This window comes from Equus caballus, chromosome 10 (genome assembly GCF_041296265.1).
Source record: "Equus caballus isolate H_3958 breed thoroughbred chromosome 10, TB-T2T, whole genome shotgun sequence".
Taxonomy (NCBI): Eukaryota; Metazoa; Chordata; class Mammalia; order Perissodactyla; family Equidae; genus Equus; species Equus caballus.
In genome coordinates, this window is record NC_091693.1 from 22,141,480 (window position 1) to 22,429,837 (window position 288,358).

General features: G+C 40.1%; 8 protein-coding genes, 4 long non-coding RNA genes and 3 pseudogenes across 62 annotated transcripts; 12 read left to right on the forward strand and 3 right to left on the reverse strand.

Moving 5' to 3' along the window:
- The first annotated feature begins 701 nt into the window (after positions 1-701).
- LOC138915956 (uncharacterized) lies at positions 702-11,446 on the forward strand. The gene is made up of 3 exons (XR_011422507.1): positions 702-925; positions 2,312-2,425; positions 11,364-11,446. It is a non-coding gene; the product is annotated as an uncharacterized lncRNA (long non-coding RNA).
- On the reverse strand, positions 3,808-14,226 carry LOC100065231 (zinc finger protein 84). 4 transcript variants are annotated; one of them, XM_070224899.1, is made up of 6 exons: positions 14,127-14,226; positions 12,024-12,055; positions 11,211-11,391; positions 7,027-7,153; positions 6,641-6,733; positions 3,808-6,058 (listed from the first exon to the last, which is right to left on the reverse strand). In XM_070224899.1, exons 3-6 carry the CDS (start codon positions 11,223-11,225, stop codon positions 4,410-4,412), a joined length of 1,884 nt encoding a protein of 627 aa, XP_070081000.1. In that variant the 5' UTR covers positions 11,226-11,391; positions 12,024-12,055; positions 14,127-14,226; the 3' UTR covers positions 3,808-4,409. The 4 variants fall into 4 exon arrangements, with proteins under 4 accessions (XP_070081000.1, XP_005596531.2, XP_070081001.1 ...); XM_005596474.4 differs by having other exon boundaries at positions 13,737-14,156; XM_070224900.1 differs by lacking the exon at positions 14,127-14,226 and adding an exon at positions 13,174-13,881.
- On the forward strand, positions 14,050-32,064 carry LOC100065203 (zinc finger protein 613). 12 transcript variants are annotated; one of them, XM_023651466.2, is made up of 6 exons: positions 14,050-14,412; positions 17,389-17,499; positions 21,770-21,980; positions 23,844-23,970; positions 24,254-24,346; positions 29,841-32,064. In XM_023651466.2, exons 3-6 carry the CDS (start codon positions 21,966-21,968, stop codon positions 31,571-31,573), a joined length of 1,968 nt encoding a protein of 655 aa, XP_023507234.1. In that variant the 5' UTR covers positions 14,050-14,412; positions 17,389-17,499; positions 21,770-21,965; the 3' UTR covers positions 31,574-32,064. The 12 variants fall into 12 exon arrangements, with proteins under 12 accessions (XP_023507234.1, XP_070080968.1, XP_070080972.1 ...); XM_070224867.1 differs by having other exon boundaries at positions 14,244-14,412; positions 23,828-23,970; XM_023651464.2 differs by lacking the exon at positions 14,050-14,412 and adding an exon at positions 16,662-16,866.
- A 5,401-nt stretch (positions 32,065-37,465) lies between these two features.
- On the forward strand, positions 37,466-41,686 carry LOC111775450 (zinc finger protein 350-like; annotated as a pseudogene).
- Positions 41,687-44,513: 2,827 nt separating this feature from the next.
- ZNF432 (zinc finger protein 432) lies at positions 44,514-60,296 on the forward strand. 18 transcript variants are annotated; one of them, XM_070224894.1, is made up of 5 exons: positions 44,514-45,169; positions 46,394-46,575; positions 50,821-50,947; positions 52,139-52,234; positions 56,519-60,296. In XM_070224894.1, exons 2-5 carry the CDS (start codon positions 46,573-46,575, stop codon positions 58,237-58,239), a joined length of 1,947 nt encoding a protein of 648 aa, XP_070080995.1. In that variant the 5' UTR covers positions 44,514-45,169; positions 46,394-46,572; the 3' UTR covers positions 58,240-60,296. The 18 variants fall into 18 exon arrangements, with proteins under 18 accessions (XP_070080995.1, XP_014585798.3, XP_070080981.1 ...); XM_014730312.3 differs by having other exon boundaries at positions 44,804-45,169; positions 46,394-46,587; XM_070224880.1 differs by having other exon boundaries at positions 44,917-45,169; positions 46,394-46,587; positions 52,136-52,234.
- A 1,544-nt stretch (positions 60,297-61,840) lies between these two features.
- Positions 61,841-64,346, reverse strand: LOC138915957 (uncharacterized). The gene is made up of 3 exons (XR_011422509.1): positions 63,859-64,346; positions 62,830-62,875; positions 61,841-62,115 (listed from the first exon to the last, which is right to left on the reverse strand). It is a non-coding gene; the product is annotated as an uncharacterized lncRNA (long non-coding RNA).
- Positions 64,184-79,868, forward strand: ZNF614 (zinc finger protein 614). Its single transcript, XM_014730296.3, is given in 7 exon segments — positions 64,184-64,579; positions 71,081-71,304; positions 77,310-77,436; positions 77,715-77,810; positions 78,158-79,616; positions 79,618-79,752; positions 79,754-79,868. Coding segments are annotated over 6 exon segments (1,968 nt in total). The 5' UTR covers positions 64,184-64,579; positions 71,081-71,220; the 3' UTR covers positions 79,821-79,868.
- Positions 79,869-83,421: 3,553 nt separating this feature from the next.
- On the forward strand, positions 83,422-135,069 carry ZNF615 (zinc finger protein 615). 19 transcript variants are annotated; one of them, XM_070224861.1, is made up of 9 exons: positions 83,773-83,888; positions 84,418-84,515; positions 87,802-88,012; positions 89,154-89,265; positions 89,956-90,082; positions 90,366-90,461; positions 96,003-97,959; positions 98,621-98,625; positions 120,956-122,186. In XM_070224861.1, the coding sequence occupies exons 4-9, from the start codon at positions 89,242-89,244 to the stop codon at positions 121,939-121,941; spliced, it is 3,195 nt and encodes a 1,064-aa protein (XP_070080962.1). In that variant the 5' UTR covers positions 83,773-83,888; positions 84,418-84,515; positions 87,802-88,012; positions 89,154-89,241; the 3' UTR covers positions 121,942-122,186. The 19 variants fall into 19 exon arrangements, with proteins under 19 accessions (XP_014585726.2, XP_070080958.1, XP_070080948.1 ...); XM_070224847.1 differs by lacking the exon at positions 120,956-122,186 and having other exon boundaries at positions 83,716-83,842; positions 96,003-98,710; XM_070224858.1 differs by lacking the exon at positions 120,956-122,186 and having other exon boundaries at positions 84,623-88,012; positions 89,154-89,257; positions 96,003-98,710.
- Positions 135,070-138,544: 3,475 nt separating this feature from the next.
- On the forward strand, positions 138,545-158,459 carry LOC138915954 (uncharacterized). 2 transcript variants are annotated; one of them, XR_011422501.1, is made up of 8 exons: positions 138,545-138,685; positions 140,219-140,299; positions 141,085-141,591; positions 142,232-142,405; positions 144,997-145,083; positions 147,114-147,294; positions 154,111-154,580; positions 158,007-158,459. It is a non-coding gene; the product is annotated as an uncharacterized lncRNA (long non-coding RNA). The 2 variants fall into 2 exon arrangements; XR_011422502.1 differs by lacking the exons at positions 138,545-138,685; positions 140,219-140,299; positions 144,997-145,083; positions 147,114-147,294; positions 158,007-158,459 and having other exon boundaries at positions 141,408-141,591; positions 154,111-154,745.
- Positions 158,460-179,661: 21,202 nt separating this feature from the next.
- On the forward strand, positions 179,662-180,618 carry EQUCABV1R931 (vomeronasal 1 receptor equCabV1R931). Its single transcript, NM_001166874.1, has one exon. The coding sequence runs from the start codon at positions 179,662-179,664 to the stop codon at positions 180,616-180,618; it is 957 nt and encodes a 318-aa protein (NP_001160346.1).
- Positions 180,619-191,369: 10,751 nt separating this feature from the next.
- Positions 191,370-192,881, reverse strand: LOC138915960 (uncharacterized). The gene is made up of 2 exons (XR_011422512.1): positions 192,716-192,881; positions 191,370-191,611 (listed from the first exon to the last, which is right to left on the reverse strand). It is a non-coding gene; the product is annotated as an uncharacterized lncRNA (long non-coding RNA).
- A 6,820-nt stretch (positions 192,882-199,701) lies between these two features.
- On the forward strand, positions 199,702-200,643 carry EQUCABV1R930 (vomeronasal 1 receptor equCabV1R930). The gene has a single exon (NM_001166873.1). It carries the CDS (start codon positions 199,702-199,704, stop codon positions 200,641-200,643), a length of 942 nt encoding a protein of 313 aa, NP_001160345.1.
- A 29,998-nt stretch (positions 200,644-230,641) lies between these two features.
- EQUCABV1R929 (vomeronasal 1 receptor equCabV1R929) lies at positions 230,642-231,667 on the forward strand. Its single transcript, NM_001166872.2, has one exon. The coding sequence runs from the start codon at positions 230,642-230,644 to the stop codon at positions 231,665-231,667; it is 1,026 nt and encodes a 341-aa protein (NP_001160344.2).
- EQUCABV1R-PS953 (vomeronasal 1 receptor equCabV1R-ps953 pseudogene) lies at positions 233,809-234,691 on the forward strand (annotated as a pseudogene).
- Positions 270,870-271,887, forward strand: EQUCABV1R-PS952 (vomeronasal 1 receptor equCabV1R-ps952 pseudogene; annotated as a pseudogene).

Genomic DNA, 288,358 nt, shown 5'->3' on the forward strand with positions numbered 1-288,358 from the left:
TTCCTGAATTGAGGACTGTGCCCTTAACCTCAAATTTGGCTAACTCCATATAATAACCCTTTTTTCACTGACTTGTAATGTCATCTCAGTTAGATATCCGATTTCCGTATGTGTAGATCAGCTTCTGAGTTCTCTTTTACAATTTGGAATATGTATCTATCCATGTACCTAATACCACAGTATATTAATTACTATATATTTATAGTAAATCTTGTTTATTATCAAGTAGAGCAAAATCTCTATTGTATTTCTTTGTTAAAATTGCTTGAGATGTTCTTGACTATCTGTCTCCTATGAGAATTTTAGGACTGGCCTAGCCAGGATTACAAAAAACCCTGTTGAGATGTTTTTTGGTTACACGGCAATAGATAATTAATGCAAAGTTCTTGCATACCATACTAAGGAGGTTAGACCTTTGTGTTAAAGGCCATAGAGAGTTGCAGGTCAATTTATGAGCAGCATTTCCAGACTGAGATGCACCTGTTACATTAGGTTATGTTATAATAAAACCAACACCAAAATATCTCTGGCTTAAAACAACAAAGATTTACTTATCACTCATGTTGCATGTCTGGGAGTTCTGCTCTGCATCATCCTTGCCATCACTCAGGACCCAGGTGGAAGGAGTAATCTCTACCTGTAATATTACTGGTTACTAGGAGAGATGGAATCAGAACATAGAAGACTACGCTCTGGCTTCTATGGCTTCTATTTAGAAGTCACAATCTCTTTCCCTCTCATTTCATTGACCAAAGCAAATCATATGATGAGATGTAACTTCAAATGGATAGAGAAATACAATCCTTCCAAGTACCCAGAAGGAGAAAGATCTGGAATACTTATGAACACCCCTAATGACTATCACAGCACTTTACAAAGACTGAACTATTCCAAGTGTGGAAATGGAAATGGCAGCAGGAATGAGGTACAATTGTGCGTATGGCTGCAGGTTATAGAATGTTTATTAGCATTTAAATCAGAGGGTCTGGCAGGTGTTGGAAACACATCTGTAGTTACTGACAAAACCAGGGACATCATGGTTAAATTGCTGGATTAAAGGACAAGTCACTGATTTTAACACAATATTTTGTAACATCTTCTGAACCCACATATGTTGGGGTAGCCTCACACTGGTGAGCCAACCTGGATATCTGGCTCAAGGGATAAAGGGTTACTCAGCAAAGTCAAATGTGTACCTTTGCCTTCTGTCTTCTACCAGTGTTTTTACAGCTCTCTAGAGGACTTTGGGTTCCTTGTTTTTATTTTTCATTATAAAAACTCGAGTCATATAAAAAATGGAATTCTTAATTCCTGTGTCCCCACCACCTAGCATCAATATCATGCCTTCCATCCATCAAGATTATTTTTGCAATTGGGGGATTTTGAGATAAACCACTAATCTTTGGGTTTATGTAATCTGATGCTGAGTGTAGGACAAGTCTTGACGGCAAAATGCCAAAAGCACCTGAATCCACTCGATGATAATAAAGGGCCGCAAGGAGACCACCACCAGATAAGTCCTCTGCAGATACATCTTCAAGATGCCAGTTCTCCTGAAAACCCACTGCCACTTTCAGGCCTGTTGCCTGTTATGATAGGATGGGGAGGTAAACTTGGAGGGGCCTGTACCATGTAATGAGAAGAAATGATGAGAAACGTTTAAAGATTTATTCTTTTTGACATGGCCTTGAGATGTTTTCCCACCAGCTCCCACTCTGCTGATAACCAGCACAAGCTGAAAAAAAGATTAAGATTCTGTAACTCAAAATAGTCTTTCTCACTGTTCTATTTTCCTTGCACCCCAGACAGGCTGTAAGGAGAGAACTGATGGGGTCAGCAATACGATCATTAGCTACCAGTCTCACATCATAGTGAAACAGGATTCAGTTATAAATGACAGAATGCCAATCAGTTTGCCAAGCAAGAGGGAGTTTATTTAATTCCCAATCGCACAGGATCAAGATTAGGTTTAGAATTAAAATGCAACCTGGAGAAAGTAGGCTTTACTAACTCTTGGTTGTTATCCTATAGCAGTTACTTCCTTGAAAATAAGGTTTAAGAGTGAGTGTGAGAGATTGAGAGAATGAGCAAGAATGAGAAAAGATGAGTCAGGTATTTACCACCTTTCCAGTGGAAAGGTTCTTCCTACTGAGACCCACTTCAGTATTTTGAACATGTCAAGAAGCTGGGAAGTGCTTATCTCACCATGGGTACAGTGACTTTCTTCTTGGAAAGTGGTTGGGGTGGGAGCTCGTGAGGGACAAGGTGTGCAAAGACTCCCGATTCACTAAAATGATTTTGCTGCTTACAGGCAAGAATCTTCGTCTTCAACAGAACAGTGCCCTAGTCAACTTTCTGGGCTTCACACTCAAGACAATGGAGAGGTCCCAGTCACTCCTGAACAAATCCTTTGGAAATGCACACAGTAGGACAGTAGTATTTGTTTTGCTAACCAATATGTCACACTGTACTTGAGATTTCATTATCACCCGTCACATTCTGAAGATTCTCAAATCTTCCCCATGAGCAACACTGTCAGTTCCTGGGTTTGGAATAGAAAGTCTGTCAGTGCCCCTGGGATTAATGTTAGCCCTTCTTATTTATGTTTTTTTTCCCTTCATGCTATTTTGTATTGCCTAAGATGCATACAGCAGCATGTCTACATTGCTTATTGAAAATACGGAGACGGATGACTCACATGTTTTTACAAAGGCTAGTTTTGGCTATGTAACCAGCGAGTATAAAAGACCTCTCAGCAAACTTGTGCCTCGGTTCCCCTTGAAACTGAGAACTTCATATATATTTTGGTGGCTTGTGATTTGGAGATGAATAGTGTTCTATGTGACTGAAGAAGGTCCCTGGACTCTGCCTGCGTGTTGCAGAACATTTTGATGTTTACCTGTGTTTTATTTTCTTGTTTTTTGCCTCTCATGCTATATTGTAGCTTTTGACTTTCTTAGAGTCTATGTAAGTGTAACTTGCTGAGTCTTGGGACTCCAGTCAACCACCTTAAACTGGTGACTGCTGTAGTTGCAGTTCCCCCATCTTAATGGAAAGCGTTGTGCTCAAAAAGGAAATACAGTTTTGTAAAACTGAAATCAAGCTCATTGTATCTTAGGGCTTAATCCTCACTTAAGAAAAGAATTTATGAGACTTTCCAGCTACATGGTAGACAGGGATTAATAAAAATATCTCTAAAGTTTGGCATAAGCTCTTTCAAAAGGAAGCACATCTTGTGCAGTATGAGAGAAACAGAAGCCTATTTTATTTGACCATAGGAACAAGCCACATTGCCCAATCAAGCAATACCAGGACTAAAGCTAATATTGAATTTCCATCTTCTGATATCAGGGACTATCAAACTGTTTAGAAGTCAAAGGGGTATAATACCCGTGAAGAGTTACCATCTTCAAACCCTAAATATCTGGCTGGTTTAGAAGAAACAAAATTCTGTATAAAGATGATGGCTTCTACTGTATTTCATCCAATCTAAGGTACCTTTGGTTGTACGATGCACCACTATTTTAGGTACGACGTTCTCCATGTAAATACATCAGGCCCTCAACTTTATGCGGCATTTTAACAGCATTGTTAATATGCGGGGAAAAATTTCCTCTTAGAATCGATGAAAAAAAGGAAGGCTCAAAATCTTCCAGGCCCATTTACTAATACCAGCAAATAGTGGAGTAACGGTGGTGGTGGGGGGTGCTATTCAGTATTTTATTAAGATTTCCTACTAAAATAATGAATCACGTCGTTCAACTACAACTTACGTAGCATTGTAATGATAGAAACACTCAATGCAGATATTCTAAGGAAAAGGTTTATGGACATTTAAGCACATGGACCAGGGAGTCACAATTGTTATATTAACACATGCAATTCCCAAATATGAACAATCTTTATAATAAAAATAGGTACAAAACACATCTCTTCACATCGTTCTGATATAATTTTTTCTGTTTTCTGACAAGCGTATTTATTTACATATTTAATACTTTCTATAATGCTTATTATGTCACAATTGCAGAAAATGATTTCCCTCATAAAATGATGCCCATGAAAGCATGATTCCCCAGTTCTTTAAAGCACGGAATTATTTCCTCAGTGGCAATTCTCTGATACTGATGTAGCTGAATATCATGCCAACAACATCCCCACAATCACTACATACAGAGATGTTCCTTCCTATTTATTTCCTCTGGGCTACATTTGATTGATACTTATTGGGAATGGTACTTCCTCCTGCCTGGCATTCTAGCCAGTACCATTCTCTAACAAGTAATGAGCTGTGAGTTTCAAAAGAAAGTGTGTCCACATCTGCTGCATTCTCAAGGTTTCGCTCCTATGTAAACTCTGGTGTAATGAGCTATTTACTCTCAATAACAACTTTTGGATATTTCCTCCATTCATGATTTCTCTCCTCTATGAGTTTTCTGATGTAAAATGAGGCTGAATTTGTGGGAGAAAGTTTTCCAACACTGACCGCATCCATAAGGTTTCTCACCTGTGTGAGTTCTTTGATGTATAATAAGATGTGACTTCTGGGCAAAAGATTTCTGACATTCGCTGCATTCATGGGGTTTCTCTCCTGTGTGTGTTTTCTGATGTAAAATGAGGCTAAATTTGATAGGAAAAGTTTTCCCACATTCACTGCATCCATAGGGTTTCTCTCCTGTATGGATTCTCTGATGAATAATGAGGCTAAACTTGTGAGAGAAAGTTTTCCCACATTCGAGGCATTCATAAGGTTTCTCTCCCGAGTGAATTCTCTGATGAATAAGGAGATATGATTTCCGGCTGAAGGCTTTGTGGCATTCACTGCATTCATAAGGTTTCTCTCCGGTGTGAGACCTCTGATGAATAGTGAGGTGTGACTTTTGGGTGAAAGCTTTCTGACAGTGACTGCATTCATAGGGTTTCTCACCTGTATGTGTTCTTTGGTGTAGGATGAGACTAAACTTGATGGAGAACATTTTTCCACATTCACCGCATGCATAGGGTTTCTCTCCTGTATGAGTTCTCCAGTGAGTATTGAGGAGTGACTTTACACTAAAGCCTTTCCCACATTCACTGCAATTATAAGGTTTCTCTCCTGTGTGAGTTCTCTGATGTCTGATGAGCTCAGATCTCTGGATAAAGGCTTTCCCACATTCATTGCATCCGTAGGGTTTTTCTCCTGTATGAGTTTTTTGGTGTAAAATGAGGCTAAACTTAAGGGGGAAGGTTTTCCCACATTCATCACAACCATAGGGTTTCTCTCCTGTGTGAGATCTCTGATGAATAATGAGCTGTGACTTGTTGCTGAAGCTTTTCTGACATTCGCCACATCTGTAGGGTTTCTCTCCCATATGAGTTCTTTGATGTAAAGTGAGTTGTGACTTATCGCTGAAGCCTTTCTGACATACGTGACATGCAAACCATTTCTCTCCTGTGTGAGTTCTCTGATGCTTATTAAGGCATGACTTATCAGTAAAGGCTTTCCCACATTTATTACATACATAAGGTTTCTCTCCTGTATGGGTTCTCTGGTGTAAAATTAGATGGGACTTCCGGCTAAAGGCTTTCTGACATCTACTGCAACCGCAGGGCTTCTCTCCTGTGTGTGTTCTCTGATGCTGAATGTGGTCCGACTTCTGGGAAAAGGCTTTCCTGCAGAAACTGCAGTTATAGTGTTTCTCTCCTGTCTGAGTTTTCCAATGTTTAACAAGCTGTGACTTACGGTGGAAAGCCTTTACACATTCATTATATTCACTGTATTTTTCTCTGGTATAAACTTTCTCATGCTTAGTATAAAGACATAAATTGTCACATCCATTAAATTCAACATCATTTCTTTCATAGCTTTTATTCTGAATAATGTACTCTAGATTAAGTTTCAAATGTTTCCCAAGTATGTCAAAGGTAGGAGATCTTTGTGCTAAAGGCACATCTAGGTTTAAGCTTGGAGAAGATGTTTTTCCAAATGCATTATTTTTGTGGTGACTCTCCAGAGTTTCAAGGTTGCCTTGGCTTTTTTGGTGCCAGTCTGTCTGATTATCAGCTTTCCAGGTGTTGTCTAGAAAGGAGACCAATGAATCCAAAATGACCATGTAACAGAAGGAGTAGAATCTCATAGCAAAGGCCAAGGAGAGAAGAGGAAATAAGACTGTGGGTATACAACGAAAGTCTGAGACATTTGTAAGTAGAAGAAGGAAAAAAAAATGGGCTACGAGAAGTATGGGAGACATACAAAATGAGGAGAAGAGAGAATTTATGAATGCCTGAGTATATAAGCAAAGAGAGCTATAACCATCGTCCAGGGAGATGGAAAGAAGAAGACAGGTAAACTGAGGATGCAGGGAGAAAGATTAACTAAAAGAGCAAGTTCCAAGAACTAGGGAGGGATTTGACCAGAATACATAAAAGAAGGAAATGTATTCTTTCAAAAAGCAAGCAAAAGAGCACTAATAAATAGAGAGATCAAAAAGTGGAATCAATATTAACGGATGTGGGAGCTCACGCAAGCTGTTCTGAGTCACATTCAGAGCTTAAAAACTTCAAGAAGATTACTCCAAACGACCTTTCAGAGGTGCCTCCCTATTTCTGATCGACTGAGATTTTCCCTCCATTTATCCCACAGGGCTGGTCTTTCACTCACCTGGATGAGTCTGACTCTGGATTTCCTCCTCTATTCTCCATGGTGTTCCTTGCTCCAGCTGGTAGACTGCATCTGCTTTGGTAACTTGATACCCTATCCAAGGAAAATTATAGAGGACCCATAGACCCAAAAACTTGGGCTACAAGGCCTCTGAGAAATGGGGAAGATTACACTTAAGGGGCTGAACACTGCATCTTGGCCAAGTAAAGGGCTTTTACTTTGGAAGAGAGAGAAAAACACTCTGTCAGAGGCCAGAGACATACTAAAATCCATGATGTATGGAACACAAGTCTAAAAAGTATGGCTCTTGTAAGGTTCCACTCTTTCATCACCGAGAAAGGAAAGGCAATCGACTGCCTATGTTATCCAGGAAAAGCTCTGCTTACCCACTGATACTAGGTTGCTATAATTTTCCAACATCACATCTTGATACAAGTTCTTCTGAATGGGGTCCAGGAGCTGCCACTCCTCCCAGGTGAAAACCACAGCTACATCCTTGAACGACAGTGAGCCCTGTAATAGAACATTCCTATTCATTCTAAAGGGATTATCACTGGTTAATATTATGAAGATAGATAAGAATTTCTTATGATAATTTTTCACATGGTAAGTATGTGACTGCTTTCCATATAACTAGTTTTGCATTATACTTTGTAGGAAAAACCAATTTTTTATTTAAAATATCCTCTCTCTGTTCTTCCAATCGTTCACTGACTCACATGTTCATTCATTCACAAAAGAGAAATAGAATAGAGCGTGCTTAAATCCTTTAATCTAGAAACCATTTACAACCCACGTGTATGCAACTATATGTCAGGCACTGTATTAGGCACTCCTTTATAACTAAGACTCACTCCTACCTTGAAGGAGCATACTAGCTTGCCAAGAGAGAAATGTAAGTGCATGAGAGTACAATATATTTATATGGTGCAAGTAAGAAATATAAACCACGGGCCATGGTTAAGTTCGCATGCTCCACTTTGGCAGCTCAGGGTTCACCGGTTCGGATCCCAGGCGCGGACCTATGCATTGCTTTTCAAGCCATGCTCTGACAGGCATCCCACATATAAAATAGAGGACGGTTGGCACAGATGTTAGCTCAGGGCCAATCTTCCTCAGCAAAAAGAGAAGGATTGGTGGTGGATGTTAGCTCAACGTTAATCTTCCTCCAAAGAAAAGAAAAAGAAAGATATATAAACCATGCAGGCACCAACGGGGAGGAGAAAAATCACGAGGGTTAAACTTCACAAGGGTGAATCTGGAACCAATTCTCACGAAATCAACTGCATGCTTTACAATGAGCTGCAGAGAGGAGAGGTGGCATGGCACTCCAGAAGGAAGTAACCCAAACGACAGCACAGTGAAACCAGGAGCCTTCAGAACACTGCAAATACATTTCTTCCTAAGTTGTTGTGAGATTAAATGACTGAATTTGGAGCAAACAGAGCACACTGTAGGAACTCCAAAAAATTTTCACTTACTCCTATTTGTTATTTATATGCTGATATGGAGAGAATTCCAAGGTATGCGATTAAGAGCACATAATAAGTTACAGAAAAGTACATAAACTGCAACCTCAATTATGACAATGTGGGTATTTAGGTTCTGTGCAATAAAGGGTTAATCCAGAAGCTGTGGGTTGCCCATGCCCTGTACATTCCAAAGAAAGACCTGTTGCCAAGAGGACTAGCCCTTGACTTGCTGCTGGGAGAGAACCTCTGAACCCCTGGAATATCCAGCCTGATAAATGTGTTTTCATATTCCGGAGGCCCTGGGCTATGCTGTATCAGTTCAACTTCTGAGGGGCTGGAGACTGAGTGGCTAAGGTCAGTCCTGTATGCTGAATGCCTATGTTGACAGACTCCCAATAAAACCCCTGGACACTCAGGCTCAGGAGAGCTGCTCTGGTTGGCAACATTTTGCACCTGTTGTCACACATCATTGCTGGGAGAAGGAAGTGCTGTTCATGCTACTCCACTGGGCCAGGACAACTGGAAGCTGATGTCTGGTGTCTCCTGGACTCTATGTATCCTTGCCTTCGCTGATTTTAATCTGTATCTTTTCACTGTAATAATCCATAACTGTGAGCATAACAGCTTTTTTGAGGCCTGTGAGTTGAGTCTTACAGAATGATTGAAACTCACAATGGGCCCGGGACCCCCAACTCAAATTCATACAAATTCACATATGTAAATGCTGACAAGGGAAGTCAGAAGATAACACATAAAAGGTTTTAGGTTATTTACCTTGAGGGTGGTGAAAAAGGATGATGGGGGACTTTCAGGTTTTGCTTTATAAACTTTTGTACTATTTGAAATTGTGACATTGAGAATATTTTAAGCTTCACTAATGCAATCGGAAATTTTTTAAATAGAAGAAATAGTAAGTATTGACTATGAACTGAGAGTTGATGATGCATTTTGGGATGTGAAGAGATTATGAAGGGAATATTCTAAGACTTCACTAGTAAATGTAACTTGGAAATGTTTGCTAGTCAATATAAAGTGGAATTTCTCACCCTCAGCACGACAGACATTTTGGGCTGGATAATTCTTGTGGTGGAGGCCTGTGACATACACTGTAGGATGTTTAGCAGCATTCCTGGCCTTTGTTCAATAGATCCCATTAGCATCCCTCCCCAGTTGTGACAATCAAAAATGTCTCCAGAAATTGTCAAATATCCCCTGGGGGACAAAATCATCCCCAATTGAAAACCACTGATTTAAATAAAAAAAGGAATTTTGAGTGCTGTTTCTGGAAGACCCTTTGATGGGCTGTTTGAAGACGTCACCACAGAATCCATCCATTCTTCTTGATAATCTAGGTTTTATCCCTGGATAAAGTCAGACAACCAGGAAGCTGTGATTTGGGCTGTACTGTTTTGAAACCCTGAAGCACTGAGTGTGGCTTTGGTATGACACCACTGGTTTATGTGAGAACTGCTGAGAAATAACCAAAGGAAACTTACCACTTTATCAGTGGTTTGCTATTGAGGGCACTGAGCACTACATAATCTAAATAATAATGACACATCACAGAAATTTCTTCCTACTTAAGTGACATGAATGATTTACTTTTCTAGAGGAGCTTTCTCCTTAAGGAAAGGTAAATCACTGATTTTTTATTATGGCCATGTGGTAGATTATATTTCCCAAAGACAGCAACAATAGCATCTCACATTCCAAAACACCTGAAAACCTTCTGCCACTCCGCCATGAAGAGGTGCAGCCTATTCCCCTCCCTGTGAATCTAGCTGGTCTTAGTGACTTGCTCATAAGCAACAAAATGCTGTAAAAGTGGCAGTGCACAACTTCTGAGGCTAAGGCAGAAGAGGCCGTGCACCTTCAGTGTGGTTCTCTCAGAATCCAGCCTCGTGCTGTGAGAAGCCCATGCTACACAGAAGGCCATGCCTAAGTACTCCGGTCAACAGCCTCAGTTTAGCCTAGATTTTGAGTCATGTCATCCTGAATAGCAGACACGGGAATGAGGAAGCCTCCAGAAGATTCCAGTCCCCAACCTTTTGTGTCTTCCCAGCTGACATTCCAGACATCATGGTGTGGAGGCAAGCCAGCAGTAAAGGATTAACACAGCGAGTCTGGGTTGTCCACATCTCGCACGTGACAAATAAAGGTTGGGCTCTGTCTGTGGGAAGCAACCTCTAAGCCCTTGAAATATCTCTGTTTACTGGGAGCCTTGGGCCGCACCAGATAGTCTACGCTATCAGTGTGATTTATGGTGGGGGCCTTGGGCCACACTGTAGCAGCCTGGCTTCTGACAGGGCTGGAGACTAAGACCAGCCATTCATGTAGTCAGCTATGCCTGTGTGACTGACCATAAATAAAAACCCTGGACACTAAGGCTTGAGTGAGCTTCCCCTGACTGGCAATACTCAATGTGTGTTGTTACACCTCATTGTTTGGAAAATTAAACACTGTCCACATGACTCTACCGAGAGAGAACAACTGGAAGCTTTCGCCTGGTATTTCCTAGACCTGGCCTTAAGCACCTTTCTCTGCTGCTGATTTTAATCTGAATTATTTTGCTGTAATAAACTATAATCAAGAGTATAACAGTTTGCTGCGTACTGTGAGTTCTTTCTAGCAAATCGTTGATCTTGGAACCCAAGAACATTCAAGCCATCACCGTGGGGTCCTGACTTACTTCCTGACCCACTGAATCCATGAGGATGATGAAAATAAATGTACACCACTAGGTTTTGGGGTGGCTTGTTATGCAGCAATAGCTAAGTGGAACAAGGAATACTAGAGACAAGTTTGCAGCTCAATTTTATTAACTATTTAGAACCTCATGGGCTATAATCTATGTTCTAACTTTAAACAATTATATAAACATAAGATTTTCATAGTCTCATTGCAACGTGGCTGTGAAGTTGATCTTTTGCCTCAGTATTTTTCCTGAATTGTGACATCTATCCTTTCATGCTGTATCTAGTATAGAGTAGTCTTCATAAATATTAGATAAATATATTCTTTCAATATGTGTATTATTAAACCTCCTCAAATCCACTGGAAAGACAAATGGAAAATAAATATATAAAGAAACAACTCACTTGGGACTTGAACATTTTCTGGAGCCCTTAGACACAGCCAGCAACTCTAATATCTGCTCTGTTGTTGATTCTGGGCTCTTCTCTGAAGCTCTAACTGGTCTCTGGTCAAGCATGTAGTGTTGATCTTGGTACCTTCACTTCTTTCCCTCATAGGAACTACATAATCCCGGGAAGCCAGGACCTGGCGATTACAGAAATTCACTGCTATAATAAACTGCAACTATGAGTAAAACAGGTTTTTCAGAGTTGTGTGAGTCCTTATTTGTAGGTATGTACGTATTTTAGATACACACACATTTATGAATATCTAAAATTTAACTGTATTTTCTTCAGCTGGTAGGTTAATAGGGTAGTCTAAAGAAAAAAAAGTAATACATATTACCCAATGGTTTACTTTATAAGAAACATATAATTATTTTATAATAAAGAAACACAAATGAAGCTATCTTCATTAAATTATGTAATTGTACCAAAACTGTACTCAAAACTAAACCGACATTTAGAGAAAGACTGTTATAAAGACATAGGGTGAAAACAAAGTCAAATGAGAAAATTTTAAAAGCCTAAAAAGTCCAGAGAAACAGGTACAAACACCAGAATAATACTTGCTAAACTGTCTTGGGTACCTATTATGTGCTAGGTACTTTAATTGTCTGAGTAGTTGGTAGTGATTTTTTTTTAAATGAATGGGAAAAGAATCTCAGAGAGGTTGAGAAACTTGCCCAAGTTCACACCGTAAGTGGCAGAATATAGATAGAAACCTACGTCAGCCCAAATCCAAATTGTATATTCTTTTCTCTGAGCTAAACTTACCTGCAGGTGTTCTGACCACTTATCTGGAAAACCTGCAAGAATGAATTGAAACACATTAGTAAAATAAGAGTTCAGCGAGGAAATGAAAGAGAAAATATTTTTTTAAATTAGCTGCTTTTATATCTACCAGAAAATAAAAAATAATAAAAGTACAAGGGAAAGAGAAGCTATTTGCAGCAAACATAGATATAGTCTAAGGAATAAACTTAACAAGTAATGTCCAGATCCATATGAGTAGTTCAATACGTCAAGTCTATGCAAATTATTGCAAAGATTTGAAGTAACTTCAGTCAACATTGCAAGAAGATCCACAACATAGAATACCATGCAGCTATCAACAAGACTTTGTACCAAAAGTCAGTAATACTGGAACAATTTTATCACACAAGGCTATGTTTCTTTTAAGAAGCAAATTACAAACTACATATGCAGTGTTATCACAGCCTTGTAATAAAATGAGTCATAGAAAAGTATGGAAAAGGAAATATACCAAAATTTTAACACTGTGTATCTCTGGCTATCAGGATTTTGGATGTAGGAATGTCCTCTCACGTATGTGGAGGACCAAGAAGGGAAGATCCCAGAGAAATATGCAGCAAATTTGGAAGCCAGAGGGCCAGACACCACATCTTTTCATAATAAGCATTTTACTTTAGATTTGTTTAGACCTTGATCATTTCAAAGCATTGTTCATTGTTGTGGAGACAGTGAGAGGAGGGTTTGGGTTAAGTTAGAAAGCAAGTTTTGAAGAAGGCACTAACACAACCTGTGAGAAGTCAATAAGCTTTAAAACCCTCCAAAACGCAGAGACCTCTCAAGCTCCAACTCCCATAAATCTCTTGGGTGTCAATGCCTAATGGCATCATACCCAAAATATGGACCACACAGCTACTTCAGTTCATAGTTGATGAGTTCTGTCAGATTGTCACTGGTCTATCCAGACCCAAACACTCAGACCCCCATGACTCTCAATGACCATTGGAGACCCTCAAACACAAGAAACAAAGCTGCCCCAAGCAGCTGTCAACATGCACAAGGCCACTCCATTTACTGACCACCCCCAATGATGGCCCAGTCACTGACCTCCTCCCCTAAGTCTGTCCCAAACATGGACCTAAGCCAAAAACATCGAAAACACTGAACTACCTACCAAGGATATCTCATCCACTGACGTCCCTTCACGGACACTCCCATTAGTAAGCACTCCCAAGGACGTCCCAATCACTGACCCGGTCAACTGATCTTCTTCCAGGGATGCTCCAGTCGCTGACATCCCCCTCCAAGGCCGCCTTAACAACTGATCTTCCCCCAGAAAACTTTTCAGGCACCGACACATCCTCAAGGGCACCCCAATTCCTGACATCCTTCAAAGACACCCCAATCACCGACCTATCCCCCAAGTGCATCCCAATCACAGAACCACCCCCTAGGTCACGCCAATCACTGCTTTGCCTCCAAGACTGCCCCAGACACTCACCCCCTCCACAGAGGCTAACCCCGAGCCTCTCCAATCTTCCTCCATGCCACTCGAATCCCCGACCATCCCGTTCCCTCAATCACGGAATGCATCCCCCGCCCCACAGCGGCTGGCTCCTCTCAAGGACTCCCCACAGCCCTCCTCTATCACAAACCACAAATCTCCACAAACCCAGCTCAACCTGACTCCGCTCCCAAAACAAGAAAATGAGACCCCTCAAGAGAGTCTTCGCGCACCAGCTGGGTGGGTAGAAAAAGCCACGGTCCACCAATTCCGCTTCAGACTCAAGAAACCCTGCTGTTCCACCTCACTGGTCAAGTTTAACTTCTGTGGCACCCGAGTCTGCGGGCTGCCAACCACCACCCCGGGACGTCCTTCCACGGACAAACATTCGGTTCAGCTTTCAGGTCTTTCAGACAAAGACATTATGAGAGAGTATGGCGGCGCCCTGTTAGCGGATTTACATGGGAGCCGCCATCTTGGAAGACCGTCCGTACAACCACTTTCCTGCCCACGAAAACGTTACTTGTCCGCGTTACGTCAATCACCAGCATCCCCAAGGGCGATGTGCGTGCTCTAGCCCGTCTATGGGGGCCCAGAGGTCCATCCCCTTCAGCAAGGCTCACCAAGCCCAAAAATGTCCGCCTTCCCTCTTTGCCGCTGGTACGTGCGCAGCAGCCCAACGCTACAGTGGGCGCGGCCATCTTGATAAAGGTGCACATATCCGTACAGGAAAGGAAGTCGTCCTTTAGAGGGCTGGGAGGAGGTGGAGAGAACTCTGGGAATGCTTCTGGAGGACAGAATAGGGTTTGGGTAAGCCATGGTGGTACAAGGAAGGCAGCTTGACTCACTGTGGACAAAGAGTAAACAAATTGAGTTGAAGGAAAAGATCTTCTCCAACCAGGATTGCCGGTGGGTGGTAGGTGACGTGTCCTGGTGAAAGGTGAAGAGAAAGGACTCCTGGGAGGCTAGAGCTAAGAGAGAGGCCGGGGCTATGCTTTTAACCAAGGTGAGGGGTGGTGAAATGGGGAAGAACAGAAGCCCAGAAATAGTTGGTAGAAATTTTTGTGCAGGCTGTATCTCAACTCAAATGTTTTCACATATAATTTCTAGTGAAGAAGTGATTAGAACTGGAATTGTCGAGTCAAAGAGAATGAAAATTTTTAATTGGGTAGATAATTCTACATGGTTGTCCGAAAATGTTCTATTAATGAATGCTTTACTGGCTGCTACCCTTCCTTTCTCAAGAACTCCAACTTGAAACTAATAGCTGTTGACTGAAATAGAGTCCAGGTAGATATTAGTGGGGTTTATTCAGTAATCAAAGTGAGGAGTTTGAACCTGGGCAAACATATGTTGTTGCATACATCTGTATTCCGTTGTATGATATACCACAGTTTGCTTACCCGTTCATATATTGATGGACACCTGGATTGCTTTTTGTTTGGGGCTATTACGAATAAAGGTGCTATGAATATTCTTGTGTAGGTCTTTGTGAGGACATATCATTTCAGTCTTCTTGAGTAAATATCTAGGAGTGGAATTCCTGCCTCATAGGATTCTCAGTTTCATTTTGCAATTCTCTTAAGTTTAGGAGTTAGTTTTGTAAAGCTTTTTACCCTTTCAAAGCTTTGCATATTGTAAGTAACTTGGATATACTGATAATGGATTTTTCATTTGGGGACATTTTCTATAGGTTTATCATGAAGGAAGCTTGAAAACAACTCTCCTACAAACACACTCCTCCACGCCCAAGCATTTCCTTTCCCCCATTCTTCCATTATAGTTATTTGTTAATTTTGGTTGGATCAGATTTAGTGTTTACGTTATGATGACTCTGTAAATACTATTTATAGCTCAGCCATGTAGTATATGTAATCTAAACTGGGACCCCTCTCCCTGGTCTGTCAGGCGAATCTAGCAAGCAAGCTGCATGGGCTTAAAGTGAGTACATAAATCCATGCTGTATTGTGAAGCAGCCATGCAGGCCATCCTAAGCCTGTTAGATATGACCTTGAAACCCCACATCCCATGATAAAGACATCAGCTGGAGACATCCACAACAGGAAAACATAAAGGGTACCTCGATTTCACGTTTCCCAGCTGCATTTCTTAGAGATTGCGGGAAAAACTAACCACCCTGGTCCTTGCCTCCTTCCACACATAGATAACAATAATTCCCCAAGCCCTGTTTGATGCATAACTGAAAAGCTCATTTATGGTGTCTTTGAAGTACGTGAATATTAGATGTGTAAGCCCTTTTCTGCACATACACTGCTTTGTTAAAAAAAAGTATACAAACTACAGTCATATCTGTGGACCTTGGAGCAGTTCCTCAGAATACCCTGTTGGACTGTGTCCTGAGATTCGAATTCCTCACTTTGACTATCAAATAGACTCCTTTAATTAACCTTTCCCAAGACTCTTTATTTCAGTCGACAAATACTATGTTCACTTTTCCTCTCTTGCACAACTTTTTATTCTCCCTAGAGTTGTCTTACTTATTCCTTCCAGAAACTCTGGCCTTCAGTTCTGACAAAGCCCCGCCCTTGATACTGGCTCCACCCCTGGCACTAGGGAAGCCGGGTACTACAGGTGGAAAAACTCCCGCCTCTCATCGGATTCCCTCTCCCCATTGGCTCCGGACTGCTCTCCTCACCTTTAATGGTTGGTAACCATGTCCTGCCCGCAACGTTAAGCTAGCTTTCTGTGAATCACAGTTCTTCACTTCCTTTGATGGCGTTATCAGTATCTCCCTATAGTGAGTGCTTCTCCAGACTCTTTTCCATCCTTATAATAATATTCCTCCTGCCCTCCGCTTTCAGCCAGAAGCGTTCCTGAGGAATTTGCCTTTTGGCCTATACGATTGCTCTTTTTCCTGTGCTAAAAAGACATTTTGTACGGACACTAACTTCTAAGACGGCTGCGCCCCCTGGGTCGTGCCCAAATCTTTCTTTGTGCAACGTGGATTACTTCTCTCCACAGCTCTTGTGGTGGACGCAGCCCACCGCATGTTTGTCTTGTGTAACCTCGAGCCTCTGAAAATCAACGCAGTTTGCGGCGCAGGGTGTAAAGTGCCGAGAAATGGGGTTGTTTCAGTGGCTTTTCATCGTTCCGAGCCTTCCCTGTGTACTCTGGCCGGAAGGGCCGCTTTGCCTTCTGTACGTCAAATATTGAAAGATGGCCGCTCCCTGGGTCCGCGGCTACCTGGGCGCGGACATATTACCTCCCAGGGTAAAGCCGGAAATCCAAGTGTCCGTGCTCCGTACAAACGTCTCAGATCCTCGTCGGCCGCCGTAGGCGGGCGCGGAGGGTGGGCGAGGCTCGCCGCAGAATAAAGATTCACGGAAGGGCAGCTTCTAGGAGGTCGCGTTTGGGGTCACGAGGAAATCGGGGGTGTGTGTGGCTGTCTCGGTGGAGGAGGATGAGAGGGTCGAGGTGTCTGTGGGTGTCTGAATGGAGTGGAGTCCGTGGGCGGAGAAGAAGCAGGTGGGAGTCGGTGACTGGGGTGTCTGGTTGGGGTGCTTTTGGCGTCAGTCCTGAAGGATTCTGGTGGTCAGTGATTAAAGGCCTGTGGAGATCAACGATTTTAAGTCCGGGGTCAGAGTTTGGTCTCTGTAGTGCTCGGTGATCGAGGACTGGGGTGGGGAGTAGTTTTGTCAGTAAAAGCTGTGTGTGGTCCGGATTCGGGATTTAAGGTGCGGCTCAGTGACTGAGGAGCAGGGGCTCATGGTCAGTGCATCCGGGTGTCTGGTCCAGGTTTCCGGATTATACCAAGGGGGTGTGACTGCTGCTTGTGGGGGTCCAGCTGTGTCAGTCACTGAGAGGGCTGAAGCTGGTTGGTGCTGGTTTGAGGTTCCAACGTTCGTTTCCCCCTCGGTCCTTCAGGTCCTTGACCGCCTAGTTGGCAAATCGCGGTTGGCTTCCCACGTCTCTTCCTCTCGGCCCTGTAAATATGAAAGCTTCGTTGGAGATCGAGGATTAAGCACGTCTAAAGTGGTAAGGTTTCTGCTAAAGATGACGGTGTTGTCTTTCCTGCAAGTTGACTGTGTGTATGCGTACACACACACTCGTGTACATATTTGAGCATCATTCTAACGCAAGTAAAATAACATCTCTTACCCCTGTTCTGTTCCCCAGTGTAACGTTTGTTAAAGTTTTTCATGTATTTTCCTTTTAGTTTTCATTGTTCTATGCTTGATTTTCATAATTGCATTAAACTGCTGAAATATTGGTAAAATTCGCCTCGTCGTTTAATTTCATATCATAAAAATTGGTATAATAAAATTTTTTCTTTAAAAATTTTTTTAAAAAATTTCAGTAAAAGGCAAACCCATGCCGTTATGACTGAAATCACTCAATGTGTGCATTCATTTAGATACAATTTAAATGCTCAAAGATTCAGTTATCACTACTGGGAACAGGTTATGATTCTGCATTTACCCAAGGGTGTGGTTCCTTCTTTCTCATCTCCACCTTGATTTTTAATTTTTTTGCCATTATGAATGGTGTCTTTTTATTTTTGACCTTTTTGTTCTCTTCTTTCAGTTTACCATTACATAGAAGAGCAATTACTTAAAAATATTTTTGTTTCTGCTCATCTCATTGAACTCTTATTATTATGAGCTTCCCAGTTCCCATGATTTTATTCTGAAAATTTTCAACGTATAGCAAAATTTGAAGAATTTTACATTTGAATACTTGTATGTCTATCACCTAGATTTTATTGTCATGATTTTATTGTTTCCTTACCACATTACCTATCCATACTTCGCTCCTCGACTCGTCATTAATCCATCTTTTTACATTTTTGTGTATTTCAGCGTAAGTTGCAAACGTTTATACATTTCCCCTAAATACTTCAGTAAGTGTGTAATTAGAGGTCTACTCATAGCCTTTTTTTTCCCTAATAATAGCTTTATTATTCGTTTTTGGTACAATTCATCTGTTTAAAGTGTACAATTCTGTGGTTTTTAGTATATTCACAGTTATGTGCAACCGTCACCGGAGTCAATTTTAGAAGATTTTCGTCACTTTGAAAAGAAACCCTCTAGTTACCACCCCTTATCCTTCCATTCTCCCCACCTCCAAGCAACCACATACCTCCTTTCTGTCTCTGTGGATTTGCCTGTTCTGCACGTTTCGTATAACATGTGGTCTTTTGTGACCGGCTTCTTGTTTTGGAGGTTTCTCCTGTGGTAGCATGTATGCGTACTTCATTCCCTTTTTATTCCTGAATAATTTTCCCTTATGTGGCGATAACACATTGTGTTTTCCTTTCATCAGCTGATGGATCTTTGGCTTGCTTCCACGTTTGGGCTGATATAAATAATGCTGCCACAAACATTTGTGTGCAAGCTTTTGTGTGGACATGTTTTTACTTCTCTTGGATATAAACCTAGAGTGGAACTGCCGTGTCGTATGGTAAATATGTTTAACTGTTTGAGGATGTGCCAGACTGTTTTCCAAAGTGGCTGCACCATTTTACCTTCCCACCAGCAGTGTGTGAGGGTTCCACTTCCTCCAAATGGTCACCAAGACTTGTTATTTTCATGTTTTTATTATGCCATCCTAGTGGGTACGAAGTGATATCTCAGTTGTGGTTTTGATTTGTATTTCTCTGAAGACCAATGATGTTGAGCATCTTTTCATGTGCTTATGCTGTACATAACTTTGAGGTACGTGTCTTTTCACTAAATATATATTGTTAGCATTTTTAATAGCTGCATAGTATTTCACTGGTTGTGTCTACTTTTACTCACTCAATTAATTCTCTATTAATAGAGGTAAATAATACTTTCATATCAACTTTTCATGTGTGTGCCATTGTTTGCTTTGCAAAAATTCCTACAAGTGGATTTTTGGATTCTAATAATAACTCCTGAAAGTATTCAATACAAAGTGTTAAACTATTTCCCAAAAATATTCCGTCATGTAACGCTGCTATAAGTGTGTGTTTTGGAATGCTATCAATTTTTAGATATAAATTCTGTAATCAGCCATCTAAAAAGTTATTTTTGATAGATGTCCACTCAAATCACTGAAAGTCTTGACTTTTGCTTAATCATATTGGGGGAACTTCTTATGATTGCTTCCTGTTCTCTAATATTGATTAATCTTACTTTATTCTTTGTCAAATTAACTGGATAGCATTTCCAGAATAGTTATAGATAATGGTGGCAATCCTGCTCATCCAAGCCGTGCTCTTGGCTTTAGACAAAGTACTTATTGTTTCACTGGATATTTGCAGGATGTGTTTGATTTTTTTTTTTCAATTAAGGTGAAATTCACCAAATGTAAAATTAACCATTTTAAAGTCTGCTTTTAGTAAATTCACAGTGGTGTGCAACCACCACTTCTCTCTAGTTCCAGAACATTATTATCACCCCAAAAGGAGATCCTGTTCCCATTAAGCAGTCGCTCTGCATTTCCCCCTTCCCCAGACCTTGGCAACTGCCAATCTGCTTTCCGTCTCTATGGATTTACCTATTCTGGATATTGCATATACACGGAATCGTACAATATGTGACCTTTGCGTCTGGCTTGTTTCACTCACTCAGTACACTGTTTCCATGGTGTGTGTTATGTCCTGGGGTACTTCTTCACTGCTTAGCTAGGCCATTTACAACCCTGCCTTAGCCTTCATTTCTTGCTTGCACTGAGCATAGAGATCAGCCAGAGGGAAAGCTTAGGGTCTTCTCATGTCTTTTCTGAACAGGTTTCTTGCCCTGTGAATGTACGTGGCTTTATAAATTCCCCACTATACACTGGTGCTTTTGAATGGCCTAATTTCCCAAAGAAACTCTCTTCCTAGCTTTTCCTCCCAACCTTTCAGCTATGCCTCCGCTGTAATCTTTTGCTCCAGGCAGCTGCAGGTTGTCTGTCTGCCTTGCGGTGTTTTTGAGAAATGCCCGCTGCTTATCCTCCCTGAGTGAGTTCCAAATTAGGAAAAACAGGGATGGGCACGTTGCATCCGTCCTTCAGGTAGGCCCCAGACAGGTTAGAACAGACAAACACGATTCTTTTCGAATAAGGTCTGCTCTGCTCCTTCCAGGACCAAGATCCAGGGTCCCGCTCTGGCAATGCCGGCTGCCGTCTCCAAGACCGTCACCAAACTGGGGAGGGAGTGAAGGAAGGGCAATAAAAATGGCACAGAGCTTTCCTACCATTTTTAAGTTGCCTTTTTCTTGATTCAGCGTTCTCTCTGTTGCTGTGAACCTCTGACTGTTTGTCAGGGTTCTGACAGTTTTTACTTGATACTTTGATGTTTCAGTGGAGGGATGAGCCCTTGGAACTTCCTACTCTGCCATTTTCACTCAGTGAGATTTTCCTCCGTGATGTACGTGATTTTTTTTGTTATTGGCACTTTTTTGAAGAAATAAGTTGATGGAAATGCAACTAAGTTATATCCTGTAGTCCATGCCCCTCTTCCTTGCCCAAAACTAACTGCTTTCTTGAACTTATTTTATATAATGCATGGTTTTATACTTTGACTAAATGTGTATATATCCACAAATCGTAGTTTTTCCTTTGTTTTTTTAAAGATGGGCACCTGAGCTAACATCTGTTGCCAATCTTCTTTTTTTCCCCTCTCTTCTTCTTCTCCCCAAACCCCCCAGTACATAGCTGTATTTTCTAGTTGTAGGTCCTTCTGATCGTGCTGTGAGGGACACCGTCTCAGCATGGCTTGATGAGCAGTGCCCTGTCCGCGCCCAGGGTCCAAACTGGTGAAACTCTGGGCCGCCCACGCAGAGTGTGCGAACTTAACCACTCGGCCACGGGGCCGGCCCCCATAGTTTTGTTCTATATGTTTAAATTTTTTTCTATTGGTTTTCCTTTGTTTCTTTCACATAATGATTAGTGAAGATAGTCTGTTAGGTAATGCTTTGCTTCGTAAATTTGACACTGAGGTGTGTCTACACATTAGGTGTATACAGACTTCTGAATAGGTACATGAGCACACCTGGTTCTAAAGGAATAGATGTCCAGATCCTCACCTTTTGTATGTTTTCTTTCCACAAACCACTCTGTATGAGAATTCCCTTGCTGCGGGGGCATCGTATCGTGCTTGTTCTCCTTTCCCGTCTCCCCTCTCACAGTCACCCCACTTCCACTTCACGCAAGGAAGACATGCTACCCACACAGTCAGAATGTTTCGTTTTATTCCTCCAGAGTGTAATAGTCTCTGGGGCTCCAAATAAAGGGACAGTGGCAATGATGACATCTGGGCGCAGAGGAAATTTATACTCAAAGTGAATTTACTTTTCAGCCCAAAGGTCTTGGCTCCAGGAGCAAGATACATCAAGTGAAGTGAGGAGGAGGTTTCAGGACCTGGCTGTCATCATTTGTGGGGACATCGTTGACCAGAGACTAAGCTTTCTAACCGGAAATTTAGGGCAGTTCAAGAAGAGACTAAAGACACAGCATCCCAGTTACTGGCCATTATTTCCCAATAACAGAAGAAAATGATCAAGGATCAGGTGACTTTTGATTTGCTTTATTCTTTCCTTCATTCTATGATTGATTTCTGGAAGACTTTAAAAGTCAGTTGAGTTAAATGGAAGAGTGTAAGTTGGTAAAGTAGGATTTGTGCAGAAATAAATTTAGACTCTAACTTCGACATCAAGGCAAAGTAGGATCAGGGATATATAGTTCATAGGATCTACACTAAATGACTAATGTTCGAATGTTATGTGTGACAAGAGCATCGTACGGGTTACATTAGCTGTCAGCTTATATCTCATATCTCTGACAGCCATCACAAGCTAAGAATCATGATTACAGGATATGCACTGACCCTGAGGAGAAAGCAGACCAGTTCCTCAGAGGGTGTCACATATATTCCATGGCACTTATGTCTCAGGGCTTTTTTTTTTAATGGTTCTTCGTAGAGGTAATATGGTAGACAGTGTCCTTAATCTCAGCCTTCTCATAAATGCAAAAGCTGGGTTCCTCAGAGACCCCCTTTGAGAACAGACCAAGAGAATTCAGTAGGCACAGTTCTTCACGGGACCATAATAAGGTGACCCGTGGACCTGGCCTTGCAGCAGTCAGGTTAATCTGAGAATAAAACCTAGATGACCTAAGAAAATGAAGAATTATATGACTTTCAAAGGTCCTGTATGAACAGATGGCTGAACTGGTGTTTGAGTTCAGATTTGGCAGTGGGGCATTAAAAGTACTGTTGCCTGATCAAATTCTGGGGATCCCAGAGGGTTTGCTTTAGAACTTCTCCCAATCTAAGATAGTACGCACTCCTTCCCTGTGTTCAGAGCCAGTCCCTCCTGCCTCATCTTTTATTGCCTTTTTAAAATTTAATCATACAAATGTGCCTGGGTACATTTTTAAAACTCCAGTGATTACAAAGCACATAGAGAAAAAAAGTAAGATTCCTCCTTATGCACTTCTTTCCTAGTCCCCTCGTGTGGCTGAAGAAATGGGCAGTAGTTGTGTACGTCCTGTCGCTGCACCTGTGTGTCCATCTGTGTCTGTATAGATATATACAGATGCGTCTATCTCAGCCCTTAGATCTTCGGATAGTGCCTTCATAAACTTTCATGAATTGGGAGATGTTAGACCTCACTCTGTCCTTTATATTTATTATTCTGTCTTTTCTATATCCTGTTATTTTGTCCTTGTGTTGCATTTTGAGTAATTTCAGATTTACCTTCCAGTTCATTATCTCCTCAGTGTATCTAATATGCTGTGTACCTGCCTGGTAGTGTAAATATAAATTATATGTATATATCTGTTTTTTGAAGGATGCTGTTTATTTTCTTGGCCTGCTTAATGTTCTTCAGTAGTCTGGTTCTTTGAATAAGTTTTGGAAAGAAGCTTTTATTCCTCCTGACATATAAAACATACTTATTTAATATATAGTATCTTATAATTGTATCTTTTGGAGTTTCTTCATGGTTGATTCTGATAATGGTTATGAAGATTCATGGTGAATATAGGAATGTGTTTATTCATCCTGATATCTTAGAATAAATTTAATGCCTAGCAAATATTTGCTTGCTTCAAAAATATATATATATGTAGCAAATGCTTCAAATATATATATTGCGAATGTTTCTAGTTTAGCAAGAGGATTTAATGACTACTTATAGAAATTTATGATTTGTTGAATGATGGTCGACTGCACAATTACAGAATATTTTTCTAGACATAGGTTTGAACATGGATAAATTTGGCTTCTTTAACAGTGTAGCTTAAAAAATTCAAAACACCTGAGTATATAGATGCAGCTCTATGGTGAAAATGAGCAGGATAACTTCCTTCACCTTCCTTCCATTTCAATAACTAGAGAAACACTCATGTTAAACAGGACCGTGTAATTACAGGAATTGCTGACCCTGGAGGACGTGGCTGTGGAGTTCACCTGGGAGGAGTGGCAGCTCCTGGCCCCTGCTCAGAGGAACCTGTACCGGGATGTGATGTTGGAGAACTATAGCAACCTGGTGTCCGTGGGTGAGGAGCACTCCCCTGTGTCGCTCAGAGGGTTCCTAGTCAGTGGTGTTTCCATTCTCAGCTTCTGGAAACTTCTGGAGTGTATGAGGTGCTCTGAAGTGGTAGATTTTCAGTTCCCTCTCTGGTTCCAGATTAGAGAGTATAATGTGCCCTTTCCTGAGAGAAAAGCCTTTACTTTGCCAACCTGCAAATTGCACAGTTCCCAAAACATAACACTGTTCTGCGTTGGCAGGCCACAGCCCAATTCAAAGAGCCTGCCTCTTCTGTCATTTCCCATGAACAGGGTGTCAAGCCAGCAAGCCAGATGCACTCTCCAGATTGGAACAAGGAGAACCGTGGACAACAGAAGATGGCATCCACAGACGAACTTGTCCAGGTGAGAGAGAGAGAACCAACAAGGAGGGCAGCCAAGGAAGTCATATTCTAATCATTCAGAGATGTCACAGCTGTGAGGGTGTCTGAGGACATATAAACATAGCCTCCACGAATCTCCCATGGAAGAGCTTTTTCTTTTAGGCGTTTAGAGGAACATACCTCTTTTTGGATTCGATCCCTATTTATTTTGTCTATGTCTTGATTGTTTTCCCCCTGTAGGTTTCTTCTTAGAATTCTCAAATCTTGCCATGCTTCTTCCCCCGTCTTCACTGTATCAACACCTGTTCCTTCTACTTTTCTTTCTATGAAATTCCCCCTTCCATGCCTCTCTCCAAAGAGAGATGTTTGATTTTAGCACTGTCTTCTGGCTGCTGCACCTTCCTGCGCCTTTGGACAATGTTGATTTCCCTTCCTAACATCTACCCGCATCTTTGATTGGGGCTTAGGATTTCAACGTATAAATTTGGGGGGGTGCATAAACATTTGGTCTGTAGTACCTTCTGTTATTTACATCATATATCCTGACTGTGTAGTAAACCTCGGTCCTCCTCCTGTGTGTCTCCTTTACTCTCACCTCACTACCACACTCACAACACTTGTCACACCAGATGCTTTGGGGGTTTTCCCCACAATAAGCAATTCTTTGCAACACCAGCTGAGTGTCCTACAGTTTAACTCAGTTCTGACACTGTCTGCCTGTAGATAGCGTCAGACTCACAGGTTAAGGGTTCAGTACTGCAAGACTGCCGGTGCCTCCACTTCAGACGCCAGTCAAAAGTCCAGGTGGTCACCTGTGCTTCTGACTGACCAGCTCTAGACAGAGGTTCCCATGACCCCCTCCTTGGATTTGATTCATTTGCTGGAGTGGTTCACAGAACGCAGAGAAACATTTTACTTACTTGGTTACTGGGGTATTATAAAAGCATATTATAACTCAGGAACAGCTAGATGGAAGAGATGCATAGGGGGAGGTATGAGGGAAGGGGTTTGGAGCGTCAATGCTCTCTGAGCATGCCGCTCTCCACGAATCTCCACGTGCTCATCAACCCAGAAGCTCTCTGAGCCCTGTACTTTGGGATTTTATGGAGGCTGCACCATATAGGCACAATGGATCATTAACTTCTTTCCAGCCCCTGACCCCTCTCCAGAGAAGGGGGGTTGGCTGAAAAGTCCAGGCTTCTCATCATGGCTTGGTCTTTCTGGTGACTGGCCCCATCCAGGAGTCATCCAGAGTCGCCTCATTAGAACAAAAGACACTCCTGTCACCTAGGAAATTCCAAGGGATTTAGGGGCAGGCAAAGTGTGATTTTTCCTGGACATTTCCCTCCATCCTCAGTTTGTATTACTTAAAGTCTTTGCTGTTCCTGTTGATTTCTTAAAATTTCTCGTTCGCTATTCTCCACCGAAATCACAGCACTAAACCTCACATCTGCTATGCTTTAACTTGCTCTTGTAGTTTATTCTGGTCATTATTTTAGTTATTCTTAAACGATACTGGTGGGCTGGATATATTACCTTGAATCTTTCCTTTTCCTTATGATAGTCTGAGGACATTGAGGCCCAATTAATCATGTTACTAGTCATTCAAGATGGAAATCTCTCTTCTGTCAACGACCTCTGTGATATGGTATCATCTTGCTCATACAGAGTTCGCTTTCCTTTTTGTAAACTCAAAGTCAACTATATTTAGTTGTGTTCCCATTGTGTTCCCTACATGAGAATCTTTCCTTGGTTCATTGCTTTAAATACTTTCTGATTACCTTAAATGTTTTTTGATAGCCTATTACACACTGGCACTGACAGCTGTGAACAACAACAACAAAATTCTTCTTAGAGATTACATGTTAAAAGGAGGAGACACACAATCCATCACAGCAAATATATAAATATGATGTCTTGTGAAAGTGTCAGGAAGATTAATAAAACTGCAAAATGGAATATTGTGTGAGGGGGCCCAGGAGCGGCTCTTAGCAGCTAGGAATGTAGCATAGGCACTGTAATCTTAGGTCCTCTAGGAATGGGAATGCCTCTCTGGTGAGATGCCTTTAAGCAGCTATATGAGGGATATGAGGAGGTGCTTTGGGTGAATTGCATTCCAAAGTAGACAAAATAGCAAGTTCAAAGGCCCGTGGCAGAAATATGTTTGAGGAACCTCAAGGAAGCCTGTGTGAATACAGTGGAGGGAGCAAGAGGGACAGTGGATGGGAGATAAGGTCAGTGTGGTAGGTGGACAGGTCATGTAGGACCTTTCAAGGGCATTTAAAGGACTTGATTTTTTTTTGGAGCAAGATTAGCCCTGAGGTAACATCTACTGCCAATCGTCCTCTTTTTGCTGAGGAAGACGGGCCATGAGCTAACACCCGTGCCCATCTTCCTCTAGTTTTTACATGTGGGACACCTGCCACAGCATGGCTTGACAAGTGGTGCGTAGGTCCACACTTGGGATCCAAACTGGCGAACCCTGGACAGCCAAAGCGGAAGGTGTGAACTTAACTGCTGTGCCACCAGACTGGCTTCTAGGACTTGACTTTTTAAAATAATGAGATGAGAAAACACTAGGTAGTTTTCAGTAGAGGAGTGACATGAAATAATTTATATTTAAAACAATCACTTTGGCTACTTTGTAGAAAGGAGACAGTAATGATCAGAGGTTGAAGCCTGAAATCCAGTTGGGAGCCTCTTGCTGGAGTACAGACAGAATGCTTGTCTTTGACCTGGGTAGAAGGGGTGAGGGTTGGTTAGCTTCTGAATATGTATATAAAGGAGGACAGAAAGAGTTTTCTATTGAAGTAGGTAACAGGTGTGAATGAAAAATACAAATGAAGGATGATGGTAAGGTTTTTGGCATGAGTCCCAGGAGGATTGGCGTTGCCATTTCCTGGGGTGGAGAAGGAGATGTTGGGTTGAGAAATCAAGTTCTGTTTTGGACATTGTAATTTAGGTGGGTTTGTTCACATCCGAGTGGAGCGTTCTGCTGCATTTGGATATACCCCAGGAGTTCAGGGAGAGTTTAGGACTAGAGATAGAAATATGGACTGAGTGAGATCTCCTATGATATGAGTACAGATTGAGAAGAGCCTTGGATGACTAGCAATCAGAAAGACAAGAATTGCTTAAATGCATGGTTTCCTAATGCTTGAATCTACACCTCTGCTTTTGAGAGTGTGTTCTTGATAGATTTGGGGTCACAGCCTGGGCTGGACTATATATAATGCTGTAAGCAGGCTCTCTTGAGCCTCGTTCATGAACCACAAGCTTAATATGTGCTAGAAGAGATTGAATTTAGTGAGAAATAAAGCAATACAGCCTAGGATAAGATTTTAGTAGCAAATAGAGGACAAATCTGCATATAAGATGTAGAAGTTTAGCTTTCAAATGAGGAATCTTTTGCTATAGTTCAGGGCTGTGGGAAGTTAATTGTCCAAATGAACAGTAAAGATGGGGAATACTTTAGAAATTTAGGGGAAACAGAGCTTACAGTGACATAGAATGGGAGGATGATAGAGAGGAGGCACATCTAGGATTTGAATAAAGATGATGAAGGGCAAAGAATGAAGGTGTGAAGTTGGAAATATGCAAGGCCATGTGGGGACTGTTGGAAAAAAGATTGGCCTGAAGCCAGCCACGTGAAGGCCAATGTTAGGAGGTATTTGTTGAAGAACTAGTGGAGTGTGAATGTGGATAAATGGGATGATCTTTGGCAACATGCATTTTATTTCCAGGCTTTTGTGGACCTTGTCAGTAAGTGAGGTAAAATGATGGGGTTGTAAGTTGGACTTGTTTATCCTTGGATATGTAGTCTTTCCTTCTCACTGAATAGCAGCAGTGTAGCAATAGTAAAGTACATTCAGGAGTTCTAAGAAAAATGAAAAGCAAAACTACCAAGCGTCCTGGTCCAGGATCAGAAGTGTGATCTTTTAGGACCCTTTAAATGATGGAAACCAAGATATCTATGTAGAATTTTGAAAGGAGATGCTGTTAGTGGCAAGATGTGGGTTTGGGAATCATTACATTGAAATGGGAACGATTTAAATATTACATGTGTACAGGTACAAAATGTGACTGAAAAAGGTGACAGTTCCCTAGTGTGATATTGTCATAAAAGAAATATATATTCAGTCTTTGGCCCCGGTTCCTGGCACAGAGCTCCTAAAACACTTGTACAGTCATGTACCGCATAATGACGTTTTGGTCCACAACAGACCAGATACGCATATAGAATGGTGGTCCCATAAGATTAGTTCCGTATAACCTAGGTGTGTAGTAGGATATACCATCTAGGTTTGTGTAAGTACACTCTGTCATGTTCACACAACGATACAATCACCTAAGGATACATTTCTCAGGAAGTACCCCTGTTGTTAAGCGAGGCATGACTGTAGTTTTCTTAGTATAGAAATGTTTATTTCCCTTGTCAGTATAGACAGTGTTTGGTACTCCTCACTGGGCTTTTTTAATACCCAAACTCTTAATGCTACAGTAACTATAAACTTGGTCCCATGCCTTCATCTTGTTTCAGTTTTCACGTTTTTTCAAACATGATCTCATCCAGTCCTCTGTCTTTGTATAATATTTATATACTAATGATTTCCACATTCTTATCTCCAGTTAAGACCTTTCTCAAGATTTGTACATCCAATTGAGTTCTTCATGTCTGTGTTGGATATCTAAAACTCATCTGAAGGTTGATATGCTTTGAAATACATACTTGATTTCCCCACATTCCAAACCTCAGTAATATTTCCCATCGCATTAAAAGGCACAACCCACCTATCCAGTGGCCATGGTCAAATAATTAGGAATAATACTTGATTCCTCATGTTTGTTAACTGCCCCATGTTGAAACCATGAGTGAGCCGTGTCTTTTCTCTCTCCAGATTATATCATGATTTCCTGCACCTTGTTCTCCATTGCTCCCTCAAACCACTTTTCACAATTGGTATCTGCCTCCTTGATCCCTGCTTTCTTGTTCAGTTTTCCCTAACTAGAAAGTATGCTCAGTGAAAATAAGGAATATGTTTCTATATCCTCATCATCAGCACAGTACGTCAGCACAGTACATAGTCATAATTTAATAAGGATTTGTGGATATATGAATGTGTCCCACGTAATTTTGAAACAAATATCCCTCTTTCTTCTGTGGTCTAGGGCTAATAGTAACTTGGTTTTATTTTGTTATCTCCATGCTTTATAAGGTGACATTTAGAAAGCAGCCAAATTTATATTTACTCATTTTGAATGAGCTAACCCTGTGTATACACTGACTGTTTTTACCTTTTATTTTCTTTGTTTGTATTATTTTTTGTTTCTAGCATTCTTTGTTTAGATTATAGTGTTTTACTCTTGTCCAGGTGATAACAAACATATTTATTTGGAGTTTCTTTAAACTGAGGTCATAGTGTTGTCAATAAAGTCAATCTACCCAAAGCTGTTTGTGAAATAATTTTATTCTATACCAAGCTCAAAGGAAGATTCATTCTTCTCTTCTTTCCTAGAAATCAAGAAAGATGCTGGTCATCAACTGGGGCACTTGCAAAATCGAAGATGTCTAAAGAGGATGGAACAATACCATAAACATAATGCATTTGGAAACGTTCATCGGAGTAAAAGTAATTTTCCTTTACGGCAAAAAGATATATCTGACTTACATGGGAAAACTTTGAAATCAAATTTAAGTTTAGTCAACAGGAACAGAAGCTATGAAGTAAAGAACCTTGTTGAAGTTAATAGAAATGCAAAATCCTTCCTCCACACAAAGCATGGGCACTTTCATACTGAAATTAAATTTTCTGAATGTGTAAATTCTACAAACACAAATTTACAATTCATTAAGCATCAAAGAACTCAAAAGACAGATAAACCCCATGTATGCACTGAATGTGGGAAAGCCTTCATCAAGAAGTCTCGCCTCATTGATCATCAGAGAGTCCATACAGGAGAGAAACCTCATGGATGTCCTATATGTGGGAAAGCCTTCTCCAGAAAGTCCAGGCTCACTGAGCATCAGAAGACTCATGTAGGAGAGAAGCGGTATGAATGCACTGAATGTGACAAAGCCTTCCCCAAGAAATCGCGGCTGCTTATTCATCAGAAAATTCATACAGGAGAGAAACCCTATGTATGCAACGACTGTGGAAAAGGCTTCATCAAGAAGTCTCGGCTCATTAATCATCAGAGAGTTCACACAGGAGAGAAGCCTCATGCATGCAGTCTATGTGACAAGGCATTCTCCAGAAAGTCCAGGCTTACTGAGCATCAGAGAACTCATACAGGAGAAAAACCGTATGAATGCACTGAATGTGACAAAACATTCCGCTGGAAATCACAGCTCAATGCACATCAGAAAACTCATACGGGAGAGAAATCATATATATGCAGTGAGTGTGGAAAAGGCTTCATTCAGAAGGGCAATCTCATTGTACATCAGCGAACTCACACTGGAGAGAAACCTTATATATGCAGTGAATGTGGGAAAGGTTTCATTCAGAAGGGCAATCTCCTTATACATCAACGAACTCACACTGGAGAGAAGCCCTATGTATGCACTGAATGTGGGAAAGGCTTCAGCCAGAAGACATGCCTCATCTCACATCAGAGATTCCACACAGGAAAGACTCCCTTTGTATGTACTGAATGTGGAAAATCCTGTTCACACAAGTCTGGTCTCATTAACCATCAGAGAATTCACACAGGAGAGAAACCCTATACATGCAGTGACTGTGGGAAGGCTTTTAGAGATAAGTCATGCCTCAATAGACATCGGAGAACTCATACAGGAGAGAGACCATATGGGTGCTCTGACTGTGGGAAAGCCTTCTCCCACTTGTCATGCCTTGTTTATCATAAGGGAATGCTTCATGCAAGAGAGAAACGTGTAGGTTCAGTCAAGTTGGAGAATCCTTTCTCAAAGACTCACAGCTCTTCACATGCAAATGAACTCTTACAGGAGAAAAACCCTGTTAATATGGTGACCATGCAAATGCCTGCTGTGGCAGCTCAGACTTCCTTCCACATCAGTGGGCTTCTAGCAGATAGGAAGGTAGCCATTGTGGGACAGCCGGGTGCCAGATGTCCACCCTCAGCAGATAATAGAATTTGCACAGAGAAACCTTATGAATGCAGTGAATGTGGTAGTGCCTTCCGTGATCAGTTACGTCATATTTTATGTCACAAGAAACATACAGGAATAAACTGTGGTACAGTCATGGTGGAGAAAACCCTTGAATAAAACCTTCTAGCTTATTATATGGCTGATAAGTGTATACTGTGAGACATAGTATGAATACAGAGACTGGGAAAGCCTTTTGGGGAAAGATAAACCCTACCACTGCTTCTTAGGTCACGTACCATCAGTGAGCTCATATCTGGTAGAACTGTAATGACTGTGGAAAAGTCCTTCCCCAGAAATAAGACTTCAGTAGGTGTCAGAGAGTTCACACAGGATAGAAACTCTTGGACCTTTGAAGACAGTGAATTTGGCAGTGCTGCCCTTGGCACATTCTGCCTCATCAGTTGGCAGAGAAAATCATATAGAAATAAAACTGAACACACCACCTGTGGAACTTCTTCAGCAAAATGTCAGAAAAAAATGCATAAAGGAAATAAGCCCTGTGAAAATGAATACTATTTTAGAGATTTCTGTCAATTCTAACATAATTATACATCTGATAATATACATAGTGTACATTTTAGGACAATATACCTTGAATCAAACTCCTAGTTGATATGTCAGTGACTCAATTCAAACGGGGTTGTGTATGTTACACATCATCAACTAAGGTTGTAACACAATGCATCCCCCTCCCTTTTTGAAGGGCGAGTGTCTTTTTCCACTCAGGGTCATTATATGGTCTTGCATTTCTTCGTTTCTAAGTTTATTCAGTTTATTTCAGACTACTGAAATAGTAGTGATTAACTTTATAAATATCACCCCGGAACAAAGCTCAAAACTCTTGAGTAACCTATTAGCCAAGCTCTTACCATAGAAGACAGTTCCCATCCTGTGCACACACCACTCAGGAAAACTTTAACAACTATTTCCTTTACCTAGTACTGTCTAGGACCTATAGATGATGACAGTAATGAACTAAACAAAAAGTCCTTGCTACCTTTGAGCTAGCAATTTTTTTAAAACTAGATTTCATGCATATAGCAATGTTACCCTCCAGCAAATGTGATCAAAGGCTGTGTACACGTACATTAGTTGAAAGGGACATACAGTATAAGGAACAAAGTGTCCTGATAATTTCTTGTTCAAGGGGCATATTGTTATTATTTGGAGGGGGAGGGAAAGGGATTCACTTAGTTTTACGTACATAACATGGATACTTTTAAAAAATGTTCGTGTCTTGGCTCTCTACCTAGATTAAAACTTCTTTGATAGTTTATAGATAATTGTATATTCCCCAGCACATTGGAAAGTAGAAATGAATTATACATAGATTTGAAAGATGAATGAATGACCTAATTGAGTGATCAAAATTATTTTTGCCACTGAAGGAAAGAAGCTACTGGAAGGAAAGTCTAAGGATCAGTGTTATTCCAAGAAACAATTTTTTAAAATCCTGAATAGAAGCTACTGTCAGAATGTAAAAGGGGCAGATCAGAGAAGGAATAGGACCCATAGAATACATCCAATTAGTGAAGAAAATAGCTTCAAAAATGGAGGGTAGCCTGTGAAATAGGTGAAGGTGAGATCCCTTTGGATGTCTTGGAGAAGAACCCTTGCATTCATCCACAGGTCTGTCACCTAATTTTAGAGTTGCCACCATTTCAAAGATCTTGGCTCCTCTGTGACATGATGAATCGAGATGTGATTTAGCCTTGTCATTCATTCTCACTCTCTTGGGAATGGGGCCCTTGTCGTCTCTTCTATACTCAGGGTTCTTTCCCTTGATCCAATAAAGATTATTCCGCTTAAAAACAGTGAGTCCTGCTTATAAGGAAAAATAAAGTAGAAATTTGCCATGAAGTAGCTGTCTCATAATTGAATTCCAAACTGGGTTTTTGAGTAATTCACAAGAAGTATTTTTTTGAGCATCTGTGCTGTGCCAGGCACTGTTGTAGACACGGGATACACCAGTGAACAAAACACGCAAAGTAATGGCCTCTAACGGCATGGATTCAAGATAGATGCTCTTCAGCAGAGGATCAGAAAGGAGTTCTTCCACTCGGACTTCAGATCCTCTCCACTTTGTCTTACGAATCTGCACGTCTTATCACAGCAGTCATTGCGTCTTTCTCACTGAAACTGTCAGGGTCCCCAATTGGAGTGCCAAGGCCTGCCCTAATCCCTGAGGACCAGGTGCTGAACTCACCTTTCAGAGGTTGATATCCCAGGTAAATAAAAAATGTTAATGGGGTTGACAGTTCCAGATCGCCCTCTTTAAGCAGGCTATATCAACTTAATATCCTCTATGGCTTCACTCCTCCTTCATAACAACTATAGCTAACATTTATTACATATGCTGTTTGCCAAATGTCAACTGCATTATTTAGTTATTTAATGCTCTCAAGTGCTCCATTTCCATCTCCATGTATTTTAGGGAAACATTTGAAGCCTTACGCCTTTCTCCTTAGTACAGGTAACCACATACTGTGTGCAGTTGTATGTGGCCAACAACTGAGAGTACCGAGATCAGGGATGCTGCCTTATATGGCTCAGTGATGGAGAACTGGAGTTGAGGGTGGTTGTGTTCATTTTCTAGGGCTGTCATTACAAAGTACCACAGACTGGGTGGCTTAACAGACATTTTCTTTCTCACAATTCTGGAGGCTAGAAGTCTGAGATCAAAGTGTCAGCATGGTTAGTTTCTTCTGAGGTCTCTCTCCTTGGCTTGTAGATGGCCTTCCTCCTGTGTCTTCACATAGTCTTCCCTCTGTGTCTATCGGTGTCCAAATTTCCTCCTTTTATAAGGGTACCAGTTACATTACCTCTTTAAAGCTCTTATCTCCAAATACAGTCATGTTCTGAGGTACTGAAGGTTATGACTTGAACATACGGATTTGGGGGAACACAATTCAGCCCATAACAGTAGTATTTGTCAACAAATGCCATTCAAGTTTGGAATTTATATTGGGCTACCTGATGGAACTGGCAGGTTGTAAACAGTGTATTTCCCAGGTTTGACAATTGACAGGGTCCTATGGTCAGTATCTGGGGAGGCTCATGGGTGTCTGTAGTTGAGAGGCTAATGCTTTGGAGGCCCAGTCCTGTTCAATGTTACTTTCCCTTCAGTCCTTCAAATAAGTCTAAATCCCTCTTCAAGGACTAGTTATGTATCTGTGTGGTATATATATATTTTTCTCTTTTTTTCTGGAAAAGCAGTTGGCCCCTTTGGGGACAACGTTAAGACATAGCCACTATAGGTAAGAGGAGAGATTCCATTGTATTCAAAGTGCTTTAGGCTGAAAAATGAAGTGGAAGCTCTTCAAGGGTTCCTCAGTGGAGGACCATGGATGCTTGTGGGGAAAGGAGAGTTGACTTTTGAAAGAATTATACCCTGGATGCCTCTAAGTTGCATTCACTGATTCTTCCCTTGACTACCATTGCATTGGGGCTGTGCACCTTTTCCTCTGATGGTGTTACAGAGTCAAATGAGGTTCAGTGGTCTCAACCAAATTGTCCTGATATTTGAGATACAGGATAGGGGCCGGCCTGATGGCACAGTGGTTAAGTGCGCACGTTCTGCTTCGGCGGCCTGGGGTTCACCGGTTCGGATCCCAGGTGCGGACATGGCGCTGCTTGGCAAGCCATGCTGTGGTAGGCGTCCCACATATAAAGTAAAGGGAGATGGGCACAGATGTTAGCTCAGGGCCAGTCTTCCTCAGCAAAACGAGGAGGATTGGCAGCAGTTAGCTCCAGGCTAATCTTCCTCAAAAAAAAAAAAATCTGGAGATACAGGATGGGAGGTGAGGGGCCCTGTGAGTTTAGGGGGTGCAGGAAAGTCACAGAGAGCTCATCAGAGAATGATTTGTGGCCATGTATGGTGGAAGATGAGATCAAGATGATCCAAGAAGTGGGCGATTTATCCCGGGAGCCTTTCACCCAAGCTCCAGAGTCTGGACTGTAGAAAGCCATATGAGTGTTGACCTCGGATCTGCTGCTTTGGGGGCAGACATGGAGCCTGCAGTTTGTGTGTTTCTATGTTTATGGGAGAAAGTGGTTTCATGTGCCACTGAATGTTGTAAGAGATGATTTCAGAGGCTCAGGTCTTGCGTCTCTGACTATATGGCCATCCTCCAAGGGGGCTCTGGGTAGTAAACTCCTTGAAGATAGCAACAGAGCTAAGTTTTATGATGAGGGGATGTGGTAAGGGAATACAGCTGTTGTTAAGGTCATGTGCTTGGAGACGGGCAGAGCTGGGTTCAAATTGTAGCTCTAACACACAGAGTGTTCTTGAGCAAGATATTTAATCCCAAAGCCTTATCATGACATAGTGAAAAATATATATTTGGTCTCTGCTCCTGGTTCCTGACACAGAGCTCCTAAAGCCTTTGTAATCTCCTGAGTGATAGGAGCTTCTTTTGTTCTAATAAGGTGACTCTGGGTGGGCTCCTGGATAGCAGCTGGTCACCAGAAAAACCAAGCCATGATTAGAAGCTTGGAACTTTCAACCCCATCCCCTATACTCTGGGGAAGGGAGAGGGTTTAGAGATTGAGTCAATAATTGATTATTTATTTAAATATATATATGTAATCATTTGAATCTTTTATCTTATATATAATATATATGAAATACATATAGTCATTTGACTCCTTTATCTTTAAAATGTATCCATGAATCCAGGAAAAGTAACATATATATACACCAAATGAGGACTTTCCCTTTTGTGTTGGGGGTCCCCAAGACCGTCCTCAGGTTTGATAATTTGCTGGGAGGACTCACAGTACTCAGAAAGCTTGTTATACTCAGTGTTACATTTATTATAGAAAGGATAGTGATTAAAATCAGCAAAGGAAAAAGGAAAAGCCACACCCACAGTGTGGTTTACTCTGGGGGCCTTGGGCCGGGCTAGATATCAACAATGTGTTTAGAGTGGGGCCTTTAGACCATACCCACAGTATGATTTAGGGTGGGAGCTATGGATCACTTGGTGTCAGTGGACCTCTGGAGGGGCTGGAGACTGAAGTCAGATACCTGGGTGTCCTACCAGACTGACATGATTGAGCCCCAGGAAAGGCTCTGGACGTCAGTACTCAGGTGAGCTTCTCTGGTTGGCAGCACTCCCTACCTACTGTCACAGGTTTATGCCCAGAAAGTAACTGCACTGCAGGAGGACAACTGGAAGCTCCACGTTTGGAACTTTCCTGGACTCTGCCCTTTGTGCCTCTTCTCTTGGTTGATGTTAATCTTGATCCTTTAACTGTAATGAACTCTAACTGTGAGCTCTCGGTGGGTTGTGAGTCCCTCTAGCGAATTATCATGGCTTTATGGAACATTCTCCCTATCTGCAGTAGCTCTGTGCTGCATTTTGGGTAATTTCTAGTTCACTAATGATCCCTTCAAAGCCTCTAATATGCTTTTAACGTATGCACGCATCCGTGTGTGTGCTCGCACCACGTGTATCTCTTTCTTCAGAAATACTTTTTTTCTCAAATCTGCCTGTCTCTTTATCGTTTTCTGTTCTTTAGACATTTTAAAAGACTTTGTTCCTTACAACATTTTAAACACACTATTAAACATGTCGTATCTTATAATTTTGGCATCTGTTGTCTTTACATGGTTAATTCGGATCCACCAAATCTGGGAAGGCCCTTGATGAATGTAGTAATATGTTTTATTAAGCTTGATATCACCCAAATGTGTATAATGTTTGGCAAATAAGTGCTCATCTATATATATATGTGACTCTTGGTTAGCAAGAGGATTTAATGGCTACACATTATAGAAATGTCTACCTTATTGAATAAATGGAATACTGAATATATAATTGCAGAATATTCCAATAGTATTTTCCTTCTACTACAAAGTTTTTTTTAAAAAAAAAAAACGCTTGTATTGATGTAGGCTATATGGTAAAAATAAGCAGTTCCTTCTTTATCCTTTACGTTCCATCTGTATCAATAAAAGGGAAATACTTCATGTTAAATAGGACCACATTATTAGAGGAATCGCTGATGTTGGAGGATGTGGCTGTGGAGTTCACCTGGGAGGAGTGGCAGCTCCTGGCCCCTGCTCAGAAGGACCTGTACCAGGATGTGATGTTGGAGAACTATAGCAACCTGGTGTCCGTGGGTGAGGACAGCTCCCCGCTGTCACTCAGAGGGTGCCCCATCAGTGGCCTTTCCTCTCAGCTGCTTAGTGCTTCAGAGTCTCTGCAGTGCTTTCAAGTGGTAGATTCCCAGACCCTTCTCTGGCTCCAGGCAACAGTGCATATATGTAGTTCCCTCTCCTGAGGGAAAAACCACCACTTTGCAGAGGTGAAACTGTATAGTCCCTAAAATGGAACAATCTCCCATCTTGACGTCCCAGCCCAATTCAGGGTCTGACTCTTCTGTCATTTCCCATGAACAGGGTATCAAGCCAGCAAACCAGATGCACTCTCCAAGTTGGAGCAGGGGGAAGAACCATGGATAGTGGAAGACGAAATCCACAGTCAAACCTGTCCAGGTGAGTGGGTGAGAACCAGCAAGGGAGGAAGCCGAGAAAATCATGTTGTAATCAGTCAGAGTGATGGGGATTTTTGGGCTGCTTAATTTTAAAACAGTTTATGATGAGGATTTTTAGGCTGGTTACTTTTAAAACTACAGATAAGAAGCAGGCTCCAAGGAGTGGAATTTGTTTGCCCTTTGATCAGAGACAATTGCAGTTGTAAAGGAAATCTCCATGCCTCCCTCTCTGGAATTTGTTTGCCCCTTGTTGGGAAAACATTTACATTTCTAAGGGAAACATCTATCTGTGAAGATGCCTCCCCCTCTGAGCCAGGAGGAAGGGGGAATGGGCTTATCTCTGGAAACTGTCTGACAACCTCATGTAACTGACCCCCCACCCCAAAATCCTCCTTTGTCTTTAGTTGAAGATAATATTTGAGCGGTGACTTCTGCCATTTACTCAATCCGGTTTGATTCTTATCTTAAAGTTGTGGGACCGCCAAATGGCCAGACCAAACGGGCACTAATAAAGAGATAACTCACATACCTATGCCTTAAATTTGGCCCTAACCCTCAGTTCGGGGCAGCAGCAGCAGCAGCAGAAGCTCTGACTGCCCATGGGTCCTGTCCCCATGCTACTCTATCTCTATTCTCTAAATAAAAGAGCACTACTGCCAGATCTTGAGAGTCTAAGAAATCTTTCTTTCGACTCCTCGGCTCACCGATCCCGCATCAAGAGAAGGTGCCACGGCTGTGACAGAGTCTGAGGCTATCTATACAGCTGCTCCCTGTAGCCTTCTTCCCGTATGAGAGCTTTGTCTTTGTAGGAGTTTACGGGAAAATACACCCCTTTTTCTTTTTCTGAGATCTGATCCCTGTTTATGTACATTTTGATTTTTTTTTTCTTCTTTGCCTAGTTCTCTATTGTGAGATAATAGAAAATATATATCTTGGTCTCTGCCCCCAGTTCCTGGCACAGAGCTCCTGAAAACCTTGTAATTTCCTGGGTGATAGGACTGTCTTTTGTTCTAATGAGGCAACTCTGGATGGGCTTCTGCCTGGCTCCTGGATAGGGACTGGTTCCTGGAAAGACCAAGCTGTGATTAGAAGCTTGGAATTTTCAGCCCCACCCCCCATTCGCTTGAGAAGGGCTGAAAATGGAGTTAATGATGGATCATGCCCACATGATGAAGCCTCCATAAAATCAAAAGCTTGGGGTTCAGGGAGCTCCCAGGTTGGCGAGCATATTCACACTGGGAGGGGGACACACCTTAACTTCCCTGGGACAGAACCTTCTGTGCTCAGGACCTCCCAGACCTCTCCCTATGTATCTCCTCATCTGGTTGTTCATCTGTATCCTTTATTACATAATAAACTGATGAACGTTAAGTGTTTCACTGAATTCTGTGAGCTGCTCTAGCAAATTAATAGAACCCAAGGTGGGGGTCTTTGGAACTTCTACTCTATAGTGGTTGGTCAGAAGCCCAGGTGATAACCTGGGCTTATGACTGGCATCTGAAATGTTTGTGTGTGTGTGTGTGGCTGTCTATGTAGGGGGGCAGTCTTGTAGGAATGAGTCCTTACCCTGTGGGATCTGATGCTATCTCTAAGTAGATAGAATCAGAACTGAGTTGAATTGCAGGACACCCAGCTGGTGTGTGGAGAATTGCTTGTTGTGGGGAAAAACCTCCACACATTTGGTGACCAGAGGTGTCAGAAGTAAAATGTTCTGTGTGAATAGTAAAGGAGACTCACAGGAAAGAAACACATAGGAAGGAAAAAACTGTAGGTTTTTCCTTTAATCTTCTTCCTAGGTTTCTCAGATCTCCTCCTTTTTTGTCCATTGCCACAGTGTCTCTGTCTATTTCTTCCACCTCCCTTGCTATGAAATTCCACCTTCCAGGCCTCACTCCAAACAGAGATCTTTGAATTCATAGTCCTCTATCTAGAGAGAGAGACTGCCAAAAGATTGGCCTGAAGACAGCCATGTGAAGGCTAATACTAGATAGTATTTGTGGGGGAAGTAGTGGAATGGAAATGTGGGTAAATGGAGTAATTAAGGCAGCATTAACTTCATTGTCGGGCTGACTGCTTGGAATTTACATATTAGTAACTGACAGGGCATGGTGGATGGGTGGGAAGAGGGTTGGATTTTTCTAGCTCTATGTAGATCAGGTTTCCCTTCCACCTCTCTCTCTCTTCTAACAGTGACTATCTTGTTTTTTCCTATCTCTGCGTGTTTTGCAAGGTGCAATTTAGAAAGCAGCCAAATCTATATGTATTCATTGTGAATTATCTAAGCTTGTTTGTGTACTTACTGCTTTTGTCACTTGATATTTGTGTATTGTGTTTTTACCAATGTCCAAGAAATAAGGAACATTATTAAAGTCTTTTATACTGAGATCATGCAGTCAACACGAAAGAGCCAATGCACACCTAGGCATTCATTGTTCTCTTCTTTCCTAGAAGTTGAAAATGTTGATGATCACTTGTGGGGACACTTGCATAACCAAAGATGTCTAAAGAGAATGGAACAATGCTATGAGCATAAGGCCTGTGAAAACATTGTTCATCCAGACCAACATCATTTTCCTTTAAGGCCAAATCATGGAAAAACTCTGAAATCAAATTTAAGTTTAGTCAATGAGAACACAAGCTGTGAAATAAAGAAGCGTGTTGAGTGTAATGGAGATAGGAAATCCTTTCTCCTTACAAAGCATGAGCAAATTCATACTAAAATTGCCTGAAATTGCAAAACCCATCAGCACTAAGGCTCAGTTTATTAAGCCTCAGAGAGCTCACAAAATTGAGAAACCCCACATAGTCACTGAATGTGGGGAATTCTTCATCAGGAAGTCTCAGTTCACTAAACATCAGAGAATTCACCTGGGAGAGAAACCCCATGGATGCAATAGATGTGAGAAATCATATACCGCAAAGTTCAGGCTCACTGAACACCAGAAAACTCATACAGGAGAGAAACCTTATGTATGTGCTGAATGTGGCAAGACCTTTCTCATTGACTCATGTCCCATTTTACATCAGAAAATTCATACTGGAGAGGAACCCTATATATGGAATAATTGTGGATAGGGCTTCACCCAGAAGGTCAGTTTCATTGTACATCAGTGAACTCCGACTGGAGAGAAACTTTATATATGCAGTGAATGCGGACAAGGCTTCATCCAGAAGACAGGTTTCATATCACAACAGGGAGTTCATACAGGCAAGACTCCCTTTGTATGTAGTGACTGGAAAATCCTATTCTCAGAAGTCAGGATCTCATCAAACATCAGAAAATTCACACAGGAGGGAAAGCCTCATAAAGGTAGGAATGTGGGACGCCTTCATCACAAAGCAACAGCTCATTGTCCATCAAAGACCTCGTACAGGAGAGAGATCCTTTGAATGCACTGAGTGTGGGAAAGCTTTTGCCTGTAGTCTTGCCTTATTAAACATAAGAAGATACACACATGGGAGAAACCTGTAGATACAGTGAAGGTGGAAAATCCTTCTGCAGAGTCGCAGCTCCTTACATGCAAGTGAAACCCTGTTAACTCGGTGATTATGCAAATGCCTTCTGTAACCCCTCAGACATCATTAAATATCTGTGAGTTCCTAACAAATAGAAACATATTCCTTTCAGAACAGCCTCTTGCTGGATGTGCACCCTTAGGAGATAGCAGGGAATCTGCATGGAGGAAAAAATGCCCTTATAAATGTAGCAAATGTGGTTGTCTTCAGTGATCAATTCCAACACATTTTATGTCTTAACTCATAGGAAAGAAAGTCAGTTACAATTAACGTAGAATCAGATTGAGCAAAAACATTTTAGCTCATTACACAGCTGATAAGTATGTACTGAGAGAAATCATATGAATGCAGACACAGGAAAAGCCTGATAAACTCATCCTATGTTAAATATGTGTTGATATAGAGACATAATCTGTTAACCCCAGGACCAATACATACCGATCGCTCAATTTTGTCAGCTAATCTCTGGAATGCCTGAGATAATTTAAGTGAAGAAAAACATTACTGAGATTATTGAAAGAGGTAAGTCATTTGGATCTGGATGTTGCTAGAAATGGAAAACTTTAGGAGAAGACGTTGGTCCAAAAAAGCAGTATCTGATTAACGGAACGTGGGGCACATAAATAATACCAGTTCAGTTTTCCAAGGACAGTGTGAAGTATTAATTGAAAACCAGTACATCTATCATTAATTGTCAGGACTTGATACTATTCAGAGGCACCTAAGAAACAATAGCCTTACACTGAATCTATTTGTTCATTCAATGAATTTTTATCAAGTATGTACTTCCTTTGTACCTGTTACTAATCTACCAGCTGAGCACACAGTGGTGAAAGAAAGAGAAATGTCACTGCCCTTGTGGAATGAGCGCTGAGTTAGCTGAATTGTATGTCAGTGGTACCTTCATACTCCTAACGTACTCAGAGTATGTAAACTCTGCATGAGGTGAAATGGACATGGAGTAATTGGATCAAGGAATTTGTATTTAGAATCAGGTAAAGTTAAAAAAATCCTAAAATAAAGTTTTCCCTAAAGAGACTATTATTTATTTGAAAGGGAGAGGTGGGGAGGACTCCTATTAACAACGTGTAAGTTATCCAGGATACAAATGCTTTAAAAAAAAGTCCATGTCTTATCTTCCCACATTGATTACACGTTCCCCGATAGTTTTGCACTAATTCTGTAGCCACTAGCCACATGTGGCTAGGCTATTCAAATGTAAATTAATTAAAATTAAATTAAAAATTTAGTTCCTCAGTATCAATGGCCACATTTCAAGAGCTCAGTAGTTGTTTGTGGCTAGTGACTATGTTATTGGACAGTACAGATGTAGAACATTTCTGTCATCACAGAACAGACTGTTGAACGGTGCTGGTTTATAGAAGCATATATTCCTCATGACATAAAATTAAAACAACTATATATTGATATGGAAGATGAATGTGAATGGACTAAAAGAAAAAGTCTTTTATCATTGTAGAGAATGAGCAATCGGAAGGCAGTTTCTAAAGAATGGAATTGGTCAAAAAGTTTTGTATATCTGTGTTATTAGACTCAATGTCTGTCTGAATATAAATGGAGGCGAGCAGAAAAGGAATAGGATTGTCAGGATAAGTAAAATCAAAATCTTGAAACCCTTGGCTAAGATGGTGGAAAGTATAGAGAGAGGAGGTAAGGTCCCCTGGGGATGTCTTAGAGAAGAAACCTATTTATTTGTTCACAGATGTGTCATCTTCGACAGCCGCTATCATTTCTGAGATGCCATCTCCTCTGTGACCTGCTTAATCGGACATGTGATTTTCCTTCTTTTTCATTCCTTCTTACTGTTATGAGTGGGGCTCTTGTCCTCTCTCCAGAGTCTTTCCTTTGGTCCAATCAAGATATCCTGCCAAAATTTGAGTCCTGCTTAGAGAACAAGAAATGGAAATTTGCTGTGCAGTAGCTGTCTTACATTTCCCTCACAAATCCTGCATTATCAGGTAAATTCACTCCAACATATGTTTTTAAGCAGCTAAGCTTGGCCATCTCAGTACTCAAGATTTTATTCCGTAATGCAATCATTAGATAATTGAGAATGGGAAAATTTCATGATTGATTTGTTTTACCAGGATCGCCTTGCCTGCTCTATGAAGACGAGATAGTACAGGCCGAGGGTGCAAGCAGGGACAATTTTAGTTTCTCAGGTGAGAGACTGGGCTAGCACAGTAATGATGGAGAAGCGAGGAAGGATGGAACTGACTTCCTGCTTTGACCTGCGGTCACATGACTGTATCAGGTGTGTTCTGAGAATTATAATGGCCTGTGGGGTTGAACATAATGCAGGCAAGTAGGTGAACCTGGCATCTGTGTCACAGCCTGTGTTCTCAAGATCTCTGGTTCCTCAGGGGGAGTGAGCCTTCCAGCTCAGGGGTGGGTGGAGGAGGAAAATATGAGCGGGAGCAGGGCTGGAAGTGGGTAGTAGGCCTGCAGATGGCTGGCAAAGACCTCTTGGTGAGGTGATGCAGAACTGCGGGAAGTACAGTTCTTTGAGGTCATTTTATTTTTTGCACATGAACGATCACAGCAGTTCAATATCCCGAACACTGGAAATAACCCGAAGGTCCACCAACTGGTAAATGATTCAACACGTTTTCTAACACCCATACAATGGAATACTAAGCAACAAAAGGGAGCGAACTACTGATATTAAAAACAGTAATGAATTTAAAAACAATTATGCTGTGTGGAAGAAGCCAGATAAAAAGAGTACGTACACTAAGGTTCTATTCGTAAAATGCAGACTATAGTGACAGAAGGCAGTTCTAATCCTGTCTAGGATGTAGCATGTTCTGTACTTGGGCCAGGCAAGTGGCGTGGTTGGGCTGAGGCTGGGAAGAGGCTCACAACGACCATTGTTCCCACTTTGGGATCGCTGCATGCCCCATATCATCTCGCTTTTCCAAACCTTGTTAGTCTTCGAAAGGCACTGCCACCTGCCAGTCCCACGCTGAGCTCCCCGGAACGCGCTTGTTCCGTACGGACGCCGAACCCCCTCAAAGATGGCCGCGCCCATGGGGCCCTTGCCTAACGGCGCAAGCGCCACAGGGCTAAAGCGTGCTAAAGTTTTTATTCGACTTCTAAATCTTTTCGCAATTAGACTAGTGATCGAGGTGTTCAGAAGTTAATTTCCCACCGAGCTGAGACGTCACAGCTTTAAAAGCCGCTCGGAATGTACGCTGCGCCCTTTGGGTCCTAATGGGCTCTGGCCTTCGAAAACTTTGAGCCGTTCACGGTCCCCTACAACGAGGCCCTGGCCGTTCGCAGGTTACCTCCACGTCATGTCTGCCTTGCGTGAGCTCGAGGCTCTAAAACCTCTTCATTTCCCTTTAAAGGCTGAGGTGCGGGAAAATGGGACAGTTTCAGTAGCGGTCTCTCACCGTCACGTCACTGACGCAAAAGCGGCCGCCAAGTTGTACGTTAGGGTCCCAAAGATGGCGGCCTCCAGAGCGCCGAGGCCATGGCGGCGCGAGTATATTACCTCATAAGGAAAAGCTGGAAGCCCGTATTCCGTTGTCCATAGAAACGCGGCAGAAACGTAGCAGCCCCTCGTCGGACGCTTTCCGGAGAGAGGGCTGAGCGAGAAGAGCAGAACTGAAAGAAGTTTAGGGAAGTAAGTTAGGGTGAGAAGAGGCCGCTGCAGGTCCAGGAGGGAATCAGGTCAGTGTGTGCCTCTCTCTGTAGGAAAGGCGGGGAGAGGAGGCGATCTGTCGGCACCTGCGTAGCTTATGGCTCCTGTGAGTCGATGAAGTTAGCGCAGGGCAGGTTTTGTATTTGGAGGAGAGCAGAGAGGAGTCTGTACTGGGTGTTTGTGATCGGGGTGTCTTTGGGGTCAACCATGGGGGGCTCTGGTGGTCAGTAATTAAAGGTCTGAATAGATCAACCACCTGGAGTCCCGAGGTCAGGGTTTAGGGTCTTCGCGGGTCACTCCTCTTGTAGGTGATTGACAACTGGTGGGGTGGTGTTTGTCATTGCATATGGCATCTGGTTCGGGCTCTGGAATAATTTGGAGCTCAGTATTCGAGGAACCGTTAACGGAGGGCAGTGTCCGTGTGTTTCTGGTCTGGTTTCGGTGTTAATCAGGCAGGGTGGTGGCCTTTGTCTTTTGTTCGGAGATGTGTGGCCGCAGAAGGCTCGGAGGCTCAGGAGTCCTGGCTGGGACGTGTGTTGAGCTCAGACTTCGGCTACTGGAACAGACTTGCTGAACGTTAACATTTCCCCGAAAGTTTCAGGTGCAAATCCCTCCTTCACGACTAATTTTCTGATTCCTTATGGCTCCCCACATCATCTCATCCTTTTGAACCCGCAGGAAGGAAAGTTTTGGGGAAGATGAACGATTCAGCATGTTTACAATTCATAAGCTTTTAATTTAAGATTCTGTTTTTATCTTTCCTCCTGCAAGTTTACTGCGTATTTTCTTTCAGGTTCTATATGTGAGTATAAAAGGCTGCTGTTTTCCCAGCATTTATATTTTTGAAATTTATATTTATAGCTTATATTCCTTCTGTCTCTCTTCTTTTTTCGGTGTGCTCATTGTTTCTCATATTGAAGTGTGTGTATAAACAGGGTATATAAAGACTTTTAATAAGGTATGAGGGTAAAAGAGTTTAAAGAAAAAATCTGTTCCTCACCATCCATATGGCCTCATTTCCATAATTGTTCTAAAAATTACCTGCCCCTGAGGCACAGTGCTCTGCGATTCTCCTTTCCCACTTTCCCTTTCACATTCAGGCTACTTTCACTCGTTTGAAGTCTGATGTTTCATTAGCCTGATGTATGACCCTCTGGGGAACGAAATAAAGAGACAGAAATACTGCAGACCACATGTTCAAGTGAGTGCACAGCGAGAGAGAATGTAACCCTGCAAGTAATTTTGCTCTTCAGCCCACAGGTCCTGGCAGGAGACAAGAAATGAATGAAGAAAGAGGAGGATCCAGGACCTTGATATTGTCATTTCTGGGCACACTTTTCACTGGTGACTCAAATTTCTAACTAGAAATTTACAGTGTGTGCAGAAGAGACAGAGCATCTCAGTTGCTGGCCATTCCCCAAAACAGAAGACAATGGTCAGTGCCCAGGTGACTTTTGTCTTGTTTTATTCATTTCTTTATTCCCTAATGGATTTGTAGAGGCTTGTGAAAAATCGGTTCATATACAGAGAGAAATAAGCTTTGATTCTAACTTCCGCATCATGCCAAAGAAGGGTCAAGAATATAGTGCTCATATGCTTTCTAGCAAATGACTAATGTTGGAACACAATGTGTGCCTGAAGGATCCTCTGGGTTATGTTAGCTGTCAGCTTGTGTCTAGTATCTTTGACAGCTAACACAACAAGAGAATCATGCAAAGTTATATGATATGCAATGACTGTGAGGAGGAAGCAGACAGGTTCATCGGACAATGTCAGGATTTCATGGCACTTGGGTCTTGTCAGTAATTTTATTTTCTTCCTAGAGGTGATGGGGTAGACAGTGTTTTGAACAGCAGCCTAATGAAGGCAGAAGCTGATTTCCTAGTGCTACTTTTTATAGGGTTTCTCAGAGACCCCTCTGGGGATGGACCAACAAACTCAGTGGACACGGTTTTTCAGGGGACCAATGCAAGGTCACTCAAAGGACTCAGCTTTGTGTCTGTCTGAGTTTAGCCAGGAATAAAACCTAAATGGTCTAGGTAAATGGAAGGTTGCATGGCTTTCAAATGGTCCTTCATGAACAGCTGGCTGAACTGGCATTAATGTATAGATTGGCATTAGACAGTTGCAAGAGATTTTGTCTGGTAAGGGCTTGAGTTATTGGGTTCTGGGGTGTTTGCTTTATAACTTCACACCATCTCAGAAAATGCAGAATCATTTCTCATTTTCAAAGCCAGTTCTTACCTGCTCTTTTATTGCTTTTATTTTCTGTAGTTACACAAATTACTCCTGGATACATTTTAAAGAAAAAATTTCCGATGATAGAGTGCACATGGGCAAAAAGTAAATTCCTTCTTCATGACGTTCTTCCTCATCCGCTCATACTGCTTTAACAAATGTTTGGTAGTGTGTCCTTGCTGTCACTGAACCTGTGTGTGCATGTGTATATGAGTTTATAAATGTCTTTGGATTTATGTACACATCTGTGTACGTGTACACATCTGTGTACGTAAACACATCTATTAGGACATCTTCTGTATCAATGGAATCGTATTCCAAAGATCATAACCTGTTGGCCTAAAATGGTATAATTTAAGCATCTAAAGGAATAATGCCTGTAATTGTTTGATGAATGGTAACTAAATAGAATTCCATTTATCTATAGGCATAGTCAAAAAAATGCGTTAAACTATGTAAAGCATTTAGGTGAGTGCCTGCTACATAGTAAGTGATGTGTGGGATCCTCCATGCCTTAAATCTTTGCCAGTACTTAATAACAGGATATTATCAAACTGCATAATTTTAAACAATCTGAATGGTCCAATATTCTTTTGCCTTATTTTCCATTTTCCTCATCGTGGGTGAGGTTGAAATCCTTCTTGTAGATTTGTTGGCCAGCTAGATTTTTTTCTCATGCAAAATGCCTGTTCTTATCATTTTTACATTAAAAAAACTAATTTTTTAATGATTAATAGGAGTTGTTTATATCTACTATATTTGATCCTTTCTTTTATTTATATAAAATATTTTCCCCTCGTTACTTTTCTCTTAGGTTTGTCCATATCTTTTTCAATGCAGATGCTTTAATTTTTCCTCTCATAAAATCTATTTATTTTTTATGGTTTTTGGCTTGTGACATGAATATACTTCACATTTGCCTGTATTGCTTTTATAGATTCTTTGTTTTATGGTTAGGACTTGAAATAGGAAAAGATATTTTTGAGCATGAAATTAGATAGGAACCTAAGTTTTTCTTTTTCCAAAGGATCTACATCTCACATGAAATAATTCAGAAGGTGATAAAATCACTGGTGTTAAGAATTTGCAGCCTCTGCTACGTCTGCTCTCTTCTTTATGTAGTAATCTGTACAGGAACATGGGGAGAGGTTGTCTCATAACTTTTTCCCTGATCTGGTGGTTCAGTTACAAGCAGGTCTCAATTCATTCCATGGTGTCATTCGGGCCACAAGATCAGGACATTGAAGATATTCCACACTTCTGACCTGTTTTTATTCACAGCATCTCTGACACTAAATGTGTGGGTATTTTCCTCATACCTACCAATCCTCAACTCTCCGGACACCAACTGGCTGTCCTACAACTCAACTCAATTCTGTCCTGCTATTCAACTCAATAACTACCAGGAGGCAGCAGAGACTCTACAGGTTAAGGACTTGGTCCACAAGACGATCCCCATTCTTGGTGCACTCGAAAGTCCCAAGTTGTCACCTGTACTTTTTATGACCAGCTCTAAATTTGGAGCTTCCTGCAACCCACTTCTCTGGTTTGGTAATTTGCCAGATGACTCACATTCTCACAGCACTCAGGAAAGCGATTTACTTCCATTTACTGGTTTATTATGAAGGCTACAACTCAGCAATAGCCAGATGGGAGAGATGAATAGGGCACGATATGGGGGAGGGGGTGCAGAAGTTCTCTCAAGAAACACCACCCTGCCAGCACCTCAGTTGTGTTCACCAAACCGGAAGTTTCCCAGACCTGTTGTTTAAGAGTTTTGATGGTGGTTTTACTATGTAGATTGAGTAAATCACTGGCCCTTGGGGATTGAACTCAACCTCCAGTCCCTCTTCCCTCCCTGGAGGTTGGGGTCTTTCTGGCCACCAGCCCCCATCCTGAAGCTCCCTAGGGGCCCCCAGCCACCAGTCCTCTCATTAGCTCACAGAAGACTCTCATCACTGTGGAGATTCCAGGGGTTTTAGGAACTGTGTGCCAGGAACCAGGGACGAAGACTAAATATATATCTATCATAATATTTGGGGGCTTCTGTTTATTTCAGTAAATTTGGTCTTTCTGTTGATGGGAATGAGTCTTTTCTTTCTGGTTGTTTTTATCATCCGACTTTTGCAATTGCTGTTCCACAGTTGCAGTCTGACATGTCCAGATGCAGAGTTCCTGCCTGGCTTTGCTGACTTTCTCAGTCTGAGTTATAGGATGTTGATTCAGTTCTGATATTTTCTCCTGAGATTTTCGTTTTGCTTCTCTGCTTTTCTATAATCTCTTTCAAAAACTATGTACAGGCATATGTTAGACCTCACTCTATCCTCCATATTTATTGAACTCTCCTTTAGATTTTCGATCTCTTTGTGTATTTGCTTCATTTTTTGGTTATTTTTTAAAATGCATATTCCAGTTCACTAATTTTCTCTTCAGTGTATCTAAGATACACTTTCACTTTTTGTGAAATAATAAGAAATATATACATCGGTTTCTGCCCGAAGTTCCTGTCACAGGGCTCCTAAAACCCTTGTAAATAGGGGTCTTTGACCCCAGTTCCTGGCAGAGAGCCCCTAAAACTCTCATAATTTCCTACGTGAAAGCACTAGGAGCATCTTTTATTCTAGTATTTGGTCTTTGACCCTGGTTCCTGACAGTGAGCCCCTAAATCCCTTGGGATTTCCTGGGTGACAGGACAGTCTTCTGTTCTGTTGAGGTGACTTGGTGGGCTCCTGGTTGGGGGCTGGTCACCAGAACGACCAAGCCATGAACAGAAGCTTGGAATTTTCAGCCCTATCCCCCATTATCCAAAGAGAGGAGAGGAGCTAGAAATAGAGATAATGGTCAATCATGCCTGTGTGATGAAGCCTCCATAAAAATCCCAATGATCTGGGGTTTAGAGAGCTTTCTGGGTTGGTGAACATGTGCAGGTGCTGGGAGAGTGGCACACCCCTTCCCACATACCTTACCCTATGCATGTCTTCTCTCTGGATGAAATCTGTATCCTTTATCATATCCTTTTGTAATAAACTGGTTAACAATAAGTAAACTGTTTTCCTGAGTTCTCTGAGCTGCTTTAGCAAATTAATCAAACCCAAGGAGCGGGTTGTTGGAACTCCAATCTGTAGCTGGTTAGACAGAAGCACAGGTGACAACCTGGACTTGCATTTGGAGTCTGAAGTAGGGGTAGGGGACAGTCTTGTGGGACTGAGCCCTTAATCTGTGGGATCTCATGCTATCTCCAAGTAGATAGTGTTAGAATTGAGTTGAATTGTAGGACACCCACCTGATTTCAGAGAATTGCTTGGTGGTTTGTTGAAAACACACGCACACGTCGGAATTGGTGTCAGAGTTGTGGTTAATATGAGCAGGACAACTTCCTTTATGTTCCTTATGAATCAACAAAAGAGAAACACTCATATTAAACAGGACTCTGTTATTACAGGAAACCCTGACATTCAGTGATGTGGCTGTGGACTTCACCTGGGAGGAGTGGCAGCTCCTGGCCCCTGCTCAGAAGAACCTGTACCGGGACGTGATGTTGGAGAACTATAGCAACCTGGTGTCAGTGGGTAAGGACAGCTCCCCTGTGTCACCCAGAGTGTCCCCAGTCAGTGGCCTTTCCTTTCTCAGCTGCTTACACTTCGAAGTCACTACAGTGCTCTGAATGGCAGAGTCTCTTCCTCTGGCTCCTGATAAAAGAGTATAATGTGCTATGAACTGTTTTTACTACCAACACAACTGGCACCAAACGTGTGGGTTTTTTCTACACCAACACCCAGTTCTCCAGTTCTCCAGGTTCCAACTGGGTGGCCTCCAATTAAATTCAATTCTGACATTAACTACCCAGAATTAGCATCAGATTCCACAGGTTTAAGGGCTCAGTGCCACAGGACGGCCCTCACTTCAGAGGCCAGTCGCAAGTCTTGGGTGCCCACGGTACCCACACTTCTATCTGACATGGCTATAAATCAGGTGTTCCCACTACTTCCCCTCAGGTTTGATAATTTGCTAGAATGGCTCACAGAACTCAGAAAGCCCTTTACTTACCGTTACCAGTTTATTATAAAGGATAAAACTCAGGAAGAGCCACAGGGGAAAGATGCACAGGGCAAGGTATGGGGGAAGGAACATGGAGCTTCCATGCCCTCTTCAGGCGTGTCACCCTCCCAGCCTCTTGACTTGTTCACCAACCTGGGAGCTCTCTCAACCGGGTTGTTGGAGGGGTTTTGATGGAGATTTCCTTAGGTAGGCATGATTGCTTAAATCAGTGGCCATTGGTGATTAACTCAATCTCCAGTCCCCTCCCTCCCTGCAGGGGACGGGGAGTTAGAGCTAAAGGTTCCAACCTTCTGATCACGCCCTGGTCTTTCTGTTGAATGACCCCCATCCTCAAGTTACCTAGGAGCACCCAGCCACCAGTCATCTCATTAGCACGCATAAGACACTCAGCACTCTGAGAGTCCAAGGGTGTTAGAAGTTCTTGTGTGAGGAATTGGGACTTAGACCAAATACTTTAACAAAAGATACTCCTATCCTGCCTTTGATTTAGGAAATTACAAGGGCTGTAGGAGCTCTGTGCCAGGAACTGGGGGCAAAAACTGAATATATATCACCCTGTCACATGTGTCCTCCCCTGAGAGAGAAGCCTCCTCTTTGCCGATGTGAAAACTGTCTGGTCCTTTAAACATAACATTCTCCCATCCTGACATGTCCCAGCCCAAACTGTTGTGTCTAAATGTTCCGTCATTTCCCACAAGCAGGGTATCAAGCCAGCAAACCAGAGGCACTCTCCAGGTTGGAACGAGGGGAAGAACCGTGGACAACAGAAGATGAAATCCACAGTCGAACCTGTCCAGGTGAGTAAGAGAACCAGCAAGGTGGGCGCCCAGGAAGTGGTATTCTAGTCAGAGAAGGCTGGGAGGGGGTTTGAAGATACAGAGACAGAACTTTTCCTGTAGGTCTTTGGAGGGAAATAGACCCCTTTTTTCTCTCCTGAGATCTGATCTTTGCTTATTTTATTTTACATCTTGATTTTTGTTTATGTGCCTAGTTTTCTCCTTCCTGGGGTTCTATCACCTTCCCCTTCTTTGTACCCTGTCATAATGTCTGTCCCTCTTCCTTCCACCCCCCTGGCTATGAAATTCCACTTCCCAGGCTTCACTCCAAAGAGACATCTCTGAATTCATCACTGTTTTCTGACTGTTGCACTTTCCTGCTCCATTGAGAAATACTGATTTCCCTTCCTAACATCCGTGTCTTCCTTGAATATTGTAACCTAGTCTTGTACTGTGCATCAATCCGGTTCCTTAGCGTCTCTTTCTCCCTGACTCTGAGGTTCTTCAGTGATTTTGTTTTCCATTTTCTCTCCTGTATTCCTAATCCTTAAAATTTTCCTTCAGTCTCATGAATTAAGCTCTTTCTGTTCTCTGGCTGGGACTCCCAATCGATATCTTCCTTCATATTGTCTAGCATACACTTTTCGTTGTAGATATTTTACTGGCCTGGATTTCCAAGTTCCTGCGTAATGAATAGGAATCATCGTCCCTCCACAAAAAACCTTTCCCACCATCCTATTTTAATGTTAGATTCTCCTTTGGTACTGTGTATCTTATCCTGTCCACGCGGGTGTTATCTTGAATGTTCTCTCCCTATGGAGTGCTCCTCTTGAAGTCTCTCCTGTCTCTGTTGACTGTTGAACTAGAAAAGACTGTTGTGCGTCCTTCATCATTTCCAGCCTAAATCACAGCTATGTCTGCTTCAGTTTACTGCCTTCATACATTTGATATTTCTCATTTTCCTTTGGTTCATCTTAGGTGTTAGCATTGTATTCATTTCCCTAAATCATTTGTTTTTCCCATTCTTGTTTTTTTAACAGCTTTATTGAGATAATTCACATACCTTACAATTTGCCAACTTAAAGCGTACAATTCAGTGCTCTGTAGTATATTAACAGAGTTAGGTAACCATCACCGCAAGCAATTTTGAAAGATTTTCATCACTTAAAAAAGATGTTTCTTCCCAAGCCCTCAGCCATAGACAGCCACTCATGTACTTCCTACCTCTGTAGATTTGCCTGTTCTGGACATTTCATATAAACAGCATCATAAAATACGTCATCTTTTGTGTCTGGCTTCTTTCGTTTAGCATAATGTTTTTGAAGTTTTTCCATGTTGTAGCATGTATCAGTATTTCATTCCTTTTTATTGCCAAATGATAGTCCATTGTATGGAGAGAGCACATTTTATTTACCCATTCATCTAATGATGGACATTTGGATTGTTTCCACTTTTTGGCTTTTATGAACTATGCTACTATAAACATTCATGTGTAACTTTTTTTGTGAACATATGTTTTCATTTTTCTTGGGTATATACCTAGGAGTGGAATTCACGGGTCATATAGAGTCCACGAAGGGTCCCAACATGGTGCTTCTAGACTCAGTGTCAGCATTACCTCCTCCCAGCCATGATGTGTGACAACACACAGACAGTATGGCCAACCAGGGAAGCTCACTTGAGTCTTTGGTGTCCAGAGTTTTTATTGGGGCTCAATCACATATTGCCCATGTGGCTGACCTTTAGTTTCTAGCCCCTCCTGAAGTCGGGCTAATACCTGTAGTCTCCAGTCCTCTGAAGGTCCAGAGGTTGGAAGTGATATGGCAGCACCCAGAGCCTCCATCATAAATCACATTGTTAGACTGTCTGGTGGCCAAAGATCTCAGGCAAACAAAGACACTCCCACCAGGCAAGACATTCCAGGGGCCTAGAGAACACCTCCCAGTGGCTGAGGGCAAGAGCCAGACCTCTGCTTGGGTGAGATTAAATCCTCACTGAAGGTGATTGTACAAATGAACAATAAAGGGATTAACTTAGAAATATGGAGGAAATAGAGTGCATGGTTGTACAGTCAGAATGGGAATGACAGCATGATATGTAAGAGGTATATCTACATTTTGAGTTAGGAAGATGACACCATGAATTAGAAACGAAGGCGTGAAACAGGAAATGTGCCAGGCCATGGGGCTGACTATCAAGAGTGGCCTGAAGTCTGCCAAATAAAAGCCAGTGTGAGACGGTACCTATAGGAGAGCAGTGGAGTGGAAACACAGATCAGTGGAATAGTCACGGTGAGGTTCACTTGTGTTGCTAGGCTGACTGTTTGGATTTGACATGTGAGTAATTGAGGTAGCATCGGGGAGGGCTGGTTGGTTGTGTATTTTTGTAGCTCTAGGTTGCCCTACGTTTCACCTGGGTGGCAGTAGTATAGTAATAATAAGGAACGGCCAGATGTTCCAAGAAAAACTGAAGATAAAGCTGACACTACCTTGGTCTTAAAGGAGGAAGTCTGTCCTTTTGTACAACCTAACTGTTGCCAGCCGAGACATAAATGTAGAATTCCCAAGGTAGATGCTGCTGGTAGCAGGTGAGGGAACAGTATATCAGGGACATTGAAATGGGAAAAATTTGGATACGACTTCTCTACTGAATGCAGAATGTGATTGAAATGGGTGACAGTTTCATATCCCATAGAGCAGCACATTAGCATTAGCTTGTGAAGATGACTGCAGGGTACACTGGCCAGCTGCAAGATTTGCTAACAATCATTGTTGCCCTATTTCATTATGAATGGAACATACGATACCATGACACAGCTAGAGTAAAGGTTGGAGTGTTGATTATACGAGTTGTCCACTAAATATGACTGATGTTTTGGGGAAGTTGGTGTGATGTTGGTCTACAGAGGGCAAAGTTAGGAACAGTGTTATGATGCCAGAGTCTGTCTCAGCTCACCTTAATCCAAATTCTGAAGACCTTACATTCTTGCTTGCTAGGTAGCAGATGTATTTATTCTCTACACCTCAGTATGCATATTACCCTGATCTCTATAGTCAGAATTTGGTTCTTTTAAATGGACTCAGAGAATCCCAAAACTCTAAATGTTGGACGGTCTAAAACCTTGGTTCTGTACCGTCATCGTCTTTCACTCTACATGTTCTCCCGACAACATATCGCCCCATCCTCTTCTTGAATATTAGGTATATATTGATTATTTCCACATTTTATCTCCATTTATACCTCCAAGCAGATCTTGATGTCTGTACTGTATATGTAATAATCATCTCCAAGTTTATGTTTCACAATACGTACTTGTTTCTACACATTCTGCTTTCAGTAATATTCCTCATCTCAATTGGAGATACTTCTGCCCAGTGGCTCAAGTCATAGTTAGCAGAGCAACCCTTGATTTTCCTCACTTTCATTAACCACTCCTCCCATTGAACCCATTATCCAACCTTGTCTTTTTTTTATGGAAATACATCCTGATTCCCTCCACTTTCCACCATCTCCATTGCTCCTTCAAACCACATTGAACAATCTCCAACTCCCTTCTTTTTTTCTTTCTTCTTTCTTCTGTTTTCCCTAAGTAGATTTAAGAGCAGAGAAAGTAAGGCATATTTTATATATTCCAGACACTAGCATAGTGTCCTATACAAGGGAGCCATTCAGTAAATAGTTTTGGAGTGAACAAATGCAACCCTCATCATCTTGGATCAGCTGTCTCTTCCACCTCTGTGATCTGCTCTTTTTCTAAATGCTGTGGAATGGTTTCCTCCAAACCCTGTCATTTGCTGCTAACAATGACTTGCTTATATTTTACTGTCCCTGAATTTTTGCAAGTTCCTACTTAGAAAGCAGCCAAATCTACATAGATTGTCACCTGTATAACCTTATTGGTACTGTCTTTTCCTTTTGGTTTGTTTATGTTACTGTGTTTTTACCAATGTGTAAGAAATAAGGAGCATTTATACATGGCGTTTCTGTTATACTGTTAATAAAGTTGTCACTAAAGTGCCATTTTGTTTAAAACAGCAAGGAATTTCTTTTGTGTGTATGAGGAAGATTGTTGCTGAGCTAACATCTGGGTGAATCTTCCTCTATTTTATGTGGGATGCCACCACAGCATGGCTTGATGAGTGGCACTACATCTGTGCCTGGGATCCAAACCTGTGACCCCAGGCTGCTGAAGTGGAGCACACAAACTTAACCACTATGTCACCAGGCCAACCCCCCAAGGAACTTTTTAAATGGTTTTATTCTAAACAAGATTATGAAAGGATTCTTTGTTCTTTTCTTTCCTAGAAACTGGCAAAGTTGATAATCATCTGCAGGGTCACTGGGAAAGTCAAAGAATGCTGAAAGGTGTGGAACAACGCCACGAAGACAATGCATTTGGAAGTATTGTTCCTCAAAGCAAAAGTCATTTTTCTTTCAGGCAAAATCATGACATGTTCGAGTTCTATATAAAAACTTTGAAATCAAATTTAAGTTTAGTCAACCAGAGCAAAAGCTACAAAATTAAGAACTCAACTAAATTTAATGGAGATGGGGAATCATTTCTGCATGGTAAGCATGAAGATTTTCATTCTGCAGTTAGATTCCCTGTAAGTACAAAACCCATTAGCAATAAGTCCCAAGTCATTAAGCATCAGAGAACTCATGAAACAGAGAAAGCTAACGTATGCAGTGAATGCGGGAAAGCCTTCTTTAAGAAGTCTCAGCTCACTGATCACGAGAGAGTTCACACAGGAGAGAAACCTTACGGATGCAGTATATGTGCAAAAGTATTTTCCAGAAAATCCAGGCTCAACGAACATCAGAGAATTCATAAAGGAGAGAAATCCCTTATATGCAGTGATTGTGGAAAAGTCTTCACCATGAAGAGCCGCCTGATTGAACACCAGCGAACTCACACTGGAGAGAAACCTTATGTGTGCAGTGAATGTGGAAAAGGCTTCCCAGGGAAGCGTAATCTCATTGTACACCAGCGAAATCATACGGGAGAGAAATGCTATGTATGCAGTGAATGTGGAAAAGGCTTCACTGGGAAGAGCATGCTTATCATACATCAGCGAACTCACACAGGAGAGAAACCCTACCTCTGCAGTGAATGTGGGAAAGGCTTCACCACAAAGCACTACGTCATCATACATCAACGCAATCATACAGGAGAGAAACCGTATATATGCAATGAATGTGGGAAAGGTTTCACCATGAAGAGTCGTCTGACTGAACATCAGCGAACTCATACAGGAGAGAAACCCTATGTATGCAATGAGTGTGGAAAAGGCTTCCCCAGGAAGAGCAATCTCATTGTACATCAGAGAAATCATACAGTAGAGAAATCCTACGTATGTAGCGAATGTGGAAAAGGCTTCACTGTGAAAAGCATGCTCATCATACATCAGCGAACTCATACTGGAGAGAAACCCTACATTTGCAGTGAATGTGGAAAAGGCTTCCCCTTGAAGAGTCGGCTGGTTGTACATCAGCGAACGCATACTGGAGAGAAACCTTACAGATGCAGTGAATGTGGGAAAGGTTTCATTGTGAATAGTGGACTGATGTTACATCAGCGAACTCATACTGGAGAGAAACCCTATATATGCAATAAATGTGGAAAAGGTTTTGCCTTTAAGAGCAATCTTGTGGTACATCAGCGAACTCATACTGGAGAAAAGCCCTTTATGTGCGGTGAATGTGGAAAAGGCTTCACCATGAAACGCTATCTCATTGTACATCAGCAAATTCATACAGAAGAGAAATCCTATATATGCAGCGAATGTGGAAAAGGCTTTGCCACAGAAACTGAGCTCATTTTACATCAGCAGATTCATACTGGAGAGAAACCTTATGCATGCAACGAATGTGGTAAGGGTTTCACTGTGAAAAGCCGTCTAATTGTTCATCAGCGAACTCATACAGGAGAGAAACCTTTTATATGCAGTGAATGTGGAAAAGGTTTCTCCTCAAAGAGAAATCTCCTTGTACATCAGAAAACTCATAATGGAAACAAACCCTAACAATGTAATGAAGGTGGCCACACCTTCAGGAAGAAAACATGCCTTGTACAACATCAGAGATTTCACACAGGATAGACTTCCTTTATATGTACTGACTGTGGAAAGTCCTACTCATACAGTATCAGTCTCCTTACCCACCAGGGAATTTACACAGGACACAAAGTGTATGTATGCAATCGTGAGAAAGCCTTCAACATGAATTCAGTACCCATTGTACATCAAAGAACTTAGCAAAGAGACCCTATGGATTCAGCGATTGGAGGTAACCTTTCATTTGTCAAGCCTTGTTACAAATACAACAGTACATATGAGAAATGTATAAGTCAAGGTACTTAATCCTTTGCAGAGAATCTGAACTCATTCCATGCAAATGAACTTGTGCAGGGGACAAACCATGATAGTTTGGTGAGCTCATTAAACATCACTGTGCTCCTAGCCTACTCAAATATAGTCAGTGTAGATTAGCCTGTTGCTAGATTTTCACCCTTGGGAAATTATGGAATTTGCATCAGAGTGAAGTTTAATTAATGCAGACAATGTGCTAGTGCCTTCATGATCAATTACCTCACTTTGTATGTCAAAATTAACATGTGGGAAAAAAATTCTGATACATTCAATGCAGAAAAGGCTTGAAGAAACATTTCTAGGTAATTCTATGTCTGAAAAGTATATACTAAGATAAATCTTATGAAGGGAGTGACTAGGAAAGCCGTCTACGGGAATAAAGAGCCTGTTTCATCAGTGTTCCTGAGACATCATCAGGGAGCTCATACATATTAGGAGCAGTATGATGATCATGGAAAACCCTTTGCCTAGAAATAAAATCTCAATAGTTGTCTGATACTCATGCTGGAGAAATATTTTCAGATGGCAGTGAATATGGCAGGGTTTCAGCAATACATTCTGCCTCATCATTTCTCATGAATTCATACAGAAATAAAACTGTTATGAACACACTCAGTGTGGCATAGCATTAGCAAAACATCAGAGAATTCTGAAGCAAAGAAGCCTCATGAAAATGATGTGTTCTTGAGTTTTCCATCATGAGTCTAAACTTATTATACACCTGATGTCCATTTTCGGACAGGCTACCTTGAGCCATATTCTCAATGATTCCATAGTTTTAAAGTAGGCTCTTCTCAAGATCGATTAAATTTTAATGTTATATATGACGCAGGGATTTTCTGTGCCCACCTCATATCATCTGTGATTAGCTCTTGCATTTCTTAGGCTCTAAATTCATCTCTTTCAGTCCACTATGCACTTCAAAAGAAAAAGGAATATATTCATAAATGTAATTCAGCATATTTGGGTGTATTTATCCAAGTTTATAAGTAGCATTACATGGTTTATAAAAACACCTTAAATAGGATTTTCCTAAAATTTGTTTTGAAATAATTTTAGACTCACATATTATAAAATATACCAAGATCTTGAGTACCTTTGCTCAGCTTCTTCAATGATATTATCTTACATAACCATACTACATAATCAAAACGAATAAAATGACATGGGTACAATGCTGTTAAGTAAACTGTAGACCTTTTTTGGATCTCACTAGTTTCTGCATGCACTAATTTGTGTGAGGTTTTGTTTTGTTTTGTGTTTTTGGTGTAGAGTTCTAAAAAATTTTTTATCACATATATAGGTTTCTGTAAATCGCCCCACAATCAGTATGCAGAATTGTTGTGCCAACACAAAGAAACATCCTTGTGCCACCCCTTTATGGTCACATTCTCCTCCCAACCCTGATTCATGGTGACCACTGATAGTACTCTACCACTCTGATTTTGTCATTTCAAGAACGCTATTAAAATGGAATCATACAGTATGTCACCTTTGAGGTAGACTTTTTTTCACTCAACAAATTCAGCAAATGCCCTTAAGATCCATCCAATTTAGGGGGTGTATAAATAGCTTTACTTTTTGTTACTGAGTGGTATTCTTTGGTGTGGAAGTCCCCTGGTTGGTTTGTCTGTTCACTGTTGACGGACATTTGGGTTGTTTCCAGTGTTTCACGATATGAATAAAAATGCTATGAATATTTGTGTACCCAATTTTATGTGAACATAAGTTTTTGTTCCTATAGGGTACATACCCAGGAATCATGTTGAGTTTGTGTTTAACTTTGTAAGAAACTGCCAGACTTTTCCAGAAAGGCTGTACTAATTTACATTCCCACCAGCAGTCTCTGAACCCTCCAGCGTTCCATGTCGTTTCTAGCACTTGGCACTGTCGTATTTGAATCTGGCCATCCTGTCAGGTGTGTGGGGGTATATAATGATGGCCTTAACTTACGTTTCCCTAACAGCGAATGACAGTCAACACCTATACAGACATTGAGAACCCCATCAGGTAAACCTGTCATTTTTGCTCTCAACCATTAAACATAATTTTTTTTAAGATTTTATTTTTCCTTTTTCTCCCCAAAGCCCCCCTGTACATAGTTGTGTATTTTTAGTTGTGGGTCCCTCTAGTTGTGGCATATGGGACGCTGCCTCAGCATAGCTTGATGAACGGTGCCATGTCCACACCCAGGATTCGAACCAGCAAAACCCTGGTCTGCTGAAGCGGAACGCGCAAACTTAACCACTCGGCCACGGGGCCGCCCCCTAAACATAATTTTTAAAATTCAAATAGAGAATAGCCTATTATATTTGGTGACATATTTGTTTATTTTAAAACTTTTTTTTCCCTGAGGAAGATTTGCCCTGAGCCAACATCTGTTGCCAATCTTCCTCTTTTTTTGCTTGATGAAGATTAACCCTGAGCTAATATCTGTGCCATTCTTCCTCTATTTTATATGTGGGAGACTGCCACAGCATGGCTGGTGAGCGGAGTAGGTCCACACTGGGATCTGAACCTGAACCTGGGCCACCAAAGAAGAGCCAGTGGAACTTTAACCACTCAGCCACGGGGCCAGGCCCTTGGTGATATATTTACCCTTTCTATTCCTTTTTTTAAATTCCTGATGTTACATGTTTCCTTCTGTTATTTCCTTTTTGTCAGAACTTTTATCAATTCTCTTTGAGTAGGTCTGCTGGCAACAAATTCTTAGTTTCCTAGCAACAGAGCTCTTGTTTTCTCTTTTCTGTTGAATTACTTCTCTTGATATAATAAGTATATTCAATCCAGTTTACAAAGGGTGAGTCCTGCTTTTGGCAAAAAAAAAAAAAAAATGGGGGACATTTATCTTACAGTATTGTGGCAGAATTCAATCCCCAACTCCATGTTGAGTAATCCATTCCTTTAAAAATATTTTTGAGTATCTACACTGTGCCAGGCACGGAGACACATCAATAAAGAAAACAGACAAAGTCATGGCCTTTAAGGAGCATGCAGTCTAGTGCAGGAGATTGAGTAAAATAAATACACAATAGCAGGTCAGTTCTGATAAATGCTATGAAGAAATATCAAGCCTAGGACACAGGTTGTTCTGGAGGAGCTGTTTTAGTAAGGTCTTTCAAGGAAAGCTGTTCTGGGCAGATGTAATTTGAACCAACACCTAAGTGTACTGAGGGAAGCCAGCCGGCATAATATTTGTAAGCCAGGAACACTGCAGGTCTGTGTCGACGAAAATAATCCATAACCAATCTATAAATGAAAATTTGGGTGAGTTTATTCTGAGCTTAAATCTGAGGATTATAACCCGGGGCCTTTCTTCCCAAAGAAAGGGCACCAAAGAAGTGGAGTGCACAGACTGGTTATATACCCCCAGAGAGGATGTTTCACATAGGATTGAAATGTCCCTTTTACGATAGTGGTGAGACTGCTCTGTCGGCACGGCGATTGATGGAAACAGCAGGTAGGTCTTCTGTCTCAGTGAACGCAGCAGGGTGGCAGTCTGTTGTCTCCAGCTGGGTGGTCACAGGTGAGCTGGGAGGTGAGTGCAGCAATCAGTTCCTAGCCTAAGGAAAAATGCTTATCCCTAAGGAAATGCCAATGTGGGGGGAATTTGCACCTTTATCTCAAGGGCCTTTGTTCTGGCCATAGGAAATGTCTAAGCAGATATGCAATGCGTGCTCAATAGCCACAGTCAGGCCCTTTTGGAAAAAACAAAGTCAGGCCGAAGTAGGTTTATACCAAATGGCTTCCTCGTATGCTCCAATATATCCTATTGCTTGCCATTTTTATTTGTCATCTGTTTCTAAGTGTTTTCTTGGGGCTTCCTGCCTCAGGATTGTCTGAGAAAGGATTGTCTTGTCAAAGATGTAAATTCTTGAGTCACTCTCCAGACCTCCTAAACCAGAACCTCTGGAACTGGGGCCCAGGACTCTGGGTTTACAAAATGAGCTTTCTGATCTCTATTTAAATTCGAACATCTCTGCCCTAAATCCTGGACTAGTGCTCCTATCACCACCCCCACACTGTAACCGGATGGACTCGAGGCAGATCTTCTATGGGAAAGAATCAGAAATGAGCACTCCACCAGTCTGGCCCTCTGATCCTTTCTACTTCTTGTCCTGTGAACCTACACATGCTGTCATGGCAAGATCAGATCAGCTCGCTCCTGAAACTGATCAGTCAGGATCCCAGGACGGGCTGCCCAGGCTGCTCTGAGCTCTGCCGCCCACCAGATGCTGAGCTTACCTTTCAGAGCTTGACATGCCAAGTGAATGGGGCTGAAATTTAATCCCTGAAGAGAATATAATACTCTATTAAGAAATTATGAAAACAAATTCTTAATGTATAGAAATTAGAAAACATATAAGCAAATGAAATTTTAAATCATCCATAATTGTACCTGAGTCAAGCATTGTTCACAGTATATTCTCCCATTTTCAAATGTATGTAAGTATATTTATTTTATTTAAAAAATGAGACTAGTCTATGTTACATTTACTATATTATGAAGTCTACATCATCAAATATTCTAAAACTTTAAAAAAATTATCTTTTAATAATACTAAAATAATACATAATTATGATACAAAAATGTATTAATGGAGAATTGCAAAAATTGGGAATGTGAAAACTTCTGACATTCTCTACCAGTTAGCACAAAACCTAAAGTAATCCAAACTAAATGTGGTATTTAACCAATTTTACTTATTTTTTTATTAACAATTTTCAAAATGACAAATGTTTATGACACCCCTCTCCCCCATAATGGGGTCATGATATATATATTATCCTGCAGATGTGTTTTTTGTCCTCTGAGAATATAGTTATCTTTCTTTTTTTATACTGAAAATTGTAGTATTCTTTTTAATTGCTATATACTGTTAATGCTGAGTGGACGTTCTATAATTTACCAAAATATTCATCTACCAATGTACATTTAGGCTTTTCACTTTTTCTAAACTACAAAAACCCCTGTGGTTCATATTAAGAAAACTTTTTACCAAATTAACTATTGGAATTAGAACTGCGGGGTCAAAGAGAATGAAAAATTTAAATTGGATCCAGGTTCTCTTCTAAAAAGGGAGTATCTACTTAAATACAATCAAGCCTCCCACGCCTGCATAAAATAACTAACATTTTAAAGTGTGATCTTTTTTTAATTTGGGAACTATACAAAGTGTAATTACATTATCTCATAATTTCATATTCTCAATTGCCCCAGCCCGTCATTTATTTTTGGGAAAAACCATGTACACATATTTGCACCTTCATTACCTTTCCCCACTAGAGGTCGCTGTGGATCCACTCCCATGTGGGTACATATTAGCATTTTTGTGGAGCTCCGCCCTATTGCCTTATCTACTCCACACACAACCGCTCTCTCCCCAAACAGACTTTAAATAACCACTGCTTCTGTCGACCCTTTGACCGCCGCCTCTCCAGTGACATCTCGGCTTCTGCAAATTTTATCTTCCCAAGTCGTGCGGGGCGTGGGGCCCTCTGCCGTACGGACGAACGCTTTCCTCTAAGATGGCCGCGCCCACGGCGCTGCGGCCTAACGTCTCAGACGTAAAGTGCACAACGGGCGCCGCCATCTTTCTTCGTTCCCCCAGCTGGCTGAACGCGCCATGCTGGCCTTGAATAGGCACCGGCCTCTGAAATCTTACGCAGTTAGCACAGCATTGTTGTCCGTTCCTCGCAACGACGAGGTAGAAGCATTGAGGTGGCCGGGAATGATTTGGATTTCTCCCCACAGCCGTTATGGCCCCTCCCGTCAGAAACGTCGAAGTAGGCGTGGCCATGTTACGTCATAGAGCGGGGCTGCAGCCGGAACTCGGAAATCCGGCAGCGCGCCAGGGTCCTCGGCGGACTGTTGGGTCCCAGCCGGTCAGCGTCTTCAGGGATCGCGAAGCAGGGCGTCCGAGTAGGAAGTGGTTGCGGACGTGGGCTCAGCCTTTAGTCGCTGCCACGGATGTGTAGACAGCTTCGGGATCTGGTGAGTCGGGTTCCGGACTTGCACTGCCGGCCTTGGGGGGACGGTGACACGCGAGCCTGTGTGAAGGACTGTAGCTGGGATTTGGTTTGGATTCACTCCCTGAGAGATCTGGGCGTTAAGTGATGGGGCCTTTGGCGCTCAGTGATTGAGGGTCTGAAGAAATCATCCTTCGAGAGGCCGACTCGGTCAGGGTTGAGGTCCACGTGGAGCCCTCGGCTTGTGGGACTCAGTGGTTGAGAACTGGGGTGGAAAGTTTGTGTCAGTGAACTTGGGTCTCTTCAAGGTTCGCGACTTAATCTGGGGCTCCGTGTTAGAGAAGCCTGGGTTACGGGGAGGTCCCTGTTGGTTTCTTGGGCATGTTTGGGGTTTAATACGCCACTGACTATAGGACTCGGTCGTAGAGACGCCTGGTGGGGGCTGTCGGTGTTCGAGGAGGTCCAGGGCCCCCGGAGAATCGGTAGGTTCAGGCTCCAACCTCGAATTCCGGAAACAGACTTGAAGGCTGCATTTCCCCGGTTAACCCAGAGCCGTTCCCTCCTTCAAGTTCAAGTCTGCCCTCGAGGACCTTACTAAAACCTTTTTGTCTCTTCGCATCACCACTCTTCTCACTGTCCCCTCAAAATTCAGTGTGATTCCGAGTGATCTAGTGATATGTTTACTATTAAAGATGTAGTTTTTATCCTTGCGTCCAAATTTATTATACTTCTTTGGACGTTTTCTTTTAGGGTCATACTAACTCAAGTAAAAGCATCTCCTTTACCCTATATTCTATTTCGCAGTTAGACCTTTTTTTTAATGTTACTTTTTTTTACATTTATGATTATCTGTATAAACATGAGGACAATTGTGTCTCTTAATTTCTCATCCTCAACATATGAGGTGATATTTTATACATTTTTTAATAGTTGCCATGACATTTTTAATAGTGTCAGCATAGGTTGTTGAACCGGTGGCGTGTTGCCTGGAGTCAAATGCATTCGTTAATGTGAGTAGTATTGACATAAAAATATTCAAAAGTATTCAAGGATAATTTCAGTAATCCATTTTGACTTTCGGATTACACAGATTTTCCCACTCCATTTAAACTTTTCTCGTGCCCTTTTTTTTGGTCCCAGAGATTTCTGGCTATGTTTAGTCCAGGGTAAACTTTTCCTTGAGACTTTTTTGCAATTACAGTTCCTGTTTTTTCATTCCCTCTTGGTGCTGCAGAAAAGGAAGTCTTTTTTGTTGTTGTTAGTTTACTGAGGTTTCGTTCACATATCATAAAATTCCCCCAGTGTAAGTATACACTTCAATGATTTTAGCTGAGTTTCTAGAGTTCTGCAACCATCAGCACAATCTAATTTTAAAAAGTTTCCGTTACCCCAAAAAGTGTTCTTGGTCTTCCATGGCCTCGGTCTCCACTCCTACCCCCAGCAAGCACAACCGCTGATCATCTTCCTGCCTCTATTAATTTGCAATTTCTGGACGTTTCATATAAACAGAATCATTAAATCTGTAGTCTTTTGTGGCTACCTTTTTTTCATCTAGCATAATATTTTTGAGCTCTGTCTATATTATAATTACCATTAAGTTTCCCCCTTTTTTCCCAAGTGATTTATTGAGGCAAAGTTGACATACAATAAGCTGCACATATTCGAATCGTACAGATTGGTAAGTTTGACGTATATGCTCTTGAAACTATCACCACAATGAAGATAGTGAACATACCCATCACCTCCAGAAATTTCTTTGTGTCCCTTTGTAATCCATCCCTTTCATGTTTCCCCACCCCTCCCCGAGCAACCACTGATCTATTTTTCATTACTATAAGTTAATTTCTATTTTTTAAAGTTTTATTTAAATGCAGTGATACACTGTGACTTGTTTTTATTCTGATTTGTTTCACTCAGTATTAATATTCTGAGATTCATCCCTGTGTGTCTCAATAGTCCCTTTTTGTTGCTTTGTATTCCATTGTAGGGCTATCAATTCATTCTGGAGGGTTTACTAATTCACCTGTTGCTGGGCATTTGTGTAGTTTGCAATTTTTAGCTGTTACAGATAAAGCTTCTGTGATGACTAATGTTCAAATCTATATTTGCATAGGTTTTCCTTTCCGATAAATCTCGAGGAGATGAATGGCTAGATCGTGTGGTAGATGTATGCTTAACTTTTTAAGAAACTGCTAAACTCATTCCCAGTGTGCTTGTACTTTGTATTCCCACCAGAAGTGTATGGTTGTTCTTGTGTCCACATCCTTGCCAGTGCTTGGTATCATCATTCTTTGTAATTTTAGACATTCTAATAGGTGTGGAGCAATATCTTGTGGTTTTAATTCGTCTTTACCTAATGATGTTGAGCATCTTTTCATGTGCTTATTTGCCATCCATATCTTCTTTGGTAAAGTATCTGTGCAAGTCTTTTGCAGTTTTCTGTTGTGTTTTCTTATTGTTGATTTTTAGAATTCTCTCTGTGGTCGGGATACAAGTCCTTTATCAGATACATGAATGGCAAATATTTTCTTTCCATCTATAGATTACCTTTTCCTTTTTCTTTAGAGTGTCTTTTGATGTGCAAAATTTTAATACAAGTTGAGTTTATCAGTTTTCTTCTTTTATGGCTCTCTGGTTTGGTGACATGTCTGAGAATTCTCTGTCTAACCAAGGTCAAGAGAAATGTGTCCTGTGTTTCCTCTAAGATAGTGTGTGTTTATGTGTGTGTGTGTTAGATAGATATACATATGGGTAGGGTTTTATTTTTTAGAGCAGTTTTAGATTCATAGCAAAATTGAGTAGGGAGTACATAGAGTTCCCATGTACCCCCTGTTCCCACACATGCACAACCTTCCCCACTGGCAACATCCTGTACCAGACTGGTATATTTGTTAAAATCAATTAACCTATATTAACAAATCATTATCACCTAAAGTGCATAGTTTGCGTTTGGGTTCACTCTTGATGTTGTGCATTCTGTGGGTTTTGACAAATGTGTAAAGACGTGTATCCATCATTTAGTGTCATACAGAATAGTTTTACTGCCCTAAAAATCCTCTATGTTCTGCCTCTTCGTCTTTCCCCTCCCCCAGCTGCTGGCAACCAGTGATCTGTCTACTGTCTCTGTAGTTTTGTCTTTTCCAGAATATGATGTAGTTGGAATCATAGAGAATGTAGCCTTTTTAGTTTGGCTTCTTTCACTTAATAACATGCATTTACATTTCCTCCTTGTGTCTTCATGGCTTGATAGCTCATTTATTTTTAGTCCTGAATAATATTTTGCTGTCTGGATGGATAAGCTGCTGTAAATATCCATAAACAGGTTTCTGTGTCGATGTAAGTTTTCGACTCATTTTGGTAAATACCAAGGCATGTGACTGTTGGATCATATGAGTATGTTTAGTTTTGTGAGAAACTGTCAAACCGTCTTCCAAAGTGGCTGTACCGTTTTGCATTCCTACCAGCAGTGAATGAGAGTTCCTGTTGCTCTGCACCCTCTCCAGCATTTGGTGGTGTCAGTGTTTTGAATTTTGGCTATTTAAATAGGTATGTAGTGGTATCTCATTGTTTTAATTTGTAATTGCCTTATTACATATGGTGTTGAGCATCTTTTCATATGCTTATTTGCTATCTCTGTATCTTCTTTGATGAGGTGTCAGTTCAGGTCTTTCACCCATTTTTTCATCGATTTGTATTTTCTTATTGTTGAGTTTTAGGAGTTCTTTGTTTATTTTGGATAATATTCTTTTATCAGATATGTCTTTTGCAGATATTTTCTCCCAGTCTGTGGCTTGTCTTCTCATTCTCTTGAGATAGTTTATATTTTTAGCTGTTACATTTAAATTTATTATCTATTTAAATTTAATTATTTAATATATGGTGTGAGGTAAAGATCTAGGTTCATGTCTTAGGAAATGGATATCCAGTTGTCCCAGTACAATTTGTTGCAAAGACCATCGTTTCCCACATTGTATTATCTTGCATTTTTGTTGAAAATCAATTGACTGTACATGTATTTATTTCTCAACTCTAATTCTGTTGCACTGAATTATATATCTATCATCACGTCAGTACAATACTTATCTTTATTACTGTGGCTTTATAGTAAATTTTGAAATAGGCTAGTATAAGCACTCCAACGTTATAATTCTATTTTACAATTTGTTTGGCTATTCTAGGTTCTTTGCTTTTTAATGTAAATTTTTGAATCAGCTTCTTGATATTTATAAAATTCCTGATGTACTTTTGATAGTAATTTCATTGACTCTCTATCAGTTTGGGGAGAATTGCCATCATAACCATATTGAATTTTCCACTCCATGGGCTTGGGATGTCTATTTATTTATATCTCTTTAAATTTGTCTCAGAAATGTTTTATAGTTTTAAGTATACAAGTCTTGCTTTGGTTTTAATTTCTTCTTAAGTATTTTTTTTTTTCTTTTTGATGCTGTTGTACGCGGAATTGCTTCTTAAGTTTCCATTTTGGCTGGTCGTTGCTAATATAGCGATATACAATTTACTTTAGTATATTGATACTGTACCCTGCAACCTGGCTAAACTTGCTAATTGTTTTTAATAGGGATTTTTTGCATGTATTTCTTAGGATTTTCTATATTGTTGTCTATGAATAACAACAGTGGTGCTCTGCATTTCCAATCTGGATGCTTGTAATTTTTATTTATGTATTTACTTATTTGTTACCTATTGAACTTATTACAACAGCTAGTATAGTAAGGGATAGAATTCTAGGAGAAAAATATTCAGAATTTTACCAATAAGGTAGATATTAGTTTTGGTTTTTGTAGATGCCCTTTATCAGTTTGTCTCCTTCCATTCCTAATTTTTTGAGAGTTTTAATCATGAATGGATATTAGTTGTAGTCCCATACTTTTTTGGTATCTATTGAGAAGAACATGTGGGTTTTGTCCTTTATTGTATTACTTTGGACTATTTGGAAAATAAATGATATATTTTCACACAATAAACCAACCTGGTATTCTTGGAATAAGTCCACCTTAATTGTTGTCTCTAATTTTTTTTTTATTATGCTGCATTTGTTTTGCTAATCTGTTGTTAACGATTTTTCACCTATTTTCATGGAAGAAATTGGTCTTTAGTTTTGTTTTTCTGTACTTTCTTGTCAGGCTTTGATTTCTTGGTAATCCTTGCTTCACACAGTGAAGCCATCTGGGCCTAGGCTTTTCTTTGTGAGATGACTTTGAATTACTAATTCAGTTTCTTTACTTATTATATTTGTATTCAAGTTTTTAGAAACTCTCCTGTCAGTTTTGTTATTTGTCTCCTTCTAGGCATTTGTCCATTTCATCTAAGTAATATATATATTACTTTTTCACCTATGGTTATTCAAAAGCGTGCTGTTTAATTTCCAAATGTTTGAGTATTTCCTAAATTTCATTCTGAAGTTGATATCTAATTCAATTCTGTTGTGGTTAGAAATATATATTTAATTTATTGACATTTGCTTTATATCCTAACATATGATCTTTCCTGGTGAATGTTCCATATGCCTTTGAAAAGAATGGATATTTTGTTGCTGTTGAGGGTGGTGTTAAATAAATGTCAGTTAAGTTGATTATGTTGTTCAAGTTGTCTTTATTCTTGCTGATTTTCTGTGTGTGTTGTAGTTATTGAGAGTGGGGTATTAAAGCTTTCTGTCAGTTTTTGCTTCATGTGTTTTGTAGCTCTGTCATTAGGTGTGTATAGATTTGTAATCATATCTTCCTCATATGTATACACCTCTTTATCATTATTGCCCACCAGGGAAATCTCACATAAGCCTTAGTGTCCAGAGTTTTTATTGGGGCTCATTGAACATACACCTGCTTGACTGCCTGTGTTGCTGACCTTAGTCTCAGCCCCTCCAGACGTTGAGCTGATACCATGTGGTACAAGGCCCTTCACTGTAAATCACATCATTAGCATAGGCTATCTTGCATAGCCCAAGCCTCCCAAGTAAGCAAAGACACTCTTATCAGGCAGGACATTCTAAGGGCTTAGAGGAGCTGAGGGCAAAAGCCCAACATCTCTTTGGCCAGGTTAATCCTTTAGTGCACAGAGTGAAATAAGACAATGTTTATGATTTGCTTAGTACATTGGTCTTCACACTGAGATGTGTGTGCCCATGGACCATATAAGGTACTTTGGAAGCAGTACATGGGCACACATGCTTTCTAAGGACACAATGTGTAGATCTTTGGCATCTTCCATACGTCCTCTTTCCTAAAATTAATCGGCCTGATAATTCACCTGTCTATGAGGCAAGTGCTCTGCTGCTTCTGCTGTCCCGCCTCCCCTTTGTAGTCTGCCACGTCCGCTTCACAAAGAAAGGCATACCTTTCACACATTTAGAACCTTGTTGTATTGCCCAAGGATGCGAATGCCTGTGGGGCCCCAAACAAAGGAACAGTTGCAATATTGGGGTCCTTTATTTAAGGTAAGTGCACAGTAGCAGTGACAACACCTGGGCCCAGAGGGAATGTATGCTCAAAGTCAGTTTGCTCTTCAGCCCACAGGTCCTGGCTCCCCAGGAGCAAGAGAGACCAAGTGAAGGAATGAGAGAAGAAAGAGGAGATTCTTGGACTTGGATATCTTCATTTCTGGGGACAACTTTAACTGGACACCAAGATTTCTGCCTATAAGAACCTCATGACAGATGCAGGAGAGACAAAAGACTTAGAATCCATGTCACTCACTATTTCCAGAGCACAGAGGAAAATGATTGAGGCCCAGGTGATTTGTTTTGTTATGTCTTTCCTTTGTTTTCTGATGAATTTATGGTGACCTGAGAAAAATCAATTCAAGTAAAAGAAGTATAAATTGTGATAATTGGTTCTGGGGAGAAATTAACGTAGACTCTAAATTTAAAATCAGGACGAAGTGGGATCAGGAATATATTGTTCATAGGGGTCATAGTAAATGACTAATGTTGGAATATAATGTGTGACTGTGGTGGATCCTCTGGGTTACGTTAGTTGTCTCTTTGCGTCTTGTATCTCTAACAGACATCACAGCCAGAGAACCATGAAAAGCTATATGATGTTCAATGACTGTGAGGAGAAAGCAGACTTGTTCCTTAGGGGGTTCAATAGTTTATGTCACTTAGGTCTCAGGAAATTTCTTTGATGGATTTCCCTAGAGGGGGTCAGTGGACCATATCCTTAACCACAGCCTTCTGGTAAGTGGAAAAGCAGATTTCCTACAGCTGTTTCTTAGAGAGGGCCTCAGAGCCTCCTCTGGGAATGTATTAAGCAGAGCTAGGTGGATTCAGTTCTTCGGAGAACCATAGCCTGGTGACCCAGGGACCCAACTTTGTGGCAGTCTGCTTTTATCCAGGAATAAAACCAAAATGGCCTAGAAAAATTAAAAGGTGGCATGACTCTCAAATGGTGCTCCATGAACAAGTAGCTGAAGTAGAGTTTGAGTAGAAATTCAGCAGTAGTGGGTTGAAAGTAATTTTCTCTAGTAAGGGCTTGGGTTGTTGGCATCTACAGGGTTTGCTTGATAACTTGCACTCCATCTCAGAGTGGAGTGAAAGTGGAGTCTTTCTCTGTGTTTAAATCCAGTTCTTGGGGCCGGCCTGGTGGCACAGCAGTTGGGTGCACACATTCTGCTTTGGTGGCCTGGGGTTCGCCATTTCGGATCCAAGATGTGGACATGGCACTGCTTGGCAAGCCATGCTCTCGTAGGCATCCCACATATAAAGTAGAGGAAGATGGGCACAGATGTTAGCTCAGGGCCACTCTTCCTCAGAAAAGAGGAGGATTGGCAGCAGTTAGCTCAGGGATAATCTTCCTCAAGAAAAAAAAAAAAATCCAATTCTTAGCTCCCTTTTTTTTTTTTACCTTTTTTTTTTTTAAAGATTGGCACCTGGGCTAACAACTGTTGCCAATCTTTTTTGTTTTCCTACTTTATCTCCCCAAACCCCCCCAGTACACAGCTGTATATATCTTAGTTGCATGTCCTTCTAGTTGTGGGATGTGGGACGCTGCCTCAACGTGGCCTGACTAGCGGTGCCATGTCTGCACCCAGGATCCAAACCCTGGGCCGCCGCAGCGGAGCTCTTGAACTTAACCACTCGGCCACGGAGCCGGCCCCCCAAACTCTTAATGCTACAATAACTATAAACTTGGTCCCATGCCTTCATCTTCCTTGTTAATGACTTTTTGTGAAATTCTATCCGTATTTCTTCAGAGTGGCTAGAAAGAAATCAATTAGTGGGTGTGGTCATTTTACATTTTAATGTATCCTTCCAGTTGCTGTCCAAATGGCTGTTCCAGGTTATGGTCAATTTAGTGTTATGGTTAAAAGTGTTGGCTCTGGAGCCAATTGCCAGCTGTGTGACTGCCGACTTCATTTAGCCATTACACACCTGGGTTTTCTCTTCTGTAAAATAGGAATAATGATAATGGCATCTAATGATAATGTAGGGTATAAAATGAGTTAATCTACAAAGACTTTAGAAGAGTGCCTGGTGTGTAAAAAGTGGTATGTAAGAACATCCAGTGCCCCAAATCTTGCCAACACTTGTTATTTTCTAATCAAATTGCATATTTTCCACAATCTGTATGATCCAATATTCTTTTGCCTTATTTTATTTTGCATTTTCCTAATCACCAGTGGGGTTCAGATTCTTCTCATCTCTGTTGCTCCTTTGGATTATTTCTTTTGCCGTATGTGGTCCTCATTCTTTGCTCATTTTAAAAATTGTTTTTTTGTCTTACTGATGTATAGTTGTTTATCTTGACTGCATGTTGATCCTTTTGTTTGTTACAGATATTTTTCTAGACTCTTACTTGTCTTTTAGCTTTTGTTCTTAATATGTTTTCCCATGCAAAAGTTTTATCTTTGATTTAAATTAAAATTTGTCAGTCTTTTTCTTTATGGCTTTTTACTTGTGTTGTAGGCAGTCTATATTTTCTTCTCTTCTTTTGTAAGTTCTTTCTGGAAAAGTTTGTGTCCTATTCATTATCTATTGGTGCTGTGAAATAATAAAAAATACATATATTGGTCTGTGCCCTTGGTTCCTGCTAATATTTAGTATTTTATCCTGGTTCCTGACACAGAGCTCCTAAAACCCTTGTAATTTCCTGAGTGGCGGGGGTGATAGGAGCATCTTACATAGAGCTGCTAAATCCCTTGTAGTTTCCTGGGTGATAGGACTGTGTTTTGTTCTAATAAGGTGACTGGGTGGGCTCCTGGATGGCTCCTGGATGGGGGCTGGTCACCAGAAGGACCAAGCTTGGAAGCTTGGAACTTTCAGCCCCATCCCCATCCTCCAGAGAGGGGAGAGGAGCTGGATAATGAGTTAATCAGTTATTAGTTCATGCCTATGTGATGAGGTTTCCATACAAGTACAGGGTTCAGAGAGCTTCTGGATTGGTGCACCCACAGAGGGTGGTGCACTCCAGCTCCACAGGGGCAGAAGCTTCTGGGCTTGGGACCCTTCCAGACCTCACCCTATGTACCTCTTCATCTGACTGTTCATCCATATCCTTTATAATATTATATGATAAACCAGTAAACATAAGGAGTGTTTCCTTGAGTTCTGTGAGCTGTTCTAGCAAATGATCGAACCCAAAGAGAAAGTTATGGGAACCTCTGATTTGTAGCCAACTCAGTGAGTTACCCGAAGACCCTTACTTGGGATTGGTGTCTGAAATGAGGGGCAGTCTTGTGGGACCGAGCCCTTAACCTGTGGGGTCTGCTCTAACTTCAGACAGTTAGTGCCAGAATTTCTTGGTCTGGAAAACCCACGCTAAGATCATAGAAGTCTGGTCACAGAAGTGTTCTCTGTGAGTGTTGAAAGGAAAATAGAAGTGAATTTTCCCCTGACAGGTGCCTAACAAATTACTGCAAAACTTAGCAGCTTCAAACAACACATTTTTTATCTCTCCCTTTCTGTGGGTCAGTAATATTGGTTGGCATGGCTTAGCTGGTCTGTATTGTTTTTACTCACACTTCTGACAGCAAGTGATAAGGTTTTTTCCTCCTGACACCAAATAGGTGGTCTCTTTTCCAACACCACTTCTCCAGTTCTCTGCCACTAGGTACCTGGAATTAGCATCTGATTACACAGATTTTAGGGTCCAGACCTGCAATAGTGACCCCCACTTCACATGCTAGTCACAAGTCCTTGGCCTCCTGTACTTCTGACTGACTGGTTATAAATCAGGGATTTCCACAGTCCCCTCTTCAGGTTGGATAATTTGTTAGAACAACTCACAGAACTCAAGAAAGTGCTTTACTTAGATTTACAGGTTTATTATGAAGGATACAAATCAGGAACAGGTAAATGGAAGAGATGTGTAGGGAAAGATGTGGGGGTGTGTCATCCTTTCAGTACCTAAATGTGTTTACCAACTTGGAAGCTTGCCAACCTGTAGTTTTGGGGGTTTTATGGAGATCTCATTACTTGGGCAAGATAGATTAAATCATTGGCTATTGGTAATTGAGCTCAATCTCCAGCCCCACACTCTGGAGAGTGGGGCTGAAATTTCCAACCCTTTAATCACGTGGTTTGTTCTGGCAACCAGCCCTCATCCTGAAGCTATCTAGGGGCGTGGCTTCCGGTCATCTCATTAGCATACAAAAAACACTTGTTACTGGAGATTCTAAGCATTGTAGGAGCTGTGTACCAGGAACCAGGGACAAGATCAAATATTTATATATCATATCACTGCTGGGTACTTTTTTTCACAATCTCTCATGAGGCTGCAGTCAATATGTCAGCCAGGATGGAGTCTGATTTGAAGGCTCAAATGGGGCAGGATGCATTTCTGAGCTTACTTATGTGGTTGTTGGCAGGCTTCATTTCCAGAAGGGCTGATCAAATGAGGTCCTCAGTTTCTACCTGTCTGCTCATGTAAGAACACTCTTAGTTCCTTGCCACATGGGCCTCCCCAACGTGCCAACTTGTTTCGTCAAAGTCATCAGAGGACAGATTCTGTTAGTAGGATGGAAGTCATATGTGGCCTAATTGTAAAAAAAGTGGCATCTCGTCACTTGTACTGTATTCTTTTCTTTAGAAACAGTTCACTAGGCCAGCCCATTATCAAGGAAAGGGTACTACACAGGGCCATAAATACCTAGTGTATAGTAAGGAATTTGACTGACCTTTATTTCTGATTCCTGAGAGGTAACCTCTAAACCCTTGGTATTACCCATGTGATAGGAGTATCTTTGTTATTCATCCTGGGCCACTGGGCCCACACTTTAGAGTTTATGGTAATGAGGTGATTCATATGGGCCCTAGATAATTTGTGCTAATGAGAGAACTCAAAATGGGAGCTGTCCAGGTTAGAAAAACTACCATGTGACTAGAGGGTCATGGCTTTGACCATGTGATATCAATCCGACCTCCAGGAAGGGGAAGGACCTGAAGATTGAGTTCAGCCACGTGGTCAGTGATTCAGTAAATCGTGCATATATAATGAAGCCTCAGTAAAAACTGGACACAGATTTAGGTGGACTTCCTTGATAGGCCATACTGTTGAGTATTATCATACATTGTAGCTGGGAGGAGATGATGCTGTCGAGGACTCCACGAGGAGAGTTGTATGTTTCAATACCAAATGGCCTTTTTTGGCACAAAAATCAGGACTTTGAAGATGGTATGCCATTTTTTTCTGAATTCCATCATTTGTTGTAAGTCATCTGTCATTTGTCTCTGGATGCTTTTATAGTTTCCCTTTACATTTGTGTATTATTGTTTTAGTCAGATGTGTCTAGGTATAGACTTCCTGTTTGGAATTTGTTGAGATTCCTGAATCTGAGGTTTGGCGTGCTTAATCAGTCTTGAAATTTTTCAGCTTTTAGACCTTTGGATGCTGCTTCTGCGTTACTCTCTTTTCTCCTTCAGAAACTATAAGTAGGCGTACGTTAGATCTTTTGACACTACACTTTGTACTTATCAACCTCCTCCTTACATTGTTCTCTTCTCTCTGTACTGCATTTCCTGTAATTTCTTCAGTTATATATTCCAGTTCACTACAGTATATCTAATAATGCTGTTAATCTGTCCATTAATATATGTATTTGTAAATATGTTTGTCTATTAAAGTTTTTTTTCCCAAATCTTTCTAATCAACTTTAATAATCTTTTTGGCATTAGACATATCTTGTATAGTTTCTTTTATTCTTTTATGTTTATTAAAAACACTGCCTTGAAAAGAAAAAAAAAAGGGGCAAGCCCGGTGGCACAGTGGTTAAGTTCGCACATTCTGCTTCAGTGGCCCAGGCTTCGCCGATTCAGATCCTGGGTGTGGACCTATTCACCACCTGTCAAGCTTGTCAAGCTGTGCTGTGGCAGCATCCCACATATGAAATAGAGGAAGATGGGCACAGATGTTAGCTCAGGGCCAGTCTTCCTCAGTAAAATGAGGAGGATTGGCTACAGATGTTAGCTCAGGGCTAATCTTCCTCAAAAAAAAAAACCCCACTGTCTTGTAAATTCTGGATATGGAGTCTGATCATGGTTGATTCTCATATTGGCTGTGAAGTTTCATTATAATGGAGGAATATTTTATTTATGCTGATGTTATTTGCATGTTTTTAGCATTTGGAAATAGTTGGTAAAATATATAGATAGTAAGATAGGATTTTGCTTCTACTAAAATGTGTTTGAGGAAAGGATATAGATACAGCTATGCGGTAAAAATTAGAACAACTTCCCTCATGCCTCTTCCATATTAATAAAAGGAATTCACATCATATTAAGCAGGACTGTGTTATTACAGGAATTGGTGACATTGGAGGATGTGGCTGTGAAGTTCAGTTGGGAGGAGTGGCAGCTCCTGGACCCTGCTCAAAAAGACCTGTACCGAGACGTGATGTTGGAGAACTATCACAATCTGGTGTCGCTGGGTGAGGACAGCTCCCTGTGTCACTTAGAGGTGCCCTGTCACTGGTCTTTCGTCTGTCGCTTGATGAGAGCTCTGCAGTCACTGTGGTCTTCTGAAGAGAGAGATTTTCAGTCCTTTCTCTGGCCTCAAATGAAGGGGTGTAATCTCCTCTATCCTCAAAGAGAACTTTTATTTTGCATAGGAGAAGTTGTTTTGTCTCTAAAATGTGGTATTTTCCCATCTTGACATACTATACCCCAAATCACTGTATCTGAGTCTTCTGTCATTTCTCATGAACAGGGTATCAAGCTACCAAACCAGATGTGCTCTTCAAGTTGGAACACAGAGATGAACTGTGGAGAATAGAGGAGGAAATCCAGACTAAAACCTGTCCAGGTGAGTGAGTGAGAACCAGCAAGGGGAGTGGCTGTGGAAGTCGCTTTGTCGTCATTCAGAGAAAGTCTCACCGCTGTGAGGATGTCTTAGGATGCCTAAACAGCTCCTCCACATGTTCATCTCCCCACCTGAGACCTCTTGTTCTTTGTGGGTATTTACCTTTAAATATAGTCCTTGTCTCTTCTTGGATCTGATACGTATTTATTTCATCTTACATCTTTGTAATTTTCTTTTATACCGGGATCATATGGTAGACAATAAAGAGCCAGCCCCCATCGCATCATCTTTTAAGCACTTTTGTTCCATACCATTCTCACAAGAGAATTTGTTATTCTCTTTTTTCCTAGGAATTGGGAAAGTTGACAGGCATCTGCAAGAGCACTTTCAAAACCAAAGATATCTGAAGAGCGTGCCACAATGCAGTGAACAGAATGCATTTAGAAATATTGTTCATCTGAGCAAAACACATTTTGCCCTAATGCAAAGTCGTATGTTTGACTTATGTAGAAAAGCTTTGAAGTCAAGTCTAAGTTTAGTTGACCAGAAGAGAAGATATGAAATAAAGAACCTTATTGCATTTAATAGAGATGAGAAATCCTTTCTACATGAAAATCATGAACAGTTGTGTCCTGGAATTAAATTCCCTGAAAGTGCAAAACAAGCCAGCACTAAATTCCTCATCTTTAAGCATCACGGGATTCACAAAATAGAGAAACCCCAGGCAGGCATTGAAGGTGAGAAAACCTGCATGAGGAAGTCTCAGCTCAATGACAGTGAGAGCCTTCCTACAGGTGAGAAACCCCAAGGATGTGATCCGTGTGGGAAATCTTCCTCCAGAAATGCCACATTCACGAAACATCAGAAAACTCATACAAGAGACAAACCGTCTGCAACCAATGAATGCTTAAAGGGCTCCACTGGGAAAAGCAGTCTCATGGTACATCAGCAAATCCATACAGGAGAGAAATCCTATATATGCAGTGAGTGTGGAAAAGGCTTTACAATGAAGCGCTATCTAATTGCACATCAGCGAACTCATAGTGGCGAGAAACCTTATGTATGCAATGAATGTGGAAAAGGCTTCACTGTGAAGAGCAATCTCATTGTGCATCAGCGAACTCATACAGGGGAGAAACCCTATACATGCAGTGAGTGTGGAAAAGGCTTTACCATGAAGCGCTATCTTGTTGTACATCAGCGAACTCACACTGGAGAGAAACCCTATATATGTGATGAATGTGGAAAGGGCTTCACGGTGAAAAGTAATCTCATTGTCCATCAGCGATCTCATACAGGGGAAAAATCTTACATATGCAGTGAATGTGGCAAAGGCTTCACTGTGAAGCGCACTCTCATTATACATCAGCGAACCCATACAGGAGAGAAATCTTACATATGTAATGAATGTGGCAAAGGCTTCACCACCAAGCGCACTCTCATTATACATCAGCGAACCCATACAGGAGAGAAGCCCTATGAATGCAATGAATGTGGGAAAGCCTTCAGCCAGAAGATATGCCTCATACAACACGAGAGGTGTCATACAGGAAAGACGCCCTTTGTATGTACTGAGTGTGGAAAGTCCTATTCGCACAAATATGGTCTCATTACCCATCAGAGAATTCACACAGGAGAGAAACCCTATGAGTGCAGTGACTGTGGGAAAGCCTTCACTACAAAGTCAGTACTCAATGTACATCAAAGAACTCATACAGGGGAGAGACCCTATGGGTGCAGTGATTGTGAGAAAACCTTCTCCCACTTGTCAAACCTTGTTAAACATAAAAAAATGCACATAAGAGAAATGGGTAGACTCAGTCAAGTTGGAAATTCCTTTAAGAGAGAACCAGAGTTCATTACTTATGAGGGAAGTCACACAGAACAAAAACCCTGTTAATGCAGTAACCATGGAAATGCCTTCCGTGGCATCTAAGACTTCATTAAACATCTGTCTTTCAGGCGGATCGGGATATAGCCGTGGTACTGCCTGTTGTGGGATGTGTGCCCTGAGGAGATTAAAGGGTTTGCCCTGGAGATAAACGTGGTGAATACAGTGAATATGGTAGTGCCTTTAGTGATCCTTACCTCACATTTTCTGTCAGTGAAAACATGTTGGAAAAACTTTGATACATTCAAGGTTGAGATGCCTTGAGCAAAACTTTTAACTTCGTTCTATGTCTGAAAAGTATATACTGAGACAAATTCTGTGAATGCAGAGACTAGGAAAGCCTTCTGTGGAGAGACATTGTTATCAGGGATCATCATAGATCATCAGTGAGCTCATCATTGATAGAAATATGATTAAGAATATATATATATATGATGACCATGGGAAAACCATACCCAGAAAGAAGACCTCAGTGAGTGTCGAGAGTTTACACTGGAGAAAAATTTTAAGAGGACAACATGTATGGCAAGATTTCAGTGATCCATTCTTCCTCCTCATTTGTGAGGAAACCATATAGAAGTTAAAACTTGATGAACATGCTAACTGTGGAGCACCTTTAGTCAGGTATCAGAGAACTCATGAAGTCCTGTGAAAATGATAAATGTTTGAGTGCTTGTTAGAAGTCTAACCTCATACATCAGATAATTCACCTGATGTCATGTTCAGACAGTACTTTGAACCTCCTTTCTAGTTGCCTTGTCAATTCCATTGTTTTCAAAAGTAGTCTGCTTTCCTCATCACTGACTCCTTGTGATTGCTGAACACCATCAAGGAGTGTTTGTTCTCTGGAGAGTTCTATGCCTACCTCCATAATGTGTGATTAGCTCTTTCTTTGGCTCTGAATTTGCTTGTATATTTAGCATACTGAACGACTTTAAAAGGAAACTGAAGATGAAGACGTATTTGCACTTGCTTAACTAAGTTTATAAATACAACCAAATACTTTACAGAACCACCTTCAATGTTATTTTTATAAAATGTATAATTGGATGTCATTTTACCTTATGAGAAAATGCAAACGCCGTCCAGAGACTTCCTTAGTGTCCTTTCCCTAGCTTCTCTCAGTAAAAACGTTTTATGTAACCATATTTTATTATCAAATTCAGGAAAATGACGTTGGTATTAGACTGTGAACTAAACAACTCATCTTATTTGGATTTCACATGAAATTTTTTTTTTTTTTAGTTTGTAATTCTAAGAAGCTTTATCATGTATACAGATTCATGTCACCACCACCACAAACAGGATGTAAGACTGTTTAACACAAACTTGCTCCTGCTGTCCTTTTTATGTTCACACACTCTATCCACACCTACCCCTTGTGACCACTTATCTGCTTCCCCCCATATATTTTTGTCATTTCATGAATGTTATAAAAATCCTTTTTATAACTGGATTTTATACATTTTATATAAGTTGTATTTATACAAATTTATAATTTCTTATTAATAGGGAGCATGTAAGCTTTTCATGTTTTTGTCACTTGGCAAATTGCTCTTGAGACATTTGTGTTGGTGAAGAGTAGTTTTATTTTTATTAGTGAGTAGCATACATACTGGGTGTCCCAGTTTGTTTACCCCTTCAGTCTTGAAAGAGACTTGTATTGTTACCTGGTTTCAACTGTTAGAAATAAAGATGCGCTGAAATCTGCATACAGAGTTTTGTGCAACATAAGTTGTCATTTCTCTATAATAAATATTCAGGTGTGTGATTACATATGGTAAGTTGTGTTTAGCTTTATAAGAAACTACCAAACTTTCTTCCAGAGTGGCTATACTATTTTACATTCTCACCAGCAGTGTATGAAATGTAGTTGTTCCACATCCTCGTCAGCACTTGGTATTTTCAGTATATTTTATTTTAGCCGTTCTACCGACAACATATGAGAGTCAATTGCTCTTCACCCTCACTTGGTGTTGTCATTCTATTTTACATTAACCATTTTATTGGGTACGTAGTAGTATCTGATCTTGAGCTTAACTTGCATTTTCCTGATGGCTAATGATGTTCAACACTTTATTATTATGGTGGTTACTTTTGGACTTGCTTATCTTATAACTGGAAGTTTGGACCTTTTGAGCACCTTCACTCATTTTGCCCACCTCCCCAACCCCCTAACTCTGGCAACCACCAATCTGTTCTCAGTATGTATGAGTTCGGTCTTTTTTTTTTTTTTTTTTTTAGAATTCAGCTTTTTCACCTATGACTTCAGTTTTTTCACATATAAGTGAGATATGCTGTTTGTCTTTCTCTGACTTATTTCACGTAGCAAAATGCCCTCAAGGTCCAGCCATGAGTCGCAAATGGCAGGATTTCCCTTTTTGTGACTGAATAATATTCCATTGTGTGTGTTTGTGTGTGTACAAACCACATTTTATTTATTCATCCACCAATGGACACTCAGGTTGTTTCCACGTCATAGCTATTGTAAGTAATGCTGCAGTGAACATAGTTCATAATATCCCTGGTCATGTTCTCACAAAGATAATTTCTACTGAATCCTCAAAATTGATTGGCATCTCAAACAGAAGGAAATGTTTAAATTGGGGAATTGCAGATTGCACTCCAAAAACATTGTACTAATTTATATACTCTAGACTCAATCCTGTCCCTGGAAAAAAGACCAAATGTAATGCTGAGTATTTATTAAAAGTAGTGTGCATTTTTTTAACTTAAAATCATATTAAGCTTGATGATAACATCTTCATTCAAAGCTCTATGTGGTGGACAACACTGCTATCCACTGCACAGATGAGAAAAATAAGACTTAGGCGTAGCATAATAGAATGCCTTTATCCCATGGCCTTACCACTCTGAATATTATCCATCATTTAATCTTTATGAATCTCAAGGGTTAAAACATTCTTGTTTCATATTTACTTTGCACTTATTTTAAAAAATGAGTATTTGCTATTTAAAACAATAAGTGGCCTGTGTATTAATTATTTAGCCACTAAAAAAATTAGGTTGTTTTTCTTATTCCTTTTTAAATCTCTGTAATGCTAGAGAGAATGCAGGGAAAGTGGATCTCTCATATTATTGATGCTGGGAATGGAAAATGGTACATTGATTCTTTAAAACAGTTTGGCGGTTTCTCTTTCTCTATGCACATGCCTATATCTATATCACACACAAACGCATTTCCTCTCCTTCCCAATATATTTGACAGGTTGAGTTGGATCCATATTTATAGTTTACATTACTATGACTTTTCGAAGCTATTCGCAAGTAACACGATTACTTTCTTTTTTCACACAATCTTTTATTCTCCAGGAAAGTGTCATATTTCTCTCATTTCTGGCCACGGGTCTGCAGAGCCCTGCCTGCCTTTTTGGACCCACGTGGGTCCAAAGGGAAAGCTCCGCCTCCGTCATAGGTTCCGCCCTTTGCACTGGGCAATGACCTGTTTGGGCCTTTACTGGCCTCTACTGGCCTTTTCCCCACGACTCGCCCCAAACATAACTTTGAGGCCTTTCAGCTGTTTTTATTTCCTAGTCTATGACCGCGATCCCTGTACGGTCAGAGCTTCTCCAAACCCTGTTCTCTGTTCAAAAGTCGCCTAGAGCCGATTTCTGCTAGAAACGACCAGGGCAGGAATCTTCGCTTCGCACGTTCCCAAGAGCGGGTTCTGTGCTGTACGGAGACCTCCACTTCCTGTAAGATGGGTGCGCCCGCTGGGCCGTTTCCTGACTTGCGTACACAGTGGGTAAATGTCGCTGCCATTTTAATTTTGCAGTCAGTTCCCTGAAGGGGATTTGTCCCGCGCCGTTTTTTTTTTTGTGTAAGCTCGAGCTTATGCACATTATGTCCGTTTTCATCAAAGGTGCAGATGACAAGAAATGGGCCGGTTTCGGTGACCTCCCATCGTCCCAGCCATCCCTGCTCAGGAGGGCAAAACCGGCCTCTTTGCCCCCGTACGGCCGAGATTCAAAGATGGCCGCCCCCAGGGGCCGCTGCGAGGGCGCGGCCATGTTACCTCTGAGGACAACTCTGAAATCCAGAGGTCTCTTCTCTGCAGACATGCCTCAGACCCTCGTGGGCCACCGTACGGCGATGGTGAGCGAAGCGGACCAAGTTCAGCTAAGTAAGTTCACCGCCCGCGGGTCGCGAGGGTGCGTAGAGGAAATCAGGTCAGTGGCCGGTGTCTGCGTGGACAGTGGTGAGGGAGGGTCTGCCGGCGTCCGCGGCGGGTGGTGCATGAGGAGTTCCAGCGGGAGGTTAAGGTGCATGGGGTGTTCTTTTGCAGGGAGCCCTAAGGGGTGCGTAATAGGGTGTGTGTGATTGGGGTTCCTCCGGCCTCAGTCAGGAGGTGCTCCTGTGCTTAGTGTTTAAAGATCTCCAGAGATCAACGACTTAGTCCCGAGAGCACATTTTGGGGTCCTTACCGTTTACTGTCTGTAGGGCTCAGTGATCTGGAAGGTGGATCTGGAGAGTGGTGTTTGTCATTGGAACGCTGTGTATGGTTCGGCTTTTGTTTGGGGCTAAATGATGGAGAAACTGTTTCGGAGTTAATGTCCGGCGGTCTCTGGGATTAACCCGGGTGGTGGTAGTAGGCATCTGGGGTACCGATGTGTGTGTGGGCGGATACCTTGGGAGCCCGGGTACCTTGGCTGCTGGAATAGACTTGATGTACCTTAACGTTCCTCTTCTGCCTTTTAGGTCCACGTCTCTCCTTCACCGCTAGTTTTTAAATCTTCTTTGCCACCCAACATCACCACTTACTCTTGAACTCTCAGAAATGAACGTTTTTTGACGAGGTGAGTGATCCAGCATATCTAGTATTAGTATGTTTTATATTTAAGATGGAGCTTTTATCCTTTGCCTACAAGATTCCCGCACATTCCTCTCGGATGTTTCTTTTCAGGTTCTGTCTGACACAAGTGAAATAACATCTGTGTCGCTGTAAGTTCTGTTCCCAAGGGACAGTCCTTGTCAAAGTTTTAGTATACTTCAATGTTAGGCTTTTATTTTATGTGCTGAATATTCATAATTCAGATAAACGGTACTATGATTTTCTCTTTTACTTTATTTCATGTAGTAAACAATTACACATTATTTTATAAGTGGATTCATATTAAGTGTATGCATTTATATAGAGGTGAAATGTTTAAAATATTTAGGTATCGTTTTTAGGAACATTTTATGATTATGCGCTTGTCCATGGATTTTTTTCCCCTACCTTTCAGCTCCAGTCTAGACAGTTTATTTTTATTGCAATTATAAACCTGTTAATTTCTAACTCCCTTTTCCTTATAATTTCCTATAACATAAAAAAGCAATTAACTTTTGATATTTGTTTTATACTTGATCACTTTACTAATTTTTTTTTTTTTTGAGGAAGATTAACTCTGAGCTAACATCTGCTGCCAATCCTCCTCTTTTTGCTGAGGAAGACTGGACCTGAGCTATCATCCGTGCCCATCTTCCTCTGCTTTATATGTGGGACACCTACCACAGCATGGCTTGTCAAGCGGTGCTGTGTCGGAACCCCGGGCTGCCAAAGCGGAATGTGCAAACTTAACCACTGCACCACTGGGCCGGCCCCTTTACTAAATTTATAATGCTATATTTTTCTCCTCACCTCAGATTTTGTTGCATTTATTGAAAATTTTCAAAACTACAAAAATAATAAAAGAATTTTAGAGTAAATACCCATATACCTAGCACCTAGATTTTACCACTAAGATAGTACTAAACCGTCTCTACCGCTGATCTGTGTCTCTCTCTGTATCCCTCTGTTTGTATGTAAATTAGTCTTTTGTTGTTGTTGGTTTTGGTGCATTTCAAAGTAAGTTGCAGACCTCTCTACCATTTCTTTATTTCTGCGATCAGGTAAAGTTCTACTCATAGCTTCTTACTTGTTTCCTTTGTTTACTTCAAGAACAAAGATCTTATTTACAAATGATTTTGGCCTGGTGTAAAGTAGAAAGAAACAAATTTGGTTTTTCAATCCAGATTCCTCCCGTTGCTCGTAATGCCATTTGTGTGACCTGTGTCTGTTTCCTTGTTAGCAAAAAGAGAAGTTGAAAATCTCTCCCTCAGGGTTATTTTGAAGCTTAAGTGAAGTAAAATACCGAAAATAGTGAAATGTGATGGCAGGGACGTGATGTATCTGAGTGAAAAGGGCTGCTTGTTGCTCCATATTTCTGGTTTTGTGTTTAGACAGTTTGTGGCTGTAACTCGTTTTCTCTCTCCCTGCCTTTCTCCATGTTTCCCTCTCTCTCCTTTTGTAGTAATGAAAATTTTTAAAATCGTGAACTTACATTAATGACCTAGCAAGAGCAATTTTATTTTAAATGTAGAATGCTGACACTTTTCTGATTTAAAACTTAAGTGCACTTAGATAAAAGACAATGCAGAAAGTTAAAATGACCTGTCAAATATCACTCTTTTGCCAATATTGCCTTTTCAGAAATTCCTAGAAATGGAGTTTGAAGTTACCCGTGATTCTTTCACTGGCTGTTTTCCATCAAATGTTAAATTATTCGCATGGAATGTTCTGCTCTTTAGCACTGACACTGGATCTGTGTGTCCTTTAGGATATGATAAGAGTTTTCTACTTAAACTTTGTCACCAGCCACCTGACGGAAGAGGTACACAGACATATTAGGCAAATACTGATAATTTGCCTCTTCTTATATTCAAAAGTTGTCTTTGATTCTTTTTCCAAACCGCATTGCACTGAGTAATGTTTCCAGACCCGAATTCTCACAAGATGAGAGGGGCATCTTGTGTTGTAGTATGTAAACAACCTGCGACAGTAGTCACAGAAGGGATCTGGCTGTGTTGCCATTAAACTTTGTTTACAAAAATGGGTGGTCCAGGCCCTGGACACTCTGTTACTGACCCTTGATTTAGATGATCATATGGCTTTTCTGCTCTAATTCAGAGTTGGGCAACTAGATCGCATGGACTCAATCTGGCCCAGTCCAGGTGTTGTTAATAAAGTTTTATTGGAACCTAGGCAACCCTGTTTGGCTTTGTTTTGTTTTTTTACTTTGGCTGCTTTTAAGCTACAGTGATAAAGTTGAGTAATTGCCACAGAAACCATATGCACTACATTTTCCCTATCTTAACATGGAAATTATGTTTATTTTTAAAAACTATTAGTTTTACTCTTAACATAGGGATTACAAATAATATAACAACCTTTATTTGTCAAAGTATTATGGTAATTAGTACTTTTTTAATCTTCTCTATCTATACAAATATCTTAGAACACTTTTTCATTTACCGGCCTCCTAATTTGTATGCTATCGTGGTATATTTTAACTCTTTATGTTTTTAAAACCTCCTGATGTGATCGTTATTATTTTTCACGTGGGTACTAATTTAGACTTAACTCTTATTCACCAGTTTTGTTCCTCTCACTCCTCCTTGCTCCTCTGCTGACATTGGAGGATCCTTTCCTTTTGCCTGAAGAACAGTCGCATTTGCTGTCATACAGGTCTTCTGATGAAGAATTCTCTCAGGTTTTTAAATAATAATAATAACATGTCTTTATTTCAGTTTTATTCCTAAAGGACATTTTTGCGGAGTATCCTTTATGGTTTTGGACTAACAATACTCTCCAGAGGATCGAGTGGATGGTAGTGAGAAATTAAATAAGACAGTGCCTATTATTTGCTTAGTGTGATATCCCTCATATTGAAGTGTAGGCACCCTGGGATGCACAAAGACTTTGGAAGAGGCACATGGACACACATGGTATAAAAGAAAAACTATGTCCGTCTTAACTCCCTGTATGTCCTCTTTTGTCAAATTGATCCACGTGAGGATTCCCTGCCGCCGGGGCATCATGCTCTGCTGGTTCTCCTTCCGTGTTTCCTTTCACAGTCAAGTAACTTCCACTTTGCAGAAGAAATGTGTACCTCCCACATTCTGAATGTTATGTTTTATTGGCCCAGATGGAAGAGCTTCTGGAGTACTTAATAAAAGGACAGATAGATCTTTGGGGGCCCTCTTTTAAGGTGAGTGCACAGCAAAAGTGACAACAGCTGGGCGTGAAGAGAATGTGCCACTCAAGAGTAATTTGCTCTTCAGCCCACAGGTGCCACTCCCTAGGAACAAGAGGGATCAAGGGAAAGAAGGAGGAGGAGATTCCAAGACCTCAGTGTCATCATTTCTGGGGACACCCTTGACTGGAGACTGAGATTTTTGAACAGAAATTCAGAGCTGATCCAGCAGAGCTGAACACAGAGCTTCCCAGTTAGCAGCCATTTCGCAAAATCGGAAGAAAATGATCCAGTCCCAGGTGACTTTTGGTTTCTTTTCATCTTTCCTTTATTCCCCAATGGATTTGTAGAGCCTGTAAAAATCCGTGTAATTAAATAGAAAAGTTTAAATTGAAACTAGCAGGATCTGGAAAAGTCTGAGCAAAGTAGGATCAAAAATATATCATTCATGGGATTCATACTACGTGATTCCTGTTGGAATATAATATGTGACTGTGCAAGACCCTGTGGGTGACATTAGCTGTCAGCGTGCATCAAATATCTCAGACAGACGTCACAAGAGAATTGTAAGTTACATGATAGGCGTTACTATGATCTGTTTCTACTTCCAACACTTCTGACACCAAATGTGTGGGGTTTATTCCACACCAACAACCAGTTGTCCAACCCTCCAGATACCAACTGAATGTCTACAATTTGATTCAATTTTGACAGTAACCACCCGGAGTTACTCCATAAATGGAAGTGCTCAGTCCTGCACGACTGCCTTCATTTCAGATGCCAAGTATTGAGTGCCCAAGGTACCCATACTTGTGACATGGCTACAAATCTGAGGTTCCCACAATCCCTTCCTCAGGTTTGGTAATTTACTATAATGGCTCACATAACTCAGGAAAACACTTTACTTAAATTTACCTGTTTATTATAAAGGACACAACTTAGGAAAGCCAAATGGAAGAGATGTGTAGGGCAGGGTGTGGGAGAAGGGGCACAGACCTTCCATGCCCTCTCCAGGCAAACCACCCTTCCAGCACCTAGATTTGTTAACCAACCTGGAAGCTCTCTGAGCCCCGTGGCTTAGAGTTTTTTATGGAGGTTTGATTACGTAGGTGTGATTGATTAAATCCTTGGTCAGTGTTGATTAACTCAGTCTCCAGTCCTTCTCCCCTCCCGAGAGGGCTGGAGTGGGGCTGAAAGTTCCAACCCTGTAATCACAAGGTCGGTTCCCTAGCAACCAGCCCTCAGACTTGGGTATCTAGGGGCCCACCCCAGAGTCATGCGTTAATAGAAACTCAAGATATGGTTGAAAGGCTGTTATGAATAACCCAAGACGCCACTCGCACCGTTATCGATTAGGAAATTCCGAAGACTTTAGGAGCTCTTGTGCCAGGAACCAAGGATGAAGACTAAATCTACGTTTATTATTGTATCATAATATAGACATCAGCCGTGAGGAGAAAGCAGACCGGTTCTTCGAGGGATGTTAATGTGTCACGGCACATAGGGCTGAAGTTTGCATAAGTCTTTGATGGTTCTTCATAGAGGTGATGTGGTGGGTGGTGTCCTTAACTGACCTTACTTCTCCTAAATGTAAAAACATGTTTCCTACAGCTGTTTCTTCATTGTATCTAATGTGGTATTAACCCCGCCTCATGATGTACACACATACATATGCATTTGTCTATGTACATATGTTTCCATAAATATATTCTTTAAAGAATAATTCTTTTACAAATTGCCTTAATCATCTAATAATTTTTTGTGCTTCATACATATTTTATAGTTTCTTTTATTTTGTTTAGTATATTAACCACTGAAAATAGTGTGTCTTGTTTTGTGATTCTAGCATCTGGAGTCTCTCTGTTACTGGTTTTGGTACTGGCTCGAATGCTCACAGTGAATTTAGGAATTTGTATTATTCATCTACTTATACTTGTATAAGTAACTTATAGTTCAGTATTGGCAGATAGATGCTCAAATTTATACAGATTGCAGATGTTCTTACATTAGCAAGAGGATTTAATGGTACATACTACAGAAACTTCTTGAATTTTCAGCTGTGTTGAATGAATGGAAGACTGCGCAGTGACATTTTACTAGAATTCTTATTCTATCGCAATGTGTTAAGAAAAAAGCCCCACCGATTTCCTCTGTGTCGAAAATAAGCAGAATAATTTCCTTTATGTTTTTTCCACATCACCAAAAGAACATCACTTCATTAAACACGACCGTGTTGTGACAGGAATCCCTGACATTTGACGATGTGGCTGTGGAGTTCACCTGGGAGGAGTGGCAGCTCCTGGCCCCTGCTCAGAAGGACCTGTACCGGGACGTGATGTTGGAGAGCTACAACAACCTGGTGTCACTGGGTGAGGACCGCTCCCCTGTGTCATTCAGAGGGTCCCCAGTCGGTGGCTTTTTCTTTTTCATTTGTTTAACTCTTTAGAATAACTGCACTACTCTGAAATGGCAGGTTCTCAGATCCTTCTCTTGCCCCAGACAAGAGGATCTAATGTCCTCTCTCCTAAGAGAAAAACTTTGATGTTACAGATGTGAAACCTGGTTATTCCCTAAAATGTAACAATTAGCCCTTCTTGACATGTCCCAGCCCAATTCGATAAGTCTAAATCTTCTATCATTTTTCATGAGCAGGGTATCAAGCCAGCAAACCAGATGCGCTCTTCAAGTTGGAACGAGGAGAAGAACTGTGGACAGGAGAAGATGAAACCCCCAGTCAAACCTGTCCAGGTGAGTGGGTGAGAACCAGCAAGATGGGCAGCTGTGGAAGTCATAAGCTGGTCAGAGAAGATGTCAGAGCTGTGACAGTCTCTGAGGAAATGTCAGCAGCCCCTCCATGTATCTTTCCATATGGGAACTCTTTTTCTTTGTAGACGTTTAGTGGAAAATATACCCCTTTTTTCTCTTCTGAGATCTGAGCCCTGTTTATTTTATATACATCTTGGTTTTGTTTGCATAACTATCTTCTTCCTAGGATTTTCAACCCTTCCTCTTTTTTGTCCACTGTCACGGTGTCTCTGCCTCTCTTGCTATGAAGTTCTGCTTTCCAGGTGTCTCTGGAAAGAGAACTCTGAATTCATCACTTTTTTTTTCCTACTGTACCTTCTTCCTGCCCTGTTAGGAAATAATGATTTCACTCCTTAACATCCAGCCCCACCTTGGATGCCGTGTCCCCGCGATGACCTGGTTTTCTCGGTGCATTCATGTGAAATTCATTGGTCCCCTCTTCCTCCCCCTGCCTACCTCCCAGTTCTCCATACTTTTCGTTTTCTTCTTGGTTCTCATGTCCTAAAAGTTTCCTCCATTCTCATGAGTTAACCTCTTTCTGTTCCCTGAAAGATACTGCCAAATTGACTTCTCCCTTCGTATTGTCTAATGTACACTTTATTTCTGTGTATTTTACTCTTCTTCATGGTGGCTGGCCTATGACTTCCCATTTTGTGAGAACAGGAGTCATCTTCCCTCCATCATTTTTGAAATTTAGATTCTCTTTCAGCATACACATATTTGATTCTAGCCATCCTGGCGTTACCTTGATCGTTCCCTGGGTGCTGAGCTCTCTTCTGGTCTCTACTGTTTCATTTGATTAACTAGAAAAGATCTTATTAACATGCCGCATGCTAAAACTAGGTCATAACTCATGTTTGTTTCAAATTACTTCCTTCATAGTTTTGCTAATTCAGATTTTCCTTTAGTTCTTAGATTTCATCGCTGTGTTTATTTTCTTAATGCTTTTGTTTTCACGTCATATTTTTTAATGATTTTATTTAGACTTAATTCACATACAGTACAATTTCCCGTTTCAAGTGTATAATTCAGTGGTTTTTAGTGTATTCACATGGTTGTGCAGCCATCACCACAGTCTATTTTGGAACATTTTATATGTATGTTTCCTCATTTCATTCTCAGTGGAAGTACTATATGATCAATAATAAACGTATGTAAATAACACGTCTTAGGGCAAAAGCTGCGGTAAGGAAAATTAAAGCAGCCGCTGGAACAGTGGGTGCTGAGTCCCGGAACTGTGCTTTTAGGAATGGGGATGGCTCTTTGATAAGGTGCCTCGGAGCATGTGGATGAGGGATGTGAATAAGCTCCTTGGAATTCTCCAAATGTGAGACGACGGGAAGTTCAAAGACCTGAATCTGGAATGTGTTTGAGGAACTTCTAGGAAGCTTGTGTGGAGAGAGTGTAATGAGCAAGAGGGAACATGACTGGAGATAAGGACAATGGGGTCGTAGCTGGAGATTCTGGTACATAGGTCACATATTGCCTGTCAAGGGCATTCAAGACCTTGATTTCATTCCAGATGAGTTGAGAAACCAGTAGGGAGTTTTAAGTAGAGGAGTGGCGTTATATAACTAATTTTTAATGGATCACTTTGCCTACTATATAGAAGGTAGACATTATCAGGCAGGGGTGTGTACTTCTTTTGGGTTCCTGGACCCAATTCCAACGTGTTTGTGTGGAGGCTTCCTCCACACCAAGAAGCAGGTCTTGGACACCACCAGTGTGTCTGAGAATTCAACTCAATTGACAGTGTCTACCCAGAGACAGAATCGGATTCCACAGGTAAAGGGCTCAGTCCCACAAGACTGCTGTCGACTGAAATAAAGAGTCTAGGTGATATTAGTGACGGAGTTTATTCAATAATTAGCATGAGGAGTTCACACCCCAGGAAAACAGTTCAGCAGAGGGCTCCGATGGAACTGCTCTGAGACGTGTGACTTTAAGAGCAGCTTATGTCTCTTTCACAAAACAGCGCACATGCGGGGAAGAGGAAAAGAGAAAACCTTTACGACTAGATTTCATATCTGTTACGAAAGGATAGGGTACATCTGGTTCTTCTCTAGATTATACATTAAAAGTAACATAAACAAGAATTCCTTGGTTATATGTCAAAGAAGTTCGGAGAAGCTGATATTATCTATGTGTGGAGGGAGGCAAGGACAGGGTCGTTATTTATTCCCTAAATCTCTAAGAAATGCAGCTGTGGATGTAGGAGGGAGGTACACTTTCTCTTTTCCTGTTGTTGATTTCTCCAGCTCACGTCTTCAGTCATGAGGTGTGGGGTTGCAAGGTCATTTTGGCGTGGGCTGAAGATGGCCTGCACAGCTGCTCCACAGTCCTGCGTGGCTGTTACTGTCCTGACTTAAAGCCTGTGCAGTTTGCTTGCTAGATTCACCTGTTACAAGAGGAAGAAAATCTGTCCACACTGCCTTCCATTTCTGATGCCCATTGTAAGGCCAGGTTGTTACCTATGTTTCTGACCAACTGGATACAAACTGAGGCTTCCCATGAGCCACTCCTCGGGTTCAATTAATTTGCTAGAACAATTCACAGAACTCAAGACCACCCGTTTACTCACTAAATTACCAATTTATTACAAAAGATATTAAAACATACAAATCAACAGCCAGATGAACAGATACATAGGACTGGGTCCTGAACAAAGGAGCTTCTGTCCTCATGGAGCTTGGGACCTGGCACAGTGGCACATGGAAGTGTTCTGGTTCCCCAACATGGAAGCTCTTTGAAAAATGGGCCAACAAGCTGTCCTTTTGTGTTTTTATGGAGGCTTCATTACATAGTCATGATTGACCAAGTCATTGGCCATTTGGCAATTGATTCAACCTCAAGCCCCACTCCCAACCCCTCCCTGGAAATTGGGGTGGGACTGAAAGTTCCAACCTTCTGATCACATGGCAACCAGTCTCTGCCCTTAGGTGGGGTCCAAAAGTCACCTTCATCAACATAAACTAGAAACTCCAAGGGTTTGGAGAGCTGTGAGCTGGGAACTGTGGCTGAAGACCACATATATATGAGAAATATGTTTTCATCATCTGAATGACCAAATATGTATTTTTATAAATCACAATATTGTAGTACTGTTATAGTCAGGGTTATAATTTATGATAGTAAAACAATAGAGATTAAAATTATCAAAGTTAAAAAATGCATAGGAAAGAATCCAAGAGAAACTAGACACAAACTTCCAGTCATCCTCCACTGGCAGAGTCACGTGAACAGGGCTGAATTTTCCTAGCCACAATGTTTGACAAGTGTGAAGTATGGCCAACCAGGGAAGCTCACCTAAACCTGGTCCCTCTAGCCCCTTAGAGTCAAAATGTTAGTGTTCTCCAAAGCCCCAGGCATACAAAAACAGGTATCCACCATAAATGACATTGTTAGTGTAAACTGTATGATGTGGCCTAAGACATCAGGCATAAAAAGACACTCCTTTCAGACAGGATATTCCAAGGACTCAGAGGTTATCTCCCAGTGATCTGTCAGAACCAGTCCTTTCTGTGGAATGTGGAGGGATGGAGTAACCCAAGCCGCTGAGTTAACATGTTACTGTGTATCGCCATTCCCTCTGTATGTGGGAACACAGGAGAGTATGTTTCAACTAGACTATTGGTTGGAGTCTTGATCCAGAAGGTTTTGTCTAACTTTGAGATTAGTGCTTTGAAAGAGTTAGGTTCATGATGGTCTGCGGAATGAAGAAGAATGGCCAGTTTTTGGAATATGATAATTCTCAATAGTCTGTCACACTTATCTTGAAATCAGATGCTGAGGATCCACTTGCTTACTCACCACAGTATTTGTTCTCTACACCTGGGTCTGATCACAATACTCAATGTTTGGTTTTCTTCTGTGGGCTTCTTGAATTCCAAAACTCCACATGTTGGAATGACTAGAGTCTTGGCCCTTGTGCCTTCACCTTTTCTTATACGTGTGTCCAAACACAGTCTCATCCAGTACTCTTTCTTTGAATAATTTATATAGGTTGATGATATCCAACATTGCTGTTTTCAGATAAGACCTTTTCTAAGATTTATATGTTCAACCAGTTTCTTCATGTTCGTACTTGGATATGTAATAATCATCTTAAACTTTGTTTCACAGTGCACGCTAGCTTTCCCCCTCATTCTGGACTTCAGTAATCTTCATTTCATTAAGAGGCATTCCACCCTCCCAGTGGCTCAAGCCATGTACTTCCTGGAGTAATCCCTGAGTCCTCACTTTCATTAACTTCTTCCTGCTTCTCCCATTGAGCCCATCAGTGACTTGTCTTTTCCTTACATATATCCTGATTTCCTTCACCTCTTATGTCTCCGTTGCTCCTCTAACTATGTTTTATACACTGCAATTGCCTGCTTTATTTCTCTGCTTTGGTTGTCTATAACTGCAACAAAACCTGGGGTTCCTACACATTTAGCTCACTTCTGACACTAGCTACCTGGAAATATGTCAGATACTACAAGTTTCAGGTTTGGTGCCATAAGATTGCCGCTACTTCAGATGTCAGTCCCAAGTCCAGATTATTACCTGTGCTTCTGACCAGCTGGTTGTAAATCAGAGGTTCCCACGACCCCGTCCTTGGGTTCAATTAATTTGCTAGAGTGGCTCAGAGAACTCAGAGAAACATTTACTTATGTTTATCAGTTTATTATAAAGAATATTATATAGGATATAGAGGAATAATCAGATGAAGAGTTACATAGGGCAAGGTCTGAAGGATTCCTGAATGCAAGAGCTTTGATCCCCATAGAACTGGGGTGTACCATCCTGCCAGCACATGGATGTGTTCACCAACCCAGAAGCTGATCAAATGGTTGAGAGTTTTTATAGAGCTTTAATCTCTAGGACCTCCCTCCTTTCCCAGAGGTTGGTAGGTAGGGCTGCAATTTCCAACCTTCTAATCACTTGGTCTTTCTGGTGACTGGCCCCCTCCTGAGGCTATGTAGGAGCCCTATGCTAAGTCACCTCATTAGCATAAATTCAGGTGTGATTGGAAGGGCTTGCTATGAATGACAAAAGATACTCCTATCACTTAGGAAATTACACAGGTTTTAGGAACTCTGCCAAGACCAAATATATATATAATTTTTTTTTTCGGTGAGGAAGATTGGCCCTGAGCTAACGTCTGTTGCTAATCCTCCTCTTTTTGCTTGAGGAAGGTTGTCCCTGCACTAACATCTGTGCCAATCTTCCTCTGTTTTGTTTGTGGGGCACCCCACAGCATGGCTTGATGAGTGGTGTAGGTCCACGCCTGGGATCTGAACCTTTGAATCCCAGGCTGCTGAAGCAGAGCACACAAACTTAACTACTGTGCCACTGGGCTAGCCCCCAAATATATTTCTTATACCACACATAAGATTGCCGCTAATTAGTTACTTCACATGAAAGCATTTTTTTGAGACAGTTTTTTTCCAGACTAAGATTCCAAGAGATTACAGATTGATTCATTGTTCTCTTCTTTTCTAGAAATCAGGAAAGTTGATGATCCTCTGCAGCATCACTTGCAAAATCGAAGCATTCAGAAGAGTGTGGAACAATGCTGCGAACATAATATGTTTGCAGATATTGTTAATTGGAGTGAAAGTCCTTTCCTGTTAAAGCAAAAACATGCTATGTTTGACTTACGTGAAAAAACTTTAAAATCAAATTTAAGTTTTGAAAACCAGAACAGAAGCTGTAACTTAAAGAACTCTGTTGATTGTAATGGAGATGGGAAATCTCTTCTCCATGCTAACCGTGAACAATTCTGTACAGAAATTAAATTCCCTGTAAGTGCAAAACCTATCAAGAATAAGTCCCAGGTCATTAAGCAGCAGAGAGCTCACAACATAGAGAAAGCCCATGTATGCAATGAATGTGGGAAAGCCTTCCTCAAGATGTCTCAGCTCATTGATCATCAGCGAGTTCACACTAGAGAGAAACCTCATGGGTGTAGTATGTGTGGGAAAGCATTCTCCAGAAAATCCAGGCTAGCTGAACATCAGAGAATTCATACAGGACTGAAATATTATGAATGCACTGAATGTGACAAAACCTTCCTCAAGAAATCACAGTTCAATACACATCAGAAAAGTCACATGGGAGAGAAGCCTTATACATGTAGTGAATGTGGGAAAGCATTCATCAAAAAGTGTCGGCTCATTTATCATCAGCGAACTCATACAGGAGAGAAACCCCATGGATGCAGTCTATGTGGGAAAGCCTTCTCTACAAAGTTTAGTCTCACTACACATCAGAAAACTCATACAGGAGAGAAACCTTATATATGCAGTGAATGTGGAAAAGGCTTCATTGAGAAGAGGCGTCTCATTGCACATCATCGAACTCATACTGGTGAGAAACCCTTTATATGCAGTGAATGTGGGAAAGGTTTCACCTTGAAGAACAGTCTTATTACACATCAGCAAACTCATACAGAAGAGAAACTGTATACATGCAGTGAATGTGGAAAAGCCTTTTCAATGAAGCACTGTCTCATCGTACATCAGCGAACTCATACTGGAGAGAAACCCTACATATGCAATGAATGTGGAAAAGGCTTCACCTTGAAGAGCCCTCTCATCAGACATCAACGAACACATACAGGAGAGAAACCCTATGTATGTAGTGTTTGTGGAAAAGGCTTCACCATGAAGAGTGATCTCATTGTCCATCAGCGAACTCATACTGCAGAGAAACCATATATATGCAGTGATTGTGGGAAGGGCTTCACGGTAAAGAGCCGCCTGATTGTCCATCAACGAACTCATACAGGAGAGAAACCCTATGTATGTAGTGAATGTGGGAAAGGCTTTCCAGCAAAGATTCGGTTGATTGGACATCAACGAACTCATACAGGAGAGAAACCCTATATATGCAGTGAATGTGGAAAAGGCTTCACAGAGAAGAGTCATCTTAATGTACATCGGCGCACCCATACAGGAGAGAAACCCTATGTATGCAATGAATGTGGGAAAGGCTTAACTGGGAAAAGCATGCTCATTGCACATCTGCGAACTCATACTGGAGAGAAACCGTATATATGCAATGAATGTGGAAAGGGCTTCACCATGAAGAGTACTCTAGGTGTACATCAGCAAACTCATACTGGAGAGAAACCATACAAATGCAATGACTGTGGTAAAGCCTTTAGGAAGAAGACTTGCCTAATTCAACATCAGAGATTTCACACAGGAAAGACTTCCTTTGCATGTACTGAATGTGGGAAATTCTCTTTGCGCAAAAATGACCTCATTACCCATCAGAGAATTCACACGGGAGAGAAACCATATGAGTGCAGTGACTGTGGGAAAGCCTTCACTACAAAGTCAGGGCTCAATGTTCATCAAAGGAAACATACTGGAGAGAGGCCCTATGGATGCAGTGATTGTGGGAAAGCTTTTGCCCACTTGTCAATCCTTGTTAAACATAAGAGAATTCACAGGTAGTCACTTTGGGAAAGCCTGTTGCCAGTTGTAGGCCCTCGAGATAACAGTATGCAATGAAGAATAACAATGCAAAGAATGTGGTCTTGTCTTTAGTGATCAGTTACCTCATATTTTATGTTGAAAAAACTTAGAAAACAACTCAGATACAATCAGCCTTGATGAAAATATTTTAGGACCTATGTCTAAAAAGTGTATGCTGAGATAAATCCTATGAAAGTGATAGACTAGGAATGCCTTCAGGGGAAGTAGACCCTATCATCTGTGATCATCAATCAATCATGAATGAATATTTCTAATTTGTAGAGATATAATTGTGGGAAAGCCTTTGCCTAGAAGAGACACCTCAATAGATGTGGGTTCACAGTAGAGAAATACATTCCTTTGGCAATGAATATGGCAGAGTTTACAGTAATATATATTGTCTCATCATTTTCCAGGAAATCCATATAGAAATATCTTATGAACACATTCAATGTGGTGGAGTTTAGGAAAATATCAGACAACTTAACGAAGGAAAGAAATCTTGGAGAAATGGTGAATGACAGCATTTTGTCACAAGTCTAAACTTAGATAATACACCTCACAAGCAATTGGGGACAAGATACCTTCAGCCGTATTTATAGTGGCCTTGTCATTGGTTTTATAAATTTTAAATAGTGGCGGTTACTCTCATCATGGATTAAATTTTAATGTATACAATGCAGGAGTGTTCTGTGTCTATTTCATTATAAAATTAACTTGTGTTTCTTTGGTTTGAAGTTTGTGTTATTTCAGAATACTTAAAGTACTTCAAAATGAAACTGAATATATTCATTTCATAAGCGTAACTCCACATATTTGGATGTGTATAACAAAGTTTAGAATAGCATCAACTGGCTTATAAAATTAATATAACTTTAAATTTTGAAGTAAGTTTAGAATCACAGAAACTGAAATATTCCAGAGATTTCCTAATTTCCTTCAGTCAGCTACTCCCAAAGTTAAAACCTCACATAACCATAGTTCATTATCAAATAAAATAAAGTGAAATTACTTCAGTGCTGTAAAGTACAGGATTTATTTGGATTGTACCAGTTTTAACATGTACTCACTTTTGTTTGGTTTTTATATATAGTTTTAGGAAACTATCACATATATAGGTTCACATAACTAAAACCACCGTAAAAATTCAGAACACAAATTCCCTCATGCTCCCCCTTCATGGTCACATCTTTTTCCCTGACCCTAACCCTTGGCATCACAGATCTTTATGTATCTACAATTTTGTCATTTGTGGAATATTAGAAAAATGGAATCATTTAGCATGTACCTTTTTGAGATTGGGTGTTTGACCTTGTGAGATGAGTAGAAAATATATATGTTAGTCTCTGCCTCTAGTTCCTTGCACAGAGCTCCTGACACCCTTGTAATTTCCTAAGTGATAAGAGCACTAGGAGCATCTTTTGTCCTATTGAGGTGACTCTGGGTGGGCTCTGGGTGGCTTCTGGATGAGGCTGGCCACCAGAAAGATCAAGCTGTGATTAGAAGCTTGCAATTTTCAGCCCCATCCGCCACTCTACAGAGAGGGAAGAGGGGCTGGAAATGGAGTTAATAATTGATCATTCCTATGTGAAGGTGCCTCCATAAAATCTCAATAGTACGGAGTTCAGAGAGCTTCCAGGTGGATGAACACACTCACGTATGGGGAGGGTAATACACCCCAACTCCACAGGCACAGAAACTCCTGTGCTTTGAGACCCTTCCAGACCTCACCCTATGTATCTCTTGATCTGGCTAATCATCTGTATCCTTTATCCTTTAATAAACTGGTAAAAGTAAGTGTTTCACTGAGTTCTGTGAGCCGGGCTAGCAAATGAATTAAACCCAAGGACGGGGTCATGGGAACCTCCTACTTGTAGCCAAGTAGGACATAAGTTTTAGGTAACCTGGGGACCTAACACTTGTAATTGGCATCTGAAGTCGCGTGGGAGCAGTTTATGGGACTGAGACCTTAGCTTGTGGGGTCTGACTATCTCTAGAAAGATAGTGTTAAAATTGAGTTAAATTGTAGGACATCCAGCTGATGTCTGGAGAATTGCTTAGTGTAGGGAACCTTCCACACCCCACCACATTGGGTGACCAGAAGTGTCAGAAGTGTTGTGAGTGTGTTACTGAACTAGGCTTGTTTTGCCTGCTGCACAGTATACCAGTCACCAAAATGAGTTTGCAGCAGAGAAAAGGTTTATTCACAAGGCAGGCAAGCGAGGAGACAGGAGGACAAGTCTCAAATCCACCTCCCCAAAAATGGAGATTAGGGATATTTATAGGGTGAAGGGGCAGGGTGGTCTGAAGTGTGGAGAAAGATGATTGGAGGTAGGGAGAAGTGAGGTAATAGATGATCTATGCAGGTATAGTCAAGCTTCATGGCTCTTCATAGGATGCATATTCACAAAATGGTGGTATTACCATGACTGAGGGTCAAGTTTTCAGCCCCTTGACATCAAAGGCTCAGCTGTTGAACATTTGTACAGACCCAGTTAATGGGTCAGTGGTCTTAACTGGCCTCAACTGGACAAAGAGTTGACTCTCGGTTCCTAGCAAATAACTTAAGCACCCGTACCATGGTGACCCAAGTATCAGAGATATCTATAAGCAACCTAGTGGGCGTCTGATAATATATTGCTTATCTACATGACTTTTAAGAAGAATCGTTAATGGCTATCTGGCCACCAGTTTCAAGTGTGGCAGTAGCATGAGAGTAAAGGAGAAATACAGGAAGAAGACTGAACTATAGATGTTTGCAATACAGACCTCAAGTAAATTCAACCTAAGATCCAGCCAGAAGCTCTCTGAGGTCTTCTCTGCATATGGACATCAGACTTCATGCAAACTGGCCACATCCAAGGTGTTCCTGCCTAAGACTCAAGAGCACCGTTGACTTTCCATTTTGCCCAAATCGATGATTAGAATGCATCCCACACCATATTGGCCTCGGATAGGTTCTAGCCTCTGAAAAATAGTAAGCTCTGTGCCTGTGACCATCTATTGCAGAGAGGAAGGCACTGGGGTGCCCACAAGACATTTCCATTTCTTCAAGGGGCAGAGTCCTCGCAGCCGTTATGGCCACTCCCGTCAGAAACATCAGAATACTGCTCTATGAGGTAATGGTGCCGTGTGACCTCATAGAACCCCTGCAAGGCCAGAACTCAGACTCCTGGGAATGACCCCAGCCCTCACCAGACACACTGCTCCCATCCCCTCAGCATCCCTAGTGACAGGCAAGGAGGGACTGGTGGGAGAGCACCGGAATTGGAAGTGGCTGCACCTGGGTTCAGTCTTTGGCAGCTGCCAGTGGCGTCTTCAGAGGCTGAAGATCTGGTGAGCCTGATTCTGGGTCCGGATTCCAAGTGAGGGGCCTGTGGGGTTGGTGATGCAGGAATGCATGTGAACATTTTGTTTGGGGATTTATTTGGGTTCAGTCCCTGAGGAATCTGGGCATTAGTGCAGGGACCTTGGTTAAAACTTAGTCTGAAGAGATTAAGGACTTAAGGTCCCATGGCCAGGCCTTAGGGTCTAAATATTAACTCTACAACACTTGGTGATTGAAAACTGAGTGGAAGGTGTGTACCAATGAACACTGCTTCTTGTCTAGGTTAGCGATTTAACGGGGCTCATGACAAGGAGAAACCTGGGGTAGGAGGAGGAGTGTCAGTGGACGAGAGTTTCTGTGGTAAATTTCAGATTGAATTTGAAGTCGGTGTTGTTTGGTGCGTGTAGTGTTTGTCTGTGCTTGAGAGCAAAGGAATCTGGAAGTTTTGAGACCCACAGCCCCAGGCTAGTGGGTGATTTGAGGCTTGACCTTTGGATGCTGGAAACATTTCTTTTCAGTCTTTCAAGTCCAAGTCCTTTCTCAAGGTTCCTATTAAAAATGTGTCTCCTACATCCACTCTTCTCATTATCTCCACAAACATCGTAGTAGTTCATCATGACCAAGTGGTGTGTCCGTGAATATAGAATTTTTGTGCATCTCACAACAAAATTTACTCTTGGATATTTCCTTTCAGGTTTGTTTGACAGAAGTAAAAACAACCATTTTCCTAAATTCTAATCCTCAGTGAAAACCATTTCATTAAAAAATTTTTTTAGACTATCTTCCTAAAAATTGGGATCATCTATATAAAGATACATCCAAGAACCCGCCTATCTTCTAACATGGCTGTACTTTTCTGCATTGTCTCTTGCAAATAATAAGAGTTCCTGTTACTCCACCTTATCCCAGGATTTCACGCAGTTTTAATTTGCAATTCCCCAATAACAAATAATGTTGATCTTTTTTTCATATGATTATTTGCCACTGTTTAAGTTTCTGTTCAAGGGCTTTGCCCATTTTTAAAATTGGGTTTTCTTATTGTTGACTTTTAAGAATTCTTTCTATGTTCTCTATCGGATATGTGATTTGTGTGATGAATCTGTTGAGATTCCTTTTTTTTTTTTTGCCTGTGGACCTCTGTGTTCCATCATCACTTGTTGAAAAGCCTATCCTTTCTTCATTGAATAACCTTTATATCTTTAGCACACAGTTGAATATATTTGATTTGTATGGGTGTTTTTCTGGGATCTCTATTCTGTTCCATTGACCTATGGTTTATCCTTTCACCAATACTAACAATACCAATACTCCTACAGGCTTATAAGTCTTGACATCTGTTATGTGAGCCCTGTAGGATGGCTCTCTTTGGTCAGACTTGTTTTTGCTGTTTTCAGTGGAGAAACCTGGCAAACATTACCTTTACCAGGAGATCAATCTTAAATCATTTTGATATTTTGTACCCCTAGATATGACGTGATGAGAAAAGGACTTCAATTCTGAGGTATCTTTTGCAAACTACATAACCCCTATTTAACAAGGCAAACTTAGACCAACCCAAAAGATGGACAATATACAAAATACCTGATCAGTCCTCCTCAAAATAATTGAGGACATGAAAAAAAGAAAAGACTGAGGAATGGTCACGCAGTGGAGAAACTGAAGGAAACGTGATGTCTAAATGTAATATTGCATCCTGGGACAGAACAAGGACGGTAGTGGAAAAACTTGTGAAATCCAAATAGAATCTGTAGTTTGAGTATTGCACCAATGTTAATTTCTCACTTTGACAAACATACCATGGTTTTGTAAAATGTTCACACGCGGGGAAGTCTAATGAAGGATATGTGAACTCTTTGTAGTACCTTGTGACTCTTGTGTATATCTAAAATTTTCCCCAAATAAAAAGTTTATTAAAAATAGGCATAATCTATGTCAATTACATCTCAATAAAAGTGGGGAAAAAAGGTGTAGTCTAATTTTGTCACTTAATTTATCATTATAAACATATTTCCATATTACAAAACTTTATGTATATCTATATATAATTAAGTGGCTATAATAATATCATGGGTGAACTAGTAGGATGGTAACTAGAGTCATAAAAGGTATGCAGTAAAGTGGGGTTTACTTGGAAAACCTAAAATCTTGAATTATGTTCAGTTTATATTATGATCCTCTCATTTACCAAATTCTTAATTCTCACTCCAAGATTTGCTGCACCTTTTTTCTTGTATGTCCCAGACATCTCCATTTACTTTTAATCTATGTAGTTTATGATTTTGCAGTTATACTTGGTGCCTTTAAAAAAAATCAATACCTCATAAATTTTGTAGTATAGAAGAACAATGAATTTTAACAGCTTTATCGTCATAAGTTACACAGAACATTTAAGAGTAGTTAGTGTACAACTCAATGACATTTAGTAAGTTTATAGAGTTGCGCCACCATCACCTCAATCCAATTTTTAGAAATTTCCATGACCCCAAAAAGTAATTAGACGGTTATTTTACTACTGTTGAGTTTTGAGAATTCTTTATATATTCTGAATATAAGTCCTTTATCAGATGTATAATGTGGAAATATTTTCTCCCAATTTCCGGCTCCACTCTTCACTTTCTTAAATGTTGTGCTTGTGATGTGGGGTTGGTGAGCCGAGGAGTCGAAAGAAAGATTTCTTGGACTCTCAAGATCTGGCAGCAGTGCTCTTTTTATTTAGAGAATACTGTGGAATAGCATGGGGACAGGACCCATGGGCAGTCAGAGCTGCTGCTGCTGCTGCTGCATGGGGACAGGACCCATGGGCAGTCAGAGCTCCTGCTGCTGCCCTGAGTTGAGGATTAGGGCTAATTTTATAAGGCATGGGTACGTGACTTATTTTTACTGGAAAAAGAAAAGATGATGTAAAAAGTCATTAAATGATTTCAGTGCAGATGGGGTCTGGTTATTGTGAGGTCATATAACTTTTAGATACGAATCTGGCCATATAGATCGGCATGTAGGTGAGGACGCCCTGGGCTTCTCTCCCTGGGGCAGCCCTAATTCATACCATAAAAATCCACCAGGTCATATAGTTTGGCATGTAGGCCAGGTCACCTTGGGCTTCTCTAGCTGGGGCAGCCTTAATCCACATCACTTGGAAGTACAAAAGTCTTGAATTTTAACTAAGTCCAATTTATTATTTTTTCTTTTATGGCTCTTCCTTTACTGTCTTGTCTCAGAACTCTTTGGTTAACTTAGGTTCATGAGGATTATCTCCCGTTTGCTTCTCTAACGTTTATACTTTTACAAACTCTTATATTTAGGCCTGTGATCTATTTTGAGTTAATTTTTGTATATGGTTAGAGTTAAGGGTCTTTATTTTTCTGCAAATAGATATACAATGATCCCAGCATCATTTGTTGAAAAGACTAACCCCATCGAATTATCGAGGTACCTTGGTCAAAAAGCTATTGACCTTAATAATATTTTTGGACTCAATTCCAGTGGTGCATTTCTCATTGGCTCCAGACCTTCACTGGCCTCACTTTAGCGACACTCTCCCCGAGGCCCGGATCCCAATGAAAACTTAGGCTCATCCCAGTCGCTCTTTTCCCCTTAAACCAGCCTCCCACTGTGCCAGTTTCTCGAAATCTTCTGTTCTTAAAAACAGCTTCCTGCAAGAAATTTTCTGCCAGAAGCTTTCCGTGGGTGTCCGTTCACCGCATGTGTTACCTTTTCTCTTTCCAGGAGTTCGTTCTCTGCTATTTTTCCGACACCCGACTCCTACTTGTCCGTTTTGAAATCGGTTTTTGTTTGTTTCACACACAGTGTAAAGCACAGGCGGCCGCAATATTGCTTTTCTTCCTACCCCGCCGAACGCAATTTAGCTGGCTCCATATTTGCCCGGGGAAGCTCAAGTCTCTAAAAATCCACCCATTTTCCGTAAGAATCGAAGGACCAGGAAACCACATAACTTCAGCGCCTTCTCACCTGTCGGCCACCCCTGGCTACCGGCCCCAAACGCGCCCCTCAGCCTTCTGTACGTCAGGTCTCCCAACATGGCTGCGCCCGAGAGATGGCGAGCTGGGCGCGGCCATATTGCCTCCGAAGGACCTGCCGGAAATCCACTTGTCCTTGCTCGTTCAAATGTGTTGGACCCTCTTCGGCCGCCGTAGGCGAACGAAAAATCTGAGCGACGGGTCCAGAAGTGGAAGCCGTTCGCGGAAGTGTTCCGTTGAGGCTCTCCCTGTGGTTCGGCATAAAGCAGGTCAGTGTGTGGTTTTGTCCCTTGAAGTTTTTTGTGTGTGTGTCCTGGGAGGTTTGTCTCTCACAGAGTGAAGTGATGTCCACAGAGTGAAAGTGGTGTGGGGTGGACCGATGGAATTATTGGCGGGGTCGGGCGCAGGGAGCGGAACCAGCTGGGAATCTATGACGCGCTTGTGTATGGTTGGGGTATGGGAGGGGGCTCATTAGAACAGTTAAGGGTCTGTAGAGATGAACGACCGTGTCCCGACCGGCAGAGTATGGGGTCTTTCTGGATCTTTGTGCTTGTAAATGATGCAGGTGGTGTTTACGATGATCCCAGTGTCTGGTTCAGGTTGGGGATTTAATATGGGCGTAGTGATGCTGGGTGGATGGTCCAGGTTTCGGATTAATAAGGGGGTGTGTGCTCAGTGTCTGTGGTGCAGAGACTGTGGGGGCTGAAGCTGTGGACGCGTGGGAACCCCCGCTGTTGATTGGCTTGAGGTTCTGACCTCGGAGGCTGGGGCAGAATGCGGTACAGCCCAGGGCAGTTCGTTCGAAACCGTCTGTTTTTTGGCCTTTTGTCCAGGGGTTGACTAATTGCAGATGGAGGGACTAATCCAGCCACGCCCATCTGTTACATAGTATCGTAGTTCCGTGTATGGCTCCTTTTGCCCTGCAAAGGCAGGATTGAGTTCTTGTGACGGAGACCTGAACCCTCAAAGTTGAAAATGTATGTTTATCCCTTTGCTGGAAATGTTTGCCCACACCTGCCCTCGCCTCTTAATATACAGCATCGAGCACTGTTGCTAACTTGCCTGACATACATTCACACTTTCTTTTTTGTTAACAGAATCTTCTTTTTGTTAAGTATTCATCCCTCTGGCAAGGTGTCCAATATCCCGGTTTGTTAGTAAGTCCTGGTTGGTCTTAAGTCAGTCATGGTGGGTCCGGTTCCCGTTGCTAGTGATTGAATTTCTGTGAAATGAGCTTGGGTATTTGGTGCAGTTCTAGCCGGCTGTATATGTGAAAATCCGCTTAGAGGTGTCAGCCTACAAAAACAGAAACCAGTTGAAGAGGCAAAGCGTTTATTTGGGATCAAAGAATTGCAATTCGGGGAGCCACAGATTCAAGTATAAACCCAAATAGTGTCCCAGTTACAGGAGAGGGGCTCAGGGGTTTTATGGGAAAATGGGAGGATGAGGTAAGTTGTATTAAAGAAGAGTTCATTGGTGCTGGATGAGGTGAGGCTAGGTTTCTAGTTCACAGATTGACTTGAAATTTGGTTATCAGCAAAGTTCAATTTCATCAGTCCTTACAAACAGGATATTCTGTCCTTACTGACTTCTTGGAATGTTGGTGGTTTGGTCCAGTTTGGCAGAAAAAGAAAACAAGGCAGTTCCTCCGAAATGGCTTGTCCGGCTCTATTTGTGTGGCTCCACTCATGTCATCTTTCACATTGGTTTCTGGGGGAGCATTTGCTCTTTTAAGTAATTCATTCCTTGGATTTCTTTTCCCATGTTGATGATGATATTGTTTGAATATAACCTTAATTTTCTGTCCTACTTTCTTTCTTTCTTTTTTTTTAAATACTCTTTATTTCATCATTACTTTTGTGTGTGTTTGAGAGGGAGATGCGCCCTGAGCTAACAGCTGTTGCCAATCCTCTTTTTTTTGCTTGGGGAAGACTAACCTTGAGCTAACATCTGCGCCGGTCTTCATCTACTTTGTTTGTGGGATGCCTCCACGGCACGGTGATGACTGGAGTCCTCACTCGGGATCTGCCTAGTATCGGAACTTGAGCCACTCGGCATCCGGGCTGGCTCCTGTCCTGCTTTCTGATGTTTATAACTTATTCTTGTCTTAGTGCATTGCCTCAACCCTGCAATACAAAGTTGAACAGAGGGGTGATGTCTGGACATCTTTGTCTTGTTGCCTGCTGGTAACATTCACCTGCTCTATTGGCTGGAGTTAACAGGAGGGTAGGGTCGTAAAATTATGAAGTCATCTAGGATTTCAAATTTAATAACATAAAAATGTTCATAATCTTCTTTCAAGACTAAAAAAAATGTCTACTTTATCTGAATTACATCTCCCATTAATTTCTTATATTCTTCATTTGCACCAGGTCTCTTTCTGTCCATCTCACTACAAATGCATATATTTTATTGATCTTTTTAAAGAACAAGCTTTTGGTATTGTTGAGCTCTTTCATTTATTTGTTAATTTAAAAGGTCTGCAAGTTCATCAGTATAAAAGCAATATATCTATGAATAGTCGTTGCTCAGGTCAAGAAACAGAACATTGCCAGCACCCCAGGGGTGCTCTGTCTCTTCCCGATTATATGACATCCTCACACCCAAAGGTAATTACCATCCTGCTCTCCATACCAAGCACTTTAAGGGTTTTATTTATAGTTTTATCATATAATTAATCATTTCTTTTCATTATATTTTATTTAGTTGTGCCTATTTTTAACTGTGTATCAATGTAGTTATACATCATGCTTTTTTTGGTCACCATATATTTTATTATTTTTCCTACACATTCTACACTGTCATCATTCATGTTTTTATGTCAAGCTGCTTTTGCTCAATATTTCTAAGAATCATTGATGTTTTTTCACTTAGGTGTCTTTTTTTTTGCTCTGTAACAGGGGTCAGGCAAACCTATAATGTTTACACAGTAAATATTTGAGGAGTTGCAGGCCACAGAGGGCTTCTCACATAGACCTCTTTGTTTTTGTTTTATCATCCTTTAACAAATTCTTATCTTGCAAGCTGGGCAGAGGTTGTAGTTTCGCCATAGCGTTCCTCTGTTTGAGCATATGGCAGTTTTTCCTACTATTAATTAAATTTGTATTGTTTGCAGTTTGGATTGTTATGAATAACGCTTCTATGAAAATTGTTGTCCATATCTTCTGTTCAAAGGTGCCCTTATTTTTTTGGGAGCAGGGGATAAATAGCTTAGATGTATACCTCAGAGTGAAATTGCTGTGTCTTAAGGTGTGTACAACTTCAATTTAAATAGATGATGCCAGATGTTTTCCAATGTGGTTGTACCATTTACCCTTCCCCCGCAGAATATAATTTGCTTCCTGTGGCCTCTTTAAAATATCTTCGTAGACCCTAATATCATTAAGAGATTCTCCTAGGTTATTTTCTTAACGTTTTATTGATCTGCCTCTCCCAGTGAAATTGACGGTTATCCCCCAGCATGATTTTTTGTGTTAAGAGGTGGGTTCAACCTTCTCCCTGCCCTCCCACCCCCAGCTTGGATATCTGACTGTCCCCGCACCATTTGTTAAAAAGGCAGCCTTACCCTCTTCTCTGCAGTGCTGCCTTCGTCATCAAGTCTAGATATGCGTGAGTCTGTTTAGAGGCATTTTATTTTCTTCCTTTGTCCTATTTGCCGATTATTGTACTAATATTGTACTGTCATCATTAGTGTAACTTTAAGTTTAGGATTTTGATTGGGATTTCATTACATCTCTCTATATATTTGGGAGACATAACATCTTTGAAATGCTTCATTTTCTGAGTCATCTTCATAGTCCATCTTTCCAGTTATTTAAACCTGTTAAAATTTCTCTCAATATTTTTTCCTACTTATCAGATATTTTTGATCCTCAGAATCGTATTGTTTATAAGTTTGATTTTGTTTGTCGACGGCCTTTTTGTTCTGTCAGTTTCTGGGAGAAGTGTGTTGAAGTCTTCTGCTGTTAGTCTGGATATGTTTATTTCTTCTTGTTTTGTGGTCCGTTTTTGCTGTATCCATTTCAAGGCTATATTGTTAGGTGCATAGAAATTGCAAATTTTTATAAGGTGGTGACTTGAACTTCATACCAGTTAGCATTGTTTCTCTTTCTCTGTAGGAATTTTTGGGCTCTCTGGTCCATTTATCTGAGAATATAGTTACAGTATATTATCTATGGTTGCTCTTTCCATGGTATGTCTTTTTCTAACCTTTTATCCTCAAGCCTTCTGTATCATTATATTTCAGACACGTCATTTATAATAGCATGTTATTACGTTTTAAATTTTAATCCAGTCTTACAGTTTAGAAGCATTTGTGTTTAATGTAATCAGCTGGAATCCTCGTTGTTTATACTTAATATAGTTCTTAGTATGTATTGTTTTAAAATAGTCATCTAAGTGCATTGTTTTTGCCCTCCTTATTCTCTTCTTTTGCCTTGTTTTGGGTGAATTTCTTCTTATTATATTTCCCCCTTCCGTTAGCCTGGGAATTATGTACCTTAGGACAATTGTTAGTTTTCATCATGGCACTAGAGATTACATACACCATGGAATCTTAACTTTGTCAAATTCTTGTGTTAATTAGTAACATTACACTCTTCTTGGACAATACAGGGGATCTTAGAGCACTTCGACTTCATGTATCACCTTCCATTTTAGCTACAATATTGTGTACTCTTGTTTTTTATGTATTTTAAATGTCCTAAGATATCATTACTGCTTATAAGACAGTGCTCTGATTTGCCCAGTTCCTTGGTTTTGAGACTGAGATGTGTGAACTCACGAGGCGTACAGAAACGTTTGAAGAGGCTCCTGAGCACACGTGGTTTAAAGGAAACAGTGCCCAGATCCTCTCCTTCCAGATGGTGTGTTTTGTATAATTGACGTGCCTGAGATTCACCTGCTCCTGAGGCATGGCGCTGGGGTGGATCTCATTTCCCTCGTCTGCCTTCAGTCACCCCACTTAAACTTCACAGATAAAGGCTACCTCCACCACATTCAGAACCTTAGGCTTTATTGCTCAGGAGTATAAAATCTCCTGGGTACCAAATAAAGGGACACTTAGCAGTACTGTGGTTGTTGTGTGGAGGTGCGTGCTCAGGAGCAGTGAGGCGTCCGGGCTCAGAGGAAATGCCCCACTCAGACTGAATTTTCTCCTCAGCCCACAGGTCCTGACTCCCCAGGAGGAAGAGAATCATGTGAAGGAGGAAGAAGTTACAGGATTTGGTATCAGTATTTCTGGGGACACACTTGATTGAGGACTGAAATCTCTGAACAAGAATTCAGAGCATGTCCAGAAGACACAAAGACAGAGCCTCTGCACTGCCAGCTCTTTTCAGAGAAGAGGAGAAAATGATGGAGGCCCAGGTGACTTTTGGTTTGTTTTATTCTTTCCTTTGTTCCGTAGTGGATTTGTAGAGCCCTGTCACAGATCACTTCCATTAATCTGAAAAGTATAAATTTCAAAAAGCAGGATCTGGGGAGAAATCAAGTTTGTTTTTAAACTCAGGCAAAGTGGGAAAAGGAATATAGTTCATAGGATGGACACTAATTGTTAATATTGGGACATATGTATGACTGGAGGGTCCTGTGGGTTCTGTTAGCTGTCCACTTGCATCTAATCTCTCTGACAGCCAGCACCACAAGAGAATCATTATCATTTACATGGTACGGACTGGTTTTGAGGAGAAAGCTGATTATTTCCTAGGGAATGTTTTTCCTTCTTATTCCTAGAGGTGATGTGGTGGACGGTGTCCTGACCAGCAGCCTCCTTATAAATGCAGAAGCAGATTCCCTGTGGCTGTTCCGTAAGGGATCACTCATAGACGCCTGTAGGAATAGACTGATGGAACTCAGTGAGAGCGGGACCAACGCAAGTGAATTTCAGCCTTGTGGTGGTCTGGATTCTCCAGGACTAAAACCAACCACCCGAGGAAAGCGGAAGGATTGCAGGGCTTTCAGACGGTCCTCAGTGAACAGGTGGCTGGGCTGGTGTGTGAATAGAGACTTGGAAGTAGAGAGCTGAAGCTGCTGTTGTCTGGTAAGGACTGGGCCTGGTGGAATCTGCTTTAGGCCTTCTCCTTGTCTTAGAAAATTCAGAGTCCTTCCTCGTCGTGTAGTGAAGAAGGGACCTTATGTAGAGAGAGGTCTGGCCTTTGCCCTCGGCTACTGGGGGGAGATCTCTAGGTCCCTGGAATGTCCTGCCTGATAGAAGTGTCTTTGTTTGCCTGGGGGCTTGGACCACTGGACAGTCTAAAATGTGATTTATGATGGGGACTTTGGGCCGTGCTGTGTCACTTCCGACTTTAAGTGGCGGCCAGAGGTACTAACTCAACTTCCAGGAGGGGCTGAAGACTGAAGGTCAGTCACGCAGGCAATAGGTGATCAAGCCCCAAGAAAAACTGCACAACAAAGGCTTGGGTTAGCTTCCCTGGTTGACAATACTCTGCATATTGTCACATGTCATGGCTGGGAGGAGGTAACACTGTCTAGGACTCTGTGGGGAGAAGGTGACCGGAAGCCTTATGCTTGGACCCTCCTAGACCCTGCCATATGCGTCTCTCCCATTGGCTGATGTTAATTTGTATCCTTTCTCGTTAATAAAATTTTAATTGTAAGTGTAGCGCTTTCCTTAGTTGTATGAGTCATTCTAATTAATTGCCGCACCTGAGGGTGTCATGGGACCCTGGATTTTGTACCTGCTTTTCTGAAGTGAGGGTGATCCTGGGGACCCCTGAGCTTGCAGCTTGTATCTCAAGCGAGAGCAGTTCTATGGGGACTGTTTCCTCACACTTCGCAGTATGACTGACTCTTGGTCCCCATGTTCAAATCCAAAATCTCATCTACCTTTTCTTAAATTGCCTTTATTTTTGTTAGTTACACAGCTGACTCAAGGATCTATTTAAAGACTGAAATCATAAAGTACACATATTAAAAACTAAGTTTCTTCTTCATACACTTTCTTCTTAATCCTCTTTTATAAATAGTTGGTAATATTTATTTCCCATCATGGTATCTGTGTGTGGCTCTGCGTCTGTGTATGTATTGATAAAAGTATGAGTATATATGTATCTATTTGTAGATGTAAATATACACATCTATTATGATATTTTTTACATGAATGGAATCATGTTCCAAAAACATAGCAGCCAACTTGCAGGGACTCTCCTTCGGCCTACGATGGTTCATTTTGAGCATCCAAAGATGGTTCATTTTGAGGATCCAAAGATCAGTGACTGCAGTTGATTGAAAAACATCAACTATATAAAATTGCATCAGTTCATAGTGATGCTTGAAAAACTACAACGTGTGTCACCACTGAAGGTTGGGAGAGATGCAAGTATTTAATCTGAAAAATGGTGAAGGAACGTAGCCAAACATATGTTATTTTATGTGAGGGGGCTGCTGTCTGTAACTGTAAAAACTATGTTCTCTATCTATAAATTTGTCATCTCAAGAATGTTGTGTAAACGGAATCATTCTGTTTGTAACCTTTTGAAATTGAAGTGAATTGTTGGCTGCCAGGGGCTGAGTGTGAGGGTAGAAGAATATGGCTGTGGCTGTAAAAGGGTGCCATGAGGGATCTGTGTAAGGGAGCTGTGCTGTGTCTTGATGATGGCGATGACCACGTGAACCTACACATGTGATAAGATTGCGTAGAGTTAAGTAAACAGAGACCCGCAGAAGTGAGTGCATGTAATCTGGTAGATATGGATAAGGTTTGTATCTGTGTCAGTTTCCTGACTGTGCTATTGTACTATAGTTATGCAAGATCTTACTGTTCTGGGAAACTGTGTGAAGGGGCTAGTGTTCTCTCTGCATTATTTCTTACAACTGCATATGATAATCTATAATTATCTGAAATGAAGTGTAAAAAAACATTTTAAAAAAGGATAAATATATTCACTGTGGAAAAACCTAAGCATCAGTGATAAAGTCCAAAGTTCTTTGCCCAGTACCCTGAGATGTGACCCTTCCTCCTGAAAGAACGAGGGTCATCGGTTTAATCTGTATCCTCCAGACTGTCTTCAGTGTCGAGATAATTTTTGTTGTTGGTGTTTTTGTTTTTATTTTAAGAAGAATCATACTGATGGTATTTGTTGTTTTTTCCCTTTTAAGTGTGTTTGCATTGGTTACGTGTTAGTACATACCAATTTCCCTTCTTTTTGACCCTCTGTCCTGTCCTCTAAGTGATGTGTGCAATGCTTTAGCTGTTCTCCTATTTAGGAGCATTTAGGTAATTTCGTTATTACAAACTATGAAACAGTACAAGTCCTTGTTAAGGCCTGTTTAGGAATTGGTGTGAGTATTTTTGACTGTGGCTACAGAGAAGTCAGTTGCTGGGTGTACTTATCTCACATTTTAATGGATATGTCTGATTGCTGTCCAGAGTGACCGTGCCACTTTGTGGGCGTTGTAACACAATGTTTAAAAGTCTTGGCTCTGAGCCACTTGCTAGCTCTGTGACCTTGCGCACATCATTTTGCTGTTCTACGCCTGAATTTTCTCATCTGTAAAATGGAATGATGGTAATGGGACCTACCTCATAAAGTCTTATGTGGATAAAATGAGTTAATCTGTATAAAGCATCTAGAAGAGTATCTGGCTCATAGTACATACGATGTAAGAGGGTTCAGTGTTGCTGATCTTTCTAATACTTGTTATGATGATGATAGTAACTTTCATGACTGTCAGCAATATAAATGGCCGAATATTCTTTTTTTCTTTGTTTTTGAGGAAGATTAGCCCTGAGCTAACATCTGTTGCCAGTCCTCCTCTTTTTGCTGAGGAAGCCTGGCCCTGAGCTAACATCCATGCCCATCTTCCTCCACTTTATATGTGGGATGCCTGCCACAGTGTGGCTTGACAAGCGGTGACACTTCTGCCCCCGGGATCCAAACTAGCGAACCCAGGCTGCCGAAGCAGAACATGTGAACTTGACCACTGCGCCACTGGGCCTGCCCTGAATATTCTTCTTTTTATTGAGATATAATTGATATATTGATTTCTGGTGGTCAAATATTCTTTTGTCTTGCTTTCTTTTGCATCCTTCTAATTACTGGTGCTACTAATTTGAGATATTTCCTGGTCAGTTAGGTTATTTGTTCTCTGAAATACTTGTCTGTATCCTTTGCTCATTTAAAAAATCTGTTGTGTCTTACTGATTTATAGGATTGTGTATGTCCGCTGTATATCGATCCTTTCTTCTATATGTTGCAAATATTTTTCTCCAGACTTTCAGTTGTTTCTTTCCATATGGAAGTTTTAGTTTTTGATTAAAACTTTTGTCACAAAATTATTAACATTTTCATTTCTGGCATTTAATGTATGTCATAAATATATTCTATAGGGCTTTTTAAAATTTAGCATTTAGGTCTTCTATCGGTTTCTGTGAAATAATAGAAAATGTATATATTGGTCTCTGCCTCCGGTTCCTGGCACAGAGCTCGTAAAACCCTTGTAATTTCTTCAGTGATAAGAGCATTAGGAGTGCTTTTTGTTCTAATATTTGGTTTTTGACCTCAGCCTTGACACTGAGCTCCCAAATTCCTTGGAATTTCCTGGGTGATAGGAGTGTCTTTTGTTCTAATGAGGTGACTCTTGGTGGGCTCCTGGATGGGGGCTGGTCACCAAAAAGACCAAGGCATGATTAGAAGCTTGGAACTTCCAGCCCTACTACCCGTTCTTCGGAGAGGGAAGAGGGGCTGGACATGGAGTTAATGATCGATCACGCCTATGTGATGAAGCCTCCATAAAATCCCAATCGTGTGGGGTTTGGTGATCACATCCACGTACCGGGAGAATGATGCACCCCAAGTCCATGGGGACAAACGCTCCTGTGCTCGGGACCCTCCGAGACCTTGCCCTGTGTATTTCTTCATCTGGCTGTTCATCTGTACCCTTTATCATATCCTTTAATAAACGGGTAAACATAGGTAAATGTTTCTCTGAGTTCTGTGAGCTAGCAAATTAATCGAACCTGAGGAGGGCATCGTGGGAACCTCTGATTTATGGCCAGTTGGTCATAGGTCACAAGCAGGGTCACAGTCTGGACTTGGAATTGGCACCTGAATTGGGGGCAGTCGTGTGGGACAGAGCCCTTAACCTATGGGGTCTGTGTCCAGGCAGTTAATGTCAGAGTTGAGTTACGTTGTGGGATATCTAGTCAGTCCACCAAAAGTTGCTTGGAATGGAAAAGTCCAGACATCTGGTGTCGGAAGTGTTGTGAGTAGTACTATAGAAACAAGTTGTTCCTTTTATGTGTCTAATATGCTGTTAACCTGTCTGCTAATATGTGTGTGTGTGTGTATGTATACATCTTTCATATTTTTTGTAGATTTTTCTCAACTCTACCTGTCATTATTTACAGTCTCCTGTTCTTTAAGCATTTTTGATAGTTTCTTTTATTCCTTTCGATATGTTAAACATGTTATTAAACACGTAGTTTCTTACAATTCTGGTATCTTGAGTCTCTTCACAGAAGATTCTTCTGATTGATTGACTGTGAAGATTCAGTCATCCTGATGTCATTAGCATATATGTCCATCTCATATATGTATATATATATGAATGTGTTTCTAGATTAACAAGAAGACTTAACTTCTACACATTATGGAAACTTCTAATTGGATGAGTGGATGGATGACTGACTACACAATTATAATTAGTTGTATCCTAATATTTTATTAGGCTTTTGCTTCTTCCATGGTACATTAAAAACCAATAAACAACCCACTAGATATGTGGAAATGATCAGAATAACATTTCTTCCATATCATCAAAAGGACATCACTTCATTAAACAATGCTGTTATTACAGGAATCCCTGACATTTGATGATGTGGCTGTGGAGTTCACCTGGGAGGAGTGGCAGCTCCTGGCCCCTGCTCAGAAGGACCTGTACCGGGACGTGATGTTGGAGAACTATAGCAACCTGGTGTCAGTGGGTAAGGACAGCTCCCCTGTGTCACTCAGAGGGTCCCCAGTCAGTGGTGTTTCCATTCTCAGCTTCTGAAAGCTCTGGAGTGTCTTTGGTGCTCTGAAGTGGTAGATAGTAGTGGTAGTCTTCTCTCTAGCCCCAGAGAAATGGATTTATTCTCCCTTCTCCTGATAGAAAAGCATTTACCTGGTAGATGTGTGTGATATCGTGATTTATATTAAGAAATATAGGGGCCGGCTCTGTGGCACAGCGGTTAACTTCGCACGTTCCGCTTCTCAGCAGCCCAGGGTTCGCCAGTTTGGATCCTGGGTGTGGACATGGCACCACCCCTGGTGTGGTAAAAAGCCATGTGTGGTAGGCGTCCCACATATAAAGTAGAGGAAGATGGGCATGGATGTTAGCTCAGGGCCAGTCTTCCTCAGCAAAAAAAGAGGAGGGTTGACTGTAGTTAGCTCCGGGCTAATCTTCCTAAAAAAAAGAAAAAGGAAATATATATATTTGGTCTTCATCCCCAGTTCTGGTACAGAGCTCCTAAAACCCTTGCAATTTCCGAAGTTATTAGAGGATAAGGGTGAAATGTGTGTATTTTGTTATTCACGTAAGAAGACACTTTAAACCACATCTGAGTTTATGTTACTGAGGTGATTTTTGGATAGCTACTGGATAACCTAAGGATAAGGGCTGGTTGCCAGGGGAACCAACCATGCTTAGAGGGTTGGAACTTTCAATCCCAACCCCACTCCTGGGGAAGAGAGATGGGGCTGGAGGCTGAATCAGTCACCAAAGGCTTATGATTTAATGTATCATGCTTGCTTAATGAAGCCTCCATAGAAAACCCAAAAGGACAAGTTCAGAGAGCTTTCGGATTGGTGAACATGTCGGGGTGCTGGGAGAATGGTATACTTAGAGAGAGCATGGAAACCCTCTGCCCCTTCCCACATACCTTATACTATGTATCTCTTCCATCCGGCTATTCCTGAGTTGTATCCTTTTATAATAGACTGGTATTCTAGTAAGTAAACTGTTTTCCAAAGTTCTGTGAGTAGCTCTAGCAAATAAATTGAACCCGAGAAAGGTAGTCATGGGAACCTCTGATCTACACATGGTTGAACAGAAACCCAGGAAACAACCTGGACTTGTGATGGGTTTCTGAAGTGGGCAGGGAGGCAGTCCTATGGGAAGGAACCCCTAACCTGTGATATCTGACTCTAGTGCCAGGTAGAGAGAGAGTGAGAGTTGAGTTCAATTGTAGTACACCCAGTCAGTGTCCACTGGTGTCGCAGAATTCCTTGATGCGTCAGAAGTAGTGTAGTAGTGTAGTAGAGTGTTGACAATAGAGGAGACACAGAGGAGTGTGTTTCTCCTTTATAATGTGAAAATCGTTTTGTCCTCAAATACAACATTCTGCAGTCTTCAGACCCCAATCCCAGTTCAGTGTGTGTCAGTCTTCCATCGTTTCCCACCAACAGGTTATCAAGCCAGCAAACCAGACGCACTCTCCAAGTTGGTGCAAGGAGAACCACCATGGACAATGGAAGATGAAATCCACTGTCGAACCCATTCAGGTGAGTGAGAGAACCCGCAAGGGGCAGGCTGTGGACATCACATTCTGGTGGTTCAGAGAAGAGTCACAGCGGTGAAGGGGGTTTGAGGATAGGTCACCAGTCCTCCCCGTGTCTCTCCTGTGTGAGTCCTCTTTTTCTTTGTAGGAGTTTAGCGAAAAATATATCCTATAAAGATAAACTCTTCTGGGATTTGATCTCTCTTTATCGACATCTTGATTTCTTGTTTACATACTTGTCTTCTTCCTAGGATTCTCAAATCTTTCCCTTCTTCTTCATAGTCTTTCACCTCCTTGCTATGAAATTCTGCCTTCCAAGGCCTTTCTCCAGAGAGAAAACTTTGAATTCCTCACTGTCTTCTGACTACTGCATGTTTCTGCCCCATTGGTAATGTTGATTTCCCTTCCTAACATCCACCTCATCTTAGATGCTATTCCCCCAAAGCAAACTGGTCTTCACTGTGCCTTTGTCTGCTTCTCTTTTTCTCTTAGCTTCTCTGTTCCCCTCTCTGAGGTTCTCCAAAGTTTCTCTTTTCCATTTCGTCATCTGATCCCCGAACCCTTCAGAGTTTTCTTCATTCTAATAAGCTGAGCTCCTTTGCTTCACTGGGGAAGACTCCCAAATGGCTATCTCCTTCATGTGATCCCACCACAGCTTTTAGTTCTATATAATTTACTCATCTCGATGGCGACTCTCCTGAATTCCCAATAACTTCAAAGAACTCGACTCATCGTCCTCCCTAGAAAACCCCTCTAGGTTTAGGTTCTGCTTTACTCCTGTGCATCTCACATCCTGGCCATCCAGGCATTACCTTAAATGTTCCTACCTGCAGAGTTTCCTTCTTTAAAGGAGCCTGCTGTTCATGAAGAATTTTTAACTAGAAAAGATATTTTAACATTCTACATTCTCACTTCTCGCCTAAACCAGATCATAACTCATGCCTACTTCCATTTACTTCCTTTATCTACTAATTTTGAACCTTTCTTCTCATTCATTGTAGACATTACCATTGTCTTCATTTCCCTAAAGGGTTCGTTTTTCTTCCCATCATACTCTGATGACATTAAGTCCCAGTTAACTCCGTTACCTGTCATATGTCATTAAAATTCTTCTTTCCATGATCTCCGTGATATATCATCTTGCTCACAAAGAATAGATTTCCGTCTTCTCTCCTAAACTCTCCCCAGTTTGTTCCATACATGTGATTGCTTCCTTGATTCCTTCCTTTAAAAATTATTTTTTGATAGCCTAGTGTATACTGGAAGGTAAGAGCAGTGAGACAAAGCATACAAATAGACCAAGAGCTTTCATTCTAAGAGAAGGAGTCAAAAAATTAATCAAAGTAAACAAATAAATACTGTATCTAAGGAGTAAAAAAACTGAGTCAGCATAATGGAACAGTAGCTGCTGGGGCTGCTCCTGCCACTGCTAGAGGAAGGGAAGACCTCTCTGATAAGGTGCCTTTGATCCAAAGAGGAGGGATGTTAGTTGGCTGCTGAGTTAGGAGTGCTCCAGGTAGAGAGGGTAGCAGGTTTCAAAGCCCGAGGCAGGAACGTGTTTGAGAAACATTAAGGAGCCCGTGTGGACAGAGCTGAGTGTGCTGTCAGGAACATAATAGATCTAAGACCAAAGACGCAGTAGCGGCACGGGGAGGGGAGAGTAAGACGGTCATGTAATCCATTTCAAGGAATCAGGCTTTTACTCCTAATGAGATGAGAAAACATGAGGCCTGGAGTACTGGAATGACATGAAATAATTTAAATTTTCAAAGAATCCCTTTGGCTGCTGTGTAGAAAGTAGACAGAAGTGGGTAGGGATGCAAGCGGGAAAGCCATATAGGAGGCTATTGCAAAACCTGACGATAGAGAGAATGGTTGGCTTCATCTTGGGTGGAGAGGTGGGGTTGGTCCAGTTCTAGGATTGGTACGAGTTCCAGGTTTATCTGTGAGGAGGGCAGGAAGGATTTATTATTGAGGAAGATATCATTTGTAAGCGAGAGAAACAGATGACGAGTGATGCTCAGAAGTTTGTCCTGGTTACTGAAAAGAGTGGAGTTGTCATTTACTGTGATGGAGATGATATGTGGAGAAGGAGGTTTGGGTTGAGAAGTCAGGAGCTCTGTTTTGAACACTGTGAGTTAGATGTGCAGGGAGCTCTCTGCTGTGTCACTATCTTTACTCCCCCAATGCTGACGACAACACAGTCCACCAGCGAGGCCTAGCTTCCTCCAAAATGTAACTTGATTTCCTCTCTCTCTGTCCATCTCTGTTGCTCCTTCCCGTCAGTTTTCACAGCCTGTTTTCCTTCTGCTCTCTTTGTCTTTAAGTGTTTTTGCCAAACTGCAATGCAGGAATGCAATGAGGAATACGCTTGTGTATCCCCAACACTAGCATCATGACTGGTACACATACTCATCAGTAAGGATGTGTGGTATGAATGAGTGTGTCCCCCACCAGTTTGGATGGGGTGGCCCTCCAACCTGTGGTCTGCTGCTCACAGAAATTGCTTCTATTTTACAGGCTCTGCATGTTTTGCAAGACCTTGTTTAGAAAGCAGCCAAATCTCTATTTATTCATGGTGATTTATGTAACTTTGTTTTTACACTAACTACTTTTACCTTTTGGTTTGCTTATATTATTGTTTTTTTCCAATGTGCAAGGAACATTAAACATGAAGTTTTAGTTACACTCATTTCACAGAGTCATCACTAAAAAGACACCTCACATCAAGGTATTTTTTTAATTACCTTTCTTCCAGATGAAGATGACGGATGAATTCATTGTTTTTTTTTCATTCCTAGAAATCTGGGAAGTTGATGATCCTGTGCCAGAACACTTAAAAAATGAAAGCATGGAGAATAGACTGGAACAATGGCATGAATATAATGCATTTGAAAACTCTGTTCATCAGGACAGAACACATTTTGTGTTAAGGCAAAATCATGACCTATTTGACGTACATGGAAAAAGTATGAAATCAGATTTAACTTTACTTAACCAGAGCAGAAGCTGTGAAATAAAGAGCCCTGCAGAGCTTACTGGAGATGGGAAATCCTTTCTCCATGCTAACGATGAACAATTTCATACTGACACTAAATTCCCTGAGAGCCAAAAACTCGTCAGCACTAAGTCCCAATTCATCAGACATCAGAAAACTCAAAAAATAGAGAAGCCTCATGTGTGCAGTGAATGTGGGAAAGCTTTTATCAAGAAGTCCTGGCTCAGTGATCATCAGATCGTTCATACAGGAGAGAAGCCTCATCGATGTAACCTATGTGGGAAAGCATTCTCCAGAAAGTTCATGCTCACTGAACACCAGAGAACGCATACAGGAGAAAAACCTTATGAATGTGCTGAATGTGGCAAAGCCTTTCTCAAGAAATCACGGCTCAATATACATCAGAAAACACATACAGGAGAGAAACCGTATATATGTAGTGAATGTGGGAAAGGATTCATCCAGAAGGGAAATCTCATTGTACATCAGCGAATTCATACAGGTGAGAAACCTTATATATGCAACGAATGTGGAAAAGGCTTCATCCAGAAGACATGCCTCATAGCACATCAGAGATTTCACACAGGAAAGACTCCCTTTGTGTGCAGTGAATGTGGAAAATCCTGTTCCCAGAAGTCAGGTCTCATTAAACATCAAAGAATTCACACAGGGGAGAAACCCTTTGAATGCAGTGACTGTAGGAAAGCCTTCACCACGAAGCAAAAGCTCATTGTCCATCAAAGAACTCATACTGGAGAGAGACCCTATATTTGCAATGAGTGTGGGAAAGCTTTTGCCTACATGTCTTGTCTTGTTAAACATAAGAGAATACACACAAGAGAGAAACGTGGAGATTCAGTCAAGGTGGAGAACCCTCCCTCAGAGAGTCACAGCTCATCACAGACCAGTGTTGTCCTGCAGGAGAAAAACCTTGTTAATTCAGTGACTATGCAGGTGCCTTCTCTGCCTCCTCAGACATCCTTAAACATCAGTGGGCTTCTAGCAGACAGGAATGTGGTCATTGTGGGACAGCCTGTGGCCAGATGTGCACCCTCTGGAGGGTTTGCACAGGAGAGAAACCATATGAATGCAGTGAATGTGGTTGTGCCTTCAGTGGTCAATTATGTCTTATTTTATGTCACAGAAAACCAGTAGGAAAAAACTCAGGAGACATTCTGTGTGGAAAGGGGGTTGAGCAAAAATTTCTAGTTCATCTTATGTCTGAAAAGTACATACTGAGAGAAATTGTGTAAATGCTGAGACTGGGAACGCCTAATATCCTCATCCTCTTCAATAATTGCACTGATGCAGAGGCATAATGTGATGATAACCCAAACACATATCCATCAGTTGCTCTATTGTGTCAATTAAACGAATAAAGGAATCCTGAGTTCAACTAAGAGGTGGAAATATTAGGTGAATTTTTAAAAGGTATAATTTGTGTCTGGAATGTTGCTATGAATGAAAAACCAGGAATGGGCTAATATTGGATTGGTGGGATTTAAGGCATGTATATATCAATTCAGTTTCCCCAGGCCAGGGTGAAGCATTAATTGAAAACTGGGATGGCTACCATAACTCTTAGAAGTTCATGTTATGCAGAGGGACTTAGAAAACAACAGCCTTAGATTGAATCCATTCATTCATTTCCTAAGTATTTGTCAAATACTTCCTTGTACTGGGTCCTGTTCCAGGAGCTGAGGATACAGTGGTGACCAAAACAGAGAAAGCCAATGGTTTCTTGAGGACAGCGTTGAGGTAGTCGGACTATCTTTAAGTGATACCTGTACACACCAGCTAACCTAGTGAGAGGATGTAAATAACTACACTAGGTAAAACAGACATTGTCTTAGTCTTTTCTTGTTGCTGTAAGAGAATACCATGGGTGGTGTATAAAGGCAAAAATTTGCTTCTCACAGTTCTGGAAGCTGTGAAGTCCAAGATCAAGGTGCCAGCAGATTCGGTCTATTGAGGGCCTGTGTCTTGGTTCATAGAGGATAGTCATCTTGCTGTGTCCTCACATAGGGGAAGGGGCAAGGGAGCTCTCTGGGACATCTTTTATAAGGGCACTAATCCTATTCACGAGGGCTCCACTCTCATGACCTAATTACCTCTCACGTGTCCCACTTCTTAATACAATCACATTTGGGATTAGGCTTCAGCGTATGAATTTTGGGGGGACACATTCAGTCCATAGCAGATAGGGAGTAACGTTCAGGGGGCTGTGATAATTTCTTGTTCAAGGGGTATATTATTTTGAGGGTGGGCAAGGACTCCTCTTAATGGACTTTAAGCACCTTTGTATACATGTAAGTTATTTTTTTAATGCCCATGTCTTATCTTTCCAAGTAGATTAAAAATTCTTTGATAATTTTTTGCTATTTAAATTTTAAAGTTTTTACAACAAAATAAAAAATCAGTTCCTCAGTTGCACTAAACCCCATGCCAAGTCCTCATTAGTAATATGTGACTAGTGGCTACCTCATTAGACAGCAGACGATGAGCAAACTTAGCTAACTATATGGCTGAAAGGTATGTATGCAGTGAGAGAAATTTGTCCTCATTTCCATCAGCCCAGAAAGTTACACTGGAAAGCACTGATTTACATGGTTTTCTATTTCTCAGCACAGAAAAATAAAAACAAATTAGATACTGATTTGAAAAGTGAATGAAGGAGCTATTGGACTCTGAGAGTAACTTGTCATTGAAGGGAACGAGCCATTGGAAGGCAGTTCTAAAGAACACAGTTGTTTCCCTCCCAATTGTGTGTAATTAGAGACTCAGTGACTGCATGCAGGCTGGGCAGAGCAGAAAAGAAAAAGGATCCTCAGAGTAAATAGAATAAAAGGAAGACAAGAATCTTAGTCTCTAGGAATGGAGGCGAGTATAGAGATGGGAGTTGAGATCCTAAGGGATGTCGTGGAGAAGAATCTTTGTATTTGTCCATAGGACTCACCCTTACCGGCTGTCGCCATTTCAAAGATTGCAGCTCCAGTTAGCTGTTGAATTGAGACGTGCTTTCTCTTCATTATTCCCTCCCTCTCCTGGGAGTGGGGCTCTTGACTTTTCTCTATCCACAGTTCTTGCCCTTAATCTCCTAACTATCTCATAGTTATCCCCCTATCCAAGTTTCAAACAGTGAATCTTACTCATAGGAAGAGAATTGGAAATTTGCCATTCTGTAGCTGTCTCAGAATTCAACCTGAAATGCTGGGTTATTGGACAACTCATTCCTTTAGATGTATTTTAAAGCACCATCACCGTGCAAGGCGCTGCGTTACACGCTGAGGATACGTCAATGAACAAAACGGGCCAAGGGACGGTCTATGGAGTTTACACTCTAGTGAGGGAGAGAGACAGTACATGGATCACACAATGTCAGGAACTGATAAGTCCTATGAAGAAAAATAAGGCCTAGTAATAGTAATTTATGTGTAGTAATGGGGGAGGCTTTATTTCCATTCCCCTCTCCCCTTCATAGGCTTTTCAGGATATAGTTTGAACCAAGACCGAAGTACTAAGGGGAGGCACCCATCATATTTGTAATCAGAGAATATTCCAGGATTGTTTCTAAAGATTGTCTGGGACAGACTTCTTGCCTCCGATTCTCTGAGAAACTTAAAAGAATGCAAATTCCGGAGTCACACCTGTCGAGTGAAATAGTCTAGATGATAAAAGTGAAGGAGTTTATTCAATAATCAGCGTGAGGAATTTGAACCCCAGGAGAACAGTTCAACAGAGGGCTCTGATGGAACTGCTCCGAGGTGTGTGAGTTTTAAGTGCAGCTTATGTCTCTTGCACAAAACAGTGCACGTGAGGGGAAGAGGAAAAGAGAAAAAGCATTAAACTAGATATCATATATGTAAAAAAAAAAAAAAGGATAGAGTACATCTGGGCTTTCCTCTACGTTATCCATTGAAGGCAACATAAACAAGAATTTCTTGGTTATACATCAAACAAGTTCAGAGGCTGACGTTATGTGTGTGGAGGGAGGCAGGGACCAGGGTCGTTAATTTGTCCCTCCATCTCTAAGACATGCGGTTGGGAAATGTGAGAGTGAGGTACCCCTTTCTCTCTTCCTGTTGTGCATCTGTCCAGCTGACATCTTCAGTCGTGAGGTGTGGGGGTTGCAAGGTCATTTGACACAGGCTGAAGCTGGCCCGCACGGCTGCTTCACAGCACAGCCTGGATTTTATTGTACTGATTAAAAGCTTCTGCAGTTTCTTGCTACATTCGCCTGTTAGATCAGGGAGAGGGGTCCCCAAATCTGTCCACACATCTCACACCTCCTAAACCAGAACCTCTGGAGCTGGAAAAGAGGACTCTGCATTTTTTATTTTATTTTATTAATGTTATGATAGATTACAACCTTGTGAGATTTCAGTTGTACATTATTGTTAGTCATGTTGTGGGTACACCTCTTCCCCCTTTATGCCCTCCTCCCACCGCCCCTTTTCCCTGGTAACCACCGATCAGATCTTGTCAATATGTTAACTTCCACCTATGAGTGGAGTCATATAGAGTTCGTCTTTCTCTGACTGGCTTATTTCGCTTAACATAATACCCTCGAGGTCCATCCACATTGCTGTGAATGGGCCAATTTTGTCTTTTTTTATGGCTGAGTAGTATTCCATTGTGTATATATACACCATATCTTCTTTATCCAATCATCTGTTTCTGGGCATGTAGGTTGGTTCCACGTCTTGGCTATTGTAAATAATGCTGCGATGAACATAGGGGTGCAACGGACTCTTAGGATTTCTGATTTCAGGTTCTTAGGATAGATACCCAGTAATGGGATGGCTGGGTCATAGGGTATTTCTATTCTTAACTTTTTGAGAAATCTCCATACTGTTTTCCATAGTGGCTGTACCAGTTTGCATTCCCACCAACAGTGTATGAGGGTTCCTTTTTCTCCACAACCTCTCCAACATTTGTCGCTCTTGGTTTTGGATGTTTTTGCCAATCTAACGGGTGAGGACTCTGCATTTGTAATGGCCTGATGCACACCTATTTTTGAGCATATTTGCCATAAACCCTGGATTACTGTCCCCATCACCACCTCCATATAATAATGGGATGGGTTGTAGCTGTGCCCTTCCCATTGACTCCAGACTTTTACTGAGCTCACTTTTAGTGGCCTTTTCCTGAGTCCCCACCCCAGTCACAACTTAGGCTCGTTCCAGCCGCTCTTTTCCCCTAGTTGGCGACGGCCAGCCTCACACCATACCAGTTTCTGGAAATCTTTTTCTGTTGTTAAAAACAGCTTCCTGCAAACTAGTTTCCACCCAGAAGGCTTCTCATGGCTGTCCGTTTAAGGGATGTATTATCTTTTCCCTTTTAGGAGTGTGTTCTCAGCTGCTACACCAGCAACTGCACTCCTACTTGTCCGTTTGAAAACTTTTTCTTCTGACTGCAGAGTGGATAACATGCGCCACGGCCATATTACTTCTCCGCGGAGCCCGCTCAAAGGAACTTAGCCCGCTTCATATTCGCCTTGTAAAGCTCAAGACTCTGAAAATGTAGCCATTTCTGCAAAAGTCCAACTGCCAGAAAATGAGACAATTCTAGCGACTTCTCACCTTCCGGCCAACCCCGGCTACTGGCGGCAAATCCAGCCGCTTGCCTCCTGTACGTCAGGTGTCCCAACATGGCCGCCCCCATGTGACGGCGAGCTGGGCGCGGACATATTGCCTCCGAGGGACAAGAGGGAAATCCACTAGTCCGCGTTACTTCAAATACTTAAGACCCACATCGGCTGCCGTAGACGGAGCCGACAGGGGCGACCGGTCCAGAAGTCCGAACAGTTTACGGAAGTACAACGCTTAGACTCTCCTACTGGGTCTGGGGAAACAGGTCAGTATGTGGTTTTATCGCTGGAAGTTTGTTGTCACAGTGGGGGCTTTGTTTCTCACAGATTGACGTTTGGGCTTGGTGTAGTATGGTCCCGTGGACTTATTGCCGGGCACGGGGCGAGGGTGGAGGCGCCGAGGTGGAGGCATTTCAGGGGACCCGATGGGAACTTGATTTGAGGTATTTGAGGAGAACCGGACGCGTCTGTGTGTGGTCGGCGTGCCCTGGGCGTCCGTACAACGATTAAGATTCTCTGGAGATCAACGCCCTTGTCCCGACGGTCAGGCTGTGGGGTTCTGCGATCACCCCGCTTGTAGGGAATGTGGGTGGTGTTCACAATGATCGCAGTGTCTGGTGCAGGTTGGGGATTTAATATGGGGCTCAGTGATGCTGGGGTCGGGGTGTCTGGTCCACGTTTCGGATTGATACAAGGTGTGTGGTCAGTGTCTGCGGCACAGACAGGTTGTGAGGGCTAAAGCTGTGCACGCGTAGGACCCCCGGCTGGTGGTTGGGTTGAAGTTCCAACTTCGGCGGCGGGGACAGGAGGAGGTACCTCCCAGGGCAGTAGTTCGAAAGCATCTCTTTTTCAGCCTTTAATTCAGGAGTTGACTGACTACAGATCGAGGGACTAAAGGAGCAACGCACGTCCGTTATGTATCGTCTATGGCTGCTTTCGCCCTTCAAAGGCAGAAGTGAGTCTTTGGCCCGCAAAGTCGAAAATGTGTACCTGTCTCTTTGCAGAAAATGCTTGCCAACGCCTGCGCGCACCTCTTAATATATGGTAGTGGGCTCTGTTGCTTATTTGTCTGACATCAACACATTTTCTTCTTTGTTAGCAGAATTTCCGTTTTGTTAAGTATTCATCCCTCCGGCAGTGACCCATATCCTAGTTTGTTAGTGAGTCCGAGTTGGTCGTAGTCATTCCTGCTGGTTCCAGTTCCCGCTGCTAGTGACTGACTTGCTGTGGAATGAGCTTAGGTATATGGTGCAGTCCTAGCCAGTTATGTATGTGAAAGTCTGCTTGGCGGTTTCTGGAGGAGCATTTTCTCTTTTAAATAAGAAATTCCTTGAATCTTTTTTTCCATGTCGATGATGATACTGTTTGAATATAACCTTAATTTTCTGTTCCATTGTCTAACGTTTATAACTTATTCTTGTCTCAATGCATTGGCTCACCTCTGCAAGAGAGTTGAAAAGTGGTGTGGTAGTGCACACCTTTGTCTTGTTGCCTACGTGTAAAATTCACCTGCTTTATTGTCTGGAGTTAACATGTTTTCAGGAGTGTTAATCCAGGATTTCAAATTTAACGACGTAAAGTTATTCATAGTATTCTTTCAGAGAAGAAAAAGTCAGGATTTTTATCTGAGTCATATCCCCCATTAATTCCTTATATTCTTTATTTGCACTTTCTCTTTTGCCTGTGTACATATTTATCTCACTATAAATATGTATGTATTACTGGTCTTTTCAAATAACAGGGTTTTGGTATTGTTGAGCTCTTTCATTTATTAATTTAAAAGATCTGCAAGTTCATCAGTATAAAAGCAATATATCTATGAATAGTCATTGCTCAGGTCAAGAAATGGAACATTGCCAGCGCACCAGTGGTGCTCTGTCTCTTCCCAATTATATGACATCCTCACGCCCACAGGTAATTACCATCCTGCTCTCCATACCAAGCACTTTAAGGCTTTTCTTTATAGTTTTATCGTATAATTAATTTCTCATCATTATATTTTATTTAGTTGTGCCTATTTTTAACTATGTATCAATGTCATTATACATCATGCATTTTTTTTGGTCACCATGTATTTTATTATTTCTCCTATGCATTCTACACTGTCATCATGCATGTTTTTATGTCAGGCTGCTTTTGCTCAATAATTCTAAGAATCATTGATGTTTTTGCACATAGGTGTCTTTTTTTTTGCTCTGTAACATGGGTCAGGCAAACCTATTCTATAATGTTTACACAGTAAATATTTTAGGAGTTGTAGGCCACAGGAGGTTTCTCACATATGCCTCTTTGTTTTTGTTTTACAAGCCTTTAAAAATGTAAAAAGCATTCTTAGCCTGCAAGCTGGGCAGAGGGTGTAGTTTCTTCATAGCGTTCCATTTCAATATATGTCAGTTTTTCCTACTATTTGTTAAATGTGTAGTGTTTGTACTTTGGCTTATTATGAGTAATACTGCTGTGAAAATTCTTGTCCATGTGTTCTGGTTCAAATGTGCCCTATATTTGGAGGGATATATATCTTAGCTGTGTGTTTCACAGTGAAATTGCTTCCGGGTTGGTGAACGTGTGGCGATGTAGTCAGAGTGGCCCGCCTGGAGAGGGCGTGGAAGCTCCCCACCCTTTCCGCATGCCTTGCCCTATGGATCTCTTCCATCTGGCTGTTCCTGAGTTATATCCTTTTATAATAAGTAAATACAGTGAGTAAAATGTTTCTCTGAGTTCTGTGAGGTGCTCTAGCCATGCCCTATGGATCTCTTCCATCTGGCTGTTCCTGAGTTATATCCTTTTATAATAAGTAAATACAGTGAGTAAAATGTTTCTCTGAGTCCTGTGAGGTGCTCTAGCCAATCAGTCAACTCAAGGAGGGGGTTGTTGGAACCTCCATTCTGTAGCTGATTGGTTCAGAAGCACAGGTGACAACCTGGGCTTGTGTTTGTGTCTGAGGTAGGAAGTGGGGGGCAGTCTTGTAGGACTGAGCTCTTACCCTGTGGGAGCCGACCCTCCCTCAAGGTAGATAGTGTCCGAAATGAGTTGAATTGTAGGGTACCCAGCTGGTGTTGCAGAATTGCTTGGTGGTTTGTTAAAAAAAACACACACATTTTAATTGATAGCAGAATGGTACCTTCTTGTGGCTGAGTTTCTTATTATTACATTTCCTTCTTCTGCTAGCACTGCAAATTAATACTTCAAGAAAATTATTAGTTTTCATCATGACAATAGAGATTACATATAGCATGGAATCTTACTTTGTCAAGTTCTTATGTTAATTAGTACTTTTACATTCTTCTCTGACAATACAGGGATCTTGGAGCACTTCAGCTTCATTCACCATCTACTTCTAATTTATATACTATTATTGTGTATTTTAGTTTTTTATGTACTTAAAACCTCCTAAGATATTATCATTATTGCTTATAAGATTTGCCCAGTTCCTTGGTTTTCAAACTGAAATGTGTGAACTCACGAGGTGTACAAAAATGTTTGAAGAGGCCCCTGAGCACACATGGTTTATTTTTTTAATTTATTTTTAATTTATTTATTTATTTTTATTTTTTTTTCCTGCTTTTTTTTTTCCTCCCCAAAGCCCCCCAGTACATAGTTGTATACTTTAGTTGTGGGTCCTTCCGGCCACAGCATGTAGGACACCGCCCCAACGTGGCCTAATGAGCGGTGCCACGACTGCGCCCAGGATCCGAACCGGCGAAACCCTGGGCTGCCGCAGCAGAGTGCTCAAACTCAACCACTGTGCCATGGGGCTGGCCTGCACACGTGGTTTAAAGGAAACAGTGCCCAGATCCTCTCCTTCCAGATGGTGTGTTTTGTATAATTGATGTGCCTGAGATTCACCTGCTCCTGAGGCATGGCGCTGGGGTGGATCTCATTTCCCTTGTCTGCCTTCAGTCACCCCACTTAAACTTCACAGATAAAGGCTACCTCCACCACATTCAGAACCTTAGGCTTTATTGGTCAGAAGTATAAAATCTCCTGGGTACCAAATAAAGGGACACTTAGCAATACTGTGGTTGTTGTGTGGAGGTGCGTGCTCAGGAGCAGTGAGGCGTCTGGGCCCAGAGGAAATGCACCACTCAGACTGAATTTTCTCCTCAGCCCACAGGTCCTGACTCCCCAGGAGGAAGAGAATCATGTGAAGGAGGAAGAAGTTACAGGATTTGGTATCAGTATTTCTGGGGACTCACTTGACTGAGGACTGAGATTTCTGAACAGGAATTCAGAGCAGATCCGGAAGACAAAGACAGAGCCTCTACACTGCCAGCTATTTTCAGAGAAGGGGAGAAAATGATCGAGGCCCAGGTGACTTTTGGTTTATTTTATTCTTTCCTTTGTTCCGTAGTGGATTTTTAGAGCCCTGTCACAAATCACTTCCCTTAATCTGAAAAGTATGCATAAATAGATCTTTTGTCTGTCATATGTATATGAATCCGGTGTTTCTAGGTTAACAAGATTTAACTTCTACACATTGTAGAAACTTCTCATTGATGAATGGATGGATGACTGCACAATTACAGAATATTTTATTAGGCATTTGCTTCTTCAATGATATATTAAGATAAAAACCCCACTGGATATCTAGATGCAACCTATAAAGTGGAAATAAGCAGAAAACTTTAACATTTCTTCCATATCATCAAAAGGACATCACTTCATTAAGAAGCACTGTTATTACAGGAACCCCTGACATTTGACGATGTGGCTGTGGACTTCACCAGGGAGGAGTGGCAGCTCCTGGCCCCTGCTCAGAAGGACCTGTACTGGGACGTGATGTTGGAGAACTATAGCAACCTGGTGTCTGTGGGTGAGGACAGCTCCCCTGTGTCACTCAGAGGGTCCCCAGTCAGTGGTGTTTCCATTCTCAGCCTCTGAAAGCTCTGGAGTGTCTGTGGTGCTCTGAAGTGGTAGATGCTTAGTCCCCTCCCTGGCCCTGAGAAGTGGGTACATTCTCCTTTCTCCTGAGAGAAAGCCTTTACTTTGTAAGTGTGAAAATTCTTTTGTCTTCAAATACAACATTCTGCAGCATTCACAGACCCCAATCCCAATTCAGTGTGTCTAATTCTTCTGGTATTTCCCACCAACAGGTTATCAAGCCAGCAGACCACACGCACTCTCCAGGTTGGTGCAAGGAGAACCACCATGGACAATGGAAGATGAAATCCACTGTCGAACCCATTCAGGTGAGTGAGAGAACCCGCAAGGGGCAGGCTGTGGACATCACATTCTGGTGGTTCAGAGAAGAGTCACAGCGGTGAAGGGGGTTTGAGGATAGGTCACCAGTCCTCCCCCTGTGTCTCTCCTGTGTGAGTCCTCTTTTTCTTTGTAGGAGTTTATCCCTTTATCTCTTCTGGGATCTGTTCCTTCTTTATCTACATCTTGATTTTTTGTTTGTTTGCATACTTTCTTCTTCCTAGGATTCTAGAATGTTTCCCTTCTTCCTCATACTCTCCTACCTCCTTGCTATGAAATTCCACCTTCCAAGGCCTTTCTCCAGAGAAAACTTTGAATTCCTCACTGTCTTCTGACTATTGCACCTTTCTGCCCCATTGCTAATGTTCATTTCCCTTCCTAACATCCACTCCATCTTGGATGCTGTGCCCCCAAAGTAAACTGATCTTCACTGTGCCTTTGTCCTAACTGAGGTTCTCCAAAGGTTCTGTTTTCCATTTCCTCATCAATTTCCTAACCCTTCAGAGTTTTCTTCATTCTATTAAGCTAAGCTCCTTCTCTTCACTGGAGAAGACTCCCAAATGGCCATCTCCCCAACATCATCCACCACAGACTTTAGGTCTATGTAATTTACTCATGTTGATGGCAACTCTCCTGAGTTCCCAGTAACTGCAAGGATCTAGAATCATCTTTCTCCCTGGAAAACCCTCGTTAAGTTTAGGTTCTCCTTTACTCCTGTGTATCTTACATCTTGGCCGTCCAGTCATTATCTCAAATGTTCCCCACCTGCAGAGCTTCCTTCTTTAAAGGGCTCTGCTGTTCATGATGTATTTTAACCAGAAAAGAGATTTTAACATCCTACATTCTCAGTTCCAGCCTAAACCAGATCGTCACTCTTGCCTACTTTGAATTAATTCCTTTGTGTATTTAAGGAATTGTGTAGTAATCTCAGTAAGCTGATCTTTCCTCTAGTTTCTCGTAGATGTTACCATTGTGTTCGTTTTTTGAGAGCTTTCATTTTTATCCCATGATCTTCTGATGACATTAAGTCCCAGTTAACCACATTGCTGTAATATAACATGAAATTGTTTTAGTGATCTCTGTGATAGAGTATTATCTTGTTCACACAGATGTTCATCCTCTCTCCTAAATTCCCCAACTTGTTCCATACATGTGATTGCTTACTTGATTCATTCCTTTATAAATTATTTTTTGACAGCCTAGTGTATGCTAGAGGGCAAGAGCAGGGAGAAAAAGCATACAAATGGACCAAGAGCTTTCATTCTAAGAGGAGACATAAAATTAATAAAAAGTAATCTATGGGGGTGATGAAATTAAGTCAGTGTAATTGTAACAGTAGGGGCTGGGGCTGGGGCTGGGGCTGCTCTTTATGGAAAGGGAACACCTCTCTGAGTGTAGGTTGTAAGTCTAGGCTGTAGATGTGCCTGGAGCTCTCTGCTGTGTCACTATCTGCACTCCCCCCATGCTGATCTCAACACTGGATCCACCAGTGATGCCTCGCGTCCTCCAAAATGTTACTTATTTCCTCCTCCTCTCCCCATTTCCATTGCTCGTTCCCAGCAATTTTCACAACCTGTTTTCCTTGTGCTCTCTTTGCCCTTTGAATATTTTTACCAAACTGCAGTGCAGGCTCTGTAAACGTGAGGAATAGGCTTGTGTATCCCCAACGCCGGCAGTATGCCTGGTACATGCAGTCATCAGTAAGGATGTGTGCAATGAATGAGTGTGTCCCTCACCAGTTTGGATGAGGTGGCCCTCCAACCTGTGGTGTGCCGCTCACAGTGAACTGCTTGTATTTTACAGGCTCTGCATGTTTTGCAAGGCCTTGTTTGGAAAGCAGCCCAATTTGTATTTATTCATTATTACTGCTTTTTCCAATGTACAAGGAACATTAAACAGGAAGTTTTATTTACACGCATAGGGTCATCACTATAAAGACACTTCACATCAAGGTATTTTTAAAAATACCTTTATTCAAGAATAATTCATTGTTTTCTTTCCTAGAAATCTGGAAACTTGACGATCATGTGCCAGAACACTTACAAAAAGAAAGTATGGAGGATAGACTGGAACAATGGCATGAACGTGACACACTTGAAAATTCTCTTCATAAGAGCAGAACTCATTTGGTGTTAAGGCAAAATCATGACCTAGTTGACGTACAGGGAAAAAGTATGAAATCAAATTTAACTTTACTTAACCAGAGCAGAAGCTATGAAACAAAGAGCTCTGCGGAGCTTACTGGAGATGGGAAATCCTTTCTCCATGCTAACAATGAACAGTTTCATACTGACACTAAATTCCCTGAGAGCCAAAAACTCGTCAGCACTAAGTGTCAATTCATTAAGTATCAGAAAACTCAAAAAATAAAGAAACCTCATGTATGCAGTGAATGTGGGAAAGCTTTTATCAAGAAGTCTTGGCTTACTGATCACCAGAATCTTCATACAGGAGAGAAACCCCATCAGTGTAGTCTGTGTGGGAAAGCATTCTCCAGAAGGTTCTTGCTCACTGAACACCTGAGAATGCATACAGGAGAAAAACCTTATGAATGCACTGAATGTGGCAAAGCCTTTCTCAAGAAATCACGGCTCAATATACATCAGAAAACTCACACAGGAGAGAAACCCTTTATATGCAGTGAATGTGGGAAAGGATTTATCCAGAAGGGAAATCTCATGGTACATCTCCGGATTCATACAGGTGAGAAACCTTATAAATGCAATGAATGTGGAAAAGGATTCAGCCAGAAGACATGCCTCATAGCACATCAGAGATTTCACACAGGAAAGACTCCCTTTGTGTGCAGTGAATGTGGAAAATCCTGTTCCCAGAAGACAGGTCTCATTAAACATCAAAGAATTCACACAGGGGAGAAACCCTTTGAATGCAGTGACTGTGGGAAAGCCTTTATCGGGAAGTCACAGCTTGTTATACATCAGAGAACTCATACAGGAGAGAAGCCCTATGGATGCAGTGAATGTGGGAAATCATTCAGAGGGAAGTCAGTCCTCAATAAACATCAGAAAATTCATTCAGTCAAGGTGGAGAATCCTTCCTCTGAGAGTCACAGGGTATCACAGACCAGTGTTGTCCTGCAGGAGAAAAACTTTGTTAATATGGTGACTATGCAAGTGCCTTCTGTGGTCCCTCAGACATCATTAAACATCAGTGGGCTCCTAGCAGACAGGAATGTAGTCATAATGGGACACCCTGTGGCCAGATGTGCACCGTCAGGAGGGTTTGCACAGGAGAGAACCCTTATGAATGCAGTGAATGTGCTTGCGCCTTCAGTGATCAATTACGTCTTATTTTATGTCATGGAAAACCAGTAGGAAAAAACTCAGAGACATCTGGTGTAGAAAAAGGTTGAGCAAAAATTTCTAGCTCATATTATGGCTAAAACATATCTACTGAGAGAAACTGTATAAATGCTGAGACTAAGAACACCTGACATCCTCATCCTCTCCAATAAATGCATTGATACAGAGGCATAATCTGATGCTAACCCAAACACATATCCATCAATAGCTCTATTGTGTCAGTTCAACTAAGTGGAGGAAATAAGTGAATTCTTAAAACATATAAGATAATTTATATCTAGAATGTTGCTATGAATGAAAAACCAGCAAAGGGCTAATATTGGATGGTGGGATATAAGGCATGTATATATTAATTCATTTTCCCCAGGCAAAAGTGAAGCATTAATTGAAAACTTAGGCTGGCCACCATAAACTCTTAGAAGTTTATATTATGCAGAGGGACTTATGAAACAACAGCCTTAGATTGACTCAATCGTTCATTTACCGAGTATTTGTCAATTACTTCCTTTGTACCTGGTTGTGTGCTGGGAGCTAAGGATAGAGTGGTGATCAAAACAGAAAAAGCCTATGGTCTCCTAGAGAGAGCACTGAGGTAGTCAGATTATCATTGAGTGGTATCACTACACTGCAACTAATCTAGTGAGAGGATGTTAATATCTGTATTAAGTGAAATGGACATGGAGTAATTGGTTCAAAGGAATATGACAGTTTATTATTGAAGGAGCATATTATTTGGGACGATTTGAGAAGGACTCTTCCTAATGGTAGTTAATCACCATAGAACACAAGTTATTATTATTATTTTTAAAGATTTTATTTTTTCCTTTTTCTCCCCAAAGCCCCCCAGTACATAGTTGTATATTCTTTGTTGTGGGTCCTTCTAGTTGTGGCATGTGGGACGCTGCCTCAGCGTGGTTTAATGAGCAGTGCCATGTCCGCACCCAGGATTCGAACCAACGAAACACTGGGCCGCCTGCAGCGGAGCGCGCAAACTTAACCACTCAGCCACGGGGCCAGCCCCAACACAAGTTATTTTTTAAATGTACATTTCTTATCTCCACAAGGAGATTATAAAATCCTTAATTTTATCACTTTACTTAACTTTTAATGTTTAAAAAAATTGAAAAGCAGTAAGATGACAAATCAGTCTCTCCTCAGTGGCACCGGCCATATTTCAAGTGCTCAACAGTCATGTATGACTAGTGGCTACAGAATTGGACAGCGCAATGAGCCAAACAGTGGGACAATGAGAGAGAGCTCTATCATCATTTTCATTATACCAGGAAGTTCTATTGGAGAGTGCTGGTTTCCATGATTTTCTATTTTCCATCACATAGGAAAAATCCTAGTTATATAGAGATTTGGAAAGTGAATGAATGAACTAATGGGCTAATCAAAGTGTATCTTGTCATTGAAGGGAAAGATGGTTCTAAAGAACAGAATTGTCATCCGAAAAGGTTTTTGTTTGGGATCAGATAGACTTAATAACTGATTATAAAGGGACAAGGCAGAAAAGGAAACTGATTCCTAGAGTAAACAGAACAAAAAGCAACATGAGAAGCTCTGGAGAGTACAGGAAGTGGGAGGAGGTGAGATCTTTTTGGAATGTCTTGGAGTTGAATTCTTTTTTTTTTTTTTGAGGAAAATTAGCCCCAAGCTAACTGCTGCCAATCCTCCTTTTTTTTTTTGCTGAGGAAGACTGGCCCTGAGCTAACATCAGTGCCCATCTTCCTCTACTTTATATGTGGGACGCCTACCACAGCATGGCCTGTCAAGCAGTGCCATGTCTGCACCTGGGATCTGAACTGGTGAACCCCGGGCCGCCAAAGCGGAACATGTGCATTTAACCACTGCACCACCAGGCTTGCCCCTGGAGTTGAATTCTTAAATTTGTCCACAGGCCTGTCACCTGTGAGAGTGGCTGTTTAAAGATCCCGGATTCTCTGTGACTTGCTGAGTTGAGACATACAACTTCTGTCTCCCTCATTCCTTCCCACCGTCCTAGGAGTGGCGTCTTCGCCTTCTCCTTTATCCAGAGTTTTTTCCCATGATCCCATGAAGATATGATACCCCAGTTACAAACAGTGAGTCCTACTCATAGGAATAGAAATGGAAATTTGCCATGTTGTGGCTGTCTCAGAATTCACTTGCAATCCTGGGTTTGGGTAATTTACTCCTCCAGAAATATTTTAAAGCACCATCACTATGCGAGGCACTTTATTACTCACTGAGGATACACCGGTGAACAAAACAGCGAAGGAAGAGCATTTACGGAGTTTACAGTCTAGAGAGGGAGAGAGACAGTAAATGGATTACATAGTATCAGGAAGTGGTAAGTCTTATGAAGGAAAATAAGGCCTAGTAATAGATAGTAATTTATAGTAATCTGTAGGTAGTAATGGGAGATTACACCCTCCCCAAGGGAAGGCTTTTCCGGATATAATTTGAGCCAAGAACAAAGTACAGAGGGGAGTCACCCATCATAATCATAATCAGAGAACATTCCAGGACTGTTCCTAATGATTTTCTATGATATGTTTCCTGCCTCAGGTTCTCTGGGAAACTTAGAAGAATGCAAATTCCTGAGTCATACCTCTCACCTCCTAAACCAGAACCTCTGGGACGAGTCTAGGACTGTGCATTTTTAACAATGGCCTCATGCACCCCTAATTTTGAACCTATTCACCCTAAATCCTGGAATATGTCCCCATCACCACTCTCACATTATAATGATATGGATTCAAGACAGATACTCTCCAGCAAAGAATCAGCCATGAGTGCTCCAGTAACCAGACCCTCTGATGTCCACTTCCGGCCACGGCAAGGTCAGGTTGGCTCACTGGTGGAACTGCTCAGTCCCTGAGCCTTGAGGGCCGAGTGCTGAGCTCCCTTTTCAGAGCCTGACATCCCCAGGTGAACAAGGCCTCGTGTACACCTAAGCCTGCTACCACACTCAGGTTCCTTATGGTTCCAATAAAGATCACCCTTCGCCTTGAATAGTGGGTCCTGATGTCACACTCCCTGATTTGAATCCTGCCCTGCTGGCCCAAGCTATGTGCCTTTGAGCAAGTTACTTAACTCACCTATGTCTCAGTTTATCTGTAAAATCATATCTGCCTCACAGGTTTGTCGTGGGAAGTAGATGTAGTTAAAACAGTGCCTGCGAAACAGGTAGTTAAGAAAAGTATTATCAGTCCTGGTAAGGAAGGAGTCCCTCTTTCCTCCCATCTTCTGGGTCTCTCCATCCTTCATCGTCAATGAAGACTTCTTCAGTGAAGCTTTCCCTCACTAGGCCAAATTCCCCAATTTCTGGCCCTCCACAGAACCATGTTCCTCTCCTTTTAATCGCTTTATTGACTTGCAGTTTTATATTTCCTGTATTTAGATGTGTATTCCCCATCTGGATTTGACTGAAATCGTTTGAATTGGTCACAACAACAGGTCAACCTATTGTTGAATAGGTCACATAGGCATGTGGTTCAAAACTTAAAACTGTATAAAAAGGTGCATTTATGAGTCTTACTCTTAGCCTGTTCTCAGTCCTCAGCCCCAGTTTTCCCTTGACCATCTGCCTCCTACAGGTAAACTTGTTGATTGTGAGTCCTTCCAGTATTTCTTTTGTCAATACAAGCAAGTAGATATTTATTTTTTCTCCCTTTTCTTTTCAAAAAGCAGCACACTATATCCACTCTCTTGTACCTCTGCTGTATTTAATTATCGCCGAGCAGCAGCATAGCACCTAGCAGGGAACTGAGGAAGAGAAGACTATCCTGTAAGCCAAATTCAGGTACTCATTTAATAGTCCATTATTGAAGCCTTCTGTGCAAGTTTTTGTTCTGAGCACTGGGGATACAAAAATATTGCAGAGTTTCTGTCTGAGGAACTCATAGTCCATTTTGGAGGGCACTCAAGTCAGCAGAGAATGATGGTCTAGGAAGACAAATGATCTTCAGTCATCCCTGTACAGAGATGCTTCTCTATATCCTCTATTGGATGCTTTCTATACTTCCTATCCTTAGCACCACTTATTATAGTTGCAATTTTATATTTAAGAATTATATTACTGTAATTGAGACCGACCCGGAAGGTATTCCAGAATGCTATCTGAAAAAGTGGCCTCTAAAATGACTCATGAAAGAACGGTTAGAGTATCTAATATTCTCTCATTGCTTCCTTGTGCCAAGCAGTTCAAGGAAGGGAAAGTATTTGCAAATTCCTGGGAGCATGTGACACTGCAGGCATTTGGAGAGGACAGAATAATGGAAGATGATAAGGGAGAATCTGTTTTGTGTTTGCTTGTGTACAGCCTTAAAAGCATTCTCTTGAGATCTGGTTCTAGTCTGTAATTAATAAACGAATTCAGGGTTTGATGGAGGGTATAAAAAATAAAGATGGTTGTGGTATAGAAAAAAGGAGGTGGTTGGTGAGCCACCTCCTTGTAGGGGCCAGTGAAGTGGCATATTCAGTAGTAATTGAAATAAATGGACTAAAGCAATGAGGGTGGGTAGAGGGGCTGGTTCAGGAATTATTTTTACAGGAATGGGTGGCCAGTGTGACAGTGACACATAGGTTATGTTTTGGGTTGATCCTCTGACCTGTTCACATCAACCTCCAGTAACCTACAATCCAGATAACTCTCCATTCTTGATTTATTGTGTAATAGTGACTGCTAGGTGAGAAACAGAATAAAGGGAACGTCAGTCTGGAGGGGAAAAGGACTTCTACTTTTAGAGTTGCTGAGTTTGAGGAGCTGTGGGAGTGGAGAAGGCACTACATTTTGGTGCTATGTTAATAAAATCTTTTCATTAGAATTTAGTGGATACAAACTTAGTGAAGATTCTCTCCATCTCCATGCCCAAACCCCAAATATGTTTTACTTAAGCCATTCAAAATTTTGAAATGCATATGTTTATGAATTTTTGCCATAAGAGGATCATATTACAAATACTGTTCTGGAGATCAATATTTCATCCTTTCAAGAAGTCACTTTTCAAAAATACTGGTGATTCTATAATTAGCTTTGTAATGGCTACAGACTGTTCTATTGAAGAGATGTGTTCAACTTACCAAACTCTTCACCTCCTGATGCACATTCAGGATATTCCTAGTTTTTAAAATATTTACCAAATTTCTATGGTTAATATATAGAGTTTTTAACAAAGATTCTTAACAGGAATTTCTAGATCAATGAGAATGAAAAATTTAAATTGTTTCGATAATTCTAAATTGCCCTCTAAAAAGAATGTACAGATTATATTCTCTACTACCCCACCTCCTTTGCCTGCATAAAACAATAGCTAATATTTCTTATTGTTTACAGTCACGCACCGCATAACATTTTGGTCAAGGATGGACACTATGTATGACAGTGGTCCCATAAGATTAGTACCAGAGAGCCTAGGTGAGTAGTAGGTTTGTGTAAGTACACTCTACGATGTTCACTCGACGACAAAATCACCCAACAATGGGCCCTGTTGTTAAGCGATGCATGACTATATTTTATTTGAGAATGATGCCAAACAAGATAATAGCATATCTCATCATTTAATCATTCTCAGATGCCTGTTGACTGAAAAAAAGTTTGGGTAGATACTAATGAAGGAGTTTATTCAATAATCAAAGTGAGGAACGCCGGCTCTTGGAAACTTCAGCAGAATGCTCTCGTGGAGCTGCTCCGAGGTGTACAGATCTTCATGCAGTTTACATACCTTTTCTCTTAGCAGTGTACGTGCAGACAGGCTTAGGGCTTATGCATCTAAGGATCAAATATGTCAAAAGGGAGAGGGTACATCTGATTTTTGTCTAGATTACACAGTGAAGTTAAGAATTTCTTGGTTACACATCAAACACGTTCTGGGATACCAACGTTATCTATGTGTGGACCGAGGCAAGGACTAGGGTCCTTAGTTTTCCTTCAGTCTCTAAGATGCGGCTGGGGATGTAGGCGCGAGTTACCGTTTATCTCTTCATGTGGCTGACTTCTCCAGCTGGCATCTTCAGTCATGAGGTGTGGGGTTGCAAAGTCATTTTGACACAGGCTCAAGATGGCCTGCACGGCTGCTTCACAGCACAGCAGGATTTTTATTACACTGACTTGAAGCCTATGTAGTTTGCTGGCAAGATTCAGCTGTTGGACCAGGGAGAGGGGTCCCAAAAGTTTGCTCATATGCCCTTTTTTCTTTTTAGAAATACTGTATATGTTTGAAGCCTCACCCGTCTTGCTTCACTACCAGAGGCAGCCACATTCCCAGGCCCCCGTGGGCATCATTTTCACAGAGCCCCGTCCTCACTCCAAGAGGCTAAACAGAATACAGCCCGGGCCGCGTCGGCCTTGGCTGGGCTCCGGCCGCTGAAAACTTACTCAGCTCAGTGCTGTCGATCAACAGCGAGGAGGGAAAGGCAAGGAGGTGCCCAAAGGCGATTTCAATTTCTTCTCATTGCGGTGAGTCGTAGCCGCCGGGGTCCGATCGCCGAGATGGGCGTGGCCGCGTGACGTCACAGAGCTGGCCGGCGGCCAGAACTCAAACTTTGATGAGGGCGCCGGGGTCCAAGTCGGATCAGAAGCGTCCCTAGGGACAGCCAGAGACGGGGCTTCGGGGTCACCGCACCCGAATGCGAATCGTTTTGGAAATGAATTCAGCCGTTGGTAGCTGCCAGTGGAGACTTGAGACGCTCAGCATCCGATGGGTCGAGGTCTGTGCGTGGCTGCGGAGGGAGGGGCCTGTGAGGCCACTGAAGGGCGGTTCTGGGAGTTTCTTTGGGTTCAGTCTCTGGGGAGTCTTGGCTTGGATAATCTGCCGTTTGGCGGTCAGTATTAAGCACGTGAAGAGATTAACGACTGAGGGTCCGACTGTCGGCATTTGTTGTTGGTGTGGGTGATTCTGCTTGTGGGGTCAGTAATTAACAACTGGAGGGGTAGATGGGTATCGGTAAACGCAGTGTCTTGTTCGGGTTCGCGACTCACTGTGGGGCTCAGACATGGAGAAGCCTGAGGAATAGGGTGTTAATGAACAAGTTTTCCTAGTGCAGATTTTTTTTTTAGTGAGGAAGATTGGCCCTGAACTATCTGTTGCCAATATTCCTCTTTTTTTTCCTCCCCAAAGCCCCAATGCATAGTTGTATCTCCCAGTTGTAGGGCATTCTAGTTCTACGTGGGACGAACCCACAGCATGGCTTCATGAGCCGTGTGTAGGTTCTCACCAAGGATCCAAATTGGCAAACCCTGGGTTGCTGAAGCAGAGGGCATGAACTTAACCACTTGCCCTGGGCCGGTCCCTCTAGTGCAGATTTCGCATTTAACTTGAAGTCTTTTTTTTTATTTTATTTGTTTTAGGGGGAGGCCAGTGTATGTCTGTGGAGAGGCATGAGGCTGAAGGTTTGGAGAACGTGTGTCCCTGGAGAGTAGGTAGGTTGCGTCTCAGATCTTGACTGCTGGAAACAGACGATGATACTTTCATCCAGCTGATCCGAATTCACTTCACTCCTTCAAGCCCGTGTCTTCCTCAAGGTACTAATTAAAAACACTTGTCACATACAGTCTAGTCATTATCTTCTTAAAGTAGATAGCTATGCTGCTGTATGACTGCAGGCCCTGGCTTTTTGATGGCCGTCAGCTGGTAGGCCAACCTCAGGTCCTGGAGGCCTCCTATATTCCTCCTCACATGGCTTCTAAAGTCTATGGTCTATGTTATAAAACATGTGTTTTGTTTTTCTTGCCTCCAGGTTGACTCCATGTTTTCTTGGCTATTTCAATACTTTTGTGTTTATTCTGCAGAAGTAAAAACATCTCCATTGCCCTAAGCTCTGATCAGTGAAAACCATTGCATGTGTGTGTGTGTTTTAAATCTTTTTGTGCTACTTTCTTATTTGGAGTGATCTGTATAACATAGGTATCAGTTGATTTTATCACTTAATTTCTAATTATAAATATATGTCCATGGTATAAAATGATTACACATTTCCTTAATGGCGGCAATAGTGTCACATCAGGTGCGTGAACTAGTGACAAGGTGACTAGAGTCACATTAAATGTGTACATTAATTCGGATAACTTGACATATATTCAGATATAGTTTTTTGCAACACCTTGGGATTCTCTGCTTATTCGGGTTTTCCCACCCAAGGCCAGGATTTGTTGTGTCTTTTCGTGTATGTCTCAGACATTTCTGGTTATACTTATTCGTAGGTAGTTTATACTTCTTTGCAATTATAAGTAGTGCCTTTTAGAAAAATTCCCTACTTCTAAACTTTGCACTCTAATGGAGCAATTGAATTGCTCTTGGTATTACTGAAAGTGAAAGTTTCAGTGGATTTCTTTACATTTTCTAGGTGAGCAGTTTTAGTATCTGCCAATAATTTTGGCTCAAGAGTGAGTGGCATGAACAAAGCTGTCTTTTTAAGTGTTTTCCCCCCTCAGCCATGTGCTTTGAACAAGTCTTTCCAGGGGATGTTGTGAAATTAAGAGAACTAATATGTCTCAACATGTATAGCATCTACCAGGATACAAATTTCTATGAACTGCTTTATCTGCCTCTCACTAGTTTTGCTATTTAAAATTTTGTATATTATTCAGTGTATTAGTTTTCTATTGCTGTGTGATAAATTACCACAAAGTTAGTGGTTTAGAACGGCACACATTTGTCATTTCACAGTTTGTATAGGTCAGAGGTCCAGGCGCATTTCACCAGGGACTTCTGCTTTCAGTGTCACAAGGCTGTAATCGTGATGTCAGCCAGAATGCGTTCTCATTTGGAGGCTCAGCTGGGGAAGAATTTGCTTCCAAAGTCACTCAGGTTGTTGGGAGAGTTCCTTGCTGCTGTATGACTGCAGGCCCTGGCTTTTTGATGGCCGTCAGCTGGTAGGCCAACCTCAGGTCCTGGAGGCCTCCTATATTCCTCCTCACATGGCCACCTCTGTGGGCAGTTCAGAACATAGCTGTTTGCTTCTGCGAGACCAGCAAGACAGAATCACATTCCAGTCTCTAAGACACGGTCTTCTATAATGTAACATAATCATGGGAGTGATGTCACATCACCTTTGGTGTATTCTGTTGGCTAGAAGGAAGTCACAAATCCCACCCACACTCAAGGGGAGAGGATTATACAGGTGTGACAACTGGAAACCAGAAATCATGGGGCCATCTTAAAATTCTGCCTACATGTTAAGTTTAAAGTGTTTTCTAATTTCCACTTTCTTCGACTCGTATGAGTTTAATAATTTTCAAATATATGAGGATTTTTCAGTTTTGTTTCTGTTATTGATTTTTAGCTTAATTGCATGACATTTGGAGCACATGCTTTGTATTATTTCAGTCCTTTGAAATGAATGGAGACTTGTCTTCTGACCAAATGTATGACTGACTTTTGTAAAAGTTTCATATGTACTAGAAAAGTGTGTGTGTGTATCTTCTTGAGTGCCGGCTCTGCTCATGACCCTTAAGTCATGTTTGCTCTTCACATTGCTAACATTCTTCATCCTTCTTAATTTTTGGTCTGCTTTTAGTCTTTCAGTGAGGAAGAGAGATATATTAAAGTTTCTTACCTAAATGTGAGTTTTCAATTTCTCCTTCTAGTTTTGTTGATTTTTGTTTTATATATTTTAAATTCATGTGGTTAATTGTTAGATGGTCCTGGTGAGAACATTTTAGCATTAAGAAATACTCCTCTATTCTATTAATTATTTTTTCTCTTGAAGTCCTCTCTGTCCGTTAATGTTTTCATATTATATCTTTTACAATCCTTTCAATCTTTCTTTATTCTTATGTATTAGATGTAGAAATGTTGAGAGGTTAAAAATGGTTTTATCTTCCCACAGAGATTTTTTTCCTCTGCTTCTCCCAGGTGCTAATGGTTCCTAGCAATCCAAATTCATATTTCTTTAAGGGGTTGAGAATTTTCTGGCTCACTCACTAATTTGAGATTGCACTACAGTCCACCTTTATTTTTAGGGCACTGTCTTCAGGATCTCAAGTCAAAGAGCCAGAGTTTCCAGGGCCCCTGAGCTTGGTAGATCCTGGACTCTTAGCTTGTGTTCCTCTAACCCTGTTTTGGTGTCACAAGCACAGCCCAGTATCTAAACCACCTCCTCTGTTATTGACAGGGACCCTGTGGGGAAAGTGACCCCAAGTGGAAGAGTCACTTCTCTGCATTTGAGTTTTTCCCAGATCTCAGCCCCGTACTTTCAAAGGTGAATACTTGGTTCATTTATTTTTAATATCACTTCTAATAAATATTTAAGAGCTAAATTTCCTTCCAATACTCCAGTTTAACATAGGTTTACATATATTGTGCTTTCCTTGCCATTTAATACTAAATAATTCAGAGTTTTCATTTATATTGCCTTTTTAATTTGAAGGTTTTTAATGTGATTTTTTTTCTAGGTATGCAGGTTTTTGTTTCTGTTCCAATTAATTTGTTGAGTTTCTCATTCCTGTTGATTTCTAGTTCTGGTGCATTGTGGTCAAGGAGTAAGCTTCTTTGATATTAATTTTTGAAATTTGTGAAAATGTCTTTCTATGGCCTACTTTGCTCTATAAAGATTTACATTTTTATGTTTGCATGTGTGTATATTCTGGAAAGGCAGATGCCCTTTCTAGGGCAACAGGAGTTTTTCCATTAAAGTGAATGTGCATAATGCCAAGAAATCATCAGGAAATTCTGCCCATTGCTTGTAGGAGGGACATGAGGGCTCATGGATAGGGAGCACTGAAATTTGGATATGGCCAAGATGTTGCATCCCTGTCATCCTTCCCATGAATAATCCTTAAATAATTGTATAGTTACAGTTTTATAGTCTTTAATAATCCTATCAATAGTTTTACACCTTTTTTCTTGGTTTGGCGCTATAAGGAGGCAGATCTGATAGCCCTGGTGCTTAGAGGAAAGTGATTCTAGGTTGGAGATCAAGGGGGAATACATGTACCCAGAAATCAAAGAACAGTTGCTGCAGAGTTCTATGGGTTTGAGGATTTAGAAAAGATATGGCCAGAAGGAGTGGAAGCAAAAACTCAAGGTAATTCGGCAGAGTTAATGACCTTATCATGTGAGCCTTTCTGACTCCTTGTTTTTCTTTGATTTTCTGCTTTGGAGTGAGTGTTGGGGCATGCTCCTTTTCCATTTCTCTGTTTGTGGAAGAAGGTTGCTCCGTGTGTGCACGCGCACACACACACACGTGCATTGAGTTCTAGGGGCTGTTTCCAGAACTCCCGTTATTCACTATGGCTGTATACTACCTTCTGGTGTGATATTGTGGATAGTAAACTTTTCAGGCAGTTCTACAGAGGACTGAACGTTGATTGTGATGTTATCTGGTTAAGAAAGTACAATAGTGGTTAAAGTGGTGAGCTTTGGAGAGAAAAAGGCCTTGGTTTGAATTTCAGCTCTGCCTCTTAGAAAGTGTGTGGCTCTGGACAGGATACTTTATCTCCAGGTGTTAAGTCTTGACTTTCCATTGTTTAAAAATGGGTCTAGTGATTTGGTAGTTCTAGGTTGGTGGTGAGGGTTAAATAAGAAAATGCTTACGAAAAGTGATTTATTTAGCATGTTAATCTTCGTACTGTTTGCACTGCCTTGAGATCTAAACATTGCGGTTTTCTAAAGGAAACTTTTAAGTATTGGGGTTTTATGTTAGAGGACACCTATATTGGTTTTCTATTGGTTCTGTAATAAATTAACATAAACTTAATGGCCTAAAACATCACCAGCTTATTATATTACAGTTCCACAGAGTAGAAGTTCAACATGGGTCTCACTGGGCTAAAATCAAGGTATCTGCGGGAGTGTCCTCTTTTCTGGGTGTTCCAGAGGAAAGTCTGTTTCTTTGCCTTTTCGGGCTTCTAGAGGCCATCCGCACTTCTAAGCTGCAGGCTCCCTTTCCCCCCGTCTTCAAAGCCAGCAATGGTGTGTGGCGTTCTTGTCACATCCCAACTCTCTGGTATCTTCTGCCTCCGTTTTCTGGTTGTAAGGACCCTGCGATTACCTTGGGTCCACCTGAATAATCCAGGAAATCTCCCTGTTTTTAGGTCAGCTGATGAACAGCTGTCATTTCATCAGCAATCTTAATTCCCCTTTCTGTGTGATGTAACATACTCACAGGCTCCTGGGATTAGAATGTGGGTATCTTTGATTCTGCCTACCACAGCCCCTATAGCAACACTGACAAAATGTGTGGCCCAAAGGAATGTACCACTTAAAGTGAATTTGCTTTTGAGTCCTTAGAGTCAAATGAAGTAAGGAGAAGATAGTTCCAGGACCAGGAGAGCATCATTTTTGGGGATACTGTTAACTTGAATTGTAAGATCTATGACCAGAATTTCAGCGACAATCTAGAAGGGTAAAATCACAGAGATCCCAGTTACTGGCCGTTTTCTCAGAATGGAATAAAATGACCAAGGTCCAGGTGAGTTTTACATATTTAATTATCCCCCCTCTCTTTTATGATGTGTTGATGGAGCCTTATAAAAATGGATTTGATTAATTGGAAAAGTACACATTGATAAAGGCCTGAATCTGGAGAAAAATAAATCAACCATAAAGTCAATATCAGGGCATACTTGGAATGGTGGAAAGGCAGGTCATAGAATCTGCTTAGAATTTTAAAAGTCAGAATACTAATACAAAACTGGAAGACCTGATGGGTTATTTATATTGAGCTACCAGATTATCTCCAACATTTTTGGCAGGCAGTTCCAGCAGGAGAAACACAAAATGTTAAATGATTTGCATTTTTGTACAGAGAAAGTGAATCATTTCCCTGGGAAAGTAAGATTGGCACTGAGCTAACATCTGTTGCCAATCTTCCTCTTCTTTTTTTTCCCTCCCCAAAGCCCCAGGACACAGTTGTAGATCTAAGTTGTAGGTCATTCTAGTTCTATGTGGGATGCCGCCTCTGCATGGCTTGATGAGTGGTGTGTAGGTCAGCGCCCAGGATCTGAACCAGTGAATCCCACCTGGACCAGTGAATCCCAGGCCACCGAAGTGGAGTGCACAAACTTAACCACTCAGCCATGGGGCCAGCCCCTAATACATTTCTTGATGGCCCTTCCTACAGTGGGCAGTGGCTTCAATAGCAGCTTTCTGGTGTATGTAAGAAGAGGTTTCCTGTAGCTGTTTCTCTATTTCCCATATGTGTGTGTGTGTGTGTGTGCAGTATGTTCATACTTTCTTATTGGGGCATAACATACATATAGTATGTGAATTTTTATAGATTTGTACACCCGTGTAATTACCATGCATGCCAAGATCAACATTTATTGAACCTAAGTTGTTTCTTTTTTAAAAAATTTTATTGGGGTCATATTGGCTTCAAGATTGTGTAAATTTCAGGTGTACATCACTATATTTGAGTTTCTGTGTAGACTGCGTTGTATTTACCACAAAAAGTCCAGTTATTTTTGAAGAAGATTAGCCCTGAGCTAACATCTGTGCCCATCCTCTATTTTATGTGGGACGCCTGCCACAGCATGGCTTGACAAGCAGTGTGTAGGTCTGCACCTGGGATCTGAACCGCCAAACCCAGGGCCGCTGAAGCAGAACGTGTGAACTTAACCGCTGCGCCACCAGGCCAGTCCCCCAAAAGTCCAGTTTTTATCTGTCACCATACATATGTGCCCCTTTACCCCTTTCACCTTTCCCCATCCCCTTCCCTTTTGGTAACCACCAATCTGTTCATATTGTGTTTGTCTTTCTCTGTGTGACTTACTGTGCTGAGCGTAACACTATGGTTATTGCTATAGAGTTTCTTCAATACCCTTCTGGTATTGTGGCTTTTTTTCAGATGTAAAACCTAAGTTAGGGACAAATGGATGGTTTCAATGACCTCTCAGACCATTTTGCTGAATTGGATTTTGAGTACACACCTACCAGTAGAGTTTAAAGTCACATTCTCTGCTAAAGACTCGGGATGTAGGGACCCGCGATATCTTTTTAACTGCATCCTGGTCTTAGGTAATGTAGTATTCTTCCCAAATTATCCAAAGTCAATTTTTGTCTGCCTTCCTGTATTAGTTTCCTGTGGGCACCATAATAAATTACCACAAACTAGGTGGTTACAACAACAGCAATGTATTCCCCTCACAGTTCTGAAGCCCAGCGGTCTGAAATCTAGTTGTCAGTAGGGCTGTGCTCCCTGCAGAGCTGTAGGGGAAATTCCCTCCCTTGCCTCTTCCAGCTTCTGGTGGCCGTCTGCATCCTTTAGCTTGTGGCCCCATCACTCCAGTCTTTGCCTCTGTCTTCACGTTACCTTCTCTGCTTCTGTTTATCTATCTCCTTTTGCCTGTCTCTTATAAGAATACTTGTCATTGGATTTAGGGCCTGCCCAGACTATCCAGGATTATTGTCTCATTTTAAGATCCTTAACTTAATTACATCTGCAAAGACGCTTTATCCAAATGAGGTATCAATCACAGATTCTGGGGATCAGGAAGAGGACATATCTTTTAGGGGGCCACCATTCTAACCTACTACATTCTCTTTTTCTCATCTTTTGTTGTTAAATGAGTAATATACAAATAATTTGTTTGTGAAATATACAGAACAATATGGAAATGAATAGAACAAATAAAGTTGCCCTTTCAAATCCTTCTCTACTCATTGCTTAAGAGAGAAAATAATTCTTAATGGTTTACTCTGTTTTTAGTAACATCTATATTCACATATGTACATGTACACATTTATGTACATATACACACATATTTATTGTGAAAATCTTTTTCCATTACTGAGATCATAGTAAACAGATTGTTACTTGGTTTATTCCAATAGTAACCTGTCCTGGAGAGCTTTCCATTCAAATATATATGGATCTACCTTATCGCATTTAAGGATTGCGTGATATTTTCTAGCATGGATATGCCTTAATTATGTACTCTGTTCATGTAAAAGTATATTTTAATGGTTCACATTTCTTTTTTACTATTGTAAACAATGAAGCCATAAAATTTCTTTAAAACACATCATTCTGGATATATGTTAAAGCTTTTTAAGTTAGATTCTTAAAGGTAAAATCTATGAGTCAAATGGTACCTGGAGTTAAATTTTTTGTGGTTGCTCCAAAATTGCCATTCTAAAAGTCTTCAACACTCCTTCACAGAGTTTATGAAAGTCCCTGTTTTTCCCACATCCTTGCCATTATTTAATATCATAGTTTTTAAATCTCACAAATCTGAGAAATAAAAGCAATGCCATTCTTTAAGGTTATAGAGTCTAGTGTTTCATTTAAGAGCACAAACTCTCTCGCCAGGTTTACTCATTCATATTTTGCACTGGTCTTTAATTACTTTCTGTGATCTTATTCTGATTATTTAATCTCTCTGCAGGCCTGTCCTTATCTGAAAAATGGGAACTATAATGGAATTGATGTGAAAGGATTATTGTGAAGATTAATATATATCAGAGTTTTTCAACCTCAACACTGTTGACTTTTTTGACTAAATAATTCTTTGTTGTGGGATGGGTGTCCTGTGCATCATAGAATGTCTAGCAATGTCTCTGGCCACTACTCGTTAGATTTCAGTAGCTTCCCCCTCCCCCAGTTATGACAACCTAAAATGTCTACAGACATTGCCATGTGTCCACTGTTCCAAAATAATCACCCCTAGTTGAGAACCACTGATATATGTATATACTTACATAAGATATATCTATCTTAGAACACTGCACGTCATTTAATAAGTGCTATCAGAATTAGTTTTACTATTATTGTTACTTGCATTATTACTGGTGATTTTGAACATATTTTAATGTATTTATTAGCCATTTGTATTCTGTGAATTGCCCAATCAAATCCTTTGTGCCGATTTTGTTTTTTTTTTTCCTGATCTCTAGGAAAAAAATAGTGTCAGGGATATTAATCTTCATCTTTGTTTTGCAAGACATTTTCTACTTGGTTATTGTCAGTGTCATTTTGCATGTTGATCTTTATCCAGACCCAACATATTTCCAAAGATAGACCATGTTTCTGAGCCATAAAACAAATCTCAAGAAATGTAAAAGGATTCAGATCTACCAGCTTGATAATTGGCTTTCTATTTTTCCAAGCTATTCTTCGTTTCCTTTTTTCCCTTCTTCTGCCTTCTTTTGTATTAATTAATTTGATTACCTTTTATCTTCATCATTGGCCTATTAACTATACGTTTGTTTTCTTTTGTGGTTGATAGACTGTGATGTTAACTATACACCTTATATCTTCAAGTAATATTCTATCGCGTCATTCATATTATAAGAACCTTACAACAGCGTGCTTCCATTTCTTCTGTCCCAGCCTTTGTGCTATTGTTGTCATATATTTTACTTCTTTTTATTTTAGAAATCCCGCAATACATTTTTATTATTGCTTTAAACAATCAATTACCTTCTAAAGGTATATAGAAAGATAAACATTTTATATTTACTCACGTTTTTCATTTCTGCAGCCTTTCATTTGAGTAGGTCTAGATTTCCCTTTGAAGGACGTCCTTTAATGTTTTTGCTAGTACATGCCTGCTGCTGATGAATTCCTTTAACTTTTGCACATCTGAAGAAGATTCTATTTTGACTTCATTTTTGAAAGGTATTTTCACTGGGTATGGAATTCTAGGTTGGCACTTTTCTTCTTTCAATACTGTAAAGATGTTTTTCCACTGCCTTCTGATTTGTATCGCTTACAGGAAAAGTCTGCAGTCATCCGATTTGTTCTTGTGTATGTAGTAAATTTATTTTCTCTGGCTGTTTAAAAATTTTCCTCTTTTTTCAGTTTCCTATTGAATAGTTCCTATTGCTATATCTTCAAGTTCACTAATCTTTTCTTCTTCAGTGTCTAATCTGCTGTTAATCACATCCAGTGAGTATATTGCTCATCTTAGACTTCTTTTTCATTTCTAGAGTTGGAATTGGGTCTATTTTATACCTTCCATATTACTCCTTATCTTGTCTTGCTTTCCTCTACCTTCTTAAATGTATGTATGTATAACATTTGTTTTAATATTCTTGTCTATTAATTCTAGTATATCTGTCATTTCTGGTTTTGTTTCTTTTGATCCTTGCTCTTCATATGGGTCATATTTTCTCTCTTTTCATATCTAGTAATTTTTGATTGGGTACCAGGCCTTATAACTTTTTTATTATTGAGTAATGGCCTTTTTTAAATTCCTTCAAATATTTTGGAGTTTTGTTTTTGAATGCAATATAATTTGCTGTACCAACATTTCTCAGTAGGAGGGTATGGGTACTACTGGCATTTTGAGCTTGACAATTCTTCCTGTTGTGACTGTTATGTGCTTTACAGGATATATAGCATTCTTGGTCCACGACTATTAAATACCATAGGGCCCCAGTCAGTGTGACAATCTGAAATATCCTCACAAATTTCCATATCCTCCTTGATAGACCACCTAAAGTCTGAATTCCTACTTGTTTATTTTTTCTTTTGTTTCCCTTGTCCGTGTAGACATTGTATTCAAAAAGATCCGTCTAAGACCGATGTCAGTATACTGCTGATGTTTTCTTCTAGTTTTATGGTTTCATGTCTTACTTTCAAGTCTTTAATCTATTTTGAGTTAATTTTTGTGTATGTCTCTGGCCTAATTTTATTTTTTAAAATTATTTTATTATTTTCCTTTAAGATTGGCACCTTAGCTAATGACCGTTGCCAATCTATCTTGTTTTTTTCCCCTCCTTCTTCTCCCCAAAGCCCCCCAGTACATAGTTGTATATTCTAGTTGTGAGTGCCTCTGGCTGTGCTATGTGGGATGCCGCCTCATCATGGCTTGATGAGCAGTGCCATGTCTGTGCCCAAGATCTGAACTGGAGAAACCCTGGGCCACTGAAACAGAGTGCACAAACTTAACCACTTGGCCATGGGGCAGCCCCCCTGGCCTAATTTTAAAATCTACATGGATGATCCTATTTCTTGTTTTTATTTGAGAATAATTTCAGCTACATAGAAACTCTCCTGAAGAGATTCTATCTAGTCATTTCTCTCTAGGTAATATTTTTATACAGATGACCCCCAAATTTGTCCTCTTGATCAACACTTTGGCTTTTTATACAGTTGAAAACTTCCACTGAGAGAACCCTAATAAATGTGATAATGGAAAGATATACCTCATTAAATATTGGTGGCTCTTAGTAGGTTGAATTGTGGTGAGCTTGACTTCAAAATCATCAATAAGTTCACATAGGAAATAAATTTTAGGAAGGCAGTTAAGTCAGGTCCCTAAGACCACCCTCACATTTGTTTATTCTCTAAAAGGACTCATAAAACTCATAAAAGCTGCTATACTTATGGTTACAGTTTATTATAGTGAAAAGCTATAGGTTGAAATTAGCAAATGTAAAGGGTGCATAGGACAGCGTCCAGAAGAAAATGGCGCATACTTCCAGTTTCCCTTTCTCAGTGGGCTTGTATAGACAGTGCTTAATTCTTCCAGCAATCATGTGACAACACATATGGAGTACTGGCAGCCAGGGAAGCTCACCTGAGCCTTTTTGCCCAGGGTTTTTACTGGGGGTTAGTTATGTGGGCCTGGAGTAACCACATGACTCAACTGAACTTCTGACACTCCAGCCTCCTAAAGGTCAGAGTGATACAGCACGGCCCAGAGCCCCAGGCAGACGAAAGCAGGTGTTCACCAAGAGTCGCATTGCTACCTTAAACTATATGGCATGGCCCCAACCCCAGGTATACAAAAATGCTCTTATAAGAGGCTAGAGGTTACCTCCCAGGTACCAGACAAGGGTCAGTCCTTTCTTTGGAACGTGCAGGGTTTGAATACCCCAAACCTGGTAAGTCAACCCTTTATTACACAGCAGTGAATAAAGCAAGGTTTTCAGCAACATTCTGCCTCATAATTTTTCAGAAATAAGAAATGTGTATGGGTACACTAAATGCCAAAGCTGGCATGGCATAGTTTCTCTGACAAGCATACCCTGGGAGATAGTGATGATGAGAGCTGAGCATTAGGCTGGTTTTACAGTAGCCATGGGGGCGACTTCTTTGGTCATCATGGTAGTGCATGCATTTTGGGTTTACCTTGACCTTTTCCATACATTGTACTAAAGCATCCACTTAAGTTTTTTCATTTGTACCAGTCCTTCAAATTTGTACTCAGAAAAAAAAAGATGGAAAGATCCAAAGTTATACTAGGATACTAACACCATTGACAATATGCAATCTTGTGGGAAGAGGGCCCTGGGTGATAAGAAAAATCTCACAAATGTCACCCTATTTTTTATGTAGGAGTAATTAGGTTACAAATCACTGCTCCCCAGTCATTCATTTGAAACTTTGTGCTTGCTTGAAGAGGACAAATGACTGATGCAAGTTCCTCAGGAGCCTGGAGGAGGAACCCCCATGGAACTTTGTTTCCAGTCTCTGAGGAGAGCACATGGCTGGCTGATGGTAGAATCCTTGAGGGTGTGTGATGAAGATGATTCTGAGACTGTGGGCAGAAACTGAAAACTGCAGCCAAATGTTTCCTTTGCAGCAAGAAGAGAAAGACAGGAAAAAGCAAGTCCCTTCTCCATATTCCTTCTGCCTGCCCATTCTCTCTAGTGCTCCATATTGGGAAAACCTAACATGAAGGCAGCCAGCAAAAGATAATGTGGTTTGCAATACCAGCCCCAGAATTACAAAGCAGACAATGGAAGAGTAGGTTGAGACATGGGAGACAATAGCTGTAATAACTAGCACAGCAACCTTCTTTAATTGTGAGTAGCTATGATGCGTGCCTCCCCCAATTTACAAATATTACAGTCTACTTATAGATGAGTGCAGAATGAAAATATATTTGTGAATAGGATGATGCTTATTCAAACAATCCTTGAATATTTGTTGTGTATAAGAAAATATGTTAGTAAAGTTATTAGTCATGATGTGTGTGTGTGTGTGTGTGTTCTTCAGTAACTTTAATGGGACATATGACACGAAACATCACTATGGTTTATGACCCTAGAATCTACCACTCTAACCGTTTTTGTATGTTTTTATGTAGTCTAAATAGCATCATGTGTTATTTTAGGGACAAATATACAGTCTAAAATCATGTGAATAAGTGGTATTTCAGATCACTGGGGAAAGGGAAGATCCTTAAGGGGTGCTGGGATTATTGATTATTGATCTGGAAAAAAAATTAGATCCCTACCTCATGTCATATATCAGGATCCATTCTCAATAGATCAAAGACCTAAATTTGAAAGGTAAAACTTAAAGATCACAATTTTGGGGAGATGACTGGATTCTGATCATTTCAAAAGGCCTCTTCTCACTGGCTTCCAACCCTGACTTCCTCATATTTCCAGTAATTGACCCGTGGAAGTGCCCCAGTAACTGACCACAAGGACTTTCCCTTCACTGGCCTCCACGGATCATTCTTGACTGATCCTCAAAAGCCTGCCGATCCTAGACTACCAGGGACCTCCATCCCATTGATTCCTCAAACCTTCCCATCTACTGACCTACAGCCAGCCACCCTGATGGGTGAATATAACAGGAATTTCAATCCTCAGGCCGGCAATTGCTGTCCCTTTGTTTTCTCAGTCTCCTCACTGGTGAGCTGGAGGTGAGTGTAGATAAGAGATGCACTAACCTAGCAGCAGGTGAGAGGTTGGGTAGTAGTGGTGTGAAGGCATGGAGGGAGGAGTCAGCATGAGAGGGTACCTGGCTGGATTCTGAAGAAGGGGTAGGATCACCAGGTTAAGGTGCTTCCTAGCCCAGGGCTGCAGTCTATCAGTGGCTGAGGAAATTAAATCAGCTTCTTGTCAGGAAACTGCCCACAGGCAAGCAGGAGGCTCTTAGCTGAAGTGTCATTTTCATTTTTGTCTCATTGTGTGATGTAGGCAAGTCCCTTACCTCTTTGAACCTTGCTTTCATGGGCGGTGTAAACAAAGGGAACAGGCTTGTCTTAGGGTGCCTGTTAGTTTGATATGTGGGCATCACAGGATGAAACACAGCGTCAATAAAAATTATCTGGAACACAAGAATTTAGTTAGGAAAGCTTTGTTGCTCATACAGTTTGCAAACTGGGGAGACACAGCCTTCTGAACAAATTGAAAGTTCGCTCCAAGGACGGGAAGGCACAGTGAGGGTTTAAAGACTAAAACCGCAGAGGCCACAGGAATGTTTTAGCAGTTCCTCGCTTAGCCTGTCCTCACATAAAAACCAGCGTCTTCTGCTGATTGGGTGCTGGGTTAGGGTGAGGCTATACTGAGCTTGGTGACCTAGATACAGAAGGAAACACCTGGTTTTGGGTGCAACTTGAGGTTTTTCTGAGAACAGAGTATGTGACTGCACCTCCATCCTGGTATGGCTGCTTGACTGTGTTTTGTTTTAGGTCCCAGTTAGCCACACAGAGTCCATTTTGTCTTTCTCTTTTAGGGGGTCCTCTGTCTCTTGTTTTAATTCCACCATAGGAAAAACATCTCCCAACTTCCATTCTTCCTCTTAGGGCTTCTGATGTCACTGTTTCCCAATTTTGTAGGCAGGAAAGCCCTGCCTCTGCCACAGGCCCCGCCCATGTAGATGGGAAGGCCCCGCCTCCACATTGACTTGGTCCCTCCCACAGTCCCAGGGGCATTCCTGTTTCCTCATCTTTCTTGGCCCACTTCCCACCACTACCTCTACACAGCCCATGCCACCTCACTTCTCCCATTCCGCACCTCTGTACCGCCTGGGCTCTTCCAAAGCCGGTACAATTCACTAAAGCTTTCTCTAGCCAAAAACATTCCTGAGGTCCTTTCTGATGAGGATCAATGCTCATTGGGAGAGAAGTCCGAGGTGTCCTGCCCTACATACTGGTCTATATCATCCTCCGGGAAGCATAGGACGTCCTGACCTGATCCAACCTGATTCCTAACCAAAGTTATAGGACCACCCAATAACAAGACCCCAGCTGCACTGATACCATTTTAATGACTTTTTAACATGGTCTTTCCTTTGTCTTGTAAATAAATAACTCACATACCTGTGCCTTACAAATTTAGCCCTAACCTTCAACCCATTGCAGCTCTTTGCTGCCCATGGGTCCTGTCCCCATGCTACTCCATGCTATTCTCTGAATAAAAGAGCACTACTGCGAGACCTTGAAAGTCCAAGAAACCTTTCTTTCAACTCCTTGGCTTGCCAAGCCCGCATCACTTCCCTTGATGGTGCTTCTCTCCGCCAAGGATTAAAGTTCTCAGCTGTATGGACACTTACACCTCCTTCAAGATGGCGGTGCCCATAGGCAACGAGAGACTCTGTGGAGGCAGGCCTCTTAAGTCTTGGTCCCCTGTGCTGACAGGAAAGGGATGGCCCTATGTTCTTGGAGTTGGCACATATGCCACGCTATCGATGGCAGTTAGGGAAATGGCGGCTTCACAGCTGAGCTATCCAGAGGAAGAGGCTACCTTCTTTGTATGTACATCTTCAAAAATGGCTACTCCACAGGTGCCAGCATGTTTCCTCCTTTAAGGGCCTCAAAAGTTCAGAATCCGAGTTCCTGGAGGTTCATCATGTGATCCGCAGCATCTTCTGCTCAAAGGTGTTACCGAGTGTGCCCAGCGGGGGGGGGGGGGGGGGGGGGGGCGGCTGTGGGGTTGCCTAGGTGACCAACTTCAGGGAAGTACTCTGTGGAAGTCTGTTGGTCAAGTGAGGTGATGAGAGGACCTGGAGGGAGGGGAGTCTTCTGTGGGGTTCCTTGTTGTGTATCAGTGATGAGAGTCTGTGGAGGTCAGTGATATGGGTCTTGGGGGTGAATGAAAGAGGTGTGTTGTGTTGATTGGTGGTTTGTGTAGTCAATAGTTGGGGTGTCTGTGGAGATTAGTGGTCAGGGGAATCTGTGAAGTTAATCGGGCAAATCTATAATTCAGTGATGGAGAGATTGTGGAGTCAGTGGTGGCATGGTGAACCTGTGTATTCAAAATGGTGTAAGAAAGTTTCACATATTGAGGTATATGGGGAAGGTATTCTGGTTTAAACCTGGTTTGGCCTGAATTGTATGTGGTGAACTAAAGAAGCCTGCCTTATGGCCTGTCAAATATACATTGTACTTCTGCTTTTTAAATGTATTTATTTTTTATTGCTGCAATTTTGATTTATAACATTATATAAATTTCAGGTGTACATAAAGCGTTTTTTTTGTTTGTTTGTTTTTATAGATTGGCACCTGAGCTAACATCTGTGGTCAACCTTCTTCTTTTGTTTTCTTCTTCTCCCCAAAGCCCCCCAGTGCATAGTTGTATATTGTAGTTGTAGGTCCTTCTGATTGCGCTATGTGGGACACCACCTCTGCATGGCCTGATGAGCAGTGCCATGTCTGCCCAGGATCCGAACTGGCGAAACCCTGAGCCACCGAAGCGGAGTGCATGAACTTAACCACTTGGCCATGGGGCTGGCCCGTGAGCTAACATCTGTGCCAATCTTCCTCTGCTTTTTGTGTGTGGGACACTGCCAAAGCATGGCTTGGTGAGCAATGCGTAGGTCTGCACCTAGGATCCAAACTCATGAACCCCAGGCCACTGAAGCGGAGTGCATGAACTTAACCACTACACCACCGGGCGTCCCTTGTACATCAGCTTTAATTATAAAAGTAAAGAATGCATTAAACATTATCCCAAAGTAAAGAGTGCACTCTTTGAAGATGCGGATGAATGCCTTCCTTCCTATCTTGCCAAAACCAGTACTCCTTTGAAGATCGGTTTCACTTCCCAGACGTCAGGGTCGCGTTGACTTGTTGCATATGTGCTAATCTGTAATTAAGTGATTAAGTAATTTGAAGCGTTGAGAAATATGTATCTTTGACATGTTTGATGTATATTCTTTGTTCTGAAAAGATATAAAAACTGTGCTGAAAACCCTGCTTCTCTGGAGTCCTTTGTTCCTTCGTGAGACTGCTAGTCCTCAGCTTGGCTCAAGTAAAACTCACCTTGTATTTTTTATCTATTGATTGGTTAGTGGTAATTTGTGTTGACAAAAACTAGGATCTTGGGAGAACAATAATGAAGGTTTGTGAGTTCACTGATTGGGAAGCCTGTGTGGTCATTGATAGGACTGTCCGGCTAGTAACTGGGGAGTCTTGGGATCAGTGATGGGAGAGTCTGTGGGGTATTTGTAACGTGGAGGTTTGTTGAAAGTGTCTGAAGTGCTTGTTAATTTTGGACTTCAGTTTTATAGGTCATAGATTCTTAATCACTTCTCTCAACCCAAACAGAATATACGTGCCCTCCTTCCCAAGTGAAAGGTCTGTATTTTGCCAGGGTGCAAGTTCGCAGCTCCTTTGGTGGAAGTCTCTCCTTTCTTCAGACACACTCCTCCCCCAAGCCCAAGAAATTAGATCCAAGTTCTCTGGTTTCTCCTTCACAGAGTATGAAGCTAACAAATGAGAAGCGCTCTTCAGGTCGCAGCAAGAACCATGGCTAGCAGAGGGAGAAATCTACAATCAACCACAGCCAGGTGAGTGAGTGAGAACCAGCCAGATGCAACAGAGTTGAAGTAAAATTCCAGCTAGTCGTTGAAGGGTTGACCCCTTTGAAATGTCTTGAGACCTGTCCTTAAATTTCTTAAATCTTTGGAGGTGATTCAGAACAGTGGATAAAATTTGTTCTCATATCTCTTAAGGGTGCATCCAGTTACAACTCTACCTCAGTGAGGTCTTTCTTTTGGTTATCTTTTAAAGATTTGTCTTCCTTATCTGTCCTGGATGTGATTCCTGTCTCACCTAGGACATTGATTTCTTGCTTGGTGTCTTTCTTTCCAGTACCCTCGGCTCACTTAACTCTTCCTCCTCTCCTTCTGCCACAGCTGAGCTCTTGCTCTCCGTCATCCTTAGGATAAACTTTCATTCCTTCCATGCCTCTGCCCAGGCTGATAACTTCATTCTCTCTCACCTGTATGGATGAGGGCACCTTCCTGCCTGTTAACAGTGTCCCTTTTCCTTCCTGACATCCAGTCCTGTCTGGGTCCAGGTAACACCACACTAACTCTCCTACATCCGTCTGTGCTAATTCACTTTTTACTTCCCAGGTTTCTGGGTCTTTGTGCTCCAAGAATCTCCCAGAGTTTCTGTTCTTGATTTTTATCATAACTCCCTCAGTAATTTCATCCCTCTGAAAGCTTAAGCTATTGGTTCTATGCTGGTGTTTCCCAAATTGGCAAGTGTTGTTACATTTGACCTCAGGCTCTATATTTGCTTGCCTCCAGAGCACTTCTCCTGTGATGTTCTTCTTTCAGTATAAATATCAGAAATGGAAATTATCTTCTCTCCCAAATAACTCCTTATTTTCTTCTTCTTTTATGCTACCTGCTCTTACACTATTTATCCTGTAGCCTGGCTATGGTTATTTTTTTTCCCCTAAACTATATTTTTCAGAACAGTTTTAGATTTACAGAAAAATTGAAAAGACGCTGTAAAGAATTCCCATTTATTCCACATCCTGTTCCCCTGTTGTTAACATATAACGTTGCTGTGGTACATTTGTTATAATGAATGTACCAATGTTGATACATTATCATTTAAGTCCATACTATAATTTTTACCATTTTTACTTAATATCTCTTTTCTTTTCTAGGATTCCATCCAGGAGACCATATTACATTTTGTTGTCATGTCTCTTTAGCCTTCTCTTGGCTATGACAGTTTCTCAGACATTCCTTGCTTTTAATGACCTTGACTTTGAGAAGTACTTATCATGTATTTTGTAAAATGTCCCTCTATTGGGGTTTGTCTGATTTTCTCTTTTTCCTGGTTAGACTGGGGTTATATTTTTTCAGGGAGGAAGACCACAGAAATAAAGTGTCATATCATGCCAAGGTTACACACCATCAACATCCTTGATCTCCCAGATGAGGTGTATTATGCCCCACCTTATTGAAGGCAGAGTATCTATGAAAATTATTTTGAATTCTGCATGGGAGATTTATCTGTTCTTCCTCATTTATTTGTTTATTCAATCATTTATTTATATCAGTATGGACTCATGGATATTTATATTTTGGATTATAATCCAATAGTAGTTAATTTTGTTCCTTAGATTCTTCCGACTTTGGCCATTGGGATAATTTTCAGTTGATTCCCATGTCCCTTAAACATACTCCCATCATTATGGTTTTTATTGTTTTTCTTGAACACTTCCTTATTTTCTGGCACTACAAGATTCCCTCTTCTCATCTTAGATATTTCCTGAGTCCTAGAATCAGCTGTTTCTTCAAGGAGCCCAGGTTCATTTTATTGGTGAATTGTATGAGAAACCAAGATCTGGGTGCTAGTTGCCATCTGGTTATTTTTAATTTTCTGTAAACAAACAAAAAACTCTCCCTCTTCAAAGCCTCTTCAGATCTCTTTCTGACTCTGACTTCCACTTCCATTGTCACATCTCCTTCTCTGATTTTTCATTCTCTTGCCTTCCTCTTATAAAGACCCTAACAATTACATTGGGCCCACCAGATAATCCACCAGATCCACCAGGATCATCTCCCCATCTTGGGATCCTTAATCACATTTGCAAAGTCCCTTTTGTCATGTAAGGTAACATGTTCACAGGTTCTGAAGATTAGGACAAGGATATCTTTGGGGGCCGTTGTTTAGTCTGCCACAACTTCTTTACTCAGCATAATGTTTTTGAAATACACCCATTTGCCACATGTACCAGCAGTTTATTCCATTATATGGCTGAGTATTCCATTGTGTGAACATACAACAGTTTGCTTATCCCTTCTCTTATTAATGGACTCTTGGATCATTGTCAGTTGTATGGTGAGTAAAGCTGCTATGAAAATTCACTTACAAGTCTTTTGTGGACATATGTTTTCCTTTTTCTTGGGTAAATATATAGAAGTGGAATTTCTGGGTTGCAGGTAAGTGTATGCCTACATATTTCCTCTTAATTTACTCACCTACTGTCTTAGTCCATTCTGGCTGCCATAACAAAATACCTCATGCTGCATGGCTTAAACAACAGAAATTTATTTCTCACAGTTCTGGAGGGTGGGACGTTCAAGATCAAGGTGCCAGTAGGTCTGTTTCATTCTGAGCCTTCTTCTCTTGGCTTGTAGATAACTGCCATCTTGGTGTGTGATCACATGACCTCCTCTTTGTACACTTCCAGGGAGAGAGACAGAAAATGAACTCTCTGAGGTCTCTCATAAGGACACTAATCCTGTCAGATCAGGGCTCTATCCTTATGACCTTATTTAATCTTAATTACTTCTTTAGAGGCCCCATCTCCGAATACAGCCACTCTGGGGGTTAGGGCTTCAACATGAGTTTTGGAGGGACACAAACATTCAGTCCATGACACCTGCTTATTCCCCCATTCAGCAGGATCCCCATTCTCTAGGCATCTCCTCCCAAACCTATAAAATATCGGTGTATCTAAATGCTTGGTTCTAGGTCTTCTGTTTTTTTCTCTATCTTCTCATATCAAGAAAAATCATCAGATTGAACTGGCTTTAAATAATGTTATAGGCTACTGACCCCCAAGTGTTCATTTCCAACTTAGAACTTTGTGCTCATCTCTAGTCTTATTTGAAAGACTGTCCTCTTTAGATCTTCACTTGAATATCTAACAGACATCTCAGTCTTGAAAGGTGCAAAGTTAAGCTCTTGATTCCTCTGACCCCAGGTTTGGAAACAGTGCCATACTCTGCCCAGTTGCTTAAGGCAACCTCCAGCCTCTTTTCTACCCCTCCATTCCTACAAGTATTCTTTCTATTTCTCAGTATGCGAAATCCATTCCTGACTCAGGGCCTTTTCATTCACTGTTCTTTTGCCGGGAATTTCCTTCACAAAGGTTTTACATTCTTGGCCCCTCCCTTTCTTTAATGGATCTTAGCTCAAATGTTTCTCTTTTAAAGATGACCAGTTTATCTACAGTTGATTTCCCTCAGCTTCTCTCTATCCCTTCTCCTTGTTATTTCTTTAATATCATTCATCATCATCTGTAATTATCTTGGCATTTGTTTTTGTTTTTAATATTTGTCTACTCTCTTTGTCCTTCACAAGAATATAAACTCCACAGGGCAAGAAAAATGTTCATCTTATTCCTCAGGTTCTCTCCAATGCCAGCTAAGTGCTTGACATGGCACATAAAATATGTTCAATACATTTTGTTGAAGGAGTGGATTCATTCCCCCAATGCTTGTTGAGGTTGTTCCTACCTTCTTTTTGTCTCACTGTAATGTACTTTGTATCCCTTTCACCTTCTCTCTCCATTTTGCAAATAATTTTTGTAAATATCAAAGTCTATTTTGTTGTTATTATCCTACCGTCACTTCAGTGAACTAGTTTTATTCACAACACTTCTGACACTAAATAAGTGTTTCTTTCCCCATACCAATAACCAGTTGTCCAACTCTCCAGGTACCAACCAGATGTCCTAAAATTCAGTTCACTTCTGACACTAACTACCTGGAGTTAGCATCAGACTCCACAGGTCTAAGGGTTCAGTCCCACAACACTGCCCTCACTTCAGACACCCGTCATAAGTTCTAGGTGCCCAGGGACACTTCTGTCCAATTTGGCTGTACCATCAGGGCTTCCAACATTTCCTCACCTCCTTTTAGGTTTGACAATTTGCTAGAATGCTTACAAAACTCTGGAAAACATTTTACTTACCATCACCAGTTTATTATAAAGGATACAAATGAACAAACAGCCAGGTGAAGTACATGAAGCACGTTCTGGAAGGGTCCCAAGCACAGGAGCTTCTGTCATGGAGTTGGGTTACACCACCCTCCCAGCATGTGGATGTGTTCTCCAACTCTGAAGCTCTCTGAACCCTGTTCTTCAGGGATTTTTATGGAGGCTTCATTACATAGGTATATTGATTAAATCATTGGACATTGATGATTAAACTTAATCTTCAGCCCCTCTTTCCTCCCTGGAGGTAGGGGGTACAGCTGAAAGTTCCAACCCTCTAATCACATGGTTTCTGTTCATTCATTTATTTTGGTGTGTATGTGTGTTGTGTGTGTTTAGTACCAGCCTCAGACTTGAGTAAGCAGAGCTCTACTCTAGGACCTGGGCCTCAAACTTTTAACTCCTCCTCCCCTCTCTTGTATCTTGGAGTGCCTTTCTTGAAACCATCAATACTGTGGGGAGAGGGTGCTCTGAGCCCAGACCAGGTCCCATGTAGTTCTTAGTCATTGGAAACACCAACCTCAAAATTTTTTTATGTCCCTATCTGAGAGCTGGGACAGCCAAGCCCGGCAGTTGTGTTCAGGTAATGGTGTCCAAGTTTCCATTTCTCCCCTTTGGGACACTTGCTGACTCTTTATTTGTCTGTTCCCCTTTGTGCATGAGCTCAACCGTATGTCCAAAGGGGCTCCAGCAGGGCCCCATAGCTAGGCCTGGTTCTGTTAGGGTAGCCTGACAAACAGATCCTTCCCACTGACTTGTTCAGTACCTATTTCTCAGTCACATGAAATTGGTGCTGACCAATTTCACATGCAGAATGGTGTCGACACACTGAGTTTGTGTCTTAAATTGTTTATATAAACAAGGGCCCTATAGAAAGGTATGTCAAGGGTCCTGTATACCCTTAATGTAGCCATGAGTGTGTGTGTATTTTAAGCCCTCAAGATCTAGAATACGTTCACTGTTGGATTTCTTTAGCCTGGGATGCTAGACTTGTTAATGGAGCTCGTTGCTACAAGATGACGTTTCTAAAAATGTTTTATTCTCTAACATGATTGGGTCAGGGGTCTGCAAGGCCACCTTCAGGCTTTATGATTCATAGAAGGACTCCCAGGACTCAGAAACTGTTAGACTCATGGTTATAATTTATTCCAGTGAAATAGGATACAGAATAGAATAAGCAAAAGGAAAAGGCACATTAGGTGAAGTCCATAAGAAACCAGGCATAAGTTTCCAGGTGTCCCTTCCCAGTAGAGTCACATGGAGATTGCTTAATTCTCCCTGAAACAATACGTGATGATACATGTGAAGTGTTACCAACCAAAGAAGCTCACCTGAGCCTTGGTACAGAGTTACATTGGGGTCATTCATGTAGCCATGCAGCATCCATGTGACTGACTTCAGCTGCTCAAACCCCAGCCCCCTTGAGCAAAAACAGGTACACACCATAAATCACACTGTGAGGATAAATTTATCTGGTCACATTGGTAAAGTGTGGCCCAATGCATCAAGTATAAAAAAACACTCTTGTCAAGCAGAATATTCCCAAGGCTCAGAGGTTATCTCCCAAGAGCCAGCCAAAGGCCAGTCTTGAAGATAGACCTTTCTTTAGGAATTACAGGGTTTGAGCAACCAAGGCTTGCTGAGTTAACCCTTTCCTGCACAATCATATGGGTGGTTTCCTTGTTCTATTTTTCTGGATGATGTCTGCCAATTTTCTGATCATGTAGAGTAGCACCAAGGTACCAAGATAAGCTGGACAGTATGGAAAAGTACTATGAAGATGATGATTTTGGAAAAAATATTTTGTCTAAACATAAAGCTTGCTTCCTTGAGACAAAGACCACACAAATTTGACTCACATGGGAAAAATTTGAAACCCAGTTCAGATTTAGGTTTACTTTTTCAAAATAGGTACTCTGCAAGAAAGAAGCCTGAGGAGTTTAATGAATATAGCAAGTCAATTCTTCGTGCCGGGCATGAGAAAAGTCAACCTAGAATTAAATACTATGAATGTAATGAATGTGGAAAATCCTTCATCAAACAGTCAAAGCTCGTTATACTTCACAGAACTCACTCAGGAAAGAAACCTTATGAATGCAGTGAATTTAGGAAAGACTTCAGTGAGAAGTCAGACCTTACTAAATATCAAAGAATTCACACAGGAGAAAAACCTTTTCTATGTAGGAAATGTGGGAAGTGTTCTCCCAGAAGGCTTATTTCATTATACACAAGAAATGTCACACAGGTAAAAAGCCCTATGGATGCAACCAGTATGGGAAAGCCTTCACTCAGAAGTCATATCTCATTAGACATCAGTGAAGTCACTTTCAGGTAAAACTCTTCAAATGCAGCGAGTGTGGGAAAGCCTTCTCCCAGGAAGCTTACCTCACTAAACATCAGACATTTCACACAGGTGAGAAGTCCTATGAATGCAGAGACTGGAAAATCCTTTGCTCAGAAACCAAACCAAAGGTGAATGAACTCATCTTTCAGAGAGAATGTGGGAAAACCTTTGCCCAGAAGACATATCTCATTAGATATCAAAGAATTCACACAGGTGAGAGACGCTATGAATGTAACAAATGTCACAGAGTCTTCAGTAGAAATCAGACCTCATTAAACATCAGAGAATGCATACTGGAGAAAAACCCTATGGATGCAGTGAATGCATGGAAGCCTCTCACTCATCAGATGTCATTAAACATCAGTTAATTGACAAAGGAGAAAAACTTTATGATTGCCATGAATGTGAGAAAGCCTTCAGCAATACATCATACCTCATTTTCCATCAGAAAACTCATACAGGAGAAAAACCCTATGACTAGTGAATGTGAAAAAGACTTCAGTAAGAAATCACATCTTATAATACATTAAAGAATGCACATGGGTGATAAACCCTTTGGATGCAGTAGCTGTGGAAAAGCCTTCAGTCAGAAATCAATGCTTTTCAACCATCAGAGAATTCACACAGGGGAAAAATCCTATGTATGCAGTGAATGTGGGAAAGCCTTTGTCAGAAAGTCACAGCTCATTCTACATCAGAGAACTCATACAGGAGAGAAACCCTATGGATGCAACAAGTGTGGGAAATTGTTCAGTGAGAAGTCAGTCCTCAATAAGCATCAGAATATTCACTCAGGGGAGAAACCCTATGAATGCTGTGAATGTGAAAAAGTCTTCTGCCATAAGTTTAACCTCATTACACATCGGAAAACTCATCTTGGGTGGAAACTCTACAAATGCAATGAATGTGGAAAAGCATTCTCACAGAAGGCTTATCTCTTTATACATCAGAGATTTCACAAAAGAAGAGAAACCATTGGGGTACCAGGAATGTGGGAAAGCATTTTCTCTAAAGGCATACCTCATTACTCATCAGAAAATTCACTTTGGGAAAAAAGCCTCTGAATTCAAGGACTCTGTAAATGTCCTTATTAGTGATTGATGACTAAGGAATGCATTTTGGAATGAACCTCTATGAATTTACTGAATGTGGGAATGCCTTCACCAAGAAGGCCAACTTCACTGAATTGTAGAGGCTTCACAATGAGGAGAAACCTTATGAAGTATTTTTATAATCTCATAAACCTGGAGAAATGTATTCCCATTAAAAAATTAGAGGGAAAATCCTATTACAGATATGGTATGTTACTTTTGAAAAGATGACATAAAATATTCGACTACAAAGGGTAGACATGTTCACGGAGGATTGTGATGCTTTAAAAATGTCATAAATGTGCTAATAGTCCCTCAATTATATGTGGTTTGCTTTCCTGGATGTGTTACAGAACACGAATTTTATGTATTTGCAAAATAAATCTATGAAAATAACAGAGTATGAAATATGCACATACCACCTGAGGCATAGACAATTTTTCACAATATACCAGAATACAAGCAATGTTTAAAGAATAACGTGACATTCTATAATAATAAGTCAAAACATATGTTTTATTTTCTAATGTTAGCTGGTTTGGTTTGCTTAAATAGGCCACCAGCTGTTACTAAGCTTCTTCAGATCTGTTCATTTGAAATACACAAGGCAAAAGAAAACGTGAGATGGAATACAAAAAATTAAAGTGTGCGTTCCTTCTTAAGCCATGGCAGACACTGCTAGTCGCTTACCCAATATCTATTCTCTCCTTCTGCCTAAGTATAAGAAACTCCAGTTCTATTTAAGGTAGCAGTGTGACTGGTAAAAAATTTAAATATGCATTTCCCAGGCACCTTTTTAGCTGGAAGTGGTCATGTGACCCAGTTCTGGCCAAGGAGGTTTAAAATCAGAAGTCCAATACGTATGGCTTCAGGGAAAACCTTTTTTTTTTTTTTTTACGCTGATATAGGGTACATCTGAGTTGCACGAACCTTTTGCACTTTGTCTTCTTTCTTCTTCCTGACAAGAATGTGGTCACAATACCTGGATAAGCAGAAGCCATCTTGCTACTATGAGTTTGAAAGTTACAAGAAGATGACAAAGCAGAAAGGAAAGAGTCTGGGCTGTTAATGACCTCAGAGTCCTTGCACCAGTCTTAGACAATTGACCTCCAGGCTTCTTGTTACTGGAGAGAAATAAAAACCCTTATGTGTTCAAGCCAGTTATTTGGATTTGTCTTTTATATACAGCTGAACAATCTGTAACTGACATGTAAGCATACGCCCTCAAGGGGTTTGAAAAAGAGTTCCTTATAAGTAAAATATCTAGAGATGTCATCCTTCAGATCTCTTTTCAGTGGAATTAAATACATACTTAAATATGCTTAGCTCACGTGCTTTGAAAAACAGGAACCAACTATAATAGAATTTGATATAATACATCATAGGTACAGTGCCACTGTTCCCATTACCTTAGCATTTTTTGAAATACCTAGAAACATATTAATAGGACTTTTATCATGACTATATAGGACAGGAATGTGGAAATACTGAGTAACAAATTATATTTTGTGATGGGTTCAGATATGGCTGTTTTATTTTCCTATGAATCTTCGTTTCTACAGGGAAGTCATTAGAAGTTACGTGTAGCAGGATGGAGAGGGAGAGTACTGAAGGAACCGAGGCCTAGGTTAGCCTAAGGCTGCTTCTGGAAACTGTCTCTTATCTTAAATATTTTATGTAGCACCCACTGGAAGCTATACTGAGTGGAATATAGAATAGTGGATAAAAGCACAGACTTGGGAGGCTGACCCGGTGGCAGAGCAGTTAAGTTCACACATTCTGCGTCAGCAGCCCAGCGTTCACTGGTTTGGATCCCAGGTGTGGACCTACTTGTTAGGCCATGCTGTGCCAGCCATCCCACATATAAAGTAGAGGAAGATGGGCACGGATGTTACGTCAGGGCAAGTCTTCCTCAGCAAAAAGAGGATTGGTGGCAGATGTTATCTCAGGGCTAATCTTCCTCAAAAAAACCCCAAAAAACACAGATTTGGGTAACATACTGCCTAGATTCAATCCTAGTTTTACTACTTAATAAATATGGCCCTGGGCAAGTTCCATGTCCTCTCTGTGCCTCAGTTTACTCAACTGTGTATTGAGATAATTAAGTCCCTTATCTCATGGGTTCTTGTGAGGATTAAATAACTTGGTGTTTGTAAAGCATTTAGAATTATGCCTGGAGCATTGTATGAGTGGTAGATTGAATTATCATCCTTTGTGCTGAGGTGACTTATGGTGGTCTGAAGCAACTTTCTTGGAATCTGTTCTTCTGAAATCAGAAGTAGTTCATGGCAATTAGCAAAATCAATTTGGTGACTTAGGAGTGTCCACTCATTTCCCTCCCAAGTTTTTTTTTTTAATTTAATTTTTATTGAGTTAATGATAGGTTACAATCTTGTGAAATTTCAGTTGTACATTATTGTTAGTCAGTCATGTTTTAGGTACACCCCTTCACCCTTTGTGCCCACCCCCAACCCCGCCTTTCCCCTGGTAGCCACTAATCTGTTCTCTTTGTCTACATTTTTAAGTGCCTCATATGAATGGAGTCATACAGAGATTGTCCTTCTCTATCTGGCTTATTTCACTTAACATAATTCCCTCAAAGTCCATCCATGTTGTTGCAAATGGGATGATTTTGTTCTTTTTTACAGCTGAGTAGTATTCCATTGTATATATATATACACCATATCTTCTTTACGCAGTCATCTGTTGATGGGCACTTAGGTTGCTTCCGCATCTTGGCGATTGTAAATAATGCTGCAATGAACAGTGGGGTGCGTGGGACTTTTGGAATTGCTGACTTCAACCTCTTTGGATAGATACCCAGTAGTGGGATAGTTGGATTGTATGGTAATTCTATTTTTAATTTTTTGAGGAATCTCCATACTGTTTTCCGTAGTGGCTGCACCAGTTTGCATTCCCACCAGCAGTGTATGAGGGTTGCTTTTTCTCCACAACCTCTCCAAGATTTGTTACTATTTGTTTTAGTTATTTTTGTCATTCTAATGGGTGTAAGGTGATATCTTAGTGTAGTTTTGATTTGCATTTCCATGATGATCAGCAACGATGAACATCTTTTCATGTGCCTATTGACCATCCCTATATCTTCTTTGGAGAAATGTCTGTTCATGTCTCCCGCCCATTTTTTGATCGGGTGGTTTGATTTTCTGTTGTTGAGTTGTGTGTGTTCTTTATATATTATGGATATTAACCCTTTGTCGGATGTATGACTTGCAAATATTTTTTCCCAGTTAGTGGGTTGTTTTTATTGTTTCAATCCTGTTTTCCTTTGCCTTGAAGAAGCTCTTTAGTCTGGTGAAGTCCCATTTATTTATTCTTTCTATTGTTTCCCTGTCTGAGAAGACATGGTGTCTGAAATGATCCTTTTAATACTCATGTCAAAGAGTGTACTGCCTACATTTTCTTCTAGAAGCCTTATGGTTTCAGGTCTCAGCTTTAGATCTTTGATCCATTTTGAGTTTATTTTGGTGAATGGTGAAAAAGAATGGTCAATTTTCATTCTTTTACATGTGGCTTTCCAGTTTTCCCAGACTATTTGTTGAAAAGACTTTCTTTTCTCCATTGTATGCCCTCAGCTCCTTTGTTGAAGATTTGCTGTCCATAGATGTGTGGTTTTATTTCTGGGCTTTCAATTCTGTTCCATTGATCTGTGCACCTGTTTTTGTACCAGTACCATGCTGTTTTGATTACTGTAGCTTTGTAGTATGTTTTGAAATCAGGGATTGTGATGCCTCCAGCTTTGTTCTTTTTTCTCAGGATTGCTTTAGCAATTCGGGGTCTTTTGTTGCCCTATATGAATTTTAGGATTCTTTGTTCTATTTCTGTAAAGAATGTCATTGGGATTCTGATTGGGATTGTGTTGAATCTATAGATTGCTTTAGGTAGAATAGACATTTTAACTATGTTTACTCTTCCAATCCATGTGCATGGAATGTCTTTCCATCTCTTTATGTCGTCATCCATTTCTTTCAGAAAAACCTTGTAATTTTCATTGTATAGGTCTTTCACTTCCTTAGTTAAGTTCACCCCGAGGTATTTTATTCTTTTTGTTGTGATTGTGAATGGTATTGTGTTCTTGAGTTCTTTTTCTATTAGTTCGTTATTAGAGCACAGAAATGCTATTGATTTATGTAAATTGATTTTATACCCCGCAACTTTGCTGTAGTTGTTGATTACTTCAATGGATTCTTTGGGGTTTTCTATATATAAGATCATGTCGTCTGCAAAAAGCGAGAGTTTCACTTCTTCCCTCCCTATTTGGGTTCCTTTTATTCGTTTTTCTTGCCTAATTGCTCTGGCCAAAACTATGTGAAATAAGAGTACTATGTTAAATACAGTACTATGTTAAATAAGAGTGGTGATAGAGGGCATCCTTGTCTTGTTCCTGTTTTCAGGGGGATGGCGCTCAGTTTTTGCCCATTGAGTATGATGTCAGCTGTGGGTTTGTCATATATGGCCTTTATTATGTTGAGGTAGTTCCCTTCTATGCCCATTTTGTTCAGAGTTTTTATCATAAATGGCTGTTGGATCTTGTCAAATGCCTTCTCTGCATCTATTGAGATGATCATGTGGTTTTTATTCCTCAGTGTGTTGATGTGGTGTATCACGTTGATTGATTTACGGATGTTGAACCATCCCTGTGTCCCTGGTATGAATCCCACTTGATCAAGATGTATGATCCTTTTGATGAATTGCTGAGTTCTGGTTGCCAAAATTTTGTTGAGAATTTTTGCATCTATGTTCATCAGCGATATTGGCCTGTAGTTCTCCTTTTTTGTGCTGTCCTTGTCAAGCTTTGGTATCAGCATGATGTTGGCCTTGTAGAATGTGTTAGGAAGTGTTCCATCCTCCCTAATTTTTTGGAATGGCTTGAAAAGGATAGGTATTAAATCCTCTCTGAAAGTTTGGTAGAATTCCCCAGGAAAGCCATCTGGTCCTGGGGTTTTATTCTTTGGGATGCTTTTGATGGCTGTTTCAATCTCTTTCCTTGTGATTGGTCTGTTCAAATTGTCTGCTGCTTCTTGAGTGAGCTTTGGGAGATTGTAGGAGTCCAAGAATTTATCCATTTCCTCTAGGTTATCCATTTTGTTGGCATATAGTTTTTTGTAGTGTTCTCTCATAATCCGTCGTATTTCTGCAGAGTCTGTTGTTATTTCTCCTCTTTCATTTCTGATTTTGTTTATTTGAGCTTTCTCTCTTTTTTTCTTTGTAAGTCTGGCTAGGGGTTTGTCAATTTTATTTATCCTCTCAAAGAACCAGCTCTTTGTTTCATTGATCCTTTCTACTGCCTTTTTTTGTTTCAATAGCATTTATTTCTGCTCTGATTTTTATTATTTCTCTCCTTCTGCTGACTTTGGGCTTTGTTTGTTCTTCTTTCTCTAATTCAGTTAGATGTAGTTTAAAATTGCTTATTTGGGGTTTTTCTTCTTTGTTAGGATGTGCCTGTATTGCGATGAATTTTCCTCTTAATACAGCTTTTGCTGTATCCCATATGAGTTGGTATGTCATGTTATCATTTTTATTTGTCTCCAGGTATTTTTTGATTTCTTCTTTAATTTCTTCAATGATCCATTGCTTGTTCAATAGCATATTGTTTAGTCTCCACATCTTTATGCCTTATCAGCTTTTTTCTTGTAATTAATTGCTAGCTTCATAGCATTATGATTGGAGAAGATGCTTATTATTATTTCAAGTTTTCTAAACATGTAGTGCCTTGCCTTGTTCCCCAACATATGGTCTATCCTTTGAGAATGTTCTATGCATGCTTGAGAAGAATGTGTATTCTGCTGTTTTTGGATGAAGTGTTCTATATATGTGTATTAAGTCCAACTGTTTTAGCTTTTCGTTTAGCTCCACTGTTTCCTTGTTGATTTTCTGTCTGGATGATCTGTCCATTGATGTGAGTGGGGTGTTGAGGTCCCCTACTATTATTGTGTTATTTTTGATATCTTCTTTTAGGTTTGTTAATAGTTGCTTTATGAACTTTGGTGCTCCTGTGTTGGGTACATAGATACTTATAAGCATTATTTCTTCTTGATGAAGTGTCCCTTTGATCATTATATATTGACCCTCTATGTCTCTCTTTACCTGCCTTATCTTGAAATCTCTTTTGTCTGATATAAGTATTGCAACATCTGCTTTCTTTTGTTTGCTATTAGCCTGGAGTATTGTCTTCCACCCCTTCACTCTGAGCCTGTGTTTGTCCTTGGAGCTGAGGTGTATTTCCTGGAGGCAACAAATTGTTGGATCTTGTTCTTTAATCCATTTTGCCACTCTGTGTCTCTTTATTGGAGAATTCAATCCATTTACATGGAGGGTGATTATTGATGTGTGAGGGCTTAATGCTGTCATTCTTTTGCTCGTTTTCCGGTTTTCCTGTGTTTCCTTTGTTTCTCGTCCTGTGTGTTTTAGCCTACCCATTGACTTCTGCAATTTCTTATGCTGGGGTTTCTTAGATTTTTCCTTATTTATGTTTTGTGTCTCTGTTCTGTTTTTTAGTTTGGTGGCTACCCTGAAGTTTGTATTCAGAATCTCGTGTATAAGACAGTCCATTTACTGGTGGTGTCTTACTTCCTTAGCCTAAACTGATTCAGTCCCTTTCCTCCTCCCCTCCTAAATTATTATTTTCATCTCTTATTCCAACTTATGTTGTGAGTTTTTGGTTAGAGTGATAGGATTGTCTTTGCTTTGGTGATTTCCTTCCCTTTATCCTAATTCTATAGCTGAATATTTGCTATCCTATTCTGATTCTATTTGTCTCCCTATTCTGTGTTTTGTGACCCCTTTCTCCCCCTTTTTTTTCCAGGTATGAGGGCCTTCTTGTAGTGGAAGTCTTGTGGCTACAAATTCCCTTAGCTTTTGTTTGTCTGGGAAAGATTTAATTTCTCCCTCATATCTGAAGGATATTTTTACTGGATAGAGTATTCTTGGCTGAAGATTTTTATCCTTTAAGGTTTTGAATATGTCATTCCAGTCTCTCCTAGCTTGTAAGGTTTCTGTAGAGAAATCCGCTGAAAGTCTGATAGGAGTTCCTTTGTAGGTTATTTTCTTCTACCTTGCTGCCCTGAGTATTCTTTCTTTGTAATTCATTTTTGCCATTTTTACTACTATATGCCTTGCAGTAGGTCTTTTTACGTTGACAAATCTAGGAGATCTGAAAGCTTCCTCCACACACATTTCTCTCTCAATTCCTAGATTTTGGAAGTTCTCTGCTATTATGTCGTTAAGCACACTTTCTGCTCCATTTTCCTTTTCCATGCCCTCAGGAATTCCGATGATTCTTAAGTTGTATTTTCTCATTGAATCTGCTATTTCTTTGAGATTTTCTTCAGTTTTTTCAATTCTTAGTTCTCTTTCTTCCTCTGTCTGGAGCCATTCAACCTGTCTATCTTCGATTATGCTAATTTGCTCCTCTATGGTATCTACACAGGCATTCAGGGAATCCATATTCTGTTTTATCTTATCCATTGTATTTTTCATCTCTAGTATTTCTGATTGATTCTTTTTTATAGTTTCAATCTCTTTTGTGAAGTATCTCCAGAACTCATTGACTTGTTTCTCTATATTTCCCTTTACCTCATTGAGTTTTGTGATGATAGCTACTCTGAATTCATTGTCACTCACTTTACCTATTTCCAAGTCCTCAGGACATACTTCTGTGTTTTTATTGTTTTCCTTTTGGTCTGGAGCTTTTATAAATTGCTGGATGGTAGAGGAGCGGTTTTTGCACATGATGCTATTATTCGGTTGCAGTTACAGCCTGTCGCCACTAGATGTGGGTTGAGAGCCATGCATTTTGAGCCCTCCACCTTCAGCCAGGATGGCGGGGCACAGTTTGGGTTGGGGGAGGAGGGGCACTTTCTCTCGGATGCAGACCTGGATTCTGATCAGCTCTCCCTCTCTGGTTTCCCGGGGCCCTGGCTTGATGGGGTCCCCCACGTGAAAGCTTTCCCCCGTTAGAGGGTTTCTGCTGCATGGGCAGTGGTAGTCCTGGATGATCCCACGGATGTGAAGCCCCTCCCTTGCTCTTTCCCTTACCCGCACAGTGATCCCAGTCTCTAGGGGAGGGAGTGAAGCTCTCTCTTACCCCGTTCCAGCTCCTCTGAGGTCGGCTCCTGCCTCTCCACTCTCCGTCATTTGGCTGCTGTGGGTCTCTGATGATCTCTGTGTTATTAGGACTTTTTGGTTGGAATTCAGTTGTTCCTTTGGTTGTAGTTTGGAAGGGAGAGAGTCCCAGGTGAGCTCACTCCACCGTGTCACTGATGTAACTCTGGACTGCAGTGTTTTATTGTAGTTATCCAAATTCTGGAGTCTACATCTCAGTTATTCCACACACATAAAGAAATGATAACTAGGTGATATGATAGAAGTGCTATTGCTACAACGGTACTCATATTACAATATGTAAATGTGTCAAATCTACATGATGTACACCTCGAATTTACATAAAGTTATATGTCAAATATGTTTCAATAACAAAAGAAACGATACATGACTGCTCTGTTTTGACTGTAAGTGAGGGAATGGATAATTGAGGGAATCAGTTAAGGCCTCCGTTCTCCCCTCTGCCACCTCCATCACCCCTAGACTCATCCAACATCTCACTCTACCTCTGTGCCCCCGTGTACGTCTTCATCTGTCCCCCTGTGACCTTTAGACATCCAATAAAACTCCACATGCTCTCTGACTCCCTTTGAACACTTTTGACTCACTATTGCACTCTCCACCTTCACCTTGTGACCTTTGTCCCCTCCAACCCTCTATGACCAGTGTTCTAGGGACCTCAGTCTAACTCTCCTCAGACTTTGTCATCTCTGCAAAGTCTGTCATACATGACATCCTTCCTCTTGCCCTTCTATTTACACCCAATTCCAATATCTTATCCTATGCTCTGTGACCTCTATGCCCCGGCACTTTCATTCATCCCAGCCCTGAAGTCATAGGCATCATCAGTTCCCCCAGGAACCCAGTCCACACCCTGCACTCATTACATCTAACCCTATAATTCCGGACACTTTCTCCTAGGCTCTTTAGTTCACATATTCCCACTGTCCTTTCCAACTGCCTCATTGTCCTCTGCCCATTTGGCCTTCATGCCCATGCCCACAGTTTCCCCTAGTGCCATCTCCTTTTCCCACATTCTGCCCAAATTGGACTGTTATCATCTACCAAGATCTGCCTACCCCATCTAAATTCACCTTCTCTCCAAAATATGTAGTTTAAATGCATCCACCTCTGGCATTTCCTCACAGAACTTTTGTTCCTGTGATCCTATCCGCTCTTTACTCCCTCAGATATGAATATCCCCCTACCTTCACTTCCTTGCATACTTTGCCCACTTGCACTTTTATCCCCATCATTGCACTGTAATACTTCAACAATATTAAAAACCATTGCTTTTTCTCTTTCTGTTCATTCTCTTCCCCTGCACTATGACTCCAAGCCCTCAGGCTCTCTGCACCCCAATATTATCCTTATGTCTCCTTCGTCCTGTGGCCTATTCTTACTCCACTCTATCACATACTCACACACTTTCACTCCCCCAAACAGCCCAAGTTTCCCAGCATGTGTCTTGACGTAAGGTGACAATGCTCACAGCACATTTTAAGTGCTGTGCGTTGTAATAAATATGGCCCTTGTCATTGTTGCAGGGTTATAAACACTATAGAGGGTAGCAGGGCCCCACTTTTCAGGCATCCAGAAGTCTGGAAATACAGCTATTCTTCTGAATAAGATCATGTAATTGAGATACACACATGCTTGCTGACTGTTCTTTTACGAGTGTAATCGTGTTTATTGTGTATGTATTTATAATTACATATGTGAGTGTAAATTTTTGTGTGTTCAATACATGCATTATTGTTTGTGTGTGCAATTAAAATTGTGAGAGCATGTGAGTGACTGCGTATGTGTGTAAGCATGTGAATATGTGTGACTGTAAGTTTGAATGTGTGAGAAAATGTGCATGCATGTGTGTTTTTGCATCTGTGTGTAAATGAGATTGTGTGTTTGTGTAAGATGGGTTGTCCAACATTTTGGCTTTGCCAACTGACTTGACAAGTGGGCATGATAGCACAATGAACTTGCATCAAAGAGTTGATTTGTGTGTAGGAAAATCCAAAGAATTAAATTCAACTTGTAATTTATAATTGTTTCTGACCCACCAAAAATATGTTTCTTAAATTAAACAAAACAATCATAGTTCCTTACTGAAAATTTTGTGAAAAAAAAGGATAGAGGACTGTGTTGACCATTTGATGGTCTTGATTTAAGGAAGTAGCATTGGCTTATCTGATACTTACTAGCATGGTGGAATCTTCCTGTTAAACCATCTGATTCTGGTGTGTTCTTTCTGAAGGACTGGTTTAAAATCTTCTCTCATTCTTTTATGGATAATACTGTGTTTCTACTTCCTGTCACTAGTGAGGGTCAATATTGGTAGAGATTCCTAACAGTTTACATATTCATAAATATTGAGTTGTACAAATGAGTGCAATGATATCTAACGTAAATTATTGGCATCATGTTCTTCTTGTCACTTGTTTATTTTTTTAAACCCTTATCAGATATTCTGACTCATTCCATTTCTTTGCTCATAACTTAATTGATGATGCAGCTCAGCTGCGTGCAATTAGGAACGAACTCACTTTTAGGTAGTACTTCTGAGGGAAGTAGAATATCCACTGAGACACACATACCCACTACCAGTCGATCATATGTCAGGCCTAAGTATTTCCTGCCCTACTCATGTGAGACACTGGCTGCCTCCAGAGTTCATGGAAAAGTAAGTCCATGCCTCCCACAAACACTCCAACAGTCTCTTAAGGGATGCTGGCTAGAAACTTGCAGTTGTTCTTGGTAATTTGCACCTGGGAAAAAAGTTTTGGAAAAATATTCTCAGCTCCCAAGTCTGTTGCTGCCAATGCTGCTACAGCTGAAATGATAATTGGAGTTATGACAGGAGGTGAGGTCACAGAAGCGCAAACTCATATCTCTGGGTCTAGCTACCTCTGTCACACATGTACTGACTGCATTGACCTCCGTGCTAAGCCCATCATCCAGGCAGCAGGAAAAAGTGGGTGCATTTTAAATATATTCATCTGAGAGTTAGAATCTGTAAGAGAAAGAGTTGCATCAGGAGTCTGGGTAAGTGAACATATTTTGCAAAGGGAATCTTCTGTGTATAAGCCTGGTTCAGCACCAAAGCCATGTATGAAGATGAAATAAATCTTGAGGATGAGCTGACATATAAAGAGAGTCGTGTTCCTAGATTTTCTACCAATCCAGGATGGCTCCTGATGTCATGTAATAATCACTGAAAATTATTATTTTGTTCTTAATCCAAGTAATGTAAAATTTGATTTTTATGTTCTTAAGGACTGTAGCTCTGGAGTCAATCTGCTGTTCAGCTTGCTTTGCATAGACATAGTTTTCAGGTTTCTGGAGGTGCACCTAGGGTACCTCCATTTTTGTAATAAAACGTAGATTGAACCTACAGGAATCATATGATCCTGTGCAGAAACTGTGTGTCTGATAGCAGTTGCTGGAGTAGAAGTGTTTTCTCTAATTCTGGGTGTATGAAGTGTTTACTAGATTGCATGATAGTGTCTCTCTTGATTATAGAGAGACTTTTCCCACTTAGAGTGAGGGAAGCAGCATTTAAGAAAAATACAACAATAAGTTCAGAAAACATTTTTAGGCTGAAATCTATCTTTTGATGTTTCTGATGCTTTTAAATATTATAACACCCAAAAGTATGTCATTTATACAATACAGAAGTTTTTTTGCCTTAGCATTGAACTATTGCTTGTATATCTCGTATTTTAATATTTTCCACAAATCTTGCATTACTGTTTATAATTTCATTTAACTTAAATATTAATAAATGGCACATATATGATCTGAAATTAGTAATAATGTGTTTCTACCATACACTTTTTATCAGGCATCAGTATTTCTGTCTCATACTTCCTGTGACTCAGAGCATTGTACTTTTGTTCCTGAGTTAAAAGCAAATGAATCTTTCTTTGCCATCCTAATGTTGAGGGATTCTTGCATTCATTAAACTCAGCTTGTACTGGGAGAGGACCCTGAAGTTTTATAGTTCAATTAGGGCATCTATATTTTAATAAGATCTCTAAAGCTTTAGTCAAAGTTTATATTTGTCTATAACTCTTTATAAGTAAGTGGAAACTCATCATTACCAAGTTTTAAGTAAAATTATCACCAGTCTAAATTGAAATGACAAGGTGCAAAAATAAAACTGAATTTAGATCTAGTTTATTTGAAGAACAAACTATTATTTTAGTATATTATGGGTTAAATATACCATTTTTATTTCCCAGTTAAAATCGCCACAGTGCTCCCAACCACTGTGTGAATCTAGAGGAAACACTTAACCTCTCTGTGCCTATGTTGTCCTCATCTTTATAAGGAATGTAATAGTGCCTCCCTCATGAATTTGTGAGGAATAAAGAAATTACTGTATCTGTGGCCTTCATGACAGTAATTCATACATTGCAAATGTTCTTTAATGGTTATACTTTCAATTCTTGGAAGCTTCTAAAGAACAGAAAAATCCTTGAGTAATTATTTCAAAGTAGGAAATGTTGGTAAGTGGAAAATATTGGATTAGAGTTGACATCACATATGTGGTCCACACCTTCTATTCCCCTGCAGGATCCTCTAGCTCAGAAGATAAATATCAGTCATTGAGAACTGACAGGATGGCTGCCAGGGATTTGGCAGTAGGAATGCTCTTCTTGTTTCAGACTATATTTGGAATCCTGGGGAATCTTTTTCTTCTTGGCCATTATCTCTTCCTTTATTTCACTGGGTGTAGGCTAAGGTCCATGGATTTTATTGTCAAGAACCTGATTGTAGCCAACTTATTGGTCCTGTTCTCTAGTGGAATGCCTAATGGGATGTCACGTTTGGGATGGTACCATGTCTTCAATGATTTCGTTTGCGGGTTTTTTCCCTATGTCCGTAGAGTGGGCAGGGGTGTGTCCATTGGCACCACCTGCCTCTTGAGTGTAGCCCAGGCCATCATGATCAGCCCCAGCAACTCCAGGTGGGCAGAGCTTAAAGTGAAAACTCGCAAGTGCATTGTCTCTTCAATTTCCCTGTGCTGGATCCTGCAAATGCTGATAAATGTCATATATCCTATGTTTCTGACTGGCAATGGGAGCCACAAAAACATCACAAACAGAAAAAGTTTTGGATACTGTTTTGCTGTTCGTCACGACAAAACCAGAGATGACTTATATGTGGCATTGATATCATTCCCTGATGTTTTCTGTTTGGGGCTCATGTGCTTGGCCAGTGGCTCCACAGTTTTCATCCTTTACAGGCACAAGCAGAGGGTCCAACACATTCATAGGACCAATATCTCTTCCAGATCCTGCCATGAGTCCAGAGCTACCAAAACCATCCTTCTCCTGGTGAGCACCTTTGTCTTTTTTAACACCCTTTCCTCCACTTGTCACGCAGTTATGGCTGTTTTTAGTAATCCTAACTGGTTCCTCTTGAATGCCACTTTAGTAAGCACTCAGTGTTTCCCAAGTCTCAGTCCCTTTCTGCTCATGAGCCGTGAACCCAGTGTATCCAGGCTGTGCTTTGCCTGGATAAAAAATACAAAATCCCCTAGTCTTGTATGTATTTGTGCAGTATTCATTTGGTAACTCATCCTCCTCAGAGTCCTGAATACAATTATGTCTGGCTGACTAGAGAACGTTAACAGAACATGCTGAGTATCTTCTTCAAAATAAGCAATAGCTTATAAGAGTAATATTTTATAATTGTCATGTATAAACTCATATGATTGATGTGCTACTAATGCTTGTGGTGGAGGACTTGAGAATTCATTCAGCAATGAACGCCAGGTCCTGAAATAATCTGGATATTCTGAAGAAGTCTTTGACTGTGTAACTTAAATCTATTCCAGTAAATTTCCCAGACATAAACTAGGCATAAAATTTTTAGAAAAGGTACATGAAAGTAGAACAGCATGTTGCAGGTCCTACCTGAAACTGAAGACAATGGCGCTGGAGGGCAAATTCAGTCAATGAGTAAAGCTTTTGGAGCCAGCTCTGAGTTTTGTACATTACATCTTTAGGGAGGAAGTAGTCATTTATTTGAAATGTGATCTTATGGAGGGAGATGAGCACATCTAAACATAGTATTTTCAGGTATAAATGGCAGGACTGATCTCTAGAGTGGCAAAGGAGAGAATAAAATTACATTTTAGGTGATTTTTAAACAACATCAGAGGAATGGGTCAAATTTAAAGGAAATGAATTGCATGGAATTTGCATCTGTAGAAGGAAGCATTTTCTCTTCTGTGAAGATCATTTGGGCAAGTTGGCAACATAGAGGTTTGGAGGTGGACACTCCTGTCCCTAAAATGACTAAATAGATGGCCATTAAATTGGAGCACTGTAGGGAGAACCATTTGAAAGGGAAGGATATGAATCCATTTGGTTTATGTGGAGTTTGTGACTCCTTGATTTTCAAGGAGGAAAGTGAGTATTTCCTTAATTTTAGGAGAGATTTTTAAATAATTTTCTTTGCATTTGCATTTTGAACCTGATGCAATGTTCTGAGAATTCACTAACTTAAATAACAAAAGCGTTTTGACCTAAAGGATATATATTGGTTCTTGCATCACAAAGAGAAATCCATATTTTTAGTCCACAGGAGATGCTCAAATATTTAGCACAAATTATAGCACAAAACAAATATTAGAAAAAATCACATGCGTAGACACACACGGACCTACAATTGTGATTATATATATATATATATATATACGTCTGTGTGTGTATGTGTATATGTGTGTGAAGTTTGTGTATATCTGTATATATTCATACACATATAAAGACAACTATCTTTGTTATCATTCAATATATTGGACATTTTTACATTAAGAAAAATTTAAAACAGCTCTAATTACAATAATGACAAATCTTAAACTGTATGTTATTTGATGTTATATTGCTATGCTAGTTTAATTTTTATGCTGATGGATGAAAATTAGACTACTGGGGGTGAGCACGATGAAGTGTGTTCATGAATTGATAAACAATATTGTACACCCCAAATCACACAATGTTATAAACCATTACAATCCCAATAAAATTACTTAATAAAAAATTCCTTAGAATGAATATTTTACTTTCCTACTTTAATTTTATTATTTGGCCATAGCTCTTAAAAAATACAGTGAATATAGTAAAAAATGTTAGACTTTAAAACATGTAATTGGTCTATTTAATTCTGATATGGTAATTGATACAATTCAGTGTCAATAGAGTTTATTTTATTTTATCTATGTTAACTTCTATTGTATTAATTTTTAAATATGTCTACATTATAATTCCTCATTATGAGTCACCTCTGTTCTTTTAAAGTTGTATACTCATTATGTGTCAACTTTTGACTAGAAACTCCAGAATAAATTTAAAAGCTAGTCGCAGTGTCACTTTATTTGATACTCTTTTTTTTTTTTTTTTTGAGGAAGATTAGCCCTGAGCTAACATCTGCTGCCAATCCTCCTCTTTTTGCTGAGGAAGACTGGCCCTGAGCTAACATCCATGCCCATCTTCCTCTACTTTATATGTGGGACGCCTGCCACAGCATGGCTTGCCAAGCGATGCCATGTCTGCATCTGGGATCTGAACCCGCGAACCCTCGGCTGCCGAAGTGGAACCTGCGAACCTAACCACTGTGCCACCTGGCTGGCCCCTATTTAATATTCTTAAACTCCGCCTTTGCAATATAGGGACATTACAACACTAATCTATTCACCATATCCCTACCTTTCTGATTGGTGATATATATTTAAAACATTTAAAGACACATGCATAGGTCGTAAGTGCATAGCTCAATGACAGTTCACAGAGTGAACACATTTCTGTACTCAGTACCTAGATCATCAAGAGAATATTGTCAAACAGACCCCTAGAAGCCCATTATGCTCCCTCCCTGTCAGTACTCTTCAGAGGAACCACAGCTCTGACCTCTAACAGCACAGGTCACATTAACCTCTTTTGTATTTTACGTGAAAAAAATAATAGAACCTTAAGTCATTTTTTTTGGCTTTTGTCATACTTTATGTTGTTTGTGAATTTATTGCTGTATGTTGCTAGTGATCATTCATTCACATTGCTATATAGGATTAAATTGTGTGAATACAAAGCAATTGCTTTAATCATTCCACTGTTAATAGTCTTATGGGTTGTTTTCAGGTTGATACTATTAGGAAGAGTGCTGGTTTGTATATTCAGGACACATTTTGATGACACTCATACCGATTTCTATTGGCTGTATAATCGTGGAATTACTGAGTGATAGGTCGCATCTCTTTAGGTTTAGGAGATAGTGCCAAAGAGCTTTGGGAGAAATTTGTACCAATTTGCACATCCACCAACAGTGTAGGAGATTCTTGGTTTGTTCACATCCTTACTAAGACTTTTATTATTTTTTCATTTATTTTTAGGCTTCTGGTTGGTGTTTAATGGTACCAAGCAGTGAATTCAGTTGCATTTTCTTCATTATTATGGAAGTTGAATGTATTTTCACTTATATATTGGCCATTGAGCAACCTCTTTTTGAGCTATGTGTGAGTTTATTTTGTCTATTTTTTTCTATTGTGTTGTCTTTTTCTTATTGATTGTAGTGGTTCTCCCAGTTCTGGAGGCTGGAAGTCTGGGATCAGGGTGCCAGTATGGTCAGGTGAGGGCACTCCTATGCATTGCATACTTCTTACTGTGTCTTCACAGGGTGGAAGGAAGCAAAGGCGCTTTCTCAGGCCTCTTTTAAAGGGACAAATTCCATTTGCGAGGGCTCTGTCTTCATGACCTAATCATCACCCAGACTTCACTTCCTAGTAGCCTATCTTGGGTAATAAATTTCAATATATACATTTTGAGGGCATATGACTGGATCCTTTAAAAAAATTCAATATCCTCTTGTTTTTGTTTTTTAATCTCAGAATGCAATAGGAATTGTTCTGTTATTTGTTTGTGATTCCCCATCCCATAAGTGAGTGACAGAGGGGCTTATCCCAATCAGGGAGAGTTGCAGGTAGATAAGTGTTGGTGGGACAAATTACCCTTTCATTTTCCCCCAGAGGTTGGGCAAGGATTAAGATTGAGTGCCACTAACTTCTGATATACAAACTTTTCATTGTGTAAGTGATAGTCTCTCTGTTGGCAGGTTGGAGGATTCAGTCTTAATAGCCTGTGTTAGAACTTACTAGCATCTCTCAGTTAAGAGAAGTGGCTGAGAAAACCTTACCAAAATTCAGAGCCCAATTTTCCAATGAAAGTTTACTGACAGTCTATGGGCAGATTTACAATCCTCAATCCTTCCAGCAGTGAAGGAAAAACTAGTGTGTCTTTGGCTCCTCATCACCAAAAAGGAGGCCCAGCACTTCCTGGATTCCTGCCCTATGGGAGATAGCACAGGGCTTTATGAGTCATGATTTTGTCATTTAGCATCTCTGGCAAAGGTTGTCAGACTCCACCTAGAAGCCCTTCTTGATGTATTAACTCAGGGCCACCCTGACACAATTAGTATTCACTTTAGACAGCAGTAATTAGCTTGCTAGTGAGCTGTCTTCCAAACTGAAGTCTGAGCCTTAGAAAGCCTTTGACTCTTCAGCTTGATAAATAGCAAAACATCAACTGAGTAAATTTAATGGTCAAATTGACTTTATTCAATATTCATAAATCTGGGAACATCTCCCCTAGCAAATAGAAAGGGCTATGGAAAAGGACAAGTTTTCTTTCTTTTTTTTTTTTTTTTAAAGATTATCCCTGAGCTAAGGTCTATTGCCAATCTTCTTTCTTTCTTCCTCCTCTTCTCCCCCCCACCCCAGTACATAGTTATATATTCTAATTGCATGTCCTTCTAGTTCCAATGTGTGGAACACTGCCTCAACATGACCTGATGAGCGGTGCTAGGTCCACACAGAGGGTCTGAACCGGTGAAACCCTGGGCCACTGAAGCAGAGCATGGGAACTTAACCACTCAGACATGGCGCCAGTTGCAGAAAAAGTTTTTAAAGGCAGAGAGGGGGTTGAAAAAAGGGAATGATTTCTAAAGAATGCGTTGCTTCGAGTAAGGTCACCCTTTTTAGGGGAATGGAAGGGGCCTATGAAGCAGATTACCTCACTAGTGTTGACGAAGTAATTCCAGTGTGCCTCATCAAAGCTTACATTCCAAGGGAGTTTGGAACTGCACTTAGGTTACATATTAAGTCTTGGTTTGCTGATGTGGAGCTTGGCACAAGTGACTCCATTTTGGGCCTGCTGTCTCCTTTCTAACAATTTCTCGCTTTTGTTTAGACTCTTAGATTAACTGAGAGATATGATCGAAATTAAAGGTATTAGCACCACTCTCAGCTACCACTTGTAGCTTTTGTCGATCCTTTGTGTGGTATCCACAGGTCATGATGTTTTCGTTTAATCCCTGTGATATTCACAGGTCAGGGTTTCAGGCTCAAAATATTTAAGCCTGTCATTCTCTTTGTTCCTTTTCTGATGTTCCAGTCTTAGGGAGATCATATTGTTGGTGGTTAGCAGCTACAAACATGCATTTAAAACTTTAGAATACAAAAAATTAGGGAGATTGTTATCATTATTATAAGCTGGATAATTTTGAATGTTTGGATTTCACATTGGAGACACTGTTCCCAACTCAAACCAATCAATTCAAATAAGTCAAAGAAAGACCATGCTGGCAAAGTCAAGTCTGAGCAAGTAGCTTACTCAGTGGTCTTATTTCTGAGTTTCAGCTTCTGCAGATGTATTAATCCAGGTGCAGCTGGTGGTGTTGGCCATGGCACAGAAACCTCCCTGCTCAGCTCGAAGACAATGAATATATTATTGATTATATTATTAGAATCAATAATAATCAACTATTATCAAGAGCAACTTAGACCAGAAAGTCTAAGGATCTCTGTTTGGCATCTATTGTTTGAGCAGCAGATTCCGTATATTCTCAAGGGATAAGGAGAGGCTTCTGATTATATTCTTATTTACATTTACTCCTGACCAGGGAAGTATGCCTGGCCAAAGGAAGTGAATCCTGGGTCGTGAACTCCTTCTGGTAGGTCCATTCTAGCTCGATGATGTAGATCCAGGGGGGTTGATCCATGAAGTGTATTATTATTATTATTATTTGTGTGTGTGTGTGTAAAGTTAGGGGCACAGTTAGATAATCTAAGAGGCATTTCCCATCAATGTACCAGCTACCTAGGCATTCATAGGCCCAAGGAGAATTATAATCACCACAAACAGAAGCTAAACCTGTCAGGGCATGAACCATTTCCATTAATTGTTATTGAGTCCATTTGCAGGGATAGGTGCATTTACCCTTTCAAGCTAAGGGTCAGTTAGATTTTCTGTATACAGAGAGAAAATAACCTAGCTTGAACTAAAGAGTTGTTCTATATATCTTGCAAAGATGGGTCCTGCTTGTGAGAACTCTTTGTCGAGGGGGGCAGATCTGGCCTAGATAATCATGACAATGTGGGGGTGCAAATGTACTAAGATTTATGTAGGTAATTGTGTCTAATTGGACAAGTACAGTTATAATTGGAGGAAAGTAACAAGGCACTTCATATGCCAGTCATAAAAGCTGAACTCGGTAAGTGACTTCTAAGGGGGGTAGATCTTGTTTGCAGTGACATTGGGAACAGAAGAGAAATTGATCACAGGGAACACTGAGTTCTCTCCATCGTGGATAGATTGGAATCTTTGATGATAAATCCATTGTCTGGAAAATTACTTCCCATAGCAATGACATGGGAGATACTGAGGAGTGTGTTACCTTTCTAGGTCACTGAGAGAGTAAAGGAAAGAAAGAAAAGAAGAAAGGGTTTAATGTTTAATAAAAGTATGAAGTGTGGATCTGATTTCTTAGGTGGATGCAGTCTATCTTAATGTCAGCTACTTGTCCCCCTTGTCAGTTTGATTCAGAGGACTCCAGAATCCATACAGGACCAGATAACAAATGGAGCCTTCTTTAACTGTGAGATTTGTACCCCAGGCTTAATGCCTTCTAATTTCACAGCAGTATCAGGGTCATGAGCACTTTCCAACAGGGTTTGAGAGCTGTCTTCCTCTGATGACGTGTCCAGAATATCCAGTCACTAGACTCCAGGCTTTGTCCAATAGAATCCTTTAAACTGGGATCCAGGCATGCTACTTTAACTTGTTGATCATAGGCCTTAGCATAACCTCTTAAAGGGTTAGAGTAGCTGTTCATACTAGCATGGGATAACACTGGGTCAGCAGAAAGTTGTATACCAATGAACATTGTTCTGCCAGTGATTATCTCATGTGGAGTGAACTTACATTTCCCGTACTCTCAATCAGCAAGACCAAAGGCAAGATCTTAGGCCAAGCAAGTCCAGACGTATCAGCAAGTTTAAAGAGTTTAACTTTTAGGATCCCATTAGTTCTTTCAACCTTGCCTGATAATGGAGGGTAATAGTGGCCTTGATAATTCCAAGAAGTTTGCAAAGTTTTTTTTTTTTTTTTTTTTTTTTTACGGGTCAAATAGTTTGTCCAGTGATGTGAGTGCCCCAAGCACTGGAGACTGTGGAAGGTATACTCCAAGTGGGAAACATGTTTTCCAGCAACTTCTTTGCTACTGTGCAGGCATCAACTTTGTGGCAAGGGAAGGGTTCAACTCATCCTGAAAGCATACATACAATAACAAGAACGTATTGTAAGCCATACCAGGTGGCAGTTGAATGAAGTCCAGCTGCAGGTACTCAAAGGGTCCAGAGGGAGGAGGTCTGAAGCCTTTCTGGAAAAAAATTGTTATCCCAGGATTATGGACCTGACAGTTCAGATATTAGGGGTAAACTGCTGTTACAGTTTTATGGATGTCTCCCTTCCAATGTCTATGAATAATTTGGGGCATCTTAAATGCACGATATGGGGTGAAAGAACGTAAAATATATATTAAAAAAATGGGCATTCCCGGGAGTGGAGTAGAACCAAGAGGCCATTTGTGTTTCCCATAGCCCTGATTGTTCCTTTACTTTACAACCATTTTTTGTCCATCTAATTTATCTGATTCAGGATCAGTGTTGACACATTGCAAGGGCATCAGGATGGTGCAAGTCTGTCAACAGGGAGTTATTTTTCATAAAGCAGAATGGAATTTATCCACATGTGCCAAAATCTTTATAGATTCTGGTGCCACTGCCCTTGCATGAAACTCAGGCGGGAGATTTTCCTGATAATCAGATTTAATCCTTTTAGTGTGAGCCTCAATTTTGATGATTGCAATTTCAGAAGATAAGAGAATAGCATTAAGAAGACCGTTTAGTTGTTGTCCCTTTTTGATTGAGGTCTCAGAGGACATAAGAAAACCCATTTGTTTACATAACATCCTGAATTGTGGACAACCCCAAAGGCATACCAGCTGTCAGTATTAGTATCAACAGATTGTCCTTCTAATAACCGGCATATTCTGTAAGGGCATGGATCTCTGCCTGTTCTAAGTTGAAGTCTCCATTGGAAGCAAAATATATTAGCTATTTGAGTTGAAAAAGAACAATTCTACCTAATAGATGGACTTGGTCTATATTGCATAGCAAATAGTAAAGCTTTTAAGTAAAGGTCTCAGAGTCATTTGTCCTGGTTGAGCTAGAAATTCTCTCTGAATTTTTTTTTTTAAAGATTTTATTTTTCCTTTTTCTCCCCAAAGCCCCCCAGTACATAGTTGTATATTCTTCGTTGTGGGTCCTAGTTGTGGCATGTAGGACGCTGCCTCAGCGTGGTTTGATGAGCAGTGCCATGTCCGCGCCCAGGATTCGAACCAACGAAACACTGGGCCGCCTGCAGCGGAGCGCGCGAACTTAACCACTGGGCCACGGGGCCAGCCCCCCTCTCTGAATTTTATTAGATAACCCCACAATGGAAACTTCTCTTTCACTCTGAGATATTTGTTGTCTTATGAGAGTGGGGCTTAAAGGAAGTATAATTCTAGTATCCACTAGAATTAGGCCAACTTCCTTGTTAATTTTAATTTTAGTTTCCCCTGGGCTGATAAAGGCATTTCCTGGTAGGACTTTCCTCGAGAACCTCTCAGAGAACAGTTAACTCTGAGAGGGGCCTATATGGGGGCTTTCCCTTGGGGGCATTCAAATTTATGTTGAAAAATTTGCATAAGACCTTTGAGGGGAAGCTACTGTCCAGTGTCCCACTTGATTACAATTCGAACTTTGATTTCTGGGTCAGTTTATTTGATATTGCACCCCTAGGAGTTTGCAACGGGAAAGGCCCAGGTATTAACTAAGGTCTCTGGACTTAAGAGTTGTTCTAGGTGTAAGGCCAACAGCTTGGCAGATATCTGTCTGTCGTCTTGCTCCCGAGTTTATTCAAAGTGCTCAACTACAGTCACAAGTTCTTTGAGGCTGATGAGTTTCCATTCTATTTTCTGACTTTTTATCCATCCACTAATCTCAAAAGATAGTCCAGGGGACTGACCTCATGTCCTAGGGTAGGGTTGAGTTTCCCATGCTCCACTTTTGTGGCCCAGGTTCATCTCCTGGGAGCATAGCTACCCAATTGTCAGTGGCCATGCTGCAGCAGAAACCCACGTGGAAAATAGAGGTGGATTGGCATGGATGTTAGCTGAGGGTGTGTATTCCTCAGTATAAAAAAGAAGGCAGTACAAATAGGGCAGCTAGGGCAGGTTGGGTGACCTTATTTATTGTATGAAACCTGTAATGCCATAGAAAGAGGGCTTCAAAAGGGACTTTGAAGTCTGCCACAGGTTCATCTGGGTTTTTCTTTTTGCATGTTTTAATAATAGACAAATCAGTGTGGGCAGGGAAGACTCTAGATATTGCTTGTAAAATTTCAATTGCTATTTTGCATCCCTTCATGGTGTAATAGGAGAACAATGTATTGAAGATTGAGGATCTTGAATACCATCCTTGTGATTTTTCCACTTTGCTTCATGCATCTATTTTTGAGCTTCACAAGGTCCTACCAACATGCACACAGCTGGTAAAGATCAGGCAGCCTGGGTTCAAGGACCCTGGTAATTACCCTAAACTGTTAAAAAAATACTCTTTTGGTCTTTCCCTGGGTTTAGAAAACTCTTTAACTATTGCCCTTAGTTTGGTCTTTGACCATGGGGTGAAAAACACCTGAAAGGGTCACTCTCAAACCTCAAGTAATTTTATTGTAAAAGATAACTGATTAATAGTCTCTTCAAAGTGGAAAGGCAGTTTGGACAGAGGAGCAGTAAATGTGAGTGCTCACAGTGAAGAAGGATGGAAGGAATAGTAGGGGTCACATCAGTCCTTCTGTCTTTCATTTTTGGTACCCCTTGTGCCTTTAATTTTTCATGACCCTTTTGTAATGAGTCTTTTAATGAAGCTATTTTGGAATCTTTCAGCCTTTGGAATCTTCTGCATAACAGTTAAAATAGGTATAGTTGTCCCATTTTATTTGTTTAATTCAGGACCCCTTGTTTTCGAGTATACTTCATAAATAAACAATCTTGTCTGATGGGAACATTCCCCATAATGACCCTTGTAATTCTAGGTTGCTTTTAGTAAGATTTTCCCATTTGCCTAGATCTCCACAGCTTCCAGGACTGTAAATCTTACGTATAAAATAAGCAGATGTGCAAGAATGTGGCACATTCACTGTTTGGAAATTAAAGATTTCATCCCTTTTAGCTAGTCTTTGAGTCTCTTGGAGCCAGATTAATAGCTAAGAGTAACATATTGTAAGGCTAGAGATTGTGTGGTGTTTTACAGTGTACCCCATGGCAGGGAAGTTTTCTTGAGGTTGAGGGGTGACCTAGTGTCAATCTAACCCTTTCTATGACCATCTTATCATAATACAGAAGTCTTTGAATTAGATGGTGTGCACTCTAATAGCTTTTGAGTGCCTGACTGGTGCCCACCAATTTTTGAGTCTTTATGGCTTCCAAGATCCCCATTAGTTTCCACTAGCCTTATCTGTACAAAACAAGACAAACAAACATATGCACCTTAACACACCAAGATTAACCAAGAAATGTTACTGCAGACTGGCCTAGAAAAATACCAGTGCACACCACCAGCAATTCTCGACCTGAAACTGGGGACTGGGGAAAAGGACTGAAGCTAGCAGACCACAAAAATGAGGACTGCGGACTTGACTAGGATTCCAAACAAAAGGGAATTATGGACCAGGAAGCCAATTAGTTCAAGAACTTGGTTCAAAGAGGTGGAGCTCAGAACTGAGAGGGACTTACCCATAGCCCTCATAAAGGGCAAAAGGTAGACCTCGAAAATGGTTTGCAGGTACCAAACCTGCATTTTCAGTTGTCCTCGAATGCCATCAGAAGTTCTCTGCAGATAAGTAGCTGCCACCAAATCTGTTAAATAACAAAAATTCAATCGAGCAAATTTCAAAGATCTTATTGGCTTTATTAAGTGATTCATGAATCAGACATCATCCTTTCTAGTAAGTAGAGAGGAACTCCAAGGAACTGTACAAAATTTAAGGGTTTTACAGACAGAAAGGGGAAGGGATAAGCAAAGCGCAGATTATCTCATCTCTCCTTAGGGGATGGAAAGGGTCCATGTTGGCAGATAACCTCCTTGGTGATGACAAGAAAATTCCAGACTCACTGGTTAAGATTCCATTCCTGAGAAGGGTTGATAATGCAATTAGGTTAGGTATTAGGTCTTGGTTTTGTGGTGAGGGCTTCACACAAGTGACAGCATTTTGGGTCTGTTGTTTCTTTCTAACATCCCAGATCTGAGCTGCATCCAGATTCTGCAGTAAATGGCCCTCTATGTCTTTGGGGTTGAAAACCCCAACAGCGTATCATCCTCACAAAATTAACTGTCCACTTGGAGAATCCACATCTCTAAGCCTGCTTCTTATCAGTGCTGGCATCCTGAGGCCAATAACTGCTGCAGAGAATGCAAAAAGCCACCTTATCCAGCAATTAAAAGAAAGCACACGCACAGAGTCAGTCCCACCCTACCCTGCCTACCTCAAGTGGCCCATCCCATGGTAGATCTGTACAGATTTTGTCTGCAGATGTACCCCCACTTGGAATATGCTTTTACAACTGCAAACTCTGCATCAAGTCATGGGGTCCTCAGACATTTGCTAATAGAAGCCCCCTCACTCCCTACACAGATCACTCATACATGTTCCTTTTCCTTCCCCACCAAATTGGGAATTGCCAGGAACTAACAATATTTGTGTTGAGATGTGATGGTAGTATCTAGGGCTCATATTTACTGTGCTGCTTCTCTTTTTTAGTGCTATTAGAAGAGAGGTCTGGAGAGAGCAGATGCAGCACTACCAGTTCCATGTTAAAAAAGAGAATTCATGACCCCGCTGTAAATCTGTGGAATCATCCCTTCTTAGTCTGCCATGTCTCAAAGAATTTGCTTCAACAGGATACACAGGATTCATAGCTCATTACAATTTGAGAAGTAATATTTAAATAAATGGTCCTCAATAATGGTTTCCCATTTAGGATCACCTCTGGAGTGTCAAGAAACACCATGACTTGTGCTCTCTCATCTCCACAACATCAATTCTGCCAGCTGATAAGCCTTCAGGAGTCCTTTCTGAGAGTGGACCCCAACCTCTTGCCCATGGACATGTAAGGAGGCTACTCCGCATGGGTTTTGTAGGAGTTCTTGGTCCAGTCACATCTCCAATGCAGTAGCAGGATTTGGCATGTTTTTAGGACAGAAATGTCCCTATAGACCAGAGAGGAGAAACTCACCTTATGGCCTTCAGATCAGAGCTGTTTGTCCTTGAATCCCTCCTGTGACAGAGGACAGGGAAGGGCAGCCTTCTCTGCATTTTGAGGTCCTTTGTCTTACGAAGGTGGCAAGGGAAGGTGTATTTCTTCTCTAGGGCTTCCATGAAAAGGACAATGAACTGAAGGGCTTAAACAAAAGATATTTATTGTCTCACAATTCTGAAGGCCTGAAAGTCCAAGATCAAGACGACAGCAGGGCCATGTTTTCCCTCAAGGTCCTAGGGGATAATCTGTTCTGGACCACTGTCCCCGCTTTTACTTCCTTGGCTTGTGGCAACATAACTCCAGTCTTCACCAGGCATTCTCCCTGTAGGCATGTCTATCTCTAAGTTTCTTTTCTTTGTTTTTTTTATAAGTACACCAGTCATTAGGATTAGGTGCACACCCTAATCCAGTATGATCTCATCTTAGCAAATTATATCTGCAATGACTCTATTTCCAAGTAAGGACACATTCTGAGATACTTGGGGTTAAGGCTTCAACACATTAATTTTCAAAGAGCACAATGTAATCTTTAACAGAAGGAGTATGTTGATGCCCTAAAAAAGGCACATTCGAAAAATGTGGTTTTTTAGATAACAAAAAAGAGCCCTAGAGAAGAGAAAAGAAGAGAAGGGAAATGTCTTTTCAGGCAAATATTGACTCCCAGGTCATATGCTGTGTCTTTTCTTCCTCCTGAAATACCTCGATTTTATAACTTGGAAAGCTTTCCTTCTCTATCTCTGAGATATTGAGCCAAGAACAGAATATGTTAGTTGTGTGTGGGTAGGTTTGTGTGTGTATAGTACAATTTTAGATACAATCTCTGATATATTCTCAAACTGCATAGGAAGTAAGATGTATCTCAGTGATGAAAATTGTTACATCTGAAGATCAAAATAGTATTGGTTATGGGTAATTCATGAAGACTTTGACTTCATTTTGTCATTGAAATATTTTACTCTTAAATTTGTTTCCATGTATATCATTTTAATTCAACCAACATAACAAATTGCCACAATTTTAGCAGATTAACACAACACTTATTTTATTTTCTCATGTTTTTTTATTGGAAATCTGGTGAACTTGGCTGAGCATCCTGATTAAGGTGTCACAAGCCTTAATCAGCCAGCCTGGGCTCTATGCTCAAAATTCTGAGGAAGAATCCACTTCCAGGATCTTAAATTCTTGGCAGAATTCATTTCCTTCTTATAGTTTCCTCCTGCACCTATCTATATCCTGTCTTCAAGCCCAGGAATACCATGTTAAATCCCTCTCATGTTTCAAATCTCTGATCACCTCTTGTGTCCCATCTCTCTGCCTTCCCTTTCTGCATGGGAGACTCTTGTAATATGTTGGGTCCACCAGATAATTGAGGGAAACATGCTTATTTTAATTTGAACTGATTAGTAACCTTAATTTGAACTGCGTAATTCCTTTACAGTGAATGAATCCTAAGATTTAGGTTACATCACCCACAGTGCTGGAGATTTGCCTATAAGTATTATACCAGACCAGTAAATTGGTTGCAATAAAACACTATTATTTTTAAACTATCAACATGTCTAAAAAAGTATCTCCACAGATTATGCCTTGTGATGGTTTCTTATATGATGGAAGCAAAGGAGAATATGTCTTTACATTTTTTAGCTATTTTATTGTGTGTTATTTTTCATGGTAGAACTTAAAGTAGAAGCATGTAAGAGCACATAAATGTTAGTCAATGTGTTATATTTTACAAATACCACAATAAAGAAAGATATTTTCATTATGTCTGTCTTGGGACATGAAAATTCTAGTGGCAATAAACTTTTTGAATCTGTAAGCTGGCTTTTTGAGGGGATGATTTTGGCACCTTTTCCCACCCGGAACACTGGATACTAGTAAACAGCCTCTCCTGTTAGACCTGCTATTTGATCCTTTACACGGTACCACAAAAGGAGAGAACTTACTGTTGAGTGTTTTTCATCCCAAATTTTAGATGCTCTTCTCTACTCTAGATTGAACTTAAAGAGTATTCAGGAACATATTATATGAGCAAGAGTTTTTCCCATGAACAGAAATTAGAAACCATAGGAAATGAAAAGAGTTATTGAAGAGATACCAGGAATCCCATATTCATTACAGCATTATTTACAATTGCCAAGATATGGAAACAACCTAAGTGTCTGTCAATGGATGAATGCATAAATAAGATGTGATATCCATGAGCAATGAAATACTATTAAGTCATGAGAAAGAAAGAAATTCTGCCATTTGCAACAACATGGATGGACCTTGAGGGCACTATGCTACATGTGACAAGTCAGAGAGAGAAAGAATAATACTGTATTTTCTAATTTACATGTGTAATCTGAAAGAGCCTAACGCATCAAATCATAAAGCAAAATGGTGCTTACCAGAGGCAGGGGGTTGGGGAAATAAGAGAGAAGTTGTTTAAGGGTACAAACTTGCAGCTAGCAGATGAACAGATCCTGGAGATCTAATGCACAGGATGGTGAATATAGACTACAATGTTTTATTGTAGTCATCAAACTTCTTAAGAGTCTACATCTCAATTACTCCAAACACATAAAGAAGTGATAATTAGTGTTGTCATAAAGGTGCTATCGCTACAATGCTAGTCATATGACCATATATAAATGTATCAAATCAACATGATAGACATCTTGAATGTACACAATGCTATATGTCAAATATATTTCAATAAAAAAAGAAAGCACACATGACTCCTCTGGTTTGATCATAAGTGAAGGAGTAGATAAATGAGGGAATCAATTAGTAGCCTCCATTCTCCCCTCAACAACCTACATCATGCATAGACTCACCCATCCTCTCACTCTACCTCTGTGCCCCCATCTACACCTTCATCTGTCCACCTGTGACCTTTAGACATCCAATAGAACTCCACTCACATTCTGACCTCCATTGAACACTTTTGCCTTCAGTATTGCTCTCTCTACCTTCAGCTTGAGACCATTTTCACCTCCAACCCTCTGTGACCAGTATTCTAGGGATCTCAGTCTAACTCTCCTCAGGCTTTGTCACCTCTGCCAAGTCTGTTCTGCCTGGCTTTCTTTCTCTTGTCTTCTATCCACACCCAGTTCCAATATCTCATGCCATGCCCTGTGACTTCTAGGATCTTGGACTCTCATTCATCCCAGTCCTGAACTCATAGGCATCATAATGGCCCCAGGAACGCAATCCACACCCAGTACCCATTTAAACTAACCCTATAATTACTGACACTTGCCCACTGTCATTTCCAGCTGCCTCATTGTCCTCCGCCCATTTTGCCTTCAAGTCCATGCCCACAGTTTTCCCTAGTGCCACCTCCTTTCCCCACACTCTGCTCAAATTGGGCTGTTATCACCTAACAAGATCTGCTACCCCATCTGAATTCACTTTTCCCCAAACCATGTTGTTGAAATGCACCCACCTCTGGCCTTTCCTCACTTTTGCCATTAATTTCCCTTCCCCATTAGCCCTTTTTTCCCTTGATACTATCCCCCCTTCATCTCCTCAGATCCCAATATCCCCTCACCTTCACTTCCTTGCACACTTTGCCCACTTGCACTTTCATCTCCATCACTGCAACATAATACTTCACCAATATTAAAAACCATTGCCTTTTCTCTTTCTATTCACTGTCTTCCCCTGTACTCTCTATAACTCCAAGCCTCTAGGCTGTCTGTACCCCCATACAATCCTTATGTCTCCTTTGTACTGTGGCCTACTCCACTCTATCACATACACACTGTCACTCGCCTAAACAGTCCAAGTTTCCTAGCATGTGTCTTGACATAAGGTGAAAATGCTCACAGCACATTTTAAGTGCTGTGCATTGTAATAAATATTGTCCTTGTGATTGTTGCAGGGTCATAAAAACTATAGAGGGTAGCAAGACCCCCCTATTCAGGCATTCAGAGGTCTGGAAATACAACTATTCTTCCATATAAAATAATGTAATTGAGATAAACACATTCTTGGTGACTGTTAATTTATGAAAGCGTATAATCGTGAGTTTATGTGAGTGTATGTATTTATAAGTATTTTCTTATATGAGTATAAATTATGTGTTCAATGTGTGCATTATTGTTTGTGCGTGTGCAATTAAAATTATGAGAGCATGTGAGTGACAGTATATGTGTCTAAGGATGTGAATGTGTGACTGTAAGTTTGAATGTATGAGGAAATGTGCATGCATGTGCATTTTTGCTTCTGTGTGTAAATAAGTTTGTGTGTTTGTGTAAGACAGATTGTCCACTATTATGGCTCTGCCAACTGACTTGACAAGTGTTGATGATAGCATTGTGAACTTGCATCAAAGAGATGATTTATGTGTAGGAAAACTGAAAAAATTAACTTCAACTTATAATTTATAATTATATTTTTATGACCAATCAAAAATATATTTCTTAAATTAAAAAACAATCATAGTTCCTTCCTGAAAAGTTTGTGAAAAAAAGGATAGAGGACTGTGTTGACCATTTGATGTTCTTGAATAAAGGAAGTTGCATTGGCTTATCTGATAGTTACAAGCTTGGTGGAATCTCCCTGTTAAACCTTCTGATTCTGGTGCTTTCTTTCTGAAGGACTGTTTTAAAATATTCTCTATAGTGTGCTTCTGCTTCCGATCATTGGTGAGGGTCAATATTAGTAGAGTTTCCTAACAGTTTACACATTCATTGATATTCAGTTGTGCAAATGAGTGCAATGAAATCTAAATGAAATTATTGGCATCATGTTCTTCTTGTGACTTTTATGTTTTTTAAAACATTTATCAGATATTTTGACTTGTTCAATTTCTTTGCTCAAAACTCAATTTATGATGCACCTCAGCTGTGTGAATTATAAAAGAACTCACTTTTAACTAGAACTTCTGGGTGAAGTAGAATACCCACTGAGATGTACATTCCCGCCACCAGTCCATCATGTGTCAGACCTAAGTATTTCCTGCCCTACTCCATATGCGATGCTGTCTGCCTCCAGGGTTCATGGAAAGTAAGTCCATGCCTCCCACAAACACTCTAATAGTCTCTTAAGGGATGCTAGCTAGAAACTTGTAGTTCTTGGTAATTTGCAACTGGGAAAAAAGTTTTGAAAAAAATATTCTCAGCTCCCAAGCTTGTTACTGCCAATGATGCTACAAATGAAGTGATAATTGCAGCTCTGAGGAGAGGTGAGGTCACAGAGTCACAAACTCATATCTCAGGGTCTGGCTACCTCTGTCACACATGCACTGACTGCTTTGACCTTCATGCTAAGCCCACCATCCAGGCAGCAGTTAAAAAGTGGGTGGGTTTTCTATATGTTCATCTGAGAGTTAGAATCTGTAAGAGAAGGAGTTGTGTCAGGAGTCTGGGTAAGTGAACATATTGGGAAAAAGGGAATCCTTTGTATATGAACATGGTCCAATGCCAAAGCCATATATGAAGGTGGAATAAATCTTGAAGATGAGCTGAGATATAAAGAAAGATTTGTTCCTAGATCTTCCATCAATCCAGGATGGCTCCTAATGTAAAGTAATCCTCACTGACAGTGATTATTGTGGTTTAATCCAAGTAATATAAAATTTGATATTTATGTGCTTAAAGACTATAGTTCAGGAGTCAATCTGCTGTTCAGTTTACCTTATAAGAATCATAGATGTAATTTTCAGGTTTCCAGAGGTTCACCCAGGGTACCTCAAGTTTTGTAATAAAGAGCAGGATCAACCTATAGGAATCATTGGGTCCTGTGCAGAAACAATGTGTCTTATAGCTGGAGTAGAAGTGTTTTCTCTGTCTCTGGGTCTATGAAATGCTTAATAATTTCACGATAGTGTCTCTATTGATTATACAGAGACTTTTCCCACTTAAAGTGAGGGAAGCAGCCTTTAATAAAAATATAACGTAATAAGTTCAGAAAACATTTGCAGGCTCAAATCTATCTTTTGATATTTCTGATGCTTTTAAATATTATAACACTATATATTATAACATCCAAAAATGTTGTTTGTACAATACACAAGATTTTTTGCCTTAGCATTGCATGATTGCATGTTGCGTGTGTATCTTGCATTTTAATATTTTCACAAATCTTGCATTACTGCTTATACTTTCATTTAACTTAGGTATTAATAAGTGGGCATATATATGATCTGAAATTAGTAATAATTTGTTTCTACCATACACTGCTTATCAGGCATCAGTGTTTCTGTCTCATACTTCCTGTGACTCAGAGCATTGTACTTTTGTTCCTGAGTTAAAAGCAAATGAACCTTTCTGTTGCCATCTGAATGTCGAGACGTTCTTGCATTCATTATGCTCAATTTGTACTGGGACAGGATCCTGCAGATTTATACTGCAACTAGGGCATCTGCATTTTATTAAGATCTCTAAAGCTTTAGTTAAAGTTTATATGTGCCTCTAAAATGTCTTCATAAGTAAGTGGAAACTTGTCATTAACAAATTTTAAATAAAATGTCTCCAATCTAAATTGAAATGATACACTGCAAAAATAAAGCTCAATTAATATCTGGTTTATTTGAAGAACAAAACTAAGTATTATTTTAGTGTATTATAGATTAACTATACCATCATAATTACCAGGTTAAAATCCCCACTGTGCTCCCAACCAGTGTGCGAATTTAGAGGAAGCACTTAACCTCTCTGTGCCTATGTTGTCCTCATCTTTATAAAGAATGTAATAGTGCCTGCCTCATGAATTTGTGAGGAATAAAGAAATTACTGCGTCTGTGACCTTCGTGGCAGTAATTCATACGTTGCAAGTGTTCTTTAATGGTTATACTTTCAATTCTTGGAAGCCTCTAAAGGACCAAAAGATCTTTAAAGTAATTATTTCGAATTAGGACCTGTTGAGACTATTGGATTTCAATTGACACGATATGTGTTATCCACACCTCCTATTCCCCTGCAGGATCCTCTAGCTTGGAAAATAAATATCAGTCACTGAGAACTGACAGGATGGCCGCCAGGGATTTGGCAGTAGGAATGGTCTTCTTATTACAGACTACATTTGGAATCCTGGGGAATTGCTTTCTTCTTTGCCATTATCTCTTCCTTTATTTCACTGGGTGTAGGATAAGGTCCACAGATTTGATTATCAAGAACCTGATTGTAGCCAACTTATTGGTCCTGTTCTCTAGTGGAATCCATTATACATTGTCATCTTTTGGGTGGTATCAACTCTTCAGTGACTTTGGATGCAGATTTTTTCCCTATGTTCGTGCAGTGGGCAGGGGGGTGTCCATTGGGACCACCTGCCTCTTGAGTATCTTCCAGGCCATCATCATCAGCCCCAGGAACTCCAGGTGGGCAGAGATTAAAGTGATAGCTCTCAAGTACATTGTCCCTTCAATTTTCCTGTGCTGGATCCTGCAAATATTGATAAATATAATTTATCCTACATTTATGAGTAGCTACAGGAGCCACAAAAACATCACAAACAGAAAAAGTTTTGGATACTGTTCTGCTGTTCGTCATGACGAAACCAGAGACTCATTATATGCGGCATTGCTATCATTCCCTGACCTTTTCTGTTTGGGACTCATGTTTCTGGCCAGTGACACCATAGTTTTCATGTTGTGCAGGCACAAGCAGAGAGTGAAACACCTTCATAAGACCAATGTCTCCCTCAGAACCTCCCCTGAGTCCAGAGCTACCAAAACCGTCCTTCTCCTGGTGAGCACCTTTGTCTTTTTTAACACCCTTTCTTCCATTTTTCATGCACTTTTGGCTCTTTTTAATAATCCCAACTGGTTCCTCTTGAATGCTGACTCAGTAAGCACTCTGTCTTTCCCAAGTCTCAGTCCCTTTCTGCTCATGAGCCGTGAATGCAGTGTATCCAGGCTGTGCTTTGCCTGGATAAAAAATACAAAATCTCCTAATCAAATGAGAAATATGTAAACTGTATGTATTAGTGCAATGTTCATTAGGTAACTCACTCATCCTCTTCGGAGTCCTAAGTACAATTATGTCTGGCTGACCAGAGAATGTTAACAGGAGAAGCTGAATATCTTCTTCAAAATAAACAATAGGTTGTAATAGTAATTTTAATGTTATGTAATGATCGTGTATAAATTTATGTGATTGATGTGTTACTAATGCTTGCAGTGGAGGACTTGAGAATTCATGCAAGAATGAACGCCAGGTCCTGAAATATTCTGGATAATATTCTGGAGAAGTCAAATAATGACAAATCTTAAACTGTATGTTACTTGATGTTATGTTCCTATGTTAGTTGTTTAATTGTTAATATTCCATAGAATGAATTTTTAACTTTCCTACTTTAATCTTATCATTTGGCCATAGCTCTTAAAAAATCCAATGAACATAGTAAAAAATGTTTGAGTTTAAAACATGTAGTTGGTCTATTTAATTTTGATATCACAATTGATATATTTCAGTGTCAATAGAGTTTATTTTCTTGTTTTATCTATGTTAACTTCTATTGTATTAATTTTTAAATATGAGTCTACATTGTACTTATTCATTATAATTGACCCCTTTTCTTTTAAAGTTGTATACTCATTATGTGTTAATTTTTGCCTAGAAATTTCAGCATAAGTTTAAAAGCTAATCACAATGTCATGCTATTTAATACTCTTACAACCCACCTTTACAATATAAGGACATTATGACACTAATTCACTACATCCCACCTTTCTGATTGGTGATATATATTTAAAAAATTTAAAGACACATTCACAGGTCATAAGTGCATAGCTCACTGACAGTTCACAAAGTGAATGCATTGCTGTAATCAGTACCTAGATTGATCAAAAGAATATTGTCAAGAGACTCCTAGAAGCCCATTCTGCTCCCTCCCAGTCACTACTCTTCAGGGGAACCACTGCTGTGACATCTAACAGCACAGGTCACATTAGCCTCTTTTGCATTTTATTTGAAAAAGTAATAGAGCCTTAACTCTTTTTTTTTTGTCATCCTTTATGTTGTCTTTGAATTTATTCCTGCATGTTGCTGGTGATCGTTCATTCACATTGCTGTGTAAGATTCTATTGTATGAGTATAAAGCAATTAGTTTAATCCTACCTCTATTAACAGTCTTATGGGTCGTTTTCAGTTTGAGAGGATTAGGAATAGTGCTAGTATGTATATTTAGGACATATTTTAATGACATTCATGACACTTTCTGCTGGCTATATATATACTAGTGGAATTATTGGGTGATGAGTTTCTACCTCTTTAGCTTTAGGTGATGGTGCCAAAGAGGTTTGGGAGATGTTTGTACCAATTTCCACACCCACAAACGCAGTAGGAGATTCTTGGATTGTCCACATCCTTTTCAAGACTTTTATTATTTTTTCATTTATTTTAGGCTTCTGGTTGGTGTGTGATGCTACCAAGCAGTGAATTAAGTTGTATTTTCTTGATTATTATGTAAGTTGAGCATATTTTCACTTTTGTCTTGGCCATTGGGCAACATCTGTTTGAACTGCATGTTAGTTTACTTTGTCTATTTTTGTTTTCATTTCCCAGATATTTATTGTCAGGTGAATCATCCAGCGTCTTATATTTAATTGACAGGCTGAGATTAATATATGTCTTCTGATTGCTTTACAGTTATTTCCTGCCTGTCTTCTACCTTGAGTTACTTTGCCCTTTCGCACGTTTATACTGTATATCTCTCTTCAACCTCACTGTGGCTTCCTGAAAGAGAGGGACTGTGTCTTATGTTTTATTTATTTACTTATTTGCTTATTTGCATCCATGGCACTACCTAGTAGACATATACTTAACTGCTGCTGCTATAGTCGTTATTGCTGTGATGTTATTATATGTGCTCAATTTGGATTTAAATTCCACTCTCTTCCTCTAGCTGACCTAGACCTCTCAGAGGTTGAGGTTTGATACTAAAAGAATAGAATTCTATGTGTCGGTTTTCTCTCTCTCTGTCCTTGCAAAGTCCTCACTCAAGGGAACCTTGTACTGCCCACCTTTAGAGATGCTACAGAAGGCGGGACAGTTGTACCCTCTCGTCGTCCCCGCTTAATCTCTGTGCCCTCTCCCCATAGGGGCCCTCACTCTGATGTTGCATTTCTGTCAGTAACGTGATGCTTATTTATGTAGGAGAAATCCATTGTTTTACGAGACTCATAACATTGTGCAAGTCTCTGCCCTTTTGGCAGAAAGTGTGTGCCTTGTGATATTTGCCAAGCAACACTTCATATTTTAGTCATGTATTACAATAATGCTTTTTATAAGATTGACTTTCAATGATATTAATAATGAACCAATATTGAGCAATATTAACTGTCCCCATTGTCCTTTAAGCTATCTGGTCTATTAACTCCTGCAGTTAAATAGGACTCTCTTTCTTTCTGAAGTCCAGCCAGCGACAGAAAGTAGTTGTAACTATCTGGTGTCTCTACTTCCTAAAGGGCACTCCAATGACTTCCTGAACATGTGTGTGTTCCCTATAGTGTTTCACTCTCTGCTACTGGGAGCCAAGTTTCAGAAATTTTAACTGACTAGTGAAGCTGAAATGACCTTAGGATTCTTAGCTACAAGATTCATAACCATATCAAGGACAATAGTTTGAAAGATTACCGGATATTATAAATGTGCTGCTGACTGCAGGGTTTACTGCAGTAGCTCCCATACAAGAAAAGGAGAGTTTAAAACCATCTTGTGGAAAGCATAGTGGTCAACCTCACCGCACAGTGCCCCTACAGAGCTACCATTTTCTGAAGTGTTCCCTCTCTCGGGCCATAACAAAGATTTATGGAAAAGTAGGTTTGAAAAAGGCACAAACTTCCCAGACTGGATTAGAACAAATATCTAACTCTGTCTCTACAGATAGTTTTCTGATCTGTTCTTAACCACCACTAGCTCCAATGATAAATATTCCAACATCATCTTAGATAAACTATTTCTTTTTTATTTTATTTTATTTTATTTTTTTCGGATGTGCATCATATTTCAAATTCTGTATACATTACATCATGTTCACCACCCGAACACTAATTATAGTGCATCTCCTCACATGTGAGCCTAATCACCCCTTTTACCCTCCCCCCGTCCCCCTTCCCCAATGGTAACCACCAGTCGAATCTCCAATGCTATGTGTTTTTTTTTTTTTTGTCATTTTTATCTTCTACTTATGAGTGAGATCATATGGTATTTGACTTTCTCCCTCTGACTTATTTCACTCAGCATAATACCCTCAAGGTCCATCCATATTGTCACAAATGGCTGGATTTCATCATTTCTTATGGCTGAGTAGTATTCCATTGTGTATATATATCACATCTTCTTTATCCATTCGTCCCTTGATGGCCACCTTGGTTAGTTCCAAGTCTTGGCTATTGTGAATAATGCTGCAATGAACATAGGAGTGCATGTATCTTTATGCCTTTGTGTTTTGAAGTTCTTTGGATAAATACCCAGCAGTGGAATAGGTGGATCATATGGTAGATCTATTCTTAATTTTCTAAGGAAACTCCATACTGCTTTCCATAGTGACTGCACCAGTTTACACTCCCATCAGCAGTGTATGAGAGTTCCCTTCTCTCCACATCCTCTCCATCACTTGTTTCCTGTCTTGTTAACGATAGCCATTCTGATGGGAGTGAGGTGATATCTCATTGTAGTTTTGATTTACATTTCTCTGATAGCTAATGATGTTGAGTATCTTTTCATGTACCTGTTGGCCATCTATGTATCTTCTTTGGAGAAATCTCTGTTCAGATCTTTTGTCCATTTTTTAATTGGGTTGTTGTTTTTTTCGTTGTTGAGATATATGAGTTCTTTGTATATTTTGGATATGAACCCCTTAATGGATATATGGTTTGCAAATATCTTCTCCCAATTGTTAGGTTGTCTTTTCATTTTGTTGATGATTTCCTTTGCTGTGCAGAAGCTTTTTAGTTTGATGTAGTCCCATTTGTTAATTTTTTCTTTTGTTTTCCTTGTTAGGCAAGATATGGTACTTGAAAATATGATGTTAATACCGATGTCAAAGAGCGTCCTGCCTATATTTTCTTCTAGAGGTTTCATGGTCTTAGGTCTTAAATTCAAGTCTTTAATCCATTTTGAGTTAATTTTTGTGCATGGTGTAAGATGATGGTCTACTTTCATTCTTTTGCATGTGGCTGTCCAATTTCCCCAACATTGTTTATTGAAGAGATTCTTCTTTCTCCATTGTATGCTCTTGGCTCCCTTGCCGACAACTAGCGGTCCATATATGTGTGGGCTTATTTCTTGGATCTCGATTCTGTTCCATTGATATGTGTGTCTATTTTTGTACTAGTACCATGCTATTTTGTTTACTATAGCTTTGTAGTATATTTTGAAATCTGGGAGTCTGATGCCTCCAGCTTTGTTCTTTTTCCTCAGGATTGATTTGGCTATTTGGGGCCTTTTTGTTGTTCCATATAAATTTTAGGATTCCTTGTTCTATTTCTGTGAAAAATGTTGTTGTAACTTTGATAGGGATTGCATTGAATCTATAGATTGCTTTCAGAAGTATGGAAATTTTAACTGTGTTAATTCCTTCAATTCAAGAGCATGGAATATCTTTCCATTTCTTTGTGTCTTCTTCAATTTCTTTCAACAATGTTTTATAGTTTTCGGTGTAAAGATCTTTCACCTCTTTGGTTAAGGTTTTTCCTAGGTATTTCATTTTTTTTTGGTTGCAATTGTAAATGGGATTGCATTCTTAAATTCTATTTTTCCTACTTTGTTGTTACTGTATAGAAACACAACTGATTTTTGTATATTGATTTTGTATCCTGCAACTTGACTGTATTCATTTATTATTTCTAAAAGGTTTTTAGTGGATTCTTTAGGGTTTTCTATATATAAAATAATGCCATCTGCAAATAGTGGCAGTTTCACTTCTTCTTTTCCAATTTGGATCCCGTTTATTTCTTTTTCTTGCCTGATTGCTCTGGCTAGGTCTTCCAATACTATGTTAAATACGGGTGGTGAAAGTGGGCATCCTTGTCTGGTTCCTGTTCTTAGATGGATAGCTTTCAGTTTTTCTCCATTGTGAATGATATTAGCTGTGGGTTTATCAAACTTGGCCTTTATTATGTTGAGATATTTTCCTTTTATACCCATTTTATTTAGAATTTTTATCATAAATGATACTGTATCTCGTCAAATTCTTTTTCTGCATCTATTGAGATGATAATATGATTTTTATTCCTCATTTTGTTAATATGGTGTATCACATTGATTGATTTGCAGGTGTGGAACCATCCCTGCATCCCTGGAATAAAACCCACTTGAACATGATGTATGATCTATTTAATGTATTTTATATTCAATTTGCTAGTATTTTGTTGAGGATTTTTGCATCAATATTCATCAGTGATATTAGCCTGTAATTTTCTTTTTTTGTGTTGTCCTTGTCTGGTTTTGGTATCAGGATAATGTTGAATTCATAGAATGAGTTAGGGATCCTCCCCTCCTCTTCAATTTTTTGGAACAGTTTGAGAAGGGTAGATATTAAGTCTTCTTTGAATGTTTGGTAGAATTCACCAGGGAAGCCATCTGGTCCTGGAATTTATTTTTTGGAAAGTTTTTGATTACTGTTTCCAGCTCCTTACTGGTGATTGGTCAATTCAAATTCTCTACTTCTTCTGGATCCAATTTTGGAAGGTTGTATGATTCTAAGAATTTATCCATTTCTTCTAGATTATCCAATTTGTTGGTGTATAGCTTTTCATAGTCTTCTCTTACAGTCTTTTGTATTTCTGAAATGTCTGTTTTAATTTCTCCTCTTTCATTTCTGATTTTATTTATATGAGCCTTCTCTCTTTTTTTCTTGCTGAGTCTAGCTAAAGTTTTGTCAATTTTGTTTATCTTTTCAAAGAACCAGCTCTTGGTTTCATTAATTTTTTTCTATTTTTTTTAGTCCTATTTCGTTTCTTTCTACTCTTTTATTATTTCCTTCCTCCTGCTGATTTTGGCCTTTGTTTGTTCTTCTTTTTCCAGTTCCTTTAGGTGCTCTGTTAGATTGTTTATTTGAGATTTTTCTTATTTGTTGAGGTAGACCTGAATTGCTGTAAACCTTCCTCTTAGAACCGTTTTTGCTGTGTCCCATAGATTTTGACATGTCGTCTTTTCATTTACCTTTGTCTTCAGGTATTTTTTAATTTCTTCTTTTATTTCTTCATTGATTCAGTCGTTGTTCAGTATCTTTTGTTTAATCTTTACATTTTTGTGGTTTTTCTGATTTTCTTCTTGTAGTTGATTTTTAGTTTCATACATTTGTGTTCAGAAAAGATGCTTGGTATTATTTCGATCTTCTTCAATTTATTGAGATTTGCTTTGTGTCCTAATATGTGATCAATCCTGGATAATGTTCCATGTACATTTGAAAAGAATGTGTATTCTGCAATTCTTGGATGGAATGTTCTATATATATCTACTAAGTCCATCTGATCTAATGTGTCATTTAAGGCCAATATTTCCTTATTGATGTTCTGTTTGGATGATCTATCCATTGGTGTAAATGGAGTGTTAAAGTCTCCTCCTATTATTATGTTACTATCTATTTCTCCTTTTATGTCTGTAAATAATTGCTTTATATATTTAGGTGCTCCTTTGTTGGGTGCATAGATATTAACAAGTGTTATATTCTCTTGTTGGATTGTTCCCTTTATCATTATGTAATGCCCTTTTTTGTCTCTTGTTTTAAAGTCTATTTTGTCAGATATAAGTATTGCTACCCCCACAATCTTTTCTTTGCCATTTACATGGAATATCTTCTTCCATCCTTTCACTTTCAGTTTGTGAGTGTCCTTAGTTCTGAAATGTGTCTTTTGTATGCAGCATAAATGTGGGTCTTATTTTTTTATCCAATTGGCCACCCTGTATATTTTGATTGGAGCATTTAGTCCATTGACTTTTAAAGTAGCTATTGATAAAAACGTATTTATTGCCATTTTCATACTTTTTTCTGGGTGTTTTAGAAGTTCTCTGTTCCTTTCTTCTTCTCTTTCTCTCTTCCCTTGTAGTTTGATGGATATATTTAGTAATATCCTTAATTTTTTCCCTCTTTCTTATTTGTTTACTTGTTATGGGTTTCTGATTTCTGATTGCCATGAGGTTTCTATATAATATTTTACATATATAGCAATCTATATTGAGTTGATAGTCTCTTTAGTTTGACCTCTTTCTAAAAGCTCTGCTCTGTTACTTCCCTTCTCCCACATTTTATGTTTTTGAAATCATATCTAATCTCTTGTTTTGTGTGTTTCTATCCATTACCCTCTTATCATTGTAATAGATAATTTCAGTATTTTTGTCTTTTAACCTACATATCATCTTCATAGGTGCTTAATCTGCTACCTTTATTGTATTTTTTTCTTTACCAGTGGTTTTATTGCCTATTTTTTAAAATAAATTTTTTATTCTTATTTGTGGTCTTCTCTTTTTGGGACACGTCGTTAACTTCACTAATTCTCAGACTCTTCTGGTGAGATGTTAAGTTCCCGGTATTCATCACAGCAATATTGTGAATCCCATGAAGGGTTCTGCATGTAAAAGCACATGGTAAATATAAAGCTCTGCACATCTGTGATCCTTCATATTATAGACTTGAACTTTTGACCTTGTATACTAGTTGTTGATGCTTCCAGAGTCTAAAATTATAAGACTCTACTCAAAAAGGGCATTCTTCTATCCTTCCTAAAACGTCCTTTTTCTTATAATTTCACTACATCTAGATTAGTCTCTTATTTTTCATCTTCAAGAGTTAGTCAGATAAAAGCTGAGGTGTCCTTGGAACTTCTTTATCTCTTTCAAAACTACTTCACCCCTTCCTCTCTTTTCTGCATCTTCATTCCAAGTCTGGCCTATGGAATTCTAAGATCCCAAGAAAGGGTTGGGTTGACATGGGAAAGAAGGAGAGGTCTGCCATGTGAAGTGGGTCCTGGGGGAGTGTGATGAGAAAGTTTGAGTGTGTAGGGATGGCAGAGAATGGGGGTGATAGAGAAAAGTGGTGAAAAAGAGGGCACAGGAAAGGGGACATAAGGGTGCAGAGAGCATGGGGTTTAGGGAGAGAGTGCAGGAGGAGAAAGAAAATGCACATGGAGGTAGAAGATTGCTGAGTGTCTAAAGTGCTCTGTGGGGTTTAAGGGGACAAAGGGGCAAAGTGTACAAAGAATTCAAGGGAGTAGCACATATTGGGCTCTTTGAGGATAAGGGTTAGAGAAGTCGTGGGAACAAAGTGGGTAATGGGGAGGGGGACAGTGGTCAGACATGAGTCAAGGATAGGGGCTAGAAAAAGGCACAGGAGAGTTGAGGCACACAAAGGGTTAAAGAGCACAGTAGGAGGAGGCATATATGTTTTATAAGATTTAAAGACTGTTTTGATGGTGGAAAACAGCACTAGGATACTTAGACAGATGAAAGACAGAACTCTATTTCTTACAGTCCCAAAAGAGAGAAAGACAGGCAGGGTCACAGTGGGTAGTGCCCAAGGACAGGGTACCAGCAACCTGAAGCTATAGGGGAAGCTTGTGCATGGTAAGAGGGGTGGGTTAATTAGGGCTAAGGGCTCCCTGTACATTGGCTGATCTGAATAATTTTCAAAGCTCCAGAGTAAAGTGGCTGTCCCCAGTAGACTGGTATCTGTTCTGGAGTGATTTGAGCTGGTGCAGTGTGGCCCAGAGTGTGAAAGCCCAATTAGGGATGTGATTGAGGTGTAGAATTGGTCAGCTGCTCAAGAAAGGAAACTGACCATCCACTAGCCAGGCCCTCACAACTGGGTCAAGACAGAATTTAAACGAGAAAAGAAACAAATTTTATTACAGTGTTTTGTTGGGGTATGAGTGTGCTGGATGTAGTTAGCAGTCCAAAGGAGAGACAGAGGAGGGAAGGGGAGCTGGAGCCTTGCAGGGGGGATAACAGGCTCATGGAGACAAAATGATTACAGGTGAAAAAGTCAGCTGGAGAGGTAGTGGATTTGAAGGACTTAAAGGACCCACAGGAAAAGGACAGATGTGGGGGTTTGGATGAGGTACTTAGGGAGTTAATAATACCCAATGTTTGAGGGCTGAGATTTTGAGGGATGGACCATAGAGGACATGGAAAATGTGCTGAAGTCACTGAAATGGGGTCCAGCGGGAAATGTAGGTCATAGAGAAATAAGGGGGAAGGAGAATGTGGAAGCAATGAAAGGTGAGGAGTATTGGACTGAGCTCTCTGGGTAGGAAGGGGAGTGTGAATGGGCAGAGGATGGATTTCAAAATGGGTGCAGGATGGGGTGAGATAGGGAACTCTAGAAAGCTCAGGAGTGGTGGGATGGGCCAGGGGCAGAACAAGGGTTTTGAGGGTGATAGGGCAGATGGAAGTCTAGGGGATGGATAAAGACCTAAGAGATTGTGGGATGGAGGTCTAGGGGGCTATAGGGGTGGAAAGAGGGGCAGCATGGAAATCGAGGGAATAGAGATGTGTCTGCAATGACCCCATTTCCAAGGAGGGTCACATTTCTGAGATATTATGAGTTAAGACTGCAATAAATACATTTTGGGAAACAGAATTCAAACTTTAATGGACTGGGTATGTTAATGCCGTATAAAAAACATATTCTCAATATGCAGGTCTGACTTTTCAAGGTAAGGAGAATGAAGGTACGAGAAAAAAAGAAGGGAATGTCTCTGTTTCCAGAAAGTGTTGAATTCCAGGTCAGATGCTGTGTCCTTTCTTCCTCCTGAAATGCTATATTTTAATAATTTGAAAACCATTACTTCTCTACCACTGACACATTGAGCCAAACAGAATATGTTAATTGTGTGTGTGGAGGGAATTTCAAATACAGTTTCAGGTAATTTCTGAAACTGCATAAGAGGGAGGATATACCTCAGTGATCAAAATTCTTACATCTGGAGAACAAAATCCTATCAGTAATGGGTAATTCATGAATATTTTTACTTTATTTTATGGCTTAAATATTTTACCCTTGTTTGTTCCTGTGTGTATTACTTTTATATTACGAACATGACAATTTACTACAAACATAAGTGTCTTAACACAACGTCCATTTTCTTTTTTTCAGCTTTATTGACATATAATTGGCATATAGAAATTGTTTACATTTAAGTCATACAACATGGTTTTATAACATCTTTTTATTTTCTTACAGATATTAGATCACAAGTCTGGAGGACCTGGCTGAGTACTCTGATTAGGGTGTCACAAGCCAAAATTAAGATGTCATCCAGTTTGGTCTCTATTTCAGTACTCTGGGGAAGAACTCACTTCCAGGATCTTTTAGGTTGTTTGCAGAATTCATTTTCTTCTGACAGTTTCCAAGTGTGACCATGCACTCCATTTTCAACTCCAGCAATAACGTGTTAAATCCTTCATGCTTCAAATCTCTGATTTCCTCTTCTACCACATCTCTCTGGCTTCTTTCTCTTTTAAGGGCTCATGTAATGATATTGGTCCCACCAGATAATCCAGGATAATTCCCCTATCCTGAGATCAACTGATTAGTAACCTTAATTACACCTGCAAAATCCCTTTTATCATGTAGCATAACATAACCACACAGTTTATACTATATCTATGGTTGGAGATCTGTCTGTTATTTTAAAAAATATCAATGCATCTACAACTCTGTTACCATTTCTTAGCCCTTGTGATGGTTTCTTTTTTTTTTTTTTTTAAGATTTTATTTTTTTCCTTTTTCTCCCCAAAGCCCCCTGGTACATAGTTGTATATTCTTCATTGTGGGTCCTTCTAGCTGTGGCATGTGGGACGCTGCCCCAGCGCGGTTTGATGAGCAGTGGCATGTCCACGCCCAGGATTCGAACCAACGAAACACTGGGCCGCCTGCAGCGGAGTGCGCGAACCCAACCACTCGGCCACGGGGCCAGCCACTTGTGATGGTTTCTTAAAAGGAAGAAGCAATGGGAAAAATGTCCTCACAACTTTTAGTTGTCTTGCTTTGTTTTATTTTCTTACAGTAAAGCTTATAAATAAAAGCTTATACAATTTCATATGGCTTAAAATAAAGTGTTATATTTTGGAAATACCGCAATACTGAAACATATTTTCATCTGATCAATGTTGGGGCATAAAGCTTATTTGAGGCATAACCATTGTTCAGTAACAATGCAGAGGTTGGGCTCTGATGCACTGCCCCTCTTCCCGATACTTGCAATGCTGGATACCAGTAAACAGCTTCTCTTGCCTGACCCGTCAAGGTCATATCCTGTACCTAATATCCTGAGGGAAGAGTGAGAATGCTGTTGTGTTGTTTACCCGAAGTTTTATCTTCTCTTTTCTGTGTGTTCCATTTAAGTGGTTTTGAAGTACACTTTATATAAGCAAATTTTTGTCCCCTGGGTTGAAATCAGACATTATCCATGACTTTTGTGATTTGATCATAAATTGGGGAATCAATAAACGAGGAATCAAATAGTGACCTCTAATCCATGCTCTGACACCTCCATCATTCCCAGCTCCATCCCTCCTCTATATCCTCCTATATCCCCCTCCTCTAGCTACATCCTCTATGCCTCCACCCTGTGAGCTGTAGCCATCTGCTAAACCTCCACTCAACACTCACTTCTACTCAACCCTTTGGAATCTTATATTTCACCTCCAACCTGTCACCTTTGTGACAACTACTCTATGTGACCAGTACTCCAGGGACTCCAGTCAAACCCTCCTCACCTTCCATCACTCCTGAAAACCACATCATCCACACCCTTCTTTATCTTGCCCTATATCCACTCCCATTCAAATATGTCAGCCCATTCCTTGGTTTGTCTATGCCTCACGCCATTGCATGTCCCAGCCTCAATTGTCAGGCGTCCTCAACTCCTCCAGGAACCCAATCCACAGCCTACACCCATTACACTTACCCCTACAGTTCCTTTCTCCTGGGCTCCTTGGCTTACTCGTGCCTGCTACCCTCCCCAGTTCCCCCTTGTCTGGTGCCCATTTTGCCTCCTTCCTTGTAAACATTATCTCCTCCAAGTTCCACCCCTTATTCCCACACTTTAGTCCTGCCTTGGACCACACTGTCTCCTTCCAAGATCAGCCTACCCCACACACATTCGCCTTTCTCCTCCCTCACCATATTTTTAACCCCTCAAAGACATTAAGTCTCCTGGGAGTTTTACAAAGCATTGACCATTAATATTTTTTCTGCAAACTCCTCATCACCATTATCTGCTTCATTCCCTGAAACCCACATCCATTTTTCTTCAGATCCCAATATTCCCATACCATTAAGGTTCCTGCACACTTTGTCACCTTGTGCTTTCACACCTAGCAATGCAGTTTAACCCCTCTGGGACATTTGTCAGTCTTTTATTCTTTTATCTCTCTCCCTTCCCTCTTCCCCTGTTCTCTCCTTTCTCCCATACCGCATGCTTTCTCCGCGATGATCTTCCTCATATACCCCCATCCCCTGTGCCCTCTTCTCTCTCACACTGCTGTATCACACATCAATGCACTGCCACTTCCTCAAACACTTCAACTTTTCCAACCACACACAACCCAAGGTGGTAATACTCAAAGCCATCTTTAAGACTGTATGTTGTAAATGTTGTCCTCGTAGGTTGTTGCAGGGTTTGAAGGATTACAAATGATGGAAAGAGAAACACTCTTTGACATCCAGAGGTGTGGATATAGAACTCTTTATCTGTATATGAACATGTCATCAACAGAAACACATACACAGTGCTGTGCAAGTTGATTTTATGAAAATGACTCTGACTGTGACTGTGAATTTGCATAAATGTGTGTCATGCGTGTTTATAAATATGATGTGAGTTTGTATGTGCTGAGAATATGCATGAATGTTTGAGTTCACAACTGAAGTTGTGTGAGTATCTGACTGACTATAGGGATATGATAAGTAGGTGAATATATGTGACTGAGTGTGCATGCACATGTGCATTTGCATCTGCATGTAACTGTGTAAAGGAGTTCATGTTTGTCTGTAATCTGGGTAGCCCACCATTATGGCCCTACCTCCTGAATTGAAAGTGGCAATAATTGCCCATTGGAATTGCATCAAATGTGGATTTGTTTATAGGGAAAACCAAAAGATCCATTTCAACTCCTAATTTATGTTTCTTAATTACCAAAGAAATAAATGCTCATTACTGAAAATTCAGCCAAAAAGTTATAGAGAGAACTGTGGCAACCATTTGATCGTGTTGAATTAAGTACTTGGAAACTGGCTCATTTGATAGCTACAAAAATGGTAGAATCTATTTGTTGAGCAATCTGATCTAGGTTCTTTTATTTTTGAGGGACTCTTTACAACCCTCTCCCTGTCTTCTATGTATAATGTTCTGTCTCTAATTCTTATCATTAATAGAGGTCCCTAATGGCAAAGTCTATTTTCCTACAAAATTTTCATATTAATTAGCATTGAATTATGCAAATGAGTCCAAATTAATTAACTTTCATTTGTGCAAGTGAGTTCTGCAGTGAGTTATTTACATCAAGTTCTTCCTTTTACTAGTATCTCTTTGAAAATCCTTCCAGGTATTCTGTCTCATTCTGCTTGTCTGCTAATATCTTTTTTTAAAAAATTAATTAATTAATTTTCAGATGTACATCACAATATGTTTCAAATTCTGTGTAGATTACATCATGTTCACCACCTGAAAACTAATTAGAGTCCATCCCTTCACATGTGAGCCTAATCATCCCTTTGGCCCTCCCCCCACCACCCTTCCCCTATGGTAACCACCAATCCAATCTCCAGTGCTATGTGTTTGTTTGTCGTTGTTTTTATCTTCTACTTATAAGTGAGATCATATGGTATTTGACTTTCTCCCTCTGACTTATTTCACTCAGCATAATACCCTCAAGGTCCATCCATGTTGTCACAAATGGCTGGATTTCATCATTTCTTATGACTGAGTAGCAGTCCATCATGTATAAATACCACATCTTCTTTATCCATTCGTCCCTTGATGGGCACCTAGGTTGCTTCCAAGTCTTGGCTATTGTGTATAATGCTGCAATGAACATAGGGGTGCAAATATCTTTATGCGTTTGTGTTTTGAAGTTCTTTGGATAAATACCCAGCAGTGGAATAGCTGGATCATATGGTAGATCTATCCTTAATTTTCTGAGGACTCTCCATACTGCTTTCCATAGTGGTTGCACCAGTTTGCACTGCCACCAGCAGTGAACAAGGGTTCCCTTCTCTCCAGATCCTCTCCAACATTTGTTGTTTCCTGTCTTGTTAACATAGCCATTCTGACCAGAGTGAGGTGATACCTCATTGTAGTTTTGATTAGCATTTCCATGATAGCTAATGATGTTGAGCATCTTTTCATATGCCTGTTGGCCATCTGTATATCTTCTTTGGAGAAATCTCTGTTTAGATCTTTTGCTCATTTTCTAATTGGATTGTTGGTTTTTCTGTTGTTGAGCTGTATTAGTTCTTTGTATATCTTGGATATTAACCCCTTATGTGATATATGGTTTGCAAATATCTTCTCCCAGTTGTTAGGTTGTCTTTTCATTTTGTTGATGGTTTCCTTTGATGTGCAGAAGCTTTTTAGTTTGATGTAGTCCCCTTTGTTCATTTTTTCTTTTGTTTCCCTTGCCCGGTCAGACATGGGACTTGAACATATGCTGCTCAGACTGATGTCAAAGAGTGTACTGCTTATGTTTTCCTCTAGAAGTTTCATGGTTTCGGGTCTTACATTGAAGTCTTTAATCCATTTTGAGTTTATTTTTGTGCATGGTGTAAGGGAATGGTCTACTTTCATTCTTTTGCATGTGGCTGTCCAGTTTTCCCAAAACCATTTATTGAGGAGACTCTCCTTTCTCCATTAAATGTCTATTTTTAAGCCAACCAGGCTATTGCATTTTGTTATGGAGACTCTAGAAAACTCATATTGGAGTAAGGGTCTACCTGTTCACTTCTGAGACCCACAAGGGTAAACCTTAATCTTGGCTTTCTGTGGGGTCCTAAGTCCCCCGTCTGAGAATGTCAACTTTTGGAAGCTGACCCCCTCAGATAGCAGAGCCCTCAGAGGGAGGTCATAGGGAGGAAGCATAACCTGGGACACTTCTCCCATTGTGTGGTCTGTCCATCCATGGGTATTAAATGATAATGGAATCGGCAAAGGTTTTTCTCTATTAGGGGAAACTTGCAATGTAGTGGGAGGACTATTGGTTGGATTTGGAAACATAACTTTGTGGGCTTGACTTTGGAGACACTGGTAATTTCCTTAAATCTCAGGATCTTCTGGTGAGGTGGCAAGTTGTCTGCATTCCTCACAGGGATATTGTGAGTCCCACAGGGCATTCTGGCTGTGAAAGCACTTGGTAAATATAAAGCAGTGCACATGTGTGAACCTTTGTAATATAAGCCTTGAACTTTTGACTTTGTATCCTAATTCCTGATGACCCCAGAATCTAAAATGACTAGACTCTACCCAAAAAGGACATTATTCAAACACTCATGCAAAAACCTTTTGCTCCTAATTTCTTCACATCTAAATCAGTCTCCTAGTTCTCACCTTGAGAGTTAGTCAAATAAAACCTGAGATACTACTGGAACTTCTTTTTCTTTTTCAAAACTCCCCCCCCCTCCTCTCTTCCCTGCATCTCCATTCCAAAACTGGCTTGTGGAATCCAGGATCCCAGTGAAGCCTTGGGTTGATATGAGAGAGAGGGAGTGAGGCAGGGAGGGAGAAAGTAAGAGAAAGAGAGAGAATCCATAGAGAAGGGGAAATTCTTGGCTTTCAGAAGGAGCTTTTTGGATGCTGGATGTAGCACTCATCACTTCCTTTGATTGAGGTAAGTGGAAGCCCTATAGTCACTAAAATATCCATCCATGGGTATTGTGTGGGATGGAAACACTCCTTGAGCTGACTCTCCTCCTGCATTTGCAGTCCATGCTAAAACCACAGTTTCTCCCTTAGAATTGGGCCAATGATTGTCTTGCTTTCCTGAGTTGCAGAGTCTGTACTGTTCATGAAGAAAGCTCTGATTGCAAGATGATTTGGACTTTGTCAGAGGCTGAGTCTGATTTGGCTTTTGCAAAAAAAAATTTCCAGTTATTAGTTTTCTGGGGTAAAGACACTGATACATATGTCTCATCTCCTTTTTGAGTTTAACTTTTGGGAGATCTTGCCCTTTCTGTGGCAGGAATAGATTTTCTTACTCATGTGGTTTTGAGTTACACTTTGTCAGGGCAAGAGAATTCTTGGCTCTAGGATGGGAGATCCCAGTTCCATATTCCCTCCTCAATGCTCTCCTGATGTCAGGGTGTTCAGGTTTCGATCAAATTGGAGGTGGAGAATAAGTCTCCTGTTAATAGCTTTCAAGTTTGGACAAATCATCATCCCCTCTCGTTAGATTTCTGAACTGGCAAGATCACCTTGTGGGAGTAAATCTTCTACTATGAGTGTGAGATCTTGTATGGCTCAAGATTTAATGGATATTGAAGCAATTTAGGAAGATATTTAATCATCTATATCTGGATCTTCATAGGCTTTGCACTTTTCATTCTCCCACCGTGAATGCTAAATGTTGCCCACAGATTTTCAGGCACCTCAATTATATTAGGGAAGTTTTGTTCTTATTCTCTGTCTTCTATGTCAAGGGCAGATTGTAAAAAGTGTGAATGATCGGGTTTGGATTGGTGAGGAAACTCTAAGATGAGGAGTCCATTGGAAGTAAAATGTATTAGCCATTTTTATTTAGAAAGGAGATCTCTACCTAACAGATTGACTGGGGCTGTATCACATAGCATAAAAGGAAGCTTTTCAGTCAGAGATTCCAGAGTCAATTGTACTTGTTGAGATAGAAATTATCTTTGAACTTTATTAGATAGCCCTACTATCAAAACCTTCTTTTTCACTCTGAGGCATTATTTTGTCCTATGAGAGTGGAGTTTAAAGGAGAAAGCATAGTTTAGGTATAAACTAGTATTTGGCAAGGTTTCCTATTCATTTTAATATTAGTTTCCCATTGACTGTTCAAGGGAATTCCTGGTAGTGGTTTTCTGGAGAACCCCTCAGAGTCTAGTCAATTCTGGGAGAGGCTCATATGGGGCCTTCCCTTAGGGGCATTCAAGAGGATGCTGAAGAATTTACATAGGACCTTTAAGGAGAAGCTTTTTTCCAGTGTGCCAATTTGATTACCACTGAGACATAGATTTCTGACATAGTTTTAAAATTTTTTTCTTATTGGACTCATAGGAGACTGCAATGCAAGAGGCCCAGGTGTTATTTTAAGTCTCTGGCCTTGGACTATTGTATCTCTAAGGCCCATAGCTTGGCAGATTTTTGTTCGTGGTCTTCCTCCAGAGTCCTTTCAAAGTGCTCAGCTCTGGTCACAATTTCAGTTAGGCATTGGGTCCCCATCCTATTTTTTGCCCTTTTATCCATCTGCTTATTCTCAGGAGATAATCCACTTAGACATGGGTTAGCAGGAGCAGGTTGAGTGATCTTATATTTTGTATCAAAGTAGAATGCCATAGGAAGAGGGCTTCCAAATGGGTTTTAAATTCAGCTACAGATTCATCTTTCTTTGTTTGCTTATTTGTATGATAGCACAATCAGTGCAGGTGGGGAAGACTCTAGGAATGACTTGCAAATGTACAGTTTCTATTTTGCAAGCCCTTTCTTGTCTTATATGAGAACGTATTGAAGATCAAGGACCTTGAATATCATCCACCTTGTTTTGTGATTTTTCTTCTTGCATCCATTTTTGAGCTTTACCAAGTCCTCCCATACATGCGCAAGCTGATAAACATCTGGCAGCCTTGGGTCACAGCCCCAATAATGATTTTAACTTCTTAAAAAATCTTTTGTGGATCCTCCTTGGGTTTAGGAAATTCTTTAACTATAGCCCTTAGTTTGGTCTTTGATCAAAGGGGTGAAAGATACCTGAAAATGTTCATCAGCAAAATTGAGTATTTTTATATTAAAAGGTACCTGTTTTAACAATCTGTTCAAAGTACAAAGGCAATTCAGACAGAGAATCAATAAACGTGACTGCTCAAGTGAAGAAAGATAGAGGGGAGCAGTAGAAGTCACATCAGTCCTCTTGACTTTTGTTTTACGTACCTCTGTGTCTTTTTTTTTTTTTTTTAAAGATTTTATTATTTCCTTTTTCTCCCCAAAGCCCCCCGGTACATAGTTGTATATTCTTCGTTGTGGGTTCTTCTAGTTGTGGTATGTGGGACGCTGCCTCAGCGTGGTCTGATGAGCAGTGCCATGTCCGCGCCCAGGATTCGAACCAACGAAACACTGGGCCGCCTGCAGTGGAGCGCGCGAACTTAACCACTCGGCCACGGGGCCAGCCCCGTACCTCTGTGTCTTTAATCTTTCATTAGACTTTTGTAATGAGGCTTATAATGAAGGTATTTTGGAATATTGCAACCTTTTGGAAGATTCTTTCACTAAAAGCTTTCAGCAATTAAAATAGGTATGCCATTCTGTTTGTTTAATTCAGGAGCCTTTACTTTCATGTGCACTTCTTAAATAAACTCTCTTGTGTAACTGGAACATTCCTCATAATGGTCATTTTAACTCTAGGCTGTTTTGAGTAATATCTTGCCATTTTGCTAGAACTCTACAGCTTCTGGGATTGTAATTTTTAGACATGAAATAAGCAGGTGTGCTGGACTATGGTGCACTTGACTCTTTCCAAGGAGCTAATCTCACCACTATACTACCAATACTTGACTCTTTAGAAGTTAAAGATCCCACCTCTTTTAACTATCCTGTGAGTCTCTCAGAATCATATTAATATCTAAGAGGGACATGTTGTGGGGTTGGAGATTGTATGGTGTTGTACAGTGTACCTCAGTTTATGGAAATTTTATTAACATTTGCAGATAATTTAGTGTCAATAACACATTTCGTGATCAACTTATCATGACATGGGGGTCTTTGAGTTAAGTGGCAAGCACTCTGCAGCTTTTAAGTGCTTGACCACTGTCCACTTATTTATGTGGCTTTTAGCCTTCCTGGACCCCACATAGATTCCACTAGACTTTATCTCCAGGAAACAAGACAAAGAAACATATGCACGGTAACACACCAGCAGTAACCAAGAGATGCTCCTGCAGACTGGCCAAGAAGAGGCTCTGTGTGCATCACAGCAGTTCCCAACCTGTATTTGGGGTTGGGGAAAAGGATGGAAGCTAGAAGACCTGAAAAATGAGGACTAAGGACTGAACTGGGATTCCAAACAAAAGGGAATCTAGGACCAGAAAGCCGATTAGATCCAGAGTTCAGTGCAAGGAGAGCAGAGCTCAAACTGAGAAGAACTTATTCATGGCTCTCAAAAACAGTGAGAAAGACAGAGATTTTAAGAATTGTTTGCTGGTACCAAGACTATGTTTCTGATTGTCCAAGAATGCCATCAGAAGTTCTCTTCAGATCCAGTAGCTGCCACCAAAACTGTTAAATAACAAAACTTTAATGGGTAAATTTCAAAGATCCAATTGACTAATTAAATGATTCATAAATTGGACAGCATGATGTCCGAAATGTAATGAAGAGCCCTGAGGAGCTGTACAAAATGGAAGGCTTTGCTAGGCAGAAGTGAGAAGGGGTAAGGAAAGAGCAGACTACCTCATCTTCCTTTGGGGAATGGAAAGGGTCTATGTGGAAGATTACCACATTGACACTGACTAGAAAATCCAAGACTGATTGGTTAAGGTTCCATTCTGGGAGAAGGTTGAAACTGCAATTGCATTAGATATTTGATTTCAGTTTGATGACTTGGGCTTAAAACAAGTGACTCCATGGGCCTCTTTTTTCTGCTTTTAAATCACAGATCTGAGCTACATACAGAATCTGGACAGGGTACATGGTCCCTCTACCTCTTTGGGGTCTGGAGGCCCCAACAGAACTTCATTCTCTCAAAATTAACTACCAGGTTGAGAATCGACAGCTCTAACACCACTTCTGTCCTGGCTGGCATCCTTAGGCCAGTAACTGCTGCAGAGAATGTGAAGAGGCAACTTCTCCTGCACCCAAATCCAGGTACATGCACAGATTCAGCCCATCCTACTCCACCTGCTCTGACTGGGTTCTCCCATGCTATTTCTTGCCCAGATGGTTCCTGTATATGCCGCCCTCCCTGTTTTGATTCTGCCCTTGCAAGTTCAAATCCTGCAATACATCATGAGGTCCACAGATCTTCCCTAACATCAGCCCCCTCCATTGCCATATGAATTATGCACCCAGGTCCCCTTCCATTCCCTACCATATAGTTAAGTGCCAGGAACCCACAACATTTGTGTAGATGTGCGGCAGCGTGTAGGGCTCAGGTGTGCTGTGCTTCTTTCTCTTCCCTAGAACTACTGAAAGAGGGATCTGGGAAGAGCAGCCACGGCACCACCAGGAACCATATTAAAATAGAAACTTGTGGTCCCACCACAAACCTGCTGAACTCTAACTTATTAGAGTGGAAAATCCCAATGTATCTGCTTCAACAGGATCTCCCAATGATTTGTATGCTCATCACAAGTAGAGAAATAATTTTTAAGTAAATGGTGCTCAATACTGGTTTCCCGTTTAGGATCATCTGGGGAATGTCAAGAAACACCATCAGCTGTGCTCTCCCATCTCCCCTACTTCATTCTTCAGTTGTTCAGCCTTCATGACAAATTTTTGAGAGTAGATCCAAATCTCTGACCCATGGAGAGATAACAGTGGTCTACTCTGCATGGGTTTTGAAGGGGTATCTCATACTAGTCATATCACCAATGAGTAGCAGGATTGGGGATGTTTCTAAGAGGGGAATGTCCCTGATGACAGGGGAGGGGAAGCTCACATTATGACCTTCAGATCAGAGCTGTTGTCCTTGAATCCATACTGTGGCCAAAGACTGGGAAGGATAGTCTTTTTGGCAATTCATGGTCCTTCGGCTTATGGGTATGGAGGTAGCAAAGGAAGGTGTATTCATTATCTAGGAATGCCATACAAGGGCCAAGAACTGAGGGGCTTAAACAAAAGAAATGTATTGCCTCACAATCTGGAGGACAGAAGTCCAAGATCAACATGTGAGTAAGCCCGTGGCTCCATTGAAGATCCTTGGGGAGAATCTGTTTCCAGACCACTCTAGTTCTTTGGCTTGTGACAAAATAACTCCAATATCCACATGGCATTCTCCCTGTCTACATGTTTGTCTCATAATTTCTTTTTTTTTTTTTAAAGATAGCAGTCATTTGAATTAGGGGCACATGCTACTCCAGTAGGATCTCATCCTCAAAAATTACATCAGCAATGACCCTTTATCCAAATAAGAACACACTCTGAGCCTCTGGAGCTTAAGACTTAAACACACTAATTTTTTTAAAATTAAGATTATGATAGTTAACAACCTTGTGAAATTACAGTTGTACATTATTATTAGTCATGTTGTAGGTATACCACTTCACCCTTTGTGCCCTCCCCCCCCCTTCCTCTGGTAACCACCAATCAGTTCTCTTTGTCTATATGTTAACTACCACCTATGGGTGGAGTCTATACAGAGTTCGTCTTTCTCTGTCTGGCTTATTTCACTCAGCATATTACCCTCAAGGTCCATCCATGTTGTTGTGAATGGGACAACTTTGTCCTTTTTTATGGCTGAGTAGTAGTCCATTGTGTATATATACCATATCTTCTTTATCCAATCATCAGTTGCTGGGCACTTAGATTGGTTCCATGTCTTGGCTATTGTGAATAATGCTGCAATGAACATAGGGGTGCATGGGACTTTTGGAATTGCTGATTTCAGGTTCTTAGGATAGATACCCAGTAGTAGGATGGCTGGGTTATAAGGTATTTCTATTTTTAACTTTTTGAGAAATCTCCATCCTGTTTTCCATAGTGGCTGTACCAGTTTGCATTCCCACCAACAGTGTATGAGGGTTCCTTTTTCTCCACAACCTCTCCAACATTTGTCACTCTTGGTTTTGGATATTTTTGCCATTCTAACAGGTGTAAGGTGATATCTTAGTGTAGTTTTGATTTGCATTTCCCTGATGATTAGTGATGATGAGCATCTTTTCATGTGCCTATTGGCCATGCGTGTATCTTCTTTGGAGAAATGTCTGTTCATGTCCCCTGCCCATTTTTTGATTGGGTTGTTTGATTTTTTGTTGTTGAGCTGTGTTAAACACACTAATTTTGAGGCAACACAATGCAACTTATAACAAAAGGGGTATGTTGATGCCACAGAATGGCATTTTCCCAAAATTTGATTTTTCCAAGGTAATGATAAAGAGGCCTAGAGAAGAGAAAAGAAGAGGAGGGAATATATCTTTCTCAGGTAAACATTGGGCCCCAAGTCATTCGTCCTCTATTCGTCCTGAAATGTCATGTTTTTATATCTTGATAACTTTGCCTATTCTACTTCTGAGATATTGACCCAAGAACAAAATATGTTAGTTGTGTGTGTGTGTGTGTGTGTTTGTGTGTGTATAGTATAATTTCAGATATATTCCCAAAGTGCATAAAAAGTAGGATATACCTCAGTGATGAAAATTGTTATATCTGGAGATCAAAATAATATTGGTTTTGGGTAATTCATGAAGACTTTGACTTTATTTTGCTGTTGAAATATTTTACTCTTAAATTTGTCCCCAGGTATATTACTTTAAGTCTACTGACATGACAAATTAGCACAACTTTGGCAGGCTAACGCAATGCCCATCTTATTTTCTTATATTCTTAAAATTTGAAATCTGGGAGACTTGGCTGAGTATTTTGATTAGGGTATCACAACCATTAATCAGCTAGCCCATGCTCTATTCTCAAAACTCTGAGGAAGAATCCACTTCCAAGATCTTAAATTATTGGCAGAATTCATTTTCTTCTTACAGTTTCCGTGTGTACCCACCTAAACCCCAACTTCAAAGCCAGCAATAATGAGTTAAATCCCTCTCACTTTTCAAATCTTTGACCTCTTCTTCTACGTCATCTCTCTGCCTTCTCTTTCTGCTTCAACGGCTCTTGTAATATGTTGGATCCACCAGATAATTAAGGGCTACCTATTTTAAGTTCTCCTGATTTGTAACCTGAATTTTCACTGCAACGTTCCTTTACCGTGTAGCACAACATAACCACCTAGGTTATGTTACGCTCATGGGTGGAGATTTGCTTACAGAATTATGAGACCAGGAAATTTGTCACAATAAGAAATATTTTGAAACTAACAATATATCTACAAAAGTATTACCACAGAGTACTCTTTGAGATGGCATCTTATATCCAAGAAGCAAAAGAGAATATGTCCTTACATTTCTTAGTTATTTTATTAGGTTTTACTTTTTATGGTAAAGCTTATGACTATAAACTTGTAAAGCACATAAAGGTTAAAATAAAGTGTTATGTTGTAGAAATACTACAATAAAGAAATATATTTTTATCATGTCAGTCTTGGGACATAAAAGTCTTGTGGCACTGAAGTTTTTCAATCTGCAAGCAAGCCCTTCAAAGGGATGGTATGTCACCTCTTTCCAACACTGAACTCTGGATTCTAGTAAACAGACTCTCCTGTTACACTTGCTGTGTTTGATCCTGTACACGGTACTGGAAAAGAAAAGGGAATATGCTGTTGAGTGTTTTTCACCCAAAATTTTAACTGCTGTCCTCTACAGTTGATTCAACTTAAAGGGAGTTCAGCGGCATTGTATATGAGTAAGATTTTGGCCCTAGAGGGGAATTAAGAAATGCTCTCACAGGAAATTAAAGCAAGGTATTGAAGGAATATCTCCCATCCCACATTCATTGCAGCATTTCTTACAATATTCAAGACATGGAAACAACTTAAGTATCTGTCAATTGATGAATAGATAAAGAGATGTGATATATATGTACACAATGGAATATTATTCAGTCATGAGAAAGAAGGAAATGCTACCATTTCTGACAACAGGGATGGACCTTGAGGATGTTATGCTAAGTGAAATACGTCAGACAGGGAAAGACAACACTGTATGATCTCAATTACATGTGGGAAACAAAAAAGCCAAGCTCATGAAAACAGGGTAAAATGGTGGTTGCTAGGGGTAGAGATGTATCAGAATAGGAGAGTTGTTCTTTAAGGGTACAAACTCGCAACTAGCATACAAATAAGTCCTGGAGATCTAATGCACAGTGTAGTGAATAAATACAACATCGTTGAATTATGTTCGTCAATTTATTCCAACCACAAGAAAGTAATGATGGGCCAGCCTGGTGGCGCAGGGGTTAAGTGCACACGTTCTGCTTTGGCGGCCTGGGGTTCACTGGTCTGGATCCCTGGCATGGACATGACACCACTTGGCAAGCCGTGCTGTGGTAGGTGTCCCAAGTATAAAGTAGAGGAAGAAGGGCACGGGTTTTAGCTCAGGGCCAGTCTTTCTCAGCAAAAAGAGGAGGAATGGCAGCAGATGTTAGCTTAGGGCTAATCTTCCACACACATAAAAAAAGAAGTAATGATAATTAGGTGACTTGCAGAGGTACTACACTACAATGGTAATCATATTATGAGATATAAAAGAATTAATCAACATGATGTACACTTTGAATTTACAAAATGTTATATGTGAAATATATTTAATAAACAACCATATATGACTGTTGTAATTTGATCATAAATGAGGGAATAGTTGAATGGGGGAATCAATTAGTGGCCTCCATTGTGCCCTCTGCCACCTCCATCACTCCTAGACCTGTCCATCGCCTCAGTCTACCTCTATTCCTCTGCTACATTCTTCATCTGTCCACCTGTGATCTTCAGACATCCACTAAAACTTCATGTTCTCTCCCCTCCATTCAAGCCCTTTGCCTTCAATATTATACTCTCCACCTCCATCTTGTGACCTTTTTCACCTTGAACCCTCTGTGACAACTATTCTAGGGACCTTCATCCCTCCTCAGCCTTCATCACCTCTGCAACATCTATCGTGATGCCTTCCTTCCCAGTTCCTTGAATCTCATCCCATGTCCTCTGAATTCTATGCCCTGGCACTCTCATTTCCCTAGCCCTCAATTCCCAGACATCGTGAATGCCCCAGGAACCCAATCCACATCCTGCACCCATTACACCCAACTTTATAATCCCTGACTCTTTCTCCTGGGTGCTTTAGCTGACTAAATCCACTGCCCTTCCAGCTGTCTCACTGTTCTCAGCCCATTTGGCCTTCCTGTCCATCTCCATAGTTTCCCCTAGTGCCATCTCCTTTTCCTACCTTGTATCCAAGTTGGATTGTTATCTTCTACCAAGATCTGCCTAACCTATCTGAATTCACCTTCTCCCCACACTAGCTTTTTTTTTTTTTTTTAATTAGTGTTATGATAGATTACAACCTTGTGAGATTTCAGTTGTACATTATTGTTAGTCATGTTGTGGGTACACCACTTCCCCCTTTGTGCCCTCCCCCCACCCCCCCTTTTCCCTGGTAACCACCGATCAGATCTCCTTATCAATATACTAACTTCCACCTATGAGTGGAGTCATATAGAGTTCGTCTTTCTCTGACTGGCTTATTTCGCTTAACATAATACCCTCGAGGTCCATCCACGTTGCTGTGAATGGGCCAATTTTGTCTTTTTTTATGGCTGAGTAGTATTCCATTGTGTATATATACCACATCTTCTTTATCCAATCATCAGTTTCTGGGCATGTAGGTTGGTTCCACGTCTTGGCTATTGTAAATAATGCTGCGGTGAACATAGGGGTGCAATGGACTCTTGAGATTTCTGATTTCAGGTTCTTAGGATAGATACCCAGTAATGGGATGGCTGGGTCATAGGGTATTTCTATTTTTAACTTTTTGAGAAATCTCCATCCTGTTTTCCATAGTGGCTGTACCAGTTTGCATTCCCACCAACAGTGTATGAGGGTTCCTTTTTCTCCACAACCTCTCCAACATTTGTCACTCTTGGTTTTGGATGTTTTTGCCAATCTAACGGGTGTAAGGTGATATCTTAGTGTAGTTTTGATTTGCATTTCCCTGATGATTAGCGATGATGAACATCTTTTCATGTGTCTATTGGCCATATTCATATCTTCTTTTGAGAAATGTCTGTTCATGTTCTCTGCCCATTTTTTGATCGGGTTGTTTGTTTTTTTGTTGTTAAGCCGTGTGAGTTCTTTGTATATTATGGAGATTAACCCTTTGTCGGATAAGTGGCTTGTAAATATTTTTTCCCAATTAGTGAGCTGTTTTTTTGTTTCAATCCTGTTTTCCCTTGCCTTGAAGAGGCTCTTTAGTCTGATGAAGTCCCATTTGTTTATTCTTTCTATTGTTTCCCTCAACTGAGGAGTTATAGTGTCTAAAAAGATTCTTTTGAAACTGATGTCAAAGAGTGTACTGCCTATATTCTCTTCCAGAAGACTTATTGTCTCAGGCCTAATCTTTAGGTCTTTGATCCATTTTGAGTTTATTTTGGTGTGTGGTGAAAAAGAATGGTCAATTTTCAATCTTTTGCATCCCACACTAGCTTTTTTAAATGCTCCAGTAACTGGCCTTTCCTCAATTTTTCCCATTAATTTCCCATCCCCATTAGCACTTCTGTTCCTGTGACTCTCTGCCTTCTTTAAGTCCCAAGATGCCAACATCCCTGCTACCTCCACTTCCTTGCACACTTGCTCTTTTATCCTTGGCTTTCCACTTCAATATTTCAGCAACATTAAAATTCCTTTGCCTTTTCTCTCTATGCCCACTCTCTTGCGCTGTACTCCCTATTACTGGAACCTCTCAGGCTCTCCACACCCCCATATTATTTTTATGTCTTCTTTGTTCTGAGGCCTATTCTTGTTCCACTCTGTCACATACTCACATGCTGTCACTCCCCTGCACACTCCAAGTTACCCAGTATGTGTCTCAATGTAAAGTGACAGTGCTCAGGGCACATCTGAAGAGTTGTGCATTGTGATTGTTGCAGGTTTAGGAGGGCTATAAGGGTAGGAAAGGCCCATTTTTCAGGCATTCAGAAGTCTGGAGATACAACTATTCTTCTGTATAAGATTGTATGACTGAGATATGCACATGCATGGTGACCGTAATACCGCTAATCTTCTGAATCAGGTCGTGTAAATGAGCTACACACATGCATGGTGACTATGACTTTAGGAAAGTGTGTAATCAGGATTTTAGGAATGTGTGTATGGAAGAGTATTTCCATATGGGAGTGTGAATTTTCGTGTGCTTAATGTGTGCAGTAACGTTTCTGAGTATGCAAATTAGTATGAGTATGTTAAGTGCCTGCATGTGTATAATTCTGTGAATGTATGTGACTGTATGCGTGAGTGAATGTGTCTGCATGTGTGTGTCTGCATCTGTGTGTAAATGAGTTTGTGCATGCGTGTAGGGTCGGTTGTCCACTATTATGGCTGTAACAACCAACTTGACAATTGGGAGAAATAGCATAGTGAAGCTGGATCCAAGAGTCAACTTGCATGTAGGAGAACCTGAAGAATTAAATTTGCCTCATAATTTATATTTGCTTTTTGTATCTTGAGCCTTTAGAAATAGGTTTCCTAATTAAAAAGCAGTCATAGTACCTTACTGAAAATACTGCAGAATGTGTAGAGGACTGTGTTGACTCTCAGATGGTCTTGAATTAAGGAAGCAACCTAATCTGATAGTTACAAGAGTGGTGGAGTCTGTCTGTTAAAACATCTGATCCTGGGTTTTCCTTGTGAGGGACTGTTTTAGAATCTTGTCTCTTTCTTCTATGGATATTAGTCTGCTTCTCCTTCCTGTCACTACTGGGGGTCAACATTGACAGACTGTCCAGACAGTTCACATATTACTTGATATTGAGTTGCACAAATGAGTGCAATAATGTCTAATGTAAATTTTTGGCATCATGTTCTTGTTACTTATATCTCTCTTTAAATCCTTCTCACATATTTTGACAAATTCCACTTCTTTGCTTATAATTGATTTTATGAGGTAGCTCAATTATATAAATTAGGATAGAACTCACTTCTAGGTAGAACCTCTCAGTGAGGCAAAACATTGTGTGAGAAAAACATAGTCACCAGCAGTCCCCCCTGTGTCAGACCTAAGGATTTCCTGCTCTCCTCCATGTGAGACACTGTCTGCCTCCAGGGATCGTGGAAAAGTAAGAGTCTCTCACAAACACTCCAACAGTCTCTTAAGAGATGCTAACTAGAAACTTGTAGTTGTTGTTCATAATTAGCACTTGTGAAAAAAATTTTCAAAAATATTCTCAACTCCCAAGCCTGTTACTGCCAATGCTGCTAGCAGGGAAATGATAATTGCAATTCTTAGGAGAGGTGAGGTCACAGACTCACAAACTCATATCTCAGGGTCTAGCTACCCCTCTTGCACGTCTACTGACTACTCTGACCTTCTTGATGAACCCACCATCCAGGCAGTAGGAAAAAGTTGGTAAGTTTTCTCTATGTTCATCTGAGAGGCAGAATCTGTAAGGAGAGTAATTGTATCAGGAGTCTGGGTGAGTGAACATATTGGACAAAGGGAACTTCCTGCATTTGATCCTGGTCCAGCACTAAAGTCACTTAGGAAGGTGGAATCAATCCTGAGGCATGAGCTGAGCTAGTTTAGAGAGATGGGGTCCTAGACTTTCCAGCAATCTTTGATGTCTCCTAAGGTATGTTTTTAGTCCTTACTGACATTGTTTGTTGTGTTTTAGTCCAAGGGATAATGAAATCTGATTTTTAATGTGCTTAAGGACTGTTCTGGAGTCAATCTGCTGTTCAGACTACTTTATAGGAATCACAGACAAAATTTCAGGTTTCCAGAGGTGCATGCGTAACTCCATGCTGATAATAAAGAATAGGATGAACCTACAGAATCATCTGATCCTGTGCAGAAACAGTCTGTCTGATAGCAGTTTCTGGAATAGAAATGTTTTCTCTAACTCCAGGTGTATGAAGTGCTTAATAGATTGCATAAGCGTCTCTACTGCTTATGAAGAGACTTTCCCCATGTAAAGTGAGGGGAGCGGTGTTTAAGAAAAACATACTGTTGTAAGTTTTGGACAATATTTTCCGGCTCAAACGTATTATGTTACGTTTGATGCCTTTAAGTATTATAATACCAATCCAAAAAATGTATGTCATTAATATCGTACACAAGGTTTTTGCCTTAACTTTGCATTTTGTATGTGTCTTGTACTTTAATATCTTCCCAAAACTTTCCTTAGTGCTAATAATTTTAACTCAAGTATTAATAAACAGACATGTGCATGTTCCGAAATTAGTATTACTTGGCTTCTATTAGACAGTGTTCATCAGACATCAGTGTTTCATCTCTCCTAGTTCCTGTGAATCAGGCCATTTTACTTATGTTCCTGGGATAAAAGCAAACGTTTCTGTTGCCATCCTAAGGTTAAGCCATTCTTACATTCATTAAAGCCAACTTTTCCAGATGCAGGATCCTGCATTTTATACTGCAACCAGGGAATCTACATTTTATTAAGATCTCTAAAGCTTTATTCAAAATTTATATTTGCCTATAGAATAAGTCTTTATAAATAAGAAGAAACTAGTCATGACCAATTTTTTTAAATAGAATATCACTCATCTAAATTGAACAGACAAGGTGCAAACACAAAGCTAAATTTAGATCTGGTTTGTTTGAAGAACCCAGCTAAGTGGTGTTTTAGTATATTATGGATTAAATACACTATCTTTGCTATCAGCCCAGCCAGGTTCAAATTCCCACTTTGCCCCTAACCAGTGAACAAATTTAAAGAAAACACTTCACCTCTCATTGCCTGTGTTTTCCCCTTCTTTATCAGGAATGTAACAGTGCTTCACTACATAGTAATTTGTGAAGAATAAAGAAATTACAGCATGTGTTGCCTTCATGGTAGTGATTCCTACATTGCAAGGGTTTTTAATTGTTATACTTTCAACTCTTGGAAGCCTGCAAATGACATGAAAGTAAGTAATTTCATAAAAGTAGGGACTCTTCGTAAGAGGCAAATATTGGATTTCAGTTGACATGATACATGTAGACCGTGACTCATATCCCCTTGCAGGATTTTCTAGCTCAGAAGACAAATATCTGTCATTGACTACTGACAGGAAGGCCTCTAGAGAATTAGTAGTAGGAATTATCTTGTCATTACAGACCACATTCGGAATCCTGGGGAATTTCTCTCTTCTTTACCATTATCTTTTCCTTTATTTCACTGGGTCTAGGCTAAGATCCACCGACTTGATTGTCAAGAACCTGATTGTAGCCAACTTGTTGGTTTTATTGTTTAGCGGAATCCCCCATACAATGTCATCTTTTGGGTGGTATCAGGTTTACAGTGATTTTGGATGCAGATTTTTTTTATATTTTCGTGGAGTAGGAAGGGGTGTGTCCATCAGCACCACCTGCCTCTTGAGTGTCTTCCAGGCCATCATGATCTGCCCCAGAAAGTCCGGGAGGGCAGATCTTAAAGAGAAAGCTCTCAAGTGTGTTGTCCCATCAATTTCCCTGTGCTGGGTCCTGCACATGCTGGTAAATGTCCTCTATCCTATGTTTGTGAGCAGCAATTGGGGGAACAAAAACATCACAAACCAAAAATCATTTGGATACTGTTCTGCTGTTCGTCATGACAAAACCAGAGACTCATTATATGCAGCATTGCTATCAGTCCCTGATGTTTTCAGTTTGGTGCTCATGATGTGGGCCAGCGGTTCCATGGTTTTCATACTGTACAGGCACAAGCAGAGGGTGAAACACCTTCATAGGACCAATGTCTCCTCCAGATCCTCCCCGGAGTCCAGAGCTACCAAAACCATCCTTCTCCTGGTGAGCACCTTTGTGTATTTTTACACCCTTTCTTCCATCTGTTATGTATGTTTGGCTCTCTTTCACAATCCTAACTGGTTTATTTTAAAAATCAGTTCAATAATTTCTCTGTGTTTCCCAACTGCCAGCCCTTTTCTGTTCATGAGCTGTGATTCCAGTCTATTCAGGCTCTGCTTTGCCTGGATAAGGAATACGAAATTCCTTAACCTTCTGAGAAATCTGTGAATTCTATATATTTGGGCAATGTTTATTTGGCAATTCCCTCATCCTCTTCAGAGTTCTAAGTAAAATTATGAGTAGGTGACCAGAGACTATAAACAGGACATGCTGAGTGTCTTCTTTAAATGAAACAATAACATATAATAGTAATTGCAAGGAAATATTGTATATTTATAATGTAAATACTTATGTGATTAAAGTTTTCCTAATGATTTCTGTGGGGGAGTGCAGAATTTATGCAATAGTAAAACCAGGTCCTGAAAGAATCTGGATATTATGGAGATTTTTTTTGTGTGTAACTTAAATCTCTCACAATGAATCCCCAGAAAAGAACTGGTCAAGGAATTTTAAGAAAAGGTACTTGAAAATAGAACACCATGTGTCATATCAATACTGAAACTGAAGACCATAGTGCTGGAGGGGAAACTCAATCAGTGAGTAAAGCTTTTTAGAGCCAGATATGTGTTTTGTACATTCCATCCTTAGAGAAGTGGTCATCATTTATTTGAAATATGATGTTATGAAGGGAGGTGAGCACATTTACACATTTTCGGGTAGAAATGGTCAGGTTGAACTGGAGTGGGGCAAAAGAGTTCAAAAAATTACATTTTAGCTGATTTGTAAACAATATCACGTAAGTGTGCCAATTTCAACAGAAATGAATTGCAAGGAATTGGGATCTGTAGAAGACAGATTTTTCTTTTTTTTGTGAAGTTGATTTGGGCGTGTTGGCAAGAGAGAGGTTTAAAGGTTCATACCCCTGTCTCTAAAGTGATGAAATTAGTTTATGGTGGAGACTTCCATTAAATTTGGAGCACTGTTGGGAGAGCCATTGGAAAGAGAAAGACATGGATCCATTCTATTTATGTGGAGTTTATGGCTCCTTTATTTTCTGGGAGGAAAGTGGATATTTCTTCAATTTTGGGGAGAGATTTTCTTGCAGTTTTCTCTGTATTTACATTCTGAAGCTGATCCAAAGTTTTGAGAATTCAGCAGTTTGAAAAACAAATAAATTATTTTGACCTAATGGATATATATATTCAACCTTGTACCGCTAAGAGAAGCCCATATTTTTGACTCAAAAGAGACACATACATTTACCAGAAATTAGATCACAAAGGAAGGAGAAGGGAAAATGGAAACATACAGAAACACCTTTACTTACAATTGTGTGTATAAATATATTTACATGTTTATGTGTGATCTATGTGTATCTATATATTTATATGTATGTACATATACATATAAAGATATAAAATAAATTGTGTTTGTTATCCATTAGTAAATATATTGGAAACAAGTACCTTAAGAAAAATTTGAAATAATCATTTTAATTATTTATTAAATAATATATGTAATTATTAATTACAATAATGACAAATCATAAAGTACATATTATCTGATATGTATATTATGATGCTAGTTGTTTAATTGTTAAAATGCCATAATTTATTTTCTGTATTCCTGCTTTAATTCTGTTATGTGGCCATATCTTCAAAAACATTCAACGAATGTAGTAAAAACTGATTTTAAAACAAGTAATTGGTCTATTTGAATTTAATATAATAATTGATACCTTTCAATATTGATAGAATTTTTCTTATTTTATCTATTTTAACTACATTTTATTAATATTTAAATATGTCTATATTATGATTCCACCTAATAATCTGCCACTTTCCTTTGAAAATTATATAATCATTACATGTTAATTTTTTCCTTAGAAATTTCAGCATACATTTAAAGCCAGTCACAGTGTCATTTTATGCAATACTTAAACCCCACCTTTTCAAGATAAGGACATTACAATACTCATCTATTCACCATATGCCACTTTTTGATCGGTGATTGCTAGTTTAAAAATTTAGACACATGCACAGGTCATAAATGTATAGCGCAATGAAAGCTGACGAAGTGAAACATTTCTGTACTCTGTATCTAGACCAATCAAGGGAATATTGTCAGACCCCCGGAAGTTCCTCTTGTTCCCTCCCAGTCCGTGCTCCTCAGGGAATCACTGCTCTGACAGCTAACAGCAGATGTCAGCTTAGCCTTTTTTGAAACCATAGAGCATTAACTCTTTTGTATTTGGCTATTGTTGAGTCTTTATGTTGTTTGTGAATGTATTGCTGCATGCTGTTACGGACTATTTATTTGCATTTCTGGATAGGTTTCTATTCTATGAATATAAAACAATTAATTTAATCATTCCACTGTTAAAAAGCATATGGGTGGTTTTCAGTTTGAGACTATTAAGAACAATGCTGGTGGGGCCAGCCCAGTGGTGGAGCAATTATGTTTGTGTGCTCTGCTTTGTTGTCCTGGGTTTGCCAGTTTGGATCCTGGGTGCCGACCTGCCAAGTGGTTATCAAGCCATGCTGTGGCACGGATTTTAGCTCAGGACCAATCTTCCTCAGCAAAAAGAGAAGGATTGGCGGCAGAACTTAGCTCAGGGCCAATCTTTCTTCTTCTTCAAAAAAGAATGATGCTGGTATGCAAGTTTAGGATATGTTTTATGACACGCATACAAATTTCTATTGGCTGTATATGCAATAGTGGAATTGTTTGGTGACAAGATTACATCTATGTTTAAAAGTAGAAGTTGGAGCAAGAAAAATATAAGAAACAGAAAAAGTTTTGGATACTGTTCTGCTGTTCATCATGACAAAACCAGAGACTCCTTATATGCAGCATTTCTAACAATCCCTGATGTTTTCTGTTTGGTGCTGATGATCTGGGCCAGCAGCTGCATAGTTTTCATCCTGTACAGCCACAACCAGAGGGTCCAGCACATTCATAAGGCCAACGTCTCCTCTAGATCCTCCTCTGAGTCCAGAGCTACTAAAACCATCCTTCTTGTGGTGAGCGCCTTTGTCTATTTTTACACCCTTTCTTCCATCTTTCAAGTGTGTTTCACTATTTTTTAACAATCCTAAGCAATTTCTCTTGAATACTACTGCAATCATGACTATGTGTTTCCCAACTGCCCACCCATTTCTGCTCATGAGCCATGACTCCAGTGTATCTTAGCTCTGCTTTGCCCGTGTAAAGAAGACAAAATCTTATGGGAAATATGTGAATTGTATGCATTTGCACAATGTTTATTTGGTAATTCACTCATTCCCCTCAGAGTTCTAAGTACAATTATGAGTGGTTGACCAGAGAATGTAACCAGAACACACTGAGCATCTTCTTCAAAGTAAACAGAAAAGAATAATAGTAATTGTAAGGAAATATATAAGTATCAGATAAATACTTATGTGGTTTTAATTTTACTCATGCTGTCATGGAGGAGTTCAGAATTTATGCAATAACAGACTTAGGTCCTGAAACAATCTGAATATTATGGAGATGTATTTTAGTGTGTAACGTATCTATCACAGTAAATTTCCCAGAAATGAACTAGGCATGGAATTTAAGAAGAGGGACATAAAGATGGAACAATATGTGTTAAGTCATTACTAAAATTGAAGACAATAGCGCTGGAGGGGAATTTCAGTCAATAGGTCAAACATTTGGGAGCCAGTTATGAGTTTGTACATTACATCCTTAGAGAAGTGGGAGGCATTTATTTCAAACATGATGTTAGGAAGGAAGATGAGCATGTTTAAACATTTTCAGGCAGAAATGGCCAGGTTAAATTGGAAGGGGGGACAAGAAAACATAAAACTGTACTCTAGCTGATTTTTAAAGAACATCAGTGAGCTTGACAATTTTAAAAGATGTGAATTGTGTGGAATTGTGATGTGTAGATGGCAGATTTTTCTCTTTTTGTGAAGTTGATTTGGGCATGTTGGCAAGAAAGAGGTTTGAAGGTGCACACCCCTGTCTCTAAAGTGATGAAATTACTTTATGATGGAGACTTCCGTTAAATTTGGAGCCCTGTAGGGAGAGCCATTTGAAAGGGAAAGACCTGAATCCATTCTGTTTATGTGGAGTTTGTGGGTCCTTAATTTTCCAGGAGCCAAGTGGATATTTTTTCAATTGATGTAAAGTACTGCGAATTCAACAATTTGAAAAACAAAATAATTATTTTGACCAAAGGATGTATGTATTGGAACTTGTACCACAGAAATAAACCTATATTTTTAGTCACATGAGACACTTAAATATTTACAACCAATTGGATCACAAGTCAAGAAGGAAAAAAATAGATGTGTAGACACACATACACCTACAACTGTGTATATAAATGTATTGTCTGTGTGTGATCTGTGTGTGTAGATGTATATGTACATGTGCATATAAAGTCAATCATGTTTATTGTCAGTCTATATATTGGAAGCCTGTACCTTAAGAAAAATTTAAATAGTACTAATTGTAATAACGACAAATCTTAAAATGTATGTTATATAATATGTGTATTGTCATGCCAGTTGGACAATTGTTAAAACTTCATAATTCTATTTCTCATTTTCCTACTTAAATTATATTATTTGGCAATATCTCTCGAAAAAACATCCAGTGAAGAAACTAAAACATGTTTGATTTTAGAAGTAATTAACCTAAGTTTAAGGTAATAATTGATATATTTGAGTATCAATAGAGTTTATTTATTTTCTTATTTTATCTAAGGTAACTTTTCTCTATTATTTGTAAAATATATTTCTGTGTTATAAATCTACAATATGATTGACCCCTTTTTCTTTGAAAGTTGTATACTGATTCTTCTGATTATTTGTTAGTTTTTATCTAGAAATTTCAGCATGCTTTTAAAAGCTAATCACAGTGTCACTCTATTTAATACTATTAAACCCCATCTTTTCAATACAAGGACATCACAACACTAATCTATTCACCATATCCTACATTTTCCTTTTTTGAGGAAGATTAGTCCTGAGCTAACATTTATGCCCATCTTCCTCTACTTCATATGTGGGACACCTGCCATAGCATAGCTCGATAAACAGTGCATAGGTCCTCACCCAGCATCGGAACCCCGGGGGCACAGAAGAAGAAGGTGCGAACCTCACTGCTGCGCCACCTGGCGGGCCCCCTCACCATACCCTACATTTTTTATCCGTGGTATGTATTTTAAATATTTAAAGACACATGCACAGGTCACAAGTGCATTGCTCAATGAAAGTTCAGAAAATGAACACATTTCTGTACCCAGTACCTAGATCAATCAAGAGAATATTGTCAGATCCCCAGAGTCCCCTTGTGCTCCCTCCCAGTCACTACTCCTCAGGGGAACCACTGCTCGGACATCTGACAGCACAGGTCACGTTAGCTAGTTTTACGTTTTATAGAAGGGAAATCATGCTGCATGAACTCTTTTGTATTTGGCTTTTATAATTCTTGATATTTGTGAATTTATTGCTGCACATTGTTATTGATTATTCATTTGCATTGTTGTCTAGGATTCTACTGTGTGAATATATAATAATTAATGTTATCATTCTACTGTTTGTAGGCATATGGGTGGTTTTCAGTTTGAGACTATTAGCAATACTGCTGGTATGCAAATTTAGGACATGATTTGATGACACACGTACCAGTTTCTGTTGGCTATATATGTAGGAATGGAATTCTTGGTGACAGGTTTGCATCTCTTTAGCTTTAGGAGATAGTGCCAAAGAGGTTTGGGAAACATGTGTGCCAATTTCCACACCCAGCAGCAGTGTAGGAGGTTCTTGGTTCATCCACGTCCTAGTCAACCGTTAAATATTTTTCAGTTTTACTTTTAGACTTTTGATTGGTGTGTGATGGTACCAAGTAGTGATTTTAGCTGCATTTCCTTGATTATTATGGAAGTTGAGCATTTTCCCCATATTTATTATGTTTTGGGCAATCTATTTTTGAAATATGCATTAGTTTATTTTGTCCATTTCTTTCTGTTGTTTTGTCTGTTTCTTACATATCTGTAGTAGTTCTATGTATCAGCTGGATATGTTCTCTTTCTCTCTCTCCCTGTCTCCTCTTTCTGTGTGTGTGTGTGTGTGTGTGTGTGTGTGTGTGTGTGTATGTGTGCCTTGATGAGAAGTCTTAATTTTAACATAAGTTGATGTTTTCCCTTTATAGATATTTACTATTCTGTTGAAGAAATATTCTCCTATTGTAAGACTATAGAAATGTTCTCTTTTTTCTTTTTAAATTTTATAGAGCTTTAAAACATGTTGTCAATTCACGAAGAATGATTTGTTGTATGTGTGGATGGCAGTTATATTGTTTTCTAATAAGCTAGCAAATTTCAATTTATTCAGAATATGTGATATTATTCTTTCTTTTCGTTTGCTCTCACCTCTTGTTGCTCACCTAAATTAACATCACCTCGCCCTTGGATCTGCCTTTTCCGTGAAGTCGCCTGGTAAATCATTGTCTTTCCCCGCCTCCTTCAATCTTTAACAACCCCAAAGCATCGCACAACCTAGGACATTCTTGGTATCAAAAAACTTCAGTGGCTCTTTTTACTGAGTCAGTTATTCCCAGATTTTAAAGGGAAACGTACATTTTCTTGGGAGACAATTCTCCATGGGCCTCACGATTATTTTTCACATCTTATATCAGCTTCTGTTCTGGACTATCTTTCAAGGATTTTTGTGTTACGGCCTTGGAAGACAGCAGTAGTCTCTGTGGTTGGGGCAAGGGCAGCTTAATTACCTGACCAATGTAATAAAGATAATGTCTTCTTCAGAGACAAATGTTGGACAGGTGTATTTACACCACATTAAAAGATTTGGCTTTATTTGTTTATTTTATTGAGGTCATAATAGTTTATAACATTGTGTAATTTCAGTTGTACATTATTATTTTTCCGTCACCATATTTATGTGCCCCTTTACCAATTATACCCACCCTGCAACTCCCTTCCCCTCTGGTAACCAAAAGTTTGTTCTCCTTATCCATGTGTTTGTTTATCTTCTACATATGAGTGAAATCATATGGTGTTTGTCTTTCTCAGTCTGGCTTATTTTTCTCAACATAATACTCTCAGGTCCATCCATATTGTTGCAAATGGGACCATTTAGTCTTTTTTTATGACTGAGTAGTATTCCTTTGTATATATATACCACATGTATTTATCCATTCATTTGTTGATGGCACTTGGGTTGCTTCCACATCTTGGCTATTATAAATAATGCTGCAATGAACATAGTGGTGCATAAATCTCTTTGAATTGTTGATTTCAAGTACTTCGGATAAGTACCCAGTACTGGGATAGCTGGGTTATATGGGATTTATATTTTTAATTTTTTGAGAAATCCCCATATTCTTTTCCATAGTGGCTGCATCAATTTGTGTTCCCAACAGGAGTGTATAAGGGTTCCTTTTTTTCCAGATCCTCTCCAACATTTGTTATTTTTTGTCCCGGTGATTATAGCCATTCTAATGGGTGTAAGGTGATGTTGACATTTTAACTATGTTTCTTCCAATCCATGTTCATGAAATACCCTTCCATTTCTTTTTTGTTGTTGTTGTTGATTGGCACCTGAGCTCACATCTGTTGCCAATCTTTTTTTTTCTTTTCTTCTTCTTCTCCCCAAAGTCCCCCATTACATAGTTGTATATTCTAGTTGTAGGTCCCTCTGGTTGTGCTACGTGGGACACCACCTCAGCATGGCCTGATGAGCCGTGCCATGTCCGTGCCCAGGATCTGAACTGCTGAAACCCTGGGCCACTGCAGCAAAGCATGCCAATTTAACCACTTGGCCATGGGGCCACCTCCTCCATTTCTTTATGTCATCATGAATTTCTTTCAATAATGTCTTATAGTTTCATGTAATGTCTTTCACTTCTTGGTTACATTTATTCCTAGATATTTTGTTCTTTTTGTTGCAATTGTAAATAGGATTTTATTCTTGAGTTCTCTTTCTGTTACTTCATTGAGTATAGAAATGCAACTGATTTTTGTAAGTTGATTTTGTACCCTACCACTTTGCTGTAGGTTTTTAAAATTATTTTTTTAAAGATTGGCCCTGAGCTAACATCTGTTACTGATCTTTTTTCCTTCTTCTCCCCAAAGCACCCTGGTACATTGTTGCATATTCTAGTTGTAGGTCCTTCTAGTTCTGCTATGTGGGAGACATCCTCAACATGGCTTGATGAGCAGTGCTAGGTCCGTGCCTGGGATCTGAATTGGCAAAACCCTGAACCACAAAAACAGAGTACACAAACATAACCATTGGGCCACAGGGCCAGCCCCTGTAGTTGTTGATTATTTCTTATGGAGTTCTGATGGATTCTTTAAGGTTTTCTGTATATAAAATCGTTTTTTCCGCAAATAGTGAGAGTTTTGCTTCTTCCTTGCCAGTTTGGATACCTTTTCTTTCTTTCTCTTGCCTAGTAAGAATGGCATAAGCAGGCACCCTTGTCTTATTCCTGTTCTCAGAGGGATGGCTTCAATTCTTCTTTGTTGAGTATGATATTGGCTGTGGGTTTCTCATACATGGTCTTTACTATGTTGAGGTTCTTTCCTTCTATACCCATTTTATTGAGAGTCTTTATAATAAATGGATGGTGGACTGTGCCAAATGCTTTCTATGAATCTACTGAGATGATCATGTGATTCTTATTCCTCATTTTGTTAATGTGGTGCATCACGGTGATTGATTTGTGGATGTTACCCCTCCTTGCATCCCTGGTAAAAATCCCATTTGATCGTGGTGTGTGATCCTTTCAATGTTTTGCTGTATTCAGTTTGCCAATATTTTGTTGAGGAGTTTTGCACTGATGTTCATCAGTGATACTGACCTGTAATTTTGCTTCTTTGGGCTATCCTTGCCTGGCTTTGGTATCAGGGCCTCATAGAATGGGTTATGAAACATTACATCTCCTTCAATATTTTTATTAAATGAAATCCATACTTTATTCGGATTTCCTTATTTTTACCTCTGTCCTTTTTATGTTCCAATGTGCTATTCATATACCAAATTGCATTTAATACTCATGTCTCCTCAAGCTCCTCTTGGCTATGACAATTTGTCATGCTTTCCTTGTTTTTGATGATCTTGAAAGTTTTCAGGAATACTGGTCAGATATTCTTGAGATTATTGTTCAACTGGGACTTGTTTGATATTTTTCTCATGATTAGAGTGGGCTTACCTGGTTTGAAGAGAAGGACTACAGGAAGAAATCTGCCGTTATTTGTCACATCATGTCAAGTGTATATATAACCAACACCGCTTATCTCTATGGGTGTTAAAATATATGAGGCAGTGTTTGTTAAGTTTCACCAGAGGTTACTATTTTTGTCCCTTGTATTCTTTTGAAAGAAGTTCCAATATGCATTGCACGTGTGAGAAGTGGGAAATTGTGTTCCACCTCATTGAGCATAGAGTATCTATAAAATTATTTGGAATCTTTCTGAAAAGATTTCTGTATTTTCTCCCATTTACTTTAGAATTGAGTATTTTATTTATATCATTATAGGCTCATGGATATTTATTTTATAATTTGAATTATACCCCAGGACAACTTTTACTTTTTCCCAAAATTTTCCAGTGTGGACATTGGGAACTCTTTCACATGACTCTTGTATTTCTTTCACATATCCCTTTATTATGTTTTAAAAAAAAATTGTATAAAAATTTTCTTCACATGGTAGTACTACACGATTCTCCGTGCTTATTTTATATATTTTCTGTCCTAGTAGTAGATTCAGCCATTTCTCCAAGGAGCCCTGGTTTCTTTCTTGGACAATTGTGTTATGAACCAAGATAAGGACAGTAGCTGTTCTCATTGCTGTGGGGGTTGTCACTGTATCTATGCCGACTCAGCTCAAGGAGCAAGAAAATGTCTATATCTATACAAAAAATTCATAAGCATATCTATAAATATAACTATATTGGTTCATTTGTGTTTATATTAAGCTAACATAAGTTCATACTCATGTCTCTGACTCTAATCTCTTACACATGGATCATTTTATCTTCTTGCCCTTCCTCATCTGTAATCTCTCTCTCCCACACTCATAAACCTCAATCTCACCAGCTGTGCATGTGATTCAAACTTATTTCTGATTCCACCTTGTATAAACATACTTGTCTACTTGCACCTGGTTCTTCTGGACAAAGTTCCTGAGAGAAATTATAGGATGACTGCCAAAGAATTGGAATTGCAGGAATCAGAATGAGACACTCTGATTATGTGCAGTTACAGGAAGAGGAATATCTGGATACCTGGGATGGAACATCTTAGCCAGCAGACAACTTGTGGATGAGAGTATAATGAGCTTTGTCCTTCAAAAGCCCCTCTTGTTGCTGCTGCACTTGAGGGTCCAGAAAGCAGTTCCTAACCCACTAGGCCCAGAGGATAGAACATCCAGCCAAAGAGAATTATTTTCAAGCTTTAAACCTAACGGATTTTGCCTTCCTAGGTTTTTTACTTTCTTGGGGCAGGTATCTCTTTTTTTCTTTCCAGTTTCTCCCTTTTGGAATAGGATTGTCTATTCTATACCTGACCAGACCATTTTATTTTGTATGTGGATAATTTGTCTGTTTTCACAGGTTTACACTGGAAAGGACTTTGTCTTATGGTGACTCATATCTCACATCTCAGAATTCCTTGATTTAACTGTTATTTAAATGAGATTTGGGTCTTAGAATTGATGCTAGAATGGATTAAGACTTTTGGGATTTTGAAATGGGGGGGGCAAATTTGTTTTGCATGTGAGAGGGACATGAGTTGGAGGGTCCAGAGGCTGAGTTCTATGGGCTGAATTGTGTCATCCCAAATTGAAAGATTGAAGGCCTAAAATCCAGTATCTCAGAAGGTGACTACATTTAGAGATAAGACCTTTACAGTGGTGATTAAGTTAAAATGAGTCCAGATTGGTGGGCCCTGATCCACTCTGACTGGTGTCATTATCAGAAGAAATTTGCACACACAGAGAGAGGCTATACCTATGATCATAAAGAAAGACCATGTGAGGACACACTGAGAAGGTGACCATTGGCAAGTCAAGAAGGAGATTTTACAAGAAACCAAACTTACTGACATCTTGATCTTGGACTTTTAGCTTCCAGAACTGTGAAAACATAAATTTCCATTTTGTAAGCCACTCAGGCTATTGTATTTTGTTCCATAAAATTAATAGAAATCTTAGGGTCTCTGTTCAATTCTGGGACCTCCAAGTGTGACCATTAATCTCTGCTTTCTCTGGGGTCCCCAGTTCCCCATCTCTGAGAATGTCACCTTTTGAAGACTGACCCTCTCTGATAGCAGAGACCTCAGAAAGAGGACAAAGGAAGGAAGCAGAACCTTGGACACTTCTCCCAATCTATGGTCTGTGAGTCCATGATAATTGAGTGATAATGGTGTCAGGAAATGCTTTTCCCCACAAGTGTATTTCCGATGTAGTGGGAAGGCTATTGGCTGGTTTTGGGAGCAGAACTTTCTGGTTCTGTCTTGGGACACATTGTTAACTTCACTAATTCTCAGAATCTACTGGTGAGATAGTAAGTTGCCAGCATTCCTCACAGGGATATTGTGAATCCCAGAGAGGATTATGCATATAAAGCTCTTGGTAAACATAAAACACTGCACATGTGTGAGGTGTCAAATTATAGACTTAGACCTTTTGACCTTGTATCCTAATTCTTGATGCTCCCAGAATCTAAAATTACTAGACTCTACTCAACAAGAACATTCCTTACAACTAGGATATACAACTATGTACTGGATGAGCTTGGGAGAAAAAAAAAAAGGAAGATTGACAGTAGATATTACCTCAGGGACAATATTCCTCACACACACATGCTCACGCACACACACACACAAATCTGTGGTCACTCATCCTCTCTTTAAAAATTAGAAGAAAAAAGAACGTTCTTCTAGCCTTCCTATGAAATCTCTTTGTTCATAATTTCACATCTTCATTAGTCTCCTAATTCTCATCTTTGAGCATTACATAAAAGCTCAGCTATCACTGGAACTTCTTTCTTTTTTTCAAAACTCCTTCACCCCTTCCTCTCTTCAGCATCTTCATTCTGAGACTGGCCTATGGAATTCCAAGATCCCAATAAAGGCTTTGGTTGACATGAGTGAGTGGGAAGCAGGCATCTGCCATGGCTGGGAAAAATCCTAGATTATACAATCTTCCCCAGAGGAGTGGGGGACCTGAGCTGGGGATCACTGCTACTATAAGCATCCTTTTGACTCAGCACAATTGAGACAACTCTATAATATCTGGCTTTGCTGGCTGCTAACAACAACACAGAATATCCCAAGAAAAGCTATTGGATATAAGGGGGGAAAACCCCTCCAGCTCTTAAATGGCTGACTCAGAAATTTACCCATTTTGGAAAGCAACCTAAAGTCACCAGAAAGCAATGTGTGCAGTCATTCTGTGAAAAGAGTCTTACCTGGTCCACTCTGGGTGCATATTGGTGAGAAATGGGATCTCTCCAGCGACTTAGACGTTGGCAACAGCCATTATTGCAACATAGTATAGATGTGCTGACACAGAGGCTAGCAGATGCCCTTGTAATTCTTCCCCTGGCTTCTTAGCCTGGGCTCTGCCCCTCCAACTAAAGCAAAGATTTAATCTATCTCAGCCAGGGCAGGCAGCCTGCCCTAGGGACAGACCTCACCCAACAGAAAGCCCTCGGGAAACTCATGGACTTGCATAGGTTGGGTGCCTGGATCCTCTGTAACTTGGCTAGTGGGTCCAACTCTCTAGGGCAGGCATATACAAGGAGCAGATGGAGTGTGTAGGACCACTTTAGTGGGGCAACTGGGACCACTTCATGTAGCCAGGGCATGTGCAAGGGGCAGGACTGTATTGATGGTGTGTGTGGCCCTGTAGGCAGTGAGACTTCTCAGCTTCAGAAACCTTGTGCTTCTTTAATGGCCACATAGGGGATTGCTCCCATCTTCCAAAGCCTGGAACAATTGAGTGTTCCCATGCCTGGGACCAGCCCCACTTGGCTGAAATTCTGAGAGAGCTTGAGAACCTTTCAGGCCAGAGGCTAACAGCGATTATAAGCCCCTGAGCCTGGCAACCAGCCACACTGGGGGCCTACACATTTTACAGAAAAACTGCAAAGGGAATGTGCTATTAGACCTTGCAGCCAACTGTGCTGTGCCTCCCCATGCCTGATAAAATAACTGTAGGGTCCATAGCAGCAACATGGAGCTGAGCATTACAACCAGTCAGCCAGGGGGACAGACTAGCCTCCCTGGGCACCTGCAGTAAGAGCAACCCTTCCGCAACAGAGGACACACGTAGCCCACACAGGGCTCGTGCCTGGAAAGTTTGGAACTAGTGACTAGAGGGAAGAGCACTGCTGGGCTTCATAAGGCATCTCTTACATAAGGCCACCTCTCCAAGATCAGGAGATGCAGCTGACCCACCTAATACATAGATATAAGCACAGAGAAAGAAGCAAAATGAGGAAGCAAAGGAATACATTCCAAGAAAGAGAACAGGGAAAAAGCTAGAAAAAGAACCAAATGAAACAGACATAAAAAATCTACTTGACAAAGAGTTCAAACAAAAAGTCACAAGGATGCTCACTGATCTTGGGAGAAGAATGGATGAACTCAGTGAGAATGTCAACAAATAATTGGAAATATAAAAAAGAAGCAATCAGAAATAAATAATACAATACAGGAAATGAAAAATTCACTAGAGGGACTCAATAGCAGAGTAGATGTTACAGAAGAACAGAGCAGCGAGCTGGACAAAAGACTAGAGGAAATCACCCGAGCCGAACAGGTAAAAGAAAAAAGAATTAAAAAGAATGAAGATAGTCTAAGGGATCTCCATGAAAACATCAAGCACACTAACATATTATAGGTGTCCCCTGAGGAGAAGAGATAGACAAACAGGAAGATAATCTATTTGAATAAATGATGCCTGAAAACTTTACTAATATAAGGAAGGAAACAGAAATCCAGGTACAGGAAGTGCAGAGAACACCAAACAAGATAAATACAAAGAGGCCCACACCAAGACAAATTATAATTAAAATGTCAAGAATTAAAGATAGGGGCCAGCTCTATGGATGAGTGGTTAAGTTCATTAACTCCACTTCAGCAGCCCAGGGTTTCGCCAGTTAGCATCCTGGGCATGTATGTGGCACCGATCATCAAGCCATGTTGATGTGGCATCATGCATAGCACAACAAGAAGGGCCTACAAATGAAAAAAACATACAACTATGTAGTGGGTGGGCTTTGGGGAGAAGAAGAAGGGAAAAAAAAGAACAGATTGGCAGCAGATGTTAGCCCAGGTGCCAATTTTAAAAGAAAAAGAATTAAAAATAAAGAGAAAATCCTAAAAGCTACAAGAAAACGGCAACAAGTTACATACAAAGGAAAACCCATAAGGCTACCAGCTGACTTCTCAGAGGAAACTTACAGGCTAGATAGGAGTAGCACAATATATTTAAAGTGCTGAAAGGAAAAACCTACAGCCAAGCTTACTCTACCTAGCAAGGTTATCATTCAGAATGGAAGCAGAGGTGCAGAGTTTCCCAGACAAGCAAAAATTAAAGGCATTTATCACCAAGAAACCAGTTTTACAAGAAATGCTAAAGTGATTTATTGAAGTGGGAAAGAGAAGATCACAAATAGAAATAAGAAAATTATCCAAAAATAAAAAACGCAATACAAACACTGGTAAAGGCAAAAATACAGTAAAGGTAGCAGATCAACCACCACTGAAGATGTCAAGAGACAAAAGTACTAAATTACCTATTTCCATGGTAAGAGGGTAACATACACACACACCACAAAGAGGTTAGATATGATATCAAATACATAAAATGTGGGAGGAGGAGAGTAAAAGAGTAGAGGTTTTAGAAAGAGGTCAAACTAAAGAGACCATCAACTTAATATAAATTACTATATATGTAGATTATTATATATGAAACTCATGGCAATCACAAACCAGAAACCTTTAATAAATACACAAATAATTAAGAGCAAGGAACCCAAACATAATACTAAAGAAAGCCATCAAACCACAAGGGAAGAGAGCAAGAGAAGAAGAAAGGAACAGAGAAGAACTACTAAAACACCCAGAAAAAAGTAGCAAATAGCAATAAATACATACTTGTCAGTAGATACTTCAAATATCAATGGACTAAATGCACCAATCAAAAGGCATAGCGTGGTGGATTGGATAAAAAACAAGACCCATGTATATGCTCCATACAAGAGACACACTTCATACCTAAAGACACTCACAAACTGAAAGAGAAGGGATGGAAAAAGATACTCCATGTAAATGGCAATAGAAAGAATGCTGGAGTAGCAATATTTATATTAGATCAAATAGACTTTAAAACAAAAACTCTAACAGGAGACAAAGAAGGGTACTACATAATGATAAAGGAAACAATCCAACAAGAGAATGAAACTCTTGTAAATATCTATTTATTCAACATAGGAGCACCCACATATATAAATCAATTATTAATAGACGTAAAAGGAGAAATAGTAACACAAAAATAGTAGGAGACTTTAATACCCCACTCACACCGATGGATAGATCAACCAAATAGAAGTAAGGAACAGTGGCCTTAAATGACACATTAGACTAGATAGATTTAGCAGATTATCTAGAGCGGTCTGTCTCAAACCCACAGAATACACATTCTTTTAAAATGCACATGGAAGCATTTCCCGGATTGATCACATATAAGGCATCAAAACAATTCTCAACAAATTTAAAAAGATTGCAATGATGCCAAGCATCTTTCCTGACCACAGAAGTATGAAACTAGAAATCAACTACAGGAAAAAATTCAGAAAAGCCACAAATATGTGGAGATTAGACAAAATTCTACTGACCAACAATTAGGTCAATGAAATAAAAAATGAAACAAAAAAATACCTTGAGACAAATGAAAATGAAAATACAACATGCCAGAATTTATGGGAGACAGCAAAAGCAGTGAAGAGGGAAGTTTATAGCACTACAGATGTGCCTCAACAAACAAGATAAATCTCAAATTAGCAATCGAACAGTGCACCTAAAGGAACTGGAAAAAGGACAAAACCCCAAATCAATAGAAGGAAGGAAACAATAAAAATCAGAGCAGAAATAAATGAAATAGAGACTGAAAAAACAATAGGAAAAAGAGATGCAACTGAGAGCTGATTCCTTGAAAAGCTAAACAAAATTGAAAAGCTTTAGCTAGATTCACCAAGAAAAGAAGAGAGAAGGTTCAAATAAAAAGAATCAGAAATGGAGAAATTACAACGTACCCCTCAGAAATGCAAAAGATTATAAGAGAATACTATGAAAATCTATATGCCAAAAAATTGGATAATCTATAAGAAATGGATAAATTCATAGAATCATACAACCTTCCAAAACAGATTAAATAAGAAATAGAGAATTTTAATAGACCAATCACCACTAAGGAGATGGAAACAGTAATCAAAAACCTCCCCCAAAATAAAAGTGCAGGACCAGATGGCTTCCATGTGAATTCTACCAAACAATCGAAGAAGACGCAACACATGTCCTTCTCAAACTTTTCCAAAAAATTGAAGAGGAGGGGAGGATTCCTAACTCATTCTACGAAGCCAACATTATCCTGATCCTAAAACAAGACAAGGACAACACAAATAAAGAAAATTACAGGCCAAGGTCACTGATGAACACAGATGCAAAAATCATCAATCAAATACTAGCAAATCAAATACAACTATACATTGAAAAGGTCAAACACCAAGATCAAGTGGGATTTATTCCAGGGATGCAGGGATGGTTTAACATCTGCAAACCAATCAACGTGATACACCACATTAACAAAATGGAGAATAAAAATCACATTATCATCTCAATAGATATAGAGAAAGCATTTCACAAGGTACAGCAATCATTTATGATAATAATTGAATTAAATGGGTATAGAAGGAAAAAACCTCAACATAATAAAGGAGATATCTGACAAACGCACAGCTAATATCATTCGCAATGGAGAAAAACTGAAAGCTATCTCTCTAAGAACAGGAACCAGACAAAGATGCCCACTTTCCCCACTCTTAAATATTTGACATAGTATTGGAAGTCCTAGCCAGAGCAATGAGGCAAGAAGAAGAAATAGAAAGGATCCAAATTGAAAAGGAAGAAGTGAAACTGTCACTATTTTCAGATGACATGATTTTCTATATAGAAACCCTAAAGAATCCACCAAAAAACTTTGGAAGTAATAAATGAATATGGTAAAGTTGCAGGACACAAACTCAACATACAAAAATCACTTGTGTTTCTATACACTAACAACAAAGTTGTAGAAAGAGAAATTAAGAATACAATCCCCATGTTGTATAAATGATTTGCAAATAATTTCTTCCAATTGTCTCTCTGTTTTGTTGGTGGTTTCCCTTGCTTGGCAGAAGATTTTTAGTCTGACGTAGTCCCATTTCTTAACCCTTTTGTTTCCCTTGCCTGAGTGGACATGGTGTTTGAAAAGATGCTGCTAAGACCAATGTCAAAGAGTGTATCGCTTATACTTCCTTTTAGGCATTTTATCATTTCCAGTCTTACAGTCAAGTCTTCAATCCATTTTGAGTTAATTTTTTGTGTATGGTGCAAGATAATGGGCTACATTCATTGTTTTGCATGTGGCTGACCAGTTTACCTACCACCATTTATTGAAGAGACATCCTTTCTCCATTTTGTTTTGTTGCCTCCTTTGTCAAAGATTAGCTGTCCATAGATGTGTGGTTTAATTTTGGGATTTTGATTCTGTTTCATTGGTCTGTGTGTCTGTTTTTGTGCCAGTACCATGCTGTTTTGATCACTATGGCTTTGCATTATATTTTGAAGCCATGGATTGTGATGCCTCCAGCTTTGTTCTTTTTTGTCAGGATTGCTTTGAGTATTCATGGTCTTTTGTTGTTCCATATAAATTTTAGGATTCTCTGTTCTATTTCTGTGAAGAATGTCATTGGGATTCTGATTGGGATTGCATTAAATCTGCAGATTGTTTTAGGTCGTATGGATATTGTAACTGGGTTTATTCTTCTGACCCATGAACATAGAATATCTTTCCATTTCTTTATGTCTTCTTCACTTTCTTTCAATAATGTCTTATAGTTTTCAGCATACAGGTCTTTCACCTCTTTGGTTAAGTTTATTCCTAGATATTTTATTCTTTTTGTTGCCATTGTAAGTGGATTTGTATTCTTGATTTCTCTTTTTTTCTAATTAATCGTTAGTGTATAGAAAATAAACATTTTTAAAAAATTTATTTTTTACTCTGCAACTTTGCTGTAGTTTTGATTATTTCTAATAGTTTTCTTATGGATTCTTTAGAGTTTCCTGTAGATAGAATCATGTCATCTGCCAACAGTGATAGTTTTGCTTCTTCCTTTCCAACTTTGGTTGCTTTTATTTATTTTCCTTGCCCAATATCTCTGGCCAAAACCTCCAGTACTATGTTAAATAGGAGTGATGAGAGTGGGAACCATTGTCTTGTTCCAGTTCTCAGAGGGATGGCTTTCTTTTTCTTTTTTTTTTTTTTTTTTTACCATTGAATATCATGTTGGCTGCGAGTTTGTTATATATAGCCTTTATTATTTTGAGGTACTTTCCTTCTATGCCCATTTTATTGAGTTTTTATCATAAATTGATGTTGGATCTTGTCAAATGCTTTCTGTGAATCTACCGAGATGATCATGTGATTCTTCCTCGTTTTCTTAATGTGGTGTATCACATTGGTTGATTTGTGGACGTTGAAATGTCCCTGCATCCATGGAATAAATCCCACTTGATCACGGTACACGATCCTTTCAATGTATTACAGTATTCTGTTTCTCAATATTTTGTTGAGTATTTTTGCATCTTTGTTCATCAGCAATATTGGCCTGTAATTTTCCTTTTTTGTGTTGTCCTTGTTTGGTTTTGATATCAGGTTAATGTTTGTCTCATAGAAGGAGGTAGGAAACATTCCATCTTCTTCAACTTTTTGGAATAATTTAATAATTATAGGTATTAAATCTTTGGAGTTTGGTAGAATTCTCCAGAGAAGCAATCTGGCTCTGAACTTTTTTGGGTGGGAGGTATTTGATTACTGTTTTGACCTTTTGACTTATGATTGGTCTATTCAAATTCCCTATTTCTTCTTGATTAAGTCTTGTGTGGTTGTAAGAGTCTAAGAATATCCATTTCTTCTAGGATATCCAACTTGTGTGCATATACTTTTTCTTAGTATTTTCTTTTAATAATTTGTATTTCTGTATTATTAATTGTATTTTCTCCTCTTTCCTTTCTAATTTTATTAGTTTGAGCCTTCTCTCTTTTTTGCTTGGTGAGTCTGACTAAGGATTTATTAATTTCTTTATCTCCTCAAAGAACCATCTCTTAGTTTCATTAATCCTTTCTACTGTTTTGTTAGTCTCTATTTCATTCATTTCTTCTCTGATTTTTGTTATGTCACTCCCTCTGCTGACTTTGGACTTGGTTTGTTCTTCTCTTTTCTAATTCTCTCAGGTGCAGTGTAAGATTACTTGTTTGGGATTTTTCTTGCTTCTTAAAGTGGGCCTGTATTGCTCTGCATTTCTCTTTTAGACCACTTTTGCTGCATCCCATAAGAGATGGTATTTTGTATTTTCATTTTCTTTTGTGTCCAGGTATTTTTAGATTTCCCCTTTGATTTCTTCATTGATCCAATGGTTGATCAATCCTATCAATCATATCATATCATCAATCATATCATAAACAAGATCCCATCTTGTTTTGTGCACTGTTTTGTGAAAGAAATATAAGCTGTATGTAAACACATACAACTTGGAGCATTTCCATCAGAACACTCTATTGAAATGTTTTCCTGGGGTTCAAGCTCCTCATAATCTTTATTGAATAAACTCCTTCACTAATATCACCTTGACTCTTTGTTTCAATCCACACTGAAATTGGCTGTCTAATATTATTAGATTTAAAGATGGTAATGAGCTTATTTTCCATATTAAAGAGAGCACTGATAGTCTGTGGAGTGATCTCACAATAGAAATATGCAAAATATCTGCATTGGAGACTCCTGACCAACTACTTATGCGAAGTAAATATCTGAGTGATTGTGTATATGACAATTTCAAACGTATTTTGAAAAATAATGAATGAGATAACATTGGCTGGCTGCTCCTGATATTTGTGAACAAAGAAGTGAAAGAAAAGGGTTGAGCTCATGGATTCAAATTCCCAGCTGAAGCACCATATAAATGACCTGAAGGCATCTGTGTACTCTGAAGGAGACTTTTATCTCCTGTTGCCACTCAGCTGGGATTGCTACAAATAAAACACAGACTCTCATCCTGAGACTGGCTGAATTATAACTTTAAGTTGCCTTCCTGGTGTCACAGGGTGTCTACTATTAAAATGAGGGCATTGATTGGGAGAGAGTGGGATTCTGTTATGTTGGAATGGGGATGTGTGGTAAGACCTTGATGAGGCTCGGGGTACTGAGCCCCTAAATCCTGATGAGCCTTCTTTGCTAGTGGAAAAGTTCTCTCAACCCCCAGTAGAACTCTTCTCCCTACTCCCAGTAGAATTGACGTCCCAAACTCCAGTGAAAATGGCCTCACGACCACCACTGCAAGACGGCCCGCTACCCCAGCAGTGGAACATCTCCAAGCACAGTGCTATTGGCCTTATAACCTCATCCGAAGAGATTAACCTTGCATTGCCCGAGGAAACTTCAATGGCCTCCCCTGAAGCAGCTGCCATGTAAGACAAGCTGATTCTCCTTAGAACACACTCCCAATGCCGATTCTTTCTCCTATAACTATAACTAGACTCAAGTGCCATCAGGCAACTAATGGTTAGGTGCAAAGTGTGACCCGGGAGAGGTGCACTACACTCCAAAAGAACTCCTTGAGTTTTCTTACTTGTATAGCAGAAATCCTGGGAACATATGCGAGAATGGATATTAGGGTGTGTGGTAATGGTGGAATGATATAAAATTGTATTAGGACCAACATTGATATGGGCTCACTAAGCAGAGATTCTGCTTTTAACGTTGCAGCTCATGCTATCAGAAAGGGCTCTAACAGTTTGGTAGATCAGTTAAAACATGGAATTTTAGATGGTACATTGGGAGCAAATTAAAAACGCCTGACCTCCTTTAAATGTGGAGGAATGCATTCAAAGGCTTAGGGCATATTTTTATATGTTTATTAGACATTGGACAACCTCTTTTGAAGCATATGTTAGTTTACATTGTTAATTTTTGCTACTCTCTTGTCTGTCTTTTCTTTTTCTTATTGATTTGTAGGAGGTCTCTGTATCTGATAGATAGTATTCCTTTCTTTTTTCTCCCTTTCCTTGACTCTAACATTGGAATGTTAGAGTGGATTTGTCACTTAAGACCTGCTCACCATACTATTAAGTTCCACAAGACAAACCTTGATGAAAACTTTGAGAAATGCATTGGTGAGGGGAGCCTCAGCTTCTTCAGAGAACTCCTTCATTCCTCTTCTTTCTGTCCCCATCCTTATTGATAGTGGGAACTCCTGCAACTGAGCTGGACAACCTAAATACAATGAGAGTAAATGGATCATGGAGTGTCAGGGGCCAAATGATGGCATTCATTCCACTTTTAATGTGCCTGTGGGTGGTTTTCAGTTTGTGACTATTAGGAGTAATGCTCATATGTAACTTCTAGAATATGTTTTTGACGCTGGCTCTGATGTCAGTTCCCCTATGTTAAACCCAGCATATCTGGGGTTAAAACCAAAACACTCTTTTGTTGCTTACTCCCTGGCTCCAGAATCCACTATCTGCCATGGAGACAGACACTGCCAAGGACAGCCACCTGGGTTCCTTATCATCTCCTCCTCCTCCCAAGACCAAATGCAGGCTGATGGGAAAGCTCCAACCATCAAGGCCACTGACTCCCCCCACCTCTCTACAAGCAGCCACATTCCTCACAAACCTTTAAAACCACTCACCTCCCCTCTTTTGGGGAGACGAGATGAAAAGACAAATTTGAGGGCTCACTCTCATCTCCCAGCTGACGTCATCGACATAAAAACCCTTCCTTTGCCATAAGCCTGGTGTTCCAGTTTGTATTTGGCCCCTCTTGTGTGGCAGGGAAAGAAGCTGTGTTTGTAGGCAGCAAAATTTTGATGCCGCACTTACAAATTTCTACTGGCTGTATATAGTGTAGAGGAATTGTTGGGTCATAGGTTTACATGTCTTCAGCTTTAGGAGATGGTGGCAAATAGGTTTGGGAAATAGTTTTACCAATTTTCCCACCTACCAGCAGCACAGGAGATTCTTGTTTCATTCACATCCTTTTGGACACTTGTATGTTTATTTCATTTTTTTTAGCCTCCTGGTTAGTGTGTCATGGCAGCAAGCAGTGATTTTATTTCTATTTCTCTGATTACTGAGGAACCTGGGCATATTTTCTTATGTTTATTAGATGTTGGGCAACCTCTTTTTGAAGCGTATGTTAGTTTACTTTGTTCATTTTTACTATTCTGTCTTCTGTCTTTGTTTTCTCCTACTGATTTGTAGGAGGTCTCTATAACTGCTGGATACTGTTCTTTTCTTGATTTTCTCTCCTCCTCTCTCAATCCCTCCGTTTTTTGTGAGTGTGCATACCTTTTGGTGAAAATAAGTTATTAATTTTAATTGAACTGATTCAACATTTCCCTGTTGTAGATAATGATTATTTTTCTGTTTAAGAAATATTTTCCAATTCTAAGAACAGAAATAATTTCTCCTTTGTTTTATTAGAAAATATTATTTAGGTTTAAAGTTTAGATCAGCAAAACATTCAGAATTTGTTTCACCTATATAAGGGAAGAGGATTATATTTTTTCCATTAAATTATCAAGTTTAAATTTATTTATTTATTTTATTTTTTATTTTTTTAATTAATGTTATGATAGATTACAACCTTGTGAGATTTCAGTTGTACATTATTGTTAGTCATGTTGTGGGTACACCTCTTCCCCCTTTGTGCCCTCCCCCCACCCCCCCTTTTCCCTGGTAACCACTGATCAGATCTCCTTGTCAATATGTTAACTTCCACCTATGAGTGGAGTCATATAGAGTTCGTCTTTCTCTGACTGGCTTATTTCACTTAACATAATACCCTTGAGGTCCATCCACGTTGCTGTGAATGGGCCAATTTTGTCTTTTTTTATGGCTGAATAGTATTCCATTGTGTATATATACCCTATCTTCTTTATCCAATCATCAGTTTCTGGGCATGTAGGTTGCTTCCATGTCTTGGCTATTGTAAATAATGCTGCGATGAACATAGGGGTGCAAGGGACTCTTGGGATTTCTGATATCAGGTTCTTAGGATAGATACCCAGTAATGGGATGGCTGAGTCATAGGGTATTTCTATTTTTAACTTTTTGAGAAATCTCCATACTGTTTTCCATAGTGGCTGTACCAGTTTGCATTCCCACCAACAGTGTATGAGGGTTCCTTTTTCTCCACAACCTCTCCAACATCTGTCACTCTTGGTTTTGGATGTTTTTGCCAATCTAACGGGTGTAAGGTGATATCTTAGTGTAGTTTTGATTTGCATTTCCCTGATGATTAGCGATGATGAACATCTTTTCATGTGTCTATTGGCCATATTCATATCTTCTTTTGAGAAATGTCTGTTCATGTTCTCTGCCCATTTTTTGATCGGGTTGTTTGTTTTTTTGTTGTTAAGCCGTGTGAGTTCTTTGTATATTATGGAGATTAACCCTTTGTCGGATAAGTGGCTTGTAAATATTTTTTCCCAATTAGTGAGCTGTTTTTTTGTTTCAATCCTGTTTTCCCTTGCCTTGAAGAAGCTCTTTAGTCTGATGAAGTCCCATTTGTTTATTCTTTCTATTGTTTCCCTCAACTGAGGAGTTATAGTGTCCGAAAAGATTCTTTTGAAACTGATGTCAAAGAGTGTACTGCCTATATTCTCTTCCAGAAGACTTATTGTTTCAGGCCTAATCTTTAGGTCTTTGATCCATTTTGAGTTTATTTTGGTGTGTGGTGAAAAAGAATGGTCAATTTTCAATCTTTTGCATGTGGCTGTCCAGTTTTCCCAGCACCATTTGTTGAAGAGACTTTCTTTTCTCCATGGTAGGCCCTCTGCTCCTTTGTCGAAGATTAGCTGTCCATAGATGTGTGGTTTTATCTCTGGGCTTTCAATTCTGTTCCATTGATCTGTGGACCTGTTTTTGTACCAGTACCATGCTGTTTTGATCACTGTAGCTTTGTAGTATGTTTTGAAATCGGGGATTGTGATTCCGCTGGCTTTGTTTTTCTTGCTCAGAATTGCTTTAGCAATTCGTGGTCTTTTGTTGCCCCATATGAATTTTAGATTTCTTTGTTCAATTTCTGTGAAGAATGTTCTTGGGATTCTGATTGGGATAGCATTGAATCTGTAGATTGCTTTAGGTAGTATGGACATTTTAACTATGTTTATTCTTCCAATCCATGTGCATGGAATGTCTTTCCATCTCTTTATGTCGTTGTCAATTTCTTTCAAGAAAGTCTTGTAGTTTTCATTGTATAGATCCTTCACTTCCTTGGTTAAGTTTATCCCAAGGTATTTTATTCTTTTCATTGCGATTGTGAATGGGATTGAGTTCTTGAGTTCTTTTTCTGTTAGTTCATTGTTAGTGTATAGAAATGCTACTGATTTATGTATGTTGATTTTATACCCTGCTACTTGTCTGTAGTTGTTGATTATTTCTAATAGTTTTTCTATGGATTCTTTGGGGTTTTCTATATATAAGATCATGTCGTCTGCAAACAGCGAGAGTTTTACCTCTTCATTGCCTATTTGGATTCCTTTTATTTCTTTTTCCTGCCGAATTGCTCTGGCCAACACCTCCAGTGCTATGTTGAATAGGAGTGGTGAAAGTGGGCACTCTTAACAAGTTTAAATTTATTTTGAACATACAATATTGTTCTTTCTTTTCATTTGCCCTTACCTCTCATTGCTCTCTCTCTCTCCCTTGGATCTGTCTTTCCCATGAAGTCTCTGGGCAAATTAATGCCTCTTCTTGCCTCCTTGAGTCTTTAATAACCCCACAGCATGACGCAACCAAGGTCAGTCTTGGTATCAAAATCTTCAGTGGATCTTTTTATGCAATCATTTAGTCCCAAATTTTAAACATAAAGGTGAACCCTATTGGGAGAAAATCTGCCATGTACATCTCAAAATTTTTTTCACATCTTGCATCAACTTCTGTTCTGGACTACTTTGCATGAATTTTTGTATAACAGTCTTGGAAGGTGGCAGTAATATCTGTCTTGGGAGCAAGGGCAGATTAATAGCATGACAAATATAATAAAGATAATGATTCCTCTAATGTAAAGGTGTGTCAGTTGTGCCTATAGTGCACTCTAAAGGATTGGGGTTTCTTAAGCTTAATGTTCTCCAGCTGTGACACAAACCTGAGCACAGCATCCACGTATAACTCATTACATGGCCCCCATGGGGCATGTGGGAGTGGTGGGAACAGACATGAACTAAAAGCTCTTGTTGCTGTTGCACCATGAAGAACAATGGGTTTGGTCTTGGTCATGGCGTCTCATGTCTCATGCCAGCATCTATGTAACTTGCAGGACAATCCATTCACTTTGCAAATGGGGTAAAAATCTTACATGCTTCACATTTCCTGGCATTCTTGGCAATGGGGATGTGGTAGTGACTGAACCTTGCAACTAGTAGCCTTTGTGCATAGTTGTAGTACTGGAGGGAAGCTAACTTGATGAGCTAGTTGGGGCATATATCAGTCTGTTTTGGTTGCCATAACAAATTCCACAGGCTGGGTGAAAAATTCAATGTCCTGGTGTTTCTAAATCATAATATAATAGGAATCATTGTGTCATGCGCTTGTGCTTCACCATCCCACATGTGACAGAGGGGATTATCTCAATCAGGGTGAGGTGCAGGTAGGGTAGCATTAGTGAGACAAACTACTCCAGTGGTTGGGTAAGGATTAAGATGAAGTGCTAACTTCTTATGTACAAAGTTTTCCTTACGATATCCTCCTTGTGCCAAGTTAGTTGCCTGACTGTAAATATCCCTGTCTAAGGTGTAATCACCTTTCTGACGCTAGGAGTAGCTGAGAAAACCTGACCAAATTCAGAATCCCATTTTCCAATGAAAGTTTATTGGGCCTCTATGAGCATATTTATTGTCCTCAATTCTTCCAACAAAAAAGGAAAAAGTCTCCTCTTTTTGTTACCTCATCATCTAAAAAGAGGCCCCATTCTTATTAGATTCCTGAGGTGTGGGAAAATCCCCCTTTGGTGTATGAACTCAGGGCCACCCTGAAACAATTAATGGGTACACTCTTTTGACAGTAGTAATTAGCTGGCTACTGAGCTCTCTTTAAAACTAAACCCTGACTCTTAGAAACCTTGTAGTTCTTCAGCGTGTTAAATAACAAAATTCACCTGAGTAAATGTAATGATCAAATTGGCTTTATTCAATGATTCATGAATCTGGGAGCATCCCATCTAGTGGGTACAAAAGAGCTCCAAAGGGCTACAGAAAATTAAAAGTCGTTAAAGCAAAGAGGGAGTGGAAAAAGGGAATTGTTAGCAAAAAAAATGCATTGTTTCAGGCAAGGACACCCTTTTAAGTGGAAAGGAAGGGGTCTGTCAGACAGATTACCTACTAGTGCTAACCTGGTAGTTCCAGTTGGACTGGTCAAAGGTTACATTCTAAGGAAGGTGGAAAATGCATTAACTTAGATATTAAGTCTTGGTTTGCTGATGTGGGGTTTAAAGCAAGTGACTCCATTTTGGGCCTGCTGTCTGCATTTTAACATTTCCTCCCTTTTGATCAGACTCTCAGCCTAGCTGAGAGAGGTCATCAAAATTTAAGGTATTAGCACAATTCTCAGCTGCCATTCACAGGTTTTGTCAATCCTTTGTGCAGTATCCAGAGGTCATGACATTTTTGTTTGATCCCTGTGATATTCACAAGTCACAGTTTCAGGCTCACAATCTAAATTAATCATGCACTCTATTCCTTTTCTGACCTTCCAGATATAGAGAGATCATTTGCTTGGTGGTTAACAGCTGAAAATAAACATTAAATCTTTTAACATAACACAATGCATCAGGGAGATTATAATGATTATTATAAGCAGGATAATTTCTAATGTTGGAGTACACTTTGGAGCCATAGTCTCCAAGACCCAAACCAACCAAAATCAAATAAGTCAAAGAAAGACTTCACTGACAGAGTCATCTTTTATAGCCAAGTGAATTGTTCAATGATCTTAAGTAACTGAGTTTCAATTTCTCCAGCAGTGTTAATCCAGGTTCAGCAGGTGGTATTGACCATAGTATAGACATCTCCTTGCTCAACTAACATATAAACAAGGGCTATCCTATTGTCAGAAAAATTTTGGTCAGAAACAAGGATCTTTATTGAACGGCTATTGTCTAAGCAGAAGATTCTGTAATATTCTCAAGAGTTAAGCAGAAGTTTCTGATCATTTATGTCTACTCCTAACCAGGGAAGAATGGCCCTGGTAAAGGAAGAGAATCCTGAGTCATGAATGCCTCCAGGTATGTCCTTCCCAACTTGATGATGTAGATCTAGGAGAGTCAGCCAAGAAGATTTCTCCGTTCATTTCTGGAAAGCTAGGGGCACAGTTAGATAATCTAACAAGTAATTGCCCAGCTATGCACCAGCTGTATAGGCATCCATAAGCCCAAGGAGAATGATAACCATCACAGACAATGAAATCTTGCTGGGGCACACATCATTCCCATTTAGGTATATTGTTAACGTATTCATTTGCATGGATTGGTGCATTTAACTATTCAAGCCAGGTGTCAGATAGGTTTTCAGTGCATACAGGAATAAAATCTAGCCTGAAATAAAGCATCTTTCTAAATAACTTCCAAAGATAGGTGCTGCCAGTGAGAGCTCAGTGAATCCAGCAAGATCTGATCTAGATAGTCATGGGAATATGGTGGTGGTCACATGTACTAATATTTACATAGGTAATTGTGTCCAATTAGGCAAGTACATTTATACAATCATGCATCACTTAATGACAGAGATTCCTTCTGAGAATTGCATCATTAGGTGATTTCAACAAGTGCGAACATTATAGAGTGTACTTTCACAAACCTAGATGGTGTAGCCTACTATACACCTAGGCCACATGGTATAACTTATTGTTCCTGGGTTAAAAAACGTGTACAGCATATTACTGTACTGAACACTGTAGGCAATCCTAACAAAAAGGTAGGTTACAATCTAAACATATCTAAACATAAAAAGGTACAGTATAAATATGGTATAAAATATAAAAAAGGATAACCCATGAATATGATACTCAGTATGAATGGAGCTTGCAGGACTGGAAATTGCTCTGGATGAGTCACTGAGTGAGTTCGGAGTGAATGTGAAGGACTAGGATTTTATTGTACACTAATGTAGACTTTATGAACACTATAGACAGGATACACTAAATTTATAAGTTTTGTTTTGTTTAATAAACAATTAATTTTAGCTTACTTTAGCTTTTACTCTATAACCTTAAAAAATGGATTATTTGTAATAACACCTAGCATAAAACACAAACACATTGTATAGGTGTACAAAAATATTTACTTCATTATATTCTTATTCTCTATGCTATTTTCGTATTTTTAAATTTTTAATTTTTTTGTTAAAAACTAAAACACACACATATTAGCCTAGGCCTACACAGCATCATGAGGGCCAATATCACTGTCTTCCACCTCCACACCTTTTCCCACAGGAAGGTCTTCACTGGCAATAACGTGCATAGAGCTGTTATCTCCTATGATAATGACTTCTTCTAGAATACCTCCTGAACAACCTGCCTGAGGGTCTTCTTCAGGAGGTGTCACTTTTTTCAGAAATATGTCCATGGTGGTTTGCTAGGTTTGTTTCTTTTTTTCATCATATATTTGCTTGTAAGCTGATAAGCATCATGAACATACTTCTCTATTAGTGAAAACATTTTGGTGTTGGGTCCATGCTCTCAAACTTTTCAAAGAGCTTGTTGACGTCTGCAAAAGCTTCTGCTAACCCTTCACTGTGACTTTTCTTGTAAGTTCTTCTTTCTCTTTTCCCGCAATTTTCTTTTCTTTTCTCTTCTTCAGCTATGTGTTCCTGTTCCCATTCCAGCAACTTCTCATTAGTCAGTTTCTCAGGAACCACCTCTAGGACCTCCTCAATGTCATCCTCATCCACAACCATGTAAAAGTTGACTGCCATCTCAACCACAGCTTTGTTGATTTTTGCAACCTCCTCATCTTTGGAAATCTTTTGAAGTCATGGACAAGCCTCTTGAGTGTCTGCTTCCAAATGCACTAAGTTGCTGGAGTAGAAGTATTTTCTCTAACTCTGGGTCTATGAAGAGAGACTCTTCTCACCTAAAGTGAAGGAAGCAGCGTTTAAGAAAAATATAGCTTAATAAGTTCACAAAACATTTTTAGGCTCAAATCCATCTTTTTATATTTCTGATGCTTCTAAATATTATGACACTACATATTATAACACACAAAAAATTATGTCAAATAATTTGATTGGGCATGACTAGATGCTTTTAAAAATTTCAATATCCTCTTGTTCTTACATCAGAATGTAACAGGAATCGTTCTCTCATATGTTTGTGATTCCCAATCCCATAAGTGCCAGAGGGGTTTATCTCAATTAGGGGGAGTTGCAGGTATATAGGTGTTAGTGGGACAAATTACCCTTTCCCTTGTCCCGGAGGTTGAGTAAGGATTAAGACTGAGTGCCGCTAACTTGTGATGTACAAACTTTTTTTCTGTAAGTGATAATCTCTTCATTGGCAGGTTAGAGGATCAGTCCTAAACAACCCATGGCAGAACATATCATCATCTCTTGGTCAGGATAGGAGGCTGAGGAAACCTTACCAAAATTCAGAGTCCCATTTTCCCGTGGAAGTTTATTGGGAGCCTCTGGGCAGATTTATAATCCTCAACACTTCCAGCAGTGAAGGAAAAACTGTTATCTCTTTGGCTCCTCGTCATCAAAAAGGAGACACAGCCCTACTGGAATTAAGCCAATGGGAGATAGCACAAGGCATTATGAGCGATGATTTTGTCATTTAGAGTCTCTGGCAAAGGCAAGTGGCCTCCATCTAGATGCCCCTCTTGATGTATTAACTCAGGGCCACCCTGACACAATTAATAGGTATTTACTTTAGACAGCAGTAATTAGCTTGCTGGTGAGCTGTCTTCCAAACTGAAACCTGAGTCTTAGAGACCCTGTGACTCTTCAGTGTGATAAATAATGAAAATTCAACTGAGTAAATTTAATGATCACATTGTTTCTATTCAATGATTCAGGAATCTGGGAGCATCCCACCTAGGAAATAGAAAGGAGCTCCAAAGGGCCACAGAAAAGGAAAAGTCTTGAAACAGAGATGTATGGAAATAAAGGGAATGATTTCTGAAGAATGCATTGCTTTGAGTAAGGCCACCCTTTTTAGGGAAATGGGAGGGGTCTATCGGGCAGGTTACCTTATTAGTGTTGTCCAAGTAATTCCAGTTTGCCTGGTCAAAATTTACATTCCAAGGGAGGTTGAAACTGCAATTAGGTGTGCTGACGTGGATTAGCACAAGTGATTCCATTTGGGGTCTGCTGTCTCCTTTTCAAAAATTTCTCACTTTTGTTTAGGCTCTTTCATTAACTGAGAAATATGATCAAAATTAAGGACAATAGAACCACTCTCAACTATCACTCACAGCTTTTGTTGATCCTTTGGTTGGTATCCATAGATCATGATGTTTTTATTTAATCCCTGTGATTGTCACAGATCATGGCTTCAGGTTCCAAATCTTTAGGTTGGTCATTCTCTTTGTTCCTTTTCTGATGTTCCAGTGTTAGGAAGATCATGTGCTTGGTGGTTCGCAGCTAAAAACATGCATTTAAAACTTTTGGGAGAATACAACACACTAGGGAGATTATTATAAGCAGGATAATATCCAACGTTTGGAGTGCACATTGGAGCCACTGTTCTCAACTCAAACCAATCAAAATCAAATAAGTGAAAGAAAGACTCTGCTAAGTCAGCTCTGCGCAACCAGCTCACTCAGTGATCTTATTTCTGAGTTCCAACTTCCCCAGATGAGTTAATCCAGGTGCAGCAGGTGGTTTTGGCCACAGCGCAGAAATCTCCTCGCTCACTTCAAAGACAATGAATATGTTACTGATTATATTAATATAATCAATAATAATCAATCTATTATCAAGAGCAACTTTGACCAGAAAGTCTAAGGATTTCTGTTGGGCATCTATTGTTTGAGCAGAGAATTCTGTATATTCTCAAGAGTTAAGGAGAATATTAACTCTTCTGATCATGTTCAAATTTACATTTACTCCTAACCAGTGCAATATGGCCTGGCCAAAGGAAGTGAATCCTGGGTCACGGGAATGTGGGGGTGCAAATGTACTAAAATTTTTATAGGTAATTGTTTCTAATTGGACAAGTACAGTTGTAATTGGAGAAAGACAACAACAAGGGACTTTATTTTCATCATAAAAGTTGAACTAGGCAAGTAACTTCTAAGGGGTGTCTATTGTTTTTGCAGTGACCTTGGGAACAGAAAACAAATTGATCACAGGGGACACTGGGTTCTCCCCAGCATAGATAGATTGGAATCTTTGATGACAAATACAGTATCTGAAATTACTCCCCTTAGCAATGGCATGGGAGATACAGATGAGTGTGTTATTTTTCCAGGCCAATGGGAGAGTAAAGGAAAGAAAGAAAAGGAAAGGGTTTCATGTTGAATAAAAGTATGAAGGGTTGATCTGATTTCTTGGATGGAAGCGGTCTACATCAACATCAGCTATTTCTCTTCCTTGTCAATTAGATTCAGAGGACTTCAGCATTTTTACAGGACCAGATGTCAAGTGGAGCCTTCTTTAACTGTGATATGTGTACCCCAGGCTTAATGCCTTCTAATTTCACAGCAGTGTCAAGGTCACGAGCACTTGGTAAGTTCCATTCCAACAGGGTTTGAGAGCTGTTTTCCTTTCATGATGTGTCCAGAACACCCAGTCGCCATGCTCCAGCCTTTGTACAACAGAATCCTTTGAACTGGGATCCAGGAATACTCCTTTACCTTGATAATAGGCTTTATAATAAGACATTAAAGAGTTACAGTAGCTGGCCATACTAGCATAGGATATCAGTGTGTCAGTAGAAAGTTGTATACCAAGGGACATTGGACTGCCAGTGACTCTCTCATGTGGAGTGAACTTATATTTTTCAAAGAGAGTACGGCGAGCAGTCAGGAAGACTAAAGGCAATATCTTAGGCAAAGAGAGTCCAGTTATTTCAGTAAGTTTAGGAATTTTAACTTTCAGGATCCCATTAATTCTTTCAACCTTGCCTGATGATTGAGGATGATAGTGGCATTGATAATTCCAAGAAGTTTGCAAGGTTTTTGTTTTGGCTCATATGACTTGTCCTGTGAAGTGAGTGCCTCAGTCACTGGAGACTGTGGAAGGTATACTCCAAGTTGGAAACGTACTTCCCACAACATCTCTGCTACTGTGCAGGCATCAACTTTGTGGCAATTGTTGGGTTCAACTCATCCTGAAAACATACATACGATAACAAGAACGTATTGGTAAGCCACACCAGGTGGCAGTCTAAGGAAGTCCAGCTGCTGCTACTCAAAGGGCCTGGAGGGAGGAGGTCTGAAGCCTTTTGGGAAAAAAATAGTTATTCCAGGATTATTCACCAGACAGTTCAGATATTAGGGCTAAACTACTGTTGTAATTTTAAAGAGGTCTCCCTCCCAATGCCCATGTCTAACTATAGTCATCTTAAATGCACCAGGAGGGTTGAAAGAATGTGAAAACTGAAAAAGAATTATGCCAGGGAGCAGGGTAGAACAAAGCGGCCATTTGGGTTTCCCATAGCCCTGGATTGTTCATTTACTTTACAACTATTGTTTGTCCATCTTAAGTTTTCTGATTCAAGAGCAGTGTTGCCATGTTGCAAGGGCATCAGGATGGTGCAAATCTGTCAGCAAGGAGTTATTTTTACAGACGCAGAATGGACTTCATCCCCATGTGCCACAATCTTTATAGATTCTGTTGCCACTGCCTTTGCACGAAAGTCAGGCAGGAGATTTTCCTGATAATCAGATTCAATCCTTTTAGTGTGACCCTCAATTTTGATGATAGAAATTTCAGAAGGGAAGAGAATAGCAGTAAGAAGATCATTTACTTGTTGTCCATTTTTGATAGGGGTCCCAGAGGACATAAGATATCCCCTTTGTTTCCATAATATCCTGAATCGTAGACAATCTGAAATGCATACCAGCTGTCAGTATTAGTATTAAGAGATGGTCTGCAACCTGAGATAATTTTTCCTTAAAAGGTAACTGCTGAATAGTCTCTTTCGAGTGGAAAGGCAATTCAGACAGAGAATCAGTAAACATGAGTGCTCAGGAAGGAAAGATAGAGGGGAGCAGTGGGAGTCATATCCATCCTGTCATCTTTTGTTTTCGGTGCTTTTTGTGTTTTTACTTTCTCATTAAATTTGCTGATTTTGTAACAAGTCTTTTAATGAAGCTATCTTGGAATCTCGCAACCATTTGGAAACTTCTGCATACCAATTAAAATAGGTATCCAATTATGTTTGTTTATTATAGGCACCCTTACTTTCAAGTGCACTTCTTAAGTAAAAGAGCTTGTCTATTTGGAACATTCCCTGTAATGGCCACTGTAATTCTAGATTGTTTTTAGTAGGATTTTTTCGTTTTGCTAGACCTCTACATCTTTTGAGGCTATAATTCTTACACATGACATAAGCAGGTATGCCAGCAGGGAACCTACTTGACTTTTAGAAATGACAGATTCCATCTCTTTTACGTAGGCTTTAAGTGTCTGGGAGAAAGATCAGTACCTAGAAGAGACATGTTGTATGGTTCGAGATTGTGTGGTGTTTTACAATGTACCTCAAAGCACAGAAATTTCCGTGAGGTTGGCGTGTAATCTAGTGTCAATCTAAATCATTCCATGAATAACTTATCCAAACATTGCAGTCTTTGATTTAGGTGGTGGGCACCAGAACAGCTTTTAAGTGCTTCACCAATGTACAACAATTTTTGTGTATTTTTTAATCCTGAGGTCACCAAAAGTTTCCATCACCCGTTTTTTTTTTTTTCATGAACCAAGACAAACACATGAACTTTAACACACCACCAGTAACCAAAATATGTTACTGCAAATTGGCCAAGAAAAGGACCCAGGTATATCGCTCACAATTACCAATCAGAACTGGGGACTGAGGGAAATGACTGAGGCTAGTAGACTCCAAAAAATGAGGACTACAGACTGGACATGGATTCTACAAAAAAGGAGTCTGGAGACTGGAAAGTCAATTAGATAGGGAGCTTGATGCAAAGAAAGCAGAGCTCTGGACTGAAAAGAACGTACACTTGGCCGCCAGAAATGACAAGAAAGGGAGAGATCCCAAAAAGAGTTTGTGGGTACCAGGCCTCTGTTTCTGATTCTTCCAAAATGCCTCAGAATTTGGTTCAGACCTCATCTCTGCCACAAAATATGTTAAATAGCAAAACTTTCACTGAGTAAACTTCAAAGATCTCATTGGCTTTATGAAATGCGCTCTCCACTTCCATCTTGTGACATTTTTCATCTCTGACCTCCGTTACCACTAATCTAAGATCTCAGTCTATCCCTCCTCAGCCTTCATCACCTCTGTAATGTCTGTGATCTATGCCCTCCTTCCTCTTGCCTTCTATCTACACCGAATTCCAGTACCTCACCCCGTGACCTGTGAATTCCATGCCCCTTCACTCTTATCCAACCTAGTGCTCAACTCTCAGGCATCATCAATGTCCCCAGGAACCCAGTCCATACCCTGCACCCATTAAACCCAACCATGTAATCCCAGACACATTCTCTTGGGCTCTTTGTCTCACTCAGGCCACTGTCCTTTCCAGCTGTCTCCCTGTTCTCTGCCCTTAAGGCCTTCCTGCTTATGCCCATCATTTCTCCTAGTGCCATCTTCTTTTCTCACATTCTATCCAACTTGGATCATTTTCTTCTTCCGAGATTGGCCTACCCCATCTGAATTCACCTTCTTGCCACACCATGTTGTTTAAATGCACACACCACTGGCCTTTCTTGACTTTGGCCATGAACTTCCAATCTTTATTAACACTTTTGATCCCTTGATCCTGTCCCACTTTTATATTCTTGGATCCCAATATCTGCGAACCTTTACTTCCTTTCATGGTTTGCCTACATGTACTTTCATTTTACTTTCACACTTCACCAACATTAAAAACCCTTTACATTTTTGCTCTCTAAACACTGTCTTCCACTGCACTCTCTATAAGCCTGTGCCACCAGGCTCTCTGCACCCCCTCATTGTCCTCTGTCTCCTTTGTCCTGTGGCCTATTCTTGCTCCATTTTATCGCATACCCACACAGTGTCTCTCTTGCAAACTGTCCAAGTTTCCCAGCGTGTGTCTTGAAGTAAGATTGCAATGCTCACAGCACATTTGAAGTGCTGTGTGTTATAATAAATATTGCCCTTGTGATTGTTGCAGATTTAGGAGGATTACAAATGGTAGGAAGGCCCCCATTTTCAGGTATCCAGAAGTCTGGAGATAACAAATATTCTGTATATGATGCTGTTATTGTGATGCACAGATGAATGGCAACTGTGATTTTATGAAAGTGTATAATTGTAAGCTTGGGTGAGTTTGTGTATTTATGAGTATTTACATATGTGAGTGTAAATTTTCATGTGTTCAGCGTGTGCATTAATGTTTGTGAGTGGGCAATTGAAATTTTGAGAGCATGTGTGGGCCTGTGTATGTGTATAACAATGTGAAATGTGTGAGACTACATCTGTGAGTGTGCATGCATGTGAATGTTGGCATCTGTGTGTAATGAGTATGTGCATGTGTTGAGGATGTTGTCCACCATTATGACTCCAAGAACTGACTTGAGAGTTGGCAGTGACAGTATATTGAACCTGCATCAGAGTTGATTTTGTGTAGGAAAACCTAAAGAATTAAATTCAATATGTAATTTACATTTTTTTCTTGATCTATCAAAAATATTTTTTAATTAAAACACCAATCTTAGTTCCTTACTGAAAATTTTTTGAAAAATTAGGTATCGAGGACTGTGTTGGCCATTTGATGGTCTTGAACTGAGCAGGCAGAATTGGCTTATCTGATACTTATAAGAATGGTGGAATCTCCCTGTGAAAGCATCTGCTCCTGGTGCTTTCTTTGTGAGGGTCTCTTTTATAATCTTCTCTCTTTTTTCTATGGATATTAGTTTTCTTCTGCTTCCTATCACTAGTGAGAGCCAATATGATAAACTAGAGTCTTCTAAAATTTACGTATTAATTGATATTTAGTTGTGCAAAAGAGGACAATGATATCTAATATAAATTATTGGCATCATGTTCTTCTTTTCACTTCTATCTCTTATTAAATCCCTCTGAGATATTTAGGCTTACTCCTTTATTTTTTTTCGATCAGGAAGATTGGCCCTGAGCTAATATCTGTTGCCAAGCTCCCTCTACTTTTTGTCTGTGGGATGCCGGCAACTCATGGCTTGATGAGTGGTATGTAGGTTCGTGCCCAGGATCCAAACCTGTGAACCCTGTGCTGCCAAATCACAGTGTGTGAACTTAACGTCTATGCAACTGGGCTAGCCCCATTATTCAATTTTTTTTTGATTGCAACTCACTTGATGGTACAGCTCAGTTTTGTGAAATAAAGAAAGAACTCACTTTTGAGTAAAACTGCTATGTGAAGTGGGACGTCCAGGGAGACACACAGACTTGCTGCCAGTCCCTCATGTGTCAGGCTGAAGTATTTCCTGCTCCCCTCCATATGAGCCACTGTCTGCCCCCAGGGATCACGGAAAAGTAAGTCTCTCACAAACTCTCCCATAGTCTCTCAAGACATGCCAGCTCGATACTTGTAGTTGTTCTTGGTAATTAGCAACTGGGAAAAAGTATTCAAAAGGATTCTCAGCCTTCAAGTCTGTTACTGCCAATGCTGCTACAGGTGAAATGATAATTTCAGTTCTGAGGGGAGGGGAGGTCGCAGAATCACAAACTCATATCTCAGGGTCTGGCTACCTGTCACAAACATACTGACTACTTTGTTAGGGGGGAGGGGCTGTTACTCACACGCGCAGGTCTGGGTTCAGATCAGTTCTGTTCTCTGGTCTCCCAAGGCCCTTGATTTATAGGGTCCCCGCGGACGGAAGCTTTCCCCCCCGTCAGCGGGTCTCCACTGAATCAGCGGCAGGAGTCCCGGATGATCCCCCGGTCGCGCGGCCCCTCCCCCGCTCCTTCCCGACCCGCGCCGCAGCGATCGCAGACTCTAGGGGAGGGAGCGATGTTCTCTCCTACCGTTCCAGCGCCTCCGAAGGTGTAAGTAAGGTTTATGATCTCCGCCTTCTTGGTATTGTAGGTCTCTAACGAGCTGGCATTATGTTTATTCTCTGAAATTCAGTTCTTCCAATCTTTTGTTGTATTTTGGAGGGGAGAGAATCCCGGGTCAGCTCACCCCGCCATTTTGCTCCGCCCCTCCTCCATACTGACTACTTTGACCTTCTCCCTGAGACCCCCATCCAGGTAGCAGGAAAAAGTAGGTGAGTTTTCTCTATAATCATCTCAAAGGCAGAAGCCGTAAGGGAATGAGTTATATCAGAAGTCTGGGTAAGTGGATATATGGGAAAAAGAGAATCTTCTGTAAATGAACCTGGTCCAGTACCATAACCACGCCTGAAGATGGAATAAATGCTGAGACATGAGCTGAGAGAGTAAAGAGTGACGGGGTCCTAGATCTTCCTCCAGTCCCTGATGCCTCCTAATGTAATTAATATGGTCCTCACTGACAGTGATTGTAGGAGTTTGATCGAAGCAATAATTAAATCTGATGTTTAACGTGCTTAAGGACTGCAGTTCTAGAGTCAGGCTGCTGTCCAGTCTACTTTACAGGACTCACAGACAGAAATTTCAGGTTTCTAGAAGGGCATCCATAATACCTCCATGATCGTCATAAAGGGTAGGAAGAACCTGCAGAAGCATCTGATCCTCTGCAGAAACAGTGTGTCTAATAGCAGTTACTGGAGAAGGAATGTCTCTAACTCTGGGTGCTTGAAGTGCGCAAATTAATTATGGACAGATCTCTCCTACTTAAAGTCAGGGAAGAAGCATTGAAGAAAAATATAATTTTATACGTTTCAGATAGTTTTAGGCTCAAATGTATTTTGTGATATTTCTGCTGCTTTTTAATATTATAATACTAATCCAAAAAACATACGTCATTAATACAGTACACAGTTTTTGCCTTTACATTGCATGCTGCATGGGTGTCTTGTTTTTTATTATCTTTCTTATATCTTACCTTACTGCTAATCATTTTATTTAACTCAGGAATTAATCAATAGACATGGACTTGATCTGAAAATAGTAATTTGTTTCTATGGTACACTGTTTATCAGGCATCAGGGTTTCCTGTCTCACAGTACTCAGGTCATTGTACTTTTGTTCCTGGCAATAAAAACCAATGAATCTTTTTTTGGCCATCCTAATGTTGAGGCATTCTTGCATTCATTAAGCCACACTTGTCACGGGGCAAGATCCTGCAATTTTTTTTACTGCAATCAGGGGATCTGCATTTTATTAAGAACTCTAAAGCTTTATTCAACATATATATTTGCCTATAGAATAAATCTTCATAAATAAGTGGAAACATGTCATTACAAAAATTTTAAAAGAAATGCCACCAATCTAAACGGAAATGATAAGATATAAAACAAAACTAAATTTAGCTTTGGTTTATTTGAGAAACACAGATAACTGATATTTTAGGATATTAAGGATGAAATGCACCATCTTTGTTACTAGCCCAGCCACGTTCAATCCCCACTCTGCCCCAACCACTGAGTGAAGTTAGAGGAAACACTTAACCTCTCTGTGCTTTTTTTGTCCTCATCTGAATAAAGAATGTAATAGTGTCTGTCCCATGAATTAGTGAGGGATAAAGAAGTTACCACATGTGTGGCCTTCACAGCAGTGATTCATACATTGCAGGTGGTTTTTAAGAGTTATACTTTCAACTCTTGGAAGTCTCTAATGGACAGAAAGAAAAACTTTAGTTATTTCAAAGTAGGAACAGTTGGTAAGTGGGGAGTATTGGATTTCAGTTGACATAATACATGTGGTCCACACCTCCTATTCCCATACAGGATCCTCTAGCTCGGAAGACAAACATCGGTCTTTGAGAACTGACATGATGGCCACCAGGGATTTGGCACCAGGAACGATTTTCTTATTACAGACTATATTTGGAATCCTGGGAAATTTCTCGCTTCTTTACCATTATCTCTTCCTTTCTGTCACTAGGCGTAGGATAAGGTCCACAGATTTGATTGTGAAGGACCTGATTGTAGCCAATTCCTTCATCTTGTTCTGTAATGGAATCCCTGAGGCGATGTCATATTTTGGGTGGTACCAAGTCTTCAACGATTTTGGATGCAGATTTTTTTCCTTATGTTCATGGAGTGGGCAGGGGGGTGTCCATTGGCTCCATCTGCCTCTAGAGCGCCTTCCAGGTCATCATGCTCAGCCCCAGGAACTCCTGGTGGGCAGTACTTAAAGCAAAGATTCTCAATTGCATTGTCCCTTCAATTTTCTTGGGCTGAATCCTGCAAATGCTGATAGATGTCATTTATCCTATGTTTCTGAATAACAATTGGAGCAAGAAAAATATCATAAACAGAAAACATTTTGGACACTGTTCTCCTGTTCATCATGACAAAACCAGAGACTCGTTAAATGCAGCATTGCTATCATTTGCCAAGGTTTTATGTTTGGTGCTCCTGCTGTGGGCCAGTGGCTCCATGGTTTTCATCCTGTGCGGGCACAAGCAGAGAGTCAAACTCATTTATAGGACCAATAGCTCCTCAGGATCCTTCCCTGAGTCCAGAGCTACCAAAACCACCCTTCTGGTGAGCACTTTTGTGTATTTTTACACACTTTCCTCTGTATTTCAAGTGTGTTTGCTTCTTTTTAACAGTCCTAACTGGTTTATCTTAAACACTACTGCAATAATCCTTATGTGTTTCCTAACTGTCTGCCCCTCTCTGCTCTTGAGCCATGACTCCAATCTATCCAGGCTCTCATTTATCTTTATAAGGAATGCAAAATCCCTATTCTTATCAGAAATATGTGAATGGTATGTATTTGCACAATTTTCATTTAGTAATTCTCTCATTTCCCTCAAATTTCTAAGTCAAATTATGAGTGGATGATCAGAGAATAAAATAGAGCACGGAGGACATCTTCTTCAGGGTGCCAATAAGTCAAATAGTAATTATAATGAAATATTACCTAATTATCATGTAAATGCTTATGTGATTGAAGTTTATCTAACCCTTGCCATGGAGGAGTTCAGAATTCATGCGATAATAATCACAAGGTACTGAAACTTTATAGATATTAGGAAGAAGTCTTCCACTGTGTAACTTAAATCTATCACAGTAAATTTCTAGACATGAACTAGGTGTAACATTTTTCGAAAAGGTAAATAAAAATAAGCTTGTGGCAGGTCATTACTGAAACTGAAGACAATAGTCCTAGAGGGAAAATTCAATCAATGACTAAAGCTTTTTAGACCCAGTTATGAGTTTTGTACACAGCATTCTTAGAGAGGCAGTAGTCATTTATTTGAAATATGAGTTTATGAAGGGAGATAAGCATGTTCAAACCTTTTTAGGTAGAAATGGCCAGGTTGATGTGTACTGGGACAAATGAGAGCATAAAACGACATTGTAGCAGATTTTTAAACAACATCAGGTGAGTGTGATAATTTTACAGATATGAATTGGGATCTGTAGGAAGCAGATTTTTCTCTTTCTGAAGGTGATATGGCCATATTGCAAGAAAGAAGTTTTGAGTTTTGTATTCCTGTCTCCAAAGTCTTGAAATTAATTTATGGCAGAGACTTCCATTAAATTTGGAGCACTGTAGGGAGAGCCATATCAAAGAGAAAGACATAAATCCATTCCACTTATGTGGCATTTCTGGCTCCTTGATTTTCAGTGTGCAATGTGGATATTTAATCAATTTTAGTAAAGATTTTTGTATAGTTTTCTATGTATTTATTTTCTGAAACTGATGGAAAGTATTGAGAATTCAATAATTTGAAAAACAAAAGAATTATTTTGACAGAATGGATGTATATATTGAACCTTGTAACACAAAGAGAAACCCACATTTTGTCTGAAAAGAGACACTTAAATACTTAGCTAAAAATCAGATCACAAAACAAGATGAAGAAAAAACAGACATAAACACACTCAGCTACAATTGAATGTGTTTAAAAACATACTTCTCTCTTTCCTCATGTCATCCGTGAGTACATATGTATATATACATATACCTATAATGTAATTGTGCTTGTTATCCATCAATCAGTATATTCAAGAGTTGTACATGAAGACAAATTTAAAATAGTACTAATGACAATATTGAAAAAATCTTAAAGTGTTTGTTATCTAATGTCTCTATTACCAAGCCAGTTGTTTAATTGTTAAAATTCCGTAAAGTATATTTCTAATTTTCCTACTTTAGTTCTATTATTTGGCCATATCTCTTGAGAAAACATTAATTTGATAAAGTTAAAAAAATATTAACTTTTAAAAGGAGTCATTAGTCTATTTAAGTTTAATATAATAATCGGTACATTTGGGTCAATAGAGTTTATTTTCCAATTTATCTATGTTAACTTCTTTTCTATTATTTTTAAATATGCTTCTACATTATAATGGACCCTTTTCTTTGAAAACTGTATACTCATTATTTGTTAGCATTTATGTAGAAATTTCAGCATGCATTTAAAGCTTATCACAGTGTGATTGTATGTAGTAGTTTTATATCTTGTCTTTACAATGTAACAATATTACAGCAATAATCTATTCACCATATCCCGCTTTTTTGATTGGTAATATGTATTTAAAAAATTTAAAGACACAGGCACAGGTCATAAGTGCCTAGCTCATTGAAAGTTTACAAAGTGAACACGTTTCCGTACTCAATATCTAGATCAATAAAGAGAATATTGTCAAACCCCCTGTAGCCCCTTGTGCTTCCTCCCAGTCGCTACTCCTCAAGGGAACCACTGCTCTGACATCTAATAGCAGAGGTCACTTTACCCAGTTTTGTGTCTTACAGAAACGAAATAACAGAGTAGTAACTCATTTGCATTCAGCTTTTGTCACTCCTTATGTTGTCTGTGAATTTATTGCTACATGTTTTTGTTGATGATTCATTCACATTGCCGTATAAGATTCTATCAAGTGAATATAAAACAATTAATTTAATCATTCCATTGTTACTGGGCATATGGGTGATTTTCAGTTTGAGACTGTTAGAAGTAGTGCTGGTATGTACATTAGGACATATTTTGATGACACACATACCAATTTCTGTTGGCTCTGTATGTAATAGTGGACTTGTTGGGTGACAGGTTTACATCTCTTTAGCTTTAGGAGAGAGTGCCAAAGAGGGTTGGAAAGTGTTTGCACCAATTTCCACACCCACCAGCAGTGCAGGAGATTCTTGGTGTGTCCACATAGTTGTCAGCACTTTTATTTAGTTTTTCATTTTTATGTTTGACTTCCAGTTGGTGTGTAATAATATCAAATAGGGATTTTAGTTGCCTTTTTTTCATTATCATGGAAGTTGAGCATATCTTCACATATTTATTAGACATTGAGTGACATCTTTTTGAAATATGTGTGTGTTTGTTTTGTCTATTTTTTTCTATTGTATTGTCTTCTTCTTACATATTTGTAGTAGTTCTGTATCTTAGCTGGATGTATTTCCTTTCCTCATTCTCTATTTCTCTCATGATCTTGCTATGAACTCTTTCATGATCTTTCTCTTTCTCTGTGTCCCTGCGTGTGTGTGAGTGTGTTTGTCTTGATGAGGACCAAGTCTTAATTTTAACATAATTTGATATTGCCTTCTTTACATATAATGTTTACTTTGTTTAAGAAATATTTTCCTATTGTAAGACTAGAGAGATGTTCTCTTTTGCTTTATTTTTGAAACATCATATACCTTTATAAGTTAAATCGATGATCCCTCTAGAATTATATATTGTGTATATGTGGATAGTGGAGTATATTTTTTTCCAATATGCTCACAAAGTTTGTATCACTAAGAATTTGTCGTATTGTTCTTTCTTTTCATTTACTCTTACGTGTCTTTGCTCACCTAGGTTAACATTACCTATTTCCTGGATCTTTCTTCCATGCAAAGTCCCCTCATATATCTGTGTCTCTGCCTGCCTATTTCAGTCTTTGAGAACCCACAGCACCACACAACAAAGGTCAGTCTTAGTATTCAAAATCTTCAATGGATCTTTTAACTCAATTATTCTCAAATTTTAAAGGGAAAGGTGCACCCTATTGGGAGACAATTTTCCCTGACAATCTCATGTTTTTTCACATCTTGTATCAACTTCTGTTCTGGACTACCTTGCAAGGATATAGCTATAACAGCCTTGGAAGATGGCAATAGTGTCTGTCTTCGGGACAAGGGCCGATTAATTACCTGATTAATTAATTAAATTTAACTAATTTTTAATTTAGTTGATTAAATTAAATACATAATCAACTTGTTAATAAAGATAACGCCTTTCTCAGAGGAAAAGTTGGGCAAGTGTACTTACAGCCACCTTAAAAGATTTGTGTTTCTTAAGCTTAATATTAAGCTGTGACAGAAACCTTTTATATCTCTTTGCATGACCCCCATAAGGCATGTCAGAGCAATCGGAACAGAAGAGGACATGAAGCCCTTTTGGTCTGTTGTATCGTGTTAACAATGTCTGTTGTCTCAGTCCCAGGAGTCTCATGTCTTTTGCCAGCATCCAGGAAACTGGTAGGCTAACTCTCTGGTTTGAAAATGGAATAAAATTTTAAACTCTTTCCATTTATTTTTTCTTTTTTGAGGAAGGTTGGCCCTGAGCTAACATCTGTGCTCCTCTCCCTCTATTTTATGTGTGGGGTGCCTGCCACAGCATGGTTTGATAAGTGGTGTGATGATCCGTGCCTGGCATCCGAACCACTGAGCCTGGGGCTGCCAAAGCAGAGTGTGCAAACTTAACCGCTAAGTCACAGGGCTGGCCCCATCCTTTCCATTTCTTGGCAGTCTTGGCAATGAGGATAGGACAGTGACTGAGCCGTACAACCAACAGCCTTTTCGCATTGTGATAGTATCAGAGGAAAGCTGACTTGATGAAGTAATTGAGGCCCTTCTGAGGAGTTCAGTATCTTGTTATTGTTTCTATATCAAAAGATAATAGGAATTGTTATATGTTTCTACTTTTCCATCCAATAAGTGCCAGAAGTGAGTATCCTAATCATGGTGAGGTGCAGATAAAGAAGTGTTAATGTGACAAATTACCCTTTTATTTGCCACCAGAGGGCAGGGAAGGATTTAGGTCATGTGACACTAACTTATGATGTACAAACGTTTCATGATATAAATGAGGTTCTGTGTCTTTCTGGCAGTTTAGAAGACTCAGTCTCAATAGCTCTGTAGAAGGTGTCATCACGTCTCTGCCAGTAGAGGTGGCTGAGAAAACCTAACCAAATTTAGAGTCCTGTTTTCCCAATGAAAGTGTGTTGGGATTCCACGGGCAGATTTACGATCCTCAGTCCTTCCAGCAGTGAAGGAAAAACAGTTTTCTCTTTGGCTCCTCATCATCTAAAAGAAAGCCAAGGCGTTACTGGACTCCTCATGTATGAAAGATGGCACAAGTCTCTGTGAGTGATGATTTTGTCATTTACAGGCTCTGGTAAAAGGGGGAAACCTCCACTTAGAAGCCCTCCTTTGGTGTACGAACTCGGGGTCACTGTGACACAAGAAACAGTTGTACTCTTTTGAAAGCAGTAACTAGCTTGCTAGAGAGATCTCCTGAAAACTGAGGCCAGGCTCTTAGAAACCTTGGGACTCTCTGGGTTTATACTCCATTTTGGGGATGAGTACACTTGGACTCCACTACTAACAAGGTAGAAATGGCCCCCAAAGTCCTGATTCTCCTGAAAAGTATGTAATAAGGAATGAAAGCATACTGGTCCTGTGACATCTTTGCTTTACAAGAATAAGTGGGAGTTATCCCTGTGAAGGAAATTTGAAGCTGTGCACTGTGGCCAAAGACATTGGCCCTAAGAGCCCTAAATCCCCTGAAATTCCCTTAAGTGTGTGTCCCTGCTTCACTGATGGCTTAGCTAAGCTGAAGCCTAATGGTGTTCCCTGGGTCAGTGTGGTTGTTTAGTCTCAGTGCCAGCTCTGCAGAGGCAAAATTAGATGTAATGTTCCGTTCACGGTCAGATCTCAGATTCTTGGAGTGCTTCCAGTGGACTAGTTGTTTAGCATGCCACTGGGAAGAGTACAGACTGGCAGATTAACAGCATCCCTCTTTGGGGCTGTGAACTGTGGAAACAAATGGCAGTGCTGCTCTAATTCTCTGGGTCACCCATTTAGTTGTCCATGGTGAGGGCATATTCTTTGAAGAGACTGACCAAGATCAAGCTGCCGATTCAGCCTGTTTCTGATGCAGAGGCTACCTCTGCATGGCCAACATTTACCTCTCTTCCTTTCAGCTTGATTGAGATATAATTAGCAAATAGAAATGTAAGGTATTTAAAGTGTACGTTGTGATGATTTGATATAAATATACATTGTGAAAGGATTCCCCCATCTGGTTAATTAACATAATCATCACTTCATTTATTTATGATTTTTTTGGGGCATTCTATTCTGTTAGCAAATTTCAATCATACATTCCAGTGTTACCAACTATAGTGACCATGTTATACATTAGATCCTCAGACCTGTTCAACTTATAGCTGAAGGTTTGTTCCCTTTTACCGACCTCTCCCTGTTTCCCCCACCTCTCAACCCCTGGCAACAACTTTTGTATTCTCGGGCCAACTTATGACTCTTGATGAAAGTTGACTCTTTTGTACCATGATTAGGGAAGCCATGAACTGTTTTACCAGACCACTAACTCACGTTCACTGAGATATAACTAGCAAATAACAATGTAAAGTAATTAAATTGTATATTGTGATGATTTTTTATACATACACATTGTGAAAGGATTCTCCCATCTATTTAATTAACACATCCACCACTGCCTATATTTAATATTTTTTTTTATCTCTTGGCAAGAACGTTTAGTTCTACTCTCTTAGCAAATTTCAATTATCCGGTCCAGTGTGATCAACTGTAGTGACCAGGTTATCCATTAAGTCCTCAGACCTATTCATCTTATAGCTGAAGACTTGTACCCTCTTACCCATCTCTCCCTATTTCTCCCACCTCCCAGCCTCTGGAAACCACTTTTCTATTCTCTGGCAATCCTGTGACTCTTGATGAAAGTTGACCTTTTCATACTATGATCGAGGAGGCCACGTCCTATTTACCAGACCCCTGACTCTCCCATTAGAGCTAAAGTTGTGCCTCAACTCTTAACACATTCAGTCAACCCATCTCCATCACACCATTATTCATTGTAAATATAACCTATGTCATGTTTTAACCATTCTGGACCATTTGCACTCTGACCATGGTGTGTCTTTTATTGCAACAGGTACTAAGAAAATGAGCCAGTAGTTTGACACTACTTCCTTGACATCCTACTGGTTTATATATCTTGATTAGATACTTTGGTGATTAAATGTGTCTGTCCTTAAATAAATTATCTCCTCTTATCTTTTTCTAGGATAATGATGGAGGTGAAGCATGTGAAAGGTTATGTGAACGTATTTTCAAAATCCAAGGTGCGCAGCAACCGTTTATCGTGTGAATGCCTTTCTTTCGCCTAACAGAAAGCCAAGTCCATGCTGGTTGTCCATATTCTGAGGGACATAGCAGAATAAAAGAAGACAATAGGATTCACTCTTCATTCTAGATGAGGCTTTATTTTTAAATAAACTTTTATTTTGGAAAACTTTTAGAATTACCAAAATTGCAAAGATGGTACAGTGTCCATATGTCCCACGTTCAATTTCATACAGGATTAACATCTTACATTAGTATGTACATTTGTTATAATTAATGAACCAATGTTGATACATTTTTATTAACGGAAGCACATACTTTATTTGAATTTCATTGTTTTTGCTTTCTTTCCTTTTTATGTTCCATTATCCTATTCACATACCAAATTACATTTAATACTCGTGTCTCCTTAGGCTCCTCTTGGCTATGACAATTTGTCACACTTTCCTTGTGTTTGGTGATCTTGACAGTTTTGAGGAGTACTGATCAGATATCTTTGAGACTATTGCTCAACTGTAATTTGTTTATGTTTTTCTCATGATTAGACCGGGCTTACTGGTTTTAAAGAGGAGGACTACAGGGACAAAATGCCATGTTTCATCACATCTTATCAAGGGTATATATAACCAACATCACTTATCCCTGTCAACATTAACATGTATAAGGTAGTGTGTGTCATGTTTCCTAACTGAGAAGTTGCTATTTTTATCCCCTGTACTCTTTGGAAGGAAGTTCCTATGTGCAACCCACATTTCGGCAGTTGGAATTTATGTTCCATATCATTGAGGATAAAGTATCTATAAAATTATTTGGAATCTTCCAAAAAGATTTCTCTATTCCTTTCATTTATTTATGAATTCAGTATTTTATTTATATCAGTACATACTCATGGGTATTTATTTTATAATTTGAGTCGTACCCAAGACAACTTGTTTTTTTACTCAAAATTTTCCAGCGTGACCATTGGGAGCTCTTTCACGCTACTCTGGTGTTCCTTTGACATACCCCATTATTATGATTTTTTATTTTTACCATTTCCTCATTTTACAATACTTCACAATTCTCCAGGCTTATTTTATATATGTCTTTTCCTAGTCCTAGATTCAGCCGTTTTTCCAAGGAGTCTTGGTTTCTTTTCTTGGAGAATGGTGTTATGAAGCAAGAGAGGGGCGGTAGGTATTCTCATTGCTACTCTGGTGTCTTTGTATCTATGCCTTCTCAGCTCAAAGATCAAGAAAATGTCTACGTGTATACTAAAATTCATAAACACATTTCTATAAATATGACTATATGGCTTCATTTGTGTTGATATTAAGCTAACATAAGTTCATACTGATGTCTCTGACTTTAGTCCCTTACACATGGATCATTCCAGCTTCCTGCCCTTGCTCCTCTGTAACCAATCTCTCCAAAACTGAGAAACTTCAATCTTACCAACTGTTCTTGTGATTCAAACTCATTTCTGATTCCATTTTGTATAAACGTACTTGTCCCCTTGCACCTGGTTCTTCTGGACAAAGTTTCTGAGAGAAATTATGGGATGATGGCCAAAAAGTTGAAATTGTAAGTATCAGAATGAGACCCTATGATTATGTGGAGGTAGAGAAAGAGGAACAAATGGATACCTGGGATGGAATGTGTTAGTCGGCAGGATGCTTGTAGATGAGATTGTAATGTGCTTTGTCCTTCAAAAGTGCCTCTAGTCAATGCTTCTCGTGAGGTTCCAGAAGGCGAGTCCCAACATAGTGGACCCAGAGGATAGACCATCCAGCCAAAGATAATAATTCTCAAGCTTTAAACCTGATGGAATTTGTTTTGCTAGGTTTTTTACTTGCTTGGGACTGGTGTGTCTTTTCTTCTTTCCACTTTCTCTCGTTTGGTATGTGATTTCCTATCCTATGACTGTCCAGGCCATTTTATTTTGGAAGCACGTAACTGTTTCCACAGGTTTACAGCTGGAAAACACTTTATCTTATGGCGAATTATATCTCATGTCTTAAGCATCCTTGATTTAGCTGATATTTAGATGATATTTGAGACTTAGAATTGATGCCAGATGGGTTAAGACTTTTGGGATATTGACATGGGGGGAAAATGTATTTTGCGTGTGAGAATAACATGAATTTGTGAGTGCAGTGGGATGAGTTATGGGCTGAATTATGTCATCCCAGATTGATAGATTAAGCCTAAAATGGCAGGGGTCTCATCAAGATGGTGGCATATGCAGACTCTGAACTCATCTCCTCCCATGAACAGAACCAGGTTACAACTATTTTTGGAAAAATTACCCTGGAGAGAAAACTTGAAAACTGGATAAAAAGAACCTCCACCACAAGGGACAGTCCTAACTAAGGTGGAAGAGGCAGAAATTCCTGCTGGAGAGGAAAAAAGCCACCTTTGGGAGCAGTGGAGCTTCTCAGCTGGCCAGGCAGGACCCACCCTAAGGTACACAGCCCTCCCTGGAGGAGTGAGGTCCCGAGTAGAGGCTGATACTGCTATAAGCATCCTTCAGACTCAGCACAACTGAGATGAGGGTCTTACTGTCTGGCTTCGCTGGCTACTAATTGCAGCGAGGATACCCCCAGAAAAGCTATCAGCCAAAAGCTGAAAAGAGCTGGGTCTTAAAGGGCCCACACACAAACTCGCTCATTGCAGCAACTAAAATCACCAGAGAGAAGTCTGACAGTCCTTTGGTGAAATGAGACGCACCTGGTAGATTCTGGGGGCATCTTGGTGAGGGGAGGGACCTCTCCGGAACTGAGACACTGGGGGGGCCATGGTTCTGAACTGGTCCAGGCATGCTGACACAGACCTCGGTGGGCGCCACTGAAGTTCATCCCTTGGCCTGTTAGCCCATGGGTCTGTCACACCCACTAGAGCACAGATTTAATCCAGTTCAGCCAGGGCAGGCAACCTGCCCTAAGGACTGGCCTCACCTAACAGCCAGCCCTCAGGCTACTTTTCAACCTGCATTGACTGGGTGCCTTGAACCTCTACAGACAGGCAAGGGTGTCTGCCTCTGTGGGGTAGGGGCTGTGTGAGGACCAGCTGAACTGTGGGGGACATTGGTGGAGAGGTGTGGGCCTCTGCAGTGTGGCATTGTGGTACGCTCCAGAGGGTTGAGAAGTTTCCACAGACCAGGGCTGTGTTGATGGTGTGTGTGGTCCTGTGGGCGGTGAGGCTTATCAGTGGCAGAAGACCTGTGCTTCACAAATAGCCATGAAAAGGATCAGCCCCACCTTCCAAAGCCTGAAACAATTGAGTGTTCCTGCCTAGGGCCAGCCCCACTCAGCTGCACTCCTAGGAGAACTGACAACAGCCTTGTAGGCCTGAGGCCTATAGCAACCATAAGCCCCTGAGCCTAGCAACCAGCCACACTGGGTACCTACCCAATTAAGAGGAAAACTGCAATAGGAGTGTGCTGATAGACTTTGTAGCCAATGGTGCTGAGGCTCCCCAAACTGGATTTACAAACAGCTGGCCAGGGAAGGGAGACTAGACTCCCTGGGTACCTGCAGTGGGAGCAACTCTGCCACAACAGAAGGACACAAGTAGCCCACAAAGGGGTCACTCCTGGATCTTATGGACTGGTGACGAGAGGGAAGCACACTGCTGGGCCTCATAAGGCCTCTCATACATAAGGCCACTTCTCCGAGATCAGGAGACATAGCCGACCCACCTAATACAGAGAAATACGGACAGAGAAAGAGGCATAATGAGGAGACAAATGAATACTTTCCAAGCAAGGGAACAGGACAGAACCCCAGAAAAAGGACTAAATGAAACAGAAACAAGCGACCTACTCAACAAAGAGTTCAAACAAAATATCATGAGGATACTCACAGATATTGGGAGAAGACTGGATGAAAACAGTGAGCACATCAGCAAAGAACTGGAAGATATAAAGAAAAAACAATCAGAAATGAAGAATACAATACTCGAAATGAGAAATTCACTAGAGGAACTCAATAGTAGAGTAGAGGATGCAGAAGAACAGATCAGTGAGCTAGACAAAAGACTAGAGGAAATCACCCAAGCTGAACAGAAAAGAGAAAAAAGAATTAGACAGAATGAGAACAATCTAAGGGAACTCTGGGACAATATCAAGCATGCTAACACTCAGATTATAGGTGTCCCAGAAGGAGAACAGAGAGACAAAGGGGCAGAAAATTTATTTGAAGAAATAATAGATGAAAATTTTCCTATCTGAGGAAGGAAACATACATCCAAGTTCAGGAAGCACAGAGAGCTCCAAACAAGATAAGCCCAAAGAGGCCCACACCAAGACATATTATAATTAAAGTGTCCAAAATTAAGGATAAAGAGAGAATCCTAAAAGCAGCAAGAGAAAGGCCACAAGTGACGTATAAAAGGAAGCCCATTAGGCTATCATGGACTTCTCAGCCGAGACTCTACAGGCGAGAAGAGAATGGCACAATGTATTTAAAGTGCTAAAAGGAAAAAAACTTACAGCCAAGAATACTCTATCCATCAAGGCCGTCATTCAGATTGAAAGGAGAGATAAAGAGCTTCCCAGACAAGCAAAAATTAAAGGAGTTTATCACCAAGAAATCAGTTCTATAAGAAATGCTGAAGGGACTTATGTAAGTGGGAAAGCGATGACCACAAATAGAGATTAAAAAATGATCAAAAAAACAAACAAAAAAAAAACCCAAGCAATAAAGTCACTTGTAAAGGTAAAAATATAGTAAAGGTAGCAGATCAACTACCTGTGAAGATAATATGAAGATTAAAAGACATAAGTACTAAAGTCACCTATTTCAATGATAAGAGGGTAATGGATAGACACACACTAAACAAGACACTATATATGATTTGAAAAACAAAATTTGGGAGGAGGGGAGTGAAAAAGTAGAGCTTTTAGAAAGAGGTCAAGGTATAGAGTGTATCAACTCGACATAGACTGTTATATACATAGAATATTAAATAGGATCCTCATGGTAATCACAAATCAGAAACCTATAATAAGCAAGCAAAAAAGTAAGACAAAAGAAATCAAACATATCATTAAGGATAACCATCAAACCACAAGGGTAGAGAGCAAGAGAAAAAGACAGGAACAGAGAACTACTAAAACACCCAGAAAAAAAGGTAACAAAATGGCAATAAATACATATTTATCAATAGCTACTTTAAACATCAATGGATTAAATGCTACAATCAAATGCCATAGGGTGGCCAATTGGATAAAAAAACAAGACCCATGTATATGCTGCATACAAGAGATACACTTCAGACCTAAAGACACTCACAAACTGAAAGTGAAAGGATGGAAAAACATATTACATACAAATGGCAAAGAAAAGAAAGTGGGGGTAGCAATACTTATATCAGACAAAATAGACTTTAAAACAAAAACTGTAACAAGAGACAAAGAGAAGCACTACATAATGATAAAAGGAACAATCCAACAAGAAAATACAACACTTGTAAATATCTATGCACCCAACATAAGAGCACCTAAATATATAAAGCAATTATTAACAGACATAAAAGGAGAAATAGGCAGTAACACAATAATAGTAGGGGACTTCAGTACTCTACTTACACCAATGGATAGATCATCCAAACAGAAGATCAATAAGGAAACACTCACCTTAAAGGACACAATTCAGGCCTACCTCAACAAAGAAGAAAAATCCCAAATAGACAATCTAAAAGTGCACCTAAAGTTACTGGAAAAACAACAAACAAAGCCCAAAATCAGCAGAAGGAAGGAAATAATAAAAATCAGAGCAGAAATAAATGAAACAGAGACTAAAAAAACCATAGAAAAAATTAATGAAACCAAGAACTGGTTCTTCGAAAAGATAAACAAAATTGACAAACCCTTAGCTAGACTCACCAAGCAAAAAAGAGAGAAGGTTCAAATAAATAAAATCAGAAATGAAAGAGGAGAGATTACAATAGATACCTCAGAAAAACAAAAGATAAGAGAATACTATGAAAAGCTATATTCCAACAAATTGCATAATCTAGAAGAAATGGATAAATTCTTAGAAACATACAACCTTCCAAAACTGAACCAAGAAGAAGTAGAAAATTTGGATGGACCAATCACCAGTAAGGAGATCAAAACAGCAATCAAAAACCTCCCCCCAAAAAGTCCAAGACCAGATGGCTTCCCTGGTGAATTCTACCAAACATTCAAAGAAGAGTTAATACTTATCCAAAAAATTGAAGAGGAGAGGAGGCATCCTAATTCATTCTACGAAGCCAACATTATCCTGATACCAAAACCAGACAAGGACAACACAAAAAAAGAAAATTACAGGCCAATATCACTGATGAACATTGATGCAAAAATCCTCAACAAAATATTAGCAAATCGAATACAACAATACATTAAAAAGATCATACATCATGATCAAGTGGGTTTTATTCCAGGGATGCAGGGATGGTTCAACATCCACAAATCTATCAATGTGATACACCACATTAACAAAATGAAGAATAAAAATCACATGATCATCTCAACAGATGCAGAGAAAGCATTTGACAAGATACAGCATCCGTTTATGATAAAAACTCTAAATAAGATGGGTATAGAAGGAAAATACCTCAACATAATAAAGGCCATATATGACAAACCCACAGCAAATATCATTCTCAGTGGAGAAAAACTGAAAGCTATCCCTCTCAGAACAGGAACCAGACAAGGATGCCCACTGTCACCACTCTTATTTAACATAGTATTGGAGGTCCTAGCCAGAGCAATCAGGCAAGAAAAAGAAATAAAAAGGATCCACATTGGAAAAGAAGAAGTGAAACTGTCACTCTTTGCAGATGACATGATTTTATATCTAGAAAACCCTAAAGAATCCACTAAAAAAACTTTTAGAAACAATAAAGGAATACAGTGAAGTCATGGGATACAAAATCAACATACAAAAATTGGTTGCGTTTCTATACACTAACAATGAAATCGCAGAAAGAGAAATTAAGAATACAATCCCATTTACAATTGCAACAAAAAGAATAAAATACCTAGGTATAAACTTAACCAAAGAGGTGAAAGATCTGTACACTGAAAACTATAAAAAAAAGAAATCGAAGAAGACACAAAGAAATGGAAAGATATTCCGTGCTCTTGGATTGGAAGAATTAACATCGTTAAAATGTCCATACTTCCTAAAGCAATTTACAGATTCAATGCAACCCCTATCAAAGTTCCAACAACATTTTTCACAGAAATAGAACAAAGAATCCTAAAATTTATATGGAACAACAAAGGACCCTGAATAGCCGAAGGATTCCTGAGAAAAAAGAACACAGCTGGACGTATCACACTCCCTGACTTCAAAATATACTACAAAGCCGTAGTAAGCAAAACAGCATGGTACTGGCACAAAAACAGACACACAGATCAATGGAACACAATTGAGAGCCCAGAAATAAACACACATATTTATTGACAGCTAATATTCGACAAGGGAGCCAAGAGCATACGATAGAGAAAGGAGCATCTCTTCAATAAATGATGTTGGGAAAACTGGACAGCCACATGCAAAAGCATGAAAGTAGACCATTCCATTACACCATGCACAAAAACCAACTCAAAATGGATTAAAGACTTGGATCTAAGACCTGAAACCATGAAACTTCTAGAAGAAAACAGAAGCAGTACACTCTTTGACATCAGTCTTAACAGCATATTTTCAAGTCCCATGTCTGACCGGGCAAGGGAAGCAAAAGAAAAAATGGACAAATGGGATTACATCAAACTAAACCACTTCTGCACAGCAAACGAAACCATCAACAAAATGAAAAGACAACCTAACAATTGGGAGAAGATATTTGCAAACCATATATCAGATAAGGGGTTAATATCCAAAATATTCAAAGAACTCATACAACAAAAAACCAACAACCCAATTAAAAAATGGGCAAAAGAGCTGAACAGAGATTTCTCCAAAGAAGATATATGGATGGCAAACAGGCATATGAAAAGATGCTCAACATCAGTAGCTATCAGGGAAATGCAAATCAAAACTACAATGAGGTATCACCTCACTCCGGTCAGAATGGCTATAATTAACAAGACAGGAAACAACAAATGTTGGAGAGGATGTGGAGAGATGGGAACCCTTGTTCCCTGCTGGTGGGAGTGCAAACTGGTGCAACCACTATGGAAAGCAGTATGGAGTTTCCTCAGAAAATTAAGAATAGATCTACCATATGATCCAGCTATCCCACTGCTGGGTATTTATCCAAAGAACTTGATAATGCAAAGGCATAAAGATACTTGCACCCCTATGTTCATTGCAGCATTATACTCAATAGTCAAGACTTGGAAGCAACCTAGGTGCCCATCAAGGGACAAATGGATAAAGAAGATGTGGTGTTTATACACAATGGAATACTACTCAACCATAAGAAATGATGAAATCTGGCCATTTGTGACAACATGGATGCACCTGGAGGGTATTATGCTGAGTGAAATAAGTCAGAGGGAGAAAGTCAAATTCCATGTGATCTCACTCATAAGTAGAAGATAAAAACAACGACAAACAAACACATAGCATTGGAGATTGGGTTGGTGATTACCATAGGGGAAGTAGAGGGCGAGGGCAAAAGGATTGATTAGGCTCACATGTGAGGGGATGGACTATAATTAGTTTTCGGGTGGTCAACATGATGTAATCTACACAGAATTTGGAATATATTATGTAGTACACCCAAAAGCTATATAATGTTATAATCCAATGTTACTGCAATTAAAAAATAAATTAAAAAAATAAATAAAGTCTAAAATGGCATATCTCAGAATGTGAGTATATTTAGACATAGGGCCTCTAAAGTGGTGATTAAGTTAAAATGAGTCCAGTAGGTTGGGCCTTGATCCACTTTGACTGGTGTCATTATAAGAAGAAATTTGGACACACAGAGAGACACCAGATCTATGCACGTACAGGAGAAGGACCAGGAGAAGACACACTGAGAAGGTGGCCATTGGCAAGCCCAGGAGGATACTTTACAGCAAACCAAACCTATTTACACCTTGATCTTGGACTTTCAGCCTGCAGGTTTGTGAAAAAATAAATGTCCATGTTTTAAGCCACCTAGGTTATGGCAGCTTTAGAAAATTTATACAAAGTGTAAGTATCTATCTGTTCAATTCTGGAACCTCCAAGGGTAACACTTAACTCTCTCCTTTCTGTGGGGTCCCAGGGTCTCCATCTCTGTGAATGTCACATTATGGAGCCTGCCCAACTCAGATAGCAGAGACCTCAGAGAGAGGACAAAGGAAGGCGGCAGATCTTGGGACACTTCTCCCAATCTATGGTCTCCCCATTCATGGGAATTAAAGCACAATGGAGTGTGCCATGGGTTTTACCCACTAGGTGGATTTGAGATGTAGTGGGAAGGCTATTGGCTGGTTTTGGAAGCAGAACTTTCTGGTTCTGACTTGGGACACATTGTTCACTTCTCTAATTCTCAGAATCTTCTGGTGAGGTTGTAAGTTGCCAGCCTTCCTCCTAGGGATATGGTGAGTCGCACAGATGATTCTGCATGTGAAAGCACTTGGTAAATATAAAGCACTGCCCAGATGTGAACCTTCATATTATAGGCTTAGAACTTTTTGACCTTGTACCATAATCCTTGCTGCTTCCAGAATCTAAAATTAGTAGATTGTACTAAAAAACAACCTTCCTATAAGATCTTTTTGCTCCTAGTTTCACCACATCTACATTAATCTCTTATTTCTCACCTTGGAAAGTTAGATAAAAGCTGAAGTACCACTGGAACTTCCTTCTGTTTTTCAAAACTACTTCACCCTTTCCTCTCTTTTCTACATCTTCATTCCAAGACTGGCCTTTGGAATTCCAAGATCCCAATGAAGGCTCAGGTTGACATGACAGAGACGGAAGGAGAGATCTGCCATGCAAAATGGGCCTAGGGGAG

Excerpts from the sequence above, each read along its gene's own strand:
- LOC100065231 (XM_070224899.1), bottom strand. Across the intron at positions 6,734-7,026 it reads TAGCAACCTAGTATCAGTGG|GGTATCAAGTTACCAAAGCA; the intron begins GTAAGCAGAGCT and ends TTCCTTGGATAG. Across the intron at positions 6,059-6,640 it reads CCAGAGTCAGACTCATCCAG|ACAACACCTGGAAAGCTGAT; the intron begins GTGAGTGAAAGA and ends TCTCCTTTCTAG.
- LOC100065203 (XM_023651463.2), top strand. The coding sequence starts at position 16,957 with ATGGAGTGGAGTCCGTGGGCGGAGAAGAAGCAG. Across the intron at positions 16,990-17,388 it reads CGTGGGCGGAGAAGAAGCAG|GTCCTTGACCGCCTAGTTGG; the intron begins GTGGGAGTCGGT and ends TCGGTCCTTCAG. Across the intron at positions 24,347-29,840 it reads CCACAGACGAACTTGTCCAG|AAATCAAGAAAGATGCTGGT; the intron begins GTGAGAGAGAGA and ends CTTCTTTCCTAG.
- ZNF432 (XM_070224880.1), top strand. Across the intron at positions 50,948-52,135 it reads TAGCAACCTGGTGTCAGTGG|CAGGGTATCAAGCCAGCAAA; the intron begins GTAAGGACAGCT and ends ATTTCCCACAAG. Across the intron at positions 52,235-56,518 it reads CCACAGTCGAACCTGTCCAG|AAACTGGCAAAGTTGATAAT; the intron begins GTGAGTAAGAGA and ends TTTCTTTCCTAG.
- ZNF615 (XM_070224861.1), top strand. The coding sequence starts at position 89,242 with ATGGTTCTTCATAGAGGTGATGTG. Across the intron at positions 90,083-90,365 it reads CAACAACCTGGTGTCACTGG|GGTATCAAGCCAGCAAACCA; the intron begins GTGAGGACCGCT and ends TTTCATGAGCAG. Across the intron at positions 90,462-96,002 it reads CCCCAGTCAAACCTGTCCAG|AAATCAGGAAAGTTGATGAT; the intron begins GTGAGTGGGTGA and ends CTTCTTTTCTAG.
- EQUCABV1R931 (NM_001166874.1), top strand. The coding sequence starts at position 179,662 with ATGGCTGCCAGGGATTTGGCAGTAGGAATGCTCTTCTTGTTTCAGACT.
- EQUCABV1R930 (NM_001166873.1), top strand. The coding sequence starts at position 199,702 with ATGGCCGCCAGGGATTTGGCAGTAGGAATGGTCTTCTTATTACAGACT.
- EQUCABV1R929 (NM_001166872.2), top strand. The coding sequence starts at position 230,642 with ATGATACATGTAGACCGTGACTCATATCCCCTTGCAGGATTTTCTAGC.